Genomic DNA, 288,358 nt, shown 5'->3' with positions numbered 1-288,358 from the left:
GGCGGCGGGGCGGGCACTCTGGGTCTCGGTAAGCTGCGATCTTCGCAGTTTACAGAGTCAACCAGAATGAGGCCCAATATCTCTCTCCACTTTATCTCCCTCTCTAAAGGTGCATACACACTGTACAATTTATTGACCAATTTCAATGAAAGACATTTCCCTTGAAGCCAGTGTCCTGGACGAAAGATGTTGACGAAAGATATTGACGATAGACGAAAGACGAAAGATCTAGCTACAGTTTATAGGCTCTTTTTGAAAGATATCCAAATTGAGATGCATGCACAGTTGACGAACAACCTTGATAAATAACTGGTGGGTATGGGAATCATCATTCGTCGTTCGACACAAACGCACTGAAAGATATTTTGACCAATTTCATTTAGAATGGCCAAGATAAACGAAATTGGTCAAAAAAGTTGTTCAAAAAAATTGTCCAGTGTATATGCACCTTAAGGTTCAATACATCTGCCACTTATATATATAAAATTTATAAGAGAACAGATCAACGTAAAATTATCCTTGAAGTATCAACATAAGAGTCTTACCATGTAGATATGCCAGTCGAAGAGAAAAACGAGATTAGGGCAGTGGTTCGGGTGGAGCAGAGCAGCAAACTTCCTACGTAAAGTCTATGGGAGAAGCGCGTGCGAGCAATGTAAGCATTTACAGCACAATGCAAGTTGCTGCGCTATATAAGATACTGTAATGTAATAAATAATAAATACATTTACTCTACCACAAAAGCCAGAATATCCACTTTATATGTTTACCTTGCAAAGGGGATATCTGCCCTCATCTACATAAGATGCTCAGTTCAATAACAGACTTGGGGTGAGAGGTACTAAGCATGGAAACGTAATAAGGTGGAGAGTTATAAACCACCAATCAGCTCCTACAGTAACTGTCATTTTCAAATACAAAAAAGAAAGGAAGCGGCGCTAAAGATTAAAATTGATACATTTTAATTTATAAAAGTATTTTAAATGATCACAAATAAAACCTGTAGCTTTGTTAATTTAGTTGAGGAAAAAATTAGACAAATAATTTTAAGATTTTTAATGTGACTAAAAAGCAACGATAACAAAAATAGGAATTTATTAATACTGAAAATGTTGACTAAATATTACTCCATGTCATCATTATGAAAATTGACTAGACGAAATTGCTGTATCATTTTCGTCCCGACACCTCCAGGTTGTATTTTTCGATTGAATGGTTTATTGGATTCTTTAACTAATAATATTATATTTTAGACAGTTTTACCCATCCTCTCTGGCCCTAGATTTACTTATACCCCTTTCAGACCGCTAAATGCAGGGTCGTACCGGGACTTTGAAACGGATCAGTCCCGGTATGACCATGCATATTGGTCTGTTCAGATTACTTCGAATATTGCCCGTTCGCTGACATCATGCGGTGGCACGGCAGAGCGTCAGCGCGGCATCGGAGGTGGGGGAGGAGGTAGCGCTTAGAGCTGGCGCTGCTCCAAGCACTGCCTTCTCCATTGGTGTGAACGGGAAACTGGTCGCTCGACCCGATTAACATGTTCACACTACAAAGCAACACGGCATCGAACCGGTAAGAACCCTTCTTTTTTACCAGTTCGTATTGCCATGTTGCTACTGGTTTGTGGAACGCGGTAACCCATTTCACATTGCACCATTTACCGGGTTGAGCCTGCAAGTAACCGGCATGAACACGGTAATTAGGTGCGCTGTGAAAGGGGTATTACCTGCACTGCAGCTGTGCAACAACTTTTTGTCATGAGAATCACTATGTACAGATGGGGACATGCTTATTTACCCAGCCGGCTCGCCATAGCAATACATCTTTGCGAGCCTTTTGGGGGTTTACTATCGTGAATGAGGCGCGCTGGTTTGTAGGACGGGATGCTTAGGCAAACGGCATGCAGAGAGGTGTTGCAGACCGCCTAGATACTGTAAGCATGACTCCATCTGTAAGTGATACCATAGTGTATTTTAATTGATATACTTCTTATGCGAGTCATTAAATATAATTATTCTTTATTGTAAAGACCATCCAATCATTTATTTTATTTATTTTTGTTTATATTTCAAATAAGTGCTGCTAGCTTTTCTTCATTCTTTGGTGTTCTCCATCTGTAGCTAGCTATTTAGTTAACTTTAGCTAAATAGCTATATACTAGTAAGCCCGCTCGAAGCACAAGCTTCGAAAGCAAGTCTGCGAACTTCGGTGTTTGTGCATATGTGAGAGATATACTGTAGATTCACTCTGTTTAAGAGACTCACGGACACTAGACATATATACAGGGCCGGATTATAATGGGGGCACAAGGGGTCAGTGCCCTGGGCCCCCCTCTAGCTAGGGCCCCCCTGTGGTTGGCATGTATTTAAAAAAAAAAAAAAACAGTGTAATATTCCCCCATGCAGTTGGCGGCCAGAAATGACAAGTACAAGGGGGCCCCCCTGTCTAAAGTGCCCCGGGCCCCCCGAAGGCTTAATCTGGCACTGCATATATATTGATGATTTTAATATACATCCTTATGCAGCCCATACACGGAGTGATGGACAGGTGCGATGTGATGTGCATTCCCGCACACATCACTTTGCACAGCACATTAAGTATGTGCTGCCCGTACTCGTTGAACTATATTACATTGCATCTAGTTTATAAACGCACGGTGCTTTACCCATCGCATGCATTTTGAACTAGATGCAATGCAATCTGAGTTTATCACTCAGTGTATGGGCAGCATTACAGCTTAATTTCTTGCAGTAGACTAGTACTGTACTACTACTACTACTACTACACTTGTGCGACCATCAAAACTCGGCTCCTGATTAGCTGTTGGGTGGCCAATCGCGCAGTTTGGCGGGAGAGGCGGAGAATGTAAACAAACATTCTGCTACTCTGTTTACGCTTGCTTTGTGTACTGTTGGTTTGCTATTTTACTTGTCCAGGATGCCTACATGGAATACAGTGGACCGACCTTCGCTGGAGGCAATGGCAAATATAATTACCTTCCACAGGTATGCACTCTTGGATTCTACTGGCTGATCCATGCAGGCTGCCGATCCGTATTTGTATTTGGCGGCCGATTAGTAAATCTACCCTACTATATTACGAATTTTCCAGAAAATACGGTTGTATGCAGTCGTATCTGGCATCGGCCGTATTTATCAGTAAAGTCTTCATCTCCAGCTCCCCCAACCTGCCTCCCCATCCTCTCCATATAGCCGGACTGTCCCACTGTAATCGGGACAGTTGAGAGGTATGGTTGGGAGCATCCCAACTCCTTCCCCCTCCAATGCAGGACACTGCGGTTCGCAGGTGGAACACCGGGACTAGTGGAACATCGTGATAGGTGGAACAATGGGAACAGTTGGGAGGTATACTAGTGTCTTTTTCCAATAAAGAATGCTTGCATTCCCTCTACATTGAACTTTAGGATACTACTATAAAAAATAAGCACAAACGTACTATTGGCCATTACATAATATACTCTGGCTCTTGCTGGACTTGTCAGTCTCCTAAAACCGGCTTAGTTTTCCAAACCCAGCCTCCGGACTCCTGCCAGGGTGCGCTGTGTGCCAGGAAGCCGCTGTATGGGGCATTTCTTCCAGTTTTATAGGAAATCCTCACTTCAATGTCAGAAACCAACAGTGTAGGATTGTCCGAACCTGGTAGAGGAAAAGGTTCCGTCCCTTCCATGGAACCGTAGAGTGCTGGATGGAAGGATGTGCTGTTATTCCAGGGTTTCTCCCACAGTCACATGCATATTGCGGCTGTCAGTGGTGGGATGAATAGTTTGTTGTGTTTCCTAATTGTGGTTGCTCCTGCAGTGTGTACTTTTCTATCATGTTTCATCTCCAGGGATTTTCTCAAGGTCTGTGCCATAAACTACAGTATGTCTAAGGATCTTGTTATTGGCTTCTGGGAGGTTGAGAATTTAGCAGATATTCCTTACTACGTGTAGAGATGCTGTCCAAGAAATTATGGGTCTGATTCAGACCGATTCGCTACGCTGCGTATGTTCGCAAACAGGTAAATGCCGCCTGCCCCCCTGCCCGAGAATCCCGGGGGATATGTATACTTACGCATCCCCTTTCATGCAGACACACGAGTAAAAAATAATTCGATGGTCGCTGACCATCTAATTATTTTTTTCCCGATCGTAAATAAGAGTCAGTCTAACCTGACTTTTATTGCCAATGGAGATGGCCAAAAAGGGGGCGGGCGCTGATGTCATGTGATATTAGCTGCTCTCTCTGAGCAGGCATCGGCTCGTCTGCCAGTCACAGTGAAGCCAGTGCATCTAGCTTCACTAAGGTCTATTTCACACGCTCCGGCTCCTGCCGGGCGGCAAAACCCTGCACGGCCAAGAAGACGTGCCGCACAAAGCAGTTTACAATGGTGGGGATGGCCACAGCCCAGCAGCCGTTCCTTCCAGTGGTGGGAGCTGGATCAGCGGCGTAACTATAGCCCCGCAGCCCCCGGGGGCAGCGGGGTTATAGTTAAACCCCCCCCCAATCCCCTGCAGACTTACCTATCTCGCTGGTCCCGGCGGCTCAGTTCTTCTGCTAAGGACCACCACAAAATGGCCACCCCCATATAGCACACAGTTCTCTGAAACTGTCTGCTGTATGGGAGCGGCCATTTTGTGGTGGTCCTCAGCAGAAGAACGGAGCCGCCGGGACCAGCGCGATAGGTAAGGCTGCGGGGGATTTGGGGTGGGGGGGTTGCATAGGCGGCGGGGCAGGGGGGTAGGGGTGCTTGGCGGGGCGGCGGCGAGGGGGGGCGCCCCCCCCTCTAACGGCGGGGGGGCGCCCAAAACGTAGCTACGCCACTGAGCTGGACGCAACCGGGCGGCTGGGCCGTGGCCGTCCCGTGTGAATGGACACAATCATGTCCATTATTCACTACTAAATGCGGCACGGCATTTGGCCGTGCGGGGTTTCACCGCCCGGCAGGAGCCGGAGCGTGTGAAGTAGCCCTAAGGCTGAGCTAGGGTGTGGCGTATTTAAGCGGGTGGGGGGGTTATAGGTAAAAACCACCACTGATTAACCTAAAAAGGTAAAACTAATGTAACTATTTAGTCCCAGCTGAATATTACGCAGCTGCGCTCTTTGCTTCCTAAATATTTTTTTAATGTTTATTTTTGTGAGAGGTCAGCGATCTTATCTTACACATAACAAGGCTCAGAAAGCAGATGGTATTACTTTAATAAATGTGTGGTTAAAAATCAAATTATTTTCACAAATTCTACAGTGTGATCCGTTGCAGAAACCTAATACTTTCATGAAAGCAGAGTATAATAAGTGCAGTATGAATGGGACTTTTTTTTTTTTTTTTATATGATACTAGGAGAACTGGACCTTGTTTATCCTGTGAGTTGGTTTAATGTTTTATTGAATAGTTTGGAGCCTTGGGCCTGAGAACATTAAAGGTCTTTGTCAAGGTCACGCTTAGTTAGTTGCTGGCGCTGGAAAAAGAGATTACAATGTCAGGTTTAATATCAAATGTAAAAACAAAACAAATTGAAAATACCTCAAGGCTAAATAGGATTATTTTTATAAAACCTCACTGCCATTTTAGAGTTATATGTGTTTAATGTTCGTGTTAAATGGACAGATGGGAAACTGATCTTGCTCGCGGCATTTGACTTGTCATACACATAGGCTTCGGAAGGTGACTGGGTTCGCAGCGTTAGTTAAGGTGCCCACACACTGCGATTTGGGCACTTTTCGTCCGATTCTGGCAGGTCGGGCCGAGAAATCATCTAAAAAGTGTTGTATCACATGTGTGTTGTCTCCGTATCTGATCTGATGTGCCATCCTATGCAGTCACACTGGCACTTTGTAGATTTCCAGCTATGATGTGAGCTGGCACTGCACAACTGAGGTGGTGCTATACATTTGGTGTCATCCCCTAGATGATTGACACCTGAATCGGTCCTCAACAGAAGCAGATTTACTTATGTACTTCAGGATTGCATCCCCCCAGGTAAAATCTACTACCCAGCTCAGCATTAGTGAAGCCAGGTGCAGTCTGTGAGGCTGCACTGGTTTCAGTGTGACTGGCAGTGACTTCCTATTGGATGTCCTACCTGCCGGTCACCCATAGTAAAGGCAGTCCCAGAGGGAAGAGTTTCCTCCTTATGGGACTGGCAGTTCAGGCTGCGGTAAGCTGAGGGCTGCCTTCCTGTAGGAAGCCACTCCCTGCCTTAAGGTGCAGCCCAATGTGGTTCTATGGGCTGCATCGGCTGCAGCCAATAGAAGCCAGAATTTTGCACATGCGCAGCACTTGCGTATGCGCAAACTGCATTGTATATGTAGAAGGGAATATAGATTGTAAGCTCCACTGGGGCAGGGACTGATGTGAATGTTCAACTATACTCTGTAAAGCGCTGCGAAATATTTATGCGCTTTATAAGAAACTGTTAATAAATAAATAATAATAATAATAAAAAAATTATAAATAAATGTGCAGGGACCCTGGGCGATAGAGATCCAGCAGTGCAGTAGGGACCCAGGATGGCGGAGACAGCGGCAGACCCTTTCCTATGTCGAGGTAGGAGCTGCCACCGGTCCTCGCCCCCTCTTAGTGATGCCAGTGTCTACACCATAGATATCAGATCCTTATGACAGTATCCAGATCGCAGACAGTTGGGTGATCAAATTAAAACATATTAGGAAATAATGTGCAGGGGGGGCTAGAATTCAACCGCCCAGTGGCCTCCACAAGATTTAATCTGGCACTGAGTGCAGAATGGTTTTACTAAGGCGTACTTTCTTTTGGTACTTATATGTAAGTTGGGCGCCCACTAAGCTATTTGCTTAGTTTTCCGCGTCCCCACACTATATAAAATATAGCTCGCCACACTATATAAAATCAACTCCATGCCGACATGGATAGTGGGGGTATGAGCGTAGTAACTTTAGTGGGTGCCCAACTAACAGATAAGTACCTTTCTTTTTTGCTTTTCCCTCAATTCAAAACTAGCACCGTAGTGCTCAGAGGGGAATTATATATTTATATCTGGCACTCCTAAATGCTGTATTCAAGGCGTTTTAGGGTGTACTATGGTCATGTGCTGTTGAGGTGCATATGCAATATCAGGACACCACAGCCTTGTGCACTATCAAAAGTGGTTTGAGTAGGATCTCGATGGCACATGTGTCTGCAACGATGGTCATAGTGCCCCCTAACCCACAGCATGCCATTTGAGGGTGGAAAGGGGCAGCGTCAGCCATAAAACTTTTTGGGGCTAGTGTCTGCGTCCCAATATGAAAACATTGGCCATCCTGATAACCTGACGGATCAGAGCCGGGAATCAGAGAAGCCATTAGGAGGCGTCTATCTGCACAGGACACCTCCTGGGGAATTAGCTTACAATTGCACAAGTACGCAGCTGCTCCATCTTTGAATAAGGCCCATAATGCTTACAAATGCTTGTACAATACAGAGAAACATAGCACCTCTTAGACTGGACTCTACAAAGCCTCATTTTCAGCAACAAGCTGCCCACACCAGATGCACTGGTCTGCCCAGGTACAGTTCCAAGAACTTGTACCATTTAATATCAAATGATTATAGGGTAACACAGATCCAGCAAGAAATAGAGATTTGTTTCTATGACCTCAGAATAATGACTTACATTAAGGATGCTTGGAGTTTATGTTGAATGCCCAGAGCAGTGATTTTCAACCTTTTTACCTTGCGGCACACTAAATAAGATTTAAAGATTGCCAAGGCACACCATGAGATCCCCACAGGGCAAAACACATTGGTCGCCACAGGAAAAAAAAAAACCAACTGGCCCCCATCTAAAAAACAATCACATTGGTCCCCACAGGTAACAAAAATAAAATATATTGGCCCTTTACATAGAAAGAAGAGACCATTAAATAACAGTTGAACTGGTGGTGGCTGTAAACTGGTTTGGGCATCTCTAGATCTGGGGGCACACTTGAGAACAGCTCAAGGCACACTAGTGTGCCATGACACAGTGGTAGAAAAACACTGGCCTAAAGCCAGTCAATGGTTAATAATGAAATTGCAATGTATTGTGTTCAGATTATTATACTTCATTCATGTGTGTGTGTCCTGATTGCCACCACATAAAGTTTGGGCATGTGGAGTGTGGATATTCGTGGCCATTCTGGTAACAGGTGGGTGGTTACTCAGTGGGTGAATCCAAATATGCAAAGCTGCTCCCAGAGGAGTCCATTTCCTGGCGGTTGGTGCAAGTTCCAATGGTGCATCCAATGGGGCACCAATGGCAGGTCTACAAATGCAGTGCTGAGGGCGGCAGGGTATCTACAGATTCCATGTTGTCTGGTCGTCCATATGATATCAGCTGAATAGACAAATGCTAGAGAGGTCCTATTGTACCTCTAGCGTCTGTCAGGGGAGCGCTGCACATACAGCGCTACCCAGACGTGCATTATTCACTGGTGTGCCGCGAGCACTAAACCCCTGACATGAATGTAACCTTCTGGCAATGGCCCCATAATCCCCTGGCAACAAGCATGTAACCACTGGCAACGAGCATATATCCTCCTGGAAACAAGCATGTAGCATCCTGGCAATGAGCATGTAACTCCTATTAAAAAGTATAGAAACCCCTGGCAACAAGCATGTAACCCTTGAAAATTAGCAAGAAACCTTTGGCAATGAGCATGTTACCCCTGGCAATGTCCAAAAAATCCCTGGTAATGAACATGAAAGCGCTGACAATGAGCATGAAACAGCTGGCAATGAGTATATAACCCCTGGCAATGAGCATGTTACCCCTGGCAATGAGCAAAATATCCCTGGCAAGGAGCTTGAAACTGCTGGCAACAAGCATGAAAGCACTGACAATGAGCATGAAACAGCTGGCAATGAGTATATAACCCCTGGCAATGAGAATGTAACTCCTGGCAAGGATCAAAGAAACCCCGGGGAAGGATCAAAGAACCCCTGGCAATGAGCATGAAACCCCTTGCAACGAGCATGAAACCCCTGGCAACGAGCATAAAACCGCAGGCTAGGAGCATGAAACCACTTTCGGAAGGGTGGCGCAAAATTTGTAGTTACATCAAGATACAGGTACTGAGGCATAAATTGCGCAAATGGCGCAGTCCCTGCTCAGAACTGTGCATTTATGTATGCCATGCAGACATCCGGCATTCAGCCAGTTATACTTGTGCCCAGCAGCTTATCGATGGATCTGTTCTGTTGTAAACCAAGTTCAGGAAGGGTGTGTTCACTAAATGACAATGTGGCATAATGTGAACTAGGGGCACTACAATGTATCATGAATTTGAACTGGAGAATTGCAGCGTAGGACATGATCGCATTTTAGCTAATCGCATCCCGTCACTCATGGCATGCATATTGGATGAATATTTCAGAACACAACACTTCTCCCAAAGAGACCGGTTTTTGTGGTGTGGGGACTTCCAGGTATAGGAGATGTGAACCCTTCTGTGCATGCTTCGAGTGATGTACGTGCCTCACGGTGAGCTGGGAGGGATACAATTGTATCCCTCTCAGGTGAAAGATGAACGGAAGCCCATAAGCTTCTATAGGATAACGCTTTCTACAGACGGTATTGCTTACAATTCCCAATTGTCCACGTAGATCAGGGCTGGGAAACACCGGGCCCTCCAGATGTTAATGAACTACACATCCCAGGATGCTTTGAGTTAGTTTTGCTATGTGGCCATGCTGAAACTGATGCAAGGCATGCTGGGATGTGTAGTTCATCAACATCTGGAGGGCCGGTGTTGCCCAGCCCTGACGTAGATAGTAAATTATGAGAGAGTTTAATTAAACAAAAACCCACGTTGACCGTTTTATGTCAATATTTTGCTTGTGTTGGAAGAAGTCACAGACTGAAAGTTATATAGTGAAAGGAGCAGGGCTCAGTTACAGTAGAGGAGGGGTGTAATGCCCTTGATATGGGAATATTGTCATGTTAAGCTCACCTCCTTACAAATTCAAATTCACACCTCCAAAATGTTTATTTTTAATTGTAAAGTAGCAAAAAATTAATGTCATTTTTTTATACCTAAGGTCGTTGAGAATGAATGTGCTTGAGGGAACGTGGTTACTGATGGAGGCAAGGCTTCTGGAAGGGCGTGAATGAAGGGGGCGTGGCTACTGAGGTAGCTTTGACTTTAGATGCTGAAATTTGCATATGCTCAGCTGTGACGCATGCACAACGTGGCAAATTACAAATTCCATCTCCAAAATGGGTTTGCGTGCAAGTAATTTGATTAATGGCCATATGTAATGTTTCATGTGCAATATTTTAGAGATGCAAAGTTTATTTTTCCTGAAATAGGAACACACCTGGCTTCCAAAGAGGATTCCATCCCAGTTCAGAATCACTTTCAGGATTTGAGTGGAACCAATTCTCAGCTTGTGCCTTTTGTCAGTTTATAACTTGGATTGCATGTAAACAGGCCCAATTTTATAGGCGTTTCTATAAATTGGTTCAAGGTATGCCATCCACATGGGACTCTGGGTCCAGGAGGTCCCACAAGGCCCACTCTGCACCATTTATATTATACTTATCCCTCTTAGTCCTGCAGTGGTGACTATCTCTGCACTGCAGACAGAAATCACTTGAAAAATGGGCACTGCAGCCATTTCAGAGTGGTTTGTGCTGGCACCATAGAGATATTTCCATAAACAAGGCACGGGTGCCATGTTCCTGGAGACCGGCACATGCGCAATAGACTCTAGCATAATGCCATTGGTGGAGGGGGCCACAATGGAGGTTGCACAAGTGCCCTCTTCTTTTGCAATATCCAAATTATATGATTCTAGCTGTTTTTATAATATCAGATTTTAATTCAGTGATTACCGATTTTTTTATAGACTAAAGGAATCCAAAACCGAACCAAAAACTAAATACCAAAAATGTTCCCAATGTGCTGGTAGAACCAATATTAAAAACACAGGAGTCTGCGCACATCTTTCATTGTTATACTGTAGCTTCTGTATTGCACAAATAACATTCCCTCGTGTATTTATTTTAATTTAATTCTTTGGGCGGTCAAAGGATAAAAATTGATTGTCAAGTCAAGCAACAGACATGTCAGCTGATTTTTTTTTTTTCTGAAGTGATTCATTAGTAAATCTTCCCCATTGTGTGGTAACAGGCCAGTAATTAACGCGTTTCCGTTAGTTTGATAACGCCTTAATTGGAGGAGTCACAACAGCTGGTCGACCTGCCAATTCTTTCATGCTTCTTTTGAATCATTGTGAAAGCATTTAGTCAGTCTAATTGATTGCAAAATAATTAGCAAACTGGGCTCTTTGTGAAAACCAAGTTACTGTTCTAGGGTAACAAGTTACAAAGTCCCCTCTCAGTAATATCAGTCATTAGGAAGAGGACCAAAGAGGGAAACAGCACCGTCAGGAGAGTCACGCATGTGCCCAGGAATGTCTGGGAAAATACATATTGTAATCTGTTGTTATAGACTGATACAAATTATAGACTGTGAAACTGTAGACGCGGCTTATTGGGGTTTACTGTCTAGGGACATTAAATAGTATTGTAGTATTGTAGTCTAGTATTTCAGTGTATCACTTGATTAATATATCCAGTTATCCATTGTACAGTATGATTTTAAAAAGAGATAATGGGCTAAGCACTGGAGCGCTGATTCAGAGGGGGACAACGTATTTGTACATAGCGGCTGTTAAATATTATGCAACATCCACAGGAGGGATCTTCAGTTAAGATACGCCTAGTGCAGGCTTCTATGATAGAAAAATAGAAAGTTAGAGCAGATAAAAACCATTCGGACCATCTAGTCTGCCCCTTTTTAACCATATTGTTACCTCAACCCCTATTTGATCCTTATTTCTGTGTAAGGATATGCTTATGTCTATCCAGGGCCGGTGCTACTCATTGCCATACCCCAGGCAGAGGGGTGGGAGGGGCGCCCTGCCGCTCCCCCGCTCTGGGGAGGGGGTGTGCGCCACCGGGTCACCAACGCGGGAGAGGGGGGTTGCGCTGCCGGGTTATCAACGCCGAGGGGGGGGTCTGATGCACCGGCGGGTCACCAATGCCGGGGGGATGCGCTGCCGGGTTACCAACGCCGAGAGGGGGTGATGCGCCGCCAGGTCACTTCATGGGAGAGGTGGCGTGAGGGGAGAGTGCTGCCGGCCGGATGACAGAGGAGACCACCCTGGAGGTGATACAACTCACCCATTTGCCGTCTTCCGGTGCCGTCATGCTCCCAGCATCGTGGGATCCCTGCACAGCCTCCGCTCCTTGTTGCTCCAGGGCCGCTCCCTCCTCACCTGGCTCCAGGGTGGGGGATACCTGCTCCATCCCAAGTGCCGTCTTCCAGTGCCTAATGGTGGTGCCGGCCGTGTGTCTATCCCATTTATGTTTAAATTGTTCTACTGTCTTAGCCTCTACCACCTCTGATGGGAGGCTATTGCACTTGTCCACTTTCCTTTCTGTGAAGTAATGTTCCCTCAGATTTCCCCTGAACCTTTCTCCCCCCAGTGTCAGTGCATGTCCTCGTGTTCTAATACTTCTCCTCATTTGAAGAATGTTTCCCTACTGGACCTTGGTAAAACCCATGGTATATATGACAGTTTCTATCATGTCCCTTTTTCCCTTCTCTATTCCAAACTATATATATTGAGATGTTTTAAGTCTTTCCAGGTTGGTTGTGATGTAGTCCATGTACTATTTTAGTTGTCCTTCTTTGTATGCTCTCTAATGTATTTATATCCTTCTGGAGATATGGCCTCCAGACTTGGACACAGTACTCTAGATGAGGCCACACCAATGACCTACACAGTGGCATTATTACTTGTTTTTTTGTGTTACTGAGTCCTCTCACTATACAACCAAGCATCTGACTTTGGGTAACCATAGAAACACAGGATAAGATGATTCTTCATATTGGGGTGATCTACAGACCATCAGGTCAGGAAGAGAAACTTGACAAGAACCTACTGGAGGACATCACCAAAATGGCATCAAAGGGAGAGATATTAATCATGGATGATTTTAAGTACTTGTGTAGAATCACGGCTCCCACGATGTCCATCGCATAGCAAAAAATCGCATGCGATTTTTAACAGAAATGCATCCAAATGTATTGAAATTAGTATCAAACATGTTCAATGGCCCCCAAATGTCATTTTTGAGGATGTACCACCCCCACTATCAACGCGAACCCAAAGCGTGGCGAGCGCATCGAGCCCGCGAGGGGCGGCGGTACGCGTCCTACAACCTTTTCATACCCCCACTATCCACGTCGGTGCGGAGTTGAGTATAGAAAGTGTGGCGAGCGCAGCGAGCCACTGAGCCCGAAGCGTGGCGAGCGCAGCGAGCCCCGCGAGGGGACACGGATACCTTCACAGGTATCCGCGTCCCCTCGCCAGCTTCACAGGTGTCCTCGTCCCCTCGCGGGGCTCGCTGCGCTCGCCACTCTTCGGGCTCGGTGGCTCGCTGCGCTCGCCTCACTTTCTATTCTCAACTCCACGCCGACGTGGATAGTGGGGGTATGAAAAGGTCACTGCGCTCACCACACTTCAGGTTCGCGTTGATAGTGGGGGTGGTACAGCCTGAAAAAGTGACATTTGGGGGCCATTGAACATGTTTGATACTAATTTCAATGCATTTGGATGCATTTCTGTTAAAAATCGCATGCGATTTAAAAAAAATGCTTAAAAACTGCAAAAATCGCATCCCATCGCATGCCACTACATATGGCATGCGATGGCATGCGATGGGAGCCGTGAAAGTACACAAGTACCAATTTTAATCTTCATGATGTAAACTGGGAGGTCTCTGTTGCTAGTTCCACTAAAATTATATATATATATTTTGAATTCCTTGCAGGGAGCACCCCTCCAGCAATTGGTGAGGGAGCCCACTCACAAATATGTAATATTAGACCTATTAGATATGGAGAAAGAATATCTGATGTAAAAGTGGTAGAAAACCAGTATGGTTCAGATTAAAGACTTAACTCATCCCATACAAAAACAAAGGTGATAGATGTTAGGAAGGCTGATTTTGTAGGGGTGTGATAATGTGTAAGCAATGCTTTGGCAGAGTGGAGAAACTCAGGAGACGCTGAGGCAACATAATTTTGGATCGATAGGGTTGGCAAAAGCACAAGGAAAAATAAGCCAGTGTGGTTTACAATAGAAGTAGCAAGTATTGTAAAAGCAAAAATTAAGGTTTTTAGAAAATATAAGCAGACACAAAAAAAAAGAAAAAAAAAAGATATGTATCTAGTTAGACAGAAGAAGACTAAGAGGGTAATCAGATGTGCAAAGTGGTTAAACGAGGCAAAACTTCATTTTAGGTATACAAAATAAGTAAAAGGAGAAAAACAAAAGGCAGAGACTGGAAGTCTTGTTGTAGGAGACAATGCTCAGTATTCCCTACTGAAAAAAGGGGAAGGATCCACAGTTAAGTTGCAGGGATATTTAAAAAAAAATAAAGAAGTACATTTACAGAGGAGAAGTTCCTAACAGAATTCTTAAAACTAAAAATATATAAATAAGTGGGACCAGATGGGATAAATCCAAGGATACTAAAAGAGCCTAAAGGGGTGCTGGTAGAACATTAACAGCATTATCCAACCAGTCACTAGCTACAAGAGAATTCTAGAGGACTGGGAAAGAGCAAATGTTGTACACTGCACAATAGTGGAAGCAAGGTAGACACAAACAACTACAGTACCAACCAGTGAGCATCACACCAGTTTTTACACTATTAAAAGAAAGAGTTGTAGATTATCTCAAATCCAGCAATTTACAGAATCCCAAAGAGCATGGATATTCTCAAGGAAACTCTTGTCAAACAAACCTTAATTACTTTTTTGACTGGGTGACTAAAGTAATAGATAAAGGAGGGACCGTAGATAAAGCTTATTTAGACTTTTATAAAGCTTTTGACACTGTGGGGGAAATTTACCAATATGAAAAACCTAGTTTTTCGTATTGGTATTTTCCCTCCGACTGCATATGACTGTTTTAGTCGTATGCAAAGTCGTGTTCCGGAGGGGAAATTACAAAGCAGTCAGATACGACTGCTTTGTAACCCTCCGATGGTGTAACAATTCGTATTAGCGGCCGTATATACGGCCGCTAATACGAATGTTTCTGGCAGTCTGCACGGATCAGTCAGATCCGTGCAGGCTGCAGAGTGTAAAACATTTTTAAAAAAATAAATAAATGGAAAAAAAATCGGCGTGGGGTCCCCCCCACAGCCGAAACCAGCACCAGGCTGACAGAGCCTGGAGCCGGTAATTAAAAATCAGGGAACCCGACAAATAGGGGTTCCCTGATTTTTAACAACCAGCCCCAGGCTCCTGCTCTGGGGCTGGTTCCCAAAATACGGGGGACAAAATGACTAGGGGTCCCCCGTATTTTAAGAACCAGCCCCAGGCAAAACCAGCCAGCAGGGTAATGCCACAGCCGGGGGGAGACTTTTTATGCAAGTCCCCCCGGCCAAAGCATTCATCCCTACCGACCAGTCAGCCTGGCCAGGGACCCTGGGGGAGTGGGGACCCCCCCAATGAAGGGGTCCCCCCCCTCCAGGACTTACCTGACCAGGCTGAAGCCTGGTACTGTCCCCGATGCCCCTGGGCGGTGGGCATCGGGCTGATTATGGTGTAAAAAAAAGATAAAACTATTGTTTTTTACTGTTGCACTACAAGTGTCAGCAAGCCTCCCCAGCAAGCTGGGACTTGGAGAACCACAAGTCCCAGCCTGCTGGGCATTAAAGGGCCCGCTGGCACTTGTAGTTCCACAGTTAAAAAAATAGTGCACAAAACACACTGACACACATTTGAAATAAAAGTTTAATACACACATCACAAACACACTGATACTTACCTATCTTGATCCCGTCGGTAGGTCGCTGGCTCCGGTGTCGGCGGCTCCAGTGTCGGCGGCTCCGGGTCGGCGGCTCCGAGGTCGGCGTCCTGTCTGAAGAAAATCCATGTTGGACCTGTGGAATTAAATCCTACTCACCAGGTCCTCCATGGATGGTCTTCTGTCTTCTCTCTTCTTTTCCAGGACTTATCTTCTGTCTTCTGTCTTCTTTCTTTACGCTGCCGGCAGCTCACGGGACTTTCAGAGCTGGAGAGATGTTGCCTCCTCGACGTCTGGACTAAGAATGAATTCTAGCCAATCAGGAGCCGCCTAGTGGCCAATCAGGAGCCAGTAAAGTCGGCTCCTGATTGGCTAGAATTCATTCTTAGTCCAGACGTCGAGGAGGCAACATCTCTCCAGCTCTGAAAGTCCCGGCGGCAGCGTGAAGAAAGAAAGAAGACAGAAGATAAGTCCTGGAAAAGAAGAGAGAAGACAGAAGACCATCCATGGAGGACCTGGTGAGTAGGATTTACTTCCACAGGTCCAACATGGATTTTCTTCAGACAGGATGCCGACCTCGGAGCCGCCGACCCGGAGCCGCCGACACTGGAGCCGCCGACACCGGAGCCGCCGACACCGGAGCCAGCGACCTACCGACGGGATCAAGATAGGTAAGTATCAGTGTGTTTGTGATGTGTGTATTAAACTTTTATTTCAAATGTGTGTCAGTGTGTTTTGTGCACTATTTTTTTAACTGTGGAACTACAAGTGCCAGCGGGCCCTTTAATGCCCAGCAGGCTGGGACTTGTGGTTCTCCAAGTCCCAGCTTGCTGGCACTTGTAGTGCCACAGTAAAAAACAATAGTTTAATCTTTTTTTTTACACTTAATCAGCCCGATGCCCACCGCCCAGGGGCATCGGGGACAGTACCAGGCTTCAGCCTGGTCAGGTAAGTCCTGGAGGGGGGGGACCCCTTCATTGGGGGGGTCCCCACTCCCCCAGGGCCCCTGGCCAGGCTGACTGGTTGGTAGGGATGAATGCTTTGGCCGGGGGGACTTGCATAAAAAGTCTCCCCCCGGCTGTGGCATTACCCTGCTGGCTGGTTTTGCCTGGGGCTGGTTCTTAAAATACGGGGGGACCCCTAGTCATTTTGTCCCCCGTATTTTGGGAACCAGCCCCAGACCAGGAGCCTGGGGCTGGTTGTTAAAAATCGGGGAACCCCTATTTGTCGGGTTCCCTGATTTTTAATTACCGGTTCCAGGCTCTGTCAGCCTGGTGCTGGTTTCGGCTGTGGGGGGGACCCCACGCCGGGTTTTTTTTTTTTATTTATTTAATTTTTCTATTGTTTTACACTGAAGCCTGCACGGATCTGACTGATCCGTGCATGCTTAAAGCAAATAGAACAGGAAAATGGTGTTCTATTTTCCTGTCGTATTTGCGTGGGTGTTTCACACCACTTAGCAGCCGTATTATCAATACGGCTGCTTAGTACATCAGGAACCACCATTCTTTTCAATGGTGATTTCTGTCGTATCCTATCGATGGTGTAGACATTCGTATTTGTAATTACAAATACGAATGTCCCATCTTTAGGACTACGAATTGTTGTATTTTTGGGATTGTAAATCCCGAAAATACAAATTCGTAAAAAAAAGGTGTATTTCTCCCTACGAATACACCTTTTTTCTACGAATCCATTTTGGTAAATGTCCCCCTGTGTCACATCGCAGACTGCTAAATAAACTGGAATTCATGCGATTGGATACCAAGATGGTTGAATGAATAAGATCTTGTTTGCATCAGAGAATACAGAGAAGTGCAGTACACATTCACAGGAGGGTACTCCAGGGATCTGTACTTGGACCAGTGCTTTTTAATATCTTTATTGGTGATACAGCAAATGGCATTGAAGGGAAAGTATGCCTTTTTGCAGATGACACAAAGGTGTTTAACAGGGTAGACACACAAGGAGGGGTGAAACAAATGGTTGATGATCTAGGTACACTAGAGAAATGGTAAAGAGCATGGAAATTCCAGATTAATGCCCAAAAAATCCAAAGGCTAAACATAGTATTACTGGCACTATATTGGAGACTACTGAGGAGGAGAGAGATCTAGGAGTCACTATTTCAGGTGACTTAAAAGCAGGTAAGCAGCCAAGCAAAAATGACCAAATCCCTTTGCAAGCCATTCACCATCAAATTTATTTATTTATTAACTGTTTCATATATAGCGCAACAGATTCCGTAGCGCTTTACAATAGTATGATTTATCCACTGGCCACCAGTCATCGCAAGCGCCATGTAGCCTTGGACTTAGGCCCTGATTATCATTGACTCGATAAACTATAAAGCGCGCAGCTTAGAGAGTCCTTATGGCACCGCCCCATTGAACACACTCCCCCACCACCGTTTGCAACCATGCAAGGTGACGTGTTACAAAGACACATCCCCTGCCATGTGCCCTCTGCTGGAGAAATCATTCGATGGTCACCGACCATCGAATGATTTCTCCTGGGTTCACAAATAAATGTTATTGGAGACTGACTTTTATTTGCATGCAGGGCCGGTGCTAGGGTGTCCGGCGCCCTCCTGCAAACCATAAATTTTGCGCCCTTTCACATTGCCATTGCAACAAGCTGCAGCCCGATTGTGGGAGCGTGTGCAACATGCGATCCTATGGAGGATCTCGGGTGCATGTACATGTAGGCATACACCATCTCAGTGCTGTGTCCGCAAAATGTTGCAGGCACTAAAGGTGCCCATACACACGGCGAGAATCACATACATTATGTGCTAGATCGCATTGCACGGCATTCATGCAATGTGTGTGCGATGCGATCCGAAAGCAGTACAAAAAGTATGTGCAGCACATACTTTTTGTACTGTGCGATGCCTGCAGGAGCACACATCGCATGCTGCTTTTGCAGCGTATATGGCCACCTTTAGGCACATAACCCAGCCCATTATTTAAAAAGTGTCTAAATTAATAGTAAAAAAATCTACAAGTATTAAACAAATTGTTGTAAACATGTATAATAAAAGACTCAATGTTCTTTTGCTGTTTAACTCTTGTGCAGTCCCTCCTCTTCTATCTGCGTAGGCAGGATGCTGAGGATGCCATTACACCCCTCTCGTGACTGAGGGGGAAAGGAGGGGAGAGAAGGAGGAGATGGAAGAAGAGGAGAGGAGATAGAGGGGGCGGAGTGTTGAGGACTGGCAGTGGCAATGGCACAGCACACTGAGAATAGGAAAGGAAGGACAGCGCTGCTACCTTTTCGTCATTTGTTTGACAGCTGACAGACACAGAGAGCAATGGGTAGGGGGCGGATCATGGGGGCAGACATGACATGTCATCCAGGCATTTACAGACAGCGCTTCATGCCTCAGCGCAAGTGTCCGTGAGGAAGAGGGGGCAGGTCGCAGGAGGAGGACAGTGTGTGCGCTGTGCAGGGAGCAGCTCTTTATACTGCCGCCCGCCCGCTGTCAGACAGGCGCTGCGGGCAGCGTGCAGGAGGCAGTGACAGTGAGCAAGTGAGGGCTGAGGCAGCTTTAGCAGAGCAGGGAGGGACACAGCGCCTTTTCAGCATGGCGCCTCCCTGCTTTGCAGGAGCTGCTGAGTGGGTAGCGCCGGCCCTGTTTGCATGTACCGGGAAGGCTGCTCCCTGTGAACGGCTTGGCGACTATGCAAGTTGCCGTAGCCGTTTGCACAGGGACACTGCACATGCGCATAAGCTTTTATGGGCGTGCGCAGTAAAAAAAACATCGCTCCCCACTGCAAATTTGCCGGAGACTGAAACAATAACAATGACCATCTTATTTGGCTATGACGAATGCAGTCATATCCGGCCTTGAACTGATATTGCACACCCTCCCCTAAACCGCTTGGGCACGCCTGCATTTTCCCTGACACTCCCAGCATTTTACTGTTACGTCTTTTACGCCTTTCTTTTCACTCCCATGAAATATTGTTACCCCAAACCCATCCTTCTGTTCTACTGTTTTGTCCTCTAAGACAGTAGAACCGAGGTAATTGTAATATTTCTTCTGCCAACACGTATTTCTGTAGTATGATTGTTCTTTTAATAAAAGGTCATATTAATGCATGAACAACACTGGTGACGTCATCGTATTGGGGAAATATGTGGAGCATTGCCATCATTAGCTGGCAGAAGCATTAGAACGTGCCTCCATCTCCGATCCGTTCTAACAACGATGTTCCCAAGAATGAAAACAAAATTCCATGATATTATAAATCAGGACGCTGCCTGTCCGAAACTTCTGGGATCTGGAAAATATTTTGTGCCTGAAACGGAATTCTTAATGTTATCTGTATAGGATGTTATGGGGAGGAAAAAACACACCATTAATACAATACTGTGATACTCTGCTTAATTGGTAATACTTAAATTATTGCATATTATAATTATTATTATTAGCATTCTCTAGCTGACACGATCCTGCAGCCAGACAGTGAGTGCTGAAAGCCGTTGTCTGTCTCTTGGTGAGGGGAAACAAAGTCCAATCCACACTGGGGTCCAATAACACCCAGTGTGGATTGGACTTTGTTTCCCCTCACCAAGAGACTCCATCTACCCGCTTATTCATCTGATTCCTACTGCAACCCTTTGGAAATCCTATGCATATTCCATCATGGATACCTGATCACCCACGAGAGTGAGGCTTCCCGAGTTGGCTAAACAATACACCTTTGCCATCGGAAAAAGGCTATAAGTGATAATCAGGATACCATCGGTGGCTCTAAGGACTCCAATTGAACCACCACCGGATCAGTGCAGGTCTCACAAATACTAAATTGGTGACTATACGAAATATCACTGGTCCATATTAATTTTACTATTGTGATATACCATATAGTTATTTTATTCTATTGCAATTTTGAAATGTGTATTTATATACAGTGTAATTCATTTCAATTGATTATTAAATATAACCTTTTATTTGATGCACTTGGTCATAGTCAATTTTTAGTAGCGCTGCTTCTTTCTTCCTTTTCCATTTTTTTGATTTTTAGGGAACTGACTACTCCCATAAGCAGCCGCTTTGAGTAAACAGCACATAATCAAGCGCTCTTCATTAAGTTTTTAGCTTTTCATGAATGTTAGGGATTATGAACAGATTTCGTGCCTGAAAAAAATTCCTACATTTATCTTCAAAGGATCCATAAAAAAAGGAAGACACACTAAATTCTATCTAAATTATCAGGAGCCTCCCGCACTTTCCAGGAGGGTAATCAAGCGTGTTACAAGATCATATTATTCACATGATTTGATTGTTACACCACCAGGAGTACACAAGCCACTAATAGAATAATATTACAATGATGGATACACTCTGCAGTATGACTTTTAGGTGTAAATAACATTAACTTTTATCACAAAGTATACTGTTGTTATAGTGGCCATGACTAGTTTAAAAACAAACGTTCTTGCCAGCATCTGTTTCACATCTCTTGCGCACTTTCTCATGGCAATATAACACAGAGACTCCTCGCTGCCATGAGAACTCATCCAATAGATGTGAAGCAGGTGGTTTATAAAAACAGTTGGCATTTAAAATGAGGCTTCCACAGTGCAGAAGTACTGATACTTACAATGATTATATAATACAGTGTTGCGGCTTTCCAGTGTTATAATCAGCAACCACAAGTATCTTTACCTGAAATCTATATCGCCCAAGAACTGTATTTTTAGATGTCTCTAATTATAATTAGGTACCCAGGCAACCCTGAGTTTTTGACTTGAAGGGAGCTGCCAGCTGCATACCTACATTTAGTGACATCACATGACTGGTGAATACATGTGTACAAACACTGATTCTAGAGGACTGCATCAGCGACAGCCCCAAGAAGCTTGGTGTACCAGGTGAATATGGTGCCAAGAGAGGCGGGGGTACTAATTACCCGGATCCAGGTCTTATGGAGGGGCCCAGTGGGACCCCTGTTTCTTTTCTGCAGCAATTCTTCTAAACCCAGCACTTGCTGCTGTGTGCTGCTGGGGTGCATGGTCACACCTCCTTTGATTAGGACACACCCCCTGAAAACTTCCTAGGCCCGGCGAGGCTCTTTACTGCTCTGCCTGGTGATTGAACAAGGGGAGTGGCTTTACAACCGAATGCCTGACTGACAGTCCCAGGGTGGCTGTAATTAGTAGTGAGACCTTCCAATTTGAAGCCATTAAGTACAGTCTACAATCTTACAGGGGGTGGCTCCTGGATGTATGTTGGATTTTACTAGGCTGGGTACCCACTTCTGATGTCTTCTGATATCTATCTCAGCAGATGTAAATGGAGAGGAAAATAATTGCACATACTGTAGGTTGGTTGGAATAAGCTACTTTTTCACATCAGCATAACTACCAACTTTTGGTCCATCTTGATTCTGACAGACGTGCCGAAAAAAGGGGGCATGGCCTATGAAAAGGGGCTGTGGCCTCGCTGTCCTAAGGCCGCGCCCCCGGTAATCGTAGCTCTGCGCCGCGGCCCCGGCGTGACGCAGGAATGTCCCCTAAAAACCGTGACGTACCCGCGGTAAGCGGGACAGTTGAGAGCTATGCATCAGTGTTGTCTATAGAAGGACAAGTAGAAGGTAATTTGGAACTCAGCAGTGTATCAGGAATTCAGGATTGTACATGGTTATCAGGGTGGCAAGAGCTCAAGATTACAGTCTGGTAGCAAGGCCGTCTCAAGAACATAATTTCAACCAGGGAGCAGGGTGGTATGAAGGGCAAGGATCGTAAGGACCCTGATCCCACTCAGCTATACACCAACCATTGGTAGCGCGGCAGGTAAGAAGTGTTACAAGATGGGGGACAATTGTACAAGTGCCCCATCTCTGGATATGCATACCCTCCAACATTTGAAGATAAGAAATCGGTACACATTCTGGAAGGGGGTGTGGCCATGGACAAAGGGGCGTGACCAGTGGGCAAAAAGGGTGTAACCATGTCCCCTTTCCGAATGTGTACTCATGCAGCTCATGTCACATGGTGGCTTGGTGGGCTGCTGGCATATTAAATAAGTATATTAAATATACTTATTTAATATGCCAGCAGCCCACCAAGCCACCATGTGACATGAGCTGTAGGCAAACAGGTGCGACAGGATGCTGGAATGGATAGAAGAATACAGCTGGAGTGATTTAGTGCAGCCTGTCAGGCTGAGCACCTACTTGCTGCACTGTACTAGATGATGATAGATCATGTGCTGTGACATTCAACTATGTCCGATGCTCCGGACAGTGACTGCTGTGAAGACGTGGAGGAGATCATCCCTCACACGCGCCGGGGCAGGCCTCCCTCACAGAGGTATTTGAACCATGTTCTTAGTCTGCGCATTCCCATAACCAGCCCAACACCTCCTGTGCATCGCTGACTCCCTGCCCCTATGCTATTCCCGGGTGACTGAAGCGAGAAGTGACAGGACAGTGAGAACCGGGAGGGAAGCACGCACAGCCGCCAGCTCTCCCCTGTTCATCCTCTACTCATGGAGAAGACGAGGTAGCAGCTCAGCCATAGTACTGCTCCATACGACACTGCCGCCAGTCAATCACATCGCTGCACAATCAGCACACAGATAGCAGCCAGCCAATCACACCGCTGCACAAACGGAGGGCAGCCAGCCAGCCAATAACATCGCGCCCACAGACGGCAGCTGACGAATCACGTTTTAGTATATGATACAGGCTACAGACGGCAACGTCAGGAGTAGTGAAGCTAGCTAGCAGTGAAATCGGTACATTCGGTACAAACTGTATTTGCCGGTACAGACTGTTAAAAAACGGTACTGTACCGGCAAAATCGGTACAGTTGGAGGGTATGCATATGCCTGCTGTAAAGTATTATTTGGCATTATTTTTGGAAGGGGTTGTGGACATATAGCCCTTGATTTGGCTACACCTTCCAGTACTAGGGTTCCTGGTGGCCCTGGTCATGAACAGTATTTACCTGGATTGTTGGATAAACATTTTACATAGTGATGTATTTGCATATAATAGCTCAGTAATACAGAGTAACTTCCCAGAAGTCTGCAGCATGGACACTGAGAGCACATCCAACATTACATCCGAACCTCTGCATTTCCACACCAGTCACAGCTGCAACTCCCAGTACCAGAGTTGTAGAAGAAAACAGGGATAGTTAGCTGACACTTTTCTGTAACATTAAAATCAAGTCACTAATGGACAAAATAAAGTCTATGAAAGAATCTCCAACAAGCATTACCCGATGCAGGCTGTCAAATGCCACCTCCATCCCAACCTGCTATTACTGTTCTTAAGAGTCACTAGAGACTCGAGAGGCTGCTTTAATGAAATTTCCTGGTACATTTGAAAGCATTTTGTTCAGAGAAACATTCTTGGGAGCTGGTAGAATGTATGCATGCAAGAAAAGGAAGGGCTCTCTGCACCAGAATCCTGTGATTGTGTCTAAAAGGTCAGAATAAAAAATCGATATACAGCATAATTCTAATATTTGCAGGGTATAAAGTGCTCCCTGGAGAGGTGGTGGAACTCATATCACATGCTCCAAATTCATGTTACGCTACACAGTAGTGCTCCATATACAAAATGTTCACAGTAATAGTGCCCCTTACACATATAATGCCCACAATAAGTGCCCGTTTTACACATAATGCCTACAGTAGAGCCCCTTATAGACGTATATGCCTCTGTCACTCCAGCAGGTATTGGACAGCCTTTTCAGTTGGAATTACTGTACAGGGCTGTGGTGGAGGTGGCTCTTGTTTCCCCAACATTACATGTGGTGGAACTCAGTAACCCCTCCCCCCCACACCCCCCAATTTAATATTTGCGTATAATTTTGCATGTATGAAATGGGGTAACCTCTCCTACCTTTAACATTTCCAATGGCACAATAGAGGGTTGCTCTCTGTCTCCCTTGATTTTTGGGCTTGTTATCAAACTTTTCGCAGCTAGAATTAAGGGCAGCCCCAATATCAGAGGGATCAATATTTATGATACGTAAAATAAGATTGCTTTATACTCAGAGGATATTCTTTTGACTATATATGACCCAATCTCTTCACTGCCATGTCTATTTACAGAAATAGAAGAATATGGCTACCCCTCAGGTTATAAGGTCAACACGTCGAAAACAGATCCTTATTCCAGTTCACTCACAAAGGCAAAACCATGTTCACTGCAGGGGGGGGGGGGGGGGGCAGATGTAATATGTGCAGAGAGATTTAGATTTGGGTGAGTTATTTTGTTTCTGTGCATGGAAAATACTGACTGCTTTATTTTTACACTGCAATATAGATCTCACTTTGAAATAAAACACCAGAATAACCCCCTATCCCAACTATTTCAGGCCAATTACCCTAAATTTCTAGCACAATTTAAGAAGGATGTTGACACCTGGAGTGACTTCTATATTTCATGGGTTGGTCAGATAAATGCTCAAAATGAATGTATTGCCGCATCTGATGTATTTATTTAAAACGTTGCCAATAAGGGTCCCTCCCTATGTTTAGAAATACTTGCATCACCTCACTTCCCAGTTTATATGGTCCAAAAAAATCGTACAAGGATACGTCATAATCTCGACATCCATCTAGGGTTGGTTTGGGTCTTTCGAACTTCCGGCTTTACTAGGTGACAGTTGACAGACTTGCTCAATGTATCTTGTGGGATCAACTAAAAGTGGATAGAATATGGGTCACAATTGAAGCAATTGCTCTAAGCCTTTACTCACCATCTACTTTACGATGGCCAACTCAATTGTTTAGACCTAAAACATTGTCCAGCTTCGCGGTCATATCACTCTCCTCCGAAATATGGGATCTTGCCAATCAACGATTTCATATAGCTCCATATCCAAGCCCCATAATCCCTCTGGTTGATTGCCTTGACTTTCGACCAGGTTATCACTCCACTACTTTTAAGCTCTGGCAAGCCACAGGGTTTAGTGTCCTGAATTAAACTAATGAGCCTCTCTTACCTACATTTACAGTCATGTAAACTAAACTAATCATTCCACATAAATACTTTTATCAATACCTCCAACTTAGACACTTCCAGGGCCGGATTAACAATGGGCCCATTTTGTAGCTGAGGGCCAAGGCTTTCCAACGAGCCCAGCCCCGCATCGCTAGCCCCCCCCGGAAACCAGAGATACTGCCGGGCAAATCTGGAACGTTTTCCCCAAAGGATAGCACGGGACCTGCTAATTCCGACCCCCACCCAGTTCCAACAGCTGTCAGCTCCCCCTCCGGCATCACAGAAGCTCGAGGTTGATCTCAGTTGAACTCAAACCGCTGGGCCTTTAATCTGATAACAGGCTGGTTCATATGGGTTCATTGGTTCCAGAGAGATTGCGGATAAACCAATTTTTTCATTTCTGAAATGTAATTTCATGGCTGTTCATGTTGTTTGAGGGCAGATTTCTCTGGAACCAAATGGCCTAGTTTCACAGGACCAAATTCATTCAAAGCCCACTCAAAAGTTCTGGTCTCATGTAAATGGATCAGTTGGTTCCGAAGATATAGCCAGTTGATTAAATGGGGGAGGGGTAGTTTTCTCTCCCCCTCACACCAGCAAATGCAGGGACTAGACTGGTGTAAAAGGGGCCAGTCCGGGAATGTCCCTGCATGATCCTGGGACCATATTCCTGGGTAAGTCCCTGCATTTTCTGGTGTGAAAGGGGTATTATTTCAAATAGCCGGGACCTGCAGTGCTCTGAATACAGCCGGGCAGCCCCCTGCTCTATGCCCGGCTGTCAATGACTGTGACTTCTGCCCGGCAGCGGCTATCCCCCCATTACCACGAGCATGTATTCCCCCTTGGCAATGAGCATGGAACCCCTGGCAATGAGCATTTAGGTAAGCAGCACTTATGTAGCATAATTTTTAATAGTCATTATTGTGTATCGCATAATACGTAATGGACATTATGGTGTGTGGCTTAATATGTAATGGGCATAATGATGTAAATTTTTATGAAGTATATTGGGGTCCCGTGAAGGGGGCTGCAGGCTTAAATGCATTGATCAATTCATGAACTTGATCTCCACTATTTATCAATATCAGTTAATTTAGTGAGTGCAGAGCACTACAATTTCTGTTTAAACAATGTGGTCACAAGCTATAGGGCACCCCAAAACTAGGAAAGGTGAGTGCGGATGTTTAGTGTATATTGTTTATTAGATTATTTTTTTAATTAGTCTTATTGTGGTCACAATCTCTCATGCACCCTGTTTTAACCTATAGTGCATAGCTTATGTTAACCATTTCCCTAGATGATTAGTGACAGGTGTGTTGGTAACTGCTCACCTTTAAAAGCATAGTCTGCTGTGAGCTTTAGACCAGATAGCATGCCTGGAATCAGGGGCGATTTGGCCCACTGGGAAACCGGGCCATTTCCTGGTGGGCCGGCCCAAAACTCACTAAAAATGGTCCGGCCGCGCTCCCCCCTGGGCTAGCTGGGCCGCAGGCAGCGGCCGCAGCACTTTGCCCAAATCCAAAATGGCGCATGCATGCACAGCACTTCCCAGGCTCCCAGCTCCAGTTCCCCTCCGCCCAGCCAGCAGAAAAAGGAAGCAGCATATATGTGTGTGTGTATATAAGTGACTTGAAAACAGTTAATAAACTGAAACGTCGTCAGACGGAGTAGTCACCTCCTTTATTTGACCTGTTTTGTTAGTCCGAGTGCCGCACCTCCAGGGGCGGGCTGGGCCGGGGGGCAGGGGGCCATGTGTCCCCCGGGCCGCTCTAACAAGTAATGGTGGGGCCGCCGCCTCATATCCTACCTCCTCCAGTCCTGTCCTTTCTGTAAGCGGCACCGCGGCTACAAGAACATGGCCGCCGGTGTCCTGCATGAGGACATGTCCATCAGCCTCCTATGTGCAGGGCAAAGCCCGGCGCCGACACCACACACACACCCGTGCGTCTCGGGGCGGGGGGAAGGGGAGGAGGACAGAAATAATTTCTATTTGGAGGATGGAGGTTGAGTGAGACGCGGTGAGAGAGGCGGGAGCCGCTGCATTGCAGCAGGGACCCGGCCGTCAAAACTTGAAAGTCACTGCCAGTGCCTGTGACAGGCAGGTGAGGTGAGATTTATTGTATGTTTTTATATGGGGTGGGGGGCCCAGGGAGCAGCCTGTGGTGTCCTGGTAATAATTATACACGGGGGAGCAGCCTGTGGTGTCATGATATAATTATACCAGGACACCACAGGCTGCTCCCCCTGTATAATTATACCAGGACACCACAGGCTGCTCCCCTGTATAATTATACCAGGACACCACAGGCTGCTTCCACTGTATAATTATACCAGGACACGACAGGCTGATCCCATTATACCAGGACACCACATGCTGATCCCCCTGTATAATTATACCAGGACACCACAGGCTGCTACCACTGTATAATTATACCAGAACACCACAGGCTGTATGTGTCCTGGTAATAATTATACTGGGGGAGTAGCCTGTGGTGTCCTGGTATAATTATACACGGGGAGCAGCCTGTGGTGTCATGATATACTTATAATTATACCAGGACACCACAGGCTGCTCCCCCTGTATAATTATACCAGGACACCACATGCTGATCCCCCTGTATAATTATACCAGGACACCACAGGCTGCTTCCACTGTATAATTATACCAGAACACCACAGGCTGTATGTGTCCTGCTAATAATTATACAGGGGGAGCAGCCTGTGGTGTCCTGGTATAATTATACACGGGGAGCAGCCTGTGGTGTCATGATATAATTATAATTATACCAGGACACCACAGGCTGCTCCCCCTGTATAATTATACCAGGACACCACATGCTAATCCCCCTGTATAATTATACCAGGACACCGCAGGCTGCTTCCACTGTATAATTATACCAGAACACCACAGGCTGTATGTGTCCTGCTAATAATTATACAGGGGGAGCAGCCTGTGGTGTCCTGGTATAATTATACAGGGGGAGCAGCCTGTGGTGTCATGATATAATTAAAATTATACCAGGACACCACAGGCTGCTCCCCCTGTATAATTATACCAGGCACCACATGCTGATTCCCCTGTATAATTATACCAGGACACCACAGGCTGCTTCCACTGTATAATTATACCAGAACACCACAGGCTGTATGTGTCCTGGTAATAATTATACAGGGGGAGCAGCCTGTGGTGTCCTGGTATAATTAAACAAAGACACCACAGGCTGCTCCCCCTGTATAATTATACCAGGACACCACAGGCTGATTCCCAGTGTATAATTATACCAGGACATTTCTGGTATAATAATGCAGGGGGAGCAGCCTGTGGTGTCTTGGTAAAATTATACAGGGAGAGCAGACTGCGGTGTCCTGGTATTAATACGCAGGGGGAGCAGCCTGCGGTGTCCTGGTATTATTATGCAGGGGGAGTGGCCTGTGGTGTCCTGGTATTATTATGCAGGGGGAGCGGCCTGTGGTGTCCTGGTATTATTATGCAGGTGAGCAGCATGTGGTGTCCTGGTATTATTATGCAGGGTGAGCGGCCTGTGGTGTCCTGGTATTATGCAGTGGGAGCGGCCTGTGGTGTCCTGGTATTAATACGCAGGGGGAGCAGCCTGCGGTGTCCTGGTATTATTATGCAGGGGGAGTGGCCTGTGGTGTCCTGGTATTATTATGCAGGGGGAGCGGTCTGTGGTGTCCTGGTATTATTATGCAGGTGAGCAGCGTGTGGTGTCCTGGTATTATTATGCAGGGTGAGCGGCCTGTGGTGTCCTGGTATTATGCAGTGGGAGCGGCCTGTGGTGTCCTGGTATTATTATGCAGGGGAGCAGCCTGTGGTGACCTGGTATTATTATGCAGGGGAAGCGGCCTGTGGTGTCCTGGTATTATTATGCAGGGGGAATAGCCTGTGGTGTCCTGGTATTATTATGCAGGGGGAGCGGCCTGTCAAAGTTATAATAATAAAGTGTCTATGGTATAATCAACTCCAGGCCTAATCTTTTTTTTTTATTAATACATATTTTTTAAACGAAAAACCTCAATTTTAATGATGTGCTGTTACTTATGGGCCAGTGCTTTGGACTTGCCCCCCAGGCTAAAAGTTGCCAGCCAGCCCCTGCGCACCTCTACCTTGCCTATATATATATATATACTAGGTGATTCACACCGTCGTAAGGGGCTGTGCCCCCTTAATTTGTGAACGTTTGTAAGGGGGAGTCGCGGGGGTTGGCGCGAATCGTGGGAGGGGGGGTCGGGGGGGTGGGTGCCGCGAATCGCGGGAGGGGGGGTCGCGGGGGCGGGGGGGTTTCTGCGAATCGCGGGAGGGGGGTGCCGCAAATTGCGGGAGGGGGTCGCGGTGGTGCCGCGAATCGCAGAAGGGGGTAGCGGGGGTTGCCACGAATCATGGGAGGGGGGGTCGCGGGGGGTGGTGCCGTGAATCGCGGGAGGGGGGGTCACAGGGGGGGTGCTGTTAGTCCTTCTTACTGTGAGCGCAGCGGGACCCCTGGTCCCTTGCACATCAGTGTGCGCAGGACGGGGCTAGGCTGAGCTATAATGTGCGAGGCTGGGGGGGGGCACGGTGTGTAGCCGTGGGGCGGTGTTTGCACGTGGATGGGTGGTGATGGGGAGTGTTGGAAGAGGAGGGGGTGGATGTTGTAGGAGGTTGCGGTGTAGGACGATAGCGTTGGGGGGGCGCGGTGTGTAGCCATGGGGCGGGGTTTGGGAGTGTATGGGCAGTCCTGGGGAGTGGCGGACGAGGAGGGGGCGGGGTTGGTGTGTAGGACGGAGGGCAAGTGGGGTTTGTGTAGAACAGATGAGACCATGTTTTGCATTGTGGCTGACGGGCCTGTCAATCACCCGTGGAAGCCCACCCACCGTTAGCTTGAGCAGACCACCCAACCAGAACACTGGTCACGCCCCCCACATTATTAGGTGCTGGCCACAACCCCTATTATTGAGGACATGCACTGAAACTAGAGGGAGGAAGATTCAGGGGAAATGTGAGGAAGAATTACTTCACAGAAAGAGTAGTAGATAAGTGGAATAGCCTCCCATCAGAGGTGGTAGAGGCAAATACAGTAGTACAATTTAAACCTGCTTGGGATAAGCATATTGATATCCTTACAAAAAAATAAGGATCAAATATGGTTTGAGGTAACATGTTTAAAAAAAGGGGCAGACTAGATGGGCCAAGTGGTTCTTATCTGCCGTCAAATTCTATGTTTCTATGTTTCTATGCGCATAATAGGCCCTTGATCATTTTCAGCTCCAGGCCCATTTAGACCTTAATCTGGCACTGGACACTTCCATTCCACTATAAAACACACATTCACTCACAGATCTCTTACTGTTTATGAATCACTATCCCTCCACAATACTGGTACAAAGGGCTTTATTTTAACTCTGTATTCAGTTATTACAGTTTCCCATTCACTTGTGAGGATTGAATGAATTGGCTTGGGAGACTGATATTACAGAAACTTTAGATGACGAACATTGGATGGAAATCTTTTCTAATCTAGCTCCATTTGTGTGCATAAGTAAAATGCATATAAACTTCTGTACAGATCTTACTATGTACTCTATTATTATTTATTTATATAAAGTTTCTTATATAGCTTACAATCTATAGGGATAATAGGAGGGATACATAAAGATAGGATTCCATAGCATGGCAGTCCCACCAGATTACAGGACAGTCCTGATGGGATACAATTAGATATGAGTGATAATGGAGGTTATGTGGGGGTTCTGTAATATGATAAGCTGCCTTATGAGTTTTCAGGGAATGTTTAAAAGTTTGGAGGCTAGAGGAGAGTCTTAAGGCCCCCGTACACTAGCCGATTTTGGTCAGATTTCAGCCAGATCAGTCGGATCTGGCCGAAATCGGACCAAAATCGGCTAGTTTTGATGTCCCCTCAGATCCGATGCGCGGTCACGTGCGCATCGGATCTGCGTCGGGTGGTCGGACCTGCTGCACGTCCGACCACCCGACTTGGGACCTAGTGGGGCGGCGCGGCGGTGGAGGGAGCAGGGGGGCTGGGGACGCTGCGGGGGACACAGGCGGCATAGAGCCGGGCAGGGGGAGCCGGCGGGAGCTGTCAGCACTGAAAAAAAAAAAAAAGCCCATACAATGAATGGGCGGCCTGTGATTGGCTGAGCGCTCTCTCAGCCAGTCAGCAATTGGCTGAGAGAGCGCTCAGCCAATCACAGGCTGCCCATTCATTGTATAGGCTTTTTTTTTCTAGCACTGACAGCTCCCGGCTCCCTCTGCCCGGCTCTATGCCGCCTGTGTCCCCCGCAGCGTCCCCAGCCCCCCCTGCTCCCACCAGCAGCACTGCTCTGTAGCCCCACCCCACCCCCCCCCCTCCCTGCTTCCCGGGTTTTTTACATGTGATAAATCGAGACGATTTATCACATGTAAAAAATGGCACATCAAGTGCCAATCTAATCAAGCTCCCCTGGGGAGCAGCCGGGGAAGCTCAGGGGGAAGTCGGGGGCGACTTGTCCTAAGGACAAGTCGCCCTAGTGTATGGGGGCCTTTAATGTGCATAGAAGGGCATTCCATAAGGTGAGTGCTGCCCGAAGAAAGTCCTGCAATTGTGCATGGGATCTACTGTAGTAATGAGTGTGGTTGGAAGACGCAGATCTTGTGAAGAGTGGAGATGTCTGGTGGAGATATATTTTGAGATAAGCGAAGATAAATGTGTTGGTGCAGTCAGGTTAATGGCCTTGAATGAGAGTAGAAGAATTTTGACGTTCCTTCACAAGATCACAAAATGTTTCCAGAAGTATCAAGTTTGTGCTGGAGATGTGGCAATGATACTGGAACTTTCTTAGACATTTGGTGGACGTGTCAAAAACTTGTTTCTATTTGGAAAGAACTTGGATCACTGCTCTACACTTTGATCAATTTAAACATTCCTTTCAACCCGAAACACTATCTAATGCCATTGTGTGCCCCAGGTGCCAAGCAACACCAAAAAAAAAAACGTATTAGGCATGTTATTTCTGCAGCTACAGATTATCTGAGATTATCTCAAAAGTTTGGCATGTGTACACAATGGAGTATATGACTAGTATCTTGCGTAGCTCTTACAAATGTTTTCTAAAAACTTGGGACCCATGGGCATCATATTTTTAGATACCTCCATCATTTCACTGTATCATGGTTCTAGATGCTTCTTGATGTAGGTAGAGCTTTGGGAAGATCCTGTTGGGCACGATTACTGTCCACCCCCCACCTTTCTCCACTTCTTTCCTTTCTCTCTTCTTTCTCTTGCCTGGTTTGCCCCACCACACTTCTCTCTGCACTACTTTATTCTGTTCTTTTTTGTTTCTCTGTTCATACAATTTAAAGTATAAAAACAAATACAAATTTAGATGAAACATATTTATTATAGTGTATTTTGTAATGTACAACATCCAAATATATATATATATATATATATATATATATATATATATATATATATATGTGTATTTTGTTGATCTCTGAAATGTATTTCTGATTAGTTTTCTGCATGTAGATTTTTTATATCTTTTTCATTTATTGGATAAAAATTGTCTTAATAATAAATATGGTCTTATTGGGAATGATCAGGACTAGCTCTACCATACGGCAGCTTTAGATAGCTGAGGGGGGGCCAAAATTAAGGATTTCTATGTGGAGATCCTTGTTGTGGCTATGGAGCTTCTAAGACCACTTGAGCGGCTGAAATGTGTGTATTGTTGGCAGTGTGGGGTTGGGGATGGCAATAGGACACTTTTAGGGTGCCAAGAAACACACAACGTCCGGCCAGTCATTTCAAAATATTTAGCATCCCGCCGACTGGCAAAATGTGGCTAAAAGCTCCCAGCCACCACCGCTGCTTGGACGGACCCCGCTGCCCGTCACTACAAGCTGCCCACCCCTGCCACCACCAGCTGGCCGGACCCCGCTGCCCACCCCCCGCCCCACGGTCAGACGGCAACAGGTCCGACCACCGGATTAGGTTCGATGCGCACGGGACCACACATCGGACCTGAAGGACATCAAACTGAGTTGATTTGGACCAATTTCACGGGCCGATTCTTCGTCAGAATCAGCCAAAATCGGCTCAGTATATGGGCACCTTCAAAGTCATCCTTTATTTTGTGATAGTCAGATCCCTGACTATTCTGGAGCCCCTAGACAGCTGTCTAATGGGAAAGCCGCCCCTTATTATATTTATTGTCCTTGAGAGAACATTCTGTTCTCTCTTATTATTATTTTTCGCAATCATTGTTAATTGTAATTATAATAAGTTGGCTCTTTGTTTACAGATTATGTAACTATTGCAACTTACCAAAAAACAGACTCACCATAATCAGTGCTGTCATATAGTGCAAGGGAATGGGAAATTATTAGTGCGTGCCATGGAAGATGCGTTGGCACTTGGCATCCGATGATCTGAGATCATGTGTATTGCATACAGAACGTTACGTACAGAGGAGAAACATGAAAGAAGGGGTTTTTTTAACTGACTTTGCCAGCTGGCAAACACATTCGGTATTAGCTGTAGGGCGATGTATATTCATCAATGTGGAAAATGTTCTTTACTCACTCACATAGGCACATAGACGGCACGCTGTAAGGGAACGTTTGACCCCGGTATGAAGAACCAATCATTTATAGACACAGCCCCATGGTTATTTGCACTAGCCACCGCACTTGCATGATGGCAGGGCATGGAACCCCTTCCCTAGACATTGGTTCTTACAGAGCAAGGGATGCTATGGATGCAGTAGTTTATGGCATGACACATTTAAAATAGGGAGATTCGGTATAGATTCGGTATGAAATACCGACGGTCAAAATACCGACAGCTATTGAGCTATTGACCGACGGTCAAAATCCTGACAAGGTCAAAATTCCGACATGGTCAAAATCCTGACATGGTCAAAATCCCGACAAGGTCAAAATCCCGACATATACAATGTAGACAGGTGAAAAAGTCAATGGCACATATACGGCACAGATGGTGGCACACGTGGAATTATACGACACACGTGGTGACACTCCTGCAGTAAAAAAAGGGCAGCTCCCCTAAACTGATACGGCAGAATTAGCTGTACCCCATGAATTATGCAGCACACTTGGCTCACCCCTGGACTGCTACGGCACACTTAACAGCCCTTGCATAAAGAAAATAAATTCTTTAGTACAAAAAGGGCAGCACCGCAGGAATTATACTGCTGATTTAGAGGCACCCCATTAATTCTATGACCCACTTGGCATCACCCCTGGAATTATACGGGACACCTAGCAGCTCCCCTGAAATGATGCAGCTGATTTAGCAGCACTCCATGAATTACATGATACACTTGGCAGCACCCCTGGAATTATACACGATTCATAGCAGCACCCCTGGAATTATACACGACACATGGCAGCACCCCTGGAATTATACACGACACATAGCAGCACCCCTGGAATTATACACGACACATAGCAGCACCCCTGGAATTATACACGACACATAGCAGCACCTCTTTAATTATACATGACGAGTAGCAGCACCCCTGGAATTATACATGACACATGGCAGCACCCCTTGAATTGTCCTCTAATTATTTGTCACAGATGGCAGCACAACTTGATTTATACGGCACACATGGGGCATCCCTGGAATTATACAGCACACATGGGGCACCCCTGTAATAAAACACAACACATGGTGGCACCCCTGGAATTATACACAACACCTGGCAGCACCCCTGGACTGATATGGCACATAGGGCAGCACTGCAGTAAAGAAATATCACTTTTTAAAATTTTAGTTCAAACAAAAAAAACAGTCCTCATATAGTAGTCCCCTTAGTAATGCCCACAAAGTAGTGTTCCCCTTAGTAGCAGCCCATTAATGGCCCCCATTGTTGTAGCCAGGTAATGACCCACGTAGTAGTGTCTCCCATAGCATTAGTAGTGTCCCCAATAGCAGCCTTTTCACTTTTCAGTGCCCATAGCAGCCTTCTTTCAGCCCCCATCTCAGTCCCCACTTAGTAGACAGCACGGACACATCCACACTGTCTAAAATCAATTGCAGAATGAAGATGGCGCAGACGCCGCAGAACTTATATAGGATACGGATCCCACGAGAATATGACAGCGTTTCGGGATCTGAAAATTGTCGAGACCCCATCGGACTACTTGGATCGAGAGGTTTGGTGGCATTCGGATATCCGAGATCCGAATGCGCTCATACCTAGTAGAAAACCAAGGGATTTGGTCCCAGCAAAGGGATTAGGAGTATAAAATGGTTTAAGAGAAGGAAGGGAACATGAGGGAAGAGGGCCCTGCCCATAAGAACTTACCTTCTGAAGGGGAGGGCAGACAGACAGGGGTGACCCAGATGGGTTAGACCAGTGTTTTTCAACCACTGTGCCGTGGCACACTAGTGTGCCTTGAGCTGTTCTCAAGTGTGCCTCCAGATCTAGAGATGTCTAAACTAGTTTACAGCCACCACCCAGGGGCGTAACTATAGCACCGCAGCCCCCGCGACCGCGGGGGGGGCGCTATGCATGTGCGGGCGCCGGGGGCTGCAGTGCTATAGTTACGTTAGCTGCAATGTGAAGGGAGCAGGGGGCAGGGGGGCATTGAGGCGGCTGGGGGGACGGACGCTGCGGGGGACGGAAGCTGCGGGGGACACAGAGCCGATTCATTGTATGGGCTTTTTTTTTTTTCTTCCGTACTGACAGTGACAGCTCCCGGCTCCCCCTGCCCGGCTCAGCTGTAAGTAATTGCCGCCTCTGTGTCCCCCGCAGCGTCCGTCCCCCGCAGCGTCCGTCCCCCCAGCCGCCTCGCAGCGTCCCCCCCACCTGCATTGACGGCTACCTGGGGGAGCGGCAGGCGGCGCAGATGGAGACCGGGGGCGCGGCGGGAGAATATAAAGAAATCTTATTCAAAAGACCGGGCGGCCGCTGATTGGCTGAGAGCTCAGCCAATCAGCGGCCGCCCGGTCTTTTGAATAGGATTTCTTCCTATTCTCCTGCCGCGCCCCGGTCTCCATCTGCGCCACCTGCGGTCCTCGCCTGCCGCTCCCCCAGGTACCCACAGATATATCGGATCTGAACATCTAGACTGCGGAGGTTGGTGCGGCGGGCGGAGGGGCGGGTGAGTGGCTGGGCGCCCTCCCTTTAACGGCGGGGGGGCGCCCAAAATGTAGTTACGCCACTGCACCACCAGTTCAAGTGTTATTTACTGGTCTCTTCTTTTCATTTAAAGGGACAATGTATTTTATTTGTGTTACCTGTGGGGACCAGTGTGATTGTTTTTTTTATATGGGGGCAATAGGTTTGTTTTTTTCCTGTGGGGGCCAATGTGTTTTGCCCTGTGGGGATCTCATGGTGTGCCTTGGAAATTTTAAAATCTTATTTAGTGTGCCGCAAGGTAAAAAGGTTGAAAATCACTGGGTTAGACAGTGACAGTGGAACAGAGAGATAGCTGGGTTTTGTGAAAAAGTGGATGTCTTGAGAGCCCATTTAAAGTTTTGTAGAGAGGTGGAGAGTCTGAGGGAGAGAGGAGAAATTTACAGTAGCAGCACATTAAAAGTATTTTAGTTAGGAGTGGGAGGAAGTAATCTGTAAGCAGGAGAGGCGACGTGCATTAACAGAGTGAAGAAGACAGGTGAAAGTTTAAAGGAGATGAGGTCAGAGATTTAAATTTTTGGAGAGTTTTCCCTTTTTTTTAAAGCGGCAATCATTTACACTGAAAAGAAAAATATGTTGTTTTTGTCATGTAATTCATTGCCGCTTTAAAAAATGGGAAAACTCTCCCAAAATCTCTTACTTTCTGATTCTCACACCCTATTACATTTGACCGATAGGGCAAAATCAAATAGGGTGTGATTTTTTAATAACATTAAAAAAATCACACCATATTACACATTTCACATGTGTGATTTTCAGACAGAAAATCACATGAAATAGGGTGTGTTTTTTTTTAGAACAAGACAGAAATCTAGCGATTACTTAGTCACGGGAAAGTGCATTTTTTTGGGAATGGGAATTTGCAACTTTTTAGTAAGAGGTGTGTGCGTTTTTTTGGAACAATAAAAGAAATGCAACCCCCCCCCCCCAGCATAACGAGCCCCGTGCTCATTGAGCCAGTCCTGGTTTCCCAAATAGGGGGGTAATTGGTGGGTTTCCCACGTATTTAAGAAACCAGCACTGGGCTCTTGGACCGGTCCTGGTTCCAAATATGCAGGGGACAAAAGACTAGGATCCCCTGTATGTTTGAACCAGCAACAGACTCTAACAGCTAACGCTGTAATTACACAGCTGGGGGACACTTTTTGCTTATTTTGTACATTTATATATCTAGAATGACAGGATAACCCCAGCATTAAATAGACAGCTCTATTAGAGTGCTGCACTGTACAGCAGGACTAGACCCAATATTAGCGAATCAGATATAACTGCAGGCTGATGTCCCTTAATCGTGGTCTATAATAAGCCTACAAAGTGGTCCGTAATATGTCCAGGGATATTAAAATGACACTAGGCGGTTTTGTTTTAAATATCAGTCGGTTATTACTAAGTACATTTTCTCTATCATACTGACCACTATTGGTTACTGTAGGACGCATGCATTACAGGGGTAATTCCAGCTTCGAGTGTCTGTGTCTACCAAAATGACAACCATTGAATTGAATTATAGGTCACCTGAATATGAACTATTGTGGTTTAAAAACAGTTATTTATTCCTAGGACATAACAGGTATCTACTGTGCCGGTTACTTATTTTTCCCACACTGTATGTTCTGCAAGCTGACTCATTGTATTGGGAAAGAGCACAATTAAATCCAGAGAAAGTAAAATGTATAATTGATGAAGCTGAGCTGTTCCGTGACCCAGGTGGAAAGATACTGACAGCAGCTGGCTCCTGTGTTTTCTTCATCTGTTTTACCTGCAGCGGTGACTCTTGAAATTCTGAGCGACACTGAGGAGCTGTATAACATGTTTTCACATTATTTAATGCTGTGACTGTAAAGGGTTAATTTACTCAGGTGAGAGTTCTTAGAAGTGGGAGATGTCACCCACAGCAACCATTTAGACTCTAGCTATTATCCTCTAGGGCAGTGATTTTCAACCTTTTTACCTTGCGGCACACTAAATAAGATTTTTACATTTCCAAGGCACACCATGAGATTCCCACAGGGCAAAACACATTGGCCCCCACAGGAAAAAACAAACTTATTGGCCCCAAATAAAAAACTATGACACTGGTCCCCACAGGTAACAAAAATAAAATACATTGGCCCTTTACATGAAAAGAAGAGACCAGTAAATAACAGTTGAACTGGTGGTGGCTGTAAACTGGTTTGGGCATCTCTAGATCTGGGGGCACATTGGTGGACCACTCAAGGCACACTAGTGTGCCACGGCACAGTGGTTGGAAAACACTGCTCTAGAGGGTGCAAGATAAATGATAATTAGAATCGGATTGGTTGCCAGGGGGTCTGTGAGCTGCAGCACTGCTGTAACTGTGTCACTGAGGGGCTGTGAGCTGCAGCACTGCTGTGGCTGTGTCAGAGAAGTGATGTTTTCTGCAGAACTGTGAGACACTGTATTGTGTGTTCAGTGTGGGGACTATGTTAAAAAATTTAAACAAAACTGTAAAAAATAATGTTTATTAGGTGCCAGCATGCCAAAGTAACTAGAAGTGCTGTGAGCTGCAGTGTGTAAAATAAAGAAAAATGGAGCAGGAGCAGCAATGCAGTACTAGTACTGCAGATGCTGACAGTCATGATAGGACATCTAGTAAAGAGGTCGCAAAGTTTAAGAAAGGGCAGATGGAATCTAAACAATATGTCACAAAACATCACCTCTAATAATAAAGGGAAAATTTACTGCTGAAAACCATAAAATTGCCAACATGCCATAAACCACAAGCAGTGGTAAAGAAAACTTAGTCCACGGCTGACAGTCTTTCTGCTCCATTGGTGAGCACACCTCTTGCGACATGCTCCCACAGTTACATCACTCTGGGGTGGGGGGGGAGGCTACAGCATCCCTTAAGATGCTGGACTGGCCCCATAAATGTCTGCAACACCAGCTTTTTCTGAGTGACAAAGGGCCTTATTTAGATCTGAGCTCAGTACAATTTTTTTCGGAAAATTGCCAAAACCACGTGCACTGCAGGTGGGGCAGATGTAACATTTATAGAGAGAGTTAGATTTGTATGAGTTATTTTGTTTCTGTGCAGGGTAAATACTGGCTGCATTATTTTTACACTGCAATTTAGATTTCAGTTTCAGCACACCCCACCCAAATTTAACTCTCTCTGCACATGTTACATCTGCCCCACCTGCAGTGCACATGGTTTTGCCCATTTTCCGAACAAATTTGTACTGAGCTCAGATCTGAATAAGTCCCAAAATTTGGATGCTGCAGAATTATATTACAATGTAGCATCTGCAAAGGAACCAGCATTTTGGTGTGACCCACTGTGACACTCGGGTGCAGGCCACACACCTCGATCGAATCGCAAACAAAATCTCACCGTGTGAACACCCCGTAACAGTGTGTGTAGAGTTATATCAGTGTTTTTCTGTGTTATGTGTTTTGGAAACGAGGGTGACACTTTCCTAGTCACCCCTGCGTTTTTCTTGACACTCCCACTAAACGGCTGGTAATTACCCCCGGACGCCTGCTTCCTGTCAATCACCTTGCAAACACCTGGCAAAGGCTAAAAAGTGGCCGGATTTTGTCACTAGCAGGCATCGCGCCTGGGTACCACGGGCCGTACACATGCGTATTGTATACATAATCAGCCGCTGTGCCAAATCGTAAAGCAGCAATCTGGTCTGAATCAGGCCCTATGTACAGTATGTGAAATTGTGGCTGTGCTGAAGGTTGAGAGTGCGCTAAGGGTTTTATGTGTATTTTTAAAAAGAAATAACACGGATTATCATGTAATATCAAATGTCTCTGTTGCCTGACATTAGACATGATCAAAATTGATGCAACCATTTATTTAGCTAATTAAATTACTCTATCATATCACCATTAATCCCTGCACAGTTACAAACATATGAGAGTAATATTGTATCATTCAAAACAATCTGTGGCTGGCAAAAGTCAGCGCGAGGTTATGTAGAGGTTGTGGATTGCGAGCTAAACACACATTGAATAATAATTGACTGTACCAGCCTGTTGCAATAAAATACTACTTACTATAGAATGCATGCTTCTTAATAGCCTTAAACAACATTAAATTACCCACAGTAATGACAGGGTGTAAAATTGATATCCTCCATGTAGGGGAGGCAATGCAACTAGCCTTTATTTGCGGTTGCGATGTGTGCCTGGCCTGCACTAATTTACTGTACCTGCCTGCCCCTCTCAGCACAAAGCTGCCTACTCTCCTGCATTCTGCAGGAGACTCCCTGACATAGCAGCAGTCTCCCTCATTAGTCTAGCAATCTCCCTCATGTCACCTAGCCCACATTACACTGTTACATCATAGTTACCTCCCCTCCTGCATTCTTCAGGAGACTCCCTGACATAACAGCAATCTCCCTCTCTCCCTCATTAGTCTAGCAATCTCCCTCATGTCACCTAGCCCACATTACACTGTTACATCATAGTTACCTCCCCTCCTGCATTCTGCAGGAGACTCCCTGACATAGCAGCAATCTCCCTCTCTCCCTGATTAGTCTAGCAATCTCCCTCATTTCACCTAGCCCACATTATGTAACATTTTTTGGGAAAAAAGGAACGACCGAAAGATACATTTACATTTATTTATTTTCAGTTTCTTATATGGCGCAACAAATCCCGTTGCGCTTTACAATTGGAAACAACAGTGATAAAACAAACCGACTTAGCGGTAGGAGGGCCCTGCTCGCAAGCTTACAATCTATAGAAATTGAATTATCAGCGCCATTTCCCAGCATTGATGATAAAACACAATTATTCCTATGGCTACATGAATGTCTTGCGGTAATATATATGGAACCACATGTAAAAAACAATAGATGAACAATCCCTGACATGTATCAGTGACTTTTCTTTAGCAAGTACAGTATAGTAGCTCTTACTAACTGCTTTGGGGCTCATCTACATTTGGATATAAGTTATTTTAGAAGAATCCTCTAAGATGTAGCAGTACACACCCACGCTTCTAGGGGCCACAATCCATATATGAAACTAGACATGCCCTTTGGTGGAGCATGACACGCCTCCTCAATGGGGCGCTGTGCAAAATTCTACTACCAACCATAATCTGAGACATACTTGTCTACTTCAAAAGTAGGCAAGTATGTCTCAGCTTTCTGGGAATGAGTGAAAGGCAGGGGCAGGCTGGCAACTTTTAGCCTGGGGGGCAAGTCCAGAGCAATGGCCCATAAGTAACAGTGCATCGTTAAATGGAGTGTTTTGTTTAAAAAATATGTATTAATAAAAAAAGATTAGGCCTGGAGTTGATTATACTGTATATACTTGAATGAGCTCAGCTGTCACTTGCAGCACAACAGCCACACATAAGCAAGTTTCACTGACTATGATACGGCCTATGTACAGCAGCACGGCCGTATCCATTTGCTTTGTACCACCCCCATTGGTGAGCGGCGCTACATCTGACTGGTGGGGGAGTGCGGCGGGGACCGTTGGCGAGGTGGCAGTGACCCGGGGGAGCCCCCCCCCCCAAAAAAAATAACACATTGCCATTAGTGGGTGGAAAATAATTCAGAAGAAGGGCAGAGCTAAGATTGTGACCCATGGTCAAAAGACAAAAACAAAACTTAAAACATTTGCCCCTTCAGAGGTGAGGTGGGTGGCGGCTGAGGGTTGGGAAAAAAACCCTACTCCCCCTATATAATAACAGTAGGACACCAAAAGCTGCTCATCATCTATAATAATACCAGGGCACTACAGGCTGCTCCCCCTGCATAAAAAGAACAGGACAGCACAGGCTGCTCCCCCTGTATAATAAAAGAATAGGACAGTACAAGCTGTTTGCCTGTATCAAAAGAATAGGACACCACAGGCTGCTCCCCCTGTATAATAACAACAGGTCACCACAGGCTGCTCCCCCTGTATAATAATAATAACAGGTCACCACAGGCTGATCCTCCTATAAAATAATAACAGGTCACCACAGGCTGCTCCCCCTGTATAATAATAATAACAGGTCACCACAGTCTCCTCCTCATGTATAATAATAATAACAAGTCACCACAGGCTGTTCCTCCTGTATAATAATAGGTCACCACAGGCTGCTCCCCCTGTATAATAATAACAGGTCACCACAGGCTGCTCCCCCTGTATAATAATAAAAGGTCACCACAGGCTGCTCCCCCTGTATAATAATAATAACAGGTCACCACAGGCTGCTCCTCCTGTATAATAATAGGTCACCACAGGCTGTTCCCCCTGTATAATAATAACAGGTCACCACAGGCTGCTCCCCCTGTATAATAATAATAACAGGCCACCACAGGCTGCTCCTCCTGTATAATAATAGGTCACCACAGGCTGCTCCCCCTGTATAATAATAACAGGTCACCACAGGCTGCTCCCCCTGTATAATAATAATAACAGGTCACCACAGGCTGCCCCCCCTGTATAATAATAATAACAGGTCACCACAGGCTGCTCCTCCTGTATAATAATAGGTCACCACAGGCTGCTCCCCCTGTATAATAATAACAGGTCACCACAGGCTGCTCCCCCTGTATAATAATAACAGGTCACCACAGGCTGCTCCCCCTGTATAATAATAATAATAATAACAGGTCACCACAGGCTGCTCCCCCTGTATAATAATAATAACAGGTCACCACAGGCTGCTCCTCCTGTATAATAATAGGTCACCACAGGCTGCTTCCCCTGCATAATAATGGCAGGACACCAATCTCACCCAGTCTCCAGGTCTGAACTGCACTGCTATGGCTCCTGCCTCTCTGCCCTGCTTTCTGTGCCGCAGCCACATCCTCCACCCGCCATCATCCGCCCGCCAGCTCTTCCTCCATGTCAGGTCACCGTCAGACGCATGGGTAGGCGGCGGCATCATGTTACTCGGCCCTCCCCTAATAACGCCAGACATGTCCTCAAGCAGGAGGATGGCGGCCATGTTCTGGTAGCCGCGGCCATGTATTGAAGGCAGCGCCGGCGCCGTATACAGAAAGAGCAATAGCTGGTGCTGGACCACCGGGTGGCCCGCCCGCGTTAGTATGTGACAGGGCGGCCCGCGGCAGTATGTGACAGAGCGGCCCGGGGGGCACATGGCACCTGCCCCCCGGCCCAGCCCGCCCCTGGTGAAAGGCTTGACCACTATTGGTCAACAGTAGGGGAGGTTCTAGAGGAGGGGCTACAGACAAGTTCAAAATTTAAATAGGGGAGCCCCACCCACTGCCATCAACTGACATTCCAATTGGACTCACTGGCGCTTGGTACTCCCATATTTGAATTTTGAACTGTGCTGCAGCCTTTCCCCTGAAGCTGCTCAACAGTGTTGCTTCAGTGAAAACATATTCAGCCTGGTTAACCTATCTTTGTATTCTAGTGATTCAAGACCTTTTACTAGCTTAGTCTCCCTTCTCTGTAACTCTTCCAATTCATTTATGTTCTTTTTAAGGTGCGGTGCCCAGAACTAAACACAGCATTCCAAGTGTGGTCTCACCAATACCTTGTAAAGAGGCACTATCACCCTAGTATCCCTTGAATCCATTCCATTTAATGCATGCCGGTGTCCTGTTTGCTTTTGCTGCTGCACTTGAGCAGTGTGCCCTAGTAACCAATTTTTCATCTAAGATGATCCCCAGGTCCTTTTCTACAGCAGAATTCCCTATGATAACTCCCTTTAGCCTATAAGTAGCTTGTTAATTTATGTTCCCATAAAAAATTGTATTATATTTATCAATGTTAAACCTCTCCGCCCACCTTTCCAGTTTAATTAAGTCACTTTGTAGTGTATCCACATCCTCTCCTGAGTTAATTTCCTTACTCAATTTCTTGTTGTCTGCAAAAATTGCAATTTTACTCACTATGTCATTTTCTATATCATTAATGAATATATAATATAATATATGAATGAATATATTAAAAAAAGGTGGGTCCCAATATTGAAACTTGTGGGACTCCACTTTGGACCTTACCGCAGCTGGAACGTATGCCATTTACCACCACTCTCTGTCCTTTATTGTGCAACCAGTTTTTAATCTAATTACAAATTGTATCCCCTAACCCTAAATTACATAGTTTTATTCATAATCTTTTATGAGGCACCTTGTCAAAAGCTTTAGCGAAATCAGGAAGGATTATATCAACAGATTTCCCTACTGACTTCTTTATAGAAGCTAATTAAATGAATCTGTCATGATCTATTTTTTAAGAACCCATGCTGAGCCTTACTTATCACTTTCTCCTGTTTTAAGACATTTTGGATACTATCTCTTATTATTCCTTCTAATATTTTCCCCAAAATGGATGTAAGGTTGAACAGCCTATAATTTTCAGGGTTAGTTTTGCTACCTTTTTTCTATATTGGTACTACGTTAGCTATGTGCCAGTCCCTCGGTACTGTCCCTGAGTTTATTGATTCATCCAATATCAGATATAATGGTAGTGCTATGACAGAACTCAATTCTTTTAGTATCCTAGGGTTTATTTCATCCATGCCAGGAGATTTGTTACTAGTCCAGTGATACTACCATTAAAGTCCAGTCCAGTGATACTGCTGTATAATTCCAGTCCAGTGATACTGCTTCATAAATTCAGTCCAGTGATACTGCCGATAAGTCCATTGGCAGTGGAGTAAAAGTTCAGTCCAGTGATACTGCGTTATAATTCCAGTCCAGTGATACTGCTGTATAATTCCAGTCCATTGGTACTGCATTTAAAGTCCAGTGGAACTGCTGTATAATTCTAGTCCAGTGGTACAGCTGTATATTTCCAGTCCATTGATACTGCTGCATAAATCCAGTCCATTGATACTGCTGCATAAATCCAGTCCAGTGATACTGCTGCATAAGTCCAGTCCAGTGATACTACAGAAAGGTAATGGAGAACCAAAATTTGTAGAATAAAATAGTGATAGAACAAAAAACACTTACTCCTGCTGCCACTAGTCATGACATAGAACATGAAATGCCATCCACGTCTTCTGCCAAGGCCGATGCCCAATGTCATCATAGAGGGCATGTAAAATCCAAAATGCCAAAGTTCAGTAACGTCTGGTGTCTGCCATTGGTGGAGTGGGATTTAGACGATTGATGGAGGTATTGTGTCCCCGGTACCAAATCCCATCTAGATTCCACTTCATTAGGCAGGTGATACCCAGGATGTATAGAGACGTCCGAAAAAGTGTCCTCGGTGCCCTGGAAACTGCTGTTTAAACTGTTAAACATGGACATGTGGAAAAGTGGTACAGGGCAAACTAAGAACTATATGACTGTGATATACCACTGGGTAGATGCAACACCTTCCGCAGCAACAGCAGCAGCAGCATCTCTGAAACACCAGCTCGTTTCAAGGCAGGCTACGCTGTGTATCTCCGGTTTACTAAGAGGAACAACACCAACAACCTCTTAGAGGAACTGAAGGAAATCATTGTGCAGTGGCTTTACCCCACTTAGACTCTCCAGGGGATTTGTGGTATCAGACAATGCCAGTAACATTGTGCAGTCATTACATATGGGCAAAATCCAACATGTGACATGTATTGCACACACAATGAATTTGGTGATGCAACATTTCCTAAAAAGTGACTGCATCGTGCAGGAGATGCTTTCGGTGGGCCGCAAAATTGCAGGACACTTTCACAATTCTGCCACTGCCTGATGAAGACTGGAATGCCATCAAACCCTCCTAAACCTGCCTGGCCATCACCTTAAACAAGAGATTGTGACATGGTGGAACTCCACCCTCTATATGCTGCAGAGGATGGAGGAGCAGCAAAATGCCATTCAAGCCTACACATCCACCTATGACATAGGCAAAGGAGGGGGTTGCACCTGACTCAAGTGCAGTGGAGACTGATTTCCGTGTTGTGCAAGGTTTTCCAGCCATTTGATATTGCCACACGTTAAGTCACTTCTGACACTGCCAGCTTGAGTCAGGTTATTCCACTGATCAGGCTGCTGCAGAAGCATCTGGAGAAAGTGAAGGAGGAGATAAAGCGTAGCTTGTAGGTCTTGAGGATGAAGCCCTTCATGTGCTTTGCCAGAATACAAAGGTGCTAAGTCTATTAAAGTCAGAGGAATACATTTTGGCCACCGTGCTCGATCCTCTGTTTAAAGCATATGTTGTGTCTCTGTTTCCGGCAGACACATGTCTACAGTGGTGCAAAGATCTGCTAGTTTGAAGGTTGTCATCTGAAGCTGAACGTGACCTGGCAACAGCTCCTGCTTCATTTTCTACCACACCTGTGGCTGCGAGGAAACAGCTGAAATTTCCTACCCGATCCACTGGAGGTGATGCAGGGCAGGCCGGAGCGAGTTTGGACATCTGGTCTGGACTGAAGGACCTGCCAAAAATTGCTGACACGTCTACTGTCGCTGAGTTTTTAGTGCAGCCGGTAACCTGCTCAGTGAGCGGCATAGGCGGGTGCTTCCGCAAAATGTGGAGAAGATGATGTTCATCAAAATGAATTATCAATTCTTCAATGAAGACCAGCAATTGCCTCCAGAGACTAAAGAGGGAACTGTGATTGTGGAGTCCAGTGGGGACAAATTGATAATGTGTGAGGATGAGGATGTACACACTGAAAGGGGTGAGGGATCGTAGGATGAGGATGTACGCACTGAAGGGGGTGAGGAATCTGAGGATGATGACGACATCTTGTCTCTGTAGAGCCAGTTTGTACAGGGAGAGATGAATTGCTTATTTTTTTGTGGGGGCCCAAACAAACCAATCATTTCAGCCACAGTCGTTTGGCAGACCCTGTCAATGAATTGATTTGTTTGTTAAAGACAGTGCGCATGTCCTATTTACAGATTGAGCCGCTCTCATTAGTAAGTAACTTTTATTTATATAGCGCACTTTCTCCAACAGGACTCAAGGCGCTTTACAGACATTAAAAATAACAATTGACATACTGTAATACAAAGGGTTATCAGTACAAGGATCAAATAACAATGGCAGTACAGATATACATCACACATATACATCACATGTACAGATATGCACTAGACGCATTCTAATAAGGGACACGAACATGGGGAACATATTTACCGAGCTGTGCAGTACCCAGGCAGCCATTCAGCGGTGCCACATGGTGATTGCACAGTCAGCTAGGTAGCCAGTAACAGTACTGATATAAATATATATATCCGCTACAAAACAAAATAGAGACATTCCAATTGAATCGAAAAATCAGATTGCGTGAATACTTCAAGGATAAACCGGCAAATACCGTTATTCCTGATGTTCCTAGTCACCTTAGCCAATTCAAACCTCGCTCCTCTTTTGAACCTGTCAGCAAAAATGCTTCTCTTAAAACCTTCACACGCATGCTGGAATTGGACCAGAATAAACCACCCTCAAGAATTCCACCCAACCTGTGGAACCTGTCTTGTCCTGAGCGTCAGGCATTGAAAAACCTTGCCTCTTATCAGGACATTGTAATACGCCAATCGGACAAGGGTGGCTCCATAGTAATACAGGACGTGTCGGATCATCGCGAAGAAATCCAGCGGCATCTGACAGACACCACGACCTATACCAAGCTTGGTGGTGACCCAACTAGCAAGTTCAAAAAGGAACTAGACTCATGCTTAAAACGTGGTGTTCAGGATGGACAGATTTCAGACACTTGTGCCAAGTTCCTCACGGTGGACTACCCTATCAAGCCCATCATGTACATTATACCTAAAATTCACAAGCATGCCACAAAACCGCCAGGTAGACCGATTATTTCAGCTAGAGGCTCTATCTATCAGCCCATATCGGTCTACCTGGACGGGTTCTTGCAACCTTTGATACAGTCTAAACAGACTTTCTTAAAGGACACCACTTCCCTACTCATTGCACTCAATGAACTTGGGTGCTTACCAATTGGCTGCCTCTTGATTACGATTGACGTCTGCAACCTGTACACCTGTATTCCGCACCAGGCGGGTGCACAGGCGGTAAGACGTCTGTTGACAGGTAATTCTGACTACAATGGTCCAGATATGTGCTTCTTTCTTGAGCTACTTGAAATGGTGTTAGTTAACAATTATTTTTATTGTGACGGGGCACATTACCTGCAGACATCAGGGGTAGCGATGGGGTCCAATGTGGCCCCATCGCTAGCCAACATCTACATGTTCGAGGTAGAACACAACATATTTTTCAGCAACACCGACATTAGCTCAAACATCGTTTGATATTTTCGTTATATCGACGACATTTTGATGTTTTGGTCAGGATCAGAAGACACTTTTAGAAAGTTGATGGAGGATCATAACAATACAAACCACCCCGTCAAATTTACGTTTTCCATCAATACCGACAAAACAAATGACTTAGATGTAACTATTGCCAAGACGCCTGAGGGGCTTGCTACAACATTATATCGCAAGCCCACAGATAGAAATAACTTCTTACTGGCCTCTAGTGCACACCCCATCCACTGTAAAACTGCATTGCCTTACAGTCAGTTCCTGCAGGCACTACGCATCGTTAGTGACCCCATCGAAGCCAGGAAAGAGGTAGGGATCATGTTCCAGAAATTTAGGGACTGAGGCTACAAAGCCAAAGACCTACAGAAACAATGCGCCAAGGCACTGACCAAGACCAGAACGGAACTCCTGAGAGCAGACAATCGATCTAAAGAAGCCAGTGATAAACTGGTATGGGTCAATTTATTTTCCCACCAGTCTCTCAAAAATGTCCAGAAAGCCAGACAACTTTGGCCAGTCATCAAGAGTGATCCGGCCTTAGATTTAACCAACACAAAGCTGATGCCTGCGTACCGACGGGGCAAAAACCTTAAAGACTTTTTAGTTAGAACGGACATTACTGAGCTGGGCAAAATAACTAAAAGCACATTTTTGACTAGAACCAAAAAAGGTTGCTTCAGGTGCCCTAATTGCACTACCTGCAGTTTTATGTAGGCAGGGTCCACCATTAGCCACCCTTACTCAGGTAAAAAATTCCCCATAAGACATTACCTGTCATGTTCCTCCAGTTACGTAGTCTATGTCCTGTTCTGCCCCTGCTCCTTGATCTATGTCGGCAAGACGGAGAGGCAGTTTAAGGAGCGGATGGCAGCCCATCGTTCTTCTATCAGGGCAGCACTACAGAAAGGGTCAAGCGACCAACCTGTCGCAAGACATTTCGTCCAAGCAAAACATCCACTGGCAACAATCCGTTACATGATTATTGACCAGGTCCAGGCCTTTCCAAGAGGGGGAGACAGGGGGAGGAAGATCCTACATTTGGAAACCAGATGGATCCATAAATTGGATGCACTGGCCCCTAGGGGCCTCAACGAGCAGTTGGGGCTCCACTGCTTTCTTTAGAAGAGGTTTTCCTCTGCCCCCCCTGACCTTCCGCACACCTATGTCCTTAAACCACTAGTCCCAGCAAGATAGCCTAACTAGTGGTATTCCTACATTACTGGCAGAGACCAGATTTAACTATTAGCATATGCCTCCACTAGGATTGTCATGATTGGAGGAGACGACAGTATTATTTTTATATTTCTTTATTTTCCTTTTCCCCTTGTTTTCTTTGTACAGTATTATGTATCATCATACAGTATGGGTGCCGTAGCCATTAATAACTCTGGCATCAAGCACTCAGATCTATAATAATGTACGCTACCCGCTGATTTAATATGTTATTTTTCACGTTTATTTTGCACTGGTTTTGTTTGATAAGCTATGCAGTTTCACTGAACACATGACCAGCGGGCATCACACAGTTTTTTTCTTCATACATTTAGTTTAGGTAACAGGGAACATTGTATCCCTTATTCCATATTTTTTTGTTGTTTTTTTCAATCCATTATCTTTATTCAGCACGCACAGTGTGCACACTGACACACGTTGCCGCGGCAACCGTTTTACAGGGTGTTTTGCATCCTAGTTTTTTCTCATCTCCTTTTTTTCAATTTCCAGCTTTATGTAACATGCACATTGTGCACATTGACACGCGTTGCTGCGGCAACCGTCTTACTAACAGTGACGTCACCAATGGGCGTTACGTGAGCGCCCGGAAGTGCCCTGCTGCTCTTGCACTCGTTTTGTGAATCTGCACGGCTTATAAGGTGAGTGATTATGCTCATTTCTTCATGTATGCTGTTTTGACAAAAGCCTGAATAAAGGCTGAAACGTTAACCTGCAAACGCAAGCGTCAGTCTTCATTATTTTAGACCCCAGTTCTGTGGTCCCTCCTGTGTTTGTATATATATATATATATATATATATATATATATATATATATATATAAACAAGAGGGGGATGGGCCGGCACTCCGCTGAAGGCAAAAAAGCTGGGTGCCTTCCCAGGAGAGAACAATGCAATCCAATGTACACCCTGATGAAAAATGTCACAATACATTTGAAACGTTGGTAATCGTTTTGGGCTCTTGAGTCGTTTGTTTCTGGGAGTGCCACCCATCCGTCTGCTGCTATATATATATATATATATATATATATATATATATATATATATATATATATATATATATATATACTAGATGCACTCTAATGAGGGACACGGACATGGGGAACATATAATTACTGAGCTATGCAGCACCCAGGCAGCCATTCAGCGGCGCCACATGGTGATTGCACCAGCTAGCACCGTACATATAAAACACACTAAAACAGTACAGGGTACACAGAACTAGACATAACACAATTAAAGCACAAGTCTTAAGTCACAAACACCTCTTTGCAAGGGACTAATGAAAGGGAAATATTGAGAAATAATTTTCATAGAATCATCAATGTCCTGGTCTCATGAGAGCAGTACAGGTGGTTATGAGAAAGTGGGGGGCACATTCAAGTATGGGGGAAGTATAGCTACATAGGCTGGCCCTGGTGCTTCCCCTCACAGCTCCATGCTCACCATGAGGGGTAGTCCTGGTGTTCTCAGCCATAGGGGTGGTGGGCCTGGTCCAGGTGTTCTCATGGCAAAGGTGTGTTGAGGCCACATGATGTTCCTGAGTTTTGTGGTTATAATGCCGTCCTTCAGAAGTAATGATGGTTTGTTGTGTTCCTTATGGTTTTCTTCAGTTCAAATATATTGAATATTATTGAGATCAATAATAGCGTAGGAGAAAAAAAAATACAAAATTCTGTCCTCTGTAAAAAAATCAAGACCTCAGATACCGTCCGTCACTGCACCTAATGTTTCATTTACTGTCTGCCTTCTGCTTAGTCTGAGCCGTCGAGAATTTTACACTTTTTAAATGTAAATTTCCACTGTACAGTATTACAGGCTGCTAGAGGCTTTTGGAGTACAGATTGGCAAAAATTTTAATTATGTTAAGTGTTTAGGAACAAGACTCCTAGATTTTAGTCAACACAAATCCACTACCAACGTCTGGATAGGTACCAGCTGTTTATTACTAAGCTGTATCGTGAAGCCTAAGGGTACATCAGTATTTTAATCATGGAAGTAATGTGTTGACATTCTATAAGGATAATTTTGCAGGTCAAAAGATTGTTCTTCATCCATCATTAATGGGAATTATCAGGCTCAGCTGATGTGAAAGAGATAAAAGGCCACTGTTCATAAGACTCCAGGGTGTGTCTCCAGAAGTCTCCAGGGGAAATTGTCTTTATCACTACCTACTGTATAACACATCCTGCTTTAATAGAATTGAATAGATTCAGGATCCTGCAAGCATTCAGAAGACATCAAATACAGCTTAGTCTACGCATTAACCAATTCTTATACCATTGGAATCTTGCTGATCAAATGAATAATTAGTTCTATAATTACAATGCTTCCATAGCAACACATTACACTCCAGTGGTGTAAGTTCGTCCCAGTTGCCTGGAAGCAAGATCAATATTGGTGCTCCACACTCTCACACACACCACCTTATGTAAATATTTGTATACATGTATGTATGTAAGATATGTGCTTGTAGTGGAAGGGGTCATGGGTTCTAATACAGGGTGTGACACTTGGCAAAAATTATGTTTAGAGTAAAGATTGTGACGTCTATGGTCCTGCTAGGAGGGGGAATCCGCCACAGAGGTGACATCAACGGCTATCAATGAACTGAGTCAAACTTGCAGGAAAAGAGAGGTGCCCCTTTGGAAGCAGGAGACCAGCGGGAGATGACTCCATTGCCTCCCAGAGTTATGCCTCTGTTACACTCTATAAATAATGCTGCTGAATGTATGGCTACCGCAGTGGCGTAACTAAAGGGCCGCAGCCCCCGCGGTGGCGGGGAGGCGCCGGGGGTCTGCGGGCGCTGTTGTTTCTTCGCCAGCTCCCCACTGCTTGTGGGTGCAGCGGGGAGCTGGCAGGGGGGTCCGTGCGGCGCGGGGGTACCTGTGGTCAGGGACTCGGGAGAGCCTGGAGGTCCCTGCGGCGCTGATTATGAGTTGCCGGGGTCCCTGCAGCGAAGTGGAAATACTGCGCTACCGCCATGCAGCAGCGCGGGAAGCACTTCTAACTTTGAAAACACTGGCGGCGGCCGCACACTGATTGGCTGAGATTCAGCCAATCAGCATGCGCCCAGTGTTTTCAGAGTCAGAAGTGCTTCCCACACCGCCGCACGGCGGTAGCGCAGTATTTCCACTTCGCTGCAGGGACCCCGGCAACTCGTAATCAGCGCCGCAGGGACCTCCAAGCTCTCCCGAGTCCCTGACCACAGGTACCCCTGCGCCAGCTCCCCGGGGGGGGGGGGGGGGGTCTTGTCTTTTAATGGGGGGGGGGGGGGGGGGGGGCGACGATATTGTCCCGGCGGGAGGGAGCAAAATTTTATGTTACGCCACTGGGCTACCGTATGCACAGTAAACTTGACTACCATCCCAAAATTGCTACAAGGCCCCAGAAAACTGAGTTACAGTACCCCTCCAAGCCACCTGGAATAGTGGGCAAGGATCCTGCTTCCCTCTGGACACCCCTACCCCCTGCATTCCCCTTCTCCGCTGGTCAAGTACTGGCAATCTTAGCTCTTTGTGGGAGGGTTGAGTATAAAATTATGCAAATGAAATCGTTTAGGCCGTCCTCTCCGAGATGACCCATAAATCTCTGCATTTACTGTAATAGGTGTGGGGCTTGATGACATCAGGCTCTGTCCCTGCCTCCCGAAGTACAGCAGAGAGTCTCATCTCCAGCAAGTAAGATGCACACTGATGGCCAAGTCTCCTACTTTAAATTCTTACTGGTACACGATGTATGGTGCACGATGATGGGGAAAATAGCTTGGCTGAAAAATGCTCATTGCATACACACTGGGTATTTTTCCCCCTGCCCAGTCCCCGGGGGTGGACGGCTTTCCATAGCAGGAGGGTATGGAAAGCCGTCCACTCTGCCGCTCATCTGCTGGTAATACCAACAGATGAGTGCCAGCCGGCAGCGATGAAGCGGGAGTGCGCAGTAGCGCTCAGTACTGCCCCATACACACACGCTCAGATGAGAAAACTAAGCAGCTTTCACATGCAAGTCACCCAGTGTGCACGGGGCTTAACTGTGGTTTGAAAATTACTACTTCATCAGTAAATGAATTAATCTTTATGGCAGGGCTCCCTCTTGTGGATTTATATGAAAATTACATGATCGTTGCATTACTACTACTATTATTATTATTATTCTTTATTTATATGGCACCACAAGGGATCCGCTGAGCTCAATTACAGAGTCCATAAAGGCCTCACAATTTCTAGTGGCAGCCCTGTTTGGTGAGGTAGATGAGCTGGGCAGCAGCACTGACTATAGATTGGAGTGGAGAGCGATATTTGACAGGAATTACACATAGAAGGAGATTACAGTAGTCCAGCCTGGAGATGATCAGTGAGTGGATGAGGTTCTTAGTAGTATCCTGGGCGAAAAAGGATCTGATCCTGGAAATATTTTTTAGATGGAAACAGCAGGTTTGTGAGAGGTACTGTATGTGTGGTTTGAAGGACAGGGAGAAGAAAAGGATGACAAATAGGGTGTACACATGGTTCGATTAATTATTTTTTCCTATTAAATTTTGGTTATATAAGCAAATCTAAATCGATCGGAAATTGAATGCATTCCATTTCCGTTTTAACCCGATGCATGGCCCTGCAATAGACTGAGCTGGCAAGACTATATATTACAGATCTGTACTATATACTCTAAATAGAATGTGAACACTGACCCGTGCGATGCGATCCCAATTAGATCCTGATCAAATTGGGATTGAATAGAAAAAGTCTGGATCTCGGGCAGTGTTTTGGATCTGTTGCAAAACACCACCATTTTCGTGTTTTGTGTTTCGTGTTTTGGGTTCTGATTTTGTTTTTTTTTTTAAAAACTGCTAAAATTGTAGAATTTTTTTTTAATTTTTTTTTTTTTTTTTTTTGCTCCTACACTATATTAACATCAATATCATTAATTTCAACTCGTTTCCAGTCTATTCTGAACACCTCACAATATTGTTTATAGTGCAAAAAGTTGCACCGAGGTAGCTGGATAACTATGCTAAGCCACACAAGCAGGGCCGGCGCCACCACTAGGCAAGGTTAGGCATTTGCCTAGGGCGCCGGCCACTGGAGGGCGGTAGTGAGCTGGCCTGGCCAGCAAGCTGCTACGCACGTCGACGCGTCGCTACCGCAGAGGAGAGAGCCGGGAGGAACAAGAAGGCAGCGGCGAGGCGAGGCTCAGACGGAAAAAACACTGCACAGCTCAGCTGAGCTTGTTGTAAGTATGATTTGGACACTAGTACACTACACTACCCCCGTCCCCCCCGCCCGTGTACATGGCTGCCGCGTGCCGCCAGGCGCCAGCGCTGACAGACAGTAGTCAGTCAGTCGCTGTCGCCCTGACGGTCATCAGGCCGCGGCACGCACCAGCAGCCAGCAGGAAACTTCGGCGGCGGGCGGCGGCAGCTCCTGCCCCTGCCCCCGCTGGCAACTTGGCCGCAGACAGTGAAGAATCCACTGCTCCCCCCACCCGCTGTCCGTGCCCGTGCTGCGCCGCCCGTGACCGACACAGGCTCAGCAGGCCTGCAGCAAATCTCCGCCGCCCGCCCCCTCCTACCCAGCTACTCTGTTCCCTCACACAGTCTGATCTGCCGCCCACTGCCAGTCACCTGGATGGTGGCGCGGTGGCAGAGCCTGGCAGTCAATCAATATTTTACAAGGTGCGCAGCGCAGCGCTTCCTATGTCTATGGGGGGGGAGGGGGGGTCACCTCCTATTCCTATAGGATGGTGCGTGGCAGTAATTTTTTTTTTAACAAGGTGTGTGTCGCTTCCTCCCTCTATAAGGGGGGGGGGGTGTCATCTCCTATTATAGGAGATGCCCCCCCCCCCCCCCCATGGAGGGAGGAAGCGACACACACCTTGTTAAAAAAAAAATTACTGCCACGCACCATCCTATAGGAATAGGAGGTGACCCCCCCTCCCCCCCCATAGACATAGGAAGCAGACACTATGTAGAGAAGAAAACGTGCACAAGAGTTTGGATGAACAGTGGGCCTGATTCAGAGATGAGGGATCAGTGATAGTGATATGATATAGGCTATATCATATCACTATCACTGATCCCTCATCTCTGAATCAGGCCCACTGTTCATCCAATAGCCCCCTTCCCTCCTATATCATATCACTATCACTGATCCCTCATCTCTGAATCAGGCCCACTGTTCATCCAATAGCCCCCTTCCCTCCTATATCATATCACTATCACTGATCCCTCATCTCTGAATCAGGCCCACTGTTCATCCAATAGCCCCCTTCCCTCCTATATGATTGTGTATGTGAGAAGTTGGTGGGGGGGGGGGGGGGGCGGTATCCTGTAGGTTTGCCTAGGGCGCCTAGATGCCTTGCACCGGCCCTGCACACAAGTGGGCAGCACAAACACGTGGCTCATCTAGGAGTGGCACTGCAGCAGCTGACAGGATGGCTGTTTGAAAAAGATGCAAGATGGAATTGTCCTTGGTCCCTCCCACCCACACTAATGTTGCGTAAATAGGACATGCACACTTTAACAAACCAATCATTTCAGCGACAGGGTCTGCCACACGACTGTGGCTGAAATGATTGGTTTGTTTGGGCCTCACAGAAAAAGAAAAAAGTCACCTCTCCCTGCACAAACTGGCTCTATAGAGGCAAGATGTCGTCCTCATCCAATTCATTTTGATGAACATCATCTTCTCCACATTTTGTGGAAGCAACCTTCTACAGTGCTCACTGACCAGGTTCTCCGCTGCACTAAAAACTCGGTACTGTTTACCTAGCACGGCGCCCATCGCATTGATCGCATGTACATCGCATGCCATTATAGTGGCCTGCGATGCGATGGGTGCGATTGTAGCGATTTTACATAGGGAACAATGTTAAATTACCTTCCAATCAACCAGATCAACCCAATGGCCCCGATTGTACATAGGGAACAATGTTAAATTCCCTTCCAATCAACCAGATGAACCCAATGGCCCCGATTTTACATAGGGAACAATGTTAAATTACCTTCCAATCAACCAGATCAACCCAATGGCCCCGATTTTACATAGGGAACAATGTTAAATTCCCTTCCAATCAACCAGATCAACCCAATGGCCCCGATTTTACATAAGGAACAATGTTAAATTCCCTTCTAATCAACCAGATCAACCCAATGGCCCAGATTTTACATAGGAAACAATGTTAAATTACCTTCCAATCAACCAGATCAACCCAATGGACATGATTTTACATAGGGAACAATGTTAAATAGCCCCCAGACCACAAATTGAATAGAATAAGCACCCTGAAGTGTTAAATGCCCCCCCCCCCCACCCATTGTTAACGTCACCCCACGGTCAACGTCATCCCGAAGAGTGGCGAGCACAGCGAGCCCACGAGGGGCGGCGGTACGCGTCCTCCGACCTTTTCATACCCCCACTATCCACGTCGGCGTGGAGTTAAGAATAGAAAGTGTGGCGAGCGCAGTGAGCCACCGAGCCCGAAGCGTGGCGAGCGGACGCGGATACCTTCACAGGTATCCGCGTCCCCTCGCGGGCTTCACAGGTTTCCGCGTCCCCTCGCGGGGCTCGCTTTGCTCGCCACGCGTCGGGCTAGGTGGCGCGCTACGCTCGCCACACTTTCTATTCTCAACTCCATGTCGACGTGGATAGTGGGGGTATGAAAAGGTCGGAGGACGCGTACCGCCGCCCCTCGCGGGCTCGCTGCGCTCACCACGCTTCGGGATGACGTTGACTGCGGGGTGACGTTAACAATGGGGGGGGGGGCATTTCACACTTCAGGGTGGTTATTCAATTCAATTTGTGGTCTGGGGGCTATTTAACATTGTTCCCTATGTAAAATCGTGGTCATTGGGTTGATCTGGTTGATTGGAAGGGAATTTAACATTGTTCCCTATGTAAAATCGTGGCCATTGGGTTGATCTGGTTGATTGGAAGGGAATTTAAGATTGTTCCCTATGTAAAATCGGGGCCATTGGGTTGATCTGGTTGATTGGAAGGGAATTTAACATTGTTCCCTGTGTAAAATCGGGTCCATTGGGTTGATCTGGTTGATTGGAAGGTAATTAAACATTACAAACACATAAGATGCATGAGATGCCTGCGATTTGCGGCAAGATACCTGCGATATAGATCGTGGGCGCCGTTATAGGTAAACAGTACCAAAAACTCTTTCAGAGTACACACTGGAGGGGGGACAACTCAGGTAAAATAGAGCCAGTTTGACTTTGTACAGGGGCTGCCAAACTGCATTTTTTGTCCTGCCAGTACAGGTAAGGACTGCCTGACATGTCTACTTGGATGCTGTCACCAAAGTAATCCTCCACCACAGTGATAGGAAGGTCCGGCATCGCAATCACCAACACCCTTTGACTCTTCTTTGTGATAAAATGTCTTTAGGAGGGTGCGGTGCTTGAAGACAAAAGCATAATAAATGTGGTCCATGACTGTCGCTGGCTGGGGGATGTTTCATCCCACCAATATGGGGTGGTTCTGCAATGTCTTTGCTGTATACTTGTTCTTCATGGAAACCGGGGGCTTCCTTCCCAATCGTACGTGTTTACTTAAAGAATGTTTGACTCAACATCTCAACATGCCGTCTTCACAAGTTTCATTCCTGACTTACAAGGAAACTTTAAAAAAGGATAACCCCAATATATGGCTTTATCGTTCAATGTCTACACATTTGCTGAAAGAATTGGCTCTGGAAGTCTTACACCACTTGGCTCTGCATCTAGCAATGTTGGATGCCATGTTAGCTGATTTTACATTATTGGTTGATGGGTATTTAAATACATATAGCCAAGGAGCAGCGGATGATTTGGGCAGCACTGAGACCTGCTCCAAGCTTCCAAAAGAAATTCAGCAAGTTTGTGTTTTCCAGCAAGTTAGGCGAGACTTACAAGCTGACTTACAAGCAAAGTTTAATAAACCCCACTATATGGCTTGATCGTCCAATGTCTACACATTTGCAACTTTCTTTTTTCCAGCAAGTTAGGTGAGAGGAAGCAATACACGAGTACATTGTCAATGGCCAAGGGTTTCTTACCTGGGTGGAAAGGAAAAGAAAATGAATGCATCGAGAAAGCTGGATTTGACTCTCAGCAGTGGGATACCAACCGTCTTGTAATACATTGACGAAGCAAGAAGTAGAGTGCAAACAGTTGTATGCAATTCAAGACGAGTCCACTTATTGTACATATTATCTCAGCAGTGGGATTAATGAATGGTGATGCCAGATGGAATTGTCATTGGGCCTTCCCACCCACCCTTATGTTGCGGAAATAGGACATGCATTATGCATGAATTAATATACTTTTTCTTTTATTTAAAAATGTAGCCGTGGCGTCGAGTTTGGGGCTGGTAGGGAAGGAGGCAGAATATAGACAGGGTCAGCACTCGGCCGCAGCAGCCTTTTCTGTTTTCTATTTGACGGGGCTTGTGCTATCATACCCTGTACAGTCCCCGCACGTCAGTCTCCGCCTCCCCCAAGCGTGGTGCCGCAGTGCCGGTAGTTTACCCAGCAGAAGAAGTGTGTGTCGGGCAGGGCCGGACTGGGACCAGATATCGGCCCTGGCATTTAGAGCACACAGGCCCACCCGAAGCAGGTGGGACCCTTGCACTTTGCAGGGAAGCAGCACAGCAAAAAGGGGGCGTGGTCTCATGGGAAGGAGGCATGGCATCAGAAAAAGGAGGCATTACACATTATGGAACACACCGTAAAGCCCATTACAGAATATGACACAATCTGGACCCCACAGGCTGCTTCCCTTGTATAATAACAGGACACAACAGACTGTTCCCCCTGTATAATGACAGAACACCACAGGCTACTCCACCTGTATAATAACAGGAAACCACAGGCTGCACCCCTGCACACTAACAGAACACCACAGGCTGTTCCCCCTGCACAATAACAGAACACCACAGGCTGCTCCACCTGCATAATAAATGAACACCACAGGCTGTTCCCCCTGCTCACTTACAGAACACCATAGGCTGCTCCCCCTGCATAATAACAGGACTGAGGAGTCAGGACACCACAGGCTTCTCTCAGAGAAGTTCTCTAGGAGAAATGTAGCACCCTGCTCAGTGGTTGAGATGTAATGCACTCACTGGGGTCGCTGGTGTTAATCGCCCCACCGCACAGGTTCTTCTTCTTCCTTGGAGAGTTAGTAGAAGGAATACCGGCTCACACGAGTGTTGTCCTTTTAAGGCCTCGCTTTGAGATAATTTATTTTGCGTAAGAGGTCAAGTAAAAGGGAGTAACCCAGAGGGACACTGCCCATGGGCAGTCTCCTATAATTGCAATGGGTTATCACAATAAATGCAATACATTTCTATATTCACTTCAAAGGTTCAATATCTCCCTTAGCAGACATATATATCTTAACTGTTTTAGAGTAACTGTTTTAAAGTAGCATAGACTTAACTGTTTTAAAGTAGCATAATTCAGAACATACATCACATGCACATATTCACAATTCACAGTGCAACATACTGTAGGTAAATATCAACAGTCTCCTTTATAACTGTACCATTTAGTGCAACTTAAATGCTCAAATCCCAGTGGAATAGTCACGTGGTACTGACGTTTGGGATATACATGCATGTATATAAAACCCTTTGTGTGATGAAGGAGTGTATTCCTCAAAAGTTTAGAGTAGTGACTTTGGACATAGTGCAGTAATGTCATTAATATTCAGCACACTTGTTAAATAGGTGACTCATGAGTGTCCAGAATGTTCACAAGTATGATATGGCAAGAGCTCACCACTGCAACGGGGTCCTGTCACTGCTAGGCTGACAGTGACTGTAAATACTTTATTGGAAAACTTGACTGTATGCTGGATATACACTGATGAAACACATGGTTGCTTGTTGTAGCAATGTTTAGAATATGGAAGGCTTATGCACCCTGTCACTAATAATGCAGAATAGTTGTAGAGTCAGGTGCTGATGTTGCATATGCAGAATAGTTCAAATGCAAGATACTTCAGATGCAGAATACTTCTAATGCAAGATACTTCAGATGCAGAATACTTCTAATGCAAGATACTTCAGATGCAGAGTACTTTAAATGCATAATACTTCAGTTGTAGGATACTTGCCAGGACCTCTGTTGGCCTTCTGCTGCTGCTGGTACTCCCACTGGTTTCTCTCTCTCTCTGCACAGGGCCACTCCCGATGCCTCAGCTCCAGGGACGCAGGCCCACTCTCTCTCTCTGACCCTTGCAGCTGCACACGTGCTGATGGGGCTGACAGGCTGTCCTCACTGACCAGCGCTCTCTGCATGCTGCCAGTCTGTGCCCACCATACACTTCAGGACTGGCTGCTTCATCTTCACCCAAGTCAGGCCGCTTTCCCCAGCCTTCAGGGTTCTGCCAGCTTCATCATTCACCAGTCAACAACTACACTCTTCACTCTGCTGTCTCAGACTCCCAGGGAGAGATTCCATCCAGGATTTCCCACCTTTTTCTGCAAACTTGTCAGTTCTGTAACAATGTTCCTTTTTGCAAACTGACCTGCCTTGCTGTGAGCTGAGCTGTTAACCCCTTTTGTGCTGCAAGCTATATCAGCTCAGCTCTGTGCAACTCAAGTAGTAATTTTTAATACAGTCATGCTGGCACCTGTAGTGCCACAGCTACTTTATGCCTGCAGGCCTTTACAGTATTTCCATTACATTATGCTGCTGGCACTTGTAGTGCCCCAGCTTGTGGGGTGCCACATTAACCCCCGCTGAAAGATTGCTCGTCCTCGAGCATTCGGAATGACAGTACTAAAGTCTCTTAATGCAAAAAGTCCTTTTTCTAACAAAATGGAAGTGACATTTTAATAAACGTAGCTAAAACAACATATTAGCTTAATACTATTTTACAGATTTACTTAGAGAGGCAAACATTTTTAAACAATATTGTTAACATCTAATGAGCAGAAATCCCTTTGTGCCTCCTTCCTTGTTTTCTTGATGCCTGCTGCAACAGTAAGCTGGCATCCTCAATGCTTATCCTGTCATACTCACAGTCAGGCTGGTGCCATTCTGGGAAGAGCCACGTCACGGTATTAGCTACACTATTGGACGGTGGAGGGACTCCAGACTCCAATGTAACTGAATCTGAGTCAGCAGGTTTAGGGTGTCCCAACCCTTCCACTGGTACCTTGTGGGTCACTCCTTCAGTGTCTCCTTCTTGGTCAGCGGCCTGTAAATCGACCTGATTAAGGTGGGCTGAATTGGAATTAGCATCATCCATGCTAAGTCTACCTTGAGATTGGAACTCTTGAGGAAGTTGCTCTTCAACAGTTTCTTGCAGGTTCTGTTGCATATTTCCACTCGATTCCCCCAAATTAGCTGTTATTTCCAGTAATGCATTCTGCTTTTGGGTATCAGGATACTGCTGTTTATGTCCATATGGTCTCTTATTGGCACTCTCTGCTATATTTTCTGCTTCTGTGTGCTTTCTCCCTACACTGTATTGATAGTTTTGCTGGTAGTCACGTGGAGGACCTCTGGAACGTGCATAGTTCCAATAACACTTGCGATTTGCTGCATACCTGCTGCCTTTGACTGGAGCACCATCTGGACCTGTGACGTTTGTTGCCTGTAAACCCTTTTCTCCATTGACGACATCGAATTCCAACATTTCTCCTTCTCCTAAACTACGATGGTATTTTCTGGGGTTGTTTCTCTGGATGGCCGTATAATGAACAAAAAGATCTTGTTTGGTGTCCTCACGACTTATGAATCCATAACCACGTCGTACGTGAAACCAGATGACCTTTCCTGAAACTTTTCCTATGCAGACTGGAGCTTTCATGTCTAATATGGGGGTAAACTCATCTTCACTTATAGGGCATTGCCTTCCACAGCAAGGCCACCATTCTTCCGAAACTGACCTTGCTCTTGCCTTCCCCGATGCTCGGCCTCTCTCCTTAGGGCACTGGAGTTTAAATGATCTTCTCCGTTCTGGTTTCCATCTGGATTTTCCCGCGGCACGTGCTGGTCGACTGAACATATTTTGCCATTCTTGTTGCATTTCTGCTAGTCCTGCGATCATTTCCTCCATTTGCCTCTGCAATGTCTGTAGCAAGTCAGTGGATGGAGTCTGACTGCTTTGGATCACCGTGCCTGTATTCCTCATTGATGTTTCCGGGCTTGGTGCCATGGCTCTGTGTGACTGGGGGTGTTCGTGAAATTCTGTCAATTCTGGGAACTCTTCCTCCCGATTTGCATTGGGGCCCATTACCGTTATGGCAGCCTCTTTAAACCTCTGAAATGGCTGGCCCACCATTTGTCTTCTTAGTAGTCGTAGATGGGTTCGGACACTCGGTCCTAAGGCTCCCTCAGTGAGTTGGGTGATCAATGCTTCATCAGGATTCTTGACTTCTTCTTTGTCAACAGCCTGTACTGCCTTTAGGGCTTCCTGTAGGCTTAGTGCATATTCCCGGAGAGTCTCGCCAGGCTGCTGTTTGCAGGCATAAAACTTTATTTTTATTTCTGGGAATGTTTGTGTTTCAAATGTGGTTGACAATCTTTTGAATACCTGTTCCACATCTTTTTTTTGGTCAATTGGCCATGAGTTCACTTCCCTGAGGGCAGTCCCTTTCAGCTGGCAAGTCAGTACTTCCATTTGTTGTTGTTCACTCAGGGCATAAATTTGGAACATGGAGTTCAATTTGTTCTTGAAGTTGATTAGGTTGCTGCTATCTCTGCCACTGGCATCCCCACTATAAGTTGGAAGCCCTGGGGCCCCAAAGTAGTAGGGCATAGTGATTGGATTGAGCTGTACTTTTGTGGGTAGTGGCTGTTCTATGCCATTTGATGGCCCTGACGAGGGGCTTCTTTCTCTAGACATTTTCTTGGATTTGTATTCCCTTTACTTTGGGCTCCAATCCTGTTCGTGACGCCAAATGTAGCACCCTGCTCAGTGGTTGAGATGTAATGCACTCACTGGGGTCGCTGGTGTTAATCGCCCCACCGCACAGGTTCTTCTTCTTCCTTGGAGAGTTAGTAGAAGGAATACCGGCTTACACGAGTGTTGTCCTTTTAAGGCCTCGCTTTGAGATAATTTATTTTGCGTAAGAGGTCAAGTAAAAGGGAGTAACCCAGAGGGACACTGCCCATGGGCAGTCTCCTATAATTGCAATGGGTTATCACAATAAATGCAATACATTTCTATATTCACTTCAAAGGTTCAATATCTCCCTTAGCAGACATATATATCTTAACTGTTTTAGAGTAACTGTTTTAAAGTAGCATAGACTTAACTGTTTTAAAGTAGCATAATTCAGAACATACATCACATGCACATATTCACAATTCACAGTGCAGCATACTGTAGGTAAATATCAACAGTCTCCTTTATAACTGTACCATTTAGTGCAACTTAAATGCTCAAATCCCAGTGGAATAGTCACGTGGTACTGACGTTTGGGATATACATGCATGTATATAAAACCCTTTGTGTGATGAAGGAGTGTATTCCTCAAAAGTTTAGAGTAGTGACTTTGGACATAGTGCAGTAATGTCATTAATATTCAGCACACTTGTTAAATAGGTGACTCATGAGTGTCCAGAATGTTCACAAGTATGATATGGCAAGAGCTCACCACTGCAACGGGGTCCTGTCACTGCTAGGCTGACAGTGACTGTAAATACTTTATTGGAAAACTTGACTGTATGCTGGATATACACTGATGAAACACATGGTTGCTTGTTGTAGCAATGTTTAGAATATGGAAGGCTTATGCACCCTGTCACTAATAATGCAGAATAGTTGTAGAGTCAGGTGCTGATGTTGCATATGCAGAATAGTTCAAATGCAAGATACTTCAGATGCAGAATACTTCTAATGCAAGATACTTCAGATGCAGAATACTTCTAATGCAAGATACTTCAGATGCAGAGTACTTTAAATGCATAATACTTCAGTTGTAGGATACTTGCCAGGACCTCTGTTGGCCTTCTGCTGCTGCTGGTACTCCCACTGGTTTCTCTCTCTCTCTGCACAGGGCCACTCCCGATGCCTCAGCTCCAGGGACGCAGGCCCACTCTCTCTCTCTGACCCTTGCAGCTGCACACGTGCTGATGGGGCTGACAGGCTGTCCTCACTGACCAGCGCTCTCTGCATGCTGCCAGTCTGTGCCCACCATACACTTCAGGACTGGCTGCTTCATCTTCACCCAAGTCAGGCCGCTTTCCCCAGCCTTCAGGGTTCTGCCAGCTTCATCATTCACCAGTCAACAACTACACTCTTCACTCTGCTGTCTCAGACTCCCAGGGAGAGATTCCATCCAGGATTTCCCACCTTTTTCTGCAAACTTGTCAGTTCTGTAACAATGTTCCTTTTTGCAAACTGACCTGCCTTGCTGTGAGCTGAGCTGTTAACCCCTTTTGTGCTGCAAGCTATATCAGCTCAGCTCTGTGCAACTCAAGTAGTAATTTTTAATACAGTCATGCTGGCACCTGTAGTGCCACAGCTACTTTATGCCTGCAGGCCTTTACAGTATTTCCATTACATTATGCTGCTGGCACTTGTAGTGCCCCAGCTTGTGGGGTGCCACAGAAGCCTGTGGTGTCCTGACTACTCAGTCCTGTTCTCCCCTGTACATATGCTACCTGCATATGCTTTACACAGGCACACTGGCATATTTACAGTCTTCATACTGAAACTGTAGAAGACAAAAAAAAGCCTCAGGCTGAAGAATAACATGCTCATCTCTTGTTACCAATTCTAATCCACCTGTCGACTGGCAATCTGACAAGCTGTCACTGTCTTTGCCGCCGCCGCTGCCCCTGCTGGATAGACATGTGGCACCCCACTGTAGCAGTGCCCTGTTTGTAGCCCTGCACCCACCAACCCACATGGAACTGAACACTGGTGGCATAGGCTACCTGTAGAACCCTTCTCACTGCTGCAAGTACAGAAAGGGTTAATTTACATCCCAATGTGCACCCAGCTCCCTTGCACGTGAAGGGAGTCTGGTCTCACAGGGATTGGCTGACCATTGGCGTGAAAAGGGAGGTCAGGGGTGGAGAGGAGGCTTTTTAAGGCTCAGGAGGGCACGTGAGAGGGAGAGAAGAGAGTGAGTAACTAACCTGAGAGCAGAGCGGTGCGCAGCGGAAGTCTGTGAAGTGGATCAGCGCGCCGGGAGCCAGTGGACAGCGGTGACTGACAGCTGCGGGGAGACGCTGCCGGGAACCCGGAGAGACACGCCGGGTCAAGGAGAAGCAGCCTCCAGCAGCAGGCGTCCAAGCGGTGAGGAGACCGCCAGCCGCAGGAAGGAGAAGACAACCCCCGACAAAGTGAGTGACAGCGGAGACCGGAGCGCCGGGTGACGTCACTGAAGACTGCCGGAGTCCAGGGAAGATGCTGTCGGCGCCTAGAGGAGAAGATGCTGCTGACGCCGAGGGACAGGAGAAGCGGCAGTGACCCCGCCGACCTGAAGGAGCAGAGGAAAGACCCAGAAGCCGGGAGCAGTGTCGATACTGGCAGGAGCTGGCAACGGAAGCAGTTTGCACAGGTACACTCTTTGCCATCCGCCTAGCCTGCACCCTGTGAGCCCAAGCCCCCTCCCTGAGACCTTGTCCTTTGAGGACATTAAATACAAGCAACCACCAACGGAGTCCCTGAGGTGGCTAGACTCCCAACTAACTAAATATCCAGCAGCTCTGTGGTACCTTGGTGGGTCTCCCCTGCCATCCCCACCCACTGGGACATTGCCTCGCCACAGTATTTAAATAAAGGGGTCTCTGCTCTGTTGAGCCCAGCCCTAGCGACAAGTTGCCGCAGTTCTAGCAGGGAGTCACCCAGGGAACGGGGGCTCGCCTGTACCCCTAAGGGGACCGTTATTTTGCCATAGCCTCTTCTGAGTAGTGTGCACACTTAAATAGACCTGTTACTCGCCCGGAGGTTTGAACGTCGTGGGACCTTTATTTGAGTTTAGGGACACAGACTTACATCCGAGACTGTAATGTAAATGTATATGTAAGGTATATGGTGCCCTCTGGTGGACGTTCTTTATTGAAGCAGTTTAGCATCCTTTTGTAATATCTATCTTTATTACAGCTCTTTTATTGCTAGTTTATTTGTCGCATTATTCTAACTGTCATTATCATTGTTGTGATTTTATGTGTCATCCCTTAGCCCTACGGTGCCGTAGGTAGAATTGCTTATGGCCAAGGCAGTCTGTCCTTTGATACGGACTGAGGTGGTCATTGGTTCCTAGTCTGTTTTGCAGGGATATTTATTTATTCATTCATTTGTGCCGTTATTACTGTAAGTGTGAAGTTATTGTATTTCATTGAGCAAAGCGCAGCAACCGTGCATTATTTTTCCATTTAATAAATATCAGTTGCTGCCAGCTGTGGTTGTTTTGTGCTTGTTGTTCCGAAACTGACCTTGCTCTTGCCTTCCCCGATGCTCGGCCTCTCTCCTTAGGGCACTGGAGTTTAAATGATCTTCTCCGTTCTGGTTTCCATCTGGATTTTCCCGCGGCACGTGCTGGTCGACTGAACATATTTTGCCATTCTTGTTGCATTTCTGCTAGTCCTGCGATCATTTCCTCCATTTGCCTCTGCAATGTCTGTAGCAAGTCAGTGGATGGAGTCTGACTGCTTTGGATCACCGTGCCTGTATTCCTCATTGATGTTTCCGGGCTTGGTGCCATGGCTCTGTGTGACTGGGGGTGTTCGTGAAATTCTGTCAATTCTGGGAACTCTTCCTCCCGATTTGCATTGGGGCCCATTACCGTTATGGCAGCCTCTTTAAACCTCTGAAATGGCTGGCCCACCATTTGTCTTCTTAGTAGTCGTAGATGGGTTCGGACACTCGGTCCTAAGGCTCCCTCAGTGAGTTGGGTGATCAATGCTTCATCAGGATTCTTGACTTCTTCTTTGTCAACAGCCTGTACTGCCTTTAGGGCTTCCTGTAGGCTTAGTGCATATTCCCGGAGAGTCTCGCCAGGCTGCTGTTTGCAGGCATAAAACTTTATTTTTATTTCTGGGAATGTTTGTGTTTCAAATGTGGTTGACAATCTTTTGAATACCTGTTCCACATCTTTTTTTTGGTCAATTGGCCATGAGTTCACTTCCCTGAGGGCAGTCCCTTTCAGCTGGCAAGTCAGTACTTCCATTTGTTGTTGTTCACTCAGGGCATAAATTTGGAACATGGAGTTCAATTTGTTCTTGAAGTTGATTAGGTTGCTGCTATCTCTGCCACTGGCATCCCCACTATAAGTTGGAAGCCCTGGGGCCCCAAAGTAGTAGGGCATAGTGATTGGATTGAGCTGTACTTTTGTGGGTAGTGGCTGTTCTATGCCATTTGATGGCCCTGACGAGGGGCTTCTTTCTCTAGACATTTTCTTGGATTTGTATTCCCTTTACTTTGGGCTCCAATCCTGTTCGTGACGCCAAATGTAGCACCCTGCTCAGTGGTTGAGATGTAATGCACTCACTGGGGTCGCTGGTGTTAATCGCCCCACCGCACAGGTTCTTCTTCTTCCTTGGAGAGTTAGTAGAAGGAATACCGGCTCACACGAGTGTTGTCCTTTTAAGGCCTCGCTTTGAGATAATTTATTTTGCGTAAGAGGTCAAGTAAAAGGGAGTAACCCAGAGGGACACTGCCCATGGGCAGTCTCCTATAATTGCAATGGGTTATCACAATAAATGCAATACATTTCTATATTCACTTCAAAGGTTCAATATCTCCCTTAGCAGACATATATATCTTAACTGTTTTAGAGTAACTGTTTTAAAGTAGCATAGACTTAACTGTTTTAAAGTAGCATAATTCAGAACATACATCACATGCACATATTCACAATTCACAGTGCAGCATACTGTAGGTAAATATCAACAGTCTCCTTTATAACTGTACCATTTAGTGCAACTTAAATGCTCAAATCCCAGTGGAATAGTCACGTGGTACTGACGTTTGGGATATACATGCATGTATATAAAACCCTTTGTGTGATGAAGGAGTGTATTCCTCAAAAGTTTAGAGTAGTGACTTTGGACATAGTGCAGTAATGTCATTAATATTCAGCACACTTGTTAAATAGGTGACTCATGAGTGTCCAGAATGTTCACAAGTATGATATGGCAAGAGCTCACCACTGCAACGGGGTCCTGTCACTGCTAGGCTGACAGTGACTGTAAATACTTTATTGGAAAACTTGACTGTATGCTGGATATACACTGATGAAACACATGGTTGCTTGTTGTAGCAATGTTTAGAATATGGAAGGCTTATGCACCCTGTCACTAATAATGCAGAATAGTTGTAGAGTCAGGTGCTGATGTTGCATATGCAGAATAGTTCAAATGCAAGATACTTCAGATGCAGAATACTTCTAATGCAAGATACTTCAGATGCAGAATACTTCTAATGCAAGATACTTCAGATGCAGAGTACTTTAAATGCATAATACTTCAGTTGTAGGATACTTGCCAGGACCTCTGTTGGCCTTCTGCTGCTGCTGGTACTCCCACTGGTTTCTCTCTCTCTCTGCACAGGGCCACTCCCGATGCCTCAGCTCCAGGGACGCAGGCCCACTCTCTCTCTCTGACCCTTGCAGCTGCACACGTGCTGATGGGGCTGACAGGCTGTCCTCACTGACCAGCGCTCTCTGCATGCTGCCAGTCTGTGCCCACCATACACTTCAGGACTGGCTGCTTCATCTTCACCCAAGTCAGGCCGCTTTCCCCAGCCTTCAGGGTTCTGCCAGCTTCATCATTCACCAGTCAACAACTACACTCTTCACTCTGCTGTCTCAGACTCCCAGGGAGAGATTCCATCCAGGATTTCCCACCTTTTTCTGCAAACTTGTCAGTTCTGTAACAATGTTCCTTTTTGCAAACTGACCTGCCTTGCTGTGAGCTGAGCTGTTAACCCCTTTTGTGCTGCAAGCTATATCAGCTCAGCTCTGTGCAACTCAAGTAGTAATTTTTAATACAGTCATGCTGGCACCTGTAGTGCCACAGCTACTTTATGCCTGCAGGCCTTTACAGTATTTCCATTACATTATGCTGCTGGCACTTGTAGTGCCCCAGCTTGTGGGGTGCCACAGAAGCCTGTGGTGTCCTGACTACTCAGTCCTGTTCTCCCCTGTACATATGCTACCTGCATATGCTTTACACAGGCACACTGGCATATTTACAGTCTTCATACTGAAACTGTAGAAGACAAAAAAAAGCCTCAGGCTGAAGAATAACATGCTCATCTCTTGTTACCAATTCTAATCCACCTGTCGACTGGCAATCTGACAAGCTGTCACTGTCTTTGCCGCCGCCGCTGCCCCTGCTGGATAGACATGTGGCACCCCACTGTAGCAGTGCCCTGTTTGTAGCCCTGCACCCACCAACCCACATGGAACTGAACACTGGTGGCATAGGCTACCTGTAGAACCCTTCTCACTGCTGCAAGTACAGAAAGGGTTAATTTACATCCCAATGTGCACCCAGCTCCCTTGCACGTGAAGGGAGTCTGGTCTCACAGGGATTGGCTGACCATTGGCGTGAAAAGGGAGGTCAGGGGTGGAGAGGAGGCTTTTTAAGGCTCAGGAGGGCACGTGAGAGGGAGAGAAGAGAGTGAGTAACTAACCTGAGAGCAGAGCGGTGCGCAGCGGAAGTCTGTGAAGTGGATCAGCGCGCCGGGAGCCAGTGGACAGCGGTGACTGACAGCTGCGGGGAGACGCTGCCGGGAACCCGGAGAGACACGCCGGGTCAAGGAGAAGCAGCCTCCAGCAGCAGGCGTCCAAGCGGTGAGGAGACCGCCAGCCGCAGGAAGGAGAAGACAACCCCCGACAAAGTGAGTGACAGCGGAGACCGGAGCGCCGGGTGACGTCACTGAAGACTGCCGGAGTCCAGGGAAGATGCTGTCGGCGCCTAGAGGAGAAGATGCTGCTGACGCCGAGGGACAGGAGAAGCGGCAGTGACCCCGCCGACCTGAAGGAGCAGAGGAAAGACCCAGAAGCCGGGAGCAGTGTCGATACTGGCAGGAGCTGGCAACGGAAGCAGTTTGCACAGGTACACTCTTTGCCATCCGCCTAGCCTGCACCCTGTGAGCCCAAGCCCCCTCCCTGAGACCTTGTCCTTTGAGGACATTAAATACAAGCAACCACCAACGGAGTCCCTGAGGTGGCTAGACTCCCAACTAACTAAATATCCAGCAGCTCTGTGGTACCTTGGTGGGTCTCCCCTGCCATCCCCACCCACTGGGACATTGCCTCGCCACAGTATTTAAATAAAGGGGTCTCTGCTCTGTTGAGCCCAGCCCTAGCGACAAGTTGCCGCAGTTCTAGCAGGGAGTCACCCAGGGAACGGGGGCTCGCCTGTACCCCTAAGGGGACCGTTATTTTGCCATAGCCTCTTCTGAGTAGTGTGCACACTTAAATAGACCTGTTACTCGCCCGGAGGTTTGAACGTCGTGGGACCTTTATTTGAGTTTAGGGACACAGACTTACATCCGAGACTGTAATGTAAATGTATATGTAAGGTATATGGTGCCCTCTGGTGGACGTTCTTTATTGAAGCAGTTTAGCATCCTTTTGTAATATCTATCTTTATTACAGCTCTTTTATTGCTAGTTTATTTGTCGCATTATTCTAACTGTCATTATCATTGTTGTGATTTTATGTGTCATCCCTTAGCCCTACGGTGCCGTAGGTAGAATTGCTTATGGCCAAGGCAGTCTGTCCTTTGATACGGACTGAGGTGGTCATTGGTTCCTAGTCTGTTTTGCAGGGATATTTATTTATTCATTCATTTGTGCCGTTATTACTGTAAGTGTGAAGTTATTGTATTTCATTGAGCAAAGCGCAGCAACCGTGCATTATTTTTCCATTTAATAAATATCAGTTGCTGCCAGCTGTGGTTGTTTTGTGCTTTTGGTGGGTTCTCTCCCGGGTGTTCCATCCCCTGCCACAGGTGCGTCCTCATCAGCAGAAAGGGCCGTGAAGACTCCAGTGTACAGCCGTCGTCTGATCCAGGTACGCTCTCATCCAATCGTTTACAGGGGCATCTACCACAGACACACAACAAGCTGGAAGCAGGAAGCAGGGTGCCGTGTAATCGGCACAGGCAGGCTGCGCTGCTTCCTGCCTTCTCCTTCTCCTCTGACCCCTCGTCCCGCCCACAGCGCCGCCCTCTGTTCTATCTGCAGCGGCCTCCTGCACTGTTTAGACAGGTGACGGTCCTCAGTGCAGGAGGCCAGCGGCCATATTCTTAAAGCCACGGCCAGCACCGCTCAAGGGAGGAGATGTTTAATACTCCTGCAGTGGCAAGTGGGACTCAGATTCTGCCCACCTGGCCATCGACCCTTCTGGCATTTGCCAGAAGTGCCAGATGGCCAGTCCGGCCCTGGTGTCGGGGCAGCTGCCTGGAATATCTGCATTAACTGCTCAAACAGGTAGAGGGAGACGGGCAGTGGGGAGTGCCGGGGCACTTAGTCACACGCCAGATTCAAAAGCAGCGTCATTGTGGATCACAGGCTGCTTCCCTCGGCTGCTAATGGCCATCTTCTCACGCTCTGCAGCTTGTGCATGCCTCCACCGCTCCCACATGTCACAGCCTGTTCCTGCCCCCCTACTCTCCTCTTGTGTCTGCGGAGCCTGACTTCCCCTTGCTGCCCCTCTGATGTCCGTCCATCCCCCCAGCATTTCACAACCTGCCACCAGCCCCACCCCCACTCTCCAGGGTGTGCCTACAAAGCCTGACCCCCCCCCTCCTTGCTGTCCTGCGTATACCAGCCAGTGCCATCCTCTTGCTCTGCATGTGCAAGATGACTCCCCATCTGCCTGAAATTGTCTATCTCTCTCTGGCTCTGACACCCTCTCCAGGGCCGTAACTGGGGGGGGGGGGCACGCGCATCGGGCGCTGCATGGGGGGGCGCTGTCGGGTCCGCCAGCGGGGGTCCAGGGACATGCAGCGGGGGTCGGTGGACGGGTAGCGGGTGTCCAGGGACGGGCAGCAGGGGTGCGTGGATGGGCAACGTGGGTCCGGGGACGGGCAGCGGGGGTCCGTGGACAGGCAGCGTGGGTCTGGGAACGGGCAGTGGGGGTTCGGGGACGGACGTAGTGGCAGCTGGAAGCAAGCTACGCTATTTGCCCGGCGGGAAGCAGATTTTGAAAAGACTTGCCGGACGCTGATTGGCTGAATTCTGTCAGCCAATCAGCGTCCGGCAAGTCTTTTCAAAATCAGCAGCGCTTCCCGCCGCCAGGCAAATAGCGTAGCTTACTACAAGTAAAAGCCGCTGTGGCGCTGCCCACCCCCGGACCCCGCTGCCGTCCCCCCGCTGCCCGGACTGGAACCCCCGCTGCCCGTCCCTGGACCCCGCTGCCCGGCCCCGGACCCCGCTGCACAACAGAGGTATGTGGGCACAGGGTTCGCTCAGCCTCCGGCGCCAGGGGCAAGGCAGTCATTTGGTCCCCCCCAGTCAGGGAGGAGGGGGGGGGCGACCAAATGACTGCCTTGCCCCGGGCACCAGAAACCCTAGTTTCGGCCCTGCCCTCTCTATCTATCTGACAGTGTTTCTCTCTCTCGCTCTGACACCCTCTCTCTATCTATCTGACAGCCTCTCTCTTTTTTTCTTCTGCTCTCTTCCTGAGACTTACTCTCTGACAATCCCATTCCCTGACTACATCTCTCTCTCTGACACTGTATCCCTGACTCTCTCTTTCTCTCTTCCTGCAATCTCTCCCTCTCCCTGACACTTCCTCTCTGACAATCTCTCAATCCCAGACTATGTTGCTCCCCATGTGACTCTCTCCCGATCTCTCCTTTTCTCAATCCCTGACATTTCCTCTCTAACAGGCTCTCACTTCCTGCCACACTCTCTCTCTCTCTCCAGATTGGGGGGGGGGGGCTTTCAAGATGTTGCTATGGGGCCCACCAAGTTCTAGTTACGACCCTGATTGGGTGATGGGTATTTAAATACATATAGCCAAGGAGCAGCAGATGATTTGGGCAGCACTGAGATCTGCTCGGAGCTTTCAAAAGAAATTCAGCAACTTTGTGTTTTCCAGCAAGTTAGGCGAGACTTACACGCTGACTTACAAGCAGTTTAATAAACGATAACCCCACCCACTATATGGCTTGATCGTCCAATGTCTACACATTTGCTCAAAGAATTGGCTCTGGAAGTCTTACACCACTTGGCTCTGCGCCTAGCACTGTTGGATGCCATGTTAGTTGATTTTACATCATTGGTTGATGGGTATTTAAATACATATAGCCAAGAAACAGCGGATTATTTGGGCTGCACTGAGATCTGCTCGGAGCTTCCAAAATAATTAGTTTTCAGCAAGTTAGGCGAGCGGAAGCAATACATGAGTACAATGTCAATGGCCAAGGGTTTCTTACACTGGTCGAAATGAGAAGCCAATGAATGGAATAGCTGCACTGCAGAGCTGCAAAGGAGCGGAACCTACTGGCCAAACATAACCCCCCTTCCTTATTATATCCCCTTTAGTATATGCACGTGCATCCCCGCTCCTTTGCCTATGTCGTTGGTGGCTGTGTAGGCTTGAATGGCCTTTTGCTGCTCCTCCATCCACCACAGCAAACCTCTTGTTTGAGGTGATGGCAGATCAGGTTGAGGAGTTTTTGCTGCCGCTCCAGCCTTCGGCAGGCAGTGGCAGAATGGCAAAAGTGTCCAGCAATTTTGCAGGCCACCACAAGCATCTCCTGCACTTTTTATGTTGTCTTTCGACGGCGTCTGGTTGTGTGATGCAGGGTGAGAGCAGCAGCAGCAGCGGGCTCCCGGAATAATATTCGGAATATCTTCATCTGCATTACAGTGTCTGTGAATGTGAAACAGTCATGTACGTGTTATCTGTGCTTAAGGTACAGTGCTTCCATTAACACTGCAGAATGGCTTCCCGGAGACACCTGTAACACCCTGTCTAAGTGTGATTCAGTAGCAGGACAGGTGTGAGAAGCAGCCGCCATTTTTAATCATTGTCTGGCACTTGTGATTTCAGTATATGGTGGAATATTTAGATTAGCGCAGGGTTCCATTATAATAGAATTTATTCTAAAATAAAAATGATATTTTACAATTTGCACGGACGTGTTGCCTTCACAGGCGAGGTGAGACTTGTAGACCCTGTTCCAGCTTAGTCACACAGCAGCAGACACAGAAAAATTTAAAATAATTATTATTAAGGAATTTGGTGGTAGGGAGTGGGACTGGACACTGGAGGACAGGTAAATCAATCTATATAAGGCACAGGCACAGACTACAGGGATAAATATATAATATACAGCAAAGACTCTGTCAGTGTACCACCACACTACACTAACACAGTCAGACTCAGCAGGTTGTCACTATCAGCAGTGTAGTAGTTAAAACTACTACAACACGCAGGTTATCACTATCAGCAGTGTACAACTACTACCAGTGGCGTAGCTACGTTCTGGGCACCCCCACGCCGTTAGGGGGGGGCGCCCATACCCACCCCCCGCCCCGTCAAGCACCCCCCCCCGGCCGCCCCGTTGCCTATGCTAACCCCCTCCCCCTCCCCCGCAGTCTTACCTATCGCGCTGGTCCCGGCGGCTCCGTTCTTCTGCTGAGGACCACCACAAAATGGCCGCCCCCGTACAGCAGACAGTTTAAGAGAACTGTTTGCTATATGGGGGTGGCCATTTTGTTGTGGTCCTCATCAGAAGAACGGAGCCGCCGGGACCAGCAAGATACGTAAGTCTGCGGGGGATTGGGGGGGGGGGTAACTATAGCACCGCAGCCCCCGGCGCCCCCACATGCACAGCGCCCCCCCCCCCCGCGGTGGCGGGGGCTGCGGTGCTATAGTTACGCCCCTGACTACTACACCAAGCAGGTTGAACTTGTCACTATCAGCAGTGTTATAGTTAAAACTACTACACCACGCAGTTTGCACAGCGGGGTGGGAGAGTGAGCACGCGGGCGTGCGCCAGGGAAGACAGCCTGACGTGCACATTATTCAATCTCCTAGACTGGACTGGAGTGAACATGGCACCCGCCCAGGGCCGCCACTAGTAATGTTGGGGCCCGGGACTGACCTTCAGCCCGGACCCTCCAGCGGCACCCCCCCCTCACGCGCGCCGGCACCCCCCCTCGCACGTCCGCACCCCGCCCCATTACTATTACTTACCAGCGGTGGCGGCGGTGCAGCCTCTTCTCCCTTCGGGACTCGGGGCTCAGAGCACTCACTGCACAGTGCAGCCTGCAGAGCCCCTCTGTATCCTAGGCTCGGCGCTCTGCAGGCTGCACTGTGTATTGTGTGCGCCTGGCTGCCGGCGCCGGGTGGGGGATATTGTGCGGGTGTGGGGGGTGATGGTGCCATGCCACTGTGGGCAGCTGCCCGAGCCCCGGCAGAGGCCGTGGCCCGGGACAGCTGTAACCCTTGCACCTCCCTGTTGGCGGCCCTGCGCCCGCCTGGCCATCCTTTTATACATATAGTGATGTTGTAGTGACGTTGTCCGGATCTCCTGAGATCCGACAGCGGAAACTCCCGGGCGCCGGAAAGGGCGCGAAAACCCGAACAGGCTTGTGATAGGATATTCGGGGGTGTCCGGATTCCCAGAATCCAGACGCACTCATCTCTAATTATAATATAATAGATGATTATCATACCTCCCAACTGTCCCTCTAAACGCGGGAATGTCCCGATTTTCGCGACTTTTGCGAGGGAAGTTGGGGGAGTTGGGAGTCCCCTCCAATCTCACAGAATAGACGCTGTGCGCATGCGCACAGCGTCTATTCGCGGCCGAAAACGAGGGCGCGACCTAATTTGCATAAGTCACGCCCTCATTTGCATACACCACGCCCCCTTTTCGGACGCCCGCGCAAGTGTCCCTATTCCAGGGTTGCCGACTTTAAAAAAATCCTCTGCGGGAGAAGCCCGGAGAGGAATCTTGCATTACGAGTTTTGGGGGCGGGGCTTAACTGTAACGTAATTAAGCCCCGCCCCCATTACATCAAATAGCAGAAATAACTGCTATCCACGGAGGGGCGGGGCTAAAACGACACAATTGTGCCGTTTTAGCTCCGCCCCCTCCCCTGAGACCCGCGCATATAAATGCCGCGATGGGGGGGCTCAGTGGGGGTCCCCCTGATTCCGGGAGGGTTGCCCACCCTTCCGGGGGCCGGGAGGAAGGACCCGATTTTCGGGAGACTCCCGCAAATTCCGGGAGGGTCGGCAACTCTGCCCTATTCTTATCTTCACAAAGTTGGGAGGTATGGATTATTATACATACCTCCCAACTGTCCCGCTTATTGTGGGAACGTCCCGATATTTTGGGACATTCCCGCTTCCCTCCCGGCGCCGGCAGTGTCCTGCGGCGGGGGGAGGCAGTTGGGAGTCCCCCCCTGTAGTCTGTGAATAGATGCTGTGCTTGCAGGCAGGGGGGCTTGGGGCTGGCCAGCAGCTCATAGAGCTGCTGGGCATGCCCCATAGCGGCGAAAAACGGGGGCGTGGCCTCGCGGCAGTGCCGCGATTATAGACCACGCCCCTTCCCAATAGGCCTCCGGCGCGCACCCTGTCCTGACCCGGCACGTCCAAAAGTTGGGAGGTATGTTATATGTTGCTTAAACCATTACAGCTACAGCCCAAATACTTGCAAGGAGAAAGTAAAATATGTTTCACTGTACATTTAAAAAGAGAAGAAACTAATTGTAGTTATGACACAGTAATACAGTACAGAAAATATAATTGCTATAAAGTTATATGCAGTCATCAGACCGTCATCCCGGCGGCTGACAGTAGATGGCAGCAGAGAGCAGGACGTTCTACCAGCAGCACGAGTGTACACAAGTCTGGGAGCTCCATAGCTACGCTCCATAGTAACGGGTTGCCACGGAGACGGGACGCGGCCTGGCAGCAGTCTATGAGCTGCGCTGAGGTGTTTGCCTGCTTGGAAGTTGCAGTAGCTGCAGCCGGGGACCCGGGCACATTCCGGCACCATCATGTCAGAGATCATCTGTCAGTGGCTGAATGAGGAGCTGGGGCTGTCCAGGCGTGTGGGTGAGTGGCAGAGGAGGGATTGTGCCACTCTATAGCCTTAGTGCTAGTGTGGAACTACAAATTTCAGCATGCCTCAGGCTGGTGGGCATGCTGGGTGATTTATTGTCATTGTGGTAGGAAAGCCTTTACTGTCTTTGGATTGTAAGCTCTGGTCATTGTCTTGCTATATAGTCAGTGGTCTTTTGATTTGTGTGGTTATTCTGCATTGTGGCATGTGTTAGCGCTATATGTGCCATACAGTACTACTATGGTCTACACTGCTAACAATGGGCCTGATGGTACTTGTGAGTTATCGGGGCTGCCGATTTTGTCCTTAAGTTTAGTTAACTTAAGGACACCCGACCGACGCGATGCCCGCGATTTAGCCCCAAATCGGGGGCATCGCGTCGGTCGTGGCCTTTATAAGGGACCGCGACGCGATCACAGGTATCCGCATCCCCTTGCGGGCTTCACAGGTGTCCGCATCCCCTCGCGGGGCTCGCCACGCTTCGGGCTCGGTGGCTCGCTGCGCTCGCCACACTATTCTATTCTCACTCCACGCCCTAGTGGATAGTAGGGGTATGAAAAGGTCGGAGGACGCGTACCTCCACCCCTCGCGGACTCGCTGCGCTCGCCACGCTTCGGGTTGGCGTCAATAGCGGGTGGCGTTAACGGTGGTGGGGGGCCATGAAACCTTTTTTTTTAAAACATATCCAATGTGAAATGGCCATATTGGCCAATTTCACATTGTCATTTTATTTTAACATTGCTGTCTATGGGAAATCGGGTCCATCGCGTCTTTTAACATTATTGTCTATGGGAAATCGTGGGCATCGCGTCGCGGCCCCTTATAACGGCCACGACCGACGCGATCCTTATAACGGCCACGACCGACGCGATGCCCACGATTTCGGGCGCGATGAAAAAATCGGCAGCCCGGATAACTCACAAGTACCGGCCTGATTCATAGGGGTATATTTAGTAAAGCTTCGAAAAATGAATAGGTGATGTTGCCCGTAGCAATCAGATTCTGTTTATCATTTTCTGGGATGCAATAGAGAAATGAGAGACTGTATCAGATTGGTTGCCCTTCACCGTTTTGTGTTTCATCGTGTTTCGTGTTTTGGATCTTTATTTTTTTTTTGTTAACCCCCCCCCAAGTAAAATGTGTGGGGGGGGGGGGGGTTGCTCCTACGCTATTATTAACCTCAATAACATTAATTTCCACTCAATTCCAGTCTATCCTGAACACTGAACACCTCACAATGTTGTTTTTAGGCCAAAAGGTTGCACTGAGGTAGCTGGATGACTATGTTAAGTGACACAAACGGGCGACACAAACACATGGCCCATCTGCAGCAGCAGACAGGATGGCAGTTTTAAAAACTAGGCCCCACACAGCACATAATGACTAATAAAGAGGGGCAAGATTAATCAATTAATGGCAGTATCACTGGACTTTTGCAGCAGTATCACTGGACTTTAACTGCAGTATTACTGGACTTACAGTATGCAGCAGTACCAGTGGACTTTAATGGCAGTGCCATTGGACTGGACTTTTGCAGCAGTATCACTGGACTGGACTTTTGCAGCAGTATCACTGGACTGGACTTATGTAGCAGTATCACTGGACTTTAACGGCAGCATTACTGGGTTTATGCAGCAGTACCAGTGGACTTTAACAGCAGTGCCACTGGACCGGATTTTCGCTGCAGTATCACTGGAATGGAAAGTACCATTATCACTGGACTTTAACGTCAGAGCCACTGTACTGGACTTATGCAGAAGTATCACTGTACTAGACTTTTGCAGCAGTATTACTGGACTTACAGTATGCAGCAGTACAAGTGGACTTTAATGGTAGTGCCACTTGTTGGACTTTTGCAGCAGTATCACTATACTGGACTTATGTACCATTATCACTGGACTTTAACGGCAGTATTACTGGTTTTATGCAGCAGTACCAATGGACTTTAACGTCAGTGCCACTGGACTTAATGGCAGTACCACTGGACTTATACGGCTGTCGGCAGTACCACTGGCCTTAACGGCAGTACCATTGGACTGCCACTGGACTTATACGGCTCTCAGCAGTACCACTGGACTTAACGCCAGTACCACTGGACTGTCACTAGACTTATAAGGCTGTCAGTTGTACCACTGGATTTAACTGCAGTACCACTGGACTTAACGGTAGTACCACTGAACTTAACAGCAGTACCACTGGACTGTCACTGGCTATCGGCTGTACCATTGGACTTAACAGCAGCACCCCTGGATTGATACAGCCGATTTAGCAGCACCCCAAGAATTATACGGCACACTTGGCTCACTACTGGAATGATACTGCACCCATGGACTGATATGGCACATTTAACAGCCCTTGCAGTAAAAAAAGAAATAAATAAAAAAAAAAAAAAACACTTTTTTTTTCTTTTCATAAAAAGGGGGAGGGGCAGCTCCCTTGGACTGATATGGGACACTGGACAGAACAGCTGGACTGATACGGCACACTGCGCAGCACAGCTGGACTGATATGGGACACTGGGCAGCACAGCTGGACTGCTATGGCCCCCTGGGCAGCACAGCTGGACTGATACAGTAGACTGGGCAGCACAGCTGGACTGATACTGTACACTGGGCAGCACAGCTGGACTGATACGGTACACTGGGCAGCACAGCTGGACTGATACGGTACACTGGGCAGCACAGCTGGACTGATACCGGGCAGCCCTGCAGTAAAAAGAAAAAAAATGTCCCCTAAGTATTTGTACCTTCAGTAATTCCCCCTCAGTATAGTGTCCATCACAGTAGTTCCCTCTTAGTAGTTGTACCCTGGCCCCTCAGTAGTTCCCCCTTAGTAGGTGTACCCTTTCGTTCTTCCATTCAGCAGCCCCCATAAAGTTGGGCAACATGTTAGTGGAAAACCCCATGTCGACCTCTTGACTGTCGACCTAGACACTGTCGAAATAACGACCTGTCGAACTAATGACCTTTCGACCTAGAACCATGTCAACCTCTTCCCATGTCGACCTAATGGTGTTGACCTAATGACTGTCGACCATCATGCTGTGGACCAAATGACCGCATCCCACCTTTAATACTGTAGCTACTCCCCTGTGCAATCTGTGGTTGTCAGTACAACTTCTAAACAAGGGTGAACAACGTATTGGGACAAATGTAATATGGTCCAAGTTTTCATGCAGCGCAGAATCGCACACATTACAAGGTGCGAGTTTGTCCCAGAACTCAGCCAGTGTAATAGGCTGAGAGTTCTAAGTACAGTGATCACACAGATGCAGGACACGCCTCCCTGCAAACATTTACACCTGCTTCATTTTGGAGGCGTACGCCAAGGAAACCGTTGGGTGTACCCCAGCGAATGCAGGTGTGGCCATGCCTGCTTGGGGAGGGCAGCTGGCATCACATAACGTCAGCGCCCTCCCCGAATTAGCGGCTGTAATAAAAGTAATTTTAGACTGACTTTTATTATCGAAGGCAGGAGAAATCATTTGATGGGTAAGCGAACATCGAATGATTTCTCCTGCTACCGGCTGCAAGTGAGAGGATGTGTTAGTGAACACATCATCTCGCATGCTAGCAAAAGGATTCGGGGACACCGGGGGGGGGGGGGGTGCGAACAGCAGGCTGGCGTTAAGGTGCTCGCTAGGGAGAGCGTATACACTGCTTAGTGAGCCACTCTGAATTAGGCCCTTTGTCCTCATTCTTCTTTCTGTGTAATCTATTAGGAGTGAGTCCCTATATTATTTTAGCAGCAGCTTAACAATGATAACACATATCGGAGCGCCCAGTCGATATATTTATATTTTTTACCTTAGATCATTTTAACATTAACCTGAAGTCTCTGTACATGGAAATCAGTGTGACATTCCCGGTTATGTAGTTATGGAACTATGGGATGTATTTATTAAAGGACACACAGCCCATAGTTACCTCCCCTCCTGCATTCTGTAGGAGACTCCCTGAAATAGCAGCAATCTCCCTATCTCCCTCATTAGTTTAGCAATCTCCCTCATGTCACCTAGCCCACATTACACTGTTACATCATAGTTACCTCCCCTCCTGCATTCTGTAGGAGACTCCCTGAAATAGCAGCAATCTCCCTCTCTCCCTCATTAGTCTAGCAATCTCCCTCATGTCACCTAGCCCACATTACACTGTTACATCATAGTTACCTCCCTCCCTGCATTCTGCAGGAGACTCCCTGACATAGCAGCAATCTCCCTCTCTCCCTCAGTAGTCTAGCAATCTCCCTCATGTCACCTAGCCCACATTACACTGTTACATCATAGTTACCTCCCCTCCTGCATTCTGCAGGAGACTCCCTGAAATAGCAGCAATCTCCCTCTCTCCCTCAGTAGTCTAGCAATCTCCCTCATGTCACCTAGCCCACATTACACTGTTACATCATAGTTACCTCCCCTCCTGCATTCTGCAGGAGACTCCCTGACATAGCAGCAATCTCCCTCTCTCCCTCAGTAGTCTAGCAATCTCCCTCATGTCACCTAGCCCACATTACACTGTTACACCAGAGTTACCTCCCCTCCTGCATTCTGCAGGAGACTCCCTGAAATAGCAGCAATCTCCCTCTCTCCCTTATTAGTCTAGCAATCTCCCTCATGTCACCTATCCCACATTACACTGTTACATCATAGTTACCTCCCCTCCTGCATTCTGCAGGAGACTCCCTGACATGACAGCAATCTCCCTCTCTCCCTCATTAGTCTAGCAATCTCCCTCATGTCACCTAGCCCACATTACACTGTTACATCATAGTTACCTCCCCTCCTGCATTCGGCAGGAGACTCCCTGACATAGCAGCAATCTCCCTCTCTCCCTCATTAGTCTAGCAATCTCCCTCATGTCACCTAGCCCACATTACACTGTTACATCATAGTTACCTCCCCTCCTGCATTCTGCAGGAGACTCCCTGACATAGCAGCAATCTCCCTCTCTCCCTCATTAGTCTAGCTATCTCCATCATGTCACCTAGCCCACATTACACTGTTACATCATAGTTACCTCCCCTCCTGCATTCTGCAGGAGACTCCCTGAAATAGCAGCAATCTCGCTCTCTCCCTCATTAGTCTAGCAATCTCCCTCATGTCACCCAGCCCACATTACACTGATACATATTTGGGGAAAAAAGGAATGAGAGACAGATACATTTACATTGAATCATCAGCACCATTTCCCAGCACTTTACCAAGTATAGTATCTCTTACTAACTGCTTTGGGGCTCATCTACATTTGGATATAAGTCATTTTACAAGATTCCTCTCAGATGTAGCAGTACACAGCCACGCTTCTAGGTGCCACGTTCACAATCTCTCCATATATGGAACTAGACACGCCCTTTTAGTGGAGCTTGAAACGCCCCATCAATGGGGTGCTGTGCAATATTGTACTACCAACTATGATCTCCCTGAAACTAGTTTTCAAAGGTAGGCAAGTATGACACTTCATTTATAACTCGATCCGTACACTGTAAAGGTTTACAGGCAACTGCTGCCAATGGGAATGTGTACCTGGGACACCCTACAGCACCACCATGCACCTGTTCTCCGTGGCGTCATGACTTTCCGGACAGACTCTGTACTCCTATCTCACTGACACATTACTATAGGTCCACAGGTAGTGATGATTGTTCCATTAGCAGTTAGAGTGTTGTTAGAGGTCCCTGCAGACCGGCTGTGAGAGACACTGTCATAGAGGAGATCTCATCACCAGTGGCCAAAACGCTATGCGGTGACTATGTCGACAGCACTTAGGTTGACAAGCATTGTGTCGACCACGAAAGGTTGACATTGCTTATTTTGACACATGAAATAGGTCGACATGGCTAAGGCCGACAAGATATGAACGTCGACACAAGCATTTGGTCAATGGGAAGGCCGACAGTCAACATGCTGACATGAGTTTTTCACTTTTTATGAGCCGACGTGTGCCGACAGGCTGTATTTTATGCCCTACCATCCACTACAGCAGGTATGGGGAACCTTTTGGCCTTCCAGCTGTTGTAGAACTACACATCCCAGCATGCCCTGCTACAGTTTTGCTATTTGGCAATGCTAAAACTGTTGCAGGGCATGCTGGGATATGTAGATCGACAACAGCTGGAGGACCGAAGGTTCCCCATCCCTACACTACAGCATGGAGGGAGATTACAATAGTGTGCCGCCAAGCGAGGCACTGAGCCCGAAGCATGGCTAGCGTAGCGCATGGTGCGAGGGGACGCGGAACACTTAGATGGTGTCCGTGTCAACTGTGTCAACATTCGGGACAAAGGGAAAAACTCACATCGACCTTTTGGCTGTTGACCTTCCCATTGTCGACCTAATGCTTGTGTCCACCTTCAGACCCGATCAACCTTAGCTATGTCGACCTATTGCATGTGTTGACATGTCGACCTTTAGTGGTTGACCCAATGCTTGTCGACCTTAGTTTGGTCGAACCAGTGACCCGTACCCCTCTGAAATGCAGACATAAGCAATGTAGAGGTTATTACAGCTGTTTTTAAGGATAGAAAGTAACATTTTATCCTAAAAATTTGCTGGCCAGATCCTTTTTTGACATTTTAAACGCAGCTTTTCTTAGGCACTCTTATATTTCTATTATTAACAAGTTATTTCAGGGTATATTTATCAATTATAAGGTTCTAGTCCCTACATACATCATTTCTCATTGCCGATATTAATGACAGAAGCGTGTGGCTAGGTTATAGGTTTACAGATGGGCGAGTACCAGTCACTGGTACTGTAGCAGTGTGGCATAGTTCGTAACCGTCCCGATATTTGCAGGAAGGACTGTTTTTGGACCTGTCCCGCTGTCCGCAGCAGGGCAGTGGTGAATTGATGTGTCTATTTTCTGGAGATAGAGGTACTGGGGGCATAGGTGCCGATTTATGTTTTTGCTGGTGGGTGCTCAAGCCAAAAATATAGAGGAGTGGCTTCATGGGGAAGGGGTGTGGCCACAAAATAATACTAATTTATATTATGGAGGACAGTTGTCTCCAATATTCAAATTACGGCAACAGAGTTCCACATACATAAATGCCCCCACAGTGCAGGTACATAAATGCCCCCACAGTGCAGGTACATAAATGCCCCCACAGTGCAGGTACTGCACGGACAGAATACACTCTTCCTGGCATACTGTTTCCCAGGTGGCTGGTCCGGCGATGTGGGTGCTGCAGCCGCAAATTAGCAAGTTAATATGACGGCCCAGCAGCGGGACTCGGGCCCGTGGGTGCTCATCAATTTCTGTGGGTGCTCGGGCCCTTGAGCACCCACAGAATCGGCACCTATGTACTGGGGTATGTCAGCATTTTACATGCGTGACTCGCGATTGTGGCATTCCTACAAAGCCACGCCCATTTTGGTGAGACCACACCTCCTTTTCAGGAGTGTACATCTGCCACCACGAGCATCAGTCCCGCTTCCCATTAGCTAAATGTTGGGAGGTTTGGTATTGGATGGGGGCATGAAAGGCCATCTGGGGGATGCATTGGCAGGGGCCCATGCTTAGAGGTGTGGCCAGTGAACACAGAGGCTTGGCTAATCATTACAGAGAGCAGGGCCATAACTAGGGTGGGGGCTAGGGGGTCACGTGACCTGGGCGCTGGGTAGGGGGGAGTGTCGCCTGTGACAGCTGCGGGTCCAGCAAGCGACATGCGTGGCATGTATTATTGATGGAAGCAAGACTGCTTAAACAGAGGCTGCAGTCGCCAAACCCCCTAGCAGTATGTCTGCTGAGCCGGCCAGTGGCAACATAGAGCCGGTGGCAGAAGCAGCAATGTCCCCTCGCCAGCAGCAGTAAACAGCATGGGGAGCTGCTGCCCTCTCCGTTGTCATTTCCTTGGCCATTGACAGGCAGCGGCACCCAGGGGGCTTCCCATCCTGCCGCACACCTGCAACATGGCGCCCCGCCACAGCCGCTGAACGACTCGGCTCAGGCAGGAGTGAGGAGACCTCTCTCCGGGACCCGCCATCTACTGGCTATGCTGGGAAGCAACTGGCCCCGCCAGGTCTACAGGTATGACCAATGGGGTCGATGCCTCAGCTGCTGCAGAACCTCTTCCCGGCTTCCCGATAGGGTTCTGCACCATCATTCTTTCCCTCTGCGCGAGGCGTTCGCACATGTGCAGATACGCCTCTGCAAAGGCGCACATCTATCTCCTGTGCTATTTTTTGGGGGGGGTCCACCAAATTATTGTCTTGCCTCGTGCCAGAAATCCTAGTTTCGGCCCTGCAGAAAGCATGGCCTAGGCCCCTTGATAATTATGTAAATACTGCATAATGCATGCATACATTCTAATGTGTAATAATAATAGGAATGCAATGTAGAAAATACACCACAGGCCTGTGCAGTACAATGGCCCTTATTCTAGTTGATTCGGACGGATTGGTATTTTGGACAGGAACCGAGTATTCTTAGCTCCGCCTACCATACGGATCGCTCACACCGTCCGAATGCGGTAAGACACCGAGTGTATGGACCGCGAGTCAGTAGCGCACGCAGGGGGGTTTCTGAGTACCCAGAAACCCCCCAGGAGTCTAAGGGCCCTAGGCTGAAAGCTGAGGGTCCCCTCTTTCCATGGGTACAAGAATTTTAAAAATCGGCCCTTGGGAACCGGAGATATCTGACTTCAAAGCAGTGGTCCCCATCCAAGCCTGTTAATTGCTCTTCCCAGTCAGATATTTCAGTTTCTGTCTGACTTAAGAGTTTTTCTGAGGATATATTCCAAAAGCTGGGACTCTCCCCCTTTGATGGACACTAGTAGCTTGTCTCTACTGTTCTCACAACCAGAGATATCAGCCTTCCAGCAGCTGGTTACTACTCCAGCTCCACATACCTGGTATGTAGTTTTATATGCTCGTTGGCAGATTGCTCTGCCTCCTGAACTCCGATCCCCTAGTCCCCAATACCATTTGGTAGGTGGGATTCTCTAGGTTTTAATTCCATTAAAATCTAAGAAATCTATTTCCGGGAACTGGAGATATATGCAGTGAAGCAAGCTGTCCTCCCACCAGAAAATTATGAATAATAAGCCCACTCCACTATACACCCCTCCTCTGCGTATTAAACATCCTCTACCACCCTGGAGGTTATGTATCAGGGCCACTTCATTCAGCCCAATGCCCCCAATTATTATTATTATTATTATTTTTTATATACATTTGGTCTATCTATAATACTTTGACCCGGCATATACTGGGTCACCTAAGTGTCCATCTCCGTGCTTTGCTCCGCCCCTCTGATAACCCCCTTCTGAAAATCCTGCATTTGCCACTGCGAGTGGATGTTTCATGTGAATACCTCCTCCATCTGTAGGAACCTCCCCCATCCTCCGATGGTCGTCGACCATCGAATGATGGACCGAGTGGTCAGGCAGCACCGAGTGCTCCAGACCACTCGGACATTTTTCCGTATGAAAGCAGGGATAGGGGCGGGCAGCTGGCATCCGGCTGTTATATGTCTGCCCCCCACACATGCATCACGGCCGGATTACCATACGTACGCCCAGCGTTTTCATGGGAACGCCCATGGAACGCGGGGCGTACAAATATGGTAATGAGACCAAACAGCCCTTCACACCCCTCTCCACCCCCTACTCCGATGGTTCCATATGAACGTTTTTCTGCACGGACCTCACTCCATGTTCGGACGTGTGAGGTGTTCGCACATGCGCAGATACGCCTCCACACATGCGCAAACACCAACCGTCGGCCGTCCGACCGCACACGGAGCTGTCCGACTCAATCAGAATAAGGGCCAATGTGACATATGTATACTGTGTAATTCCAGTGCACAGTCTGGATCCTGATCACTAGTGGAAGGGGTCGGGCCCTCAGACAGTAGGGCCCTGCAGGGATTTAACCTGTTGCCCTGTGGGAAAGTTTGGCCCTAGCTCATGGTTTATATAGTGTTACATGGTTATATAGTGTGGCGAGCGCAGCAAGCCACCGAGCCCGAAGCGTGGCGACGCCACACTATATAAGATCAACTCCGCGCTCATGTGGATAGTGGGGGTATGAAAAGCCCTTCGTGGGCTCGCTGCGCTCGCCACGCTTCTGGTTGCCGTTGATAGTGGGGTGTCGTTAACAATGGGGGGCCATTTAACATAGTAATTACCCTTCAGGGTGGATGTACAATAAAAAACCGGGTCTGGGGGGCATTTAACATAGGAATCAGGCATCTGGGTGCCTGTACAATTAAAAATCGTGTCCAATCGCATCGCATGCGATATGATTGCATGCGATGCGACGAGATTTTTTGCCCTGCGATGAAAAAATCGGGCGCCCAGATAATACACAAGTACCTATCTTTTTTTACACATTTTGGGTGAGATTTAATAAGATGAGAGATTCAGAAAGTTAGAGATTTGGTAAGAAATCTCCAGGTTTTTTTAAAGCGGCAATCATTTACACTGCAAAACCATTTGATTTTGAAGCTTAAATAATTGCCGCTTTAAAAAAAAACGGAGATTTCTCACCAAATCTCTCACTTTCTGAATCTCTCATCCTATTAAATCTCACCCTTTATATTTGAATTTATATAACAAATGTGAGCGACGCTGGCATTTTTAGTGGTTATTTTGCTCATCTTTCACAGAGATGTGGCACTCAAAGGGTTAAAGTGGCTTTCCGGCTCGTCTAGGGCCCCCTTTAGTGGTGGGGGCTCAGAACGGCTGTCCTCATCCTCACTCCCTGATGGCGGTACCAAATGTTGTATCTGCTACAAAGCGCAATGGAAAATGCTAGTGCTTTATAAATACTGTCAATATAATAAAGCTTTCACAGTATAAAAGTATAGTAGGGATTATATATTAGCCTTTACTTTCCTTTAAAAACATGTTCGTTACTTTCCCTCAAATATATGTAGTTTGTATAGCGGGAGAACAGTATCCTGTGTTACAAAGGCAGAGGATGCTCTTCTGAGAAGGGATGATTGCTGAATAATTCTCCCATCATCATGCACAGAGAGGACACTTAACTTTGTATTTTTCGGGGAAACAATAAATCTGTGAATCATGATTACTGCTGCAGTCTCCTATATGGCAGTTTCCGAGCCTTTGCTGTAGTTACAGAAGTATTTTACCTCGTTAGACCTTGTGTATTCCCCACTGTGTCTCCTGAGTGCATCTGGGAGGAACTTCCTGCCCTGCACAGCGCACCTCGCTGCTGACTGACTGCCAGCGATGGCGGCTGGGGAAACATGTTGTTGTGGGCTAGTTCGGCACAGTGTGATCCTGCTGCATAAGCTGTAAATCAGGAAACACAGTAATGGTTATTCTGTAATCTCTACAAAAGATTATTACCTCATGCTTCCTCTTCTTCATCATTCTTAACACATAAGGATTCTTTTATGGTAATAGGACCATGTGTTGTTTTACAGTCTAGTAATTATATACAGTTTGTGCTGGACATCTGTTCCGGTTCATAGGGGAAATTTACTAAGATGAATTTGTATGAAACTTTAGAATCGTGCGCACAAGTGCAGAGCTCTCAGCAGGGGTGAACATCGGCATCTTCTTCTTCTTTGGTGCCACATCATCATCATCCTCACCCTCCACATCCTCTGCCGCCAATTCCTCCTCCTCCTCCTCCTCCTCCTCCTCCTCTACCATCACATCAGCCACCTCCTCAACCTCACCCATCTCCACAAGACTCCCACCACTATCAGACATTACAAATAATGACTTACAACACCAAAAAAAAAAAAACACAAAACACACTCCTACTCCTTCCCTCACACACTAAAACACACACAAACTCACAAATATAGACTTGGGGACAAAAATCAAATACACAAAGAACTACAATGGGGGACACTTTAAAATGGACAAGACAAACAATAGCACAAGACAACTTACACAACAATACACACTCAGCAATCAATTAACAAATTCACATCTCCTTAACACTCTCCACTGCAACATTCTCCTCCACGCTCCAAACTACACCCACAAGGAGTTTGGGTGTGTCCACGACTTATATATGGCTCTGAGGACCCTCCCAAGTTGAAAAAGCACACACCAATCACGAATCAGGTTTTATTTCCGTAGTGACGCATGTGTTTAAAAATACGACTTTTCGTATTCTTCATCCCAGCGATTCGTACTGTATCTTGCAAAAAAGTAAAAGTTTAGTACGACGTTCGTATTTTATCATTCTGAAAATACGGGGGGAAAAACGGCATAACTACGACTCCGTACGCCATCATGATCTCCAGAACACGAATTTTAATACAACATGACCATGCGTAATCATTTGTAATCGCTCGTATTTGGATTACGAATACGACTTTTTCTATTCGGATTCTTAGTAAATTTCCCCCATAATGTCAGATGGCTCAGCAGCAGCCCATGGATAACTTTTAAGGAAACAGGAAGTAGCAAAGCAAATATTGCAGGGTTGTCTACCCTCCTGGAATGGCCGGGATTCAGGGGGACCCCCGATCGCGGCATTTAAATGCCGCAATCCGTGGGTATCAGAGATGGGGGCGGAGCTAAAATGTCACGATTGTGTCATTTTAGCCCCGCCCCCTCCACAGAGATCCGTGAAGTAGGCTATTTCACATTATGGGGGTGGGGCTTAATGACGTCACGGTCAAGCCCTGCCTCCGGCTGCTGAAAGTCTCCTCTCTGGGCTTTTCCCAGAGAGGGGAATCTAAAAGTCGGCAACCCTGAAGTATTGAGGATGATAGATAGATAGATAGATAGATAGATAGATAGATAGATAGAATCTAGGCATGAGATAGATAGATAGATAGATAGATAGATTTATCTATCAGGGTTGCCTACTTTTAAAGTCTCCTTTCCAGAAGAAGCCTGGAGAGGAGACTGTCGCCAGCACTAAATGATGTGATTTGCATCTTTACCCCCGCCCCCTCCCCCCGAAAAGCTGTGAATCGCGGTAATTTACCACTGCGGCGTAATTCACCAGATACAGGAGGGTTACCCACCTTTTCGGGGGGCCGGGAGGGGGACCCGATTTTTAGGAGTGTAGGCAACCCTGAGATAGATAGGAATTGGTGGCACTCAGTAACAAAACAACAAGGAAATCGCCAAATAGACACCAAATAGAGGTAATTTTTTATTGAGTGCCACCAAGTCCTATTTATATTGGGAGACTATGCATTGCAAATTTATCCCTGCGGAGGGCACCGGGACTGAGTTTACTACCATTAAGCAGTGAGTGCCAAAGTATCTGCAAACTATATGTATATATACAATAGAAGTCGAAATACTCATCTGAGGTGAAGTACCGCAAGTGACCACTAGAGGCCACTCGACGGGACAAAGTACTTCTTAACAGAAAGTGAAAGCAAAATGATCTCTTTCAATCTTCCTGGATATGGAGAGAGTGAGCTGTGAAGACAGAGGGAGGAATTTACTAAGATGTGTATTCTACTTCACATGCTATGGGCAACCAATCAGATTCTGTGTACTATCTTCTAGAGGGTGCTAAATAAATAAGAAGTAAATTCTGATTGGTTGCCCATAGCAACATCACATGTGCAGTAGAATACACATCTTAGTAACTTTCCCCCAGAGATTGGAGGTAGGAGCAGATAGGGACTAAGCCATCATTTTGACAGACTTTGAAATAGTATGTAATAAATAAAATCTGACATACTGTGGGTTATGTTACACAAGTTGCAGTATGGGTATAAACGCACATTTCTACATGGCCTGCAGTTCCATATACATGTCCTTGACAAATTCACGAGACCACCCTTTTTTAATCACTCCTGTCTTCAAACTAATTTTGAGACACGGAGGTCATCGCAACCCTCTCCCCGTCCCCTAAGCGGCATCAGTCTGTCAATTACAAACGCAAATGCCCCGATGGTGCGGCGGGCAGCCAGCTGACATCACCGGATATCAGCTGCCCGCCCACTTCCTCCCAAGCATCCACGCATCTGTAAGTGGCTTCAGAGTCACTTTTATATGCGCGCACCTTCGCCATTATTCGATGGTCGCTGACTATCGAATGATGTGGGTGGATCCCACTAGGCTGCGAATGGAGGTTACTGTGTAACCTCCATTCATAGGCCCTGCGAGGGAATTGCCCCCTTGTGAATGGGTGGCGGCCAGGCCACCATTCTCAAGGTGGGGTTTGGTGGACTCTCAAGGCTGCAACCCCCATTTCCCTCTCTCTTCGAGCAGCTGAGCAGCCCTCACCCTGGACTGAAGAGATGCCGTGCTGATGCCGAGCAGAGCAGCAGTGATCCCCCCACCCCCGCCAATGGGACACGGCAACCCACGGGAGGCACTCTCTCGCTGTAATCAGGACAATTGGGATGTATGAAGTAACCATTAATAAAGACATAATACATCCACAAAATGACATTTTGGATATTGAAGCGTACCTCGGTGTATCACCATTTCATTCCATCTTTCTTTACAGTTTTTAGTTTCTGATTTATACATTTGCTATGCATCACTCCCTACTGGCACTACCAAAATGGTGCCAGTAGTGAGCCCCACATTTAGCTGTACAGAGCAGCGGTACCCACATGAGAATAAGGTGAATAGCAATGATAAAATATGTTAGTTATTGGCGGCCTATCTCACTACATAGATCCTCCGGCTAGTCCTTTGTGTGATGTTAAACAAGGAAAAAGAAATTGAAACTGCGCTTTTTGAGGAAATCACACAATAATTACAACCAATTTATTCAAAATAAATGAAAATACATAAAAAAACACATTTCAATGAATGACTGTAGTACATAATACACCTCAATTGTGCTATTAATTGGCATATAAATGGTGCAAGCCTTGAAAAATGACCCCTTAAGTTGAATGGGGGTATTGTGGAAAAGCACCCCACTAGTCCTTCAGATATGGATCCTGTTCCTATTTTGACTCCAAATGGGAAAAGTTTGGTGAACTCACATATCCGGGATATCTGCCACTGCAGGAAGTGGTCCCCGTGAGAACGATGCACTGTCCTTGCTTGTAATGCTTGTAAAACCCCAATTGGTAGTATAGTCCACTTTTTTGGGTCCTAGTTCAGGTATCCTTGTTGAAAGTTGGGCTTTGTTCCACAGCCGCACTGGGAAGGAGGAGGTGGGGGTGCTGTAGTCTAAAGGCCCATACACACTGGGCGACTTTGAGCTGAAAGCCGCTCAAAACAGCCTGTTTGTGTATGCCCCAGCGATGAGCGCTGCTGTGCGTTCCTGCATCATCGCTGGGAAAGCCGCTCATCTGCTGGTAATACCAGCAGATGAGCGGCGTTGAGTACGGCTTTGCACGGCATCTTTCCTCAGGCTAGTCCTACATGTGATGTTAGTTATTGGGGGGCCAATCTCACTGTATTGTTCCTCAGGCTAGTCCTCTGTGTGAAGTTAGTTATTGGGGGCCTATCTCACTGCATCCTTCCTCAGTCTAGTCCTTTGTGTGATGTTAGTTATTGGGGGGCCTATCTCACTGCATCATTCCTCAGGCTAGTCCTGTGTGTGATTTTAGTTATTGGGGGACCTATCTCACTGCATCATTCCTCAGGCTAGTCCTCTGTGTGTGATGTTACTTATTGGGGGCCTATCTTACTGCATCTTTCTTCAGGCTAGTCCTATGTGTGATGTTAGTTATTGGGGGCCTATCTCACTGCATTGTTCCTCAGGCTAGTCCTACGTGTGATGTTAGTTATTGGGGGCCTATCTCACTGCATTCTTCCTCAGGCTAGTCCTGTGTGTGTGATGTTAGTTATTGGGAGGCCTATCTCATTGCATCGTTCCTCAGGCTAGTCCTACGTGTGATGTTAGTTATTGGGGGCCTATCTCACTGCACCCTTCTTCAGGCTAGTCCTGTGTGTGATGTTAGTTACTGGGAGGCCTATCTCACTGCAGCCTTCCTCAGGCTAGTCCTGTGTGTGTGATGCTAGTTATTGGGAAGCCTATCTCACTGCATCCTTCCTCAGGCTAGTCCGGTTTGTGATGTTTCTTATTGGGGGCCTATCTCACTGCATCGTTCCTAAGGCTAGTCCGGTTTGTGATGTTACTTATTGGGGGCCTATCTCACTGCATCGTTCCTCAGGCTAGTCCTACGTGTGATGTTAGTTATTGGTGGGCCTATATTACTGCTAGTCCTGTGTGTGTGATGTTAGTTATTGGGGGCCTATCTCAATGCATCCTTCCTCAGGCTAGGCCTGTGTGTGATGTTAGTTATTGGGGGGCCTATCTCACTGCATCGTTCCTCAGGCTAGTCCTGTGTGTGATGTTAGTTATTGGGGGGCTTATCTCACTGCATCCTTCCTCAGGCTAGTCCTCTGTGTGTTGTTAGTTATTGGGGGGGCTTATCTCACTGCATCCTTCCTCAGGCCAGTCCTGTGTGTGATGTTAGTTATTGGGGGCCTATCTCACTGCATCGTTCCTCAGGCTAGTCCTGTGTATGATGTTAGTTATTGGGGGGCTTATCTCACTGCATCCTTCCTCAGGCTAGTCCTGTGTGTGATGTTAGTTATTGGGGGGGCTATCTCACTGCATCCTTCCTCAGGCTAGTCCTGTGTGTGATGTTAGTTATTGGGGGCTTATCTCACTGCATCCTTCCTCAGGCTAGGCCTGTGTGTGGTGTTAGTTATTGGGGGGCCTATCTCATTGCATCGTTCCTCAGGCTAGTCCTGTGTGTGATGTTAGTTATTGGGAGGCCTATCTCATTGCATCGTTCCTCAGGCTAGTCCTACGTGTGATGTTAGTTATTGGGGGCCTATTTCACTGCACCCTTCTTCAGGCTAGTCCTGTGTGTGTGATGTTAGTTACTGGGAGGCCTATCTCACTGCAGCCTTCCTCAGGCTAGTCCTGTGTGTGTGATGCTAGTTATTGGGAAGCCTATCTCACTGCATCCTTCCTCAGGCTAGTCCGGTTTGTGATGTTACTTATTGGGGGCCTATCTCACTGCATCGTTCCTCAGGCTAGTCCGGTTTGTGATGTTACTTATTGGGGGCCTATCTCACTGCATCGTTCCTCAGGCTAGTCCTACGTGTGATGTTAGTTATTGGTGGGCCTATATTACTGCTAGTCCTGTGTGTGTGATATTAGTTATTGGGGGCCTATCTCAATGCATCCTTCCTCAGGCTAGTCCTGTGTGTGATGTTAGTTATCGGGGGCCTATGTCACTGCATCCTTCCTCAGGCTAGTCCTGTGTGTGTGATGTTAGTTATTGGGGGGCCTATCTCACTGCATCCTTCCTCAGGCTAGTCCTGTGTGGGATGTTAGTTATCGGGGGCCTATGTCACTGCATCCTTCCTCAGGCTAGTCCTGTGTGTGATGTTAGTTATTGGGAGGCCTATCTCACTGCATCTTTCCTCAGGCTAGTCCTGTGTTTGGTGTTACTTATTGGAGGCCTATCTCACTGCATCCTTCCTCAGGCTAGTCCTGTGTGTGATTTTAGTTATTGGGGGGGGCTGTCTCACTGCATCCTTCCTCAGGCTAGTCCTGTGTGTGTGATGTTAGTTATTGGGGGGCCTATCTCACTGCATCCTTCCTCAGGCTAGTCCTGTGTGTGATGTTAGTTATTGGGGGGCCTATCGCACTGCTTCCTTCCTCAGGCTAGTCTGGTTTGTGATGTTACTTATTGGGGGCCTATCTCACTGCATCGTTCCTCAGGCTAGTCCGGTTTGTGATGTTACTTATTGGGGGCCTATCTCACTGCATCATTCCTCAGGCTAGTCCTGTGTGTGATTTTAGTTATTGGGGGGGGGGGGGCTGTCTCACTGCATCCTTCCTCAGGCTAGTCCTGTGTGTGTGATGTTAGTTATTTGGGGGCCTATCTCACTGCATCCTTCCTCAGGCTAGTCCTGTGTGTGATGTTAGTTATTGGGGGGCCTATCGCACTGCTTCCTTCCTCAGGCTAGTCTGGTTTGTGATGTTACTTATTGGGGGCCTATCTCACTGCATCGTTCCTCAGGCTAGTCCGGTTTGTGATGTTACTTATTGGGGGCCTATCTCACTGCATCGTTCCTTAGGCTAGTCCTACGTGTGATGTTAGTTATTGGTGGGCCTATATTACTGCATTGTTCCTCAGGCTAGTCCTGTGTGTGTGATGTTAGTTATTGGGGGACCTATCTCACTGCATCCTTCCTCAGGCTAGTCCTGTGTGTGATGTTAGTTATCGGGGACCTATGTCACTGCATCCTTCCTCAGGCTAGTCCTGTGTGTGTGATGTTAGTTATTGGGGGGGGCCTATCTCACTGCATCCTTCCTCAGGCTAGTCCTGTGTGTGATGTTAGTTATCGGGGGCCTATGTCACTGCATCCTTCCTCAGGCTAGTCCTGTGTGTGATGTTAGTTATTGGGAGGCCTATCTCACTGCATCTGTCCTCAGGATAGTCCTATGTTTGGTGTTAGTTATTGGAGGCCTAACTCACTGCATCCTTCCTCAGGCTAGTCCTGTGTGTGATTTTAGTTATTGGGGGGGGGGGCTATCTCACTACATCCTTCCTCAGGCTAGTCCTGTGTGTGATTTTAGTTATTGTGGGGCCTATCGCACTGCTTCCTTCCTCAGTATAGGCCTGTGTGTGATGTTAGTTATTGGGGGGGCTATCTCACTGCATCTTTCCTCAGGCTAGTCCTGTGTGTGATGTTAGTTATTGGGGGGCCTATCGCACTGCTTTCTTCCTCAGGCTAGTCTGGTTTGTGATGTTACTTATTGGGGGCCTATCTCACTGCATCGTTCCTCAGGCTAGTCCGGTTTGTGATGTTACTTATTGGGGGCCTATCTCACTGCATCGTTCCTTAGGCTAGTCATACGTGTGATGTTAGTTATTGGTGGGCCTATATTACTGCATTGTTCCTCAGGCTAGTCCTGTGTGTTTGATGTTAGTTATTGGGGGACCTATCTCACTGCATCCTTCCTCAGGCTAGTCCTGTGTGTGATGTTAGTTATTGGGGACCTATGTCACTGCATCCTTCCTCAGGCTAGTCCTGTGTGTGTGATGTTAGTTATTGGGGGGGCCTATCTCACTGCATCCTTCCTCAGGCTAGTCCTGTGTGTGATGTTAGTTATCGGGGGCCTATGTCACTGCATCCTTCCTCAGGCTAGTCCTGTGTGTGATGTTAGTTATTGGGAGGCCTATCTCTCTGCATCTGTCCTCGGGATAGTCCTGTGTTTGGTTTTAGTTATTGGAGGCCTAACTCACTGCATCCTTCCTCAGGCTAGTCCTGTGTGTGATTTTAGTTATTGGGGGGGCTATCTCACTGCATCCTTCCTCAGGCTAGTCCTGTGTGTGATGTTAGTTATTGTGGGGCCTATCGCACTGCTTCCTTCCTCAGTATAGGCCTGTGTGTGATGTTAGTTATTGGGGGGGCTATCTCACTGCTTCTTTCCTCAGGCTAGTCCTGTGTGTGATGTTAGTTATTGGGGGGCCTATTAAACTGCATCCTTGCTCAGGCTAGTCCTGTGTGTGATGTTAGTTATTGGGGGGCCCATTACACTGCATCCTTCCTCAGGCTAGTCCTGTGTGTTATGTTAGGTATTGGGGGCTTATCTCACTGCATCCTTCCTCAGGCTAGTCCTGGGTGTGTGATGTTAGTTATTGGGGGGCCTATCTCACTGCATCCTTCCTCAGGCTAGGCCTGTGTGTGATGTTAGTTATTGGGGGGCCTATCTCATTGCATCGTTCCTCAGGCTAGTCCTGTGTGTGATGTTAGTTATTGGGGGGCTTATCTCACTGCATCCTTCCTCAGGCTAGTCCTGTGTGTGATGTTAGTTATTAGGGGGGGGGGGGCTATCTCACTGCATCCTTCCTCAGGCTAGTCCTGTGTGTGATGTTAGTTATTGGGGGGCTTATCTCACTGCATCCTTCCTCAGGCTAGTCCTGTGTGTGATGTTAGTTATTGGGGGGCCTATCTCACTGTATCGTTCCTCAGGCTAGTCCTGTGTGTGATGTTAGTTATTGGGGGCCTATCTCACTGTATCGTTCCTCAGGCTAGTCCTGTGTGTGATGTTAGTTATTGGGGGGCCTATCTCACTGTATCGTTCCTCAGGCTAGTCCTGTGTGTGATGTTAGTTATTGGGGGGCCTATCTCACTGTATCGTTCCTCAGGCTAGTCCTGTGTGTGATGTTAGTTATTGGGGGCTTATCTCACTGCATCCTTCCTCAGGCTAGTCCTGTGTGTGATGTTGGAACAGATCCTCCTCTATGCCACCTGCAGCAAACAAACAATAACTGTTGAGAGTTGCGAGGGAACACAAACACTTGTCCCTACAGACCTCACATGCTTGTACTGCCAGTGTGGTACAGGGAGGAAACTATTCTCTGCATCTTATACTATAATGATTCCTTTAACCCCTCACTCAGACATGGCTACTATAGACATAGCACCTACAGTATGTGCACACCCAGAGAGGGGGTAGGGGTCATAGGGTAGACTGTATGAAGACCGACATACATTAGGTTGTCCACTAAAGGTCAACAGGGCTTAGGTCGACACATGAAATAGTTTGACATGGCTAAGGTAGACATGGTCGGAAAGGTTGACACAAGCATTAGGTCGACAATGTGAAAGTCGACAGTTAAAAGGTGGATTTTTACACCTTTTTCTCTAGAATTTCGGCACAAGTCGACACGGACACCGTATCAGTGTACTGCGTCCCCTCGCATAGCTTGCGGTGCTCGGCACACTATTATATTGCACGTCGGCTAAAAAAGAAAAGTGAAAAACTTATGTCGGCCTTCCCATTGTTGACCTAATGCTTGTGTCGACCTTAGCAATGTTGACCTATTTCAGGTGTTAGCCTAAGCCCTGTTGTCCTTCGGTGGTCGACCCAATGCATGTCGACCTAAATAGTCAACCTACGGTCACCCAAACATGTTTTAGCAACAATCAAGTGGAGATTCTGTAGCCTGCAGGGGGTGCTCTAACCCTAATGTCAGCAGTCTCCGGTGAGCTAAGCTCACCTACAGTAGTTGGTAGACTTGATTCAGATGACAAGTGAATGTGAGACAGTCCTTGGGCGGTTAGAGTTGCAGGTTATTCCTTCTGCATACAGTTGGAATGTGGTCAGCAATAAGATGCCAGTGTTCAGTATACCAATGCCACCATCCCAACTACCGCCGGAAGGAGAAGAGATGGGCAGTGTAAGTATACATTCCTAACCATTGCCATCCTTCGTGATGCTAGTGTCGGTATTCTGACCGCCGGTCATCCGTATGTATCCTGATAAGTGTGAATAGATGATGCATGTGTCAGGGCTTTAATATGCAACTTATTACATATACAGGCAATTCGGTCAGATCTTTACTTGCAGCCAGATGGGTGCAACAGGCTGGCAATGTGACATTCACACATAGGCTAGGCCAGGGGTTCCCAATCTTATTTGAATCACTGCACCCTAAAGTATCAGAATTTTTTCATGGCACCCCTAGGCCCCCCCAAAATTAATTTGATTGGGTTTATATGCGATTCTTAGGGTCAGTTATGTTGTAAAGGGCATTCTGTTTGCTTCTGGTTGTACACAAAGGCATGTATTCAATGCCGGTGCGAGCGGCCGGCGAGGGGGTTAAACTGCGAGGATCGCAGAAAACCAGTGATCCTCGCAGTTTAACCCCCGCGCCGGCCGCTCGCACTATGCAACGTTCCGGGGGAATCCTCGCAGTCACAGAACGGCGAGGATTCCCCTAAACTGCGAGAGCCGCGGCTAGTGCAGCAAACTCGCTGTAATTAGCCTCGGCTCTCACAGTTTTTGGAGGCACATTCGCAAATTCCCCCTCGCTGAAAAAACGGAACAAGGGGGAATTTGCGTATGAGGAGGGTCAGTTGAATACTGACAGGGTGAGCGGTGACTGCGAGCAAAAAGTCCTGCTCGCAGTCACCGCTCGCCGTCGGCATTGAATATATGCCATTGTATGATGGGCAGCCACCAGCACTGTTTTTTCTCATAAATAACTAACCATTAATAATTTGAGTTGGTCCTGGACCACCAACCCAACCTGCCTGTGTCCCGAGGCACCCCAGGGAACCACGGCACACAGTTTGGGAACCACTGGGCTAGGTCCTTATACAGGTCTGTTCGCAAAGAGCTTTCGTTCGCACGGGGACCGATGCTTTGTTACTGCACATTTCTGTGCATGCGATGGGTGCGTGCGACCATGGCGAACAATCTGTTCCTGTTCGGTGGGTGCACGTAGCCATCCTTTGCATGTGGAGGGGGGTCCATTAGCATATGGGAATGCCCAGCGTTTCTTGGGCATTCCCATGAGAACGCTGGGCGTTCTCATGCTAATAGCCGATGACGCAGGTGCAGGGGGTGGTCAGCTGACATAAGCTTTTGGTATTGGGAAGAAATGCTGTCTGGGACATGCTAATACGCCTCAGACAGCCATATTGATTGCAGGTGGCTAGGGTTGGTTGGAGGCAGGTTCACGTGTCATCCCTAGCATTACCAAGTCTCTTCTGATTGGCTGTCTTCTAAATATTGTTCTCTGCTTTGTTTCCAGAACCAAAGGGCTTTGCCAAGGAGTTTGCCACAGGATACCTCATTGGTGAAGTGTTATACAAATATCAGCTACAAAATGACTTCAGCCAGTTCTCACAAAGCAGGTCAGCTTTACGCGTCTTGTTTTATCGTCAGTTATGTATAAATTATGGGATTTATCAGGTGATTTTCTCAGCGTGTTTTAAAACAACAGTTTTTAAGTCAAAACTCTGGGAAAATCACTAATCTTCTGTTTTATCACTATTATGGTGCCCATGTACTAGGACGATATTGCATACAATCCTTCGATTTGGACCGCGTCTGTGTGATCAATCGAAGGATTGTATGCATGACGAATGGGTCACCGGACGTGATGCACAGATACGCCGGTCGAATGTCGCATTAATAGATATTATGTGCTGCGCATAATATTTATCGAATTGCATGAGCGATTGCATGTGTTTTTTTTGTGGCGGGCTACGGGGGCAGGACTGCTGGGAGGCGGGTTCAGGGAGCGGGAGGCAGGTGGCGATGTAGCGCAGCACTGTGCAGGAGGGCTGGCGAGGGTCAGCTGCACCGGCAGAATTTGAAAAAACTATTTAAAACACTGAACGGCCCTGTGATTGGCTGAGAGAGCTCTCAGCCAATCAGAGGCCCCATATTCAAGCGGCCGCTGATTGGCCTCTCTGAGGGCCGCCAGTGTTTTAAATTGTTTTTTCAAACAATTCTATTCTAGCGTTCTATTTCACATGGGATGTTGCTATGGGCAACCAATCAACATCTACTACTTATTTATTTATTTAGTATATTTTAGAAGATAATAGATTAGTATCTGATTGGTTGCCCAGTTGCCCATAACAACATCCCTTGTGAAATAGAACTCCCATCTTAGTAATTTCCCCCCACAGTGGCAATAGACTTTCCCCATATATCAGCAAATGGCTCTCATAATGGTTAAAATGCTGCACAAATGTGTCCTTACGCATCATTGCTGCAGGTGCACTAAGCAGCCGCTGTCCTCACAGGCATGAGCAGTCTATCGATAATCGTCCTCTGTGTGAATTCGCAGCAGTGCGATCAGTTCTGAATTACCCCCTAAATTATCACAGTCTCTGGTTGTGTCCTAGTTGAGTTAAGACTAAGATGCAATTTCAGCGAAATTGCACTAACAGAGTTGCACAGGACCTAACGCCCAGGGCCGGATTATAATGGAGGCACAAGGGGTCAGTGCCCCTGGGCCCCCCATTAGCTGTGGTTGGCATGTATTTAAAAAAAAAAAGTTTATTTTTTTTTTTTAGCTAAAGGTTTTGTGCATGGGAGTGGGGGTAGTGCTGCAATGTGACAATGATTAATGGTGCTGAGCATCGGGAGCCAAGGCACACTGACTGCACAAGTGTGCAGTGCATTACTGGGAGCTGACTAAGTCCCATGACACTTTGTACCAGAGGGCAGAGGCTGAGAGGTTTGTGCTGAGTTCTAATTGGTGGAGCTCATTACATGCCCATGGAGAACAGCAGCAGCAGCTTAGTCATGGGAGGACTGTGAGGTCTCCTACAGAGTAAGGTGCAGAGGGACAAACACAGTCTTTTCATTTTTCATATGGTATGTATTTATGTGTATGTGTGTGTGTGTGTGTGTGTGTATATATATATATATATATATATATATATATATATATATATATATATATATATAGTTACCCATTGACCAAGTTTATACTGCCTTTACTCTGTGTTTTGACAGTGTAATATTCTCCCATGCAGTGTGCGGCCAGTAATGACAAGTGCAAGGGGGCCCCCTGGCTAAAGTACCCCGGGCCCTCCAAAGGCTTAATCTGGCACTGCTAACGCCTCATTCACGCCAGGCTGGGAATGTATAAGGATTGCCTCTGTACTTACACTGTATGAGTCTTCTGTCTCTGCAACTTATCCATTCATGATTATTCTGTGTGTACGCTAAGATAATATCAGGCATTATGTTCCTATTCCCATATAGGGTGTCCAACTCTAAACTGAACAACTTCACCCGCGTGGAGCCGACCCTACAACTCTTGGGCATCCCTTTTGACCAGAATGTGGCCCAGAATATTATGTGCGAGCAGCACGGAGCCGCCACTAGGCTGCTGTATCAGCTGTACATCGCGCTGCAGAGGAAGAAGAAGGCTGGGCTGACAGGGGTAGCTTTGGAGACCTTGAGACCAGCGGCCCCAGCGAAGCTTCAAAGCATCGGAACGGAAATCTATAGAGACGTGAGACACCAGTGTAGCTGAATTGTTGTCATTGGGAACATTGGGGTAAATGTATGAAGCTTGGAGAAGTGGTATCCCCATAAAGAAGAGTGGGGCAGATGTATTAAGCCTGGGGCAGTTCATTGGCCGGTGCTTTATCTCCTTTCACTTTATCTCCAGTTTACCTATATTTGTCACAAATACTGCACCCAGAAGTATCACAGCTGCAGTGTCTGTTCGATGCCTGTGGTGCTGTTCATGCCCGTCGCCCCTCCCCCTCTGTAGCCAAATGCCCTCAGTACCATGTGAGGGGATGTGATCGCTAACACATCCCCTCGCATGCCTCTGCTAACAGGAGAAATCATTCACCGACCGTCTAATGATTTCTCGTGTTCAAAAATAACTGTCACTCTGAACTGAATTTTATTTCCTCCGCAAATCACCGAAGACGCATGCGGGAAAGCCCAACGTTTTCATGGGGACGCCTATAAAATGCTGGGCGTTTCCATGCTCCAGCCCCGTTTACACTTAAATCCGCTCCCGGCCCTCCCTCCTCGCAACGAACGGCCCGGCAAGTGTGTAACTTGCCGAAGCCGTTCGGTATTGGCTAACACAGTAGCATAGTAATTAAGGCTGAAAAAAGACGTTAGTCCATCGAGTTCTAAATTGTAACTACTGACTTGAGTAAGTCATATCTATAGGATTCCCTTAGTGGCCAAATGTATCCAGTTTTGATTTAAATTCATTACCAGTAGTTGCTGTAACCACCCCCACCGGCAATGAGTTCCAGAATGTTACTGCTCTAATGGTGAAGAATCCGCCTCTTAATTCAGTACGGAATTTATTTTCCTCGAGCCTCAGTACATGCCCGCGTGTCCTAAGTATAGGCCTGTCAGTGACCAATCATCTCCCAGTTCCATATGATTCCCAATCCTGTATTTGAACATACTAATCATATCACCACTCAACCTCCGATTCTCCAGTGAAAACATATTCAGCCTTTTTAACCTATCTGTGTATTCTAGTGATTCGAGACCTTTTACTAGCTTAGTCGCCCTTCTCTGTACCTGTTCCAATTCATTTATGTCTTTTTTTAAGGTGCGGTGCCCACAATTGAACACAGTATTCCAAGTGTGGTCTCACCAATGCCTTGTAAAGAGGCACCATCACATTGGCATCCCTTGAATCCATACCCCTTTTAATGCATGCCAGTGTCTAGTTTGCTTTTGCTGCTGCACTTGAACAGTGTGCACTATTACCCAATTTTTCATCTATGATGACCCCAAAGTCGTTCTCTACAGCAGAATTCCCTATAATAACTCCATTTAGCCTATAACTAGCTTTTTCATTTTTGTTCCCATAATGAATGACTTTACATTTATCAACGTTAAAATGCATTTTCCACCTTTCCGCCCACTTTTGCAGTTTTGCAGTTTATTTAAGTCACTTTGTAGTGTTTCCACATCCTCTCCTGAGTCAATTTCGTGTCGTCAGTAAATATAGCAGATTTACTCACTATGGGGTTTATTCTAGTTCATTCTTTCTGACAAAATCCTTCTTAGATAGACAAAACCATGTGCACTGCAGGGGGGCAGATGTAACATGTGCAGAGAGAATTAGATTTGGGTGAGTTATTTTGTTTCTGTGCAGGGTAAATACTGATTGCATGATTTTACACTGCAATATAGATCTCACTTTGAAGAAAAACCCCACCCAAATCTAATTATCTCTGCACAAGTTACATCTGCCCCACCCGCAGTGCATATGGTTTTGTCCATCTAAGAAGGATTTTGTCAGAGAGAATGAACTAGAATGACCCCCTATGTCACTTCCAATATCATTAATGAATATATTAAACAAAGAGGGTCCCAATATTGAACCTTGCGGGACTCCACATTGGACCTTTCCCCAGCTGGAGTGTATGCCATTTACCACCACACTCTGTCCCCGATTGTGCAACCAGTTTTTAATCCAATTACAAATTCTATCGCCTAACCCTAAATAACCTAGTTTCATTAATAACCTTTTATGAGGCACCGTGTCAAAAGCTTTAGCGAAATCAAGCAGTATTACATCAACAGAAATCCCTAAGTCCAGCCCCCTACTGACTTCCTCATAGAAGCTAATTAAATTAGTCTGACATGATCTATTTTTGATGAACCCATGCTGAGCCTTACTTATTACTTCCTCCTGTTCTAATAAATTTTGGATACTATCTCTTATAGGGGCAGATGTATTATCCGTCGTTATGGGGGAGAAGGGGTATCAGCGCACGTTATGTGCACTGATACCGCTTCTCCCCCATGTATGACGGCGCCAGGATGCGGTAATGGACAGGGGCGCTATGCGCCCCTGTCCATATCGGCGCTGCTATCAAAATGATAGCAGGCCGAATGTATGAACGGTCAGCATCGCTGACCGTTCCGCACGAAGCTGGGTTTGGCCTTTGTACCGTCCCGGGTTTATTGATTCCTAGAATATCATTTATAATGGTAGTGCTATGACAGAATTCAATTATTTTAGTATCCTAGGGTGTATTTTGTCCAGGCCAGGGGTTTGCACATGCCCCCCCCCCCCCCCCCCCCCCCTCTATCAGAACAGGGCCAAATGTGTCCCCTTCTGATCCGTAGTGAATTAGGCCCTGAGTGTGTGAAGCAGATCAATACAAATACCAGGAGAACCGTAAGCAATAATACATCTCACACATTTATTTTAATGGGCATCAATGTGTGAAGTAGACACATTCAAAGTGGCATCTAGGTTAGCGGGATTTTATATATCTGGGCTGTAGTTTCAGGCAGTGAAGAACATTTAGGGCTGGATGCACTAATCTTCAAAAGTGATGCAATAGAGAGTGATAAACAGCCAACCAATCAGCTCCTGCCTGACATTTTTCAAACACAGCCTGTGACATGGCAGGTAGGAGCTGATTGGCTGGCTGTTTATCACTCTCCATTTAATCACTTTTGAAGCTTAGTGCATCTGGCCCTTACTACCTTTTATGGCATTTATTATACACTGCTGCCTGTCTTGCCACCAGATGGTATCGGAATCAAGGCAGTCAGTGGCATCCTGACATTCAGAATAATGGCGGCTCACGACAAGTAGTAGTAGTACATTTATTTATAAGGCGCCACAAAGTGTCCGCAGCGCCGTACATAGCAAACAAAAAACAAATTACAAGGTAATCCATACCCCTGATAAAATACAGCATAAATAGGGTAGAACTAAAATCAGCATCAGTTCTGAAGTAGGTGTGGAAATTGTCAAGGAGACTGAAGATGAAGTAGAGGAAGGGAAGAACCGGGCAGGACACTGGTGAGGTAAAGAGGTAGGGTGAGTACATGAGGAAGGAGGGCCCTACTCATAAGAGTTAACAGACTAAAGGGAGGTGGGTGGACGAACGAAAAACAATAGGATAAGTAGGAACGGATTCGGGCAGCCTAACCCATTTATACACAGCCTAACCCTAACCACTCCCTCCCGCAGTGTAACCCTTAGCCTAAACTCAGTACTTACCTCTGGGATCCTGACCCCAATCCCCTACCACTAACAGTATAGTTATTGTTGTCACTTGAAAGCTGTGAAAATAAATTGCTTAATATACGTATTATACTTTTTCTGTCCCTTTGTCCAGCGGATAAAGACATTGGTCCCACGCCAGAGCCAAATAAATCTGCAGCAAGTAACAGAACTATTTGATTTGAAAGCCAAAGAGATGGATGAAAAGAATACCCAAATCCAGAGCGATGAGCTAAAGAAAATCCAAATGATCCAGCAGGAATTACGTCTGCAGGATATAGAAAAGGTACAATATGTGCGAATGGTGATGCTAATGGCTAGTGGGAACCATGTATAGTTATCAGAAGTACAATATAGGGCCCAATTCAGACCTGCTCCCCTTGCTGCTTATATTCACTGCCCACCAAAAACAGGTCCCCCCCCTACTGACCGAATCCCCACAGCACGATGCGAGCGATGTGTATGCTTACACAGCATGCGTCCACACAGAAGATACTCACCACTGAATGATTTCCCCTCTCTTCGCAGATAAAAGTAAGCCTGGACTTACTGTACTTTTATCCCGGCCGTTCTTGTGTGAAATGGGGGCGGCAGTGGCGTAGCTACGTTTTGGGCCCCCCCCCCCCCCCCCGCCCATACCCACCCCCCGCCGCCGCCCCGTCGAGCACCCCCGCCGCCCCGTCGAGCACCCCCGGCCGCCCCGCCGCCTATGCTAACCCCCTCCCCCGCAGTCTTACCTATCGCGCTGGTCCCGGCGGCTCCGTCCGTTCATCTGCTGAGGACCACCACAAAATGGCCGCCCCCGTACAGCAGACAGTTTCAGAGAACTGTTTGCTATATGGGGGCGGCCATTTTGTTGTGGTCCTCATCAGAAGAACGGAGCCGCTGGGACCAGCAAGATACGTAAGTCTGCGGGGGATTGGGGGGGGGTAACTATAGCACCGCAGCCCCCGGCGCCCCCACATGCACAGCGCCCCCCCCGCGGTGGCGGGGGCTGTGGTGCTATAGTTACGCCCCTGGGGGGTGGGCTCTAACATCATGTGACGTCATCTGCTTGCCTAAAGCAGTGCATGCCTCTACCAGCTTTTTTACCTTAACCTGTATAATGTTTTAGACATGCAGTAAGACATGGCTTTATTTAGAAAGGAAGGCTATAAATAATATATATTGATGTAGCATAATGTTTGATTGTAACTCTCGTTACTTTTATTTCATCAGCTTCGTTACGCGAGAAGAAAACAAAATGAGTTAATGGCCAGAATTCAGGCAGCGATCGTTCAGATCCCTAAACCGCCACAAAACCGCACCATGAAGGCCATCGAGGCAAAAAAGATTCTAAAAAAGAAGAAAGAAGCAGAAGTTAGTATAATGTACAATGCAAACGACGTATCATCTTGTGTATGTGCTATGAGGATATAATATATAACAAGACAATAGACAATGGGGTAAATTTATTAACATCCCCAAATACGATCGATGCCGGCTATGAATTTATACAACTGGCATCGGTCATATTTTTCGGAAAATACAATACGGAATAAGGGCAGATTTATTAATCTGCCGTATTTACGGATTTGTACTCTCCCAATGGCGTAGGCGGATGCATGCCGCCGTATTCATATGATATACGGCCACTAAATACAAATACCAGTTGGCAGCCTGCATGGATCAGTCAGATCCGTGCAGGCTGCAGTGTAAAAAAAAAAAAGTTAAAAAGAATTAAATTATTTTTAAAAACTGCGTGGGCCATAACCAGCCCCAGGCTTAAAGAATGACATAGGGGTTCCCCGTAACTTTTAAATCCAGCAACAGGCTCAAGGGCCGGTCCTGGTTCCAAAAATACAGGGACAAAATTAGTAGGGGCCCCCGTATTTTGAGAACCAGAACCGGGCCCAACCAGCCAGCAGGGTAATGCCACAGCCTTGGGAAACTATTTATATTAGTTCCCCCGGCTAAAGCATTTACCCCCTGACTGGCATTAGCTCCAATACAAATAGTTAAATATACACCCCAGAAATGTATAACTTTATTACATACACCCAGGGCCGGACTGGGACCAAAAATCGGCCCTGGCATTTTGAGCACACAGGCCCACCATTAGTAGGCGGAACCCTTGCGCGGCGAAGCCGCGCAGTGAAAAGGGGGTGTGGCCTCATGTAAAGGAGGCGTGGCATCACAAAAAGGAGGCATTACACATTATGGAACAAACCGTTATGCCCATTACACATTATGGAACACACTATTATGCCATTACACATTGCTGCACACTATATTGCCCATTACATATTATGACACACACCTTAATGCCCATTACACATTATGCCACCGCTTGACAAATTTTTGTAAAATAGGGACAATGACAGTACGTGCCAAAACTTTACACCGCAATGCCTTTTACATGTCACACAGCCATAGTATACCACATGCCCTAATGCCCATTACACATTATACCACACACTGTAATGCCTCAAATCCTAATAAAAGGACCCCATATAAAGTATACTTAAACTAGGACCTGAAACTTTAAATGGAGAAATAGAATGCTTACTCTGAGAGCACAGCATCAGGCACTCTTGTCCTTGTCACCTTCCTCTGTTTCCAGGGCAGCGGGAGCAGTACTGAGTGTGTACTGTGCAAAGGCTGCTGTCTCTGCACCAACAGGCCAGCCAGACACAGACAGTGATCACAACAAACTGACAGCTCTTCCTCCCTCCATGGTCTGTTATGGTCTGCTCCCTCACAGAGCAGTCCACTGTGTCCAGCAGCAGCCCTACTGCAGTAGAGTGACTGACATTGACAGCCGGGAAGCAGGCAGAGGATCCTTCCCACAGTACAGCTGCGGCCCCGGTGCTGCATAACAGCAATGACCTGCGGGCACTTGGCACTCTGCCCAGCCTGCCACTGTATGGAGGTGATGGACGGCGGGGGGAAGGAGCTCCTCGTGCGGCTGGGCAGAGGAGGAACAATGTATTAGCTGCCGCGCAGAGGGGCGGAAGGAGGCGCCGGGCAGTATCCGGGCAGCATCCGGCCAGCGTAGGGCAGGGGGCGGGGGCGCGTCATCAGTAGATGCCTGTGCACCCCCGTGCGCACGCCTATGATGCCGTCAATATGCTAATGATGCGCGCGGGGGGGACGCCATGCAGCGCAGCGCACAGTGAAGCCCAGGAGGCTTCAGCAGCGCTATGGCTACTGCAGTGCAGCTAAAATCGGCCCACAAGGCCATCGGCCCTTCTGGCATTTGCCAGAAGTGCCAGATGGCCAGTCCGGCCCTGCATACACCCCATACATACTGGTACTTACCTACCCTGACACGTAGCTATCGGTCCCCGTAGATATTCCATGTGGGTACCTGTTGAAGGAAATTATACTTACCAGCTCCTTCACCTGGATCATGTCCTCTTTGTTCCCTGTAGGATCCAGGTACTTGGCAAAAAAAACAAACCCGTACATAGCCGAAATGTGGACAAGCGCTGAATGTAGTGTTTACATTCAGCACCTCGTGACATTAGCCGCCGACCCCAAGCAGGCATCGCCACGCCTGCTTCTACAGGGGATCGCCCAGCATTTTTATGGGGACGTTCATAAAACGCTGGGAGTTCCCCTGCTTCCGCCCCCTGCACGCCTCCGGCCCTCCCGCTCCGCAGCAAACAGCCCCGCGAGAGAGTAACTCACCTAATGAGTTCGCTACCAGGGTTTGCACTTGCGCAGAAATGCACATACTCAAACCCGACCATCAGGGCTGGGGCCAAATTTGGTATCGCAATGAGCTATCCTGAATCAACCCTATAGTGAGTTTGTGTGGATTTGAATGCCTTCATGTCAGACAAAACATTAGATAAATATCCACGCTCATTTAATAATAATCTAACACCTGCCCCCAAAATGAAGGTTTTTTTTTAATTATAGTTGTGTTGTGCCCATTCACCTACTATTGACTGTGTCAATTTCAAGTTGTGCCTTAGCAGAGTCGTCAATAAACAATTTTTCACTTTATTAGCCACAGCAGCACAGCAGTGTTTCAGCAGTACCAAGGTAGGGATACAGCATCAGCTGACAAATTTCGCAACTTCATAGTATTGCAGCATAGAAGTATCATAGGAATGACAGCAAACCGCAGTTCAACTACTGTACCAGTCCATACCTCCCAACTTTTCTTCCCTCTAAAGAAAAGGGCGAGGCCTAGCAGGGAGGGGGTGTGGAAGGAGACTGATCTTCTCTCCCAGGAGTGCGGGAGAAGTATCTCAGCTATGATACTATTGTGCTGGATTATCAGGGACCGGCATATTAGCTTTATACTTCCTGAGTTTTTATTTCTCAGCTGTTCCTGTAACATATTCCCATATTGTCATTAGTTATATAATAAAGGAAAGTGTAACCATTGATTTATAAACATTTTGATTTTTCCAGGAGGTTTACAGTGAATTAACAAAATTTGAAAAATCATCGAGAAAGGACGGGCTGAGTAACAACGTCACCCCAAATGGGAGGTATGTTCTGCTATGTGTTATATACTGTGTGTATGCAGAGAGCACTAACGTGAGTATGGAGTAACTGTAGCACTATAGTAATATGTGAATAGCACTGCAGCCTGTGTATATGGGCAGCAGCAGCTGTCTGATGAGTATTGCTATATGAGGTTCCTACCTTGTCCAGAGTTCTTTATCTGTATCGTATACACACTATGGTCAGATTTATTAAGCATGGTGAAGTGATAAAGTGTCTGGCCTTTATCACCGGCCAATCAGATCCTACCTGTCATTTTATCAAACCACCTTAACCTTAACACAGGCAAGCGGGACGCCGCACCTGTGCCCACCGGCAACCTAAAACATCCCCAAATCTGGACCCCACACCCAGACCTTGCAAGGCTGGGATCTCCAAAAAATCCAGAACATTCGCCACAACTCTATCCCCCCCCCCCCCCCCTCCGCCCACTTCCCCACCACTGTGTATTCTATCCATGTATGTATGTATCAAATACCCATTTGAACCTATCAATGTGCCGATCATTGTAAATTTTAAAACCCTCTGTATTTATTGCACTGTTATAGTAAAGCTTTTTTTCTACACCACCACCTGTCTATCCTTTATTGCAACACTACACCTTGCACAAAGGGGCGAAGCGCTACACTAAAATCTACCCTACATTTTTCAAACCAAGCCTGTAACTTCACAGTTAGATGCTGATTGGCCGGTGATAAAGTACCAGCCACATTATCACTTCACCAAGCTTAATAAATCTGCCCCTAAGTCCCATGCACAGCAGATGCACCTAGCGCTGATATTCAAGCTGTGCATGAACCAGACCAAGCTTGGGCACCTCGACCGAGGCTACAGCCACAAACCATTCTCTGGTTCTGAGAAATAGGTGTTTCTTGGTGTCAACTGGGCCCTAGTTACCTACTTTCTGCTCTCCCGTAAAATGCAGTTGACCACTTTTTGGTGAGGGGACGGACTGCTCACGCCATTAGGCCCCCGCTGAGTCCTCTACAAGCTAAAGTGTGCCATATTTGTAGCCTTTAGATCACAATTAATGGGAAAAGTTCCAAAGACCTTCAGTGGAGACTATGCTCGATTCTACAGAGGATATATTCTAGAAACAGTCTATGATGACTTCAGCATGTGGGGTTTCATAGCATATATTGATTTACTGAAGATGAGATTAGTGCTGTTTGCTAATGTTACCTTCAAGGTTGGCCAAATGTTTCTAAGATGTCCAAGATGAACCAGTAGATCCAAATATGGGATTCCAAATGAGCTATTTGTGACACCAAGGAACTACACTGCATCAGTCATAATACAGATTGCCAGACATTACTGCCATGTCATAATGGTGAGCTAGTTTAGCCTGGGATCTTATTTAATTAAACTACAACTAACATCTGGACTAAACATCACCTGGATCCTTCATGGGCAGGAAGATTAGTCATTGGAATGGATATGGTATAATACCATATTGTCCCTGATGGCCCAGCAGTATCTTACCTTCTCCAGATGGCAGCAGCTCCGCTATTTAAATAAAATTGTTATTTCAATAAATGATCAACTGATGAGCAATCCAGCATTAATTCATTCTGCAATACTACACTTTAAAGTATCTGAACATCTGGTGCACAGCTGTAGTCCTTACTAACTGTCACATTCCCCATATCCTCTAGCTGGTGCACAGCTGTATTCATTACTGACTGTCACATGACCCAAATCCCCTAGCTGGTGCACAGCTGTAGTCATTACCAGTGGTGGTTTTTACCTATGGGCTGCAGGGCTGCAACCCCCCCCCCCCAGGTAAAATCCGCCACTGTCTCTGCCTAAAGTGAAGCCAGATGCAGTCTGTGAGACTGCTCTGGCTTCACTGTGCCCGGCAGTGACTTCCTATTGGAAGTCTGACCTGCCAGTCACTCAAGGCAGTCCCATCGGGAGGTGTTCCCTCCCTCAGGGAGGCCTCTCTCTGCACAAATGCGCGCAGCCCCCAAAAAAGGTTTTGCGCATGCGCAGTACCGTGGACCATACTGCGCATGCGCCGGAACTTGATCAAGCCTCTGGGGGCTGCTGCAAGGGCAGCCCCCGGAGGCTTGGGCCAGCGCATGCGCGGTATGTATGAAGTTAACAGGGGTGCGCACCAGCGTGGACTTCCGGAGGCGGCGGCTGGGGACGGCAGTGGCAGTGGAGGGGGGGGCCCGCCACTGGTCATTACTAACTGTCACATGACCAAGATCACCTAGCTGGTGCACAGGTGTAGTCATAACTAACTGTTACATGTCCCAAATCACCTGGCTAGTGCACAGCTGTAGTCATTACTAACTGTCACATGACCAAGATCACCTAGCTGGTGCACAGGTATAGTCATTACTAACTGTCACATGTCCCAAATCACCTGGCTAGTGCACAGGTGAAGTCATTACTAACTGTTACATGTCCCAAATCACCTAGCTGGTGCACAGCTGTAGTCATTACTAACTGTCACATGTCCAATATCACCTAGCTGGTGCACAGCTGTAGTCATTACTAACTGTCACGTGTCCCATATCACCTAGCTGGTGCACAGCTTTAGTCATTACTAACTGTCACATGTCCCATATCACCTAGCTGGTGCACAGCTGTAGTCATTACTAACTGTCACATGTCCCATATCACCTCGCTGGTGCACAGCTGTAGCCATTACTAACTGTCACATGACCCAGATCACCTAGCAGGTGCACAGCTGTAGTCATTACTAACTGTCACAATGTTAAACCTGCTGCATTCATTCTACTATAGATCCATAGGTTACCTGAGATACATGAACTGTTGGTTGATCTTGACTACAGGTTTGGCCACCCCTGATCTAATGCTTCTAAATGAACACAGTATATGATTTGCTTTAGGTCTTCATGTCCCCTTTTAGTTAGTGTGTCTCAATGTAACGTAGTTTTGCCATCACTGCTTCACAGTGTCACTGTTTTTCAGGAGCCCAACATTACACAGAATAAGGTCAACAGGTAGCATGAATTCTCCTCTCCTAAAACTGGATTCTACTGATGATTATGTAAGAAAAATCCAGAAGAGGTTAGAGGAGGATACGGTGGCGCGTGAACAACGGGAAAAGAGACGGCGCAGAATCCTGATGGATCAACTAATCGCTCATGAGTCACAGGAGGTAACGGCATGCTGCATTTCGGTTATACAGCTCTCTATGTGACATAAAGCCGTCTGTATTATACATTACATAGGAGGTAATAACAGATAAAGCCTCACACATCTAGCCTCATTGTCATGCAATGCGAGATGCCTGGTGAGAGCGAGCTGCCAGGTCCCGTGATACTCTGCTAATGCGCCTTAGTCAATGTGACTACCTACCTCCCAACATTGGACCTACAGGAAGAATGACATTTTGCACGCCCCAAAATGTTGAGGGAGTGGCATAGCTGAAAGAGGTGTGGCTTATACTTGCTAGGCCATGCTCCCATTTTTGCCCCTGGCAAATGGCTCTGTGAGCTGCCAGACATGCACCCAGCCCCTCTGGCTTTAGGAATAGATGCTGTATGCAGGGGGCACTCCCAACAAACACCCCCCACCCCTACCCCACCGCGGGACATGGGAACGTCCCAAAAAAAAACAGGACGTTCCAGTAAAAAGGTGGTATCTGACTAGGATGCACCCACAGTCTATGTTGAGTAATGTGATATATGCCATTTGTATATAGTCTGCGACTGAGGGCCTTATTCAGAACTGATCACTGGGCTATGAATCTTCGGAGCCCAGCGATCAGGTGAACACTGCCTGCCGAATGGTTTTCCCCCTCTTCGAAGCCCCCCAAGTTTAAGTTTAGACTTACACAGCGCTGTGATGGACATAGGAAGAAAGAGGCCGCTGCTGACGTCATCAGCCCTCCCTCCCAACCGCCAGGCGCCACCTGCATTTCCCAGGGCACTCTCAGAAACGGCCACCATCTGTCAAAAACCTTGGGAACAGCATACACCATCCACGTGTGCGGGCGTTCCATTAATGCTCAGGCTGCAAATTCCCAGCCCAGGGATCGGGTCTGAATCAGGCCCTGAGTCTGGATACGGAGCAGAACAAAACAGTATTGGAAAAGAAAGCTGCGGCTGCTACATTGCATCACTTCCTGCACAGAGTCAGAGACTCAGGGGCATACTTATTAAGCTTGGTGAAGTGATAAAGTGCCGGTGATAACCCAAGAGCCAATCAGCTCATACCTGACACGTTTCAAACCCAGCCTGTAACTTGACCGGTAGGAGCTGATTGGTTGCTGTGTTATCACCTTCCACTTTATCACTTCCCCACTTACTAAATCTGCCGCACAGTCACAGACAGATATACAAGTGTGCATTGTGTTGCGAATAAGAACCATTTTCAGCACACGGGTCCATTCCCGGGTGGTGGTGGAATGACGTCGCGCTGTCGAGGGGCAGGGAGGAGGAAAACGGTACCTGGGTCACTCTTCCACGGTTACCCTTTCACACCAAACCATACCCAGGGAAGGTCCCGGGAGCAACCCTGGTAGCTACCAGGGTTGAAATGTCGGGGCATGGCTCCCAGTATTTTGGCCCGGAACCCATTCACACCAGCACTACACCTGTGTTGTTCCCGGGGCCAACCCAGGAAAAAAAATCTGGTGTGAATGGGGTATAAGAAGCAAATGTAGTAATAGGTCTCTGCTATTTAGTCCCATGCTTTATGGAGTTGGGGGTAAACCAACATGCACCATCCACGCTTACAGGGGGCATGGCCACTTCTCACTGGCGTGTGCCACAAGTCAGGAGCGATGTAGGTAATATAATGCCATTTATATAATGCTTTCCGGGAGAGGGCAGCCAGCTCAGGTGCGTAATTTGACCCGCAGATCCCCGCGCCGAGGGGGGGTCGCAGGTGCCGGCAGGGGGGATCGCAGGAGCTGGGCGGCTTTGCGGGAGGGTTGCCCCTCTTTCCGGGGGGCCGGGAGGGGACCCGATTTCTGGGACCCTCCCGGCCATTCCAGGAGGGTAGGCAACCCTGCTCCATGATCCTCCATAGAGGGGTAATAGAACCTTGTGGAAAGCCACCGTGCCCACAGCAAGCTCACAAGGGGCATTCCGGCAGCCGGGATCCCGCTGTTGGGATTGTGACTCCCAGGATTCCGGCTGCCGGCAAATCATACTGAACCCGCTCAGGTGGGCCTGGCCTTGAAGCATGCTCCCATATTTCTTGCAGACAGGCCCTTCGGACAGAGGGGCAGGCAAATAGAGAGTCGGACATCCCTGCTCTCTGCTAGTGATGGCCAGCGATGGATTATCCATCGCTGGTACCACTGAAGGATAAGCTAGCTGGTGTAAAACCATCTGTAAGGGAGCCATCAATGGTTTTGCCAAGTGACGTCACACCTGCATTAGTATTAAATGAGCTTCGGGTCGATTCGGCCTGGGGGTGGAGCGTCAAAGGGTGTCAGGGGCAGAACTAAACTCCTGACACTTGAATAAAAAACAAAAAAATTAATTGGTAGCTTTGCATACCTCCCAACTCTACCAATGTTAGAATAGGGAAACTCGGGCGGCGCCCGAAAAGGGGGTGTGATGTATGCAAATGAGGGTGTGGCTTATGCTAATTAGGCAACGCCCATTTCCAGTCGCGAATAGCGTCTATTCTGTCAGATCGGGGGGACTCCCAACTGCCCCCCCCCCCCCGCAGCAGGACACTGCCGGCCGCGGGAGGGACGCCGGAACGTCCCCAAAAACCGGGACGTTCCGGCATTTAGCGGGACAGTTGGGAAGTATGACCTGCTTTGTACTATTGATGGTGGGAAACCATCTGGTTCATTGATGGTAAATGTATTCACTATTGGTCATAGACCATTGCTGATTGAAATGTTCCTTCAATCATCGTAGTCCTTAGTTTAAAAAAAAAAGTCCTCAGCTATTTTAACAAATGAAAATAATAATAATAATAATAATAATAATAATAATAATAATAATAAGTACAAATGTGTAGCATGAAACATAGATGTGGGAAAAAAGGAAAAAAGAATAATATTGCATTTGTACTATAACAGTCGGTGGCTGTAAACTAGGTAATGCAAGGTGCTCTTCACCCCTTTATCTTAATGGAAATGAGTATCTGTGGCATGAAAATTCTCTAAACAGTACAGTTTGCAAATATGGAAGTCATCAAAGCCGACATGTTCCTGTATCTCTGTGCTCTCTTTGTCACCTTATTCTGTTGAAGTTCTGCTGTTTCAATGAATTAAGGCTGTTCTGTGGGCAAATATAGAAGTAACTATTAAGAAGATGGCCACTACAATGACTAAATACATATACCTGTTGTAATAAGTTTTCTGGCCACTAGGTGTCAGCAATTAATAAGTAAAGCAGTGTGTAACTTTAAAGAAGCAATCCCATTAAATAATATTTAATGGGATTGCTTCTTTGAAGTTACACACTTCAATATATTTTTCAACATAAATCAAGAAAAAGCTAGAGTGACTACCATTTATTTTGGTTCATTTTCCACCATACCATTCCACCATAGTGCACGCCTGTACAACCTGCGGCTCCCCAGCTGTTGTGAAACCATGCATCCCAGCATGCCTTGTGACCGTTTTAGCATTCCATAATAGTAAAGCACCAGCAAGGAATGCTGGGACTTGTAGTTTCACAACAGCTGGAGAGCTACAGGTTTTCCACGCATGCAACTAGTGCACACCGGGCAAGGAGAGAAAAACTGCTTGCGATCAGCGGCAACAGTCTCTCGCCACAGCCCAGTACAATGCAGGCTTGCTTGCCTACCCTCCCAGCATTGCCGGGAGGCTCCAAAAAATCGGGTCCCCCTCCCGGCCCCACAGGAAGGTAGGCAATCCTCCCGCATTGGCCAGGCAGCCCCCGCACCCCCCTTCCCTGCAGCACAAAATTACCGGTTTTCGCGAGAATTGCATAATTTCGAGTAATTTTAGCCCCTCCCCAATTCGCGGACCCGCAAATTACATTGTTTGACTATCATGGGGACGTGGCTTGATTACATCTGCCTGTCCAGTCCCCCTGACATGCAGCTGTCGGGTCTTCTCTCCGGGCTTCTCCCGGAGAACAGAAAAAAATAAGGGTACTTGTTTCCTAGCACGGCCAGAAATCTTGGCCATCGGGGGTAATTTTAGTGGCCTGCGACGCGACCGACGCGATGCCCCCGATTTTTCCATTGAAATGCATTGAAAACAGTGAAAAATCGGGTCGGTCGCGTCGTGTGCGCCTAAAAATGCTTAAATGGTCCACCCGCGATGGCCGCGATTTCCCATAGGAAACAATGTTAAATGGGTCAATTTACCCAAATCATCATAGGGAAGAATGGTAAATGGGCCAGAAAGCCCCAAAAAACCCCCTGACCAGTGAAATGTCCCCCCAAAAGTAGTTCACGCCACCCCGCGATGAACGTGAACCCGAAGCGTGGCGAGCGCAGCGAGTCCGCGAGGGGCGGCGGTACGCGTCCTCCGACCTTTTCATACCCCCACTATCCACTAGGGCGTGGAGTACCTTCACAGGTAAACGCGTCCCTTCACGGCCTTCACAGGTATCCGCGTCCCCTCGCCACGCTTCGGGCTCGGTGGCTCGCTGCGCTCGCCACACTATTCTATTCTCACTCCACGCCCTAGTGGATAGTAGGGGTATGAAAAGGTCGGAGGACGCGTACCGCCGCCCCTCGCGGGCTCGCTACGCTCGCCACGCTTCGGGTTCACGTTGATCACGTGGTGGCGTAAACTACTTTTGGGGGGACATTTCAATGTTCAGGGGTGTTTTTGGCCCATTTACCATTGTTCCTATGATAATTTGGGTAAATTGAGCCATTTCACATTGTTTCCTATGGGAAATCGTGGTCATCGCGGGTAAATTGAGGCATTTAACATTGTTCTCTATGGGGAAATCGCGGGCATCGCGTCTGGCCCATCGCACCCGATTTTTTTGCGCATGCGATGCCCGCGATGGCCCCGATTTTACCCCCGATGACCGCGATTATGATCGTTGTGGCCGTGCTAGGAAACAAGTACCAAAATAAGTCGGCAATTATGGTACAATGAGTTATGGATTAACGGGTCAACTGTGCTCAGGTCAACTATAGCATGGTCGACCACTAGAGGTCAAAGGCGTCTAGTTAGTCGTGTATACATGGTCGTCCGTTTAGCCACAATAATATATTTGTGATCTACAATACTAGGAATCCTCTAGGCTGGGGTCAGATTTACTATGCAGCAGTTTTATTATTGTTTTCAGATCACACTGCTGTATTTACTATCGGACTATTACGGAAGCTTGCTTGCAAACACCCATACCAAGTGTGGTTTATAACTAACCACTTGGTTTTCATAAAACTTCACACCTCACATCATAAATCAGAACAGACTTTATATATATCCTCTTGATTTTGTAAAGACCTGTCCTGTGTTCTACATCAAACTCTGAAAGGGCTCAAAATCATCCTTCTGCGGCATAACTGAGATTAGACAACGACTGATCACTAAGGCCAGGCACTCCGGATTGACGAATCATGCATATCACCTGGCGTGTATGCCTGATTGCACGCTCCCGCGGGTTCCAAACGTGCTGCACGGCCAACCACAGGGCACTGTGTGTGTAAATGAAAGACGTAACGGGTTGATGTTCGCTCCTTCAGTCCGTTGGGTAGTGTGTACCGGCAATCTTGCGAGGGATTTCGTCCTGACCGTCGGCAAGATTGCTGGTTGGTCTGATGTGTACCCAGCCTAACAGGCAATTTTTTCTAATAATAAATTGTCCTTTTGGTTATGTTATGTTTAACAAATGACAGTTAGGGGCTGGTTGGTTGCAATTTTGGGGTGTACTTAGCCCTGGAGAGAGATAAAGTGGATGGAGATTTGTACAAAACCAACTAGCCCCTAGCTGTCATTTTTTAAAAACAGCCTGAAACATGACAGATACGAGCTGATTGGCTGGTGCTTTATCTCCACTTTATCTCTCTCTACAAGGCCCAGCATTTCTATTGACTGCTTTTGTGGGCACACCCTTAAAACACCGGGTGTCCACCGTGGAACACCCCCTGGCTGCCAATCGATGTGCGAACTCCCCGGCGAAGGCATTTGCTGTTGGGGTTTGCACATAAGCGCCTATGTGCTTGCGCAGTCCCCCACCATTGAAGACGAATGAGCCGGTCTGAATCGGCCCTAAAGCTAGGCGCATGTAGCCATAACTGGGCATTAGTGGTAGCAGAGGGCATGTTTTGCAGCTTTGTAAATGACGCCATACTATACGAGCAATAACATTGCGATGAAATCTTTTCAGGAGGCATTTCAGGAAGAACAGCTTATCACCCGCCTGATGAGACAGTCCCAGCAGGAGCGCAGGATCGCCGTACAGCTAATGCACGCCCGCCATGAGAAGGAGGTACTGCAGCAGAACAGACTGTTCCGTGAGAAGCAGTACGAGGAGAGGCGGGAGCGGGAGTTCCAGGAGGCTCTGGACAGAGAAGCGGTACGATAAAATATTACTTTTTGACACCTCTGAAGAAGTGTATGACGAAACGCATAGGGGTGGGGCTCAGAAGCTGAGTGTAACCGGCTCCAACTTTTGGGGTGTTTTAACACCGTACTCATGTGAATTTGACTGCGGTTATTCATACCGCCGCCTGTGATACGTTACCCTATCCCTGTGCTTATATATATATATATATATATATATATATATATTCATCGACTCACCCCCAGACCAGGAGTTCCTGGACCTATTTTTTCCGAAAATAGTACTGCTCCTACTATACGTGTCCGTTCTCCTTTCTGTCATATGACCTCATACGTTCTCCATCTTTCTACTGGAGCAGAGAAGGGAAAGGGGGGACATGATAGAAATCTTCAAATATATCAAAGGTTTTAACATAGTACAGGAGAGAAATTTTCTTCAAAGGAAAATAAGTAATAAAACACGAGGACATGCACTGAAACTGGAGTGAGGTAGGTTCAGGGGATATGTTAGAAATAATTACTTCACAGAAAGGGTAGTGGATAAGTGGAATAGCCTCCCATCAGAGGTGGTAGAGGCTAAGACAGTAGAACAATTTAAACATGCTTGGGATAGGCATATTGATATCCTTACAAAGAAATAAGGATCAAATATGGTTGAGATTACCTGAAAGATAAAAAAGGGGCAGACTAGATGGGCCAAATGGTTCTTATCTACATGACCTCCTATGTGTCTGCTCTCCTTTCTATAATATGACACCCTTTATTTTTGTTCTCCTTCCTGTCACATGACCTCCTATATGGCCGTTCGTTCTTCCTGTCATCCAGAGGTGGGCAATAAGGGACCACCAGCTGCTGTGAAATTACACATTCCAGCATGCTCTGCTATCAGGGCATGCTATAACTGTGGAAGTGCATGCTGGGAACTTCATTTGAACTGCAGCTGGAGAACTTCATATTGCCCACCCTGAATTCGCTTACATTTCCCGAACTTCCACTTCCTTTACTTGACCTGCTGCTCCCATATGAAAGATCGCTGGCTGACTGTGCGAGAGTAAATAGTTTGGTTGTGTTCCAGGCCCTACAGAAACAAGCCAGACTGGACCATGAGGAGCAGATCCGGAAAGCCCAGGAGCTGTATGACCAGATATCAGCAGAAAGGGCAGAGGCACGATACAAGAAACGCTACTACGTCTGCCAAGGCATAATGAGCCAGATTGTCGATATGGTTACAAAAATTGGGGAATACAGAGAACTAACTGATAGGTAACACCCAGCACTCTTGTACCACTGCCCAATGTAAATGGTATCATGTTTCTTCTCTTCCATTTAAATGTTTGGATTTTTTTCTGTCTTGTTCAGAGCTCTGGATAGTATCTGCCAAGTGCACCAAGGGCCTCCGTGTGAGCTCTTACCTAAATTCTCTACCCACCTTATTATCAGTTACTTATGCAGGGAACACAGATTCCGCAGCGCTATACAGAGAATGTTTGAACATTCACACCAGTCCCTACTCCACTGGAGCTTACAATCTATATTCCCTACCACATGTACACACACACACAGACATTCTAGGGTTTATTTTTGTTGGGAGCCAATCCAACCTATCAGTATATTTTAGGATTGTGGGAATAACCCGGACAACAATTACAATCTCTATATCGCACCTTACAGGACAAACTAAATGGAGGTTGACCCTGAAGCTCGCTGCTCTTGCAAAGTAGCAGGAATGGTTTATTGGGCCGCAGAATTTGAATTTTTTTTTTTCAAAAGATAGGCCTGCCGCTGATTGGCTGAGTGTTCTCTCTCTTAGCCAATCAGCGGCGAGGCAGCAACTTGGTGGGGGTTTAGGGGGAGATGATGACAGTTGGTGGGGGTAGAAAGAGAGAGGATGACAGTTACTGTGGGTATAGAGGGAGATGATGACAGTTGATGGGGGTATAGAGAGAGAGGATGACAGTTTGCTGTGGGTATAGAGGGAGAGGATAACAGTTGCTGGGGATATAGAGGGAGAGGATGACAGTTGCCGGGGGTATAGAGGGAGATGATGACAGTTGCTGGGGATATAGAGGGAGAGGATGACAGTTACTGGGGGAATAGAGGGAGAGGATGACAGTTGCTGGGGGTATAGAGAGAGAGGATGACAGTTGCTGGGGGTATAAAGAGAGAGGATAACAGTTGCTAGGGTATAGAGGGAGAGGATGACAGTTGCTGGGGGTATAGAGGGAGAGGATGACAGTTGCTGGGGGTATAAAGAGAGAGGATGATAGTTGCTGGGGGGTATAGACGGAGAGGATGACAGTTGCTTTAGGTATAGAGGGAGAGCATGACAGTTGCTGGGGGTATAGAGGGAGAGGATGAATATTGCTGGGGGTATAGAGGGAGAGGATGACAGTTGCTTTAGGTATAGAGGGAGAGGATGACAGTTGTGGGGGGGGTATAGAGGGAGAGGATGAGAGTTGCTGGGGGTATAGAGGAAGAGCATGACAGTTTTTGGGGGTATAGAGTAAGGGCATGACAGTTGCTGGGTGGTATAGAGGGATAGGATGACAGTTGCTGGGGGTATAGAGGGAAAGCACGACAGTTACTGGGGGTATAGAGGGAGAGGATGACAGTTGCTGGGGGTATAGAGGGAAAGGATGACAGTTGCTGGGGGTATAGAGGGAGAGCATGACAGTTGCTGGGGGTATAGAGGGAGAGGATGACAGTTGCTGGGGGGGTATAGAGGGAGAGGATGACAGTTGCTGGGGAGTATAGAGGAAGAGCATGACAGTTGCTGGGGGGTATAGAGGGAGAGGATGACAGTTGCTGGGGGTATAGAGGGAGAGCATGACAGTTGCTGGGGGTATAAAGGGAGAGGATGACAGTTGCTGGGGGTATAGAGGGAGAGGATGACAGTTGCTTTAGGTATAGAGGGAGAGGATGACAGTTGCTTTAGGTATAGAGGGAGAGGATGACAGTTGCTGGGGGTATAGAGGAAGAGCATGACAGTTGTTGGGGGTATAGAGTAAGGGCATGACAGTTGCTGGGTGGTATAGAGGGATAGGATGACAGTTGCTGGGGGTATAGAGGGAGAGCATGACAGTTACTGGGGGTATAGAGGGAGAGGATGACAGTTGCTGGGGGTATAGAGGGAAAGGATGACAGTTGCTGGGGGTATAGAGGGAGAGCTTGACAGTTGCTGGGGGTATAGAGGGAGAGGATGACAGTTGCTGGGGGGGTATAGAGGGAGAGGATGACAGTTGCTGGGGGGGTATAGAGGGAGAGGATGACTGTTGCTGGGGGTATACAGGGAAAGGATGACAGTTGCTGGGGGGTATAAAGGGAGAGCATGACAGTTGCTGGGGGGTATAGAGGGAGAGGATGACAGTTGCTGGGGGGTATAGAGGGAGAGCATGACAGTTTATGGGGGGTATAGAGGTAGAGGATGACAGTTGCTGGGGGTATAGAGGGAAAGGATGACATGCTGGGGTATAGAGGGAGAGGATGACAGTTGCTGGGGTATAGAGGGAGAGCATGACAGTTACTGGGGGTATAGAGGGAGAGGATGACAGTTGCTGGGGGTATAGAGGGAAAGGATGACAGTTGCTGGGGGTATAGAGGGAGAGCTTGACAGTTGCTGGGGGTATAGAGGGAGAGGATGACAGTTGCTGGGGGGGTATAGAGGGAGAGGATGACTGTTGCTGGGGGTATACAGGGAAAGGATGACAGTTGCTGGGGGGTATAGAGGGAGAGCATGACAGTTGCTGGGGGGTATAGAGGGAGAGGATGACAGTTGCTGGGGTGTATAGAGGGAGAGGATGACTATTGCTAGGGGGTATAGAGGGAGAGGATGACAGTTGCTGAGGGTATAGAGGGAAAGGATGACATGCTGGGGTATAGAGGGAGAGGATGACAGTTGCTGGGGTATAGAGGGAGAGGATGACAGTTTCTGAGGGATAGAGGGGGAGGATGACAGTTGTTGGGGGTATAAAGGGAGAGGATGACATTTGCCGGGGGGGGGGGGTGGGTATAGAGGGAGATGATGACAGTTGCTGGGGGGTATATAGGGAGAGGATGACAGTTGCCGGGGGGGGGTATAGAGGGAGATGATGACAGTTGCCGGGGGGTATATAGGGAGAGGATGGCAGTTGCCAGTGGTATAGAGGAAGTAAATGACAGTGGCTGGGGATATAGAGGGAGAGGATGACAGTTGCTGGGGGTATAGAGGGAAAGGATGACAGTTGCTGGGGGTATAGAGGGAGAGCTTGACAGTTGCTGGGGGTATAGAGGGAGAGGATGACAGTTGCTGGGGGGGTATAGAGGGAGAGGATGACTGTTGCTGGGGGTATACAGGGAAAGGATGACAGTTGCTGGGGGGTATAGAGGGAGAGCATGACAGTTGCTGGGGGGTATAGAGGGAGAGGATGACAGTTGCTGGGGGGTATAGAGGGAGAGCATGACAGTTGATGGGGGGTATAGAGGTAGAGGATGACAGTTGCTGGGTGTATAGAGGGAGAGGATGACTATTGCTAGGGGGTATAGAGGGAGAGGATGACAGTTGCTGAGGGTATAGAGGGAAAGGATGACATGCTGGGGTATAGAGGGAGAGGATGACAGTTGCTGGGGTATAGAGGGAGAGGATGACAGTTTCTGAGGGATAGAGGGAGAGGATGACAGTTGTTTGGGGTATAGAGGGAGAGGATGACATTTGCCGGGGGGGGGGGTATAGAGGGAGATGATGACAGTTGCTGGGGGGTATATAGGGAGAGGATGACAGTTGCCGGGGGGGGGGGGGTTATAGAGGGAGATGATGACAGTTGCCGGGGGGTATATAGGGAGAGGATGACAGTAGCCAGTGGTATAGAGGAAGTAAATGACAGTGGCTGGGGATATAGAGGGAGAGGATGACAGTTGCTGGGGGGTATATAGGGAGATGATGACAGTTGCTGGGGGTATAGAGAGAGATGATGACAGTTGTTGGGGGTATAGAGGTAGAGAATGACAGTTGCTTGTCTATAGAGGTAGAGGATGACAGTTGCTTGGGGGGATACGGTCACTAGGTCTACAGCAGGATGGTTGACAAGCATTAGGTCAACACCATTAGGTCGACATGCATTATGGTCGACATGCAGGAAGGTCGACATGACTGTAGGTCGACATGGGTTAGGTCGACAGGGCATTTAGGTCGACATGGGGAAGGTCGACAGTCAAAAGGTTGACATGGGGTTTTAAAAAAAATAATTGTCACAACTTTCTACACAGTCGACATGGACACTGAAATGTAGAGCAGTGACCTGCAATAGATATCTCATCATATTTTGCTAGTTATGTTTTGGGGTAGCACCAATTCTTTTCACTGTGGTTATATTTGCTTTCTTCTTAAGCTGTGTGTGATTATACATGTTAAAACACAGTAAATTTACTATTTTTTTAAGTTGTATTAATATCCATTTTTTCTACTTTTTCTTTCCCCATTTTTCCCAATTGTGGATATTTTCATTGTTTGTGTGCACATTGATTTGTTATGTCGAGTTTTGTTGTATATTCTCGGGCCACATGCTGCTGTATATGTATTGCAAACTTAGCAAAATTTGGCATGATCTTCATTAACTTTGAGTTTAATAAGCATTAACAATGATAATTCCGATTTTCTAATTAGCCTTCTATTACTTTAGGCTAATACCTAATACGTTAATGCGAGAATGGAAAGAGATCTTTTTTACTGGATTGCCTCTGTATGAAGAAGCTTTAATAGACCCTCTACCATCTGAGCCAACTGCAGAACAGCTAGTGGAACTGGAGAAAGAGAGTCTGTTAGATGAGAAAGAATATGAAGAATACAAGGTACAAAATGTGCAATAGAAGTCATTTGCATTGCGATCTTTCCTATGATTTCTATACTGTATGTTTTCTTGCACAGTATTAAAGCAGCACCTTTTATTAATGCTTCTGGTACAGTATGTCTCTTAGATGTCCTTTTACAAAGTTTTATATCATTTTCTAAATATATTAGTAAATTTACTAAGATGGGTGTTTTAGTAAAAATGGGATGTTGCCCCTAGCAACCAATCAGATTCTACTTAACATTTACCCAGGACCTTCTAGAGGATAATATCTGGAATCTGATTCATTGATATGGGCAACATCTCAAATTTCTAAAATCGCTCACTCACCTTAGTAAATTTACCCTTATTGCTGACAGTTTGTCCTTAATCATGCTGACTCAAATTGTGGGCTATTACATTTGGCCTCTACTCTCAGAATGTCACCTGTTGACAAAAAAGAGAGAAGGTGGAAGAAGATCTTGCAGTATACACAGGAGTCAGAGCTCGGAGAGGTGTTTCCAAGCCTCTCCGCTCACTATGGAAAGATCAGAAATGTAAATATTAGCAGCTTGTAGAAACAAACCAAGGAATTTGACAATTATCATGCTTCTTTTTTGTAGCCTGCCACTGTGATTGATGCCAATTCTTGCATTAAATCTCAACATACTGCATATTTGATTATTTTTCATCATTGCATTTACATAATTAGTAACAGATTGGGTTTTGTTTAAATTCACTAGGTAATTGTGAAATAATACGGGCTGCAATTCCAGTTAACCCCTCAGGAATCAACTATGTCAAACCCACTTCTAGCTTCAAGTTGTGTCCTGTTATTATTATTTATTACCAGTTATTTATATAGCGCACACATATTCCGCAGCGCTTTACAGAGTATATTTGCCCATTCACATCAGTCCCTGCCCCAGTGGAGTTTACAGTCTAAATTCCCTACCACATGTACACGCACACAGACATTCACTCTAGAGTCGATTTTGTTGTGAGCCAATTAACCTACCAGTAGTGTGGAAGGAAATCAGAGTACTCAGATGAATCCTGCACACACACAAAATGCAAAGATGACTTTCTTTTCTAGCTATAGTGAGGCATTATTGAAATTAAATCAAAGGGCAGTATTCAATGAGGCTGATTCGCCATGTTCTACGGCGAATGTGTGCTATTTTCATGCTCTAAGGTGAATCTTTTTACAGAAAAACTGATTCGCCCTATTCAACATGCAATATTCACCGACAGCGAACAGTGAATGACTGATAATTTGGCGTCTGATAGTCGCCGTAATTCACTTTGGTTTTTTAATGGGTTTTTCAATGTAATTGCTTTCTAAGTGATTTTCGCAGTGTGTCACCGTGTACCAATCGGCATCTTTTTATGGTGAACTGAACTGTGATCTTTTAAAATAAAGGGTGTTTTTTTTTATTATTTGGTGTAAAAAAATCAGTATTCTTTTTTTACACATAACAGCCAGCAGGGGGCCGGGAGCCGCTCATTAAATATTCATATATTCACTTCACACTGCTCCCACTCATTACATATGCACAAGCGGGAGCACTGCAGCGGCTCCCTACCACAGTCCCCTGCCAGCTCTCGTGGGGGGCAGCTTCTGCTGCCTGTGTCCCCGGGAGCCCTGCTTCTGCCCCACAGTGTCTGTCTCAGGCAGGGAGGCTTCCATCTCCCTGCCTGCCGCCGTCCCTCGGCGAATGCCGCATGGGTTAAAATTTGCCATCTGGGGCAGCGAGCCCCTGCGGCGTTGAATAGGGTGACAGGGAGGGCTGGCAGCGAATGCTGCAGCCCTCCGGAACCCTGCGAATGTGCAGCAAATCCTAAACAGGATTCGCTGCACATGGAGAAAAAACACATTGAATACTCCCCAAAGTGTGTGTTATTTTGGGGCCTTCTTGGATGTGTGGTGAGGCACTCCAAAGGTGCTCGCTGCCCCGCAAGACTGAACATTTTTGTGTGAAGTCTGGTTGATTTCAGCCCACGATGGGTGCAGGTCTGGGTGCCGTTGCCAGCGTTAAAAAAAAAAATGCTGCGGCAATGGCACATTGCATCATTCGGGCACAATAAGATTGACCCAATATCTTGCACCAGTTCAGGACTTAAGGTCGGATTCCAACCTGTTTGCCAGGCTGTGTATAATTGCAGCCTAGCGAACAGGTCAGCGCCGCCCTCCGTCCTGCCAAACAGTGGACCTTATTCAGGTGCATTTCTGCGCAGATGCAAGGGGTGTTCACCGGACGCATGCATCCAAGATTGCAGGAAGAAGGCATGGGGCGCACGATTCCCCCATGGGAATGCACAGCGTTTCATGGGCGTTCCCATGCAAATCGCCCGGTGACGCGGGGGCGAGCAGCTGACATCACCGGAGGACATATGCGACCATCAAATGATGTGGGTGGTTCCCTCTAACCAGCGAATGGATGCTTATGTTAAGCATCCATTCGCAGGCAGTGCGGGCAAACCCACGGTGCAAGGGGGGGCAGTTGCCCAGCATTCGGCGGGTGGCCCGGTCTTGCAAATCAACCAGAATAACCCCCAGTGTGTGGAATGTGTGCGCTGTAACTGGCATATAGAATATAGAATTCCTAGCATTGCAAAATTACAATGCTGTAATATTATCCCACCACCTTTTACATTAAATGCAAAGTGCATGTATAGCACACACAAATGCGTATATATATATATATATATATATATATATATATATATATATATACACACACACACACATATACATATATACTGTAGTGTGTTTCTGCATCCTTCACCAACCACCCCACCACACCTTACCGCTACCCTCAGGTGATGAAACCACAGATGCAGACACCAGTAGTAGCGTAAACAGGTCGTGTATACAATAACCGGTACAAAAAGCACATATATAAATATAGTTCTATCCGCCTACTGCCAGTCTATGCAAACAGTGTATAGCAGTGTCTAACCCTGAACCCGACTGATTCTAGGCTATCGGCCCACAATGCGCTTTCAGAAAAGAGGATTTTGTACTTACTGTTCCTCTGTTCCTACTCACCTCTCTCATCGCTGCACGGCTGCGAGTGCCTCCTTGCTTGTTTATGTAAGCCACAGCCGTGGCGTTGTCTGACTGCACTCTGATGTCCTTGTTCCGGAGAACGACTTCCGCTTGGAGGAGGGCATAGTTTACCGCTCGGAGTTCCAGCACATTGATGGACATCTGTGCTTCCTCCGGGGTCCACAGTCCCTGGAAGTGGAGGCCCAGCGTGACCGCTCCCCAGCCCCTGAGGCTGGCGTCCGTGGTGAGGAGCGTCCAGTTGTGTATGGCGAACCTTCGCCCCTCCTGCAGGTTGCTGGAGTCGAGCCACCACGCCAGTGATGCTCGAGCCTGATGGGAAAGAGAGATTCGCTGATGTAGAAAAAGGTGCAAACCTGTCCACTGGCGGAGCAGACACAGATGAAAGGGGCGAGAACGAAACCGCCTGTACTGCACCGCCTCGAACGTGGCCACCATCCTTCCCAGCAGCCTTGTGCAGAGGAGGACTGAGACCGTCCGATGCTGCAGCACCAGGCGAACCGCTTCCTGCAAGGACAATATCTTGTCCATGGGAAGGAAAACTCTTCTCTGGACCGTGTCCAAGGTCATCCCTAGGAACAGAATCCTCTGCGATGGGGTCAGTTGTGACTTCTGGATGTTGAGCATCCAGCCATGGGACTCCAGAGTCTGACGTGTCAGGTGGATGTTGTGCAGAAGGATTTCCTTGGACGGAGCCTTCAACAGGAGGTCGTCCAAGTAAGGGACAATGGTAACTCCCTGAGCCCTGAGTATCTCCATCATGACAGCCATCACTTTGGTAAATACCCGAGGCGCAGAGGAGAGGCCGAATGGAAGGGCTCGGAACTGCAGGTGACAGTTCTGGACAGCAAAACGCAGGTATGCCTGGTGAGGGGGCCAGATGGGGATATGCAGGTATGCATCTTTTATGTCGATGGATACGAGAAACTCCCCCGGTTCCAGGCCTGCAATGACTGACTGCAGTGACTCCATCTTGAAGCGAGTGAACCGCAGAAACGGATTGAGCTGCTTTAGGTTCAAGATGGGCCTTACAGAGCCGTCCGGCTTGGGAACCAGAAAAAGGCTGGAATAGAATCCCTTTGCCTTTTCCGGTTCCGGGACTGGGATAACCACCCCCAGGTCCCTGAGCTTCTGAATGGCGGCCTGCAAGGCCCTGCCTTTTTCTTGAGAAGCTGGCAAACCTGTGGGAAAGAAACGTAGAGGAGGAGGCAACAAGAAATCTATCTTGTAGCCTACTGCCACCAGGTCCCTTACCCATGCGTCTTGGCATGACCTGGCCCAAGTCTGATGGTAAAACAGCAGCCGGCCCCCCACCCTGTGTTCCGGACAGGGACTGGGAGAGTCATGCCGAGGGCTTTGAGGTAACCTTTGCATCCAAGATTGGAGCGCTGGCTGCACCTCTGCCTCTTCCTCGGAAGCCTCTGGAACTGGTAGCCGTTCCCCTAGACCTACCCCTGAATCTGGGGGTGGGCCGAAATGACCGAAAGGACTGCCCTCCAGAAGTTGGAAAGGACCTACGTGGGGGAGGGGCTGCTGTAGGCAGGAACTGAGACTAACCCCCCGTAGCCTGTGAGATCATCTTGTCCAGCTCTGGACCAAAGAGCGCCTCACCAGCAAAGGGTAATGCTTCCACCGCCTTCTTGGAGTCAGCGTCTGCATTCCACTGTCTCAACCAAAGAGTACGGCGAGCTGAAACTGAGAGGGCAGAGATACGAGCCGCAAGCATACAAACATCTGAAGAGGCTTTTACTAAGTAACCTGCAGCCTCACGTATGTGTTCCACTAAGAGCAACATATCACTTGCCCCTGGGTCTAGAGAGGAGGCCACCTGGGATGCCCATACCTCCATGGCCCTATTGACCCAGCAGCCCACTTGTGCTGGCCTTTGTAAAAGACCAGCGGCCGAATAAATATTCTTCAGGGCACTCTCTAACCGCCTATCAGACACATCTTTTTGGACAAGCGTGATACTGAAGAATCAACAGCAGGTGGCGTTTCATATGACTTCCTAGCATCCTTAGGAAAGGGATAGGCAGTGAAAAACCTCTGGGACACCTGAAACTTTTTGTCCGGGTGTAACCAAGCTTTTTGCAAGTGGTCATCCAGCTCCTCTAAGGCTGGGAAATATGCAGACTGTTTCTGCTTTTTAGCAAACACTGACGGGCGCGCAGCAGGCCTCTCTTCTACCGTGACATTTAGGGTTAACCGGACTGCTTGTATTAAGTCCTCTAGACCCTGAGAGGGGACATCAGTGTCCTGTATCAGAGGAGCCTCAGGCTCAGCCTCATGCTCATGAAATTCACCCTCCTCTAGAGCTGGCATGTCATCATCTGTATCATCTAACAGAGGGACCTGAGGAAAAATCCTATTAGCAGAAGCCAGTCTAGGGGGAGGGGGTGTAGAGGGGTCTGCATGTAATGCTCTAGACCAGGGGTGGGGAACATTTTTTCTACCGAGGGCCATTTGGAAAATTTGAAAACCCTTCGAGGGCCATATAAAAATGATCAATTATCGGCATATACGCGTGGGCATTATACACAGGGCAGCGGCATATACATGTGGGCTTATACACACTGGCAGCGGCATATACATGTGGGCATTATACACAGGGCAGCGGCATATACATGTGGGCTTATACACACTGGCAGCGGCATATACATGTGGGCATTATACACAGGGCAGCGGCATATACATGTGGGCATTATACACACTGGCAGCGGCATATACATGTGGACATTATACACAGGTCACCGGCATATACATGTGGGCATAATACACACGGGCAGCGGCATATACATGTGGGCATAATACACAAGGGCAGCGGCATATACATGTGGGCATTATACACACTGGCAGCGGCATATACATGTGGGCATAATACACAAGGGCACCGGCATATACATGTGGGCATAATACACAAGTGCACCGGCATATACATGTGGGCATTATACACACTGGCAGCGGCATATACATGTGGGCATTATACACAGGGCAGCGGCATATACATGTGGGCATAATACACAAGGGCAGCGGCATATACATGTGGGCATTATACACACTGGCAGCGGCATATACATGTGGGCATTATACACAGGGCACCGGCATATACATGTGGGCATAATACACAAGGGCAGCGGCATATACATGTGGGCATTATACACAGGGCACCGGCATATACATGTGGGCATAAAACACAAGGGCAGCGGCATATACATGTGGGCATTATACACAGGGCAGCGGCATATACGTGTGGGCATTATACACAGGGCAGCGGCATATACATGTGGGCATTATACACAGTGCAGCGGCATATACATGTGGGCATTATACACACTGACAGTGGCATATACATGTGGGCTTATACACACTGGCAGCGGCATATACATGTGGGCATTATACACACTGACAGCGACATATACATGTGGGCATTATACACACGGGCAGCGACATATACATGTGGGCATTATACACACTGGCAGCGGCATATACATTTGGGCTTATACACACTGGCAGCGGCATATACATGTGGGCATTATACACAGGGCAGCGGCATATACATGTGGGCATTATACACACGGGCAGTGGCATATACATGTGGGCATAATACACAAGGGCAGCGGCATATACATGTGGGCATTATACACAGGGCACCGGCATATACATGTGGGCATAAAACACAAGGGCAGCGGCATATACATGTGGGCATTATACACAGGGCAGCGGCATATACGTGTGGGCATTATACACAGGGCAGCGGCATATACATGTGGGCATTATACACAGTGCAGCGGCATATACATGTGGGCATTATACACACTGACAGTGGCATATACATGTGGGCTTATACACACTGGCAGCGGCATATACATGTGGGCATTATACACACTGACAGCGACATATACATGTGGGCATTATACACACGGGCAGCGACATATACATGTGGGCATTATACACACTGGCAGCGGCATATACATTTGGGCTTATACACACTGGCAGCGGCATATACATGTGGGCATTATACACAGGGCAGCGGCATATACATGTGGGCATTATACACACGGGCAGTGGCATATACATGTGGGCATTATACAAAGGGCAGCGGCATATACATGTGGGCATTATACACACGGCAGTGGCATATACATGTGGGCAGAGACACCATAAAAAGTGACAGTGTGGAGGAAGGGGGGGTGTCACCCCCAAAACGGTTAATGTGATTATGTCTGATTATGAGAATCAGACATAATCACATTAACCTGTTTGGGGGTGAATCCAGGGGTAAATGACAACCCCTGGATGTGTCAGTCACTGGGGAAGGGAGGGTGAGAGAAGCAGCATTGGCGGGCGCACATCTTCCCCGCCACCCGCCCGGCTATATTACTGATTAATCAGCTGCCCGCCCGCCTATATAACTGATGTATTATCAGCCGCCCGCCCTCCCGCCCCTATATTACTGATGTATTATCATCCGCCCTCCCTCCTGTATTACATACCAGGCGCCGGGGATGGCTGCTGCTGCTGCCGCCGGGGAGATGTGTAGAAGACGCGCCCGCCAATCACAGTGGCTGTGGAGGGGATGCGCCGGCAGTGATTGGCTGGCGCGTCTTATGCACATCTCCCCGGCGGCAGCAGCAGCAGCCATCCCCGGCGGCTGGTATGAAATATAGGCGGCCGGGCGGATGATACTTCTTTAATATAGGCGGGCGGCTGTAATATAGGCAGGCGGACGGGCCGGACATACTGGGTGCGGGGGCCGTATCCGGCCCGCGGGCCGGAGGTTCCCCACCCCTGCTCTAGACAGACCCTCAACGGCAGAGGTTAATTCTGCCTGCTGATCCCTGGCTGCATCCCTATCTTGTCTGGCCGAAGATAACTCAGAAGCTAGCTGAGAAATCACTGTGGACAACTGGGAAGCCCATACAGGCATATCCTGCCCCGCCGTTGAAGGAGGGGGGGGCTGGAGCTGCAGCACATGAGGGACATAAAATGGCGCCCTCCGCGTGTGGGGTGAACTTAGTGCTGCACTTCTTGCAAGCAATCTTTTTAGTAGCCCCACCGGCCATCATACACTCATCAATCTTTCACAGAGAAGAGAGAAAGGTGCAAATACCGGACAGGAGAGGAGGTATAGACAAAAGCAGAGTCTGCCACAAGCCAGAAACGCGCACTGTATATAAATATAACAAGCCGCCCTGACCTCCTATGTCCCGCTGTGACTCACTGAACCAGGGTCACCGGCACTTCACAGACACCTCGAGGGAGCCGCGGATCACGCTGCTGCTTCAATGGCTGCCGCACCTATGAAGAAGGAGGAAGCGGAAGTACCCAGCATGCCGCGCTCTACTCCGCTCCTCACTAATGGCGCTGTATTTAAAAGTGAGCTGCCGCGTCTTTTACACTGAATCCCCCGCTAACGGGGGATCAGTGCTATACTTACCCCTGCCTTGGCTGTCAGGTGCGGCGTGCTGACTGGTCCTCGAGGCGCGCTGCGAGCAGCGGCGACGGGACCTAAGGATCTGTGGATCCTGCAGCCAGGTACCGGAGGCAAGCTGCATGCAGCTGCGACCGGACCCGCCGACAGCGCCCTCGTCGCAGGCAGGTAGGGACAGGGGGCTACCTGCCTGTCCTCTTGCTGATTGCAGATCATTAATTATATTAAAAAATAAAAAAGCCCAGGAGTGAGCATTGAACGCACCCAGCTCCCGCAGGGCACATGCTAAGACTGGCTAGGAGAGGAAGTAGAAGGGGAGGAGTTAGTCACTGTTAATTTATTCTAAAGTGCCCAAGCTCCCTGTGGTCGCCTTCTATTCCCCACTGTAACTCTCCAGTGTCACCTAGTGGAGTAAAGAGAAAATATAAAGTGAACAGATAAACAGAACAGAGGGCAAAGCGTTATGGCTGGTTTAAGCTGTGGGCTACATTTGGATAATTGGCCAATAGTCATGTGTGTCTCATTAACTGTACAAGTGCACTTTAGAACAAATTGTCTAATTGGTCATTGGGCTGCCCAGCTCTATTTCCAACTCCCTTCATTTTATTATGATTGATGGCAGTTACATTGTTATTATATAATAATCGGATGTAATTAGATATCAGCGACAATCAAATCCTCGTCCTTTCATCTGAGGAACATAGCCAGAATCAAACACTTTGGGGCAGATTAGCAAACACATCCCCTTGCATGGCAGTGAAGGGATTCAGGCGCCGGAGTTGGGGGGCGGCTGTTCGGTGGGGCGGTACTTAGGATGTTCCCGTAATTCATCTGGGGGTCGAGCTTTTAGCCATGCGGCTCCGACTCTATGGAACTTCCCCACACAGTTCGAGAGGCCCCCACTCTAGACTCAACAGACTCAAGACTTTCCTGTTTACTCAAGCATTTTCGTAATTCGCTTAAGTAGTGTTCACTCTCAGATTTTTAGGGCAGGGTGCTGGCCACCAGGCAGGGTGCTAACCACCGGGCAGGGCACTTTTTTCAATAGGGAGGGAACATTTTATAAATTAAATTTACATTATAAACAATAACAACAAAATCATATCTAAATAATTGCACACTACACTAGGATTACGCCCTTTAAACATTGTCATACTCTGCTATGCCCATTACATATTCTGTCGTAATGACATTACACAATATGGCACACACTGTGATGCCTCTTACACATTATACCACACACCATAATGCCCATTACACATGATGGCATACACCGTAATACCCATTACACTGAAAGTCCTCAGCAGCATGTCATCATGGTGAGGGGCAGCGTAAGGGCGCACAGTGCCACACATGAAATGGGCAGGGTGCATTTCGAGGTTTTAAAAATGGGCAGGGTGCGGCACCATGCAAAATAATCTAAGAAGGAACACTACTTAAGTATCCTTTATGAAAAGCTTTTCTGTACTTAATTGTTCCCTTACTATATTACATTCATTCTATCTGTTATGCGCCTTAAGTCCTATTGGAGAAATATAAATAAAATTATTATTATTATTAACCAATTATGCATCACCCTCATTATAGCACCACTCTTTTTACAATGAATTTTTTTTTACTACAGTAGTCATTACACTGAAAAATCTAAAGATTTCTGTGTCACGTGATTTCTCGTATGCTACAGGAAACAAAATGTAACACATGCAAAAAATGTGTACCAATCCAAATAATATGAAAATAAAACTTACAGAAATAGAGTATGTGTACTGTACCTACTAAATGAATACCTGAAATCAGTAGATCACTTTTTTAAATTTTTTATTTTTTTGCTGGTTTGGAGAATATTTACCACAACAATCGTGCTGTGAGGCCCATTTCCTGTCACTGCGCGTCTGATCTCTATCAGGAAGTAACTAAATGATCGTATGTAGGCTGGAGTTAGCAGATGGCATTACCCTGACATGGTTTACCTTCTACCATTATTTATTCTAAGCAATACTTACACTATTCCTGATTCTGGTCCTGATTCATACATGTGTGCTGATTGCACGGCTGAGAATTTGCACGGCGACCGATTATTGATACACTGCACATGCGAACGGTTTTGCAGTATGCATGGGCAAGGCTGTCCTGCGATGAAACCCAGCAGCTAATTCTATTTGCACGCTTTTCGCAAGGTGGATTTACTGCAGGAACATCAGAAATAAGAGTAACCCTCAGGTTCCTGATGGTGTCATGCGAAATCACACTGCTGGGGCCGTGAAGCTGCCAGCAAAGGTGCCGTTTGAGCACAGCTTATAACTCTTTCCTGGTTAAGAGCTCACGCCACAGCCCACAAGCTGCCTGGCCCATATGGCACTACTGGTCCCAGTGGGCGACAGAACCAATACACTGCGGATTTCATCAGTTCCACAGTCATCAGCATAGAACTCTGTCTGTTTTCCAAGACCAATTTGTCCATGCGAAACATGTGTTTCTATAATTGCACAACTGCGCATAGTGCATTAAATATGACATAAAAGAGCACGGAAACGTTGTGTATATATTTTGTAAACAATGTTTACCTAGGCCCAGCAAAATTACGTCTCAGTTATCTCTTCCTGTACAGCCCCTGGATCAACCATTGTACCTCACGGCAGTTGACGGCAGCCAAATTCTTAATGGACAGATTTCTTTCCAGGCTCACCCCCTAGAACTCTGGATAGGGGCGTTACATCGTGAATCATTAGAACTCCTTGTAATTCCTCGAACCTCTAATGATATTGTCCTCGAAAATGCCTTGGTTATCTAAACTCAACCCAGTGGTTTTTGCACAAGTTACCACTCATCCTATACCACCTCCAGGCAAAACTTTTGTTCTACCTGATCTTCATAAAAGATTACTGACTTAGGCTCATTCTTCTCATTTCGCTGGTCATCCTGGAATTCGGAAGACTCTGGAGTTTCTACTACAGTCCTATTGGTGGCCTACCATTCAAACCGATGTAACTAACTTTGTCTCTTCCTGTATCATATGTGCACAGCATAAAACACCTCATATTTCTCCAGCCGGAGCTCTCTTGCCTCTTCCAGTGCCCTGGGAACCCTGGACCCATTTGTCTTCAAAGGGACATTCTGTTATTTGGGTGGTGGTTGATTGGTCCATTTCTACCCTCTAAAAACTCTCCCATCAGCACCAGTCCTTGCACAACTCTTCATCAATACAATCTTCAAGCTCCACAGTATCCCCAAGGAGATTGTTTCCGATAGAGGAGTACAATTCGTCGCCAGATTCTGGAAATCATTATGTTCTGCTGTTCAGGTGAAACTCAAGTTTTCTACTGCTTACCATCCTCAAACCAACGGTCAGACTGAGCGTGTCAACCAAGATCTGGAAGCCTTCAACTATCTTTTATAGCTTCTTCACAAGACGACTGGTTCGATTTACTACCCTGGGCAGAGTTTGCGGTGTTTGTTTAGTTTCACGGCGGCAGCACGAGGACACTCTAGCTTGAATATTGGCAGCTTGCCAGACTGCCTTAAGCTACGCTAGTAGCGTAGCGACTGTTTGAATTCTGGCAGCTTGCCAGCTGCCTAGCCGCCTTACATTATCAGGCTACTTGTTTAGTTTCAGGGCGGCAGCGCGTGCCGCCTTACGCTGACTTCTCTGTGGCAGCCCAACGCTGCTACCCCTAACCTCCTGTCAAGTGAGCGCCTCTCACACAGCTCTTGTGCCCGCATGATATGCCCTCTCCTGTGGAGAGGGGATCATGATGGCACCGGCGGAGAGGCGCTCCATCTTTGTGTTACATTAAACCTGAGATTCTGAGAATTCGACAAGACAGTCGACCGGTGGGTCAATACATTGTACAATTCCAAACCCTGGTCTCTGAATTGAGTTGGAATGAGGAAGCTCATTCTGGAACGGTCTTTCCAGTCGTCTCAAAGATGAACTTACCACCCGTGATATGCCCGCTACTCTGGCTGATTTAATCTCCCTATGTAATAAAGTAGATCTTCGTTTAAAAGAGCGCCAGTCACAGGTTCCGGTCCTCCTCAAGTCCCGTCACCACACACAGGCCAAATACCTCTCCAGCCCTGCCTCCTGAAAAGCCTATGCAAGGTAACCGCTTTCGATTGTCAAACGAGGAGAAGGCTCGCCGAAAAAAGGAGAACTTATGTATGTACTGTGGTTCTTCTTTCCATATGCTTCCAACCTGTACCCGCCGTCCGGGAAAAGATCTCTCCTAGTCTCCACGGAGGAGTGCTGTTCCAGTTTTTTTGTTGTTGCTTGTTTTGGTTTTAAAGGGGTTTTGGTAATCCCTCTTTTTGTGAATCAGCGCTCAAATTTTTTCTAAAAACCTCTGTCAGAAGACATTTTCTGGACCTCCACGCGCCAACTTACGCAACAACATTGAACACACAGTCGGCCGATGGTGTTGCTTCCTACAGTAGGTTGCAGCACAGATCACTAATGCCAAGAGGTGTGACTCCTGCTGTATTACATTTTAGTGCTATCGATTCTTTTTCCATGCATCTGAATCAGGCTTACTGCACACACGTCCATTGCTGGTAGCTTGTACAAATGGATCACAGCTAAATATGTTATAGTGAAAAGCTTGTCCTACAGAAACCTGATGCAGGTTTTGTGGTTAATGATGGTTGTAGCACATTGCTTCAGATCGTTTGTGTAGATTAGATTTAAGGCTGATTGTATCTCAAGATGTATGCTTGTAACTAGATACATAGATTTTGGTTTACAGGGGAGCATGCTTTAACCATTGTTTGTATGTAGAAGATGCATTGCATGTGTTTTTATTTTATTGTTATTTTACATGCCAGAGGTACAGTGCAGCTCTAAAACTGGGGTGGTCAAACCAGTCCTCGAAATTTACCAATAGGCCATGTTTTCCAAGCCACCTGTAGAATGTGTTGATTAGGAATGAATGCAGCACATGTTGGAAAAAGTGAGTTACAGTAGTAATGACTGCACCTGTGCACCAGCTAGGTGGTCTGGAAAATCAGGAGGACCAGTTTGGCCAACCCTGCTCTAGAAGGTCCTGCTGATAAGGAAGTGGTCTGGTCATTTCTTTTTTTTCTTTTTTTTTAGTTCTGATTTGGATGATCAAATTATACAAATCTAGTCACATTGGCTTTTTTCAGCCACAAGTTGCAACTTCTTTAGTGCAATTTGCATCTTTTTTTCAGTTGTACGCTAGGGCTAGGACTGTTGATGTAATGGAGAGTTTTAAAGAGGTGAGAGTACATTAAGGGCATGGGTATTATGTAGTTTTGAATGAATACATCAAGGCAGAGCCAGTCCTAGGCATAGACAGTATAGGGAAATGCCTACGGACATCTGAAAAATCCTAGGGGCATCTGAGCAGGCTGGACACCTTTCCAAATTTCAGAAGTCTCAGCTGACAATGGCTGTCCTCTGATAGGAAGAACAGGCTTTCTGCCACAGCTGGATTTGATGGCTGGAGACAGAAGATGGGGAGAGATTTGATGGCTGGAGGCACAAGGTGGGGAGAGACTTATAGACTCAAAACACAAGCAGTGGGGGAGAATTGGTGGCTGGAGATACACAAGGGGGAAAGATTTGATTGGTGGAGACACAAGGGGAGATATTTGATGGCTGGAGACAAAAGGATGAGAGATTTGATGGCTGGAGTCACAAGGAGGAGAGATTTGATGGCTGGAGTCACAGGAGGAGATATTTGATGGGTTGGAGGCACAAGGAGGAGAGATGTAATGGCTGGAATCACAAAGAGGAGAGATTTGATGGCTGGGTGGGGAGAGGCTAAAAACACACGCGGTGGTGGGAGAATTGGTGGCTGGAGACACACAAGGGGTTAAGATTTGATAGCTGGAGACACAAGGGGCAGAGATTTAATGGCTAGAGACAAAAGGAGGAGAGATTTGATGGCTGGAGGCACAAGGGGGAGAGATTTGATTGACACCCTCTACCATCACTCTACCCACTGTCATGACACAGGATGGTGGCCCTCAGTCAGCGTCTCCTCCTACTGGGTGGGAGTTCGGGTGCATGAGAGCAGGAGGCTGGGCTATGAGGCATGATAGGGGCATGTGGGCAAAACAGCGTCAGCCACTCCCCAGTGGTGGAAGTTACGGTTCAGGAGAGCAGGAAGCTGGGTAGTGATAGGGGTGTGTGAGTATACGGCGGACTAAAGAGGTGCTTAGGGGTGCCGTGAATTGCGGGAGGGGCGCGGGGGTGCCGTGAATCAAGGGAGGGAGGGGGCGCAGGTGTCCGCGAATCGCGGGAGAGGGCGGGGGTCCGCAAAGCATGGGAGGGGGCGTGAATTGCGCGAGGGGGGGTTGCGAATTGCGGGAAGGGGGGTGCGCGGGGGGTGACGTGAATCGTGGGAGGGGGCGTGAATCGTGGGAGGAGGGGTGCGCGGGGGGTCCGTGAATTGCGGGAGGGGGGGGCACGGGGCGCGATGAATCACCTAGTTGGTTATATATTCTTGTAGAAGGAAGGTAGGATGTTGCTGTCATTCAGAATGCATTTACATAAACAGTAATAGTAGCAGTAAAAGATCTGACTTAAAACACCTACAGTAAAACAGAACAGGTGTTATATATTATGCAAAGAATTGGTTGATGATGTGTAGGTTGACGTTCACAAAGAAAAAAATGAACACAGAAAGTTCAACACATGTAAATGTTGACATAAGTGTGGCACTTCATTGGTGTCCATGTCGACACATGAGAATGAATATGAAAACATTCAAAAAAAGAAAAATAAATCTTAAAAAACTCATGTCAACCTTTTTCATTGTCGACCATAGCCGTGCCAGTGTTTTGCATGTGCCATTTAATCTTGGGGTTGCCGTGAATCGCGTGCGGGGGTGGGGGGGAGGTGAGGGGTGTCCACAAATCACGGGAGGAGGGGTCGTGGGTGGATGCCGTGAATTGCGGGGGGGGGCTGTGGGTGCCGTGAATCGTGGTAGGGGGGCGCGGGGGGTTGCAGTGAATCGCGGGAGGGTGGGGGGCGGGGGGTTGCCGCAATGACAGGAGAGGGAGTCAGGGGTGGGGATTTGCGGTAGGGGGGGTCGTGGGGGGCACCGTGAACCGCGGGAGGGGGGGCCGGGGGTGTTGGCGCGAATCGTGGGAGGGGGGGTCGCGGGGTGCCACGAATCGCAGGAGGGGGTGTCACAGGGTGGGGCCGCGAATCGCGGGAGTCACCGGGGGTGCCGCGAATTGCGGGGGGTGTGCTGCAAATCACGGGAGGGGGGTCGCGGGGGGGTGCCGCGAATCGCCACAAGAAAAAATTAACACAGAAAGGTCAACACATGTAAATGTTGACATAAGTGTGGCACTTCATTGGTGTCCATGTCGACACATGAGAATGAATATGAAAACATTGATAAAGTGAAAAATAAATCTTGTCGACCTTTTTCATTGTCGACCATAGCCATGTCAGTGTTTTGCATGTGCCATTTAATCTTGGGGTTGCCGTGAATGGGGGGGGTGGGGGTGGGGGGAGGTGCATACCTCCCAACATGACCCTCTCCAGGAGGGACACATTGCTCTGTTTCTGGACTTTCTTCTTAATTTATGGATTACCATCACCTGTGCTTAAACACCTTTCTTATAAATTAAGATGGAAGTCCACAAACAGAGCATTCTGTCCCTCCTGGAGAGGGTCATGTTGGGAGGTATGGAGGTGGGGGGCGCTCACCTGGTGTGTCTGGTGAGTAGTTGTGTCTTTGCTGTGTAACATGGAGAGGCAGAGGGTGTCTGGCACTGTGGGCTCACTGGGCTGGTTCTCTGTCATGTGAGTCAGTCATGTGAGTCAGAGGCTCCACCCAGCGTTACAGCTTCAGACACACTTTGAGTGACAGATGTAGCCAAATATATAAGACATGGTGATATCATATATTGTAGCCAACTGTTGAATAAATAAAGTATATCTATTTTCATATTAACAGTTTTTTATATAGCGCAGCATATTCCGTTACGCTTTACAAAGGAGACAGTGCTACAACAAACAGGGTATTTACAGACAGTCAAAATGTAGGAGGGCCCTGCTCGCAGGCTTACAATCTATAGGGAAATAGGCATTGATACATAAGGATAGATACTGTATTCTTTATTGCATCGATTCCACCAGAATGCAAGGTTCCGTGACTGGTTCTGGAATTTGATAAGCTTGCCTAAAGAGAGGAGTTTTTAGGGAACGCTTATAGGTTTGGAGACTGGAGGAGAGTCTTATTGTTCTTGGTCAATAGTCAATAGTTAAGATGAAAATTAAAAATTAGAAAGGTGAAAAAGCGAATAGATGTATACAAATTACTGTATAATATAATATTGCTGTATATAGCCTTTTTTATGTTTAAAAATAAATGTAAAACTAAGAATAGATGGAAGAGTTACCACTTCAGTTTTTGTGGTTACTAAGCCAACTTCTTCCTGCAGGTGGCTACATACAGTACTGTGGGTGACGATCATTATATTTAAACACTGTATAGCCTTATGTGGTATAACATTTCCCCCTGGTTCTTTTGGCAGAACATGTCGGGAGATTGGATTTCATCTGATGACACTGGGGTTAAAGCACCTGCACCAAACAATAATATTTTGGGCCATGTGGTTCACAGACTGTTGGAGATTGCCGACCCTCCCCCAGCACCCACACCACCACCTGTGTTTCCTCCGTTCCCCATTAAAGGCTGTGTTCTTGGAAAGGTCTACTCTGGGAAGAGCACCTGCCTGAGGCATTTGGCACAGGGTACAGTCATCTTCTGCTATCTGTTCGGTTCTATATATAGAATGCATCCATCCACAACACATAATGGAGAAGACCATTGTATACCTCACATTGGTTCATTTTTGAGTCATGTTTAGAATTTCTCCAGTAGGAATCCTAACTGGGGATCAGTTCTCTTCTCCAGTCGCATCTCAATGGTTAACCAACAATAAACTGCAAACCAGAAACCTCCGGACATAGCCGCTCCATATGTGTATATACAAACAGCATGGCTCCCGCAAGAGACGTCAGAGTTCTGTCACTTGTATGCCCTTCAGCCAATCAGCGTCCACCACCATAGTAACAGGAAGCTGATTGGCTGTGAGTGGCCTTTCTATTAGCCAATCAGCGGCTATATAAATATGGGTCTTCTCTGACTGGAGGGATCAGGTTTTTACACCATTGTCAAACAAGATTCTTAGTAAATGTTAGTGTTTGATCTTGAAAAACTCTCACATATCCCTGCAAGGCCAGTTTAAATTCATACCAAACATAAGGGCAGATTTATTAAGCTCTGTGAAGTGATAAACTGTCTGGTTTTTATCACCGGCCACTCAGTTCCTACCTGTCATTTTTCAAACCAAGCCTGTAACTTCACAGGTAGGAGTTGATTGGCCGGTGATAAAAACCGAACCGAATTTAATAAATCTGCCCCATGATTTTTAGTACATTTATCTCCAATACCTGTGACAGCACCTACAATATTGATGTTGGATGATTATACGTTTCCTGTCTTGCCAGCTTACAGCATCCGGGTGCTCTCTGTGGACTCGCTAGTGCAGGACTGTATAAAGGCCTATCAAGATGCCCATTTGTCTACAACTGATCAGAAGGAAACTGATGATAACACGGTAATGGATCTAACAATATCGGTTATTATCGGCAGCCAATGCAACATGAGTTTATCCCCTTTCAGCTTATCAGGTGCAGTCTCTTAGCTGTAATTGCCAAAGCAGAATAGGAGACCACACCTTATTGGCTGCCCAGCTATTAACAATTCTCACCAGAATTATTTCTCACTGGGGGCCCTTGAGGAGTATGTATACTATGGAAATGTAAAATCTCCCTAGTTTTCTCTGGTTCCCAGCACATTGTGTTATTGGTACCTAGTTAATGAAAAGAATGGTCATCTAGCTCCTGTTTGTGTTGTTTGGTTGCCAGCACCAGCTCATTCATTATCTCTGTGTTTATAAATAGATGTTAAGAAGCATTTCAGCTTTACATACAGTAGATACAGTAATTACATAATAATTACAATGAGGGGCACAAAAGCTGCAGTGACAATTTCAAATGTATATCAAGATAAAATGAAAACTTACCTGCCACACAGTGGAAACAGCCAGATCCCAGTGATATGGGGACCTAAGCCCCCAAAATAGTAAATACAATATATCAACTAGGAAGTATATAGAGAAAGAGAGAGAGAGAGAGAGAGAGAGAGAGAGAGAGAGAGAGAGAGAGAAAGGACACACTCTCCAGTTTGTTAAATGCAAATTAAAAAATTGTGTATTTAGTACTCCAAAAAACATCATGGATAAAGGTATACTCAACGTTTCTGTCCTTTATGGACCTTCGTCAGGAGTTCAGCATCTCAAACAACCAACCAAATAGAGCACAGCATGGGCCAAGCAGCAGGATCCTACGCTGTAGGTTAAAACTGCCACTGCTTTATTTTATAAGTGGCTAATAACATATACGCCTATTTTAGCAATTTTTACATATTATTTTTTTTTTTCATAATGCTGGGCTTGTTACGTCAATGCTGATTATTTGTTGCAATTTTATTCTTATTTTATTCTTACAGTTTAAATATTAAATAAGTCGCATTTAACACCTGCAGTCTGTGCTTTCCAGTTTCTCATTTTTTATCCTAGCATGAAATCTAGGGAATCTCTGGTTCAATTATAAATAACTGCCCGGTTCTCACAGTGATTTGCGGTTGTGGTTTGCCTGTTTCTTGTCTATGTTTAATAAATATGTATTAGATTTCTAGACGTAATCAATCTGTGATTTATCACTTCAGCTGTCAGCAAGGGCGCAGCTAGGCATGATGGCGGAGAAACATTTGAAAAGAGGAAAGGCGATACCAGATGAGGTGCTGGTGGATATACTTATTGAAGCAATCAAGTAAGAAAATAGATGTTTTTGGAAGCATCTGAAACCATTTCATAAATGTAGAATATTTTGTAAGTTAATAGTAATAGAAAATGAATGGGATCATAACAAAACGTATAACTGTTTCCGTAATGTATTGTATATCAGGTTTTTTCAAGAGAGCAGAACAACACTAAAACCTGTTCTTTACATTATCACAGTAACATATTAAACTGTGTGATTTTTTCTGGGGTGGTAAGAGTAGGATTTGGGATCTTTTTAAAGCTCTCAGCACAGGCATTTAAATAGCTGTTATACGCTATAACAAACAAACTGACAATAACGCAGGAAGGATCGGGTGGTTGCAGGTGAATAGGGGTATGCAATCAGAAAGTTTGGGAAATTAATTTCCCGGGAGGCTATTCCAGTTTCCGCGGCTTATTGGGGATTATTTTTATCCTGCCCCTGGCAGGCGAAGTCTAATCCCCCCCAAAACAGCCCTGTTTGAACCTGTCTGTTTGTGAGAAAAGTATTTTTTTTCCAGCGACAATACAGATAAAAAATATCTGAGAAATATTGAGATAAAAACTTACGTTATTCGCTCCAAATATTTTTCCTCCAATACTTTGAATTCCCATTCCCCTCCGAAATGCTTATTTCAGTGTTTCCGAAAATCCTTATTGCAATCCAGATTTTAAGAATAGCTTTGTTTGAGCACAGGTGACTTCAAAGAGTACCTCTATCAATTTGATATGACCACCTGAACTCAATACAGCTGCACACATTAATGTGCACGTTGGGTTTAGGTATTTAGTATTGCATTTAACCCTTTGAGTGCCAACATCTCTGTTAGAGATGTTCAAAATTTCCGTTGCTCACATTTGTTATATAAATTCAAATCAAATAATGTTGTGTATTAAAAAGATGATATTCCCTATATAAGGTAACATTACAGGTCATTATGATGAATAAAAATGTTTGCTTGCCAATTTTCACACCTACAGATGGCGCACCTCTCAGCCAGCGAAAGGAATTGCCAGATTCTCTTAGCTGGTGCAGGGTGGTGGAGAGGCGCTCCATCTGACGGGGAGGCGCCAGCGTCTCACACGCACACGTGTCCATGTCAGCATGGCGGCAGGGAGCTCTTTCCCTGCCCGTCTCTGCTTCAGGGAGAGGGGCAGGGATCGGAGGGAGCTGGGGGGCTGCAGAGGGTGGCGGATGTAACGTCGTGCACAACCATCTCGTGCACGCGCGCCCCCTTCCATTGGCTGGCGGATGGCGATCTGTATTTTGTCAAATTCACTTGGCACTCAAAGGGTGCTGCAGTGCAGGCTCTGAATAAAGGTCCCTATACGCCAGTGTTTTTCAACCACCGTGCCGTGACACACTAGTGTGCCTTGAGCTGTTCTCAAGTGTGCCCCCAGATCTAGAGATGCCCAAACCAGTTTACAGCCACCACCAGTTCAACTGTTATTTACTGGTCTCTTCTTTTCTTGTAAAGGGCCAATGTATTTTATTTTTATTACCTGTGGGGACCAATGTGATTGTTTTTTATATGTGGTCCAATAGGATTAGTTTTTTCCTGTGGGGGCCAATGTGTTTCGCCCTGTGGGGATCCCATGGTGCGCCTTGGCAATTTCAAAATCTTATTTAGTGTGCCGCAAGGTAAAAAGGTTGAAAATCACTGCTATATGCTATGGAATTTACCTGCAATTTGGGTTATTTTCCTGCGATTGCGCTGATCAATTGCAGGAAAAGAGCCCAAATTTCAGGTGAATGACATCAGATCCAATCGATGCGTGCTGCAAGGAACTATAATATGAACCAGGTGCTGACAGTTATTAGGCTGCTTAAAATGTTTTTCACTTTTCAGAATATACCTTAATGGGATAAATGTAAAACTTTTGTCCATTCAGTTGTGTCCCAGCAAATACAGGATGGGTCATGGATGGCTTCCCCGCTACTCAGAATCAGGCTAAGTTACTTGAGAAAGCTCTCACAGGAGCAGACCCAGAGAAAATGGCAGCGAGAAGCAAGAAAAGCAAGACACATTTACTAAAAGATTCCGGTGCACCACAGGACCCTCCACCGCAGTCTCCAGCTTTCGATTTTGCTGTCTTGATAGACGTTTCAGATAATGTAGTATTACAGCGTGCTGCTGGATTATATGGTAATAATTATACATACTGTTATACAGCACACATAGCCTATTGTGGTACTACAAAACGCAGCATGCCTACCTTAGTCGGACAAATATTTCCTGCTAGCTAAAGGCCTGGAGGAACCTGTGTCCATCCAGTTGTTGTAGAAGCATCTAACAGCTGTTTTGAGGCATTTCAAGGAGGACATGCGAGTTTGGTTGATCTTCAGCCTAGTAATCCCAAGAGAACTAGAAAATAATCCTCTGCTGTATGTAAATGTTAAAATACTTTCTTGCATCTTACAAATAAGAACATTTAAGGCCCATACAAACAAGGTGATTTTGTAGCTCACTTTTCCCATTTTGAGCTACTTTGAGCCCAAAATCTCCTAGTGTGAATGGGCGGGCGATGAGTGGTGAGCACTGATGTGCGCTCCCACATCATCATCGGTCGCCATTGTCCTGTTATACCGGATTAGTGAACCACTTTTCACAGTATCCTACTCTCCCATCCTTGTGAAAACCCCTGTGCCAGGTGAAAATCGCTTAGAGTGTATACACTGACCAATTTTTCAGCCAGTGAATTTCATTACATTGTTCGGTTCACACACTGGGCAAAAATGTCCAGTGTGTATGTACCTTTACGCAGAGTATCTTTAGTTACTGTCCCCAGGGATATTAAGGCATTTGAAATTAAGGCATTTGAAACAAAAAATGCTCCTATCTAGATGACCCCATACCAGTTATTAATTGTTAGACATTGCTCTTTCCTTAGCATAAGTTAAAGTATTATAATCATAACCCTGATTCAAAAATGTATCAGTCACATGGTCAATATGCCAATCTGATTCAGTAATATCACTATATACATCTATCCTTCATAAATTGTGGATAGGGAAGACCATACTTGAGATATTTAGGGTGGAAGCTCTGCATATAAAAGTGTGTTCTTATCTGAGTATAGATTAGAAGAAAAAAGTTTTTGTTCAGCTAGAAGGAAAAATTTATTTACGGTCAGAGCAGTCAAACTCTGGAACTCTTTCTGGAGAAGTGGTGGCGGCAGACACTATTAATACATTCAAAATAAGTTTGGACAAACACTTATTGGTTAAAAACATCCATGGGTATAAATAAGAAATATAATCTGTCTTTAAAATATCAAGAACATACTATACAGCAGGGGATAAACTATTACAACAACCTAGGTTGAACTGGATGGATGCAAGTCTTTTTTCAGCCTTACCTACTATGTAACTATGTAACTATGTATCTGTGGGCATGGGACTAAGGTTAGTACTAAGTCTACTATTGTCAAAATCTATATAGACATCCAAAAAATGTACCCTAGAACGGCTAATACCGAATGTGAATTTGATGGGACTATCATAGGCATTATGATTTTCAGTGAATTTAATAAACTCCCCCTCACTTGCAGACCAAATCACAAAAAGGTCATCAATATACCTGGCATAAAATGTGATATTGCCAGATATATGGCCTTCTGAAAAGAAGATATCAGGTTCCGCACTGAATATATATAGGCATTTGCATAAGAATTTATCTTACTGATAAGAATACTGACATGAAGAAATAAAGACACAAAATCATAATTAAAACAAAATCTTTATTCAAACTATCACATACCTATCAAAGATCATTATCTCCCTGCTACCTAACCTATTTTAATCTATATACACATTTTCCTCTCTTTTCTTCACAAGTGCAATTAGCACTGCATTATATGTTGTGTGTTAAGTGTGTCTAAAATGCTTTAAAACTCCTTCAAAAATTTCACTGCAAGTAGGAGCTCTTTCCTGTAAATTCATTGATTAAAATGGACACAGGATTTTGAAAAAAACCTTTTTAATAATTTCTGAAATAAAGATTAAAAGACCCTATCACGCAGCCAGTTACCTGCAAGAAGTATTTGTGACCATGCAAAAAAAAGTTATGTGAGTGTCACTTCCAAAAGATCCACAATAAAATTCACATCAGGTCCCTTATAAAAAGGGTTATTGTTGATTAACTTACATACTGCCTGAAGACTTTTACAATTGGGAATCACAGTATGAAAACTTAAGAAATCAATATTACATAATATACTGTTCCCTAGTATAGGGACCGCATGCAATATAGATAGATAGATAGATAGATAGATAGTAGAAGGAAATGTCAGAGGGTGCAGTAGCTTCAGTCAGCTGGTGGTTATTTGTTGAGCTGTGTTTTTGTATCATTGTCCTATTTCCACAGGTGGAGTAAATCCATTAAAGACTCAGGGAGATGACCCTGGTATTGCAGAAGCAGGAGATCATGACCAAACAATAAACCAAGTACAGCACAGGTGGGAACCTCCACTTCTACTAATGCCAGTACATAGAGAGCCAGTTCTCCTGCTTACACCAAGAGTCAATATTAAAGTTAAAGGCAGAAAAAGCAGCCTATTCTCTTAAGTCTCTTTCCCTGCTTTCTGTATGTGCTCCAAGGTATTAGTCTTACTAAACCACCACCATTATTATCATTATACAGATCTTGCCATGCTCATCATGGCTGCTTTATTGCCACTAGTGCCCGTTTGGTGCAGCAAGTTGCACCCGCGACTCGGAAAGCTGCACTGCACCGGGCTGCTGGATAATGTATTTCTAATAAGTTGCGGGTTTAACTTCGACGCACACATATGGCAGCGGGTGCATGTCTTCCGTCCCGCATGTCGCACCTGGATCGATGCGGCTGGCTACATCTGTACGCTATATTTATCCATATACAGAATAGCCGATAGGGTGGAACACTGCATCACTGCAACATGAAAAGGCCCTTCTACATGGACTTATATATGCTCAAAAGACAGCCAATCCATGCTCTTCTGAGGGAGAACGTGGGCCTTGGCATGGTAACCTGGTACTGCCAGGCCTCATAGTGGTCACTAGCTTACTGTATGAGCAGTAACATACATAGCACTATTTATTTGGTGTCATAATAAAAATCAAATTGTCTCTAAAGTTGGGCAATATTATATGTACAGTATTTACAAAACCAGACTCTGTTCCTTACAATGCTGCGGTGGCAGGATGCGGTCACTAGGTCAACAAGAGGAAGGTCCACATGCATTGGGTCGACCACTGAAGGTCGAAATGCATGAAGGTCGACATGGGTTAAGTCGACAGGTTCCCGAGTGAAGGCTGTCTAGCATCTTTCGGGACCGCCACCAGCGTGGCCGGTATGACGCGACATCTCGGTCACATCTATTTTTTGTTAAAAAATGCCATATTCATTCATACATAGAGGTCTAATACTTGTATCCACATGTCTTCTGGCTATTGCCAAATTGGGTATGGGTCATAGGGTCGTCAGTAACTATATTGAGATAGGTCAATAGGTCAAAAGGTCGACACAAGTAATAGGTCACGTCGCATCGCATACCACTAATTAAGGTATGCGATGGACCCGATTTGAGGCTTTTCCCGGGATGAGTGTACAATTTTAATATCGCGTCGCATCGCATGCCATTATAATGGCATGCGATGCGACGCGATTTCAATGTTAAATGCCCACCCAGACCCGATTTTTAATTGTATCCTCACCCTGATGGGTAATGACAATGTTAAATGCCTTCCCATTGTTAACACCACCCCACTATCAACGCCAACACGAAGCGTGGCGAGCGCAGTGAGCCCCGCGAGGGGACGCGCATTACTTCACAAGTATTACGCGTCCCTCGCGGGGCTCGCTGCGCTCGCCACACTATATAATATATATAATAATACACAAGTACCAAGGGTTGACATAAGTTTTTCACATTTCTTTCCCCCCAAAAAAAATGTAATTACTGTTGATCTATCAACCGCATCTGGCCCACTTATATTTCTGTCCCAACATAACGTTTAGGACCTTTTACAGGACTGTTTATAGAGACCGCTCTTGCCGACTATAGGGCAGATTTATTAAGCTTGGTGAAGTGATAAACTGTCTGGTTTTTATCACCGGCCAATCCGCTCCTACCTGTGAAGTTACAGGCTTGGTTTGAAAAATTACAGGTAGGAGCTGATTGACCGGTGATAAAAACCAGACAGTTTCTCACTTCACCAAGCTTAATAAATCTACCCCTTAGTTTTGTTTTTTCGGTACTTATATGTTAGTTGGGCGCCCACTATAGTTAGTACGCTCATACCCCCACTATCCATGTCGGCATGGAGTTGATTTTATATAGTGTGAAAGTACCGTTTTTTCTTATGTTTATTGGATATCTATTATCACGGTATGTTGTTTTTATGCTTATGGATTCAAAAGTTCAATAAAAATGAAGCTGCAAAAAAAAAATCTCAATATTTTTTCCCTCCTCATAGAATAACAGGTTTCCTCGACAGCTGGAACAAACTAGAGACGTGGTTTTCGGTGCAGCAGAATGTTTTAGTGAAAGTAGATGGGGAAGTGGAGGAAGACTTCTTGTGCAGGAAAATAGAAGAAGTATTCCAAACCACTATCTATAATAAAGAAAATAAGGGTAGGACGTTAGTTATATATTGTTTTATACTGAGATATTACTCTCTTGCTACCGCATACTTGTTCCTGCCAGACACTCCTGATTTTTCGGGAAGTCGCCCACACCCCTGCGAGAATGGGTACCCCTCCTGCATTCTGCCCACTTCCTAGTGAAGTGGGTAGAATGGGAAGATAAAGACGTTACCCTAGCACTTGTTGCTGTAGTAGGCAGCCTATGGGCTATTTCACACGCTCTGGCTCCTGCCGGGCAGCGAAATCCCGCACGGTCAGGAAGCCGTGCCGCACACAGTAGTTTACAATGGAGGGGATGGCCACATCCCGGCAGCCGTCCTTTCCAGTGGTGGGATCCGGCTGCAACCCGGCAGCACGGCTTCCTGGTCGTGCGGGAGCCAGAGCGTGTGAAATAGCCCTATCTCCTAGTGTAATGCTATGGTAGCGGGCGATGGTTATGGTATTTTTTGATCTACATTGTCTAGGTCTAAAATCCAAAGGTAGACAACTAATGGTCGACAGGGTCTAAACAGTCGAAATGATCAAAAGGTCGGCATAGTCAAAAGGTCAACATGAGGTTTTATTGTTGTCTATGTTGACATAGGTCTGCATAAACAATGTATAAGTGTACCGCGTCCTCTCACATGCTTCGAACCACTTATAATATAACTATATGCCCACGTGGATGGTAAAATCTGAACATGTCAGTGTCATACAACAAAAGCATGAAAAACTCATGTTGACCTTTGTCAGCATTAAAAAAAACTCATGTTGAACTGCCCCCCCCCCACCCCAATACATAATTTGATAGTAAAGAAAAAGTTGCAGATATTCATGGCAGGATGGCTTTACGTATGCGGACTGCACGTATGTGCGGTATATGTGTATCCATAATCGGGCACTGTGCGAATTGCAGCCGTGCGCTCAGATCCGAATCAGGCCCGCTATTACATCCTTTCCTTTGTTTTCTCTGTGGCCAACTTTCTTCTAGAACATGTATAGGTTTGCGGATCACCAGTGGCTCCCTTACCAATTTATGGTAAAGGAGCCACTGGAACCATATGTATTGTGTCTGTTTTAAACATGGGTAAACTGCTACCTCTACATATGCAAGTGTCCTTTCTGAACCGTTATTCAATATGTATTACTAAAACTCAAGTACATCGGTGAATAAGATTGGCAAACCATTAGCACATGTCCGAGTACAGTAATTATTGCATTCAATACACAGGTAAAGCAACTGAGAAGAAAGAGGAGATCCCACCACCGCCACCAATCATACCATCACCTCCTCCCCCCGCTCCTTCTACTCCTCCTCCAGACTCCTCCAAGGACCTTCGCTGGCCATTGCAGGACAAACAGGCATCTGCAAAAAAAGGAAGGAAACAGTCCAAATCTCCCAAAGGTTTTGTCCCTTCTGTTTCTTCCTAATTCAGGATTTGCTTCTGAAAATGTTCTGTTTATTGCACAGTAACCATCCCGGTTGTATTTTTATAGCACAATCTCATCATCTGGTCATATTCTGTTTGCTATGTACTTTGAGAGTGTTTGAATGGGATTATTACAAATGCAGTTGAACTTGCTTTCTACTACGTACTCCACCGTACTTGTTATGCCACCTCCAGACCCGTACAGCCCTCTCGTCCCTCCTATCTGCTACAGTTCTGTGCACTAGTTCTTTATATACTCCTATATGACATTCCAAGATTTCTCCGCTGTTCCTTACATTGCTGAGCTTGTAGTAGGCTCCTGCATGTTCTTGGCTCTCCAAAGATGACCAACTTCTCATCTCTTATGGCTGCTTAAGGCCAAGGTTCACCTCTATCGTGGAACTACCTACATCGCCTTTGAGAATCTTTCCTAACGTTCCATTTCTGTGTCACCGAGTTCTTCTCATTGTAATCTTTGCTGGACTTATTTGATCATACTAAATCAAAGGAAGCAATAAAAAGCAAATAAAAACCCCCATACCCCATACAGTACCTTGTATATAAAATGTTTGGGCTACCTTTTTAGATTGTAAGCTCTTAGGAGCAGGACATTCTCTGCCTATCGCTGTAATTATAAGTCCGATTGTATTGTTATGCCAGTGTTTGTCCCCTCTGCACTTTTTTGAATAAATACTTTGGCGTAGCACAGACACTGGGGCCGTGGCTGCTACCCCTACACGCAGCCAATAGGAGAGGCTCTGATATTTTTATCCTCCTCCTTTATCCACCCGATCCCCACATTTTGCGGTCTGTGTAATTACGGGGTGATTCTGGTTGACCCGCAAAGCTGCAAAATTTAACCGCCGCCCACACGACCGCCCGCCCCTCGTATGCCGATTTCGGGGGCAAAATCATTCAATGGTCACCGTCCATCTAATGATTTCTAAAGTGCTCGCAGATCTAAGACACCTCTCTGGTGAATTAGATCTGCGGCGTCGCTGTGCGTGAAGCGGGCGGGCTGCTGACATCCTGCTGACATCAGCTGTCCGCCACCCGCGTCACTGGTGCATTAGTATGGGAACGCCCAGCGTTTTCATGGAGATGCGCATGAAACGCTGGACGTCCCCATGGGCACAACCCTCGCCGCCGCCACCCCCCTCCCCCACCCGCACTGCTCCAAGCGAATGGACCAGCGAATAATCAATTTGCCGCAGCCGCGCGCAAAAGGAGACTGCACATGCGCATACATGTTTATGTGCATGCACAGTCCCAAACCATCGCTCCCCTGTGCGAGCGCGCAGGGGAGCGTATGGATTAGAATCAAGGCCTTAGTCCCAGGTTATAGACAGAAGCAACTTGTACTATATACAGTTGAACTCATACATTTTTCAGCTACAGATTATACTAAATCCAGATCTGGTCCTCAAAGTGGTAAATGTAATAAAGAAGTCGCGTTCTTGGCATGTTTAAGCAGGAAATTTATATAGGCAACACTGTTTAAAGCAGCTGTGAATGTTATTGCCGTCTTAAATTTCCTGCTTAAACATTGAAGGAAACAGCTGAGTTATACCCCTTTTACACCAAAAATCCCGGATCCGACCCGGCATTTGGAAGAAGGATCCAAGCCGGGTGAGATCCGGGATTTACACGTTTACACTGCGGTGCCCACCCGCAGTGTAGACAGTGGCGGCGCTTGGAGATGACATCATCTCCAAGCGCCGGGACCGTTGTCATCCACGCCGGGACTGCTGATCGCCGTGCTGGGGGCAGCCCAGGACCAAGGTAAGCTGGTGCTTCCCGTCGTCTGGGAAGTGAATGGATGCCGCACACAGGCATCCATTCACCTCCTCTGCTGCCGCTGCTGTCTACAGAGTATAGCAGACAGCAGCGCAGGCTGTCTAGGCCCCTATCCCCCATCCAACCTGCGGACGCTGCGGTCCGCAGGTTGCACGTCCCCCATTGATGTTAATGGGAGCCGGGTCGGAAGACCCAGCGTACCCATTTACACCGCCCTCTACCCAGGTCATAGCCGTGTTCTACCCAGGTCAGGACCTGGGTAGAAGTCCCGTGTAAAGGGACACGGCGTGTCCCATTTACACCGCTGCTGACCCGGGTCTGACCTGCCGAAGTGTAAAAAGGGTATAAATGACCTATTGGCACTGCGGTGGAAGGGGAAGGCTATGAATACAGTAGGGAGAGTCTACTACATACTATGATGTGGCTACTGTAGTATATATACTGTTGTGTCACTGCCATATACTGGCCCTCCAGCTGCTGATGGACTACAAATCTCAGCATGCTATGCCACAGTTCTAGCAAGTCACATATGACAGGGCTTGCTGGGATGTGTAGTCCTACAGCATTGGGAGGGACATTTATTGCCTAACAATATACTAGAGGGTCAGCTATTTCTAGGTAGCAACAAAATGTTTGGCTGCAGTTGAAGTAATGCTAAAGCGCTACTTAATATTGTAAAAGAAGACAGCAAAAATAGCAATAACAATAATAATAATAATAATAATAATAATAATAAATGAATAAGGGGATTGAAAAGCAAAATATACTGTACAGTAAGTTCTTCATTGGGTCTGTAATATTGATTTTCTTGGTAGGGGCACATGAGAGTTGACTCTCACTATGGGCCTTATTCTAGTTCACTCTTTCTGACAAAATCCTTCTTAGATGGACAAAACCATGTGCACTGCAGGGGGACAGATGTAAAATATGCAGAGAGAATTAGATTTGGGTGAGTTATTTTGTTTCTGTGCAGGGTAAATACTGGCTGCTTTATTTTTACACTGCATTATACAGATGGAGCCGGCCTGGTCTTTGTAGGGGATGGCGGAAGAATCGCCAGCCGCCATCCCCCGCCAGCCGCCATCTGATCTGCGAACGGGCACGCGCGCGCACGAGATGCGCGCGTGTCCTCTTCCGATGACGCTTACACCGGGTCAAGCAGTCACCCAGGGTCCCCACCGCCTCCCCGCTCTCCACCACCGCCTCCCCTAACCTTGTCGGTCTCCCTGAAGCGGAGACGGACAGGGTTCCCGTCACCCTGCCGCCCGGAAACTGAGACGCGCGTGCATGTGAGACGCATGCGCATCTCAGTCAGATGGAGCGAATCGCCAGCGTAGACAATCTGGTGATTCGCCAGCAAGAGGGAGGCCGGCTCCATCTGTAGATCTCACTTTGCAGTAAAACCCCACCCAAATCTAATTCTCTCTGCACAAGTAACATCTGCCCCACCTGCAGTGCACATGGTTTTGTCCATCTAAGAAGGATTTTGTCAGAAAGAGTGAACTAGAATAAGACATGGCTAAGGTTGACATACACATAGACAACACAATTTTTTAATTTTTTTAAGTTTCAACTTTTGCCTCATTTACCATCTGCGCGATCTACGATTGGGAATAGTAACCTGCGCCTGAGTGCAGCGGTAGCGGTGAGACACTTTGCCCGAAGCCTGGCACACAAGCGTCTACTGATACACCTGGTCACAGAATGGGAAATGGAAAAGTTTTGCTGAACATTTTAAAAAAAAATTGTTATTCTTTTTTGTCTATTTTCATGTTGACCTTTTTGACCCTGTCCACCTTTTGCATGTTGACCTATTGTCCATGTATCTATATTATGTAGATCTATTATACCACACTCAATGAGGTTTAGGCCCCCACTCACTTGCAGCAGGTGCAGTGCATCAGAGTCCTCTGAGGACTAAAGGGCCCACTGTTCCTGTCACCCACTGTTTTTACCTGTCACACTCTGCCTCTCCCTTTCACACTCTGCCTCCCTATACCTTTCCCTGTCACCATCTGCCTCTCCCTATCACCCACTGCTGCCCCTGCCACCCTCTTCCTGTCACCCATTTTTTTCCCGCCACACTCTGCCTCCCTCTGCCTTTCCCTGTCACCCTCTGCCTCTCCCGGTCATCCACTGCTGCTCCTGTCACCCTCTTCCTGTCATTCCTGTTAAGCCCCGTACACACGGGGGAGATATATTGTTGAGCAATATATTGCCCAGTGTCTCCTTTGCATCAGCGACCAGAGATGGTCGCTGATGAAAAGGAACCTCTGCTGGGGGAGGCGCAGAGGTAATTAGCTGGTCGCAGGAGCAAGCTCCTGCGACCAGCGATTACAATGGGGCAGAAAACGGGAGCACGCACCCGGCGATTTATCGCTGGTGCGCACTCCAATCACTGGGAATATGGTCGCCTGCGACCATGTTATAGCCCCTATCGCCCCCGTGTGTACACAGCATTACCCACTGTTTTTCCCTTTCGCACTCTGCCTCCCCCTGCCTCTCCCTGTCACCCCTGCCTTTCCCTGTCACCCACTGCTGCCCCTGCTACCCTCTTCCTGTTTTTCACTGTCACACTCTGCCTCTCCCTGCCACCCTCTGCTTCCCTCCGCCTCTCCCTGTCTCACTCTGCCGCACCCGGCCCCTCACCCTGTCACCCACTGCCATGTTGCATGTTGTGAACTTGGGTTGGGGTGGAGGAGGGGGGCTCAAATTATTATATTTCTACACCCAAACCAACCGCTCATAAGTTCCACTACTGCCCCCACTAATTTACTAGCTGCTATAAGAGATTACATTTAAGATGCCATCCGGGAATAAGGTGATATCTTGATAATATGCATTACTTTAGCCTCCTAATAATAATAGTGCATACAAACAGCTGGACTTCAGAAAAGAAAGTTTAAAAAAGCTTGTCAATAGACATAAATCAATAGGGCACATACAACTAAACTAATCAATTAAAAAATATCAAGTTGTTCTCATGTTTCTCCAAAGATCCACAACAATGTACAGTAGGGCATACAGGTTGAGCATCGCTTATCCAAATATCCGTTATGCAAATTATTCCGAAAACCACAGTCTCCAAAATGTACTTTTATTTTTTATTTGTTGCTGAAAACCTACAGGCTACATCTGTAATTGGCACTACTGGGGGAATAACAAGTAACTGGCACTAAATATGTGCAAGGACATGATTGCTTGGCATTCACATTCAGTGTCTGAGATAGAACACAAACTTGGTTTCATGCAAATAAAATATATTTGTGTGTTTGATGTGTTTATACAACGTAAGTGCAAAATAGCTCAAGATACCTCATTCAAATATAAAAATATTCCAAAATACGGAATAATCTGTTATCCAAAATTCTTCTGGTCCTGAGCGTTTTGGATAAGGGATACTCAACCTGTAATGTCTAAAAACAACACTGCAGTTATGGGGCAATCTGAGGAGCAAAGCCACCGGCCTGTTTACTGCATACTAATAATATGTAAAACAAGTATACAGTACTTGTAGCAATTGTAGCAAGTATACAGTACTTGTAGCAATTGTAGCAAGTATACAGTACTTGTAGCAATTGTTTAATGAACACATTTAGGAATATACCATTTATTTACACCAGATTTTTAGCTGTCAGGTTCAGGATGTGATTATCGTCCTCCTCTGATACCAGTTTTGCCTCCGGATGAGCTTGGAATACTCACTGTTGGTCTTTATATCACTTCTGCCCAAAGTCTATTAGCCAGAAAATACATTATGGAAGATCAACGCGTTTCGCATCAGCTACTTCATCAGGGGTGTGGTAAACACTGCCCCGCCTAACGCACGCCCACCCCCCACCTTAATCCCTGTGCTACGCTTACACATCCACTCGCATGCGCCAGCACAGAGGAAAAATCATTTGATGGTTACTCACCATCTAATGATTTTTCCTCTGCAGATAAAACCAGGCCTGGACTTACCTTTATCCTGGCTGTTCTACTGCGGATTGGGGGCGTCATGTGACATCATCCACCCGCCCTGAGCAGGCAGCGGCACGCATGAGTTTGCAGAGTTTTTGTGGGTACACCTATAAAAAAGCTGGCCGGACCCCAGCAACCACACCCTGCCTTTCACTCAATCTGCGAACGCCCTGGCGAGTGAAAAACTTGCCAAAGGCGTTCACACCGGGGATTTCCACATGCACGTGAGCAACTATGCGCACACCCCCACCACCAGAGACGAGGCCGAATACAGACCTGTACAAACAGGTCTGTATCGGCACCCTATGTGTGGTATGTTAATGCTTTAAGATGTTCACAGTTTTCCGTGGTTCCACCGGGAACATTATTACACTCGAAATGTCTTTGTTTTATTTGTGACCGGACGTGTTTTTGAAAAAAGACAAATTTTTATAGCAAAAAAAAAATAAACTATATTTTTATTTTTTATTGTCTTTTTATTTTTCCTAGATTCTTCTGTAGATAAGAAAGAGAAAAAAGATACACCACGGGGGAAAGATTCAGAACCAAAAACTCCAAAGTCAGGTAGAGTTGTTACTTAATGACTGGGCAGTTACGGATGACTTAGACTGATTTACAGCCATTTGCAAATCATGTTTATAAAGTTTGCAAGTAACAATTTAAAAATATTTTGGCATAAAGTTCTCTCTTTTACACTGCAGCAGTTTGTAGCCTGTTTCATGGGCTCTGTGTGGTTTTATAATGGTCTGGAGCAAAGCTCAGCTGGTGCTCTTGTTGAGTTGTGCTGTAAGATTGAAATACAGGGCCCTCATTCAGAAGGGGGTGCAATGGTGCCGCAAGTAGCCGATGTTGCCAGCCTGTGCTATTGTCTAAGTCACACTGTGCATGTGCCCTGATGGTGTTTCAACAATTTAATGGGGGTAGCTAGCCAGATGTGGGGCATGTAGCAGTCAAAGACACAGTTGCATTGACTTAAGTGGACATGTTCAGATGGCAAAATTGCAATGGCAATGGCAGATGGCAATAGCATAGGCAGCAACATCGTCCATGTCGCACTAGTGCCCCTGGGCATCTCAGACTGAGAATCTATTGTGGCATTTGTAGAAAGGTGCAGATGCTGTTTTGCGTACAATACACAGTCCTGACTTCAGCTGCGACCACTTCTAATGTTGCCATAATTAAAGTTTCCCACTGTCTGTCTCCAAATTTAGTAAATATTCTAAAGGTGAGAAAGATTCAGTTACAAAAATGACTTACATTATGATAGTTTGTAAGGGCCCCTATATACCAAATATTGGCGATTAAATGTATATAGAAAATATAACATATAGTAAAGATGAGCCCCTTCCGCTCTGGGCCCCATAGCAGCTGCACCCCTTGCACCTATGGTAGTTACACCTTTGCCTAAAATGGCCACCACCTCAGAGGAGACAGTTATTAAGGATGGTATTGGAGGCAGTGCCCATTTTGTCAGTGACATTTTCAATAGTATGAAGGCAGGGGGTACAAAATTAGTAGTTCAGCCGCTGGCAAGAACACTTATTCTCTGCAGGTTATATATTTTACATTCTGCAGCGTTGTAACAATTCCTGTTCTGTAATATGTCTAAGGATCTCCAAGAGGGCGATCTCCAGGGAAGAAGTCCAAATCAGTTACAGCTACTCCTGAACCCCGTGTGCCCACTCCTGTCGGTCCACCTCCTATTCAGCCAGGATCCGCTGAGTGGGTGTACGTCAGTGAGCCTCTACCACCGGTATGTAAATGCACATACAAAACTTACAGTACATATTTTAAACTAGGTGATTCATCGCGCCCTACGGGCGCTCTTCACACCGTCGTAAGGGGCTGCGCCCCCTTAATTTGTGAACATTTGTATATGAGAAAGATGGTTAGAATTGTATAATAGATGGCCTGTATTGCAACTTGAGTTATAGGTGAAATGTGTTAAATAGAGAGCATATGATGTGGAAGGGGGGGTGTATTGTTTTGTTTGATTAAAAAGCGGTTACAGAGTAAGATGTACATTGATAGTGTGGATGGTACAGTGACATTTGTGGGTGTGGGGGGGGCTGTGTGTGCATGTTGTTTAGGTGTGTGTGTGCAATAGTATAGTAGGGTGTTTCTGAGTCGGCGGCTCCCCACTGGCGGAGGTCACGACACAGGAAAACAGGAGGCTGGGTAGTGATAGGGGTGTGTGGGCATAAGGGGGACTAAAGAGGAGGGTGGGAGATACTGTGTAGCTTCTGCCAGTGGGTGAGGGTCCAGCGTGGCAGTACAGGAGTACAGGATGGTGGCCCTTAGTCAGTGTCTCCTCCTACTGGATGGGAGTTCGGGTGCATGAGAGCAGGAGGCTGGGCTATGAGGCATGATAGGGGCATGTGGGCAAAACAGCGTCAGCGACTCCCCAGTGGTGGAAGTTACGGTTCAGGAGAGCAGGAAGCTGGGTAGTGATAGGGGTGTGTGAGTTTACGGGGGACTAAAGAGGGGCTTAGGGGTGCCGTGAATTGCGGGAGGGGCGCGGGGGGGCGTGAATCAAGGGAGGGGGGGGCGCAGGTGTCGGCAAATCGCGGGAGAGGGCGGGGGTCCGCAAAGCGTGGGAGGGGGCGTGAATTGCGCGAGGGGGGGTTGCGAATCGCGGGAGGGGGGGTGCGCGGGGGGTCCGTGAATTGCGGGAGGGGGGGCACGGGGCGCGATGAATCACTTAGTTGGTTATATAGGATATAGGATGGTAGGATGTTGCTGTCATTCAGAATGCATTTACATAAACAGTAATAGTAGCAGTAAAAGATCTGACTTAAAACACCTACAGTAAAACAGAACAGGTGTTATATATTATACAAAGAATTGGTTGATGATGTGTAGGTTGACGTGCACATAGTTCATAGTTGTCACTGGAAAAAAAATAGCTACAAGAAAAAATCAACACAGAAAGGTCAACACATGTAAATGTTGACATAAGTGTGGCACTTCATTGGTGTCCATGTCGACACATGAGAATGAATATGAAAACATTGAAAAAGTGAAAGATAAATCTTGTCAACCTTTTTCATTGTCGACCATAGCCATGTCAGTGTTTTGCATGTGCCGTTTAATCGTGGGGATGCCGTGAATGGGGGGGGGAGGGAGGGAGGTGCATACCTCCCAACATGACCCTCTCCAGGAGGGACACATTGCTCTGTTTCTGGACTTTCTTCTTAATTTATGGATTACCATCACCTGTACTTAAACACCTTTCTTATCAATTACCCTGTTTAAAACAGGTGATGACAATCATAAATTAAGATGGAAGTCCACAAACAGAGCATTCTGTCCCTCCTGGAGAGGGTCATGTTGGGAGGTATGGCGGTGTGGGGCGCTCACCTGGTGTGTCTGGTGAGTAGCTGTGTCTTTGCTGTGTAACATGGAGAGGCAGAGGGTGTCTGGCACTGTCTGTGGGCTCACTGGGCTGGTTCTCTGTCATGTGAGTCAGTCATGTGAGTCAGAGGCTCCACCCAGCGTTAGAGCTCCAGACACACTTTGAGTGACAGATGTAGCCAAATATATAAGAGATAGCATATCTTGGCATGCAACTATTTCCATTACAATGTGTCTGATTTGCAATACTGGGGTGCACAAGCAGCTTCCACAGATTAAAATGATATGCAGCATGACTATATTCTGTATGCAATGGCACCTTTTCTGCTTTTATGCATTTAAAATGCTAGATTACAGTGTTTTCCAGTAAAACACAGTAACATAGCATTTTGTATACGGATATAGGAGCAGTCACACAAAGAATATAGGCACGCCACATATCATTTTTATCAGCATAAGCATGGCATGGCATGACTAGAAGGGCTGTTTTACCTGCAAGGAGGCTAGATGAATATGGACACATCTGCAAGTGAATTTCAAATTGAGGAAAAAGTACCAAAACTGAGAAAGAACTACACTGTCTACGGTAAAAGGCAAACAACAGGTCTGGTACGAGTTACCCACACCTTGCATTGTTATGCTTTATCTGCGAGCTAATACCAATTCCTTTGCTAAAAAATACTGGTACATAAAGCCCGATTTAGAGATGTACGCAAACCTTATTTTATTGTGGTAGAGCGATCATCGTGGTGACACTGAACAGTTTGACACTAACTGTGATCCAGTATGCAGTTGTGTTGTCTCCTGCATCTTATTACCTGCTTCCAGGCTGCATTCAGGCTTCATTGGCCTTCCGGAGAACCAGGGGATTCAATGGTGGTCCCCAGTAGGACCCGCCAACTTTCTTAGAGGGGTGGGGCCTTACACAAACTTTTACTACTTAATTCCACTGTGCCGTCATCCGCTACTGACTGATCTGGTGGCGGCAACATGACTTTGTTATCGCCGCCGGGCAGTCTTCAGATATTGACTAACCTGCCGGCGGCTGCAGGCGCGAAGGCTGATTTTGGCTATGTTCCCAGAGGAACCATGCAGGTGGATGTCACGTTCCCATCATGATGTCATGTTGCTTCATATGCGTCACGCACTGGGCCCAATGATAACATTCCCTGTTGGGCCCTTAGAGTCCCAGTATGACACTGGCTATATCACTTTATGGCTAGTCAAAAATTGGATAATCAACCAATCAATGATGATGCTACGTCTTTGTGCACAGACATTGGGATTTCCAAACCTGCCGGCGGCAGTACAATTCCAGGCGGTAGCAACATTTGCATATTTTTGTACATGCGCTGCATAGAAACGTGCAGCTGGGAATGCATTTACATCCATTTCTGAATCAGGCTCATAACACACTATAAGCAAAGTAAGACCCAGATTTGAAGTAACGGTATCACATTGAAAGAAAAAGTGTGCAGTAACTCATCAGTCAGGTCCGATAGCTGTGACCACACATTGCCTCAAACCCCCTCCCCCCTAATCCCTAATCCTACTGTAGGTACCTACTACACTTTGCACTAGGGCCCTGATTCTGGTTGACTTGGCAAGCTGCAAAGCTTGCAGTTTACCAAGTCCCAGAGGGCCTGCCCTTCTGAATGCTGAATTGCCACCACCCCCCCCCCCCCCCCCCCCCGCCCCCGCCACCCCCGCTACCTCCATATCCCCTTGCGTCACAAAGACACATCACCTCACAGCAGGAGAAATCGTTTTGATGGTCGTAAATGAACACCCGTTCCCATGGGCGACTTGACTCCGTCACCCCAGGCCCTCAGCCCGCATCACTCATGTGGACAGTTCGGTGACTATTGCAGTCGCAGTGTCCGTTCGCCCAGGGACCCTGCACATACACATAAATCATTATGCGCATGCACAGATAAAAACATTGCTCTCTCATGCGAACGTGTGGGGAACCGAATAAACCAGAATGACCCCCAAATTGCCAAATTCAAATTTGTACGCAGCTGCAATTGTGATTTTCTAGGTGTCGGAGCTGCAAATGTTAGCGAAGCTGGAGCCCAGAAAGGAAATAAGATGCCCATCAGAGCAACCCATTCACAATTGTGTAATCATTCGCAGCCTAAATGCAAAAAACACCAGCCTATGGCCATGCAGACTGGCTGTGGCAGTAGCGACACTGACGCCAGGTTTCTCTGCATACATGATTGCCACTAACTGCTTATACACAAACCCCAAAAAAGGGATATGACGGCCCTGCATTACTCCCCATTAACACCTCCTTGCAGTCACTTTTCCATGAAGCCCTCTTTGCGACAGCAGCACATGCACAGTCTACTGACAATCGCCCCGTTGTGTGAACATCGGCCATTGTTTAATAACATGAATTTAGCCCTAAGACTCAAAATTGAGGAAAGCGTATGCAGCATAGGATTGTCAACCCCTGGGATGCACCAGGCATTTTTTGCTATAAGGTGCAGAAAGGATAGATGTATTAGGACACACCTATATCAATGGCGTAACTATAAATTTTGCTCCCCCCTGCCAAAAAAGTTTGTGGCGCCCCCGCCCCCTCCAGGCTCCTCTCCCGCATGTTTCCCCAGCGTGTGACGTGATGATGTCACAAACATAACGGAGAAGCTGAAGCAGGACAGAGGAAGAGAGACCAGCATACACTGCTGCTTCCCTTGGCTCCGCCGCATCCCAGGCCGCCCGAGCACGCCCATCTGCCTGCCCATCCTGTACACAGTAGCCAATGGCCGGCTCTGTGTACATTCAATAGAATCAGTGGGGGGATTTGTCACTGACTCGCCACCAGTGCTCAGTCAGTGGGCAGCGGCAGGCAGCAGCATGTCAGTGCGTCGGGCGGGTGCCGGCGCCCACACAGACCCTGCTGCTGCTTGCTCCCCCAAGCGGCTGCTGGGGCTGCCTTACAGTAGTTACACCACTGACCTATATTGTTATCAGCAGACAGTGTTTAAAGTTATTTTAAATTTGAATCTTTTTCCTTCAAAATAAAGTTTGTGATGGAAAACAGAAACCTATAAACATACTAATAGTAAAGTGGAACTCAAAGGTTCTTTAATCACGATGTCAGAGTATCAGAATTTTTTTCAATATTTAATTAATTAAATTGTCCGTACCTGTCACCCACACTCTATACGATACATAGTTAATGATATGCACTATAAAGATATCGTTAATGATATATTGTGCTTATTATCTAGTGTCTACGCACTCATTGGGGTCAGTTACGTGGTGGTATACAGCTGTCCTTCCCAATGTCCACATGGTTTGTGATTGGCAGCTACCAGCACTGGTTTTGCCTATCACTTTGTACTTACGGTAAATAATTTCATTTACTGTAGTCCTGAACCACCAACCCACACAGTGTGGAACCCTCTGTATTAGTATTAAGGGAATACGTTCCATTTTAATTTTGTTTAATTTTTTTTTAATAGGAAATTCCAGAGTTCCTAGTACCCTATTGGCAGACCATAGAAAATACATATGTAACTGCCATTAAAGCCGGACTGAGGAGTATGAGAAAAGAACGGTTCATTGTAATCCATTATCTGTATGATATCAGGTACAATTATATCACTTATATCCTAACGCTTACACTTGTCTGCTGGGTTTATATTGTTTGACATGTTAATGAACGAAGTCTTCAGACAAAACACAACTACAGTAGAATATGTATTGTTGAATGTGTTCAAAGTGTTTCCAACCTTGTCCATTTTTGTTTGTACTTAAATAAAATCACCTGTTAGGCTTTCCTGTTCGCTCTATCAGGCTGTATATTGTGCTCTGTAAATGTTGTACATGGTTGCTTTGAGAAGACATTTAATGATTTGCTGTAAAACAGAATGAATGCACATTGGGCCTGATTCAGACATTCTTGCTAGGCTGCGAGTATTCAGAGGGCAGCAAGCTGGAAAGCGCTGCCCCGCCGAGGGAGAATCAGGCCATCGAATGATTTTCCCCTTGCTTGTATCGCTGCGTAAGTCTGGACCCACTCAACGCTGCGAAGGCCGTGGTGAGAAGGAGGCTAGGGATTGTCCGCGGTTTACGGGACCCTCCTGGAAAAGGCTGACGTTATGCCCCCAAATGCTCTGCGCCTGTCAATCACCTTGCGAGTGGCAAGCAACGGCTAGCCTTCGCATGGTCCGTTCGCAAGGTGACCCCACCCATACGCACAGCGTACTGTGTGCATGAGTTGTTTTTTAAAAATTGGCAAATTCTAACCCCTGCATATGGGTGTGAATCAGACCCATTGTTTTTAACAATCAGAATACATTCTGTGCAGTGCAATACTAAGCCACTCCATTGTGTTACAGCTAATTGGCTAACGTTTGATTCTATTTAATGAGGTCCATCAGTACATTTAAAGATACAATCTATTCTTTTATCCAGAGATAAATATAAGCATTACCTGCGGCGTCCGGACCACAAGCAGGAGTTTGTCTCTCAGTGGCAGTCTGACTTCAGTTCTGTGCCGGAGGACATGTGGGAAGACGAGGAGACGAAAGCGGAATGGCACCAAAGACTGGATGTAGGTGTCCGCAATGAGGATTTCATGTATAGTAAATATAGTACTTGTGATTTTCTTATTCTTGTTTTTGTATGTTTTGTAATGTAATAATCAGTTCAATGACAAAAGTACATAAACATAAGGCATGATTCATGTTTGATAGAAAAGCAAAAAAGCTAGCAACTGGGCAAAGCCATGCTTCGCTGCATGGGGGCAGATGTAACAAGTGCAGAGAGATTAGATTTGGGTGGAGTGTGTTCAAATGAATAATCAAAAAATTGCAGTGTAAAAATTAAACGGTCTAATGTTTGGGGCCAAATGTAAAAGGGTGTGAGAATCAGAAAGTAAGAGATTTTGGGAGAGTTTTCACTTTTTTTTTAAAGCGGCAATCGGAGCCAAAACCGATGATTTTTAGCAATTTTTTTCCATGTAAATGATTGCCACTTTAAAAAAAATGGGAAAACTCTCCCAAAATCTCTCACTTTCTGATTCTCACACCCTATTACATTTGGGTGCCAGACGGGGTCCCGACAGTCAAAACACAGACAGCCGGGTGCCACCGGCTATTTTCCCTCGTCCTCGACCCCCATTGAGGGAGAATAGAATAGGTGGCTCGCCTAGCAAACCACCGTGCCCGCAGTGTGGCGAGCGCAGCGTGGTGAGCGCAGCGAGCCCGCAAGGGGCTTAGCTGCACTCACCATGCTGTCTGGGTCCGGCCAGTCGGGATGCTGATGACTGTCGGGATCCCGACTGTCAGACCCCTGTACCACACCCATTACATTTTGCTTGTGATCTTATAATTATAGTATAATTGCTGACATCTGCTTTATGTATTTGTAATTCTGCGTTATCTGCGTTTTTACCAACACCAGGATCTCAGAGACCGTCTGTGGGACATCTGTGACACCCGGAAGGAAGAAGCAGAGCTGGAGCGTTCTGATATCATGAATGAAGGTTGGCTGCAGGATCACTTGGGGATACTGATGAACCATTTCTTCTCGCTGATGCAGGTAGGTGCAACAAACAGAACATTACATCATTGAGGGAGATCCTCACAGGAGCCTGATTTTGAGTTGAACACATCTGCAGCTTGCACCATGCTGGATGCAAAAGATCTATATGAGACAGGCGTCCAATTTCACATACATTATGATTGAGCACAGAAGTCGGCATATACGCCAACAACACGACAGGAGATGGAACATTTCTGTGCGTTCATATGGTTGCCATCCAGTTACTGCCCAGGAATGCCCCTTTTACAGATAATGGGCACTGTATGTACTAGTGAACTCCTGTCTGTAGTATAGCTGATCCAGTGCATGGGCAGATGCCAATTTGGTTCCATGATTTACATAAACCCAAATACTGATACAGAACCAGACGCTGCTGCATACAAGGTTTATCTTCTACAGCACATGCGATGGCAAGGTTACACAGAGCCTTGTGGGCTTAAATGGGGTAATTCAGACCTGCCCGCTAGGCTGAGTATATATGCAGCCTAGCAAGTAGGTAAACACTGTCCCGCCAAATGCGCACCCTCTGCCATCCGAATCCCTGTGATGCGAGCAGATGTGTACACTTACATGCGGCCGCACAGAGGAAACATCTTACTATGGAATTATTTTTCCTCTGTTCGGTATGAAAAGTAATATTAGACTTTCCTCCGAATTTGGGGCGGGCACTGATGTCTTATGATGTCTCGCACGCCCCGTGACAACAGAGCTGCCCGCTGCTGTCCACCACCTCCCTCTCCCATTATGCCACACCGTATGATCCAAAATTCACATTATGCCACATAGAATGAGTAAAAATTCACATTATCCCACATAGAATGAGTAAAAATTCACATTATGCCACACAAAGTAAGCCAAAATTAAACATTATGCCACACGAAATGACCCAAAGTTTGCCTTATGCCACATAAAATGATGCAGAATTCCAATAGAATGAGCCAAAATTCACATTATGCCACATAGTATGAAGCCAAAAAGTTGCGCTCACCATGCTGTCTGGGTCCGGCCAGTCAGGATCCCGATGTCCGGCTAATGACTGTCGGGATCCCAACTGCGGACCCCTGTACCACACCCGTATCATCTGCATGTGATCATTTTCAATGCCTGTTAATGTCATCTGTCCACCCCTGTCCACAGGTCAAATTAGGCATATTGAGATTCCCCTTGTCCCAAGAACACCCCTCACCCATACTTGCCTACTTTTGAAAACTAGTTTCAGGGAGATTATAGTTGGTATTTTGCAAAGTGCCCTATTGAGGGGGTGTGTCATGCTCCACCCAAAGGGTGTGTCTAGTTCCATATATGGAGAGATTGTGAACGTAGCACCTAGAAGCGTGGGTGTGTACTGCTACATCTGAGAGGAATCTTTTATTATGACTTATATTCTAATGTAGATGAGCCCAAAGCAGTTAGTAAGAGATACTATACTTGGTAAAGAAAAGTCACTGATACGTGTCAGGGATTGTTCATCTATTGTGTTTTACATGTGGTTCCATATAAATGTCCACAAGCCATGCATGTAGCCATAAGGATCAATAGGGCAGATGTATTAAGTCTTAAAAAGACATAAATGTGAGGGTGATAAAGAGAGATAAACATTCAGCCAATCAGCTTCTAACTGTCATGTTATAGGTTGTGTTTGAAAAATGTCAATAAGTAGCTGATTGGCTGGACATTTATCTCTCTTTATCAGCCTTGCATTTATCTTTTTTAAGGCTTAATACATCTGCCCCATTGTGTATTATCACCAGTTCTGGGAAATGGCACAGTGGATTCAATGTAAATGTACTGTATCTAGCTCTTATTACCTTTTTTCCCAAAAATGTACAGTAACAGTTACATAATGTGGGCTAGGTGAAATGAGGGAGATTGCTAGACCAATGAGGGTGAAAGGGAGATTGCTGCTATGTCAGTGAGTCTCCTGCAGATTGCAGGGTGGGAGGTAACTATGATGTAACAGCATAATGTGGGCTAGGTGACATGAGGGAGATTGCTAGACTAATGAGGGAGAGAGGGAGATTGCCGCTATGTCAGGGAGTCTCCTGCAGAATGCAGGAGGGGAGGTAACTATGATGTAACAGTGTAATGTGGGCTAGATGGCATGAGGGAGATTGCTAGACTAATGAGGGAGAGAGGGAGATTGCTGCTATGTCAGGGAGTCTCCTGCAGAATGCAGGAGGGGAGGTAACTATGATGTAACAGTGTAATGTGGGCTAGGTGGCATGAGGGAGATTGCTAGACTAATGAGGGAGAGAGGGAGATTGCTGCTATGTCAGGGAGTCTCCTGCAGAATGCAGGAGGGGAGGTAACTATGATGTAACAGTGTAATGTGGGCTAGGTGACATGAGGGAGATTGCTAGACTAATGAGGGAGAGAGGGAGATTGCTGCTATTTCAGGGAGTCTCCTGCAGAATGCGGGAGGGGAGGTAACTATGATGTAACAGTGTAATGTGGGCTAGGTGACATGAGGGAGATTGCTAGACTAATAAGGGAGAGAGGGAGATTGCTGTTATGTCAGGGAGTCTCCTGCAGAATGCAGGAGGGGAGGTAACTATGATGTAACAGTGTAATGTGGGCTAGGTGACATGAGGGAGATTGCTAGACTAATGAGGGAGAGAGGGAGATTGCTGCTATGTCAGGGAGTCTCCTGCAGAATGCAGGAGGGGAGGTAACTATGATGTAACAGTGTAATGTGGGCTAGGTGACATGAGGGAGATTGCTAGACTAATGAGGGAGAGAGGGAGATTGCTGCTATGTCAGGGAGTCTCCTGCAGAATGCAGGAGGGGAGGTAACTATGATGTAACAGTGTAATGTGGGCTAGGTGACATGAGGGAGATTGCTAGACTAATGAGGGAGAGAGGGAGATTGCTGCTATTTCAGGGAGTCTCCTGCAGAATGCGGGAGGGGAGGTAACTATGATGTAACAGTGTAATGTGGGCTAGGTGACATGAGGGAGATTGCTAGACTAATAAGGGAGAGAGGGAGATTGCTGTTATGTCAGGGAGTCTCCTGCAGAATGCAGGAGGTGAGGTAACTATGATGTAACAGTGTAATGTGGGCTAGGTGACATGAGGGAGATTGCTAGACTAATGAGGGAGAGAGGGAGATTGCTGCTATGTCAGGGAGTCTCCTGCAGAATGCAGGAGGGGAGGTAACTATGATGTAACAGTGTAATGTGGGCTAGGTGACATGAGGGAGATTGCTAGACTAATGAGCGAGAGAGGGAGATTGCTGCTATGTCAGGGAGTCTCCTGCAGAATGCAGGAGGGGAGGTAACTATGATGTAACAGTGTAATGTGGGCTAGGTGACATGAGGGAGATTGCTAGACTAATGAGGGAGAGAGGGAGATTGCTGCTATGTCAGGGAGTCTCCTGCAGAATGCAGGAGGGGAGGTAACTATGATGTAACAGTGTAATGTGGGCTAGGTGACATGAGGGAGATTGCTAGACTAATGAGGGAGAGAGGGAGATTGCTGCTATTTCAGGGAGTCTCCTGCAGAATGCAGGAGGGTAGGCAACTATGTCCTCACCTCTCCAGCCCCCCTTTAGGCTAATCCAACTCTACATATATTACATACCTCCCAACTGTCACGATTTTAGAGGGACAGTCCCGATTTTCGGGTCCTGTCCCGCTGTCCCACCCGCGGCAGGCATTGTCCCGCTGCGGGGGGTGGCAGTTGGGAGACCCCCGAATCTAGTAGAATAGACGCTGTGCGCATGCGCACAGCGTCTATTCTCGTATGAAAATGAGGTCGCGGCTAATTAGCATAAGCCTCACCCTCATTTGCATACGCCCCACCCCTTTTCGGGCACTCGCGAGTGTCCCTATTTCTTCAGGTCAAAAGTTGGGAGGTATGATATTATATGAATGTCAGATGTAGTTACATAGACAGTAACGTGTGTTGTGGTCTAAGCTTTCCCTTCCATTAATAAAACCTGCAGACTACTCATCCACAGGTGGATGCTTTCCAGAGATCTGCAGTAACTTATATAATGGCCGTGCAGCCTAGCAGTCTCCCTACACTGTAATGATTGTGAATGTGGTTTGTCTTGCGTTCCCAGGCTCTGGCATCGCAGTTTTGTCGGTTGCTCATATGTTTCCACTGCTGGTGTAATAAATCCTACTGGCAGGTGCTGCTGCCATTGCTAAGCTTGTACAACCGCTGTGCAACCTCTATATGTGTCACACCAACAATATGCAATTGCTGCTATTTATGAATGCTTTGTGGAAATGCCCCATAGTCACTTTCAGGGTATTTGTTGCAGAATTATACTTAGAAGCTACATTTCATAGAATTACAAGAACATTCCATATTAATAGTAATCTCATTAAATGTGTTGCGTTAGAATAGTGCCAATATGTTCTTATAATGAACTACGTTGATTTAGGCGGGGATGTGACATCGCCATGTGGGCTATATTTAGCATAGTTTACCACTTTTCATTGGTTTTTAGCTTAGTTTGCCTTTTAAATGACAAGAGAGGCACTGCTCAGTCAGCTTTACATTGATGCCCTTATTCTGGTTCACTCGCAAAGGCAAATTCCTTCTCAAATGGACAAAACCATGCGGCACTGCAGAGAGAGAGTTAGATTTGGGTGAGTTATTTTGTTTCTGTGCAGGGTAAATACTGGCTGCATTATATTTACACTGCAATATAGATCTCACTTTGAAGTACTGTAAAATGCCACCCAAATCTAATTCTCTCTGCACAAGTTACATCTGCCCCACCTGCAGTGCAGCATGGTTTTGTCCATTTGAGAAGGAATTTGCCAGAATAAGGGCCTGATTCCCTTAAATATGACCAGTGGTGTATTGTGCCTATGAATGGCAAATTCAGCCAAATTCAGCTATATGAATGAATACACCCTCGATAGAACTCAGACGTATATGGCCTTAGAGGACTTCCCATCGGCTAATTAACAATCATTCATTCTGCTGAATTCGGCTACAAATTCTGCAGTGAATACGACTGGAAAATACTCCTCATTTTCCCGGTGCATTTGGCTGAAGACTGCACCGATCAGTCAGATCTGTGCGATGCTTCACTGTGCAAACATAAGACAAATAAATAATAATAGAAAAATAAAATCTGCGTGGTCTCCCCCATGAGCATAACCAAACCCAGGCTCATTAAGCCGCTCCTGGTTGCAGAAATACAGGGACAAAAAGAGTAGGTGTCCCCCCAGCACCGGACTCAAACAGCCAGCAGCATCATGCTCCAGACGGGGGACACTTTTTACATAAAGTCCCCCGGCCAAAGCCTGGATGATCAGCCCGGGCTGGGTCCCTGGTGGAGTGGGGACCCCCCCAAATAAAGGAAGTTGGGGGCTGTCCTTACCATCCCTGGGCTGTGGGTGGCAGGCTGATGATGAAAAAAGTGTTAAAATAACAGTGTTAAAAATAGATATTGGGTTCTCTAGTAGAACTACAGGGCCCAGCATGCCTCCCCAAGATGCTGAGACTTACAGAACAACAAGTCCCTTCATTAATGGGCCTGCTGAGACTTGTAGTCCTACTACAGAACCATTACTTCGAGAACGTATGCACACCTGTAGAAGCCCATGTTATTAATTTAACATGGGCTTCTGTGGTGGGAACCGGCAACTCAGGCTGACTGCAAGTGCCCTCAATGGGATAACCTTGCAGTCAGCCTGAGTTATTTTTTGCACTAGTCCCGGAGTGACACCTATTCTTTGGCAGTTATACAGCACGGGGATCTCCCCATCGGTGGGCACCCGGCCAAGTCATTTGTTTTGTGTGTGTGTATACTTATGACTGGTGATGAAGATGCCGGCAGTCAGAATACTGACACCAGTATCCCGATGCAGGGAATCGCTAACCGCAACCCTTATCTAATGGCCAAACCTAATATCCCTGGGTGCTCCAGTTTCTTCCCATAATCCAAAAACATACTAGTAGGTTACTTTGCTTCTGACAAAAAAAAGTTTGCATAATACGCTGTGTATAACTCCCAATCAGGGCAGCTTGGCGGAATTCTCTACCTGTCTCCCAAGAAGCTCCGAGAGGGAGGTAAGATAACCCACTGATCCAGCCCTCCCCTGCTCAAAGACCCCTAGAACCACAGGACCCTGGGCAGCTGCCCGGTTTGCCCACACATTAAGATGGCCCTGAATATCATCACAAAGTGTTTTTATCCAGAAAACAGATTCTGAAAGGTTCCAGCAAACGGATCAGTACAGTAACATCTGTGTTTATGTTATTCATGTACAAAGGTGGAAGTGGATCGTTTTCAGGACACAGTGAGGTTTCTTCATGATTATTATGAAGGTATGGAGAAGAAAGTTCCATCTGAGAGCAGGCAGGAGTTTGCTCGCATCCCACTACTGGACATTTCTATAACCAGCCAACCAGAGGAACCTGACAAGCCAAAAAGGTACCGAGGACCTCTGCTATAATATAAATAGCAGTATTAATATAACAGAAACATAATAAAGGTTATTTGCAAATGTGCAAAACGTAGTCCGGCAGAGCTTAATTATTATTATTATTGCCTTGTAAATTATTGCCCCTTTAAAAAAACCTCCGCATTCAACCACTATCCCACACGGCCGCCAAACTCAGAGGCTGTTACATTGGCCGTATATATTGCTGCCAGTCTTAGGACACCCCCTTTATAAATGTAAATGTTTAAAATACTGCTCAGTTCAACCTCATTTAATCATGAGATCGAGGGGACACCTGTGTCAGCATAATAAATGTTGATACAGTCAGTCATGTCATCCTTAATGTCGACATAAAGAATGTTGATAAAGTATGCCACACCATTCACAAGCCTAGCCTTCTTCATGTTAAATGGCTGACTTAGGACTATAAAATACAATTATTTTTGTAAAAGTACCAACACTAACTTTAGGTTTTATATATACAAAATCTCCCAAAAACTTTTTCCATGTTGTCATTATGGAGAATTGTGTTTAGAATTTTGAGGGAAAAAATGTATTTATTCCTTTCTAGAATAAGGCTGTAACATATCAAAATGTGGAAAAAGTGAAGCGCTGTGAATACTTTGTGGATGCACTGTAGTTACTTATTGCGGAATGATAAACATGAAATGCCGACAAGAAGTAATTTTATTAAAGCACTGTGACCACAAAAGCATTAGAATATAACCATCATGTTTAAAGTCACAGTGATTTAAATCATAATGGGGCAGATGTATTAAGTCTTTACAAGAGATAAATGCAAGGGTGATAAAGAGAGATAAACGTCCAGCCAATCAGCTCCTTGCTGACTTTTTTCAAATACAGCCTGTAACATGGCAGTTAGCAGGTGATTGGCTGGACGTTTATCTCTCCTTATCTCCCTTGCATTTATCTCTTTTTAAGGCTTAATACATCCGCCCCAATGTTACTTGTGCATTCCTTAAGGCCCCCATACACTATGCGATTTTGGGCCGATTTCATGCGATTTCGGCACTTTGTGCCGATAATCGGGTGAAATCGGCCCAAAATCGCAGGTGTGTGATATCTGATCCAATCTGATGCGCGGTCCCGTGCGCATCGGACTGGATCAGGGAGGTCAGACGGTCAGTACATACGATCACGTCCGACCTCCCTGTATGCATATGCCTGCCCACCTGACAGGCATATGCATGCAGACACCGGGGGAGCAGTGGGGCGGGCAGCGGGTCCCTGAGCGCCGGGGAGTGCTGACCTGGCCGGGCGGTGATGTTCATATATATCAGCATCGCTGCGGGAGTCGGGAGGGGACGTGGTGCCGGGTGCGGCGAGTGCTGCTGGCTGACCTGGCCGGGCATGTGATAACAAATAGCAGCAGCGGGGACGGGACGCGCAGTGGCGGCTATTAGATTTTTAAAATACCTGTCAAATGACCGGCCGTTCTCTGATTGGCTGAGAGAGCTCTCTCACATGCCCGGCCAGGTCAGCCAGCAGCACTCGCCGCACCCGGCACCCAGCACCACGTCCCCTCCCGACTCCCGCAGCACTGCTGATATATATGAACATCACCGCCCGGCCAGGTCAGCACTCCCCGGTGTTCAGGGACCCGCTGCCCGCCCCACTGCTCCCCCTGATGAGAGCACCGCCGCCCCCTGCCCCTCACCGCCCGCCCCCTGTGCCCACGACATGTGATAAATCGCAAGCGATTTATCACATGTCAAATTTGGCTCATCAAGTGCCAAATTGTGTGTGAGCCTCCCAGGGAGCTCCCGGGCGGCTCACAGGAGAATTGGGTCCGACTTGTCTTAAGGACAAGTCGGCCTAATGTATGGGGGCCTTTACTTTAGTTGATAAAACACATTGGGGGAAATTTACTAAGATGGGAGTTCCATTTCCCATGGGATGTTGCTATGGGCAAACAAATCAGAAACCATCTATTATCTTCTAGAAGGTGTTAAATAAATAGGAAGTAGATTCTGATTGGTTGCCCATAGCAACATCCCATGTGAAAAAGAACGCCCATCTTAGTAAATTTCCCCCATTGGGTCCTGTTTATCAACCTTATTTTGCTTGGGGGCAGCACTGTTGTTACTCCGCTGAATTTGGCTCGCGGATAGCTGGAACAGCAGAATGCTGCCACTAAATAAACAAACAGGTGTAAGGAAAAGTCCCAAAGCGCTATTGGTCCTTGCAGCCACAAACCAAAATGGAGGACCACAGGCCAATCCTCTCTAGTAGATATTTCGGAACAAATGAAGGTCTGGTGGTGCTGAACTTGTGTGTCCGTGGAATGTAATCTCGTGATGTAGAGATATGAAAAATAACAAAATAAACCAGGTATAAGGTGATATCAAGGTGAAGAAGCTTTTTCTTAAAGGGAGAAAAAAAGCATTCAGTGGGGAAATTCGTACCCAAACTCACTAAATAGTGGTGTGTTATACACATATAACGGTATCTTTATGGGTCCACCCGTGCAGAAAACATTGAAGACAATACCAAATGATGGAAGACAGTATCCAGACTGTGTACCGTACTCACTGAATGGACAGGAGCATTAACGCATGTAAAGGTATCTTTGTCAGCACATCAGAAGTGACAATTTCAACAGCCAAAATAGGTGCCTACCGTACTCACTGAATGGGTAGGTAGGATAAACACATAACGGTATCTTTAAAAGGCCAGGTCCCTCTTTCTCCAATGGAAGTGTAAACCTCAAGGCAGAGGTATATGCAAAAGAAGGGAGGAGGGCCGGTCTCAATAAAATAATTTATTTCTGAAAAAGCTGCTATGTGACCAATAGGCCAAAAGCCACACACAGATGGTCCAAATATGACCGCCGAAACATGTTGGCAGATAAGTGAGTGTTTTTATTCGATTTTATCCGTTTTGCTTGTATTAACATATATTTGGACCATCTGTGTGTGGCTATTGGCCTATTGGTCACATAGCAGCTGCTCCAGAAATAAATTATTTTATTGAGACCGACCCTCCTCCCTTCTCTTGCATATACCTCTGCCTTGAGGTTTACACTTCCATTGGAGAAAGAGGGACCTGGCCTTTTAAAGATACCGTTATGTGTTTACCCTACCTACCCATTCAGTGAGTACGGTAGGCACCTATTTTGGCTGTTGAAATTGTCACTTCTGATGTGCTGACAAAGATACCTTTACATGCGTTAATGCTCCTGTCCATTCAGTGAGTACGGTACACAGTCTGGATACTGTCTTCCATCATTTGGTATTGTCTTCAATGTTTTCTGCACGGGTGGACCCATAAAGATACCGTTATATGTGTATAACACACCACTATTTAGTGAGTTTGGGTACGAATTTCCCCACTGAATGCTTTTTTTCTCCCTTTAAGAAAAAGCTTCTTCACCTTGATATCACCTTATACCTGGTTTATTTTGTTATTTTTCATATCTCTACATCACGAGATTACATTCCACGGACACACAAGTTCAGTGCCACCAGACCTTCATTTGTTCCGAAATGCCACTAAGAGTTGCTGCGATGCTGCCCAGAGGGAATTAAGAATACTACGCCGAGTAGGGATGGGCATTGTTGTGATCGCTATCGATTGTTGCCATCGATGGCGATAGTACAAACGGTCATTGTTGGAGGCATACTATGAAAGGGATGGCCATCAATGTTTTTTGGTATCACCGGTCGTCCTTTTTCTTTGGAAACCTGCAGTTGGGGCTTCACGGGTGTCGGGGGCGGAGCTATGCTCAGTGTTCCAGGCACCTTTGTGGGGGAATGGGGGGGGGGGGGGATATTCGGTTATGCTCTGCCAGCGATGGAGGGGAACCATATTGTTCTCCTCCCATCGATGGCAAAACTATTCTACATCGGCCATAACCCGTTAATAATTATGAATCATCGATGGTCAATGGCCATACCTAAAGCAGAGTGCTCTTGTTCCTGCTCTTGTAAATTTGATATATAATACAATAGTGATTTCTGCTGTCATCCCATGTAGAGTTCTGATGTCATCCCCACAGTCGTCATTAGTGAAAGCTACAGTATATGGTTATCTAGGGTGCTAAGATTTAGGGGGTGCTTAGCCACAGAAAGTCACTCAATTAATGCCGAACACAGTTCATGGGCATTCAACAGATGGATAGGTACAATGCTCGTTGGGTATTACCTTTAGTGCAATGATATGAGGAAGAAATGGAGAATTGAGAGTTATATAGTGGAAGATGCAGGGTCCTCTAACAGCACAAGCCAGCCATGCTGCCAAACTGATGTGGGAAGCTTGTGGGGTCCAATACACATATACCTGTCACACTGTTTACACATACATATATTTGTGCTTAAAGGGACTTGTATCGGAGTTTCATAAATATGTTTAATATCTGTAGGATTCCTCTTGTTCCTCGAAGACTTCAATCCCCAGAGCCAAACCCAGGGAAACATAAAGGTAAATCAGCGGTACAGAAGGGAAAAGAGGATTCCTCTGTGGATGTTAAAGGACAGATCCCCGAAGCCGATCAGAAGCTCATTCATGATACATGGCAGACAGCCCTATCAGCAGTCACGGCTATGGTAATGTCACCGGTTCCTAGGTCTGTACAGTGTTACGTGTGAGGAGACTCTGTGATCCAGGGCTGACTGGGATCATGAACTAATACAGAATAGATGACTAGTAAAGAATTAGGGATACATTTACTAAGGGGGGAGTTCTACTGAAGATGAGATGCTGCCCGTAACAACCAATCAGATTTTACTTTATTACTTATTTATTTAGCACCTTTTAGAATATAATAGATAGGTTGCTATGGGCAACATTTTGAGTGTGTTGACAGTGTGCAGGTTACGTTCCATGCAGTTGTAACAGATTTGCATACAATTGTGCATCGACCCCTTAGTGGCTGTGTGTGTCTCATTGGATGTGTGATGCAGTGTTTATAAATTGCGCACAGTGTTGGTTTAGTATGGAGGAGGAGGATTTGTTACAGGATATCGGTCATGCACTGGTTCTATTCCCACAGATGACACAGGAGAAACAGACACTAGAGGCAGAAGACGAGAAAGAACAACAGGTACTGGAAGTCAAGGAGAAGGAGAGAGCTAAAGGCGCCCAAACTGCTTCCAGGAGCAGCGAAAAGGGGGCAAAAAAGAAACCTCTAAAGTCACCAAATAGGAAAAAAGGTATCTACTGTCATTATAGTGATCGACCCAATGTGTCTGTCCCACTTTAAGTGTCGCTGCTTTATCAAGGATAAAGGCGCATACTGCTATGCTGGGGATGAGACTTTCATACCTTCCTCACCTGTGGCAGAGCTATACCCTGTCGTATGCCTCCCTTGTTAGAGCCTAGTTCCAGGCCAGGGAGAATCTCATCACCTCAGCCAGCCTCATACACCTCATACAAACTGGCCAAACATGGCTGGGGTTCAATTATAGAGGGTGAGTCAGGTTGGCTCGCTAGGCAGGGGTCGTTAGCTACCTAGCAAGCCCCTTAATGCCGCCCGACAGAGACACCCGCCCCCCTGCTGCCGAATTCCCCTGGTACCATGCGAGGGAATGTAGACGGACACAATCCCTTGCATGCCGCAGAGGGGAAATAAATAATTTGATGGTCGCCGACCATCGAATGATTTCTCTCCCCTTCCGAAATAAAAGTCAGTGAAAACTGACTTTTATTTCTGCCGATATACGCCGAAGACAGGGCGGGCGGTGATGTCATGTGACGTCAGCCGGCCGCCCTGAGCAGGGAAAGCCACGCATGCGTTCCCAGGAGAAAGCCCAGTATTTTCATGGGGACGCCCATAAAACACTGGGTGTTCCCCTGCCCGCCCCCAGCCCTCCCTCCCCGCACCGACCGGCAAGGCCTTGCGTAACCTGCCGAGGACACCTGGATCACTGAGAACTGCAAAATGTGCCACCCACGGACAGTCTCACTGTCACTCCTACTGTAAGGAATTCTTTTTGCACTGTAAAATACCTTTTGAAAATAAAAAAATTCAGTTTGGGTGAAAGAGTATGAAAAGTCTCTCCCCCCCCCCCCCCCCCCAAAAAAAAAAATTGAAGAAAATTGTGAAAAACTCATGTCGACCATTTCAAGTGTCAACCTTTTATTTGTGTTAACCTTTTGCCAATGTCGACCTATTGCATGTCGACCTTTTGTCAAAGTCCACCTAGTGCATGCCGAATTTTGCCTGTGTCAACTTACTGCATGTCGACATTTTGGCGTCAACCTATAGACTGTCCATCTAGACACTGTAGACACTCAACAGCTTTCCATTAATATATTGGAGTCACTGGGACTTATTTACTAATATGATGCAGAAAATACTGTGGCGTCACCAGAGGGGTGCAGACCGCAAGGAGAACACACTAACATGCTGACTCCTCCTCAGTGACCGGCAGGCAGGAGCTGCACAGTGACAGTATCGTGCAGTGCATTGCTCCGGACACTGCTTAGGAGCCAGCAGACAGAGGACCTTATTCAGGTCCGTTCGCACGCGGCCAATCTTTTGTATTTGCGCATGTGCTTGTTGCATGTGGCCAAGGCGAACAGATTGCGGCCGCTGGGAGGGGGCGTGCGGCGTCGGTGCGGCTCATTAGCATATGGGAACGCCCGGCGTTTCATGGGCGTTCCCATGAGAACGCTGGGCGTTCTCATGGTAATGGGCCGATGACGCAGGTGTGGGGTGCGGGCAAAAAAGGAACAGGGGGGTACACTGCGCTAAACAATACAATTAACAATAATATAATAATGATAATGTTAGTGCCAATTAGGTAAAAAGAATACAGAATTATTTATTAAAACATGAAACATGACATACCATATTAAAAGGGGATTTGGCAATAAAATAGAGGAATCATTCAATTTAGTCCAGTTCATACGGTACCGTATTTTTAGAGTCCACTGATTGATGGGTCCGTCCTATAATGTCTCCTTACTGCCAACTGGTTGTTTGTATCCAATATGTCTAGTAAGGCCCGCGGTAGGTATTTTGTGGCGTAGCACTCTCTCGTTTTGTGTATCACCTCCGCCCGGGTTAGGGAGTCGATAAGCCCTGGATGGGAAGAACCAAACGGTGGCCGCTGGTCATAAAGACTGTTGGTATGGAGACTGATCCGGATCCAATAAGTGGGGTAATGGCAAGGTTAAGAACTGGATTGGGATTATCCACTTAGTCCACCAACGCGTTTCGCCAAAAGCTTGGCTTCATCAAGGTGTCTCCGGATGTCAGCTTCCCGCCCACTTCCCTCAGAATGTGCTCTAAACAACCTTAGATCTGCGTGCACTTTCCACGTCATTTGATGGCCATCGACCATCGAATAATGTTGGCGTTACCCCGCAGGCTGCAAATGGATGTTTATGTAGAACATACATTCTCAGCCAGTGCGAACGTATGCGCCTTGCGAATGGTGGCCCAGCGTACCATTATTTGCAAGGCAGCGTTTGGTTGACTCGCAAGGGTGTGAATGTGCACCCGAGCGAATGAACCAGAATAACCCCCATAGTATCAGGGGGTAGCCCTGCATCTCCCGCAGACCGATGAAAACGGAACATCCCACGAAGCCATGCCCCTTATTCGGGAGGCCTTGCCCCAATTTCGGTGACCACCCCTTTGGCTTGCAGATGGCTACAAATTGGCGCACTGCATGTTGCCAACCCCATGATGCCGCTGGAAAAGGTACTGTTACCCATAGCTGAAATGAGTGATGACCGCTAAAGTGGTTGCTATGGGATACAGCACATAGCAACACTATTAAACAAAGAACTGTGTCAATGTTTCGTACATGTTGTGTGCATGGTCCTTATGAAAGACAGCGTTTCTATGTTCATCCTGGTTTGTATTGTCCAGCATACTGTATAGAAATGGCTGAGTTTTTGCATGCTTTCTGTACCTTTTTGTTTGTTTCAGGAGGGAAGTCTCCCGGGCCTGCAGCCCCCTCACCTCCTCCTACAGCCTCAGGAGACAGCACAGAGCTGCAGAGACAGCAGGAACTGAGAATGAAGATGAAGCAGGAATACTGTGCTGCTCTGGAAAGTGAAGGTTGGTGCTAGTAACTATGTGTTGGCCCTAATAATAATAATAGGTTTCTGTACAGGTCCACAATGTCGGTGTTGGCCCTGTTGCATTCAGCTTTGGAGAGCAGACGAAGGGCCGGATGTAATGCAAGGTTGCCGACTTTTACAGTCACCTCTCCGGGAGAACCCCAGAGAGGAGACTGTCAGCATCACTTCTGGGGGTGGGGACATTATCAGTCCCTGCTCCCAGTAATGCAAATCCCGCAATATGCAGGTCTCCGAAGAGGGGGCGGGGCTAAATAAGCACAATTTGCATATTTAGCCCTGCCCCCTTCCGCCAAAAGGCCGCAAATCGCAGAAATTTAAAGCTTCTGCCACCAGGTACATGAGGGGCGGAAGGGGACTGACGGAATCCGGGAGGGTTGCCCATCTTTCTGGGGGGCCGGGAGGGGGACCCGATTTTCGGGATCCTCACGGCCATTCCGGGAGGGTTGGCAACCCTGATGTAATGACCGCGGAGTTCGGCAGCTGTGCGGGATGCCGGCTGATGTTATTTAAGAGGGGCAATCCCTTACTGTACAAGGCGTGGTTTTGCCTTGTAAGTGATCACCCTTTTGAAAAATTATCCGCGTTCAACCGGCATCCCGCATGGCCATCAACCTCGGGCATCAAAGGAGAGATGTATCAAACCTAAAGAGTGTATGAGTGGAGTTGTCCCTAGCAACTAATCAGCTTCCACCTATCATTAAATGTGCTTGATAAATGCAAGCCAAAAGCTGATTGGTACATTTCCCCTGTAGTGAGTTGAGGTCTTATTATTAAAGAATCATTTTTCTCCACGAAAAAAAAATATATGTGGATTGGGTTAAAAAAAATATTACTTCCCATACATGTGCCATACGATAGATCCCAGTGTATGGCAGTAGCGGTACCCTCAACAGCTTCCGTGGAACAGACTGACAAGTGTCAGTACACAAGCTGCGTATGCCAGTATTATTGCTTATCCTTACACCGTGCAAAGCCATAGATAACGCACCATGGAACTTGGCATGAGGAAAACCGACAAGGGCTCGACCCGAAGCCCTTCATACACAGGTTCAGCCTCAGCCGCACACAGATGTGTTCACGCGTGCCCCAGCGGTCAGTGTACACTAGCAATGCGGTTCTCTGTTACTCCCAGTTGCTCTTATTTGTGCCAATAAGATGCACATTTTTCGCAAAAAAAGATGTGTGGAGTGCAGGGGGATAAGGCCTGGCGGGAGCGGCTGTTTGCCACAGTTATCAGGACACATCTGAGACTGTATCCCGATAAAACAGAGGTTCTTGTAATAGGGCCACAACATCAAAGGACAAGACTGCAGCATAGTCCAACTGGACTGACACTTAGGGTACAGAATTACAAAACTCTGATCATGTGCAGAATCTTGGTGTGGTACTGGATGGTGGCTTGACACTTAAACATCAGGTATCAGCCACAATCAAATCCTCATTCTTTCATCTGAGGAACATAGCAAGAGTCAAACACTTAATTTCCTCTGATGATCTTCCAAAAGTCATACATGCATTTGTATCATCTCAGTTGGATTACTGCAATGCCCTCTACCTTGGTCTCCCAGCAAAAGAACTGCACCGATTACAGCTGGTACAAAATACAGCTGCCAGGTTGTTAACTAACCAGCCCTGTTCTAGCCACATAACTCCCATTCTCTACTCCCTTTACTGGCTGCCTATAAAATGGGCAATTATCTTCAAGATGAACTTACTGAGTTTCAAAGCCCGACATGACCAAGGCCCAAGGTAGCTGAAGCAGCTTCTGATTCCATACTGTCCCAGCCGAGTATTGCGATCTGTAGATGAAGGACTTATAACAGTGCCTAGGATCTAATGCAAGTCATCTGGGGGTTGAGCTTTTAGCCATGCAGATCCAACGTTATGAAACTCACTTCCCTGCACAAGTCGAGAGGGACCCAGAGTAGAATCCTTAAAAAACAGAATCAAGACTTTCCTGTTTACTCAAACATTTCTGTAATTCCTTTAAGTATAGTTCATGGAAAGCTTTTCTGTACTTCTTTGTTCCTGTACTGTATTGCATTCATTCTATCTGTTAAGCGCCTTGAATCCTATTAGAGAAAGTGCAATATACAGTAAATAAAATTATTATTACCTGTAGGAGAATAAATATACATAGACTGTTCTGTTAATATCAAGTGATGTCAGGTGCGGGGTCTCGTTACAGTTTTAATAAACATTCTTTATCTAGAGGCATCTGTGATCTCCCGACTTGAACTGATAAAAGTAAAAGCCCTGGAGGTATGCCAGGAGATAGCCGCAAAGTCAGATCAGGCTTATAAGGACATGGATATGTGGCTGGGACTAAGGTTCCTAGCAGAGATGACAAGGTAAGAGAATAGCCACTGTGTACAAATAGCCATGTATATTGCCTTGGTTGGCGGTTCACTACATGTTGTGTGTATAGTGTAATGTATGTAACAGGGATCTCTGCATTGCTAAGCTCATGTAGGATGTAAGTCTCATTTGCTGGTCCATTATGGTGTGCTGGGGGAATTTATTTGTAGTCTAGATTAAATCCCTTACATTCATCTGTGATGGACTAATACACTGATTAGTCGTCTCTGGATATCCATGGTGAGCCCAGGCCTATTGTTCTCAGCTGCAATACAATACATAGAACAGCACAGTAGGGGATTAGCAGAGTAATCCTATTACTCACTTAATCCTGTTAAAGGCCTAGATGAGGACGGCTCCATCTGTACATACGATATCTCGGTGGCGGGTATGACCGATTCCTGCATTTTAATACTCCCACTAGTGCCTAAACCTACCCTCCCCCTCCCCACAGCATAACCCAACTCCTCCCCTTCCCCACAGCCTAACCATAAATTCCCCCACTAGTGCCTAAACCTACCCCCCTCCCCACAGCATAACCCAACTCCAGCCCTTCACACACAGCATAACCCTAAGAGCCCCACAAGTGCCTAAACCTATCCTCCCCCCTCCCCACAGCAATACCAAACTCCACCCCTCTTCCACACAGCCTAACCCTAAGTCCCCCCACTAGTGCCTAAACCTATCCTCCCCTCTCCCCATAGCATACTCCAACTCCTTCCCCCCACACAGCCTAACCCTAAATCCCTTCTCTAGTGCCTAGACCTAACCTCCCCTCTCCCCACAGCATAACCCAACTCCAAACCCCCCACACAGCCTAACCCTAAGTTCCCCCACTAGTGCCTAGACCTAACCTCCCCACAGCATAACCCAATTCCATCCACACACAGCCTAACCCTAAGTCTCCCCACTAGTGCCTTAACCTCCCCCTCCTCCACAGCATAACCCAACTCCACCCCCCCAACACACACAGCCTAACCCTAACCCCCCTCCCCCACTAGTACCTAAACCTAACCTCCCCCTCCCCACAGCATACCCCAACTCCATCCACACAGCCTAACCATAAGCCCCCACTAGTGCCTAAACATCCCCCCCATCCCACAGCATAACGCAACTCCACCCCCACACAGTCTAATCCTAAATCCCCCCACTAGTGCCTAAAGCTAACATCCCCCCCTTCCCCACAGCATAACCAACTTCAACCCCCCCCTCCCCCCACACAGCCTAACCCGATGTCTTCTAGTACCTAAACCTAACCTCCCCCCTTCCCCAGCCATATGTTACCGTTCCCCACATACTACCAATCAGGAAGCTGGCTGTGGGTATTCCGCCATCAGCATCCTCACCTGTTTGACGTTCCGGCACCGGTCTTCTGACAGCAGTCAGGATGCCGGCATCCCTATACTAAATTCCGGAATTCTATTTGAGAAACTACCATTCAGTGCATCAGTGTAACTTTATTAAATGAGTATTTCTGGTTCTTGTAGAACATATCATTCAAAGTATCCTTTCATATTGTAGGCAGAAACCTTTGTATATGATCTGTACTAATACATCTATTGTATGTTGACAGTATTGATAAGCTGATTCAAATTGCTCGTCACCACATTGAAACAAGCACAACGATTCAGTATGAACTGGTCCTGGAGCAAACTGACTTCTATATAAACACTGATGTGAAAGTTCTCCCCGATCCCGTGCCCCCACCGGTGCCCCCAGCAGTGGAGACGTCCTCTAATGGCGCACTCACCATTTCTCAGCTCCGTAGGCTGCACCAGCAGTTTCGGCAAGTGGCTCCTGACGGTAAAGTGGATTTTTTTTGTCTACTCTCAGATATAGATGTATAAATGCTCATCGTTACTGCACCAATCACCATGTGCAACATACTGTACGTGGGGAATGACCCAATCCCACCGCCAGGCTCATGCGTCTAGGATTCAGTATTGAATCCCGGCGGTCGGGATCCCGGCGTTCAGAATCCCGACGCCGGAATCCCGACAGCCGAAATGCCGACAAGGGTGGGACGTGGAGCGCCCCCCCCCCCCCCCCCCCCTTGCGGGCTCGCTGCGCTCGCCACGCAGCGGGCCCGGTGCCTCGCTACGCTCGGCACGCTATTTTATTCTCCCTCCAGGGGTGTCGTGGACACCCCAGGAGGAAGAAAGTGTCGGCATTTCGGCGGTCGGGATTCCGGCGTCGGGATTCTGAACGCCGGGATCCCGACCGCCGGGATCTTAACTGCATCCCATGCGTCTATTTTGCTTCTGCTGCTCATAGAAATGCATTGAACGGTGATGGCGCAGGATAGCGATTCCACACTGCGGATCGACATCGGCGAACCAAACAAGCATGAGTCGCCGCTGCGCAGACGCGATGAGCAGGGCTATATCTGTATATATGTTAAATATTCATGAGGAATATTCAGGACAGACCTGTGTCCTGCCTGGAGCTGGCAGTGTTATGTTGAAGGGGTGGAAGGGGTTGCGGGGCCAGTTGTGAGTCCCCCCCTTTCACCTGCTGCTCTGATCACAGCACACAGCACAGCATCTGTTTTTGCAGGCAGAGGAGCCGGGGGCATAGCCGGCAGCTCACAACAGCATAATGGGGCGTGGCCTTGCAGGAGTGACACGATTTGTAGGTCACGCCCTTTTGCTGCTAGGCAACACCCAAAAGCTATACCGCATCAGCCTATACCGCATCAGCCTGATTTATATGTGAAACAGACTTACCTTAACCATGCGGAATCACAGGAATGGAATCAAAGCAATGGGTAATGGCTTTTGTAAGTGAGTGTGAGGAGCTTAAATTGTATTCTGAAGGGAAGGAGGAGCCAGTGTAGGGCTTGTAAGAGAGGTAAGGTGGACATAGTACATTTGGATGATTACATCACATTGCAAAGGAACAGTCATGCCTTATTCTAGTTCACTCTTTCTGACAAAAAACCTTCTTAGATGGACAAAACCATGTGCACTGCAGGTGGGGCAGATGTTACTTGTGCCGAGAGAATTAGATTTGGGTGAGTTATTGTGTTTCTGTGCAGGGTAAATACTGACTGCTTTATTTTTACACTGCAATATAGATCTCACTTTGAAGTAAAACCCCACCCAAATCTAATTTTCTCTGCACAAGTAACATCTGCCCCACCTGCAGTGCACAGGGTTTTGTCCATCTAAGAAGGATTTTGTCAGAAAGAGTGAACTAGAATAAGGCCCATAATAACACATACCTTAAAGTAAACTGATTGACCTTTTATTATCCTGTCAAATATTAGCAATTACTCAAAAAACTTTTTTATTGTCATTTTCTAACAAAAAATTTATATTACATTGACTTTCAATATACATGACATTAATACAGTGTACCTTGCCTTGATAGGTTTAATATCAATTAAGTTATTTACTGATATTCTGGCTGATCTCACGTCGATGAACCTTGGTGATGACGCGCTCCCGGACCTGTGGATGCATCTTACTCTACCTGAGGTGTGTTGAAGTCTTAGAACCATTCTCAGTTTTCTTTCAGTGAAGAGCGTAAACAAACGGGCAGTGGGCCTAATTGTTGTTGGCACACAAAGCAACCGAGGGACTATCCGCAGACTGTGCATGACATCACTCGCTGACATCACTTGCTGACATCAGCAGCTCTGTCGCCTGGAAAATCACAATTCCATCTGTGTATAAATCTGAACTAGGCCCAAAGTTCCTTTTATATTTCCACTGAAAATGAAACTTTTCCAATATGACTATTGCTGATATTCTCTCAGCCTTGGTAGATTCATTATAATTATAATCCGTACCTACAGTATGTACAATTGTCTTTTTATTTTAAAATGTATTTCACAGGGATTATATATTGTTTATATCGTCCAGTGTGCATGTTCTATAGCATGCTCCCGCGGGTCGTTAATGGTATCTTCTGTTGTCTGAACATGCCGCTCAATGTTTATTATATGGTCAATGACTGCATGATCAGCAGATAGATGGGTGACATCACGGAATGATGTCATTAACGATACTGTTCAATGTGTATGCACTCGATTGTTTGCTGGGAGCACCGCCTTTATAGGTGGAGCGAATCTCTTATATATTTAGCCAGATCTGTCACTCATCCCCTGTGTGTATAATGTTCCCGCCCAGCGTTATACACAAACCCTCCCCCCCTAGGGAAAATACCAGTGTTATACACACCACCACCCCCTTGACATCACCTCCCCCCTCCCAGCCAGGGAGGTATAGTTGAACATTGTTATAGTTGAACATTCACATCAGTCCCTGCCCCAGTGGAGCTTGCACTCTATATTCCCTACCACATATATACACACACACAGACATTCTAGGGTTAATTTTTGTTGGGAGCCAATTAACCTACCAGTATATTTTTGGATTGTGGGAGGAAGCTGGAGTACCCGGAGGAAACCCACGCAAGCACGGGGAGAATATACAAACTCTGCACAGTTAGGGCCATGGTGGGAATTGAACCCATGACCTCAGCGCTGTGAGGCGGTTATACTAACCGTTACACCATCAGTGATGTATGAGGACGCATCACTATATATTCACACAGAGGCCACGTAAATGGAGGCCCTGCCTGCCCAAAATATTCTTGTATCCTGACAATTTCAGCTCTATAAATTCCAAATTGTTTAGCATAAAGGAAACAATGCACCGGAATGACCAATGGTGAGGCAGCGCAGGCCCATAGAACATCAGTGATCATGTCCTGGCATAACAGCACAGATCTAATTATCTTCCAGATCCAGGAGATTACATCCGCGTTGTCTGAGACCTCAGATGTGGTGAACTGGCGCAAGTTCCTGTTATCAGTATCTGTACCCTGGCCGTACCCATCGCTGCCCCAACTTCTCACAACACTGGAGAGATTCCAGGGGGCAGACTCCGGTGGATGTGGCAGAGTTACTGAGGAGCGTTACAGCACGGTAACTACATATTCCATTGTTCACTGAATAGAAAGATACTTACTGTATTCCTAAGCACTACAATCCCGCTATCCCTTTTCCAGGTTCCAACATTGTTCTGTATGTGTCATGTTTAAATATTGTCCCAAAAGTTAAAAAAAAACAGAGGGGTACACATAGAACATCATCCCACTAGTTGCAGGACTAGTCTTCTTTCCCTTTTCAGATGTAAGATATCACGTGCAGGGCCCTCCCTCCTATTACTTCATCTCTCGCAGGAGGAAGTGCTACTGCAGAGTTGCTCAGAGCCTCCAGTGTACTATACTGGCATGTACCCAGGAGCCCTTGCAGCCTCCCAGAGCATCCTATGGGCAGTGCAGTACTTCCTAGTGCTGGTGGCCCCACCCCCAAGCATGATGATGTCACATGTTCAGGGGGTGGGTCCAGGCCAGAGTGCAGTGCTGCTGCAGAACCTCCAGTGGACTCTCCTCGCAGGTGCCCTGGAGCCTTTACAAGTTTCTATAACATCCTTAAGCCCCAAACACACTAGAGGATATTGTGAAAGATATCGCTGAGAAAGGACCTTCTGTGTGATATCTTTCACCATATAGTCTAGTGTGTACACTCAATATAGCCAAACGACCCACATGTTCAGTTAGTCCCGGTGATGTCACCGAACAATATAGTTTATTGATTGTACACTCAATATCGGCCACCCATGGCTGATATTGTAAACTACTGTATATTGGCTGTGGTCAGGGTCGTCTAGTGTGTATGGGGCTTTAGCGCAGCGCAGTACTTCCTGGTGCTGGTGGCCCCACCCCCTCAGCATGACGTAATAATGTCATATGTTCAGGGTGCAGATCGGAACCCTGTGTAGTGTAATGATATAGATAACATCTATATTCTCAGTATGTCTAACAATCATTTTCTTACCTTATGTATGCATATTAATACCGGCTTTTCCCTGTAAGGTCGAGCTATGGTTTATGGGGCAAGCAGAGGAAAACGTTCCTGAAAACGCAACAGAACCTCCACCATTTAACAGAATGAAGCATCTTATCAAGGTACAGAATATCCTTACATACAATACTGTAGAGTAGATTCCTGAAATCAATGGGTAGAAATTCAAGAATTCCAATCTATGGAACTTATGTTTATACGCCAATGGTCCTTACTGCATAAAACCATGCATGTAAATGATTGCCGCTTTAAAAGAACCGTCAGACTTCCGGCCAGCTTCCCGAACCTGCAGCGGACTCAGACACTATTACATATGCCCCATGATATATAATAATGTAGCTACTGTATACAGTACATATATATAACCAACAACTTTTCCTTGTGTGTGTTCATTTTTCAGTTTTTCTTCGATATGTTTGCTGACTGTGAAATGCAGCCGCCACAGCTGGACTATATAGACATGTTGCTGTATTTCGCTCCCCACCCGGATCCCATGGATGGATTTTACCGAGCGCTAAGCGTCACTACAGGGAAGCCAATCATAAAGCAGGCCTATGACGGAACTCTTGTAAAGGTACCAGACTCCGCACTGCGCTTGGGTTTGATGCAACTCTGGCTGCATGAATCAGAAAAACAAACAAATATATTAACAGTTCAGATGTTATCAAATACTATAACATAATAAAAAGACAAAAAAAAGAACCAAAAGGGTCAACCAATCAGATTCTATTATTTTCTAGAAGGTGGTAAATAAATAATAAGTAGAATCTCATTGGTTGCTATTGGCAACGTCTCACCTTGCATAAAACTCCCATCTTAATGAATGTACCCCAATGTGTTAGAAATATTGTACAGATTGGCAAACATAATATAAACCATAAGGCAGTCGGCCAGTGGCGTAACTAGATATCCGTAGGCCCCATAGCAAAAGTTTTAAGGGCCCCCTATTTAGCAACTGATTGTGACAAAGGTATGTAAATCATATTACTTAGACAGTAAAAAGGGGCCCCCTTTAGCTCTGGGCCCCATAGCAGCTGCACCCCTTGCACCTATGGTAGTTACGCCCTTGCAGACGGCCTATTTCAGTACTAATCAAAATGCGTTAACAGACATACAGGAAAATGTTCAGAAATTAAATTGATCCCATTTAATAGGTTGCCATATAAAGTGTATAACCACCATGAAGTCTCATTTTGGGGTTAGAGCCAGGTTAAGGAATGTGGCCCAGTTGGTGAGTGCCCCTAGGAGTGCCCCGTAGGACTCACCCCGTCTCTCAGGGGGCCCCCTATTTGAAGCACTCTGCTGCAATGTGTTCTGTTCTGTAATGAGAATAGGGTTGCCACCTTTGTGTTGAGAGATTCCCGGACAGTGGCCCGCCCCTAGACACACCCACATCCCACCCACTGCCACGCCCCCAGCCCCGCCCAACTATGTTTTTTTTTACCTTTGTGAAATCATTCTTGATTGTGCACACCATAATGCCAGTTACATCACACACAGTAAGGCCCATTACACGTTATGCCACACACCGTGATGCCCATTGAAAAAATGGGGGGGGGGAGATTGCGCAATAGAGGACAGAACAAGGTTATCTTAAAAAAGTAAAAATTACATTTATTTAATTAAACACTTGATAATTAAAAAAAGTGGTGCAATTGCATCAAGGGTAGGTGTGCAAATTTTGAATATAGCTGAGTCCAGTGATGGATGGTGTCACCTTATATTCTGGCAGATGGAGTAGGGAGAAGGGGACGATGGAATTGTCCTCCGGACCCTGGGACAGGGTTTTCTTAGCAGAGTGTCCTCCGAATCCGGACTGTGATGTTGTAGGTCCAGGATAAGGATTCTCTGTGATATGTAGATTTTCACTTATGACCATGAAAGGGTACCTTAGATAGGTGGCGTTCCTTCAAATGGTGGTTCCCTGAACAAGGTTTGGTGGGTAGATGTCCCGGTCAGATTCTCCAATTGATAAATGTGTTGTGATCAATTTCTTTAGCCAGGTGGTGACTGGAGCAACAGCAATGAAAATAGGGGGTGGCTGGGTTGCCTGTGCCAACGCGTTTCACTGCTTAGGAGCAGCTTTTTCAAGGACCTTGAAAAAGCTGCTCCTAAGCAGTGAAACGCGTTGGCACAGGCAACCCAGCCACCCCCTATTTTCATTGCTGTTGCTCCAGTCACCACCTGGCTAAAGAAATTGATCACAACACATTTATCAATTGGAGAATCTGACCGGGACATCTACCCACCAAACCTTGTTCAGGGAACCACCATTTGAAGGAACGCCACCTATCTAAGGTACCCTTTCATGGTCATAAGTGAAAATCTACATATCACAGAGAATCCTTATCCTGGACCTACAACATCACAGTCCGGATTCGGAGGACACTCTGCTAAGAAAACCCTGTCCCAGGGTCCGGAGGACAATTCCATCGTCCCCTTCTCCCTACTCCATCTGCCAGAATATAAGGTGACACCATCCATCACTGGACTCAGCTATATTCAAAATTTGCACACCTACCCTTGATGCAATTGCACCACTTTTTTTAATTATCAAGTGTTTAATTAAATAAATGTAATTTTTACTTTTTTAAGATAACCTTGTTCTGTCCTCTATTGCGCAATCTCCCCCCCCCCCATTTTTTCTTTGTTATATAGGGACTGACAATCCCTTTCTCTGATTGCTGCAGGCTTAACCTCTCATACAGGCGCCCCATACAGACACCCAGGTGCCTGTAAACCTTTACCGTGATGCCCATTACATGTTACGCCATACACCACAATGCCGATTACACGTCATACAACCATTACATAGTATACCCCATGCCATGCCCATTACATGTTATGCCACACACCGTGATGCCCATTACATGTTACACCATACACCACAATGCCTATTACACGTTAAGCCAGGACTCAAAAAGTTTTTTTGTAATGGAAGGATCACATGGACAGTGCGCGTCGAAGGCACGCACCTAAAATTTACAACATAATACCGATTACACGTCACACAACCATTACATAGTATACCACATGCCATGCCCATTACATGTTATTCCACATACCGTTTTGCCCATTACATGTTATACCACACACCGTGATGCGCACTACACATTTTGCCAGTACTCAATTTATTTCTAAGTAGGGATACCATGGACAGTGTGCGCCAAATTCACCGTAATGCCGATTACATGTCACACACCCATTACATAGTATACCATATGCCATAATATGCCCATTACATGCTATGCCACACACCGTAATGCCCATTACACATTATAGCAAACACCATAATGCCCATTACACATTATACTAAACACTGTAATGCCCATTACACATTATGCCACACACTGTAATGCCCATTATATATAATACCACACCCCGTAAAGCCTATTACATATAAGTGCTGCTTACCTACAGCCCGTTGCTATGGGGTTAATTCTTGATGCCAAGGGTTTCAGATTTCATGCTTGATGTTAGGGATTGCATGCTCTGTGCCAGGGCGTACATACACTAGGCCAGAGGGTTACATGCTCTGTGCCAGGGGGGTACATACACTATGCCAGGGGTTATATGCTCATTGCAAAGGGGGGAGTGAGGTGAGGCCAGGCAGGGGGACCATTTCCAAATGAATAAACTTTTGATTATTTGTATTCCTTTAAGCTCATTGTCCAATTAGAATGAAGTATCTGTATCAGCCCAATATTGAAACGGGGGGGGACATCTAAACACAGTAACACGGACTGTATAAGCCATGGGTCCTCAAACTGCGGCCCTCCAGATGTTGTGAAACTACAAATCCCAGCATGCCTTGCCACAGTTTTAACACTCCCTCATAGCAAAACTGCGCAAGGCATGCTGGCATTTGTAGTTTCAAAACATCTGGAGGGCCGCAGTTTGAGGACCCATGGTATAAGCAGTTGATATTGCTCACTTACGGAGGAACAGGAGGCTGCCAATAGCGTATGTATGAGTCCCCGGCAGCGACACACTGCATGCCCAGCCAGAGCCGACCACTTTGTGGCTATATTGCCTGGTAGGTGCACTCTCCGGGAGATAGCTGTGGCGCGGGAGTCACCTGCCTGTCAGTTCTGGCACTTCAAATCTCGCGCCGCCTGTGCAGTCAGTGTCACACCACCACTGCTGGTCCTGATTGGTTGCCCGGATCGCAAGCTCTTATTGGCTCGCGGTCAGGGCAACCACTCAGGACCATCAGTGGTGGTGTGGCAGCGGCTGTCCATCCCCGGATTGGCGCAAGATTTAGAACTGCAGCTTCTCACACAGCTGCTTCTCACTCGCGGCGCGGTTCCTGGACAATGTATAGTCCGGGAACACCACCCGTCCGGACACCGAGCATAATTACCGGACTGTCCGGAGTAATCCCGGACGGGTGGTAACCCTAAATGAGAAGCAGGCCCCACCCCTGCCGGAGCTGCTTCTCCCCATACTCTGTCACCGTTGCTGTGGAAGATTCTGCTTTTTCTGCATCCTAGGAATGTATTGGTTTTTTGTACAGTAGCTGCTGCCTGGGACTGTCCTGCTGCCTGCTTCATACCCTCCAACACAAGGGCGTAACTACCATAGGTGCAGGGGGTGCAGCTGCTATGGAGCCCAGAGCTTTTGGGGGGGCCATCTTTTCTCTGTAAGTTAGAAGTGCTATCTAAAATTATCATTATTGGCTGGTAAATAGGGGCCCTTACAAACTTTTGATATGGGGCCTATGAACATCTAGTTACGCCCCTGCTCCAACATGACCCATTCCATTAGGTACAAAATGCTCTGTCCCTGGACTTCCCTGCCAGTGGCAGTTACAGAGGTTGGACTCCAGCAGAGTCCAAAATTCAAAAAGGGGAGTCACATCAACTGTCAATGGGTCCAGGACAGTGATGTTTGAGGTGGCAGTGGGTGTGGCTCCCCTTTATGAATATTGGACTGTGCTGCAGCCTCACCTCTGTAACTGCCACTGACAGGGAAGTCCAGGAACAGAGCATTTTGTACCTAATGGAATGGGCTATGTTGGAGGGTATGCTGCTTACTTGTATCCAAGTCCGTCCCCATCTCCACTTTTCTCCTACAAAAACTAAATCTTACAGTATATGGTGGATGCAGTCTGGGCTTAGGTGCTATATGTTCCTTATCTATATATAAAGGGCTAATTAAGCCTCACCTCTATGAGGTGAAGTACTGCCACTGACCACTAGAGGCCACTTAACAGACCAAATTAATCCTTTTTGTGATAAAAGATGTCATAACAAATGGTGAAAGCAATTTTTGCAGGGACATTAATCTGTTTCAAATTTGCTGGATAGCTGAGAAGACAGATATTGGAGGTAAGAGCAGATAGGGATAACTGTCACAGTTCAAAGTGAAAGTAAAAACTGTCACAGTTTAAAATGAAAGTACATTGCAGTAGCCATTATTGTGATGGGCTTCCTACTAGTCTTGTATACAGCAGGTGTATCTGCACCTCTTCCTGTGTTACACAAGTAGCTGTACATAGGCTGTTGCTGCACCACCTGTTTCCAGGTGCCTTTTCCTCCTTTGTAAATGCATCCAAAATTGTAATTCGAAGAGCAAGTATGTCTTTGTATTCCACAATAATGTTACATATGTTATCTGAGATTTAACATTAGAGAGGGATTTGACTTGCCCTGCTCTTATTTGTTGTATCCAGTGGATAGACCGTCAGTGTCTAGGCCATAAGGTCTGCAGGACCCGAAAGTCAGATAGGACTGTGTTAGTAGCAAGGGAGTGGCTTCTCATGGGAAGTGCTGTGTCTGCTATTGTAGTCCAGACTGCCAGTCCCAGGAAGACCAGAAGGGAGCGCTTCCTATAAGGAGTCACCACTACTTCTAGGCATTCCTCACCCATGGCAGAGCTCACTGCAGCCCCTAGGTAAAATATGCCACTGGTGCCAACCTTCCAGGGTGGATTCACACAGTGGCATTAATTCAGCATGGATCACTGATCATAGAATTCGCCATCCGTTCCATCCTCAGACTGAGCATGCGTAGCATTTTTATTGCACATGCCCAGAGGCAATTAGCAAATAACTGTCAATATGCATAGAAGTCACAGATGGGAAGCTGCTGTTCAGGGGCGGAGACATGGCACTTTCTGGGTATGTTTGGGTAAATGCAGGTGTTTTCCGCTTGGGTCTCTGATGTCAGCAATGATTCTTCAGCAGATTAGTGGAAGTCCTAGACTAGCACAGATGGAAAATACTGTTCAGTGGTCCAGTTTTTCTGAATGGATCTGCACATACTGTATATCGCTATTTGTAATACATTTGCAGATTTGCAAGGGGAGATTTATCTTTCCGTCTGGGCGCTAGCTTTCTGATCAGTGGCAACTTATTTTTGTCTAACTAGCGATCCGTGCTGAATTAGACCCATAATATGCTAAGCAGCCTGATATAGTTCCTTCTAATTGTTATTTACTCTGGATATGCTTTATTAGGTTTTTTTATTACTTTTTTCCAGTTTTATTCTGATAAATTGTGTTGGGAAATCCGGGTCGAACAACCGTGTCCCATTCACACTATAGAGGAGGCAGCGCTTGGAGACAGTGTCAGCTCCAAATGCTGCCTCCTCCCCCACACCGATGACACGCCTCCGCCCTGTCCCCATCTGACATAACCAGCAATAAGCCGGGTCGATGTGGTGCGCTTTCGGCCCGCAAATGCTGGGTCTCTCACGAGACAGGTGCGACCCGGCATTTGCGGTCTGAAAGGGGTATCAGTCAGTGCTTCTTTGAGCTGATCAAATGTTCTACTAGTTATAATTTTGGACATATTTCAGTGTATTTTGTATTTGGTAAATATGCGTGTACTATGTTTCTATTCTCAGTCTCTTCACACAATGATTCCACTTGAAGAGGGTCAAGAAGGAATTAAAGAGCAAGAGACGGATATGTTCCAGAGCTCGGAACCAGTAGCTGTCACATTGCAGGAAGTCCTGCGGGTGTTTCAGCATGGAGCTGGTGTGGAGGGGGAGAGCCATAGGTTCCACCCACAGGAAAACGACACAAACAATTATCAGAAGGTTAGATACAAAAACATTCAGTGACTTTCAAAGAAGGTTGTGCGTTTCCCAGCGGAGAATGTGAAATCTTTGTAGGATCATAGCTCGTATTCTTAAACAATACACTCATCAGTTTTATCTCCTCATATGTGTAAGGGTTATGTCATCCATCTGATGGGAGGCTATTGGTCATGATATGTATTCATGCGCATTCATTCGATAATCTTCCGCTTCTTGAATTTGTATTGCAACAATCAGGTCCATTGCCTGGAGGTACTTTTGGGGTCATTATCTTGCTGTATGAGTATCCCTTGACCAACTAGTTGTAGACAAGGGATAATGCATAGCGCGTAAAAATTCTGTGGTACCCACTGTGGTTGAGGGTGCCCAACTTGGGATCCAGCCAAAATAGAAACACAGAACCATCACCACCTTGTTTGGCAGTTGGTATCAACAGGGCATTATTCCACCAATCCCAATAGTGTTAATGCGGACGCTTAAGAGGACAATGCTTTTGATAGCACAACAAAGAGTGCTTTGCCAATAATTGCATTGCCTTTTTGAATTTTGGGCTTAGCCATAGAGGGAGAAATTGCCGTTGCGGCAGTCGGTATTCCGGCGTCGGTATATCGACCACCAGGATTTTGACTCCATCCGTACTCAACAGGCAAACGAATACCCTACGTAACGAACCACAGATTTTAAATGATCTAATTGGTCCATAAGATCTTCTTCAAGTCTTCAGAAGCCCACTGGTGGTTCCTCATGGTCAAAACCTGATTAAATGTTCCAGGTGCCCTAGGCTAATGCTGCTAAGCATATGCGTATGAGCGCCCAGGGACTCGCCAGTCATACTGCCCATGTGCATGTAACGAAGGTTATACAACTGGCATGTAGGGTCTAATGCTTGAAGGAGACTTTGGCTTTAAGCTGACCAGCTGGCTCTGTAGCACAATGTACATAAAGTAATGGTTCCATCAGTAAGTTACATTGGCACAGCCATCTGGCAGTCACCTTAAGAACTTTACCCCCCACAGTACACTGGAACAGGTGACAGCTAACAAGCATGGAATAAATTCGGCATTTGTTTTATTCTTCGCCTGTCACCTGCAAGGTGCCACCCTAGTGCCGGAACCCCATCCTGCAGCCTATTGGTTAATCAGGCACTGCTCATGGTTCAGGCAAGCCTTTTTCTCATTGCCTCAGAACATCTTTATACTCATAACCCCTTTACTCGATCCCCGAAACACTCAAAACACAAACCCATCGTTTTTTTTAAATATCAGAGTTAACTGCTTATCCTTGTGCGATTACTGGTTATTCACCGATCTTGAGTTGAGTAGTCATATGGACTGGAAATATGGGGATGTTCTAAAACTTTTAACCGGTAGCGTATATAAATCACAACAACATTTCCCAACATCAATCCCATTATAAAGATGTGTACACATGGCTGTTGTTTATTTTTAATGAATCATTAATGAATGACATTTTGTTCCTTTACAGATCATTGGACACATATTCAGTGAAATGAGCCCAGACAGTCCGGAGCCCATCTCCCTCGCTGCTCTCCTGAGACATCCGATTTTCCACGACCTTGTTGAGAATTGTCATCTCTATAAACTTTCAGTAAGATCGCTCTTTCATCCTATGCAATAATATCCTTTATTTACAGACTGTAACTTTGTGTATCTTGTATTTCTTTTGTTCAAATGGAACGTTTTTGTGTGTGTGGAACCAATTATGGTGCTGGCTTGGGAATGTTAATTGGACCTCGCATCACTATGAGAGTCAATAGATCATTGTGACACGGGAACCAGGAAAAATCTATTCGATGGGCGGCCATTAACATGTGTTACTTAATTTAAAGATTTCCAGACAATTTATCCATTGAACTCCTCGTGTGAACAGCTCTATAATGGCAAATCCTCATCCACAGGCTGAGAGGGGAATACCATCAGACATTCCTCTGAGCAGGGGTATAGCCATGCCCCTATCAGCAGGCCTGAAGCTGGAAATGTTTAATGGCTTATTATGGGAAGTGGAGGAGGTGAGGCCGGTGCCATGTAGAACCCATATGGGGGAGGGGGGGGGGGCAGATAGAGAACTCTGCCTCATCCCTCTGATTGTGTGACCACCATCCATGCCTGCTCACAGGCCCCTAGAATTGTGGGCCCCTGAGCAGCTGCCAAGTGTGCCTATATACAGTAATGTGGCCCTGTCCATGGGCAGGCTTTATAGTCCATGCTGCACTGGCTATCTGTACAGACAGGACTCCATGTTCCGTATTGCAGACTCATTATGCTCATTGGGCCTGATTCAGACCCATTCGGAGGGCAGACGAATTTGCAGCCCATCTGAACAGCGATAAACCACCCATGCGCACGGTAAGCTGCGCATGCGTGTGGGGTCCCTTCCGTACGGACCGTGGGAGGGGTAGCCTTTGCTGGCCTTACACCGGGTGACTGACAGGCAGGGGGGCATTTCGGGATGGACCCCCGGTGTTTCATGGACCTGCCCACCATTTTTGGTGGGCGCACCCATAGAAACACTGGGTGGGCCCCAAGGAATGCAGGAGTACCCCTGCCTGATCGGGACAGGCGCATGACATCGGCGAATTTGCGCCGATACAAGCAGCCGCCGCATGACTTCTAGATCACACGGCGGCTGCGAGCGCCGGGCACAGTACGAGAAATCTTTCGATGGTAAGTGACCATTGAACGATTTCTCCTCTGTGCAGCCGCACGCAAATGGTTCTGTACACAGGGAAGCACAGGGATGCCTTCAGTGGGGGGGATGTGCATTCACCGGGGTAGCGCTGCAGCATTAACCTGCTCTCTAGGCTGTGAAAATGCACAGCCTAGCATGCAGGTCTGAATCGTGCCCATTGCCTAGTAATCAGGATGTGAGCGCATGTTACAAATGACGGATGCAACCCCTCTGATTGATCGCCATCTATCTTTTCCGCTCATTTACAGGATATCCAGAGCATACTACAGAAATTCAAACTCCTGCACCCTGGCGAGGGCGACACCCTGACCTCCAGCTCGTCGGGCACATAAGAGGGAATAAATACCAGTCTCCGGCAGTCTCGCCTGTACAGACGCTGCTACGTGACTGCTGTCTCATTGCCGGACTTGTGAAATTAATCTTACCCTAAATTACAATGGATTTTTTTTATGTCTGTTTAAGCATTAAACAATACCTTACATGTGTATACTGTACCATAGATGGCTGATTGTTGTTATTAGACTACACTTGGCTTGTTTATCTACTTTTGGAGACATGTTTGCCCCTGGCTCATAAAAGTGCCCATAAAACAAATGACCTAATTACTATTGAGTATACTATGGGTGAGGATTGGCACTGGCTGTTTTTAAATGTCAATGAGAAAACTAATAATTAGATAAAACCAAAATAGAAATCGCGTTAGTGGTAATCATGAGCCGTGTATGGTTGATGGTGCTCCCAAAAGGGCTCAGCTCTGAAAAGGTGAGTCATTAAAGGTGCCCACACACTAGAACGATTTTTTTTTGGCCGATATATCGTCTGATGTTTACCGATAATCGTTCGAAAATCGGCCGATATCGGTCCCCCGTGGATCTTTTGCTGAATCTTCTGATCTTACAAGCTGCACAAAAGATCAGAAGATTTAACAAAAGATCCATAGGGGATTGTAAGAAAAATCTATGGTAAAGATGTGCGCTGGCCTGAAATCTTTTGTCCAGGACGGACAAAAGATTTCAAGGCTAATTTATGCGCATGTCTTACGATCGCAGATCTTTGTAGTGTGTGGGCACCTTAAGATGACCAAGGAGAACACAGAGGGGTTTTTAGGGCACGCTTAAAAAAATCAATCGATATGCGAGTTAATGAAAAATTTACTTTTATTGTCATAAGCTAAAATACCAGCATGTGTAAACATATTACAAAGTACATATAATAAACAAGACATACCAGACATGAATACCAAACTTGGTAATCGTTAATAAATAACAATCTTTTAATAAATAACAATCTTTTGATCATGTGTGGGTCACAATCAGTCAAGGGGAGTAATGATTGTGTAACTGTTACTCCTTTTAATAATGGTTATTTATAATATTGGTATTCATGTGTGGTATGTATTTTTATTATATGTACTTTGTAATATGTTTACTTTTTTAGCTTATGACAATAAAAGTACATTTTTATTTAACTCGCATATTGATTGATTTTCAAGTGCGCCCGAGAAACCTCTGTGTTCTTCCTTGGTCATCTTAGTGACTCACCTTTATAATTACCATTGAGACAAGCAGGCTCGCAGAGGAAAATTCCTTCTCAAATGGACAAAACCATGTGCACTGCAGGTGGGGCAGATGTAACTTGTGCAGAGAGAGTTAAGGCCCGTACACACTGGGCGACTTTGAGCTGAAAGTCGCTCAAAACAGCAGGTTTGAGCCGATTTCAGCTCAAAGGCGCCCAGTGTATATGGCCCGGCGATGAGCGGTGAGCACTGCTGCGCGCTCCCGCAACATCGCTAGGAAAGCCGCTCATCTGCTGGTTATACCAGCAGATGAGCGGCTTTCAGAATGGCTTTGCATAGCGCTGCGCTGTGCAACGCCGTCCCCCCCCCCCCCCCCCCCCCCTCCGTCGGTGCCGGGCAGGGAAAAAGCCGCTATCTATCTGTGTGTTGTAGGATATCTATATATCTGTGTGTTGTAGGATATCTATATATCTGTGTGTTGTAGGATATCTATATATCTGTGTGTTGTAGGATATCTATATATCTGTGTATTGTAGGAGATCTTTCTATCTGTGTGTTGTAGGAGATCTATATATCTGTGTGCTGTAGGAGATCTATCTATCTGTGTGTTGTAGGATATCTATCTATATGTGTGTTGTAGGAGATCTATCTATCTGTGTATTGTAGGAGATCTATCTATCTGTTGCAGGAGATCTATCTTTCTGTGTGTTGTATGAGATCTGTGTGTGTTGTAGGAAATCTATCTGTGTATTGTAGGAGATCTATCTATCTGTGTGTTGTAGGAGATCTATCTATCTATCTGTGTGTTGAAGGAGATCTATCTATCTGTTGCAGGAGATCTATCTATCTGTGTGTTGCAGGAGATCTATATATCTGTGTGTTGAAGGAGATCTATCTATCTGTTGCAGGAGATCTATCTATCTGTGTGTTGCAGGAGATCTATCTATCTGTGTATTGCAGGAGATCAATCTATCTGTGTGCTGTAGGAGATCTATCTATCTGTGTGCTGTAGGAGATCTATCTATCTGTGTGTTGTAGGAGATCTATCTATCTGTGTGTTGTAGGAGATCTATCTGTCTGTGTGTTGTAGGAGATCTATACACGAGCCCCTAGCTCCCATTCAGATCTTCCCCGTGCCAGGTGCACCCTTAGGCTGTAGGGATTAAGGCCCTCATTTAGCCTGAGTTAAAGCCAGTATGTGGGGGGCTGCCCAGCACTGGGCATTGCCACCACGCATGCTGGGTCTCTTCCTTGCCATGCGATTGTAAAATTCTGCAATTGCATTGCAAAAAAAACAACCCGATTGCATTATTACGGTAGTCCCTGCCTGCGCCGCCTAGCTGTGACGCAGATTCAGGGGTGCCATGTGTCGGGTCACAGCGACTGCTTGTGATGCCACCCAGCCACCGCGACCCACCCCATGAATTGTCCGGACATGCCTGCGTTGTCTGGACCATGTCCTCCCTATGCTGCATCATCAGCCCTTAGACTGCCGTTGCATTCTCCAGAATGTGCGTATCGCCTAGTAACGATTTTTTAGAATCAGCCATCATTCCTGAATCAGGCCTAAGGCTGCAAAGTGACCATTACAGGTTAAAGTATGAAAATCTGTCTAGTTGTTTGTGACACAAAAAGACAAGGTTTGGCTGATCGCACTGGTACATTTCGCAAAATGACCCCTTGGTTTTAATTGATCAATTAGTTACAGTGGGGTGTTCTGCCACTTAAACATTAATTAGACAGTATTCATTTTGAAAAGAGAAAAGACTGTTATGGGTGCGGCGCACCTCTAGATCAAAGACAAATCATAAAATATAACCTTTATTTCTTATTCGTAATTAAAACTGCGACATATAAAAACAATTACCATAGAGGTAAAGAAAAAGACAGAAATGTTTCAAAAGAGGGGATAAATATCCTCTCACAATGAACCCCAATGTCCAAATTCCCTATAGTCAGTAGATTTAGGTGCGTTTTACTGTGTGTATCACAGTGTGTATCCACTTTGTATGGAACAGATCTGATACAATTATCACTCAATAGCTACTGTTGTTGCTATGTTTTGCAACAACAGTTGTTGGTATAACTGATTGTTCATCAATTGGGCAGATTTAATAGGGTAATTTATTTTCTATCAAAGTGGATCCATGCCTTGTACATATCACATGCTGCCTATTATCTGCTCCAATATTGCGCAGTGTGTGGCACAGACTTATATAGTGTATTTAACAGATAACAGGATTGGGGATCACGGTCAAAGTATAACACCGCGTCCCTCACTCCAAAAAATCCTGTTTCACTCTTCCTGTATAATAGGAGGGAACACCGGCTTTCTGCTGAAATTGCCGTGTTGTCCTACTCCTATCTCAGGGACCGTGGCTTACTCGTTTGCCACGGTTCCTGGCTGTGCTGACGGGCACCGGTGTCTGCCATGGTCCCTGAGATAAGAGTAGGACAACACGGCAATTTCAGCAGAAAGCCGGTGTTCTCACCTGTTAGACAGGAAGAGTTCTCCTGCCCCGTGACTTCCGCCAGTGGGGACTCTGTCATGCTTTATCACCCACATTCCCCTATCATGCTTTATCACCCAGCCTCCTACTCTCATGCACCCTAACTCCAACCCAGTAGGAGGAGACACTGACTCAGGGGCACCGTCCTGTACTCCTGGGCTGGCATGCTGGATGATCACCCACTGTCTGGAGCTGCACAGTGTCCCCCACCCTCCTCTGCACCAGCGCAAAAGCTTTAGTCCCCCTCATACCCACACACCCCTATCCCACTACCCAGCTTCCTGCTCTCCTGAACCGTAACTTCCACCACTGGGGAGTCGCTGACGCTGTGTTGCCCACATACCCCTATCACGCCTCATAGCCCAGCCTCCTGCTGTCATGCACCCTAACTCCCACCCAGTAGGAGGAGACACTGACTCAGGGCCACTGTCCTGTACTCCTGTGCTGCCACGCTGGACCCTCACCCACTGGCAGAAGCTGCACAGTGTCCCCCACCCTCCTCTTTAGTCCCCCATATGCCCACACTCCCCTATAACTACCCAGCCTCCTGTTTTCCTGTGTCGTGACCTCTGCCAGTAGGGAGCCGCTGATTCAAAAACACTCTACTATACTATTGCACACACACACCTAAACAACACGCACGTACACACACACACCCCCACACCCACTATTGTCACTGTACCCTCCACACTATCAATGTACAGCTTACTTTGTAACCGCTTTTTAAATTAACAATTAAACAAACGTTCACAAATTAAGGGGGTGCAGCCCCTTACGCCGGTGTGAAGAGTGCCCGTAGGGCGCGATGAATCACCTAGTTGTTGTCATACTGTTGTCATACAGTTGTTGAAGTCTCCTAGAACCAGTGTAATCCCCCTCCCCCGCACATACACACAAACACATATGCCCATTCGCCAGGCCTGCCAGCAGCTAAACGCCCTAACCCCAGACCTCCACGCACCTTAAAAGTGGCAGTTCCTGGATAGTTGAATGGTGTCATCATAACTCCCACCTCACACACATACCCACAGTATTCAATGCTGGTAATCTGAGCTTTAATTAGTGGGGGTTGGTGCTACAATTATGCTATCACGTGTCCACACCCCCACACTGCCCACTCATGTTGAGGCCACGCCTACACCAACCTGGCTCCACCCAGAAAGTCGGTAAGCATGATATTTGTGTATATAAAGGCAGGAGTAATTGTACATAAATACAGGCGGAATTGTTATGTTGAAAACAGAAACAATTTTTCCTGCTTTCATTTTCCGATGCAATGACCAAAACAACGCATGTAGCAAAGCCTTTAGAAGTGACTACCTGTACTTTCATGTCACTGCAGCATTTGTTCTCCAGACGTCTTGTTCTAACCACGCAGGGGAACATCACAAAACAAAGTTCTGTAGATCAGGGGCAGGTATCGCATGACTATACCCCACTGCACCGCAAGGTAACCACAACATCCTTATTTGTTAAGCAGACTTGCTTACAGAGCGCTTGTTGTTTAGATACCATAATCTTTATGTATGTAGCATCATTTAACAAGTGCTAGGTCTTTCTGCATGCTACACCTTGCTCACACAGTACTTCTCCATAACTTTGCTGCTTCGCTCTCCCCTTGTCTAGTGGTGAGTAAGCTGCATTTGTGCTCAGCATTGTGTAAGGATAATTTCCTGGAATATTGCATTAAATCAAAGGAAAAAATGCATGGTTCACAGTGTAAATAAGTAAATATCTTTGGGCGAAAGGTACAATAAGAACAGGATGCCTTGGCAGCCAAGTCAGATGCTTGGCTGAATAGTCAGATGAATCAGTAGCAGGAAGAAAGAAGTCATAATGCTACTATATAGGTTTTACAGCGGAGGAGGTCCTAACAGAACTCTCAAAACTAAAGGTGGATGTATCAATGGGGCCAGATGGGATACATCCAAGGATACTACAAGAGCTTAAAGATGTGCTGGTAGCACCATTAACATAATTATTTAATTCGATACAGTTTCAATTCCAGAGGATTGGAAAAGGAGTGAATGTAATACCACTACACAAAAAGGGAAGCAAGGAAGAAGTGAGGAACTACAGGGCAGTAAGCCTTAAATTAGTATTAGGGGAAGTAATGGAAACACTATTAAAAAAGGAGTTGTGAAATATCTTAAATCAAACAACTTGCATGATCCCGAACAGTATGGATTTACTGGTGGAAGAGATCATGCCATACAAACCTTATTTACATTTTTTGACTCCGTTACTAAAAAAATAGATCAAATGGGAGCCGTAGATGCAGCATAGCCAGACTATAGTAAGGCATCTGACACGTTCCCACCACACAGACTGCTAAATAAACTTGAAAGCTTGGGATTGGACTGGAGTATAAAACAGTTAAATGGAGCAGTCACAGGAGGGAAAGATTACCAGTGGAGTATCCCAGGGATCTGTACTTGGATCAGTGCCTTTTAATATCTTTATTGGTTATATTGCAAATGGTATTGAAGGGAAAGTGTGCATTTTTTGTAGATGACACAAAGGTATGCAACAGGGTAAAACAAATGACTGATGATCTAGGTAGATTAGAGGAATGGTCAAGAGAATGGCAACTACAGATTAATGCTAAAAATGCAAAACCAGGCACTTGGGTCTCAAAAACTCAAAGGCTAAATATAGTATCAAGGGTACTATAATGGAAACTACTGAGGAGGAAAGGTCAAGAGGGCTATAGGCTCATAATGCAAGTTCTAGAGTAGAGTCGCTGGGGTTGTCCCTGTCCAGGATTTCAAAATGACTTTCCAGCATACTTGCCTACTTTCAAAAATGCATTTCAGCCGCTGCGGCCAACTCCATCCAGGCTGTTGCCGCCACCCGTCTTCACTTTCCTTTAAAAGTCCGTCCCCCAGACTTCCATTGGCTAGTTTCACAGGTACTGTATCTGGGGGAAGGCTTTGAAAGGAAGTGCCAGGTTTTGTACAGTGCCTATGAAACACACAGCGCTGCCGATCCCCAGGCTAACCAGCCTTCATACATCATAACATGTGTGTATGTGCTAAGCGACCCTCTGCCTCCTCTACTGTGTGGTTGGAGCTGCAACCACCACTGTATATAGTATTTTTTTTTCAAGTATATAACAGCTACATAATGGGGGTAAGGTCCAATCATGGAGCCTCCCTGACATTTAGGGAGAGTGGGCAAGTATGCTTTCTAGGTGACTGTCAATGTAAGTGTCATAAAGAAATGAATAAACACAATACAAAAGTTGGAACAAAACATCTCTCTCTTCCATTCTTATCCCGTCTCTCATTCTCTCCCCACCTTTCTACCTCCAGTGCTCATCTGTATGTCCCCTATCAGGAGCCACCACATAGCTCCTTATTGGCCGTTGTTCCATGAGCCACAATTGGCTGTTCGGCCGGCTCAATATGTGAAAAGCTGCCAGCGCTGTTTCTAAGTTGCTGCCACCTGGTGCTCCAGCTGGTGGCGCCGATCCATCCCAGGCAGGGGGGCTCTGTCTAAATTGTCTGTCCCAGGCCCCCCAATTTCTAATGGCAGCCTGATCGTCCCTTTAATAAAGGACATATATGAATTACACAGGTCTTGTGGCTGATAAAAACCAGGTCAATGGAAACTTTGGACCTTATTCTGTTCCACGCACACAGCTGCAAATTTTGCAGCTTTGCGTGTGGTTTAAACGCTACCCGCGCAAATGGCCACCCACCCTCGCAGGCCAAGTTCCCCCGCACGTGTGTGAATGGATGTTTAGCAAGCTAATCAGAATAACCTCCTTGATGTCAGCCAACCACAGAATCTGTAATTCATGTCTGTCCCTTATTAAGGAGAATTGAGGACGGCATAGCCATGGAAGTCTGTTGCTAAGATTCCTTTCAGGACAGAAAGTAACGGACAAAGGCCTACGTATCTAAGCAACAACTACTTGTAAACATGTCCTGCAGGCTGCAGTGTGACAGACAAAGCTGGTAGGGACAGTGACTTATTCTGCAGCAGGAGAAGAACTTCCACAACTATCAGAGAATCACATCTCCCGAATGAATCGCAGCTCGGAATGAAGACATTTCCCAGGCTGCCTGGATTAGGCTGCGGTGTATGTGGGGTTCCTTTGTCCCCCTGTCCGTCTCCGGCTCCCTCATTTCATGCATTTACTGATCTGGTCCCCGTGGTGTGCAGGTCAGTGCTGCTGTCTGTGTCCCACCCTCAGTTCACAAGACAACAACTGGAAGCACAACTAAAAAGTGGAGAGATAGAGCGCGCCACGGGGTTCTCACACATAAACAAGATGGCGGAAGAAGGCGGTTGGGAAGAGTGGAAGCACTTTCCTGCCTTGTCTGGTAAAGGTCAGAGAAGTGACTCAAGATCATGCCAACCTCGTCAGAAGACCACTCCTGGTTTCTTTATAGATATAGCACATTTACAGAGACAGCTGGTTGCAGGTAAGTAAATCAAAGGTGTACAGTACATACAGGCGATAAGGCACTATAGGGGAGGTTTGGGTTAGGCCGTGGGGGGTAGGCTAAGTTAGGCAGTACTGGTGAGCTGAGTGTTCTGCTTTCGGGACATAGAGAACGGTCAGGGTTAGGCCTTGCGGTGGGGGGTGAGGGTATAGCTAGATTAAGGGGGTCAAATGGGATTAATTTTCAGGGAGGGGGCTAAATATGCAAATAGCATCATTTTAGCCCTGCCCCGCCTCGAGGGCCGCAAATAGTGGGATTTGCAGTACTGGGGGGTGGGGCTTGGTGACGTCTAGTGCTGGTCTCTGGATTCTCCCGGAGATGAAACTTTGAAAGAAGGCATGTATGCGCTAATGACCCCAACACATATGCCGCTGTCTCAGGCCCACTATGTGCAATGCATTTACATATACAGTACTAGGTGATTCATCGCGCCCCCTTAATTTGTGAACATTTGTATATGAGAAATATGGTTAGAATTGTATGAAAGATGCCTGTATTGCAACTTGAGTTATAAGTGAAATGTGTTAAATAGAGAGCATATGATGTGGAAGGGGTGTGTATTGTTTTGTTTAATTAAAAAGCGGTTGTTTAGGTGTGTGTGTGTGCAATAGTATAGTAGGGTGTTTTTGGGTCAGCGGCTCCCCACTGGTGGAGGTCACGACACAGGAAAACAGGAGGATGGGTAGTGATAGGAGTGTGTGGGCATAGGGGGGGGACTAAAGAGGAGGGTGGGGGACACTGTGCAGCTTCTGCCAGTAAATGTGAGGGTCCAGCGTGACAGCACAGGAGTACAGGACGGTGCCCCTGAGTCAGTGTCTCCTCCTACTGGGTGGGAGTTAGGGTGCATGAGAGCAGGAGGCTGGGTGGTAAAGCATGATAGGGGTATATTGGCAACACAGAGTGAGTGGGTCCCCACTGGCCGAAATTACGGGGCAGGAGAACAGGAGGCAGGGCAGTGATAGAGGTGTGTGGGCATGAGGGGTAGTAAAGGTTTTTGGCTGTTGCAGAGTAGGGATGGGCATTGGTGCAGACGCCATCGATTGTTGGCATTGATGGCGATTTTGCACCCTGCCATCGATAGTAGTAACATATTCCTTGGATAACCATCGATTGTTGTAGCTATCAATGGTCATCCATTATATCTGACTGAATAGGCTGTGGGTCAATCAGAACTCAGTGGCGGGACTTCCGGGTGTGGGGGGCGGAGCTATGCTCCGTGTCCCGGTATCTTAAAAAAATTTGAAACTTGATCGGTTCTCCTTTGCCATTGATGTAGGGAAACCATCTGGTCCTCCCACATCGATGGCAAAAGTATTCAACATCGCCCATAAACCATCGATGATTTGAAATCATTGATGGTTGATGGGCATCCCTAGAACTGGAGGAGGGTGGGGGACAGTATGCAGCTCCCGGCAGTGGGTGAGCGTCTCCTCCCAGTGGGAGGGAGGGTGCATGAGAACAGGAGGCTGTATAATAGTGGTATGTGGGCAAGACATTAACAAAAAGGGAGGGGGGGGGGGCATGAATCGTGGGAGGGGGGGTCTCCGAATCACGGGAGGGGGTTTGCAAATCGCAGGAGGGGGTGCGGGAGTGGGGGTGTGAATCGCGGGAGGGGGGAGCAGGAGTTGCCGTGGGGGTCCATGAATCGCAGGAGGGGGTCCGCAAATCGTGGGAGGGGGTGCCGTGAATCACGTGAGGGGGCGGGGTCCGCAAATTGCGGGGGGGACGCGAATCGCAGGGGGGCTAGAATCGCGTGAGGGGGCGCAAATTGTGGGAGGGGGGTCGTGGGGGCGCAAATCGCAGGGGGGGTTGACGTGAATCGCGGGAGGGGGCTGGGGTTCGCAAATCGCGGGAGGGGGCGCAGTGAATCGAGGGGGGTCGCAGGTGTCGGGGGGGGTGCTGGCAGAGGGGGGGGGGGTGCTGGAGTAATGGTGGATGGTGGCTGTGGAGAAATGGTGGATGGTGGGCGTATACTGTAGCCCTGGCTGGGCGGGGGGAGGTGATGTCAAGGGGGTGGGGTGAGTAGAACACTGGTCTTTTTCTTAGGGGGGGGGCGGGTTTGTGTATAACGCTGGGCTGGAACGTTATACACATAGAACACTAGTCTTTTCACTAGGGGGGCAGGTTTGTGTATCCCGCTGGGCGGGATAGTTAAATACACAGGGGATGAGTGACAGATCTGCCTAAATATATAAGAGATAGCTTTTATGCATTGCTGACAGCGATTCAGTTACAAATATAAGATCCCCTATTCCTGTTTCTGTCTGGCCACGATTGGGAATTTTCTAATAGTTGACAAACATACATCAGTATAAGCGTTATATAGCGGAATAGACCACTCTGTCTGATGCTTTCTCAGTTCCCCTTTTATAATGTGCTATTTGGGAATCTGACAACAGTGCAGGGGACAGAAAGCACCAAACACTTTCTGATCAAACCTGAATGCTCTCTTCTCCAAATAATTACCACTTCAGCATTTGTCAGAAATGTGTAGATTCTCTGAATTCTTCGTATATTTGTTACCTTAAAAGCCAAAAACTCTAAATTACAGTTGTTTAAATAAAAAAATAAAAAAATATATATATATATATTATATATGTTAAACTCATACTTGCCTCCCCTCCCGGAATGTCCAGGAGGCTCCCGAAAATCGGGTCCCCCTACCGCCCCCCGGAGAAGGTAGGCAAGTCTCCGCTTTCCCCCGCAGCCCCCGTACTCCCCTTATCCACGGCACCGAGTCTGGTATTTTGCAGGTCCGCGGCAAAGGGGCGAGGCTAAAATGGCATGAATTGCGGAATTTCGCGTCATTTTTAGCCCCTCCCCAATCAGCAGACCCACGAATTGCTCAGTTTAAGTGGAATGGGGGCGGGGTTTGCTGACATCAGCCAAGTCCTGCCCCTCCTGGCAGCAGTATCTGGTCTCCGGTAAGTATGGTTAACATCGGCTCTCAGTTCCTGTGGTGATACGGGGGGGGGGGGGGGGGTTTGGGGAGATTGTTTTAAAAAATCAAGTTTTCTGGGATGAGCTGCCCTGGGCTCCCCTGGAAGTACGATTAAACCTGAATTGTGCCCTATACAGATGGGTCTTTTCCCATCTTGGCAGGGGATGGCGCTGGCGTCGCCAGCCGCCATCCCCCGCCAGCGCCATGGCGATCGTGAGAAGGGGACGCGCGCGCGCGAGAGGCGCCCGCGTCCCCTTCCGACGGCGCTTCCATACGTTTCCCCGGGTCCCCGCCGGCTTGCCGGCGGTAACCCGGGGTCCCCGCCGACTGCCCGCACCCCCCCTAACCCCCCCCCTAACCCTGTCCATCTCCCTGAGGCGGAGACGGACAGGGTTTCCGTCGCGCTAGCGACGGAGACTGAGACGCGCGTGCGCGTGAGACGCACGCGCGTCTCAGTCTCCTCGCTGGCGTGGCTGCTGGCGGGTCGCCAGCGCAGACGCCATGGCGACCCGCCAGCAAGGATGGGACAAGACCCATCTGTATCACCACAATATTCACTTTAGAATAGTAATAAAACAAGCCTTGGTATTAATAGAGACATTGAGGTCAGAGGGCCCTGCTAGCAAGCTTACAATGTATAGTAAGACAGCAATCTGATCAAGGGCCTAACTACCATAGGTGCAAGGGGTGCATCTGCTATGGGGCCCAGAGCTGAAGGGGGCCCATCTTTACTGTGTAAGTTATATGTGCTATATACATTTATCACCATTACTTGCCACATAGGGCCCGTGCAAACTTTTGCTATGGGGCCTACGATGCCCCTGAATCTGATATATAAGCGTACATACCCAGCCGCAGAGGCTGCACAATGGCCTCATCCTCTCTATTGCGCCCTTGACCTGACATTACTCTGCGCTGCTGCTGTGGAGCAAGTGATTATGTTGAATACATCTGTATAGAATTGCAACTTGTGATGCCTGTGTTTTATTTTTCTCATTTAGGACAACAAAAATGGAAGCAGCCCACTGCCAGACATCCTGATATAAAACCATCTAAGATGTTATCAACCTCAGCGTTCCAAATGGCAAAAAGGGAACGTGCACATACAAATACCAAGTTATCCACCAAAAATGTGCTATTTCCTCCAATTCTCGACCTATGGGCCCAGAATGACGCAATGCAGAGGTCCATTACTTTGGGGATTTAACGCATCGTTCCATGGGGCTATAAAAAAAACGCCCAATGGGACAAATGGCCCATGCAAAAGTAGGAGGACCATCGATAAGAACTTACCATCTGTGCAAATCTGTGCAAGTCTCAGGGTTCTACTAATCTGAAACTCAGGCTGGCTCAATGTGGCCAGTGCTGACGTCAGAGATTCTCTGGGCACGCCTATGTTTTTTCAAAAACACCCAGAAAACGCCATGTTTCCGCCCATAGACGCCAGCTTCCTGTCTGCCAAACTGCGACTTAATTGTGACTGCGAAGCGTTTACATTTTCATTCACAGATTGAGCCCATGCAGCACAATGCGAATGGCAAGCGTGAGCATGTCGTCCAATAATTGGTCGATTTGCTCTTATTTTCCTCCAATTAGTGATCCATGCTGAATCAATATTTCTACAATTATAGATAGCTCTACAATGAAAAATAATTTGATATTACCATTAACTAAGTGGGGCATATTCTGATGACCAGAGACCGCAAACTGCCGGCACAAATAAATAGCAGATATACTTGTTTCATAAATATAGCATAGAATGTGCAACATTTGTTAATTTACAGCATGTTCGAAATGTAGAGCGTGGAAAATGTGGCCAAGTGGGTCAGACTGAAGCTTAAGTGGGTCACCGTGGCACGTTTCATGCAGTCAAAAATACATTAGTTGTCTTCATTGCTTTCTGTCATATTACAAATATTGAAAATAAAAATAAATAAGTGGCGCTGGGAAATTTAAACAATAAATGTATTAGACTTTAGACTGAATGATTATGAGATACTCATAAGGGTAAAAACAAAGTAAAATAATATAAATAAATGGACGCAGACCAACTACAACCTACATAAAAGTAAAAAAAAAAAAACAATCATTGTCCCGTTCCTATAATGCCACCATGTATATCCAGGTGAAAACCAAAAAGCATATATTGAAGCTTGTATAATGTGTGCCCACAGCGGGTAAATAATTACCAAACGACCGCTAGAGGCTTGTGATCCGTTTCACTGTCTAAAAGTACTACTTAATCAAAGCTTATAAAGCTGTACTTTTAGACAACGAAACGCATCAGAGGCCAGTGGACCAGACCCCTATGTCTACAATCACCTACTGCAACCTACCTGAACCAGCCGGCCATTCATTTACCACCTGGTCGATCATTTGCCATTCATCTGAACCAGTCTGCTTTTCTCATTGTCTGAATTGAAATACTACTGCATCCAGCATCTGCTGCAATGCCATCCTTACGGATGACAAGCCTCTAGCGGTAGTTTGGTAATTATTTATCCCCTGTGGGCGTACGTTATACAAGCGCCAATACACTTTTTGGTCTTCACCTGAATATACATGGCGGCATTTAGGAACGGGACATTTATTGTTGTTTGTTTTTAACTGTTATGTAAGTTGTAGTTGGTCTGTGTCCACCTATTTTATATTATTTTACTTTGTAGTTATCCTTATGAGTATCACATGATCATTCAATCTAATGTATAATAAAAGTATTGTCTATACTTCCCAGAGCCACTTATCCATTTTTATTTTCTCTGTTTTTAGTGTTGGACTGACCATCCCACTTCCAAGTGACTGCTCTTGGCAACCCACCCCCCGCAGCGCCTGCACACGCTACCCAGGCAGCAACATCTTCTTTATATTACAAATATTTGAATTTATTATTGTAAAATAAATGTCTACAATGAAAACAGTATAATGTTATTAATCCGCGCTCGTGATATGGGTTTAACTTATACCCCTTTTACACCGCCTCAAAACCCCGGGTCTTCGGCGGGTCAGACCCGGATTAGAGGCGGTGTAAAAGGGACACGCAGTGTCCCTTTACACGGGACTTCTACCCAGGTCCTGACCTGGGTAGAACATGGCTAGGACCTTGGTAGAGGGCAGTGTAAATGGGTACGCTGCCCCCAGCACGGCGATCGGTGTATCCGGCAGGGATCACCGTGGTCCCAGCGCTTGGAGATGATGTCATCTCCAAGCGCTGCCTCCGTCTACACTGCGGGTGGGCACCGCAGTGTAAATGGAGTAAATCCCGGATCCAACCCGGCTTGGATCCTTCTTCCAAATGCCGGGTCGGAACCGGGATTTTTGGTGTAAAAGGGGTATTATTGTATCTGCATACTGTATATCCAGCGTTCATGAATAAAGGAGCAGGTATAAAATGTGTTCTGTAACAAGTGTTCCTCTATGTGAGCAATTGCGCCTCATATATTAAAAAGTAGTATATCTGCCGGACATCATTGCCGCACATTAGAGATGGCCATCGATGATTCATAATCATCAATAGTTCCTTTCTGATGAAAAATAGTTTTGACATCGATGGGGGAGAACCAGATGGTTCCCCTTCATCGATGACACACCATAACCAAATATTTTATATTCCCGAAGGTGCCGGGACACTGAGCCCCAGGTTCTAATTGACCCACGGGCAAGTCAGTCAAAGAAAATGGCTGCCCATCAATAGTCAAAACCATCAATGGTCATCCATAACATAGTATACTACCATCGATGACCATTTGTGCTATTGCCATCGATGGGGAGCGCAGCAATGGCCATTCCTACCACACATTTGTGAAAGGGGGAGGAGAAGTAAAGTTTGCATACTGGGAAAGTAACTTTGTGGGTGGAACAAACCATGCTGCAATGCAAGGGAACTAAATACATTTTTGTATTGTTTGTCTGCAGGGTAAATACTGGCTGCTTTAGCATGAAGCTCACAAATGTTAGACAGCTTTATTTTTAAACTGCAATTTAGATTTCAGTTGGAACACACCCCACCCAAATATAACTCCATCTACACAGGCAGTGCAGAATGGTTTAGCCCAGTTATGTGATTTTTTGCTTTGCTTGCATATCAGGACCAGGCTCATTATGATGGAAGCTGCTGGGTAGATTGGGGTGTGTCTTGATAAATACAGACTTTGCCTTCTCAACCTTGTGCAGATGTAGCCATGCTCATTGTGGCTGCGATATGGTCGCTAGTGCCCTCTTAGCGCAGCAAGTCGCATCCACAACTTGCACTGCATCGGGCTAATGGATTTTCAATGGGTAGGGTGCAACTTCGACGCACGAGCGTGGCACATCTGCCTCATGGTGAAGCGCTGAAGAGCGCAGCTACGTATAGCTGTATGCTACAATATTTTCACAACATTTATATTGATTCTAAAATGCTACCTAAATACTTGCAAGTCCAACAGGTTTATAGTAGGAATGAATGCAGCATGTTCTAAAATGTGACAGTTAGTAATGACTACAGCTGTGCACCAGCTAGGTAACCTGGGACATGTGACAGTTAGTAATGACTACAGCTGTGCACCAGCTAGGTGACCTGGAAAATGTGGACCGTTGGTAGATCTCGAGGACCTTTTTGGCCACCCCTGTTCTAGCTGGTATATACCGATGTGTGTCAGTTTTCACCAGCCACTCACCACATGCGACTTAGGCAACACTACACGATGACACCAGAGGTGAAACATCCAGTTTGCCCCCTATATTGTCTAACAACCCATCCTACTCAGAATGGGTACTGATCATCTGGGGAGTGTGGTGACCAGAAAAATGCTAAAAGCCGTGCCCGGGTAACAAATAAAATACCCCTATTCAGGGGCGTAACTATAGCACCGCAGCCCCCGCGACCGCGGGGGGGGGGGCGCTATGCATGTGCGGGCGCCGGGAGCTGCAGTGCTATAGTTACGTTACACCCCGCCGCCCACTGCACCATCCCCAGTCTTTACCTGTGCAGGTTGGGGGGGAAGCTGCGAGGCGGCTGGGGGGACGGACGCTGCGGGCGACACAGCTGCGGCAATTACTTACAGCTGAGCCGGGCAGGGGGGGCCGGGAGCTTTCTGTACTGAAGAAGAAAAAAAAAGCCCATACAATGAATGGGCAGCCTGTGATTGGCTGCTGAGCGCTCTCTCAGCCAATTGCTGACTGGCTGAGAGAGCGCTCAGCTAATCACAGGCTGCCGATTCATTGTATGGGCTTTTTTTTTTCTCCTTACGTACTGACAGTGACAGCTCCCGGCTCCCCCTGCCCGGCTCAGCTGTAAGTAATTGCCGCCTCTGTGTCCCCCGCAGCGTCCGTCCCCTCAGCCGCCTCGCAGCGTCCCCCCCCCCACCTGCATTGACGGCTACCTGGGGGAGCGGCAGGTGGGGGGACGGCGGGCGGAGGGGCGGGTGAGTGGCGGGTGATCGGCTGGGCGCCCTCCCTTTAACGGCGGGGGGCGCCCAAAATGTAGTTACGCCACTGCCCCTATTGCTCAGATAATAAATAAATAATGAATGCACCCAGAACTCTGATGTTGTAGAAGATGAATAAAGCCAGGCAGCCAATCATGCGCCGCCTCTTAACTGTGACTGGCTGAATGGTGGGGGATACGGTCATTGGTCACCAGCATGATGGTTGACAAGCATAAGGTCGACACCATTAGGTCGATATGACTTACGGTTGACATGCAGGAAGGTCAACATGACTTAAGGTCGAAATGGGTTAGGTCGACAGGGTCATTAGTTCGACATTTTTTTTTTTTTACTGTTTTTTAAACAAAAATGTGCCAACAGGCGGTATTTCATGCCCTACCATCCACTAGGGCATGGTGGGAATAAAATAGTGTGCCAAGCGTAACAAGGCACAGTGCCCGAAGCGTGGCGAGCAGACGCTGTGCTACATTTTAGTGTTTATGTTGACTGTGTTGACATTACAGTTAAAAAAAAAATGGTACTTGTAGTACGTGTAGTATTAGGGCGCCCACTAAGCAATTTGCTTAGTGGTCTATTCTGCGTAGGGAAATTGCATCGCATCGCATGCCATCGCACCTCACGCAAAAATCGCATGCGATCGCATGTGATTTTAAAGGGTGCGATGCCATTAAGTTAACTACACTGCAATGACATACAGTACAATGAGATTTTCAGGCACTCCCCCCCCCCATATACACTATCCACGCCACCCCGAAGAGTGGCAAGTGGCGGTGGAGCACGTCCTCACGACCATTTCATACCCCCACTATCCACGTCGGCGTGGAGCTGATTTTATATAGTGTGGCGAGCGCAGCGAGCCCCGCGAGGAGATGCGGATTACTTTACATGTATTCTGCATCCCCTCGCGGGGCTCGCTACGCCCACCATGCTTCGGGCTCGGTGGCTCGCTGCGCTCGCCACACTATATAAATTCAACTCCACGCCGAGGTGGATAGTGGGGGTATGAAACGCTTGAGAGGACGCGTTCCGCCGCTGCTCGCCACGCTTCGGGGTCGCTCCAAAATTCCGAATAGATCCTCGATCCAGGAGCTACAAATTTGTTTCCGTGGAAACCGGGGACAGAGATGCAGTTCCCGGCAACAGTACGGTAGTTACTTGTGTAGTTTCACAGCGGCAGCCTACGCTGATAACGTAGCTTAGGCTGCCACCGTGAAACTACACAAGAAAGGCAGCCATTGGGCTATGCTGATAACGTAGCTAAGGCAGCCGTTGGGCTACGCTGATAATGTATCTTAGGCTGCCGCCGTGAAACTACACAAGTAAGGCAGCCATTGGGCTATGCTGATAACGTAGCTAAGGCAGCCATTGGGCTACGCTGATAATGTAGCCCAACGGCTACATAATGTAGCCCAACGGCTGCCTTACTTGCCGCCGTGAAACTACACAAGTAAGGCAGCCGTTGGGCTACGCTATTAGTACCCATTTTTGCACTGCAAAGTGAATGAGATTCCACAACCAAATCACTTTAAACCACTTCCTGCTTGTGAGGGGTGGAAAGAGTAGATAACGTCCTATATTGCAGAAAAACAAAGCAGATCAGTAAGATGAAGCCACGCATATACCAAACAGGGACGAGGAACTTTCGGAGGAGGCAACAACACCTAAAATAATTGCTAAAAGGAAATCACTCATCATTAGTCATTGTTTTCTAGATAAATATAGGACAATAACTGGTAAGATGGAAAGAGGTGATGTTGCCCGTAGCAACCAATTAGATTCTGCCTGGTTGGTTGCGTGCCCATAAAAACACAAGTCGCACCCCTGCAGATGCCTGCTGTGTTGATGACTGCTTGAGGTGGGATGCTGATATCACATGACTTCAGCGACCGCCCCGAATTCAGCGGATAGCGGGTGCTAGAACAGAAAGTCCAGGCTGACTTTTCTTAGTGAAGGCAGGAGAAATTATTTAATGGTAAATGACCATCGAATGATTTTTCCTCCGTGCGCCCACATGCGAGGGGATTGTTAGTGTACACATCCTCTCGCATGCTACTGGGGGGATTCGATTGGTTGGGGGGTGGCGGGGGTTTGGGGGGGGCGGGGATTTGTCGGGTGGCATTTACCTGCCGGATTGGGCTGCGCGATAAGGCAGGGATTGGCTTCCCATAGACAGGGCGCCAACAGGTCAGCTGGGACCTGGTAAAAAAAGGGCATGGCCAACAGAGGAAGTGGGGCCAAAGAGAGGAGGTGTGGCCAATGAGGGAGGAGTGACAAGGCCCCCAAATAAAAAAAATACATATGGGGGTCTGTGCGAAGCAGAGCGCGGACCCACACACAGGGAGGAGAGGCTGCCGCTGCAGCTGCCTCACTCCCCTGCTCAGCACACAACAATGTGTCATATGTGCTGGGATAGAGAGAGACTGCTGCAGCGGCAGTTAGTTCTTCTCTCCCTGCAACAGGGAGTGGGACTTTGGCCCCTCCAACAGACCCGGGCCTGGATAAAAAGTACCCATTCCTCCCCTCTCAACGCCCCTGCCCATAGATAGACAGCTCTCTGCTTATCGCAGCCCGAACTTGCAGTCCTAGAGGGGGAGGGAACACATTCCAAAGGGACTGCATGTAACATCTCTGACTCACAGGTAGGAAATCACTGCCAGTCACAGTGAAGCCAGTGCAGTCACGATCTGGGTGGTGGATTTCACCTTAAGGGGATTGCACCACTGCAGCCCATAGATAAAATCCACCACTACACATAATGGTGAAAGTGCATCGCCAAGACTTAACTATTCTACACGTTACTTTACAAATGAAGGGGACCTGGACTTTGGGCCTCCAACACTCCTTTGTTAGTTGGACGTAGAGTGTTGATGCAGCATAATTCTAGTTCTAGATGCAGGTTCCTCATTAGAAACTTGCTCACTTAGCCTGAATTATACACAGAAACCAGGTTCTGACGTTACAGGTTGAGTGACAAAGCCACAGGCTCCAATCTTCAGTGTAATGTGGTGTAAAGTAGACCAAACATATAAACCTCTGTTCAAATGGTTTTGTTTGCTGACCTTGTTTAAAGAAGGGTGGATATTTCAGAGAACAGGTTTTTAAAGGTCTAATACACCACACTATTTAAATGTCAGAAGCACTGTCATCGTGGAACCGCAGTAAATTCACTTATGCTTTCAGGTGAGCCTCTCGACGCACGAGCGCCGTCCGACACAGAATGGACCACCTCCGGGGACCCGGCGAGACACGGGGTGTAGCTAGAAGAAAAAGACACCTGTAAACCTCAATTAGCCCACACAGCAGAATGACTGGGGGGGGGGGGGGGCAGCGAGCATGGGTGGCAGCGAGCTTCGCCGGTTAGGCAAAATTCATCATCGTCACAAGGTCTCAACCTCCCTAACTTCACCTATTCGCACTCTCGCACGTAGGTAGTATGTGTGACCCTCACACTGGAGAGCCATGGACCGGCGCTCAGGGGCAAGACACACACAGCGATAAAACTTACTCGAACGATACTTGTCACCCTGCTAGGGTATCCCTGCACCTGGGGAAAGGGAAGAAACCACAGCCTCTCTACAAACCTACACTAGCGTAACTAGGACTAACCTGTCCCTGCTATAACACAATAACCAACTAAGCTGACCTTACAATAACAATCAGCGCTTACAGTACTCTAACTAGCGACAGGACATGCAAGGAAACAATCATTCAATGACAAGAACAACATTATCAAATTACACCAGGACGTGTGTGGATGTGTGGGTGGTACTGACCCCCCAGGATGTAGGGTGGGACCGGCCGGGTACAGGGCACCCTTGGGACAGTCACAGGTACCTGGGTAGATAGCCGTCTATCCCAGTGTCAGGACCTGTGAGATGGGGTTACCAAAATACCACTCATTTTCCCTCTATGAACATACAGAAAAAAGCTGCAAATGCTCCTCCCCCTACTCCAGACTGGACCCCGGAAGAGCTGCCGCAAAGCCCACCGTTCCTAGGATTCGGGCTCTTTCAGGAGGGCTACTGTATGATATCAATCCCCCTTACCTGCAAATGTAGACCTAAAATGGCTGACAGGCCTAAAATGGCTGTGTGAGGGCTCAGGCCTAGTGCCTGTACTGAGGGCTCAGGCTGAAGGCCTGTAAAGGAGTGACAGAGGGGCCTGGTGGGGAACTCAGGCCAGGGCAGGGAGGGCCTGACTACTGTGGCACAGGCCGGAAGGGCCTGGACTTTCCCCTCGGGCCTAATGCTGCCTTCTGCCGCCGCCTTCCGGGTCACCGCCGCTGCCTCTTCTGTCTTCTTCTGCCTTCAGGAGCTCTTCTCTGCTTCCTTTCCGCCGACGAACCGAACTCCGCCGCTCCGCTTCATCTAATATAAGATGCTATGAGGGGGCGGAGCTATGACGCGGCGATCCTGGATTGGCGATCCTTCTGATTGGACGCCCCGCCGCGAGCGCTGATTGGCTCGTGCCATTCAAAAGGCCGGACTCTGATTGGAGAAACTCACGGCCACGACTACGCCGCCATCGCCGCGCATGCCACCTCGAAGGGGAACCAGCAGGAGGGGGACGGAGGTAAGTCTCCTCCATCCCCTCTCACATAATCGTCATCAAAATATCTGAACAGGCAACAAATCACATCCTATGTACATGCTATCTGTATTCCAAAGACATTTATCATGATCACAGAACACTGGCCATTCCCCCAGCAGTGGCAATATGGGGCCGTGGTCTTGTGACTGTGACATTGTGAAGCCACGACCCTTCCTGGGAGGCCACACCCCATTTTTGGAGAATGTGACGGTGGGGCATAAAAGAATAGGAAATGCGATATGGGGTGCGAATGTGAGGGTTTGGGGGAGAATTTAGCACATTTAGCTCTAAGAAGCTTCAGTAAATCTCCCGTTTATACAATGTAATCCATATTGTGTTATAAAAAAAAAATGGAGATTTCACATTTATAAATAATAATATCCTCTTATGCGTATAACACTTTATTCCATGGTATATTGGATACAAATAGGGTAATGGGCCTTTCGCATCTGCTACTTACACTGTGGATGTACATCTCTAGGATATCATGAAATGTATTGTCACGGGCATATATATAGGCGCCCATTTATCATGCTATATTTGTGGCTAAATCCCCGAAAACACCCTTTTTCGTGGGTTATCCGCAAATATTAAGTATCCCCCAAATGTACGTAAGAGGGACCGCAGCAGGAATCTCCGATCCCTCCTGCACCGCCACCAGCCACCTCCCCCATAGGTTTATATGGGGGTTGCATAGCTGCACGATATATCAACATCGGGCAGCCCGGCTGCGCATCCCTGGGCTATCTCCATTCTGAGATGTAGCCTATGGTGTAGCGCACGCACGCATGTGCATGCGCCAGGTGCGTTCAGCTACGATGAACAAAGTGTCCGCCAGGTGCACGCACCCAAGACTGCGGATGGGTGGCATGGGTCGGCGGGTTCGCCCCTGGGAACTCGCTGGGTGTTCCCATGGAAATCACCCTGTGATGCGGGTGCGGGGACGGGCAGCTGAAATCACTGGATGTCAGCTGCCCGTCCAGTTACTGTCGAGTGTGCACGCAAATCTAAGCGACCTGAGAGTGATGTGGGTTTTTCCCCATAGGCTGCAAATGCGTGTTTATGCTAAACATCCATTCGCAGCCGTGCGGAAGAATTCGCACTGCGAATAGGGGGCGGTGGCACATGCGAATGGAAGGCGGCAGCTCATGCGAACGGCGGGCGTGCAAAAAATGACACGCGGCGCTGCGAACGAAGCAGCGATGCTTGTCAATCAGAATAACCCCCTCAGTGTGTTGGACTGGTGTGTGTGTGTGTATGTGTGGGTGTGTGTGGGGGTGGGGTAGGTGGTCCTGGCCACGTTACACCAAGTAACATCAGTGTATTAGGAACTGTTCTCCGATAATTTCCTCCTTAGTGCTCTCACCTCATTGGTACATTTCTATTTCCTCCCGGCTGTGGTTACTTCAGAACTGCGTGTGTGTGATCTATTGTTGAAGACAGATAACAGACCGGTGATTCAGCAGAGAGCATCATTTCTTTATACCGGCTGCACGATGCACTCCTCAGCCCTCGGAATAATCCTAATACTACTGGTCCAGCCATCGATGGAGGAAAGTGGCGATTTCCCAGAGACAGGCAGTAAATATTGTACATTTATTTTCTCTATAGATAAGTTCATAGTTAATGAAATGAGCTATATATATATATGTAAACTGACCTATATTTTCCCACAATAGTTCTCTAGATAGATTTGACTTCAAGCGTTACTTATTCTGGTTCATTGGTGTTTGATTGCTAAATCTACACAGTAATAATCCAACCTTAATAAACAAATCTCAAACATACACAGGGCACATGGGGAAGGTAGGTTTTTTTTTTTTTTTACAAAATATACACTTTGGGCCTGATACGGGCGGTAGTTCGCTGCTTAGCGAGCCTTCAAACGCTGCCTGCCGGCCGTGCGAATGCCCACCCCCCGCCGCCCAGCGAATATGCCCGCCGCACTGCGAATAGATGTTTTGCATAAACATCTATTCCCAGAGTAAAGTGCGGGCCCGAAATCCATCGAATGATTTCCATGGCGCTCGTAAATCCAAGTCACTCTCTGCTGACTTAGACTTGCGCATCCTGGTCCGAGAACTGGGCGGGCGGATGACGTCCTGTGAGGTCAGCCGTGCGCCGCCGGAAGCCAGGTGCCCGCCTGCGTTCGCAGAGGGATGCCCAGCGTTTCCCCTGTACTAACGCCATGGAGGTCTGCAAAGAAGCCCTGCACATGCGCATAAAGGAATATACGCATGCGCGGAGCTTCACCATTGCTCTCCCCTGTGCGAATACGCGGAGGAAATTCGCTAACAAGAATCAGGCCCTTTCTACTCTTTCCATGGTACAATATTTATCATTATAGGTTAATCATAATGATTGCAAGGAATCATTCGTGATGGTTATTACAACTTACCGACATGACTGATACTTTGATGGGGTTTTCATCTGCTGAAATCACCATGCTACAGATTAGTAAAAAAAAAAAAAAATCCCCGTCCTGTATTCCATCTGTAACCATGGCAACAGTAAACAGAGTCCACTATTTGTGTAGATAGCTGCAGATATTACTATGGAAGGGGGTCTCATAATAATTTGCCAAAAATGCACCAAATGGAAGCAGAAGTGGCTTTAAAGCTGAGCAAAGTTGAATAAATAATAGTTAATAATGTTTTTAATTAATCAGCTTTTGACTGATGGTATACTTAATAAAAATGCACGATGTGTTCAATTATAAAACAACTCTGTCAATTTGAAATATGTTAGTTGCCATATTGCTGTCAAACTCTAGCCCACATGTTCAATAATGTTTTGAATGTTAACCCTTTGATTGCCAATATCTCTGTGAGAGATCTGCAAAATATCCACACAGCGTCGCTCACATTTGTTATATAAGTTCAAATAAAAAATGTCTAAAAAAAGATTATATTTCCTATATATACTAAACGTTACAGTTCACTATGATGAATAAAAATGTTTGCTTGGCAATTTTTACACCTATTTTGTCAAATTAACATGTTGTTCAGTGTTCTCGTGGAATATTTGCACACAAAAGAAACAATCTAAATAGACTTTTTGAAGTGCAGATTTTAAACAAACAAATTGTTTCATTCTGACTGTTTTTCTGTCCACATACTCATACCCTCCAACATGACCCATCCCATTAGGTACAAAATGCTCTGTTCCTGGACTTCCCTGCCAGTGACAGTTACAGATGTGAGCCTACAGCACAGTCCAATATTCAAAGAGGGGGGGTCACATCAACTCTCAGTGATGTTTGGGATGGCAGCTGGTGTGGCCCCCCTTTTTGAATATTGGACTGTGCTGCAGGCTCACATCTGTAACTGCCACTGGCAAGGAAGTCCAGAAACAGAGCATTTTGTACCTAATGGAATGGGTCATGTTGGAGGGTATGCATACTGACACGTACTTACAAATGGCTGTAAGTACGAGACAACGGAAATGCTGCTCAATTTACTTTACAAAAGTGGTGGTGAAGTTATACAAAGTGTGGTGTGTAATACATCAGACATATACAGTGATCACAGTATCCCGGTATATGCAGCAGTAGTGCCAGCCATACTTAGTGCAGTGGGTGTGTAATACATCAGACATATACAGTGATCACAATATCCCGGTATATGCGGCAGTAGTACCAGCCATACATAGTGCAGTGTGTGTAATACATCAGACATATACAGTGATCACAGTATCCCGGTATATGCAGCAGTAGTGCCAGCCATACTTAGTGCAGTGGGTGTGTAATACATCAGACATATACAGTGATCACAGTATCCCGGTATATGCAGCAGTAGTGCCAGCCATACTTAGTGCAGTGGGTGTGTAATACATCAGACATATACAGTGATCACAATATCCCGGTATATGCGGCAGTAGTGCCAGCCATACATAGTGCAGTGTGTGTAATACATCAGACATATACAGTGATCACAGTAACCCGGTATATGCAGCAGTAGTGCCAGACATACTTAGTGCAGTGGGTGTGTAATACATCAGACATATACAGTGATCACAGTAATCCGGTATATGCGGCAGTAGTGCCAGCCATACTTAGTGCAGTGGGTGTGTAATACATCAGACATATACAGTGATCACAGTAACCCGGTATATGCAGCAGTAGTGCCAGCCATACATAGTGCAGTGTGTGTAATACATCAGACATATACAGTGATCACAGTAACCCGGTATATGCGGCAGTCGTGCCAGCCATACATAGTGCAGTGTGTGTAATACATCAGACATATACAGTGATCACAGTAACCCGGTATATGCGGCAGTAGTGCCAGCCATACATAGTGTAGTGTGTGTAATACATCAGACATATACAGTGATCACAGTAACCCGGTATATGCGGCAGTAGTGCCTGCCATACATAGTGCAGTGTGTGTAATACATCAGACATATACATTGATCACAGTAACCCGGTATATGCAGCAGTAGTACCAGCCATACATAGTGCAGTGTATGTAATACATCAGACATATACAGTGATAACAGTAACCCGGTATATGCAGCAGTAGTGCCAGCCATACATAGTGCAGTGTGTAATACATCAGACATATACAGTGATCACAGTAACCCGGTATATGCAGCAGTAGTACCAGCCATACATAGTGCAGTGTGTGTAATACATCAGACATATACAGTGATCACAGTATCTCGGTATATGCGGCAGTAGTGCCAGCCATACATAGTGCAGTGTGTGTAATACATCAGACATATACAGTGATCACAGTAACCCGGTATATGTGGCAGTAGTGCCAGCCATACATAGTACAGTGTATAATACATCAGACATATACAGTGATCACAGTAACCCGGTATATGCGGCAGTAGTGCCAGCCATACATAGTGCAGTGTGTGTAATACATCAGACATATACAGTGATCACAATATCCCGGTATATGCGGCAGTAGTGCCAGCCATACATAGTGCCAGTGGCGTAACTATAAATTTTGCTCCCCCCTGCCAAAAATTTGATTGCGCCCCCCCCCCCCATGTATACATACATACATACAGTGTTTGCGAAAACCACCCAAAAAAGTGGGTTCGGGGACCCTTCACTTCTTAAAATTGGGGTCCTACCTGAACTTTTCTTGGTCCCAATGGAATAAAGCCTCCTCTCCCCTTCTTCCCAACATGGCACATGTGAGTCGGGGGGGAAAGTATCAATTGGCACACTCGCATAAAGATACATATATACTAGAAACGATATAAACCTGAACAAATGGACAGTGCGCGCCGAAGGCGCACGCTAAAAATTTAGGGCATGTTTTTTTGTGGAAAGTGGTGTGGTCACATAGCAGTATCAATTCACATTCCAGCACACACCGTTCTGCCCAGTACACATTAAAGCACACACCGTTATGCCCAGTACATATTAAAGCACACACCGTTATGCCCAGTACATATTACAGCACACACCGTTATGCCCAGTACACATTATAGCACACACCGTTATGCCCAGTACACATCATAGCACACACCGTTATGCCCAGTACACATTATAGCACACACCACTATACCCAGTACACATTATAGCACACACCGTTATGCCCAGTACATATTACAGCACACACCGTTATGCCCAGTACACATTATAGCACACACCACTATACCCAGTACACATTATAGCACGCACCGTTATGCCCAGTACATATTACAGCACACACCGTTATGCCCAGTACACATTATAGCACACACCACTATACCCAGTACACATTATAGCACGCACCGTTATGCCCAGTACATATTACAGCACACACCGTTATGACCAGTACACATTATAGCACACACTGTTATGACCAGTACACATTATAGCACACACTGTTATGCCCAGTACATATTACAGCACACACTGTTATGCCCAGTACATATTACAGCACACACTGTTATGCCCAGTACATATTACAGCACACACCGTTGTGCCCAGTACATATTACAGCACACACCGTTATGCCCAGTACACATTATAGCACACACCGTAATGCCCAGTACACATTAAACCAGATAAGTGCTGCTTACCTTCATGCTGGTTGCAGGAGTTACATGCTGGTTGGGGGGGGTTTGTATGCTGGTTGCCCAGGGGACATTTCATGCTGGTTGGAAAGGGGGCATTTCATGCTGGTTACAAAGGGGGAATTTTATGCACTTTTCCCAGAGGGGCAGTTCATGCTCGTTGTCCAGGGGGCTGGAAATGCTGACAAGGTGCTTAGCAGAGTAGGTGAGCAGGCTGTCTGCGCGGCGGGGGATGAGATGCGGCTGAAATAGCTGATGTGCTGATCTGAATTGAGCAGCATGTCAGCTCTTCCAGCCACATCCAGTCCCCCGCCGCGCAGACAGCCAGCTCACCTCTCCTGCTGAGAGAGGTTGTCAGCTGTAACAGGTGCATCCCATCCAGTCCCGTTCCACCCCTGCTCTTAGTTGCAGACTGTACTTACATAAACAGCGTGGCGGGGGTGGCGGAGGAGCGCACAGCCCCACACTCAGTGAAACCTTCTTTGCTCTGCTCCCTGAGGCTCCCTCCCTGCCTGCTCAGCTTCCCGGCTCCTCTGGCCTCTCCAGCGTGTGACGTGATGACGTCACACGCATAGGTGATACGGAGGTAGAGTAACTAGCAGTCACTGCTGCTGCATTACCCTGTCACTCTGTGCCAGGCCACACCCCCGCCCGCTCATTTGACAGCCTCCCGCCCGCCTACCCTCCCATTGGACAGCCGCCCGCCCATCAAGGCCAATGTGACAGTCTGACACTAGACTGTCATGGCTGCGCCGACTCTCCTGTGCGGTCACCAACAGCACACAATGTCAGTATGACTGACACACAAATCAGCACCTCGCCTTGCTCAGTGCGCCGGGCGGGAGCAGGCGCCCACGCAGCCCCTGCTCCCCCAAGCAGTGGCGGGGGCTGCCTTGCGCAATCTACGCCACTGCATAGTGCGGTGTGTAATACATCAGACATATACAGTAATCACAGTATCCCGGTACATGGGGCAGTAGTGCCAGCCATACATAGTGCAGTATGTGTAATACATCAGACATATACAGTGATCACAGTATCCCGGTACATGGGGCAGTAGTGCCAGCCATACATAGTGCAGTGGGTGTGTAATACATCAGACACATACAGTGGTCAAAGTAACCTGGTATATGCGGCAGTAGTGCCAGTCATACATAGTGCAGTGTGTGTAATACATCAGACATATACAGTGGTCAAAGTAACCTGGTATATGGGGCAGTAGTGCCAGCCATACATAGTGCAGTGGGTGTGTAATACATAAGACATATACAGTGATCTCAGTAACCCGGTATATGCGGCAGTAGTGCCAGCCATACATAGTGCAGTGGGTGTGTAATACATCAGACACATACAGTGGTCAAAGTAACCTGGTATATGCGACAGTAGTGCCAGTCATACATAGTGCAGTGTGTGTAATACATCAGACACATACAGTGGTCAAAGTAACCTGGTATATGCGACAGTAGTGCCAGTCATACATAGTGCAGTGTGTGTAATACATCAGACACATACAGTGGTCAAAGTAACCTGGTATATGCGACAGTAGTGCCAGTCATACATAGTGCAGTGTGTGTAATACATCAGACACATACAGTGGTCAAAGTAACCTGGTATATGGGGCAGTAGTGCCAGCCATACATAGTGCAGTGGGTGTGTAATACATAAGACATATACAGTGATCACAGTAACCCGGTATATGCGGAAGTAGTGCCAGCCATACATAGTGCAGTGGGTGTGTAATACATCAGACACATACAGTGGTCAAAGTAACCTGGTATATGCGGCAGTAGTGCCAGTCATACATAGTGCAGTGTGTGTAATACATCAGACACATACAGTGGTCAAAGTAACCTGGTATATGGGGCAGTAGTGCCAGCCATACATAGTGCAGTGGGTGTGTAATACATCAGACATATACAGTGATCACAGTAACCCGGTATATGCGGCAGTAGTGCCAGCCATACATAGTGCAGTGGGTGTGTAATACATCAGACACATACAGTGGTCAAAGTAACCTGGTATATGCGGCAGTAGTGCCAGTCATACATAGTGCAGTGTGTGTAATACATCAGACACATACAGTGGTCAAAGTAACCTGGTATATGGGGCAGTAGTGCCAGCCATACATAGTGCAGTGGGTGTGTAATACATAAGACATATACAGTGATCACAGTAACCCGGTATATGCGGCAGTAGTGCCAGCCATACATAGTGCAGTGGGTGTGTAATACATCAGACACATACAGTGGTCAAAGTAACCTGGTATATGCGGCAGTAGTGCCAGTCATACATAGTGCAGTGTGTGTAATACATCAGACACATACAGTGGTCAAAGTAACCTGGTATATGGGGCAGTAGTGCCAGCCATACATAGTGCAGTGGGTGTGTAATACATAAGACATATACAGTGATCACAGTAACCCGGTATATGCGGCAGTAGTGCCAGCCATACATAGTGCAGTGGGTGTGTAATACATCAGACACATACAGTGGTCAAAGTAACCTGGTATATGCGGCAGTAGTGCCAGTCATACATAGTGCAGTGTGTGAAATACATCAGACACATACAGTGGTCAAAGTAACCTGGTATATGGGGCAGTAGTGCCAGCCATACATAGTGCAGTGGGTGTGTAATACATAAGACATATACAGTGATCACAGTAACCCGGTATATGCGGCAGTAGTGCCAGCCATACATAGTGCAGTGGGTGTGTTATACATCAGACACATACACTGGTCAAAGTAACCTGGTATATGCGGCAGTAGTGCCAGTCATACATAGTGCAGTGTGTGTAATACATCAGACACATACAGTGGTCAAAGTAACCTGGTATATGGGGCAGTAGTGCCAGCCATACATAGTGCAGTGGGTGTGTAATACATAAGACATATACAGTGATCACAGTAACCCGGTATATGCGGTAGTAGTGCCAGTCATACATAGTGCAGTGGGTGTGTAATACATCAGACATATACAGTGATCACAGAAACCCACTATATGCAGCATTAGTGCCAGCCATACATAGTGCAGCGTGTGTAATACATCAGACATATACAGTGGTCACAGTAACCTAGAAAATGGGGCAGTAGTGCCAGCCATACATAGTGCAGTGTGTGTGTGTGTAATACGTCAGACATATACCGTGGTCACAGTAACCTGGTATATGGGGCAGTAGTGCCAGCCATACATTGTGCAGTGGGTGTGTGTAATACATTAGACGTATGCAGTGATCAAAGTAACCCACTATATGCGGCAGTAGTGCCAGCCATACATAGTGCAGTGTGTGTAATACATCAGACATATACAGTGGTCACAGTAACCCAGTATACTGTATGTGGCAGTAGTGCCAGCCATACATAGTGCAGTGGGTGTAATACATCAGACATATACAGTGATCACAGTAACCTGGTATATGCGGCAGTAGTGCCTACCATACATAGTACAGTGTGTGTAATACATCAGACATATACAGTGTTCACAGTACCCAGTGTATGTGGCAGTAGTGCCAGCCATATATAGTGCAGTGTGTGTGTTTGTGTGTGTAATACATCAGACATATACAGTGATCACAATAACCTGGTATATGCGGCAGTAGTGCCAGCCATACATAGTGCAGTGTGTGTGTGTAATACATCAGACATATACAATTATCACAGTAACCCGGTATATGCGGCAGTAGTGCCAGCCATACATAGTGCAGTGTGTAATACATCAGACATATACAATTATCACAGTAACCCGGTATATGCGGCAGTAGTGCCAGCCATATGTAATGCAGTGTGTGTAATACATCAGACATATACAGTAGTCACAGTAACCTGGTATATGGGGCAGTAGTGTCAGCCATACATAGTGCAGTGTGTGTGTAATACATCAGACATACAGTATGCAGTGATCACAGTAACCCACTATATGCGACAGTAGTGCCAGCCATATGTAATGCAGTGTGTGTAATACATCAGACATATACAGTGGTCACAGTAACCCAGTATATGTGGCAGTAGTGCCAGCCATACATAGTGCAGTGTGTGTGTGTAATACATCGGACATATACAGTGGTCACAGTAACCCAGTATATGCAGCAGTAGTGCCAGCCATACATAGCGCAGTGTGTGTGTAATACATCAGACATATACAGTGATCACAGTAACCTGGTATATGCGGCAGTAGTGCCTACCATACATAGTGCAGTGTGTGTGTAATACATCAGACATATACAGTGATCACAGTAACCCGGTATATGCGGCAGTAGTGCCAGCCATACATAGTACAGTGTGTAATACATCAGACATATACAGTGATCACAGTAACCCGGTATATGCAGCAGTAGTACCAGCCATACATAGTGCAGTGTGTGTAATACATCAGACATATACAGTGATCACAGTAACCTGGTATATGCGGCAGTAGTGCCTACCATACATAGTACAGTGTGTGTAATACATCAGACATATACAGTGTTCACAGTACCCAGTGTATGTGGCAGTAGTGCCAGCCATATATAGTGCAGTGTGTGTGTTTGTGTGTGTAATACATCAGACATATACAGTGATCACAATAACCTGGTATATGCGGCAGTAGTGCCAGCCATACATAGTGCAGTGTGTGTGTGTAATACATCAGACATATACAATTATCACAGTAACCCGGTATATGCGGCAGTAGTGCCAGCCATACATAGTGCAGTGTGTAATACATCAGACATATACAATTATCACAGTAACCCGGTATATGCGGCAGTAGTGCCAGCCATATGTAATGCAGTGTGTGTAATACATCAGACATATACAGTAGTCACAGTAACCTGGTATATGGGGCAGTAGTGTCAGCCATACATAGTGCAGTGTGTGTGTAATACATCAGACATACAGTATGCAGTGATCACAGTAACCCACTATATGCGACAGTAGTGCCAGCCATATGTAATGCAGTGTGTGTAATACATCAGACATATACAGTGGTCACAGTAACCCAGTATATGTGGCAGTAGTGCCAGCCATACATAGTGCAGTGTGTGTGTGTAATACATCGGACATATACAGTGGTCACAGTAACCCAGTATATGCAGCAGTAGTGCCAGCCATACATAGCGCAGTGTGTGTGTAATACATCAGACATATACAGTGATCACAGTAACCTGGTATATGCGGCAGTAGTGCCTACCATACATAGTGCAGTGTGTGTGTAATACATCAGACATATACAGTGATCACAGTAACCCGGTATATGCGGCAGTAGTGCCAGCCATACATAGTACAGTGTGTAATACATCAGACATATACAGTGATCACAGTAACCCGGTATATGCAGCAGTAGTACCAGCCATACATAGTGCAGTGTGTGTAATACATCAGACATATACAGTGATCACAGTAACCCGGTATATGCGGCAGTAGTGCCAGCCATACATAGTACAGTGTGTAATACATCAGACATATACAGTGATCACAGTAACCTGGTATATGCGTCAGTAGTGCCTACCATACATAGTGCAGTGTGTGTAATACATCAGACATATACAGTAATCACAGTAACCCGGTATATGCAGCAGTAGTGCCAGCCATACATAGTGCAGTGCGTGTAATACATCAGACATATAGAGTGGTCACAGTAACCAAGTATATGTGGCAGTAGTGCCTACCATACATAGTACAGTGTGTGTAATACATCAGACATATACAGTGATCACAGTAACCCGGTATATGGGGCAGTAGTGCCAGCCATACATAGTACAGTGTGTGTAATACATCAGACATATACAGTGATCACAGTAACCCGGTATATGCGGCAGTAGTGCCAGCCATACATAGTGCAATGTGTGTAATACATCAGACATATAGGGTGACATTCTATGGGATGAGATTTTTTCGCACTTTCAAAATCGCCCATTATCGCACTTTTTTAATATCGCATTTTTGCCGCGAATTAGCATATTTAATGAGGTGCGAATTCCGGAATGAAAAGTGCGATTAGGTGCGATAATGTGCGAATTTTAGTCATGAAAATGTGCGAATTTTAGTCATGAAAATGTGCGAATTTAAGGAAATGTGCGATTTTTTGTTCATCAAAAAAAAAAAAATTGGCGTGGGGTCCCCCCTCCTGAGCATAACCAGCCCCGGGCTCATTGACCTGGGGCTGGTTCCAAAAATACGGGGGACAAAAAGCATAGGGGTCCCCCGTATTTCTGAAACCAGCCCCGTACTCTTGGACCGGTCCTGGTTCCAAAAATACGGGGGACAAAAAATCTGGGGGTCCCCCATATTTTGAAACCAGCACCGGGCTCCAACAGCCCTCGGTGTCATGCCACAGCCGGGGGACACTTTTTATATAAGGTCCCCCGGCCGAAACATGAGCACTGTGGCTGGTCAGCCTTGGACGGGGTACCTGGAGGAGTGGGGACCCCCCCATAAAGGGGTACCCCCCCCCCCAGGCTTCACCCGTCCAGGGCTGAAGCCCGGGGCTGTCACCGGCGTCCGTGGCCAGTGGACGCCGGCCTGATAGTGTTAAATCTTCCATACATAACATTGCTTGATACAGAAGAACTACAAGTGCCAGCAGACCTCCCCCGCATGCTGGGACTTGGAGAACCACAAGTCCCAGCATGCGGGGCATTAATGGGCCCGCTGGGACTTGTAGTCCACCTGTAAAAAGAATGTTAAAAAAAACACACACACAGAGAAGTACAACTTTATTACACAAACACACACCTCACTTTTACACCCACATACTCACCGATCCAGGATCCAGCGCTGGTCTCCCTTCTGCTGCAGGGCCGGTCAGCCCGCACTGACAGCGGGGACAACCGTCTCTCTCCGATGCCACTAACAGCCTATGTAGCGATGTCCCAGCGCTACAGAGGCTGAGAGCGTCTTTGGCTTATGCGTCTCCATGGAGACGCATAGCTCAGCCAATCAGGGCTGAGCTATGCGTCTCCATGGAGACGCATCGGCCAATCACGCTCTCAGCCTCTGTAGCGCTGGGACAGCGCTACATAGGCTGTTAGCGGCATCGGAGAGAGCCGGTTGTCCCCGCTGTCAGTGCTGGCTGACCGGCTCTGCAGCAGAAGGGAGACCAGCGCTGGATCCTGGATCGGTGAGTATGTGGGTGTAAAAGTGAGGTGTGTGTTTGTGTAATAAAGTTGTACTTCTCTGTGTGTGTGTGTTTTTTAACATTCTTTTTACAGGTGGACTACAAGTCCCAGAGGGCCCATTAATGCCCCGCATGCTGGGACTTGTGGTTCTCCAAGTCCCAGCATGCGGGGGAGGTCTGCTGGCACTTGTAGTTCTTCTGTATCAAGCAATGTTATGTATGGAAGATTTAACACATTTTCCACATTTTTTAACACAGGGCCATGCACAGATCTCTATGATCTGTGCAGGGTTCTGGCCAAATCGCATATCAGAACCTGGTCTGATTTTTTTGTGATTTTTAGACACATTTTTCAAATTCGCATCTCATTAAATATGCGAATTGTATACTTTTCAATGTGAAAACATCTGGATGCGAGTTCTGGCGAAAACTAAAAATCGCACTTCTAAAAAGTGCGATTTCGCGGCAAAACCGCACTTTTTGCCGATTTTCGCATCTCATTAAATATGCGAATTAGGGAAAAAGTGCGAAAACGGCCGTTTTTGCGATAAAATTCGCCAAAGTCAGATTATCTCATCCCATAGAATGTCACCCATATAGTGATCACAGTAACCCGGTATATGCGGCAGTAGTGCCAGCCATACATAGTGCAGTGTGTGTAATACATCAGACATATACAGTGATCACAGTAACCCAGTATATGTGGCAGTAGTGCCAGCCATACATAGGCCCTTATTCTGATCGGTGCGTACTTTCCCGAATTCTTACGGCTGTGCAGCGGCGTGCGGGCATCGTCCGTAGAAACGCCCACGTGTCCGCATTCGGACGGACCCACTCTTTAAGAACAGGGCGTGTGTACGGACGACATACAAACCGTGCGTGTGCGGGGGAAACGTACAGATTCTGCACGGTCTTACCGCGTAAGCACGGTCTTACCGCGTTAAAACGGACGGGAAGCTGTCCATACGCACCGATGCGGAGTCTTTACGCTAAATACCAAACTTTTTTACTGAGTACACACAGCGATCACATGACCCACTTAGGCAATTAGGCAACCTCATTAAAAAGGGATTGTTAGCTATTTCAATCAATTAAATCCTAATCTATACTGAACCACATTCCTAGTACATTCATTACACACATTAACCCTTACAGCATGTGACCCTAACATACATCTATATACACTATTTACATTTAGCTTATTTAAAAGATTTTAAACAAGTTACACATATACTTTTGCATGTTATAAAAAAACACGGACAACTTCGAACTGTAATTAACTATTTATTAATGTAACAAAACATATAAAAGAATGAATAAATAAATAAATTTATTGGCCCCATCCAGGAGCCGGTCCAATTCCGCCATCACCTGGCGCATGTGGCCTCTAATTCGGATGAGGGCCCCACGGAGACCCTCTTCTGCTTGGGCTGGCTCATCTGTGGACCAAATAAAAATGGAAAAATTAATAATGATATTCATGCATACATTTAACATAGTCATACCTAAATTTTAAACATGCACCGTGACAGGTGTGTGTGTATGTATATATATATATATATATATATATATATATATATATATATATATATAGATAGATAGAGAGAGAGAGAGAGAGAGAGAGAGAGAGAGAGAGAGAGAGAGACACATATATAACTATATATATATATATATATATATATATATATATATATATGACACATACAGCTATACATACATGCATACATACTACATGGAAAGCCTAATTTTTGCCCTCTACCCTTTACTCTGTAGAACACCTCACAGTCATACTGCTCCTTCTGAATCCTAACCCACCCATGACTAAGCTCTGAGAAGCATTTCACGCGCTGCACCAATCCCAATTCTGCAAACAAAGTTCAGTGTCTGTTATATGATGGAGCCTGGCAGGGGAGTTACACAACTCTCAGGAATGCTCAGTACATTGATGCAATCAAGCATGGCTTGCCTGCTGATGGTCTGCTCCAGTTAGGTGAAGCTGCAGCACTAACCCACTCCCATGCACAAAATCATTACAAACACAAAATCACCAAACAATTATGGTGCCAAACATACATGCAGACCGCAGGGGGTGGTTAGCTACAGGAGGGCCCAGGGGCACTGACCACTTGTTACTCCAGTCTAAGCCACGCCTGTCCATACTCCATTTATGCCATACTGAATCTAGTTTACAAAGATCAATCACCAGTAAACTCTACTCACCTATATGAGGCTACAGATTGTATGCTTGCAGCAGGGACATGTAACCCTTACATGAGCAAGTCATCCCTTTCTTCCAGGATACAGATTAACTACAGAGGTTCAGTGGCACGTAAAATCGACCTGAAAGCCATCCGCACCACAACCTGTGTCATTAATATGTGTCCAGGATGAAAGGGATGTTTTGGCCACCCTATCTAACCCCAAAGTGTGTCTGTTGCTACCCAATTTGTTGTTTGACTTTATAGTATTTTTAAACACATTTGAATCACCAGTGCTACATATCAAATAGTAGATGACAAAAGGAATAATGAATCTTTATGTATACATACCACTTTCGGCCGCCTGCTCCACCTCACAGGCCTCCTCATCCTCCCCCTCTTCCTGGCGCTCCTCGGCTGCCACAACCTCCTCCTCGGCTGCCACCTCCTCGTCCAAAGCCACCACCTCCGCCTCCACTGCCCACACATCCTCTACCACTTCATCCCTTTCCTCTGCCTCCACTTCCTCCGCCACCCCTTCTTCTGTTTCTCCCTCCTCGGCCATAGCTGGCTCCACCTCCTCCTGGGCCTGGGAAGCCTCTGCCTCCTCCCGGGCCTGTCTTGCTCGATCACGTGCTGTGTTTTGGAAAAATAAAAAAAGTGGCAATTAGTGGTAATTTGTATTAAGCCTTATCAACCTATAAATGCAAAGGTTATAAGTACTGATAATTGTACAGGCAAACAGCTCCTTAGTGGCCTTTACAAAACACAGCCTATAACATGGCAGGTATGCTGTGACATTTGGCCCATTGAAAGCATCACAAGCATTAATCCTCCCCAATAACATATTTTATGACCATTACAGGGTGTCAAACAGGAAGTAGCACACATATATAGTATGCCATGTTTAACTCATGATCAGCCTGGTGACCTTAGTGGCGTAAATAATGTCAAGTAAGCAATCAGGTAGCAATACTAGCAATACTGCCCCTGATGTGCTGGAGCAAATCCGGCTGCCGACACCTCAGGTCAGACCACCGCCGCTCCAGCTGAGCGATGGTCCGCCGCACCTGTGTGCGGGCGAATATGCGCCGGCGGGCCACCGCATACGCATTCCGCTTCTGGCGGTTGGTAATGAATGGGCCCGCCCGCCCCAGCCTGGTCTCCATAACGGAGACCAGGGTCCTGAGCTCCGCAGCGGAAAAGGGTGCTGCTCTTCCATATGCCGCCATCTTAGCAATGGCACAAATCAAGCAATCATGTGCTGTCATTGGTTGATCAGAGTGATATTTGGTATTAACTTTATTGTTCATTTTAACACTAACAGCGTGTATGCGCCCGAACAGACGGCTAACCCATTGCATCGCACACCCACACTTGCTGTACCTTTGCATAGTTTACCAGACCATCCTAAACAGACAGTGTCAAATAAGATGGGAACCCATTATATATAATCTATAACAATCACCAAACATGGGCATAAGCAACAAGTGAAATAGTCTGCATCACTAGCCACTTACACCTAACTCAACAAGGTACTAAACAGCTATTTTATAATGAAAGCTATGCAGCAGAAACATAGCAAATAGTGCCAGACCTTTTCCCAATATTAGGCCATGGTGCCATGTGTACACTTACCTTCTACTGGGCCACACTAGAGATGTGGAATGAAAAGTAGCTAGCATCAAGGCTGAATTTGGAGACCTTTCACATGTGATTTGGATGCTAGCACTGATTACTTGTGCCTAAGTGGTGGACTGGATTTACATATGGAATGGGTATTGTCACTTCTACTACATACCAAACAAGTGCACAGTACAGATGTACATTCACATATACATTTCATGTCTGACCTCAGTTTTATTTGGTCATTGGTGTACTAATCTGCATTTACCTACTAAATCAGACTTACTCAGTATGCCTTGTTTTTTTAAAATTTGTGGCCGCAGCAGGGGGCGCCACGCACGGTTGACGCTGCCGTACGGAACGCGCCCGTACGGAACGCAGAGTGCCGCTGATGTACGCCGATTACAGAAATAGTATAATAAAGGTGTGTTTGCCAAATGCAATGTGCTTGCACACATGTCTGCATCTGCATCTGAGGAAGGGCAGGAGTTGCAGGCCCTATTTGCTCAGATGGACTCCAGCACCACCTATGTCCCCATCAACCCTGAACAGCCATTGGGGGAAGAGCAGCCAGATGGGCCATCAACATCACGACAATCGGCAGCTGGCCCATCCTCAGCATCAGCAGAATCATTGGGAACACAGCAGGTGGCTTCCCAACAGAGTAGCCTGGCCATGCTATGCTACCATTTATTTTGTGACGGTTTTGAAATTATTTTCAAAGTTCATTTAATAAATGTTATTTTTGTCCCCCAAATGTGTGGTTTAATTGATACATGTAGAAGTGACATGTGTATTTGGATTATTAATATGAAGTTGTGTTCATTATTTGCAGTGTAAAAGCGTGTGAAAAGTGCAGCATATATGTGTGTGTTTAGTAATGGTCCATTTAAGCTGCAATGGTTCCAATTGAAGCAGTGACAAGCGTGTAATTAACAAGTAATGAGTAAAGAAGGTGATTGTATTGTGTTCAGCTGACATTGGTTGAGGTGCGTCCGTCCTGATTAGGCGTTCCGATTGCCTAGCGCATGACCGAGTGGTGTCCGCCAAGCAATACTTGCTTATGGACACCGCACATTTCTTGCCTTTTTGTTCGCGTGCATTCGGCGTGCTATCCGAATGCACGCCTACCATAATAAGTGTACTCCCCCGTGTCCACCCAAGTTTACGCCCATCTTAGCCCACTTTGAGAGTACGCCCCTGTGTCATTCCGAATGACGCCCATAACACGCCCATATTTCCCGAGTGATTGCGGAGCACATTTCTGTACGGTATTACTGAGAACAAGTACGTGGCACATGCGCATGGCGTTCCTCCCGCATGCGCAGACGGCTAAAAAACGCGATCCGAAAGAATACGGAAAAGTACGCACAGATCAGAATAAGGGCCATAGTGCAGTGTGTGTAATACATCAGACATATACAGTGGTCACAGTAACCCAGTATATGTGGCAGTAGTGCCAGCCATACATAGTGCAGTGTGTGTGTGTAATACATCAGACATATACAGTGATCACAGTAACCCGGTATATGTGGCAGTAGTGCCAGCCATACATAGTGCAGTGTGTGTAATACATCAGACATATACAGTGATCACAGTAACCCAGTATATGCGGCAGTAGTGCCAGCAATACATAGTGCAGTGTGTGTAATACATCAGACATATACAGTGATCACAGTAACCGGTATATGCGGCAGTAGTGCCAGCCATACATAGTGCAGTGTGTGTAATACATCAGACATATACAGTGATCACAGTAACCCGGTATATGCGGCAGTAGTGCCAGCCATACATAGTGCAGTGTATAATACATCAGACATATACAGTGATCACAGTAACCCGGTATATGTGGCAGTAGTGCCAGCCATACATAGTGCAGTGTGTGTAATACATCAGACATATACAGTGATCACAGTAACCCACTACAGTATATGCAGCAGTAGTACCAGCCATACATAGTGCAGTGTGTAATACATCAGACATATACAGTGATCACAGTAACCCGGTATATTCGGCAGTAGTGCCAGCCATACATAGTGCAGTGTATAATACATCAGACATGTACAGTGATCACAGTAACCCGATATATATGGGGCAGTAGTGCCAGCCATACATAGTGCAGTGTGTGTAATACATCAGACATATACAGTGGTCACAGTAACCCAGTATATGTGGCAGTAGTGCCTACCATACATAGTGCAGTGTGTGTAATACATCAGACATATACAGTGATCACAGTAACCCACTACAGTATATGCAGCAGTAGTACCAGCCATACATAGTGCAGTGTGTGTAATACATCAGACATATACAGTGATCACAGTGACCCGGTATATGCGGCAGTAGTGCCAGCCATACATAGTGCAGTGTGTGTAATACATAACACATATACAGTGATCACAGTAACCCGGTATATGGGGCAGTAGTACCAGCCATACATAGTGCAGTGTGTGTAATACATCAGACATATACAGTGATCACAGTAACCTGGTATATGCGGCAGTAGTGCCAGCCATACATAGGCCCTTATTCTGGTTGGTGCGGTCAGAGCCGCACACGGGGCTCCGACCGCACAAACCAAGGGCCGCCCACCGGACGGATCGCCACGGCCGTCCATACACGGACGGCTGGCGATCCGCACAAAAATGGTGGAGGCTACGCCTCCACCATGGTGGGAGCTGCCCCCTGCCTTCGATGGTCGACGACCATCGAAGGCAGGCCCGCACGCCGCGGCAGCTCCCGCAAGCTCAGACCACACGGACAATCGTCCGTGTGGGAGCTTGTAAGGGGGCTGAAAGCTGACATCCGGCGACGTCAGCTTTCCGCCCCCATGTCATGGTAATGAGGGCGTCATGCCCTCATTACCATGCATACGCCCCGCGTTTTCATGGGAACGCCCATGAAACGCGGGGCGTACACATAGGGAAATGAGGGGCTGAAGCCCCTCACGCCCCTATACGCCCCCTTTGCGGCGGACGAAATCCGTCTGCGGCGAAGGGGGCTGCACATGCGCAGAATGACCTCTGCGCATGTGCAGACAAAAAACATCGGCGGTACGGCCGCACGCGGGCCGTACCGTGCCGATCAAAATAAGGGCCATAGTGCAGTGTGTGTAATACATCAGACATATACAGTGATCACAGTAACCCGGTATATGCAGCAGTAGTGCCAGCCATACATAGTGCAGTGTGTGTAATACATCAGACATATACAGTGATCACAGTAACCCGGTATATGCAGCAGTAGTGCCAGCCATACATAGCACAGTGTGTGTAATACATCAGACATATACAGTGATCACAGTAACCCGGTATATGTGGCAGTAGTACCAGCCATACATAGTGCAGTGTGTGTAATACATCAGACATATACAGTGATCACAGTGACCCGGTATATGCGGCAGTAGTGCCAGCCATACATAGTGCAGTGTGTGTAATACATCAGACATATACAGTGATCACAGTAACCTGGTATATGCGGCAGTAGTGCCAGCCATACATAGTGCAGTGTGTGTAATACATCAGACATATACAGTGATCACAGTAACCTGGTATATGCGGCAGTAGTGCCAGCCATACATAGTGCAGTGTGTGTAATACATCAGACATATACAGTGATCACAGTAACTCGGTATATGCGGCAGTAGTGCCAGCCATACATAGTACAGTGTGTGTAATACATCAGACATATACAGTGATCACAGTAACCCGGTATATGTGGCAGTAGTACCAGCCATACATAGTGCAGTGTGTGTAATACATCAGACATATACAGTGATCACAGTAACCCGGTATATGCGGCAGTAGTGCCAGTCATACATAGTGCAGTGTGTGTGTGTAATACATCAGACATATACAGTAATCACAGTAACCCGGTATATGCAGCAGTAGTGCCAGCCATACATAGTGCAGTGTGTGTAATACATCAGACATATACAGTGATCACAGTAACCTGGTATATGCAGCAGTAGTACCAGCCATACATAGTGCAGTGTGTGTAATACATCAGACATATACAGTGATCACAGTAACCCGGTATATGCGGCAGTAGTGCCAGCCATACATAGTGCAGTACGTGTAATACATCAGACATATACAGTGATCACAGTAACCCGGTATATGCGGCAGTAGTGCCAGCCATACATAGTGCAGTGTGTGTAATACATCTGACATATACAGTGGTCACAGTAACCCAGTATATGTGGCAGTAGTGCCAGCCATACATAGTACAGTGTGTGTAATACATCAGACATATACATTGATCAGAGTAACCCGGTATATGCAGCAGTAGTGCCAGCCATACATAGTGCAGTACGTGTAATACATCAGACATATACAGTGATCACAGTAACCCGGTATATGCGGCAGTCGTGCCTACCATACATAGTACAGTGTGTGTAATACATCAGACATATACAGTGATCACAGTAACCCGGTATATGCGGCAGTAGTGCCAGCCATACATAGTGCAGTGTGTGTAATACATCAGACATATACAGTGATCACAGTAACCCGGTATATGCAGCAGTAGTGCCAGCCATACATAGTGCAGTGTGTGTGTAATACATCAGACATATACAGTGATCACAGTAACCCACTACAGTATATGCAGCAGTAGTGCCAGACATACATAGTGCAGTGTGTGTAATACATCAGACATATACAGGGATCACAGTAACCCGGTATATGCGGCAGTAGTGCCAGCCATACACAGTGCAGTGTATAATAAATCAGACATATACAGTGATCACAGTAACCCGGTATATGCAGCAGTAGTGCCAGCCATACATAGTGCAGTGTGTGTAATACATCAGACATATAAAGTGATCACAGTATCCCGGTATATGCGGCTGTAGTGCCAGCCATACATAGTGCAGTGTGTGTAAAACATCAGACATATACAATGATCACAGTAACCCGGTATATGCGGCAGTAGTGCCAGCCATACATAGTGCAGTGTGTAATACATCAGACATATACAGTGGTCACAGTAACCCAGTATATGCAGCAGTAGTACCAGCCATACATAGTGCAGTGTGTGTAATACATCAGACATATACAGCGATCACAGTAACCCAGTATATGCAGCAGTAGTGCCAGCCATACATAGTGCAGTGTGTGTAATACATCAGACATATACAGCGATCACAGTAACCCGGTATATGCGGCAGTAGTGCCAGCCATACATAGTGCAGTGTGTAATACATCAGACATATACAGTGATCACTGTAACCGGTATATGCGGCAGTAGTGCCAGCCATACATAGTGCAGTGTGTAATACATCAGACATATACAGGGATCACAGTAACCCAGTATATGCGGTAGTAGTGCCAGCTATACATAGAGCAGTGTGTGTAATACATCAGACATATACAGTGATCACAGTTACCCGGTATATGCGGCAGTAGTGCCAGCCATACCTAGTGCAGTGTGTAATACATCAGACATATACAGTGATCACAGTAACCCGGTATATGGGGCAGTAGTGCCAGCCATACATAGTTCAGTGTGTGTAATACATCAGACATATACAGTGATCACAGTAACCCGGTATATGCGGCAGTAGTGCCAGCCGTACATAGTGCAGTGTGTAATACATCAGACATATACAGTGATCACAGTAACCCAGTATATGCGGCAGTAGTGCCAGCCATACATAGTGCAGTGTGTAATACATCAGACATATACAGTGATCACAGTGACCCGGTATATGCAGCAGTAGTGCCAGCCATACATAGGCCCTTATTCAGATCTGTGCGGCCGGAGCCGCATACGTTGCTCCGGCCGCACAAATCAATCCCCGCCTACAATACGGATCGCCACGGCCGTCCGTACGCGGACGGCTGGCGATCCGCATGAAAAATGGTGGGGCGTACGCCTCCACCATGGTGGGAGCTGCCCCCTGCATTCGATGGTCGGCGACCATCGAAGGCAGGGCCGCACGCTCCACCAGCTCACGCAAGCTGAGACCACACGGACACTTGTCCGTGTGAAAGCTTGTTTGGGGGCGGAGAGCTGACATCCGGCGATGTCAGCTTTCCGCCCCCATCACTGGCGTCATAGCCTCATTACCATGCATACGCCCCGCGTTTGCATGGGAACGCCCATGAAACGCTGGGCGTATACATAGGTAAATGAGGCTATCAAGCCCCTCACGCCCCTATACGCCCCCTTTGCGGCGTATAATTTTTGTGTGCGGCGATTCCGCCTGCACATGCGCAGAGTGACCTGTGCGCATGTGCAGAGTGAAAACATCGGCGGTACGGCCGCACGCGGGCCGTACCGCACAGATTAGAATAAGGGCCATAGTGCAGTGTGTGTAATACATCAGACATATACAGTGATCACAGTAACCGGTATATGCAGCAGTAGTGCCAGCCATACATAGTGCAGTGTGTGTAATACATCAGACCTATACAGTGATCACAGTAACCCGGTATATGGTGCAGTAGTGCCAGCCATACATAGTGCAGTGTGTAATACATCAGACATATACAGTGATCACAGTGATCACAGTAACCCGGTATATGGGGCAGTAGTGCCAGCCATACATAGTGCAGTGGGTGTGTAATACATCAGACATATACAGTGATCACAGTAACCCGGTATATGCGGCAGTAGTGCCAGCCATACATAGTGCAGTGTGTAATACATCAGACATATACAGTGATCACAGTAACCCGGTATATGCGGCAGTAGTGCCAGCCATACATAGTACAGTGTGTAATACATCAGACATATACAGTGATCACTGTAACCGGTATATGCGGCAGTAGTGCCAGCCATACATAGTGCAGTGTGTGTAATACATCAGACATATACAGTGATCACAGTGACCCGGTATATGCAGCAGTAGTGCCAGCCATACATAGTGCAGTGTGTGTAATACATCAGACATATACAGTGATCACAGTAACCCGGTATATGCGGCAGTAGTACCAGCCATACATAGTACAGTGTGTAATACATCAGACATATACAGTGATCACAGTAACCCGGTATATGCGGCAGTAGTGCCAGCCATACATAGTGCAGTGTATAATACATCAGACATATACAGTGATCACAGTAACCCGGTATATGCGGCAGTAGTGCCAGCCATACATAGTACAGTGTGTGTAATACATCAGACATATACAGTGATCACAGTAACCCGGTATATGCGGCAGTAGTGCCAGCCATACATAGTGCAGTGTGTGTGTAATACATCAGACATATACAGAGATCACAGTAACCCGGTATATGCGGCAGTTGTGCCAGCCATACATAGTGTAGTGTGTGTAATACATCAGACATATACAGTGATCACAGTAACCCGGTATATGCGGCAGTAGTGCCAGCCATACATTGTGCAGTGTGTGTAATACATCAGACATATACAGTGATCACAGTAACCCGGTATATGCGGCAGTAGTGCCAGCCATACATAGTGTAGTGTGTGTAATACATCAGACATATACAGTGATCACAGTAACCCGGTATATGCGGCAGTAGTGCCAGCCATACATAGTGCAGTGTGTGTAATACATCAGACATATACAGTGATCACAGTAACCCGGTATATATGCGGCAGTAGTCCCAGCCATACATAGTGCAGTGTGTGTAATACATCAGACATATACAGTGATCACAGTAACCCGGTATATGCGGCAGTAGTGCCAGCCATACATAGTGCAGTGTGTGTGTGATACATCAGACATATACAGTGATCACAGTAACCCGGTATATGCAGCAGTAGTGCCAGCCATACATAGTGCAGTGTGTGTAATACATCAGACATATACAGTGATCACAGTAACCCGGTATATGCGGCAGTAGTGCCAGCCATACATAGTGCAGTGTGTGTAATACATCAGATATATACGGTGATCACAGTAACCCGGTATATGCGGCAGTCGTGCCAGCCATACATAGTGTAGTGTGTGTAATACATCTGGCCCTGGCAGTGCATCTGGCCCTAGAGATGTATAAATATCACTTAAAATGATAAATGTATAAATACATAAAGTACCCTTTGACTTGAGATAGGATGTCTGGTCTGTGCCAGAGTGGGTCCGCTGGTGACATGGACAATCCACAGTGACAAATAATGGGCAAACAATTGTAAAAGTCATATACTGTAGAACAATCCCTTTGCATAGTTCTTAAAATTCTTTGCATATACTCAATGGCTGATATCCAAGGGTAGTATATCAAAAGTCTCATGTGATGCAATATGTAATATGTGGCACAGTGTAGTCTGCAACTATAGTTATTCAGTTGGTAGATAAGTAGTCACAATGAACTCTAGACATTCCCGCAAAGGACTGCTATCTGTATCCAGAGAGTCCAGATATGTGATATTGCTTAATATTCAGGCTGTTCTAGTAATAGTCATAAGTCAGGGGTGGCCAAACCGGTCCTCGAGATCTACCAATGGTCCACGTTTTCCAGATTCCCCAGCTGGTGCACAGCTGTAGTCATTACTAGCTGTCACTTTCCCCATATCACCTAGCTGGTGCACAGCTGGAGTCATTACTAACTGTCATATGACCCAAATCACCTATCTGGTGCACAGCTGTAGTCATTACTAACGCGTACTCCATTTTCCTCCCCCATTCCAACAAAATACTGTAGGTTAATTGGCTCCTAATAAAAATTAACCCTAGAATGAATGAGTGTGCGTGTACATGTGGTAGGGAATATAGATTTTAAGCTCCACTGGGGCAGGGACTAATGTGAATGTTCAACTATTCACTGTAAAGCGCTACGGAATATGTGTGCGCTATATAAGACACGGTTAATAAATAAATAAACTGTCATATTGTCCCATATCAACTAGCTGGTAGTCATTACTAACTGTCACATGTCCCATATCACCTAGCTGGTGCACAGCTGGAGTCATTACTAACTGTCACATGTCCCAAATCACCTAGCTGGTGCACAGCTGTAATCATTACTAACTGTCACATTCCCCAGATCACCTAGCTGGTGAACCACTACTAACTGTCACATGACCCAAATCACCTAGATGGTGCACAGTTGCAATCATTACCAACTGTCACATATCCCAAATCCCCTACCTGGTGCACAGCTGTAGGCATTACTATCACATATCCCATATCACCTAGCTGGTGCACAGCTGGAGTCATATCTAACTTTCACATGTTCCAAATCACCTAGCTGGTGCACATCTGTAGTCATTACTAACTGTCACATCACCCAGATCACCTAGATGCTGCACAGGTGTAGTCATTACTAACTGTCACATGTCCCAAATCACCTAGCTGGTGCACAGCTGGAGTCATTACTAACTGTCACATGACCCAAATCACCTAGCTGGTGCACAGCTGTAATCATTACTAACTGTCACATTCCCCAGATCACCTAGCTGGTGAACCTCTACTAACTGTCACATGACCCAAATCACCTAGATGGTGCATAGTTGCAGTCATTACCAACTGTCACATATCCCAAATCACCTACCTGGTGCACAGCTGTAGGCATTACTATCACATGTCCCATATCACCTAGCTGGTGCACATCTGTAGTCATTACTAACTGTCACATCACCCAGATCACCTAGATGCTGCACGGGTGTAGTCATTACTAACTGTCACATTTCCCAGATCACCTAGCTGGTGCACAGCTGTATTCATTACTAACTGTCACATGATCCAAATCACTTAGATGGTGCACAGCTGTACTCATTACTAACTGTCACATTTCCCAGACTCCCTAGCTGGCGCACAGTTGTAGTCATTTCTAACTGTCACATTCACCATATCACCTAGCTGGTGCACAGCTGTAGTCATTACTAACTGGTACATGTCCCAAATCACCTAGCTGGTGCACAGCTGTAGTCATTACTAACTGTCACATGACCCAAATCACCTAGCTGGTGCACAGCTGTAGTCATTACTAACTTTTTACATGACCCAAATCACCTGGCTGGTGCACAGCTGTAGTCATTACTAACTGTCACATGCCCCAAATCACTTAGCTGGTGCACAGCTGTAGTCATTACCAACTGTCACATGCCCCAAATCACCTAGCTGGTGTTCAGCTGTAGTCATTACTAACTGCCACATGTCCCAAATCACCTAGCTGGTGTTCAGCTGTAGTCATTACTAACTGTCACATTTTCACACCTGCTGCATTCATTCCTACTATAGATCCACAGGTAGATGGTAGATCTTGAGGACAGGTTTGGTCATAACTTGTCAGCCCAGCAAAGAGGACAGTTGCGCACTGCGAAGGCGCATGCCCAAAATCAGGGGGACGTGGCCTGCAAATTGCATCATTCCCACAAGGCCACGTCCCCATTTTCACCTCTGTGGGGTCTGACCAGTGGCTCTGTAAGCTGCTGGCCAGCCCCCAGCCTCTCTGCTGGGCATGCATCTATTCATCGGACAACAGGGGGACTCCCAACTGACCCCCCTCCCCCCGCCACAGGACACTGACGCCCTCGGACGGGACGCAGGAACGTCCCCAAAAACCGGGATGTTCCCGCAGAAAGTGGGACAGTTGAGGGTATGGTTTGGCCTCCCCTGTCATAAGTTAACAACACTCAGGGCTGGATCAATGGAGTGGCGGCAGCATACCCTACATCTGTACCTTTTTGGCAGGTACAGTACAGTTTTTTGTGGTCTCCAAATGCCCATTGTAAGTATAGGAAAGGGGGCGTGGCCACACCCATTTGCCTGTAGCCACGCCCCTTCCTATATTTGTAGCGGTTCTTGCTCTTGAGATGTTGGAGGGTATGCAGTGGCAGCCATTCCAGGGCCCACATATGTTAGAAGCCCCCACATAAAGTACTGCAGTTACAAAGTCCTCTGGAAGCACAGCCATTCAACAGCGTCCGCCGAGGATCTTCCCCTCCATGGAGCTGCAGGTTCTGGCAGATCAGGGTCAGTGTCGCCTCATTACAATGTGAGGTATTGACCTCGAGCTGGCTACGTCGGTTGCTACGTGGGTGTGGGTGTCACGGGGGGGGAGGGGGATTGGGTAATTTACTTGTGGAGGCCCATACAACATTGTTGCCCCCACCAGTCCTGACAACACAATAGTGTAGCTGTAACTAATGCGACAAAATGACCAGCAAAATGTCCAGCATAAGATATGGAACTTGTTGTAACTAATATATTTATCTTCCCGAAGACGATGAAGACGTGGAAGGAGAAGGAGAAGTGAGGGTGGATTTCCAGTGTTTTACCAAGTATCGCATAGATAATACAACAGTTTTCTGTACTGCCACCAACATACCTGCAGACAACAGAGATCTGGTTCGGTTCAAACTATGGTAGGTAGGTGTTTGATATGTGACAGATAGCAATCACTGCACCTGTGCACCAGGGAGGTGGTCTGGAAAAGTGACCCGTTAGCATAGGCATATTTTATTAGAGTGTGCACTGCTGGAGGAGTGTGTTTAATTATGTTATGCAAGGCAGCGCCCCCATTACAGGTTATGCCAAGCAGAGCCCCCATTATACACTGGTTACACCAGGCAGAGTCCACATTATATACACCTTACAACGGGCAGAGATTCTGGGATACACATATTACATGAGGCAGGACTCACTTATACACGTTACACCAGACAGAGCCCCCTTATACACATCATGCCAGATAGAGCCGGCGCTACACCAGGTAGAGAGGGAGAGGAGGGGAGAGGACTCTGATGGAGGAGGGTACTTCCCAGCATTAGGCTCCACCCCCTTAATCACACAGAGCCAAACAGTTGCAGCCTTGGAGGAAATAGGGGGTTATTCTATCAACAGAGGTGTCCTTCTTGAGGGAGGGGGGTGGATCTGAGGTGTGGGGGTGTCCGACATTAGGGTGCGCCTGTGCAGTGTCTGATTAACCAATAGGTTTGTTAGCAAACACCCATCCGATGTACTGAGAAGGGAAACATTCTTAAGGTGACTGCCAGATGGCTGTGCTAATGTAACTTACTGATGGAACCATTACTTTATGTACATTGTGCTACAGCGCCAGCTGGTCAGCCTAAAGCCAAAGTCTCCTTCACACCCCACAAGCATTAGATCCTACATACCCATATAACCCTTGTTACATGCACATGGGCAGTATGACTGGCAAGTCCCTGAGCGCTCATACATGTTTGTTTAATAGCATTACAAGAGGAGATACATGTGTATTAGCCTCGAGTACCTGGAACCTGTAGTCAGGCCCTGTGCCTGTGCACATGAGGCACCACCCGTGCACACGCCTATGGGCGGGATGTATTAATATACATCGCCGCCCATCGCATGGCAGCCGCCGCTGCGATGCTGCCGCATATGTACTAACATATGCGGCCAGCATCGGGTTGCGGTGATGGAGACCCCCGCGATACCTGTGATGTGGGCTGTAGGGGTCTCCGTCACCTCCCGGCGGCTGCCTGCGTCTCCTCCTCCCCCCTGAAGCCGGATGGGGGGGGAGGAGGAGATCAAAGGAGGAGGGGCGCACGGACGGCGTACGGCGGTCGGCGAAAGAAGCCCATAGGCTTCTATAGGGTATCGCCACCCAGAGGGTGGCGATACCCTGCCTTGCGAAAACGGGGCGGACGGGTATTGATACATAGGAAAATGCGGTAAAACAGGGGTTTTACTGCATTTTCCCTTTAGTACATCTCGCCCTATGTCTGTTAGTAATGACTACACCTGTGCACCAACTAGGTGGCCTGGAAACATGGGAGGTCATTCTGGTTGACTCGCAGAGCTATGAAATTATTTTCGAGTCAACTAAACGCTGCCCGATGCTTGCATGAAGGTCCGCACGGATGCAGATTTTCCCTGCAAGCATGTGAATGGATGCTTTGCATTAACATCCATCTGCAGCTTACATGCAGGGCAGAAATCATTCAATGGTCGTCGGCCAACGAATTATTTCTACAGCGCTCAGAAATCTAAAATCACTCTCTGGTCCGTTGACATCAGTTGCCTGACCCCGCCTTCCACATCATGGACGAACTACCATGGGAATGCCCAGCGTTTCCATGGGAACGCTCATGAATCGCTGGGCGTTCCCGTGGCATAAGTGAATATGCGCAGGTCATCACCATTGCGAATTTGGTGTATCAACCAGAATGACCTCCGTGAACTGTTTTCGATCCCGAGGACCGGTTTGCCAGCCCTGGTCTATGGTACTGCTGTGCTGGCATAGCTTCGATTGATGTATCCCACCCTTCGTGTTTCTGTAATTGTTGCATAATATTGGACATATTTTCTCTTTACAGCACCTCTGACAGCACACAACCACCCAAATGTGACACCAAGGGAGAACATGAAGGGTTGAATACATTTTCTACACCATTGGAAGTTACAATTTGTATGATGTGGAGAGGGGAGACGTTCTGGAAGTGGAAATGGCGTCTAAACCAAAATGGTAAGAGATTTATTCTACAATCCAGGCATGTCCAAACTGTGGCCCTCCAGCTGTTGTGAAACTACACATCCCAGCATGCCTTGCCATAGTTTTACCATTCCCTAATAGCAAAACTGTGGCAAGGCATGATGGGACTTGGAGTTTCACAACAGCTGGAGGGCCATAGTTTGGACATGCCCGTTATACAACGTTGATTAACTGTGAATGTCCCTGTGTTTCTGCTTTTTTTAGTAAAGTTTTCCGGCGGTGCGATTTTACTTTCTTGGGTCTAAAGAGATAATGGGCCAGATGTACTGTACTAAGCTTCAAAAAGGGATACTGTGGAGAGTGGTAAACTACCAGCCAATCAGCACATTACTGTCACTTTTCATACACAATCTGTAACATGGCATTTAGCAACTGATTGGCTCGTACTTTATGACTCTCAACTTTATCACTTATTGAAGCTTAGTGCATCTGGTCCCAGATCTTGGAAGAAACCTCATCTATTATTTCTGATGGACGATTGTAGCATAACATAAATTCTCAATGTTAAGAAAGGTCAGTCAGTTTCAGTGGTGGATCCAGCGCTGCGTATCACACCACATAGTACAGGGGGAGCTGGTTTGCACAAGGGATGGCCATCGACCATCGATGATTCGAAATCATCAATGGTTCATGGCCGATGTCGAATACTTTTGTCATCGATGGGGGAGTACCAGATGGTTTCCCTCCATCGATGGAATAGCAAAACGATGTTTTGCTGTTTTTTTTCCCCCAAAATGCCGGGACACGGGGCATAGCTCCGCCCCCGACACCCGCGAAGCCCGCGCCCCCGTGTTTTGATTGGCCCAGAGGCCATTCAATCAAACACAATGGATGACCATCGATATGTAAAAATATTGATGGTCATCCATTGCATAGTTAAGCACTATCGATGGCCAGTTGCCAAATTGCCATCGATGGCAATGGCAACGATGGCCATCCCTAGTTTGCACATATATGAACTTACATGTAGGGATGAATGTAACATATTGTATGTGCTGGCTGAAGACCTATCACAGCATCTGCAGCACCTTAGACTCCCCAGACTCCTATTGGCTAGGTTTCACAGTAGTCAGGGGGGGCGGGCTTTGAAGGAGAGTGCATCCTGGGTTCAGCGGCGGCTGTTATAGACACACGCTGTTGTCCTCAGGGACCTGCAGCTAGCACATATGTTATGTATATCTCTGCATGTATGTTCATATGTGCTAATTGGCTCTCACTGCAAGATGTGGTGTAAGCTGCAGCCCTCCTCCTCATGCATCATACCTTCCCATGTGCACCTATCATCTCCCCTCTCCTCTGCCCCTTGCCTCACCAAGCATGCCTCTGCCCCCTCTCCCATGAGTGCCTATGCCTCCTACCTACCAGCTCCAAATGTTCCCCTATCATATCCCCACCCAATACAGATGCAGACACATTCATCTTTGCTGCGATGTATATGTGCAGTGTTTGCATCCTGGAGGCCCCCCATAGGAGTTAATGGCGTGTGGTATTACCCCCAATTCCACTGAAGTGGTCCCAATGGGCTAAATGATCATTGTTGATCTGCTGGTAGAGAGGAGAAGAATTCTATTGGTGGGTATCTGGTCTCACTATGAATTTGCACTTACATTGTGTCACACTTTGACACGCTGCACAGTGACTCCTCCTGGGCCCAAAGCTGGCAGGGCCCGTACCTGAGTCCTCTTACACTATACAGCACACCCGCTGTAGATTGTAGCACAGAGCGAGGAGAGTTCCGGGAATGTTCCGTACCCCTCTAACTTGGTGTATTTGTGTCTTGTACTTTGCATTTTGGTTATCATCATTTCTCTGAGAACAAGTAGCATGTTAAAACAAAATATATTCATTTAAATATATGTCAGTATACGATTCAACTCATGTTCTTTTTTTTTTCCTTTGGTATACAGCCCTACCTGACCCTCCGTTGAATCTATTCATCAATTATAATAATCAAACCGAGGATTATTTATTTAATATTAAAACATCTTATAAAGGCTATGATTATCTAACTGAGAAGTTGGTTCATGAAATTGTCCTGCGTACTGAGAGAGAGGAATGGCCCGTAAGTAAATATGCTCACATGTTGCGCTGAAGTCTTCATTCACACTAACCAGGGCCGGCACTGGCCAATGTGATGCACTAGGCAAGATTTTAGCAGCATCTTTTGAAACTACCCTCACCCAGTGGTGTAACAGTGGCACTGCAGCCCAAGTGGTGGCTTGGGGGAGCCAGCGCCATGGGGGGGGGGGGGCATGGTCTCTGCAGATTCCAATGGGACTGGCTGTCCGTACAGAATCTGCTAAAAATGTCCCTTCAAAAATGTCCGCCACTTTGGAGGAGACAGATGCTACTGGACAGATGGATAGATGCCAGAGGTCCTACTGGGTAGCGTATATCGCTACCCAGAAGTTACAGATTCTGGCTAGCGATTTATATAGCATGTATACCCCCGGCAACAAGCATGTAATCCCCTGACAAAGCAGGTAACCCACTGGAATTGAGCAAAATATACTGGCAATGAATAAGAAACCCCTGGCAATGAGCATGTAACTCCTGTCAATGAGAATGCAACCCCTGGCATGAAACCCGTAGCAATGAGCATTTAATATGTTGTCCACTAATGCAAAAGCCTCTATGACAGACATGTCCAAACTACGACCCTCCAGCTGTTGTGAAACTATCATGATGGAACTATGTCCCATCATGATTCGAAAACAGGGATGGGGGTACGGGAGGAGGTCAGTCGCACTGGATCTATACAATTTTTTTTTTTAAATAATGGTGTAGATGGACCCTCAGTACAGTTAGGTGGGTGTTTCCACTTTATTATTTTCAGGAGGGTGTGCTACCACTGGACATGGAGAAGAGCATATTTCAGAAAGAAAGAAGAGAAATGTCTCTGTGTGGTGCACCTCAAATCGCAAAGTTTATTAAAATATAGCCTTTATTGAATATTTTTTTAAAAGACAAGGAGGCGAAATATTGACAAACACGTGAAAACATATAACACAGACAGTGTAATGATAAAAAGGATAAGGATTTATCCTTGCTCAGTGTGGCCCAATTCCCTGGATGTCCCCTATGGATGTCAGTAATTGGTGCTACTGTGGCATTACTGGCAAGAAATTCAAACTTTAAATATCTGAGTGCTCAGCACTTCATTTAATTCCTGTCAGCTATTGATAAGTGTCCAAGTGATTAGACTTAGCCTGCTACTTTTCTAGTATGTTTTAACTTAGCAAAAATTTAATTTAAATAGTGCTGCTGATTTCCCACCGGGTATGTGGTAAAACAAAATATAATTTAACTCCTCAACCCTGCTGGGGGAAGGGCAGTACAAATCACAGATGAATGGCAAGGTTTAATACGTATGTATGAAGTAGGACTCTGCTATAATAATACCGTTGCCAATCCTGTTTAATGTACCTGTGGGGCTAAGTACCTTCCCGGCGGGTGAGAGCTGACGAGAACTGCCACTCCTTGTCAGTCTCACACCGCTGTGGGGAGGCAAATGTGGTAGCGGCTATCACAGAGCTAGGCGGGCGGCGGCGTGTAAGTGACAGCGCCGTCCGTCCCGTCTGCTCTGTGAGCAGTAAGCGGCGGTGCAGACGTCACACACCGCGGCTTAGAACAGGCGTGCGATCCCAGTGGAAACTGGCGTACGCTCGTCCTGTCAATTACAGCTAGACACAGATCAATACAAAGTATACATGGGGAGGGGAAAAGGGAGTCAAACACACTGAGCTATTAGGTCAGTGTACACTTCGCCAAACGGAGCTTCATCAGGACCAGGTCCTGATGAAGCTCCGTTTGGCGAAGTGTACACTGAACTAATAGCTCAGTGTGTTTGACTCCCTTTTCCCCTCCCCATGTATACTTTGTATTGATCTGTGTCTAGCTGTAATTGACAGGACGAGCGTACGCCAGTTTCCACTGGGATCGCACGCCTGTTCTAAGCCGCGGTGTGTGACGTCTGCACCGCCGCTTACTGCTCACAGAGCAGACGGGACGGACGGCGCTGTCACTTACACGCCGCCGCCCGCCTAGCTCTGTGATAGCCACTACCACATTTGCCTCCCCACAGCGGTGTGAGACTGACAAGGAGTGGCAGTTCTCGTCAGCTCTCACCCGCCGGGAAGGTACTTAGCCCCACAGGTACATTAAACAGGATTGGCAACGGCATTATTATAGCAGAGTCCTACTTCATACATACGTATTAAACCTTGCCATTCATCTGTGATTTGTACTGCCCTTCCCCCAGCAGGGTTGAGGAGTTAAATTATATTTTGTTTTACCACATACCCGGTGGGAAATCAGCAGCACTATTTAAATTAAATTTTTGCTAAGTTAAAACATACTAGAAAAGTAGCAGGCTAAGTCTAATCACTTGGACACTTATCAATAGCTGACAGGAATTAAATGAAGTGCTGAGCACTCAGATATTTAAAGTTTGAATTTCTTGCCAGTAATGCCACAGTAGCACCAATCACTGACATCCATAGGGGACATCCAGGGAATTGGGCCACACTGAGCAAGGATAAATCCTTATCCTTTTTATCATTACACTGTCTGTGTTATATGTTTTCACGTGTTTGTCAATATTTCGCCTCCTTGTCTTTTAAAAAAATATTCAATAAAGGCTATATTTTAATAAACTTTGCGATTTGAGGTGCACCACACAGAGACATTTCTCTTCTTTCTTTCTGAAATATGTCCCATCATGCCTTGCCACAGTTTTGCTCTTAGGGAATGCTAAAACTATGGCAAGGCATGCTGGGATGTGTAGTTTCACAACAGCTGGAGGGCCACAGTTTGAACATGCCTGCTCTATGACATGCCACATTATCATTTATTTTATTTATTATTTATTAACAGTTATTTATATAGCGCATACATATTCTCTGGTCAAAGTCCTCCATTGCCAAGTCATTGGGTCCTTCTACGTTATACTCATACTATTACTATTGAAGAGATGTATGAAATGTCCAATGGAGGTGTTACCCATAACAGCAAATGAGAATCCAGCTGTCAATTATCTAGTACATTCTTCAAAATTACAGCAAGAATCTGATTGGCTGCTTAGAGGAACACTTTTCGTCATTAGTATTTAGATGATTAATATTAATTGCTACTTGACAGGGAACTAGGCGTCAATAGGGTATACTTAGCAGACGAGGGTGTCCCAGGAATGATTGGGTGCGCACAGGGTTGCTATGGGGGGGGGGCTGGATTGTGAGAGGCTCAGATGCACTCATACTGGCACCCAATCAAGAGCTGCTCCTGATAGGCTGCCAGTCTGCGAGCTGTGATTGACAGCACCAAATATGAAATCCTGCTGGCTCTGTCTCTCTTGCCCATTGCTGCCTGCCCAGGTCTTCTTCCCAGAGGTGCTGCTGATGTGATCCTTGCACGAATTCTGGATGTGCATATGGGCCACCGCATTGTTCGCCTCCTGTCTGGAAGCAGAAGGTGTGGCAGGAGTTGCGGAGCATTTTTATAGGAACTCTTAAGCCCCATACACACAGTTACATTTTTACTGTTTTTCTATTTGATTTTGCTTATATAGTCAAAAAATCTAAATCGAACGGTTTTCAGCCACATTCGAACCCGATCTGCGGCATTCAATCCTGATCGGTGCTCATGTATTCCGCTCCTATCCCACCTTCACCCAGTTGTGCCCACAGATGCCAGGTTTCCTGCCAATTGTGATATATAATGCACTGTACACAATGCAGCGCAGAACTACACTCCCACTTTAGTTACTCTTTGATATAATGTCAAGAAATTAAAATGTGTCCTAACTATATGAAAGCTTCTATATCTGTCTCATTCTTTAATTTGTATATTTCAGATATGTAAAAAAAAAACATACAGAATGGGAATCTATAAGAAGGTGCGTGTTACTGATGTCTACATGCAGGGTCAGTCTGGCCCAAGGGGTACTGGGAAACTCCCAGTGGGCCCCACTGCCCAAGGGTCCACATCTTCAATAAGGTTCCAGACTGCGCCCCTGTGCAATTATATATGTTACATTATACTGCACAGGACTCTGATGTTTTTCCTCCAGTTACAGTTGATGATCAAATAATTAATGCGTTTCCGCATCTGGATAGTCACTGTGCTCTTTATGAGGGTTTAATTAACCTTTTATAGTCTTTTTGTGTTAAAGTAATTCCGTTACTTATTTAGCAATAGTAAGTCTGCTCGAAGCAAAAGCTTTGAAAGCTAGTCTGCTACCTTTTGTGTTTCTGCATGTGTGAGAAAAAGATGTAGCTTCACATTCTGCCAGCAGATGGCAGTGTTTCCTAGACACACGGACACTAGACAAATATATATTATAGATCTGCAATTAATGTAAAAGAATATAACTGGGAACTTTTTATATGTCTGATATAATTATATGTGCCTGAATTTACTTTATTTTGTTTTCTACTGAACAAATAGACGGAAACGCAAAGGGTTTTAAGCCCCATACAGGCTACCGATATTGGCGGCAGCGGGCACTTGCCGATGTCAGCGGGGGGGGGGAGAGAATGATGGCGCCGGTAGGGGGGCACGTACAGCAGACACTACATGTTCCTTGGTAACGAGGTCTTCACGTCTGTATATGAATAGGCAAGGGGGAGGGAGTTAATGATGCATGTGAGCGCGTATCGTTAACGTTATTGATTGTACACACTAAACGAGATAGTAAAAGATATCGCTCAGATCTCGTCTAGTGTGTATGGGGTTTTATCTACAGTAAGTAGGATAAATGCATTTTTAATGTGTTCTTTTCACTTGCCACCTACTGTAGTGTTTTGAGACTTCAAGCGACTTACGGGTTCCAAAAAGGAATCTTGAATATTCTACAAAGTACGAGGCCAGAGTTAGATCAAAGCCGAATGGAAATTACTTTGAAGGACCGTGGAGCCAGTGGAGTAAAACAGTCGTCTTTGAAACAGAGGAGATTGAAACGGGTACAGTAAGATCATTGCAGTGCCGGGGGGCCTTGGTAATAAGTCCAAATTTACTATTTGCACTGAAAACATTAGCGGACTGATTCTGTGAGCTATGTCCTCATGTACGTCACTTGCCGGTGTAGCGGATGCTGATGCTCGAAAAGCCCTTCTACAGGGTACATATGTGTGTCTACATGTGTAAAGGCCCCCATACATTAGGCCAACTTATCCTAAGGACAAGTCGGACCCAATTCTCCTGTGAGCCACCCGAAGCTTACGATTTGGCACTTGATGTGCCATTTTTTGGCATGTGATAAAATCACTTGCGATTTATAACTTGTAAAACTGGGGAGCTGAAGGGCGGCAAGGAGTGCTGCACTAGCGGGCGGTGAGGAGCAGTGGGGCGGGTGCTGGGCGCTCCGCTAGTGGGCATGAGGAGCAGTGGGGCAGGCAGCAGGTGCTGTGCGCTGCGTTAGCGGGCCGGGCGGTGATCATATCATCAGCGGGACGCCGGGACGGGTATTAGATTTTTTTTTAAAACCTGTCAAATTACTGGCTGTTCTCTGATTGACTGAGAGAGAGCACTCTCAGCCAATCAGCTGCCTCCCTTCTGGCTGATAGAGTTTTCAATGAATCATAGAACGGCCAGTCGTGAGCAAACAGGGAGGTTGGACGTGATCTTTTATGCTGAACATCCGACCTCCTGATCCGATCCATTGCGCACAGGAACATTGCCGTCAGTGGAAGTGTGTCTTTCATCAGTCCCTAACACTGACACGCTCCCATCATGCCTGCCGCCATTAGCCACCAACTGCCCCTAACTGCCATTTTTTGAACACAGCATGTAAAATGCCTTAGACGCTAATTTGCTGGATTTATTGGGACAGTTGAGGGTATGGTTTGGCCTCCCCTGTCATAAGTTAACAACACTCAGGGCTGGATCAATGGAGTGGCGGCAGCATACCCTACATCTGTACCTTTTTGGCAGGTACAGTACAGTTTTTTGTGGTCTCCAAATGCCCATTGTAAGTATAGGAAAGGGGGCGTGGCCACACCCATTTGCCTGTAGCCACGCCCCTTCCTATATATGTACCGGTTCTTGCTCTTCAGATGTTGGAGGGTATGCAGTGGCAGCCATTCCAGGGCCCACATATGTTAGGGGCCCCCACATAAAGTACTGCAGTTACAAAGTCCTCTGGAAGCACAGCCCTTCAACAGCGTCCGCCGAGGATCTTCCCCTCCATGGAGCTGCAGGTTCTGGCAGATCAGGGTCAGTGTCGCCTCATTACAATGTGAGGTATTGACCTCGATCTGGCTACGTCAACTGCTACGTGGGTGTGGGTGTCACGGGGGGGGGGGGGGGGGGTGATTGGGTAATTTACTTGTGGAGGCCCATACAACATTGTTGCCCCCACCAGTCCTGACAACACAATAATGTAGCTGTAACTAATGCGACAAAATGACCAGCAAAATGTCCAGCATAAGTTATGGAACTTGTTGTAACTAATATATTTATCTTCCTGAAGACGATGAAGATGTGGAAAGAGAAGTGAGGGTGGATTTCCAGTGTTTTACCAAGTATCGCATAGATAATACAACAGTTTTCTGTACTGCTACCAACATACCTGCAGACAACAGAGATCTGGTTCGGTTCAAACTATGGTAGGTAGGTGTTTGATGTGTGACAGATAGTAATCACTGCACCTGTGCACCAGGGAGGTGGTCTGCAAAAGTGACCCGTTAGCATAGGCATATTTTATTAGAGTGTGCACTGCTGGAGGAGTGTGTTTAATTATGTTATGCAAGGCAGCGCCCCCATTACAGGTTATGCCAAGCAGAGCCCCCATTATACACTGGTTACACCAGGCAGAGTCCACATTATATACACTGTACAATGGGCAGAGATTCTGGTATACACATATTACATGAGGCAGGACCCACTTATACACGTTACACCAGACAGAGCCCCCTTATACACATCATGCCAGATAGAGCCGGCGCTACACCAGGTAGAGAGGGAGAGGAGGGGAGAGGACTCTGATGGAGGAGGGTACTTCCCAGCATTAGGCTCCACCCCCTTAATCACACAGAGCCAAACAGTTGCAGCCTTGGAGGAAAGAGGGGGTTATTCTATCAACAGAGGTGTCCTTCTTGAGGGAGACTGCCAGATGGCTGTGCTAATGTAACTTACTGATGGAACCATTACTTTATGTACATTGTGCTACAGCGCCAGCTGGGCAGCCTAAAGCCAAAGTCTCCTTCACACCCCACAAGCATTAGATCCTACATTCCCATATAACCCTTACATGGGCAGTATGACTGGAGAGTCCCTGAGCGATCATACACGTGTGTTTAATAGCATTACAAGAGGAGATACATGTGTATTAGCCTCGAGTACCTGGAACCTGTAGTCAGGCCCTGTGCCTGTGCACGAGGCACTACCCGTGCACTTTCCTATGTCTGTTAGTAATGACTACACCTGTGCACCAGCTAGGTGGCCTGGAAACATGGGAGGTCATTCTGGTTGACTCGCAGAGCTATGAAATTCGCAGCTTTTCGAGTCAACTAAACGCTGCCCGATGCCTGCATGAAGGTCCGCACGGATGCAGATTTTCCCTGCAAGCATGTGAATGGATGTTTTGCATTAACATCCATCTGCAGCTTACATGCAGGGCAGAAATCATTCAATGGTCGTCGGCCACCGAATTATTTCTACAGTGCTCGCAAATCTAAATTACTCTCTGGTCCGTTGACATCAGCTGCCCAACCCCGCCTTCCACATCACGGCCTAATTACCATGGGAATGCCCAGCGTTTCCATGGGAACGCTCATGAATCGCTGGGCGTTCCCGTGGCATAAGTGAATATGCGCAGGCCATCACCATCGCAGTATTGCAGTATCAACCAGAATGACCTCCGTGAACTGTTTTCGATCCCGAGGACCGGTTGGCCAGCCCTGGTCTATGGTACTGCTGTGCTGGCATAGCTTCGATTGATGTTTCCCACCCTTCGAGTGTCTGTAATTGTTGCATAATATTAGACATATTTTCTCTTTACAGCACCTCTGACAGCACACAACCACCCAAATGTGACACCAAGGGAGAACATGAAGGGTTGAATACATTTTCTACATCATTGGAAGTTACAATTTGTATGATGTGGAGAGGGGAGACGTTCTGGAAGTGGAAATGGCGTCTAAATAAAAATGGTAAAAGATTTATTCTACAATCCAGGCATGTCCAAACTGTGGCCCTCCAGCTGTTGTGAAACTACACATCCCAGCATGCCTTGCCATAGTTTTACCATTCCCTAATAGCAAAACTGTGGCAAGGCATGATGGGACTTGGAGTTTCACAACAGCTGGAGGGCCATAGTTTGGACATGCCCGTTATACAATGTTGATTTACTGTGAATTTCCCTGTGTTTCTGCTTTGTTTAGTAAAGTTTTCCGGCGGTGCGATTTTACTTTCTTGGGTCTAAAGAGATAATGGGCCAGATGTACTGTACTAAGCTTCAAAAAGGGATAATGTGGAGAGTGGTAAACTACCAGCCAATCAGCTCATTACTCTCACTTTTCATACACAACCTGTAACATGGCATTTAGCAACTGATTGGCTCGTACTTTATGACTCTCCACTTTATCACTTATTGAAGCTTAGTGCATCTGGTCCCAGATCTTGGAAGAAACCTCATCTATTATTTCTGATGGACGATTGTAGCATAACATAAATTCTCAATGTTAAGAAAGGTCAGTCAGTTTCAGTGGTGGATCCAGCGCTGCGTATCACACCATATAGTACAGTTGGGAGCTGGTTTGCACATATATGAACTTACATGTAGGGATGAATGTAACATATTGTATGTGCTGGGCTGGCTGAAGACCTATCACAGCATCTGCAGCACCTTAGACTCCCCAGGCTCCTATTGGCTAGGTTTCGCAGTAGTCAGGGGGGGCGGGCTTTGAAGGAGAGTGCATCCTGGGTTCAGCGGCGGCTGTTATAGACACACGCTGCTGTCCCCAGGGACCTGCAGCTAGCACATGTTATGTATATCTCTGCATGTATGTTCATATGTGCTAATTGGCTCTCACTGCATGATGTGGTGTAAGCTGCAGCCCTTCTCCTCATGCATCATACCTTTCCATGTGCATCTATCATCTCCCCTCTCCTCTGCCCCTTGCCTCACCAAGCATGCCTCTGCCCCCCCTCCCATGAGTGCCTATGCCTCCTACCTACCAGCTCCAAATGTTTCCCTATCATATCCCCACCCAATACAGATGCAGACACATTCATCTTTGCTGCGATGTATATGTGCAGTGTTTGCATCCTGGAGGCCCCCCATAGGAGTTAATGGCGTGTGGTATTACCCCCAATTCCACTGAAGTGGTCCCAATGGGCTAAATGATCATTGTTAATCTGCTGGTAGAGAGGAGAAGAATTCTATTGGTGGGTATCTGGTCTCACTATGAATTTGCACTTACGTTGCGTCACACTTTGACAAGCTGCACAGTGACTCCTCCTGGGCCCAAAGCTGGCAGGGCCCGTACCTGAGTCCTCTTACACTATACAGCACACCCGCTGTAGATTGGAGCACAGAGCGAGGAGAGTTCCGGGAACGTTCCGTACCCCTCTAACTTAGTGTATTTGTGTCTTGTACTTTGCATTTTGGTTATCATCATTTCTCTGAGAACAAGTAGCATGTTAAAACAAAATATATTCATTTAAATATATGTCGGTATACGATTCAACTCATGTTCTTTTTTTTTTTTCCTTTGGTATACAGTCCTACCTGACCCTCCGTTGAATCTATTCATCAATTATAATAATCAAACCGAGGATTATTTATTTAATATTGAAACATCTTATATAGGCTATGATTATCTAAAGGAGAAGTTGGTTCATGAAATTGTCCTGCGTACTGAGACGGAGGAATGGCCCGTAAGTAAATGTGCTCACATGTTGCGCTGAAGTCTTCATTCACACTGACCAGGGCCGGCACTGGCCAATGTGGTGCACTAGGCAAGATTTTAGCAGCATCTTTTGAAACTACCCTCACCCAGTGGTGTAACAGTGGCACTGCAGCCCAAGTGATGGCTTGGGGGAGACGGCGCAGTGGGGGGGCATGGTCTCTGCAGATTCCAATGGGACTGGCTGTCCGTACGGAATCTGCTAAAAATGTCCCTTCAAAAATGTCCGCCAATTTGGAGGAGACAGATGCTACTGGACAGATGGATAGATGCCAGAGGTCCTACTGGGTAGCGTATATCGCTACCTAGAAGTTACAGATTCTGGCTAGCGATTTATATAGCATGTAAACCCCTGGCAACAAGCATGTAATCCCCTGACAAAGCAGGTAACCCACTGGAAATGAGCAAAATATACTGGCAATGAATAAGAAACCCCAGGCAATGAGAATGTAACCCCTGGCAATGAGAATGCAACCGCTAGCAATGAGCATGAAACCCCTGGCAATGAGCATGAAACCCCTGGCAATGAGCATGTTACCCCTGGCAATGAGCATGAAACCTGTAGCAATGAGCATTTAACATGTTGGCCACTAATGCAAAAGCCTCTAGCTGTTGTGAAACTACAAGTCCCATCATGCCTTGCCACAGTTTTGCTCTTAGGGAATGCTAAAACTATGGCAAGGCATGCTGGGATGTGTAGATACACAACAGCTGGAGGGCCACAGTTTGAACATGCCTGCTCTATGACATGCCACTGTGCTCTGAAGGCTTAATGCAGAGTTTCACATACATCTGTTTTCGGCTGATTGGGGGCTGAAAGTGTGGGCAAGCGTGGAGACCACCTGTATTCAGACGCATATCCACCTGCAAGGAGATGGATCCTTAGAGGGTGCGGGAGGGTTGTTGTACCTTAATGTATATTTATCTATATTTTGCACAATAAATGCGACATTATCATTTATTTTATTTATTATTTATTAACAGTTATTTATATAGCGCACACATATTCTCTGGTCAAAGTCCTCCATTGCCAAGTCATTGGGTCCTTCTACGTTATACTCATACTTCCCAGTATATCACAATAGGTCAGACTCCAAATTACTATTCAAGAGATGTATCAAATGTCCAATGGAGGTGTTACTCATAACAGCCAATGAGAATCCAGCTGTCAATTATCTAGTACATTCTTCAAAATTACAGCAAGAATCTGATTGGCTGCTTAGAGGAACACTTTTCGTCATTAGTATTTAGATGATTAATATTAATTGCTACTTGACAGGGAACTAGGCGTCAATAGGGTATACTTAGCAGACGAGGGTGTCCCAGGAATGATTGGGTGCACACAGGGTTGCTATGGGGGGGGGGCTGGATTGTGAGAGGCTCAGATGCACTCATACTGGCACCCAATCAGGAGCTGTTCCTGATAGGCTGCCAGTCTGCGAGCTGTGATTGACTTGCAGCAGCACCAAATATGAAGTCCTGCTGGCTCTGTCTCTCTTGCCCATTGCTGCCTGCCCGGGACTTCTTCCCAGAGGTGCTGCTGATGTGATCCTTGCACGAATTCTGGAGTGCATATGGGCCACCGCATTGTTCGCCTCCTTTCTGGAAGCAGAAGGTGTGGCAGGAGTTTCGGAACATTTTTATAGGAACTCTTAAGCCCCATACACACAGTTACATTTTTACTGTTTTTCTATTTGATTTTGCTTATATAGTCAAAAAATCTAAATCAAACAGTTTTCAGCCACATTCGAACCCGATCTGCGGCATTCAATCCCGATCGGTGCTCATGTATTCCGCTCCTATCCCACCTTCACCCAGTTGTGCCCACAGATGCCAGGTTTCCTGCCAATTGTGATATATAATGCACTGTACACAATGCAGCGCAGAACTACACTCCCACTTTAGTTACTCTTTGATATAATGTCAAGAAATTAAAACGTGTCCTAATTATATGAAAGCTTCTATATCTGTCTCATTCTTTAATTTGGATATTTCAGATATGTGAAAACAAAACATACAGAATGGGAATCTATAAGAAGGTGCGTGTTACTGATGTCCACATGCAGGGTCAGTCTGGCCCAAGGGGTACTGGGAAACTCCCAGTGGGCCCCACTGCCCAAGGGTCCATATCTTCAATAAGGTTCCAGACTGGGCACCTGTGCAATTATATATGTTACATTATACTGCACAGGACTCTGATGTTTTTCCTCCAGTTACAGTTGATGATCAAATAATTAATGCGTTTCCGCATCTGGATAGTCACTGTGCTCTTTATGAGGGTTTAATTAACCTTTTATAGTCTTTTTGTGTTAAAGTAATTCCGTTACTTATTTAGCAATAGTAAGTCTGCTCGAAGCAAAAGCTTCGAAAGCTAGTCTGCTACCTTTTGTGTTTCTGCATGTGTGAGAAAAAGATGTAGCTTCATGTTTTGCCACAGATGGCAGTGTTTCCTAGACACACGGACACTAGACAAATATATATTACTAGGTGATTCATCGCGCCCTACGGGCGCTCTTCACACCGTCGTAAGGGGCTGCGCCCCCTTAATTTGTGAACGTTTGCATATGAGAAAGATGGTTAGAATTGTATGAAAGATGGCCTGTATTGCAACTTGAGTTATAGGTGAAATGTGTTAAATAGAGAGCATATGATGTGGAAGGGGGTGTGTATTGTTTTGTTTAATTAAAAAGCGGTTACAGAGTAAGATGTACATTGATAGTGTGGATGGTACAGTGACATTTGTGGGTGTGGGGGGGGGCTGTGTGTGCATGTTGTCTAGGTGTGTGTGTGCAATAGTATAGTAGGGTGTTTCTGAGTCAGCGGCTCCCCACTGGCGGAGGTCACGACATAGGAGGCTGGGTAGTGATAGGGGTGTGTGGGCATAAGGGGGACTAAAGAGGAGGGTAGGAGATACTGATGCTGCTTCTGCCAGTGGGTGAGGGTCCAGCATGGCAGTACAGGAGTACAGGATGGTGGCCCTTAGTCAGTGTCTCCTCCTACTGGGTGGGAGTTCGGGTGCATGAGAGCAGGAGGCTGGGCTATGAGGCATGATAGGGGCATGTGGGCAAAACAGCGTCACTAAACTCCCCAGTGGTGGAAGTTACGGTTCAGGAAAGCAGGAAGCTGGGTAGTGATAGGGGTGTGTGATTATACGGGGGACTAAAGAGGGGCTTAGGGGTGCCGTGAATTGCGGGAGGGGCGCGGGGGTGCCGTGAATCAAGGGAGGGGGGGCGCAGGTGTCGTCGAATCGTGGGAGAGGGCGGGGGTCCGCAAAGCGTGGGAGGGGGCGTGAATTGCGCGAGGGGGGGTTGCGAATCGCGGGAGGGGGGTGCGCGGGGGGTCCGTGAATTGCGGGAGGGGGGTGGCACGGGGCGCGATGAATCACCTAGTTGGTTATATATTCTTGTAGAAGGATGGTAGGATGTTGCTGTCATTCAGAATGCATTTACATAAACAGTAATAGTAGCAGTAAAAGGTCTGACTTAAAACACCTACAGTAAAACAGAACAGGTGTTATATATTATACAAAGAATTGGTTGATGATGTGTAGGTTGACGTGCACATAGTTCATAGTTGTCACTGGAAAAAAATTGCTACAAGAAAAAATCAACACAGAAAGTTCAACACATGTAAATGTTGACATAAGTGTGGCACTTCATCGGTGTCCATGTCGACACATGAGAATGAATATGAAAACATTTAAAAAAAGAAAAATAAATCTTCAAAAACTCCTGTCAACCTTTTTCATTGTCGACCATAGCCGTGCCAGTGTTTTGCATGTGCCATTTAATCCTGGGGTTGCCGTGAATCGCGCGCGGGGTGGGGGGTGAAGGGAGGAGGTGAGGGGTGTCCGCGAATCGGGAGGAGGGGTCGTGGGTGGATGCCGTGAATTGCGGGAGGGGGGGGGATCGCGGGGGGGGGTGATTGCCGCGAATTGTGGGAGGGGGGGGCGCGGGGGGTTGCAGTGAATCGCGGGAGGGTGGGTCGCGGGGCGCGGGGGGTTGCCGCAATGACAGGAGGGGGGGTCAGGGGTGGGGAATCGCGGTAGGGGGGGTCGTGGGGGGCACCGTGAACCACGGGAGAGGGGGCCCGGGGGGTTGGCGCGAATCGTGGGAGGGGGTCGCGGGGTGCCGCGAATCACAGGAGGGGGGTGTGTCACGGGGTGGGGCTGCGAATCGCGGGAGTCACCGGGGGTGCCGCGAATTGCGAGGGGTGTGCTGCAAATCGCGGGAGGGGGGTCGCGGGGGGTGCCGCGAATCGCCACAAGAAAAAATCAACACAGAAAGTTCAACACATGTAAATGTTGACATAAGTGTGGCACTTCATCGGTGTCCATGTCGACACATGAGAATGAATATAAAAACATTCAAAAAAAGAAAAATAAATCTTCAAAAACTCATGTCAACCTTTTTCATTGTCGACCATAGCCGTGCCAGTGTTTTGCATGTGCTATTTAATCCTGGGGTTGCCGTGAATCACGTGCGGGGGTGGGGGGGGAGGGAGGAGGTGAGGGGTGTCCGCGAATCACGGGAGGAGGGGTCGTGGGTGGATGCCGTGAATTGCGGGGGGGGGGGGGATCGCGGGGGGGGGTGATTGCCGCGAATTGTGGGAGGGGGGGGCGCGGGGGGTTGCAGTGAATCGCGGGAGGGTGGGTCGCGGGGCGCGGGGGGTTGCCGCAATGACAGGAGGGGGGGTCAGGGGTGGGGAATCGCGGTAGGGGGGGTCGTGGGGGGCACCGTGAACCACGGGAGAGGGGGCCCGGGGGGTTGGCGCGAATCGTGGGAGGGGGTCGCGGGGTGCCGCGAATCACAGGAGGGGGGTGTGTCACGGGGTGGGGCTGCGAATCGCGGGAGTCACCGGGGGTGCCGCGAATTGCGAGGGGTGTGCTGCAAATCGCGGGAGGGGGGTCGCGGGGGGTGCCGCGAATCGCCACAAGAAAAAATCAACACAGAAAGTTCAACACATGTAAATGTTGACATAAGTGTGGCACTTCATCGGTGTCCATGTCGACACATGAGAATGAATATAAAAACATTCAAAAAAAGAAAAATAAATCTTCAAAAACTCATGTCAACCTTTTTCATTGTCGACCATAGCCGTGCCAGTGTTTTGCATGTGCTATTTAATCCTGGGGTTGCCGTGAATCACGTGCGGGGGTGGGGGGGGAGGGAGGAGGTGAGGGGTGTCCGCGAATCACGGGAGGAGGGGTCGTGGGTGGATGCCGTGAATTGCGGGGGGGGGTGTGTGGGTGCCGCGAATTGTGGGAGGGGGGGGGCGCGGGGGGTTGAAGTGAATCGCGGGAGGGTGGGTGGCGGGGGCGTGGGGTTGCGGCAATGACAGGAGGGGGGGTCAGGGGTGGGGAATCGCGGTAGGGGGGGTCGTGGGGGGCACCGTGAACCGCAGGAGGGGGGGCCCGGGGGTTGGCGCGAATCATGGGAGGGGGGGTCGCGGGGTGCCGCGAATCGCAGGAGGGGGGGTGTGTCACGGGGTGGGGCCGAAAATCGCGGGAGTCACCGGGGGTGCCGCGAATTGCGGGGGGTGTGCTGCAAATCGCGGGAGGGGGGTCGCGGGGGGTGCCGCGAATCGCCACAAGAAAAAATCAACACAGAAAGGTCAACACATGTAAATGTTGACATAAGTGTGGCACTTCATTGGTGCCCATGTCGACACATGAGAATGAATATGAAAACATTGAAAAAGTGAAAAATAAATCTTTTTCATTATCGACCATAGCCATGTCAGTGTTTTGCATGTGCCATTTAATCGTGGGGATGCCGTGAATGGGGGGGGGGGGGGAGGGAGGGAGGGAGGGAGGTGCATACCTCCCAACATGACCCTCTCCAGGAGGGACACATTGCTCTGTTTCTGGACTTTCTTCTTAATTTATGGATTACCATCACCTGTGCTTAAACACCTTTCTTATCAATTACCCTGTTTAAAACAGGTGATCACAATCATAAATTAAGATGGAAGTCCACAACCCAGTGTTACAGCTCCAGACACACTTTGAGTGACAGATGTAGCCAAATATATAAGAGATAGATCTGCAATTAATGTAAAAGAATATAACTGGGAACTTTTTATATGTCTGATATAATTATATGTGCCTGAATTTACTTTATTTTGTTTTCTACTGTACAAATAGACGGAAACGCAAAGGGTTTTAAGCCCCATACAGGCTACCGATATTGGCGGCAGCGGGAACTTGCCGATGTCAGCGGGGGGGAGAGAATGATGGCGCCGGGAGGGGGGCACATACAGCAGCCACTACATGACCCTTGGTAACGAGGTCTTCACGTCTGTATATGAATAGGCAAGCGGGAGGGAGTTAATGATGCATGTGAGCGCGTATCGTTAACGTTATTAAGTGTACACACTAAACGAGATATCGCTCAGATCTCGTCTAGTGTGTATGGGGTTTTATCTACTACAGTAAGTAGGATAAATGCATTTTTAATGTGTTCTTTTCACTTGCCACCTACTGTAGTGTTTTGAGACTTCAAGCGACTTACGGGTTTCAAAAAGGAATCTTGAATATTCTACAAAGTACGAGGCCAGAGTTAGATCAAAGCCGAATGGAGATTACTTTGAAGGACCGTGGAGCCAGTGGAGTAAAACAGTCGTCTTTGAAACAGAGGAGATTGAAACGGGTACAGTAAGATCATTGCAGTGCCGGGGGCCCTGGCTATAAGTCCAAATTTACTATTTGCACTGAAAACATTAGCGGACAGATTCTGTGAGCTATGTCCTCATGTACGTCACTTGCCGGTGTAGCGGATGCTGATGCTCCAAAAGCCCTTCTACAGGGTACATATGTGTGTCTACATGTGTAAAGGCCCCCATACATTAGGCCAACTTATCCTAAGGACAAGTCGGACCCAATTCTCCTGTGAGCCACCCGAAGCTCACGATTTGGCACTTGATGTGCCATTTTTTGGCATGTGATAAAATCACTTGCAAGTTTATCACTTGTAAAACTGGGGAGCTGAAGGGCGGCAAGGAGTGCTGCACTAGCGGGCGGTGAGGAGCAGTGGGGCGGGTACTGGGCGCTCCGCTAGTGGGCATGAGGAGCAGTGGGGCAGGCAGCAGGTGCGGGCCGGGCGGTGATCATATCATCAGCGGGACGCCGGGACGGGTATTAGATTTTTTTTCAAAACCTGTCAAATGACTGGCTGTTCTCTGATTGACTGAGAGAGAGCACTCTCAGCCAATCAGCTGCCTCCCTTCTGGCTGATAGAGTTTTCAATGAATCATAGAACGGCCAGTCGTGAGCAAACAGGGAGGTCGGACGTGATCTTTATTTTTCACACACACACACACATATTCTTTTTTTTCTTTTTTTAAGGTCTCAATACTAACATTGTTGTTTAGCTTTGGTCAGTAAGTGGTGCTCAGACTTGGGGGCAGATGTAATAGGGTTAATGCCGAGTCCCTGGGTGACTTCTGTCACTTGCAGGATCCACCAGCCAATTAGGGAGTGCCACGTCAGCTGTGCTTCTCTGAATGGCTGAGCTCTGCTGACCTGTCAGTCTCGGATCTCGCTGTACTATGGAGATGACTATTAATCCGGCACCCATTGCCCAGGAGTGCCAGGGACAGCCCGGGCTTCATCCCTGGCCTTGGAAGGTCTAGGGCTTGGTCCCCTTTATTGGGGGTGTCCACACTCCCCCAGGGTCAGGGCTGAGCAGTTAGAGGGTTAATATCACGGCCCATGAGACCTTGTACTAAAGTGTCCCCCGGCTGTGGCATTACCCTACTAACTGTTGGAGTCTGATGCTGGTTGCAAAAATATACGGGACCCCTACTTCTTTTGTTCCCCGTATATTTGGAACCAGGACTGGTCCAAGAGCCAATGCTGGTTTTAAAAATATGGGAAATCCGTAGGCAATTTGGTACTTGTTTCCTAGCACGGCGCCAGCGATTAAAATTGTATCCATCGGGTCCTAAAAAATCGCGTCGATCGCATCGCATGCAACCAAATCGCAAGCGATGCGATCAACGCGATTTTTACATTGGAACCAATGTAAAATGGTCCCTGAGACCCGATTTTACATTGGTCCCAATGTTAAATGCCCCCCAGACCCCAATTTACATTGTATACCCACCCTGATGGGTCACATGCCCCCCCATTGTTAACGCCACCCCACGATGGACGCCAACCCGAAGCGTGGCGAGTGCAGCGAGCCCGCGAGGGGCGGCGGTACGCATCCTCCGACCTTTTCATACCCCCACTATCCACGTCGGCGTGGAGTTGACTTTATATAGTGTGGGGAGCGCAGCGAGCCACCGAGCCCAAAGCGTGGCGAGGGCAGCATTATTCACAGGTATTGCTCGCTGCGCTCGTCACGCTTCAGGCTCGGTGGCTCGCTGCGCTCACCACACTATATAAAATCAACTCCACGCCAACGTGTATAGTGGGGTTTTTTGGGGCACGGTACCCCACAACATGCGACTTTTGCGGCTATCACACCCTATTACATGAACTATTTTCCATAAAATTGGCCAAAATGACACCCTATTACATTTTACCCATGGTACTGATTCAGAGCTGCAGGCAAATCAGCTCTGTGGTTGGATCTTGCATTTTAGCCTTTACCACTGACTCTAATGCATAAGGACCGCTCTGTGTACTGGCGGGTATGGGTCATAGGGTCAACAGCACCAAGGTAAACATGCATTGGGTTGACATGCATCAAGGTCAACACATCTGAAGGCCGACATGGGGTTAGGTCAACAGGTGATTAAGTCGACATGGGCTAGGTCAACAGCGACATGGTCGAAATCTGGGTTTTCACGTTTTTATCCCGCATGTCGACACAGTCGACATGGGCACTAAAGAAGTGCACCAAGTCCCCTCGCATGGCTCTCTGTGCTCGCCATGCTAGGAGCACTATGCCTCTCTACGCTCGGCACACTATTTTATTCTCCCACCACACCCAAGTGGATAGTAGGGCACGAAATACCGCCTGTCGGCAAATGTTGGCTCAAAAAATGTGAAAAACCCTATTCCGACCTTTTGACTGTCGACCTAGCCCATGTCAACCTAATGCATGTGTCAATCTAATGACCTGCCGACCTAACCCCATGTTGACCTTCATGCATGTTGACCATCCCCTTGTCGACCTAGTGACTGTATACCGTACTGGCATCTGCCCGCGTTACCCATGTAAGTGAAACCTGTACTTTATATAATTATTTTTCTTTGTTTTTGTTTTTTTTCCAGAAAGTGATTTACTCCTGGTCATTTTCAGTGCTATTATTGTACTGGTCCTGCTAATTATAGCCATATTCATTGCAGTGTTCTGGAAAAGAAGGTAACAATACATAGAGAGAATAACCAGTAAAACATGTTCTAATGCTTTCAAAGTTAAGGCCCATACACACTCAAAGATTTTCATTTCAAAAGACTTTGCCAAAATCTTTGATAGATATATCTGTCACCAAAATAGTGCGTACACACTGAGCTATTTTCCATATGAATTACATATGTGCAAAGATCCAAGTGTCAATGAAATAATTAACTTTTATACAGTAACACCCATTTACCTAGGGGGTATGAAGACAGGTCGGAAATAGGCTGGGATTACCATAATCTAGTGTTTGGTCATTGGCCAACTAGACTAATTGGGATCTCATATGCGGGTATTCAATCACTGTCGACGTCACTTCTAATTACACTAGGTGATTCATCGCGCCCTACGGGCGCTCTTCACACCGTCGTAAGGGGCTGCGCCCCCTTAATTTGTGAACATTTGTATATGAGAAAGATGGTTAGAATTGTATGAAAGATGGCCTGTATTGCAACTTGAGTTATAGGTGAAATGTGTTAAATAGAGAGCATATGATGTGGAAGGGGGTGTGTATTGTTTTGTTTAATTAAAAAGCGGTTACAGAGTAAGATGTACATTGATAGTGTGGATGGTACAGTGACATTTGTGGGTGTGTGTGCAATAGTATAGTAGGGTGTTTCTGAGTCAGCGGCTCCCCACTGGCGGAGGTCACGACACAGGAAAACAGGAGGCTGGGTAGTGATAGGGGTGTGTGGGCATAAGGGGGACTAAAGAGGAGGATGGGAGATACTGTGCAGCTTCTGCCAGTGGGTGAGGGTCCAGCGTGGCAGTACAGGAGTACAGGATGGTGGCCCTTAGTCAGTGTCTCCTCCTACTGGGTGGGAGTTTGGGTGCATGAGAGCAGGAGGCTGGGCTATGAGGCATGATAGGGGCATGTGGGCAAAACAGGGTCAGCGACTCCCCAGTGGTGGAAGTTACGGTTCAGGAGAGCAGGAAGCTGGGTAGTGATAGGGGTGTGTGAGTATACGGGGGACTAAAGAGGGGCTTAGGGGTGCCGTGAATTGCGGGAAGGGCGCGGGGGGTGCCGTGAATCAAGGGAGGGAGGGGGCGCAGGTGTCGGCGAATCGCGGGAGAGGGCGGGGGTCCGCAAAGCGTGGGAGGGGGCGTGAATTGCGCGAGGGGGGGGTTGCGAATCGCGGGAGGGGGGGTGCGCGGGGGGTCCGTGAATTGCGGGAGGGGGGGGCACGGGGCGTGATGAATCACCTAGTTGGTTATATATTCTTGTAGAAGGATGGTAGGATGTTGCTGTCATTCAGAATGCATTTACATAAACAGTAATAGTAGCAGTAAAAGATCTGACTTAAAACACCTACAGTAAAACAGAACAGGTGTTATATATTATACAAAGAATTGGTTGATGATGTGTAGGTTGACGTGCACATAGTTCATAGTTGTCACTGGAAAAAAATTGCTACAAGAAAAAATCAACACAGAAAGTTCAACACATGTAAATGTTGACATAAGTGTGGCACTTCATCGGTGTCCATGTCGACACATGAGAATGAATATGAAAACATTAAAAAAAATAAAAAAAAATCTTCAAAAACTCATGTCAACCTTTTTCATTGTCGACCATAGCCGTGCCAGTGTTTTGCATGTGCCATTTAATCCTGGGGTTGCCATGAATCGCGCGCGGGGGTGGGGGGGGGAGGGAGGAGGTGAGGGGTGTCCACGAATCACGGGAGGAGGGGTCTTGGGTGGATGCCATGAATTGCGGGAGGGGGGGGGTCGCGGGGGGGTGTGGGTGCCGCGAATCGTGGGAGGGGGGGACGCAGGGGGTTGCAGTGAATCGCGGGAGGGTGGGTCGCGGGGACGGGGGGTTGCCACAATGACAGGAGGGGGGTCAGGGGTGGGGAATCGCGGTAGGGGGGTCGTGGGGGGGGCCCGGGGGTTGGCGCGAATCGTGGGAGGGGGGGTCGCGGGGTGCCGCGAATCGCAGGAGGGGGGGTGTCACGGGGTGGGGCCGCGAATCGCGGGAGTCACTGGGGGTGCCGCGAATTGCGGGGGGTGTGCTGAAAATCGCGGGAGGGGGGTCACAGGGGGTGCCGCGAATCGCCACAAGAAAAAATCAACACAGAAAGGTCAACACATGTAAATGTTGACATAAGTGTGGCACTTCATTGGTGTCCATGTCGACACATGAGAATGAATATGAAAACATTGAAAACGTGAAAAATAAATCTTGTCAACCTTTTTCATTGTCGACCATAGCCATGTCAGTGTTTTGCATGTGCCATTTAATCGTGGGGATGCCGTGAATGGGGGGGGGAGGGAGGTGCATACCTCCCAACATGACCCTCTCCAGGAGGGACACATTGCTCTGTTTCTGGACTTTCTTCTTAATTTATGGATTACCATCACCTGTGCTTAAACACCTTTCTTATCAATTACCCTGTTTAAAACAGGTGATGACAATCATAAATTAAGATGGAAGTCCAGAAACAGAGCATTCTGTCCCTCCTGGAGAGGGTCATGTTGGGAGGTATGGCGGTGTGGGGCGCTCACCTGGTGTGTCTGGTGAGTAGCTGTGTCTTTGCTGTGTAACATGGAGATGCAGAGGGTGTCTGGCACTGTCTGTGGGCTCACTGGGCTGGTTCTCTGTCATGTGAGTCAGTCATGTAAGTCAGAGGCTCCACCCAGCGTTAGAGCTCCAGACACACTTTGAGTGACAGATGTAGCCAAATATATAAGAGATTGACCCAACAAATTGACCCAACAAATGTGATGTTGCTAAGCATCTCTGCGGGTGCAAGGAGAAAGCTGGGGTGTTGGTGATCACAGATACACACAAAAAGGTTGACGCAATTTTTTTGTGTCATTGTCTTGCTCGCTATGCTTCCGGCCAATCAGAGTTTGCTCAGATGGTATGCTGACATTTTAGTGTCGACCGACAGTAACTGTCAGCCAAGTAATTGCCTGTCAGCCATCCAGATACCACTACTGCTGGTAGGAATACCATATTACTATTACTGTCTTTTTATTCCTATTGTTATTGGGAATATGCTATGCCGGTATATTGGAATCTGGATAGAGGGGAAAACAAAGATCATAAACCAATTCAAGAATTTGGCATTTATGCAGCGCAGTGCATTGACCCCATCATTGGGTAATCTTCTTATCACTAGGTAAGATATGAACTATGGGGCTGATGCAGCGTTGAACACAAGTCATTTGCATGCATGGGCAACAGTGGCGGATTACCCACGGGGCCCCCACACCCGCAACCCCACTGCTGCGGCAGTGGCGGTGGGTGCCAGGAAGCAGGGCGGGCAGTGGGTGGCTGCCAGGCAGCGGGGCGGGCAGCGTGTCCCTGCGGTGTATGTGAGGTCCGCCGCGGGGTCCCTGTGGTGGATGGGAACTAGGGGGTCCCTGCGGTGGATGTAAAGTCCGCAGCGGGGTCCCAGATAGTTCCCATATGCCGCAGGGACCCCGCTGCTGACCTCGCATGCGCCGCAGAGACCCAGCGCAGCACCGATCCCCGCAAGGTACCTTCCCGGGGGGGTGTCTGTGTGTGTGCGGACTGTGCCTCTGACCGACCAACTGGCGGGGGGGTGGGGGTCAGAGTTTGTGTGGAGGGGGGGCGGGGGGGGGCCCACAAACCTTGTGTTGTCCAGGGCCCCCACAAACCTTAATCCGGCCCTGATGGGCAATGTCTATTGTTCAGAATTTTTCCACTTGTGGTGTAGCAAGGTGGTATCTGGGTGTTCTCTCATGGGCTACATTTAATGAACACTGCATTAGTTTGACTCAAAAGTGGCATTGCACGTGACCCCGGAAGCCAGATTTACTGCTTATACAAATATTCATAGGCCCCACTGATTCTCCATCTACAGCCGTGCAAGAGATGCATTTACAACAGGTTTCCATTCTCTGTATGCATGACTCAGAACAGCACTGAACTCTATCTACACACGCACAGCACTGAACACAGGACAGAACAGTTCCACGCTATCATGTTCAGGGCAGCCGAGAGGGGGGGGGGAGCGGGTACTAATTACCCGGGCCCAGGCTTGCTGGAGGGGCCCTGCAGGGGCCCTGGTCTGACCCCTCCCTTCCCCCTCCGTCCCTCCCGGGTAGCAACAGCAGCACACACTTCTACAGCATGTGCTGGGCTGACAGCAGGCTCAGTATGAGTGTCTCGCTGACAGCGTGTGAGCTCATGCTGAGCCTACTGTCAGCACAGCACATGCTGTAGGTGTGTGCTGCTACTGCTGCTGAGTTTAGAGTTTTTAGAGTTTTCTTTCACCCTCCTTTAAACATTTTGGGGGTGTGGCCTAAGTTTGGGAGGTGACCACACCTCCCACACTTAGACCACGCCCCCAAAATTTTACCGGGGCCGGGCATTCCTCTCGGCTGCCCTGATCATGTTGCCGCCCAGTTCCTGCTGCAAAACGCTAATTTCATGAAATGCAAAATCTGCGCTAGGGATCTTCATCAGTGAATTAACCATTGATGGTACCGTGGATGGTTAACCTTGATGGTGTAAGACTATCTGCAAGCGAAGGAACCCTTGACAGTTTCGCCCAACGATGGTCATCCCTGCTTTTGTATTTATAGGACCGCAGGCCCAATCAGAGCATGGGTGCAGGGCATCATTGGTGCTGAGAGGTACAGCTATGCTCTGTGTCTGGCACCTTGTTAAAAACAAAAGCGGTAGTTGGTTTTATAACCCTCTGGTTTTCCCCGGGAGTGGTATGGGGCTCCGACAGTGGGGATCCCGACAGTCAGTATCCCGACGTCGGAAACCCAACTGCCGGTGCTCCGACAGGGGGGCAAGCGCAAAGAAGCCTCTTGGGGGCTCACTGCGCTCGCCACACTGCGCTCGCCACACTGCGGGCCTGGTGGCTCGCCACCAGTTCTATTCTCCCTCTATGGGGGTAGTGGACCTCCACAAGAGAGAATAGCCCCTGTGATTCGGGATCCCCCTTGTCAGGATACTGGCTGTCGGGATCACCACTGTCGAAGCGTCATCCGGCACCCGTTTTCCCCATGGATGGTAAAAGTATTCTCCATCCGGTATAGAGCATAGATGATTTTAAATCAAAGTAGGTTGATGGCCGTCCCTACTTTGCGCTATATGTTAGGACTCACAGTTTGCATCCGTAGAAAGCGATAGCCTTGAGTACCCTGCATGCAGCATGAGTTTAACCCTGCCAAAGTTGCTGTGAGAGATACTCAAAATATCCGCTAAAAATGGAAGCGCCGCTCACAGCGACTGTTCTATGTTTGGGTGCAATATTTAACTACATTTCAATGAATTGACTTGTCTGTATTTGTATTTATACTAAAAGAACAGTCGCTGTGAGCGGCGCTTCCATTTTTAGCGGATATTTTGAGAATCTCACAGCAACGCTGGCACTCAAAGGGTTAATTAAGGCTGATTTGCGCTAAATTCTGGAATTGCCGTTCTTTGGGGGTTTCTTTTTACTTTTTTCATTTGATGCTAAAAAAGTAACAAATAGTATTTTCCCTATTGGAGCCCTATTTTGGCGGGGTGGCGACTCTGGTGCTCGATAAGATGCGGTGTTCGCAGCTTACTGAGCAAACCAGAAACAGTCCCTTAGTGGGATCTATTGCAGACTGCCTTCAGAAAATACGTCTTGGTTCTCTGTATGCCTCCCTGGTCTTAGGGACATGATATTATAAATTCCAAAAATTTCCCTTTCGGACGAGGAAGCATTGGGTCCTTTTGCATATAAAATGTATATAAAGATCATTCTAAAAGGAGGAAACCATGACTACAGTAGGTCCCCAGGGTGTCCACTAGTCCCGGTAGGAAATACAATATGTGTCTCTTATTACATACATTACTAACCATGCAACTGGCATTTGGCGCTTAGCTAGTTTGGGGATTTGAGTCAATGTTTCTAAGTATAAACTGAAATTAAAAATTAAACCTAATTTTTCGGTAAAATAAAAGAAAACACTTCGCTTAAATGCGTATGAGTGCCAAACATCTAACGATTCTCCTGCTTTTCCAGCATAAAACCTCTGGTGTGGCCAGAAATTCCCGATCACAAAAGGACGCTGGAGAAACTATGCAAGAAACCAAAAAAGGTACAGGACTCCGGGGATTGGTGTGCCTCAAATGTAACACTAATTGTATTCATCCACTGCATTCAGCTAAGGAATTTTAAAAACCATATGTAAAAACTACAGGAATATGAAAAAAAAAATAAATCCCTGAACATGTTATCTTTTGCGTAGGGACTTCTAGCCCCAGATTTGGTGAGACCCCAATTACTCAGCATTCTAGTAGCGGATACTCCTCCTAAATATATTTCTTATACTTTGTAACCTGTTTTTTAGGATATTGACAAATCTCTTTTTTAGCTAAAGTTATCGGTAATTAATAACATCTTCTAGGTGTTCATTATTGCACCAAAATCAACCGCCACTTAGCATAACCACACCGACTAATCTACATAGAAGGTGGCACTTTGCTGAATGTATAGCGCTAGTACTCTATTGCTGCTGCTGCTTTCTGGTCAGTGTTTTCAGTATGTATGCTATGCAGTTTACTTACTAAGATGGAAGCTCTATTTATTTAGCACCTTCTACAAGAATATTGCCGGTACCAACATAAAATCTTCAATAGAACTCCCATCTTGGTACGTGCTGGTTACCAAACTTAAGGTTCCTTTACCTTAGCTGCCATTGCAATTTGCAACAGAAGAAAAACTGTCCTTGTTTATCCCTGCCACCCAGTGCCATAACCGGGGTGTGTGAGCGGTGTTGGCAACCAGGGAGCAGCATCACTGCATCCCAATGTGACTGCAATATCTGGAATGACACACAGCCTGTAGAGTTGTTCCATGGTTGACAAAGAGCCAAAGACCAACTGTCATTTTCTGTGCAAGATTTTTTTCCATGGGAGACAGGCAAAATACATCTGCACACAGCCAAGCCCTGATCTCCCCCGTATTAGTGCACCGTACCCTCCAACTGTACCTTTTTGACCTGTCCAGTACCGTTTTTTTATGGTTTGTACCAGCCAAAAAGGGCAATGTACCGGTTTTCAGCTTTTTCCAGCTCTATTGATTTCTATGGGAGCAGCACAAGGCCACTCCCCTTTGCCCATGGCCATGCCCCTTTTGCTAATTTGTATTGGTTCTCTGTCCAGCCATGTGGGAGGGTATGGTGCAAGAAGCAAAATGATCTTGTGCAGTAGTCACCCATATAAGGGCATAGAGGTCTTATCCTCAGAACCTGTTTCTTAATAAGAATAAATTATTATCAATTTACAAATTGTACATACGGCTTGATTCAACTTTGGTAGCAAAGCAAAAAAAAATGCACAAATGATCAAAACCATGCTGCGCTGCAGGTGGGCAGATGTAACATGTGCAGCGAGATTTAGATTGTGTTCAAACTGACATCTAAATTGCTGTGTAAAATAAAGCTGTCTAACATCTGTGGGCTACATGCAAAAGCAGCAAGTATTTACCCTGCACAGAAACCATTCAAATGTATTTGCTCCCCTTGTATTGCAACATGGTTTGTTCCAGCACAAAGGCCCTTATTCTGATTGAGTCGGACGGCTCCATGTGCGGTCCGACGGCCGATGTTTGGTACAGTATTTGCGCATGTGCAGAGGTGTATCTGCGCATTTGTGCGAACGCTTCACAGGTCCAAACACGGAGTGAGGCCCGTGCAAAAAACGATCATATGGAACCATCCGAGCAGGGGGTGGAGAGGGGCGTGAAGGGCTGTTTGGGCTCATTACCATATGCGTACGCCCCGTGTTTCATGGGCGTTCCCGTGAAAACTCTGGGCGTACGTATGGTAATGTGACCGTGACGCACGTGTAGGGGGCAGACATATGACATAGCCGGATGCCAGCTGCCCGCCCCTATCCCTGCTTTCATATGGAAAAATGTCTGAGTGGTCTGGAGCACTCGGTGCTGCCTGACTGCTCGGTCCTTCATTCGATGGTCAGCGACCATCGGAGGATGGGGAGGTTCCCACAGATGGAGGAGGTGTTCTCATGAAACATCCACTCACGGTCTGTACGCTCGGCGTCTTACCGCATTCGGATGGTGTGAGCAGTGGTGCAAGTAGGAAAAAGTTTTCGGCGCGCGGCGAAAAATGGGCGTGGTCGGGGGTGTGACCAGGGGCGTGGTCATATGACACTAGGGGGAGTGGCTGGAATATTGCATGCCGAAGGCACTTGGCCAAAGTTTACACAGTAATGCCTGTTACGCGTCACACACCCAATACATATGACCCATGCCATAATGCCCGTTACACATTATTCCCCACACCATAATGCTCATTACACCGCACAACTGATGCCCATTACTAATATGCCCACACAGTGCCAGATATGCCCCCACAGTGACCCAGTGCCAGATATATGCCCCCACAATGCCACACATATGCCCCCAGTGCCAGATATGCCCCCACAGTGCCACACATATGCCTCCAGTGCCAGATATGCCCCCAGTGCCACACATATTCCCCTACAATGCCACACATTTGCCTCCAGTGCCAGATATGCCCCCACAGTGCCACACCTATGCCTCCAGTGCCAGATATGCCCCCACAGTGCCACACATATGCCCCCAGTGCCAGATATGCCCCCACAGTGCCACACATATGCCCCCAGTGCCAGATATGCCCCCACAGTGCCACACATATGCCCCCAGTGCCACACATATGCCCCCAGTGCCACACATATGCCCCCACAGTGCCACACATATGCCCCCAGTGCCAGATATAGTGCCACACATATGCCCCCAGTGCCAGATATAATATGCCCCCACAGTGCCACACATAAATGTCCCCACAGCAGCACAACTCACCAGTGCTGGCTGTGTCCGGTCCAGTCAGGTCCTCTCCCCCCTACAGTCCCCCGCTGTTCTGCTTCCCTGGGGAGGGGAGGGGGAGGGAGCGCATCTCCCGTCCCTTCTGCCTGGCTCTTTCTATCTCGCGGGCTGGCTCCTGATTGGCTGCCAGCCCGCGAGCTCTGATTGGCTGTCGCCTGACAGCCTAGTCTGAGTGACACACTGAGGGGAGGGAGAGAAGCGCAATGCGCTCCCCTCCCCTCCGCTAGCAATCAGCTGTGGCGGGGCGTCGAAAACCATGCCCCCCACCACTTACATATGCGCGCATGCGCAATAAACACTTTGGGGGCAGATTTGTTATGGCGGTACGGGGTACCGGCAGTATTTCTTTTAATGGTACGCCGTACCACCCCGTACCGCCAAACTTGCAGCTCTGGGTGTGAGTGATCCGTACGGTAGGCGGGGCTAAGAATAATCGGTTCCTGTCCGAAATACGCATCCGACCGAGTCAACTAGAATAAGGGCCAAAGTAACTTGCTTTTTTTCTCTACTAAATCTGGCCCATAGTACAAAAGTGATCACGTCACCCTGTATATGCAAATTATCACAATGACCTCACCAGCCGATTGTAGGTGTTTGGGCAGATTGTAGACACTTTAATAGCTTTCAGTCCAAAAATATTTTGTGCCTTGAACAGAGATGTCTTAGTGTACTTTAGCGCAAATCACACTTTGAGGGCCAGATGTACTAAGCTTAAAAAGTGATAAAATGGAGAGTGATAAACCACCAACCAATCAGATCCTAACTGCCATGTCCCAGTCTGTGTTTTAAAAATGACAGGTATGAGCTGATTGGTTGGTGGTTCATCACTCTCCATCTTATCAGTTTTCAAGGCTTAGTACATCTCGCTCTTATAAAGTGTATTTCCTCTAACCAATATTGAAAATTGTTGATGGCATTTGGTAAATTGACACATGTAAGAATGATTATTATTTGTCATACAGGATCTTTACATGAGCTTTAATCCTGATTATTTTGAGAATATGCCCATTAATAAAGTAGACTATATGAAAGCACTTGTGAGGACAGAAGACCATCTACAATTCACTACTACGGACAGCCGTATGGAAAAACCTGAGGCAAATGCCTGCAATAACATCCCGTCTCCAGAGGAGGGCAGCAGAACAGCTATCCCTTCTATGACTCATCTTGGTGACACTTCAAATCAGGAGAATGCACCTGACACGCTTGGAGACAATTCATTGGAGAATCCGAATGCTAATGTGATGCCACGCAGCGCTAGTGTCCCTGAATGCACTCCATCAAATGACAGTTGTACAGTAATGTCAGGCGCTGGGGCAGGAACTGTACCCCTGTGCTCAGACGCAGTCAAGCAGTCAAACAATGGGCTAAAGGTCTTATGCTGGGAAGATATTTATATAGCTATGTCAGCCTTTAAGACACCAAGCGCTGCTGTAAAACAGGGCCCACATAATAGTTTCTAATAAAATTTCTGGATCTCAGGGCTGGTGACGGTGCCCAGTGTACACTAGATGCCCCCCTACCTCCTAATGGGTCTACCCTCTGATCTGGGTCGGGCTGGACAACTGGAGCACTGGGGGAATCCTCAGTGGGTCCGACTCTCTAAGGGGCCCAGCTCCTCTTCTAATGTCAGGTTTCGGACAATGCACTAGAATTATAACATTGTTACCGGGTTAGTTCGCTAGCAGAGCAGGAACATGGAAGAACAGACCATGTACTGTGGGATCCAAGTTGTCTGCAGTACTATGTCCTCTGTAGTGGTTGGCCAAGTCGTTGTGGTTGCATGCGCCCCTACCAATGCATCCCAACTAGATTTTTACTATCGATGGTGGAGAACCAAATGGTTTCCCTCTATTGATGTCAAGAGTAAACAAATAGTTTTTTTTCCCCAAGGGCCCGGGACACAGAGCATAGCTCCGCCCCCAGCACGCATGATGCCCTGCCCCCATGTTTTGATTGGCCCACAGACCAATCAAAGAAAATGAATAGGTAAAACCGTTGATGGTCATCCATTGCATAGTATTCCACTATCGATGGCAACCATCGATGGCAACGGCAACGATGGCCATCCCTACACCCAACTGCCTCTGACACGGCACCTCCAACCCCCACCCCCTTCTGTAGAGCTGCTCCTCCCTGCCAGATTAGGGGGCCAGTTTATCAATTGTAGATAGTTTTCTCTAATAATTATCAGCAATAGGAACTTATTTTAGTATGGTATGTATCAATATTATGGGCTTCTGCGTATGCGTGGCCTTCGAGCGGCGCATGTGCAATTAGCCATTAGCGGACAGGTCAATCAAAAAGTATTTATTGTGTTGTAGCTCTGGCTCAGTAACAAATGGTCCTTTGGATTTTTTTTTTAAATGTTGGCAACTGTGGTGGCTCCAGAGTAGGGGCTGCAACCCAGTCCAACACTCAAGGTAGCCACACCAACTGCCAGTAAATCAGTTTGGAATGGCAGTTGGTGCAGCTCCCCTATCTGTATTTTGGACTGTGCTGCAGCGTAGCCCCTCCTCTGTAGTCCAAATTGGTTGGCAATAATGATATAGAGAAATGCTAAAAAATATAATACTGCTGCAAAGCTAGAGTTCTAAACCAGGAAAATACATGAGAGCTGCCAGGCAGGCGATCGCTGGACTGGCCACTGCTTTGAATCCAGAATACAATTTTTTTATTAAATGAAGTTGCTGCTCTTACATCTGCTGATTCAACATATATTATACAGTTTTAGTATTTAAATGCTTTATACTACGTCAAATCATATACCTCTATTTAGTGTACTGATCAGAGCCGGAGTAAAGCTAAGGGGGCTTCCATTAAAGAGGCAGGCAGATGAATTATATATGGGTTGTGGGGCCCTCTCGGAGAGGCTCCAATGTGCCCCTTAATTAGTCCGGCCCTGGTACTGGTATTGTTGCTAAGAATGTGTTGCACCATATTATGAATGTAATCTGCAAGTGAAAGTAATATATGAAATGTATCTGTTAAAAAAAATGACCTTATTTATGACTTTATAAGACATACTCATATACATAAATATATATACTGTTGTTCAAAGCAATTCGTGTCGTGCTGTTTATTGCAAGCTGGTAGTTCACTTCAGTGAAAAACAGAAATCCCTCCGACCTTCACTCACATTTACATCATGTGAAGTTCACTCTATCAGGGTTTTCACCCCTTTCTCTCTGCGTGTTGCAGCTATCTATCGCCCACCTGGGCTTCCCAAACAACTCCCTCGCTTCTTATCCTCTGACATCTCCACAATCACTAGTCACATGGGTGACTTCAATATCTGCATGCTTCCAAACTCCACTCTCTAACGTCTTCTCTTGGCCTCACCCAATGGTCTGACTCCTCTACTCACAAGGAGGGCCACTGCCTGGATCTTGTATTCACCAGGCTATGCTCTGTTTCTGAATCATGAACACTCCTTTCCCTCTCTCTGATCACAACCTGATCAGTTTTTCAATCTCCTCCATTACCCCAAACTATGCACTGAAATCATGCAGGCCTCCTCTAACCAGCAGAAATACTAACACTGTACATTTTCAACAACTTTCCACCTCTCTGCAAAAAAACTCTCACCAATTTATACATTTACCTCTCCTGAGACTGCTGTATCCCACCTAAACCAGATTTTAGGGAGAGCCCTTGACGAAGGCTTCAATGCCAACCATAGCTTTGACACCAACCGTGGCACTCTAAATCAACAAGACACCTACAAAACTGTCACGTAAAGTAGAACATCAGTGGCGCATATCTAAGAATCCAAGTGACTTCCTCACATATAAGACCACCTATCACTCCTATCGTTATGACACTGCCAAACAAATATACTTCCAATCTATCATCTCTTCTCATGCCACCAACCCTAAGTGACTCTTTCATACATTTAAATCACTTCTCTGCCCTGCCGTACCATCCCCACCAGACACTATCAGTGCACAAGAACTTGCTTCCTACTTCAAGGACAACATTGAGAAAATTTGAGATTAAAATGGTATGATCTAACCCATCCAGTGACCTGCTCAAATCCTTGTCTGATTTACCATCTGGCACCTTCTCTGCATTGATCCCACAAGTGAAGATGAAGTATCATCACTCTTCTCCTCCTCCTCCTCCTCCTCCTACTCTACTACCTCTCCTCTTGACCCTATACCCTCAAGAGTCAGTAAAACTCCTGTACAACCTTAACTAAAATCTGTAACCTCTCTCTCTCTCACTCTCTACTGGTATCTTTCCTTCTCTGCTCAAACATGCCCTTATTATACACATTCTAAAACGAAACCACAATTATGACCCAAACTCTCTCTCTAACTACCGTCCTATCTCTCAGCTCCCATGCCTCTCCAAGCTACTTGAGAGACTTGCCTACACTCGCCTCACACTCTTTCTTGTACCGTATACTGTATGTTTATTAGATTATGAAAATACAGGATTAAAATATAACAAAGAGACAGTTATAACAAGGCAGTAACATATTCTGATGAGAATGACAAATATACTAGTCAACAATAGAGTAATAACATGTAGAAGAACCAAAGGGAAGAAGCTGTGAGGGGAATGCGGCTCGAGGGGCATCTGGAGAGGGATGAAGTGAGAGTTAGCTCTGAGAGGGGGTCAAGGAAAACCACAGAGTGGGGTGAGAAGCAAGCAAAAAATAAGGAGGGGGGAGGGATTAAATGAGGTCGAAAGGTCGGGAGGGGAAAATGGGGGTAGAAGAGGGGCATGGTAAGTAGGCACGAGTTGGGGGAGAAAAGCAAGCCAGGAGGAAAGAAGGGGGTGGTAAGAAAAATAAATATAAGTAGACAGATCAGTAAGTAGAGATAGGTGAGGTAATAGGAGGTTAGTAAACAGAGTTAAGTTGAGCCAGGAAGCTCAACATTGTATAGCCTGTACCATGCAGACCAAGTGTTATAAAAGTTTTCGATCATGTAATTTAAAAGGCTAGTTACGGTATATACTCCATTTTATAAATAAACCAAACACGGTTGAGCAGCTCCTGACGGGTTGGAGGGGAGGCTAGTTTCCAGGATTTAGCGATCTGAAATTTGGCTGCACAGGAGATGTGCATAACCAGTTTATTGTCAGATTTGGAGAGCTGGTCAACCGGGGCGCATAGGAGCAGAGAGGTTGGAGAGAGTGGAGGACACAAGTGAGTTGTAGAGGATATGATAGATTGAACCTTCAACAAAAAAGGGGGCAATAACGGGACAAGTCCACCAGCAGAGAGGTTGGAGAGAGTGGAGGACACAAGGGAGTTGCAGAGGATATGATAGATTGAACCTTCAACAAAAAAGGGGGCAATAATGGACAAGCCAACCAGGTATGAAAAAAGGAACCCACTTGACCTCACACTCTTTCTTAACTCTCACAACTCATTGGACCCACTTCAGTCAGGCATTCGTTCACAAGATTCCACAGAGACAGCACTGACCAAGGTAGTAAATGATCTAGTCACTGCTAAATCTAAAGGCCATTACTCTCTACTTATTCTTCTAGATCTGTCCGCTGCCTTTGACACTACTGACCACTCTCTTCTCATACAAGCACTGCAATTCCTAGGTCTTCAAGACACAGACATTTCTTGGTTCTCATCCTACCTATCTAATCACTCTTTCACTGTTTGCTTCTCTGTCCACCTCCTCTTCCCTACCTCTGTCAGTTACAGTACCGCAAGGCTCA

The 288,358-nt window shown here is 46.8% G+C and overlaps 2 protein-coding genes across 4 annotated transcripts; both read left to right on the top strand.

Moving 5' to 3' along the window:
- Positions 1 to 78,184: 78,184 nt before the first annotated feature.
- On the top strand, positions 78,185 to 201,307 carry SPEF2 (sperm flagellar and cilia associated 2). 2 transcript variants are annotated; one of them, XM_083154924.1, is made up of 35 exons: positions 78,185 to 78,375; positions 100,819 to 100,921; positions 102,792 to 103,044; positions 106,661 to 106,831; positions 107,764 to 107,904; positions 110,953 to 111,032; positions 113,992 to 114,181; positions 120,318 to 120,506; positions 121,569 to 121,756; positions 126,148 to 126,316; positions 143,310 to 143,529; positions 144,289 to 144,398; positions 145,571 to 145,674; positions 147,558 to 147,811; positions 150,032 to 150,122; positions 152,122 to 152,279; positions 153,501 to 153,674; positions 159,949 to 160,023; positions 161,070 to 161,212; positions 166,290 to 166,417; positions 167,245 to 167,383; positions 168,235 to 168,372; positions 174,612 to 174,772; positions 179,164 to 179,347; positions 179,794 to 179,953; positions 182,683 to 182,814; positions 185,050 to 185,188; positions 186,769 to 186,998; positions 188,568 to 188,674; positions 189,946 to 190,128; positions 191,082 to 191,174; positions 191,471 to 191,644; positions 197,919 to 198,113; positions 199,599 to 199,721; positions 201,071 to 201,307. In XM_083154924.1, the coding sequence occupies exons 1-35, from the start codon at positions 78,318 to 78,320 to the stop codon at positions 201,152 to 201,154; spliced, it is 5,241 nt and encodes a 1,746-aa protein (XP_083011050.1). In that variant the 5' UTR covers positions 78,185 to 78,317; the 3' UTR covers positions 201,155 to 201,307. The 2 variants fall into 2 exon arrangements, with proteins under 2 accessions (XP_083011050.1, XP_083011044.1); XM_083154918.1 differs by having other exon boundaries at positions 159,940 to 160,023.
- Positions 201,308 to 223,716: 22,409 nt separating this feature from the next.
- Positions 223,717 to 285,706, top strand: IL7R (interleukin 7 receptor). 2 transcript variants are annotated; one of them, XM_083154904.1, is made up of 14 exons: positions 223,717 to 223,840; positions 250,334 to 250,475; positions 252,411 to 252,559; positions 254,494 to 254,648; positions 258,438 to 258,479; positions 259,383 to 259,545; positions 261,054 to 261,189; positions 262,586 to 262,734; positions 264,309 to 264,463; positions 266,490 to 266,531; positions 270,980 to 271,142; positions 273,716 to 273,806; positions 279,824 to 279,899; positions 283,633 to 285,706. In XM_083154904.1, exons 1-14 carry the CDS (start codon positions 223,756 to 223,758, stop codon positions 284,131 to 284,133), a joined length of 2,049 nt encoding a protein of 682 aa, XP_083011030.1. In that variant the 5' UTR covers positions 223,717 to 223,755; the 3' UTR covers positions 284,134 to 285,706. The 2 variants fall into 2 exon arrangements, with proteins under 2 accessions (XP_083011030.1, XP_083011035.1); XM_083154909.1 differs by lacking the exon at positions 266,490 to 266,531.
- Positions 285,707 to 288,358: the final 2,652 nt, after the last annotated feature.

Source organism: Crinia signifera, chromosome 1, assembly GCF_055691185.1.
Source record: "Crinia signifera chromosome 1, ASM5569118v1, whole genome shotgun sequence".
NCBI lineage: Eukaryota > Metazoa > Chordata > Amphibia > Anura > Myobatrachidae > Crinia > Crinia signifera.
The sequence above is the reverse complement of the archived record's forward strand: the minus strand, read 5'-3'. Positions and strand labels throughout refer to the sequence as shown.

What these genes read in the sequence shown, in the direction of transcription:
- IL7R (XM_083154904.1), top strand. Translation starts at nt 223,756, where the DNA reads ATGCACTCCTCAGCCCTCGGAATAATCCTAATACTACTGGTCCAGCCA. An exon ending in ATGGCGTCTAAACCAAAATG is followed by an intron (nt 252,560 to 254,493) that starts GTAAGAGATTTA and finishes TTTGGTATACAG; the next exon opens with CCCTACCTGACCCTCCGTTG. An exon ending in CTGAGACGGAGGAATGGCCC is followed by an intron (nt 264,464 to 266,489) that starts GTAAGTAAATGT and finishes TGGATATTTCAG; the next exon opens with ATATGTGAAAACAAAACATA.
- SPEF2 (XM_083154918.1), top strand. Translation starts at nt 78,318, where the DNA reads ATGTCAGAGATCATCTGTCAGTGGCTGAATGAGGAGCTGGGGCTGTCC. An exon ending in AACGTCACCCCAAATGGGAG is followed by an intron (nt 111,033 to 113,991) that starts GTATGTTCTGCT and finishes ACTGTTTTTCAG; the next exon opens with GAGCCCAACATTACACAGAA. An exon ending in TGCATCTTACTCTACCTGAG is followed by an intron (nt 188,675 to 189,945) that starts GTGTGTTGAAGT and finishes ATTATCTTCCAG; the next exon opens with ATCCAGGAGATTACATCCGC.